The sequence below is a fragment of the Panulirus ornatus genome, chromosome 43 (assembly GCF_036320965.1).
Source record: "Panulirus ornatus isolate Po-2019 chromosome 43, ASM3632096v1, whole genome shotgun sequence".
NCBI classification, from domain to species: Eukaryota; Metazoa; Arthropoda; class Malacostraca; order Decapoda; family Palinuridae; genus Panulirus; species Panulirus ornatus.
Genome location: NC_092266.1, coordinates 33,443,257 through 33,690,756, shown reverse-complemented (window position 1 = coordinate 33,690,756; position 247,500 = coordinate 33,443,257). Strand labels below are relative to the sequence as shown.

Here is a 247,500-nt window from a genome sequence, read left to right as displayed (position 1 = left end):
GACCTATGAGTGCCTCGCATGGTGGGGCACTCATAGGTCCCTCTCGTACAGTGAGGCACTCAGGGTTTCTCTCGTACAGTGAGATTAAATGGCCACCATGATACGTCGAGCAATTCTTGGAAGACTCAGAGGCGACGGTAATTTTCTAGACGAGTTCTCCAAAACAACGAGACAGTAAAGGACATAACATGGAACTGGGCGAACACAAACTTGGAAAAAACGTAAAAACCTCACCTTTAGCAAGAGAAAATGTACAGGAGGGATGAGCTGAACGAAGAGGAAGTCATTTCTGCCAACACTGAGGAACTAAAACGTCTGGACAATGGAAATGTGAATTTAAGACAAGAAACGCCATGTGCCTGCAGTTCTCTTTACTTACGCACACACACACACACACACACACACACACACACACACACACACATTACCAGATGGCAGCATATATTAACGCCTTCGGCAGCGCTACAACATGGACGACTCCCGTGTAGTGCTGACTACCTGTCGTGCTGCAGGATATTTGAGAAATTCTGCGTCGTGTTCACCCAGTGATTCTGGCTGCCACGCCTCACATTCCCTGGGTCGCCGCACTCCCTGGGCCACTACACCCCCTGCTCTCCCTGACAAACATTACTTCCCATCGAGACTACCACTGACTACCACTGCTCTTAACAGAGCAAGATACGCTCGGACACATATTGTGAAGCCTAAATATAACGTAGTCTGGGACTTGCTACTCTTCCTCACACCAGCCTTCCACTTGTTGTGGGACGGGAAGCCTCTCCCACTTAACCACCTTCCCACTTACCTTTCCTTTTTCCTTCCCTCCTCATCCTCTTGACTTTCCCTTCCTACTTCCTTCCTCACCCCACCTGGCAAAACCTTTTCCTAATCTCCCATTCCTCCACGATACTTCCCTCTACCCATCTCTCCCTTTTTCTATTCTCATTTATCTGGCCCCCGTACCCCTCACCATCCCTTCCCTCCTACCCACCCCACCTGGCACTCCTCACTCCTTCACCTCTCTTCTCCTTTCTGGCACTTCTTTCCCCTCACCCTTCAAGTCCTATGCCAGGTATCCCAACCTCCCAGATCCCGGTTCTAGTCCCTCAACCCACCAGGTCCCGGTCCTGGTCCCCTAACCCACCAGGTCCCGGCCTTGGCTCAAAATCTACAACCTGAGAGTTCTCCCCGGCCGGGGTATGTCATAGTTGTGTCCTTGGTGTCCACAGATCTCATACTGGTGTCTCCAGGTCTCTCCTTGATGTTTACAAACCTCTCTCTAGTGTCTGTATGACTTTTTCTAGTATGCATTTATCTTCACAAAGACTGTCAGCAAAATTTGGTTTTGTAGTAGTGCAGACAACACCATATCCTGGACCACAGTACAGGACTTTCCTTATAATGAATCAGTCATTCATATAAAAGTCTTTTCTGGCTACCCAGACTTTCAGAATTTACTTGTGGCTTTTCGAAATACGACTCGAGGGACTTGCTACCAGGAGGATGCCACAAGCCATTACAAGTTCAGTTTAAGGAGGATTTAAAGATGCGAGTCTCGGCCAAGCATGACGCAGTTACTTACAATGTTCAGTTATTGGTTCATATCAGGAGGCGGTCGAGCACAGCAATATCCCTCGACTCACACAATGAAACGTCAAATGACTCTCAAAAAGACATTCGTGGAAGATAAACGGCCGCTCTTGGAGATGTCTGAGGGAGCTAATGTTACCACGTGGCTTCATGGGTTTGGTTCATGGCCGCTAAACCTTCATGGGCGACGTCATTACTCGCCAAGCCCAACCAAAGCAGCGCTTGTAATTTGATCTTTTGAGTGAGACAGTTTCAGATAATGATTCAGTCGAGAAAAAAATGGTTTACTGCAGTTTCACTGCTCTCTATCACCATACTAGGGACACAAAAGCAGAGGTTCTTGAGGTACACATGTTCTACTCCTTGTCTCCACACAGGGGGAAACTCTTGGGATGCACTTTCATTTTCTTGAGTTTAGCTGTGTTTACGAGGATAAGGGATGCTCTAGGGCAGCTAGTGGGGGCCTACAGTGTTACAGCAGGTGGGGTGACGCTGGTAGGGACGCACAGTGTTACAGCAGGTGGATGACGCTGATGGTGAGGTACATTGTTACAGCAGGTGGGTGAGGGCGAGGCATATCTCTGCCCCAGTCATCACTGGACCGGTCTAAGCCTTGATACAATGAGCTAAAACAAGACCAGACGCTCAGTTCAACCTGTTTCCTCAGACGAGCTGGAACTCACTTGCCAGTGGGGTGTGTGGAGGGGAGCAGCCTGGGGCTCCAGGGCTGATACAGTCTTCCCGCCTGCTGACCCTGAGATGATGATGTCCTCCTCACACACACACACACACACACACACACATACACCTTAGCCTGTGCCAGACACCCATTTTATCGACCAGCCCCTATGGGAGGATGAACAGCTTGGTGGGCTGTGGACCGCCTGCCTCTACCAGGATTCGAACCTATGTGGGTTTGATCCCAGGCGGCCGTGTGTGCGTATATATGTGTCTGTGTCTGTGTGTGTGTGTGTGTGTATGTGTATGTGTGTGTGTGTGTGTGTGTGTACAATTAAGTATGTATACATTCATGAATACAAATGTTAATACATGTACTGGTGTGACGCACCTCCCGTGCTAATGTATTCACCACGGAATCCAAACCTTCTCCTGCTCCTCTGGTCCGGCCTGAGGTAATGAAATTATAATTCCCTGTGAAATAATATCCGACTACTAGTAAATTTCTGGAGTTATTTTGTGGGTGTGCGTTAGGCGATATTTCTCAGCTCTCACCTGTGGTATTTCCCTGGAAATGTTTGAACTTTTGTGGGGGCGTTTTAAAACTTTTGTTGCTTGAGAAACATATATACATGAACATACAGAAGCACGCACGCAAACCACACACACACACACACACACACACACACACACACACACACACACACACACACACACACACACACGCACCCACACATACACACACACACACGTCTACTCGTGTCTGCACGCATGTGTATATAGTACATATATTATGAGTGAGACACTGTACGTGCATCCCTGGGGTCGTTTCAAAAGGTCAATAAATGGATTGTTGTGAAGGATCACAGTAATTATGAGGAAGGAGTGAAGCAGCCATCTCACTACCTACCACACCTCTCCTCATGCATCTGCTTCCACTCTTCCTCTCTGGTGTCTCCCACTCTCTCTGCTTCTCTCACCAGTTATTCACCTGTTTCCTCTGCTCTCACCTGAGACCCACAGCTCCCCCTCTCACAACCTCTCCTCCCTTCCCGCCACAGCCTCCCAAGGGATATCAAGGAATCTCCTTACGTAACTTAGTGAGGCAAATACTTCTCACTCCTTCTGTCTTCCTACAGTGGACCTCCTGTGCAGAGTAAGATTCTATATCGTTTTCTAACTGTAAGAACTTGTCTTTCTCTGTTGCCATTACATCCTCGCTGCTGCTCATGTTCCGCTGTCGGCGAAGGAGAGTAGACACAGGCCGAGGGGAACCTGACACAGGCTGAAGGAAGCCGACAGAAACCGAGGGAATGTGGTGACGGGCAGCGAGGATATGATCGTCGTGTTGGTGAAGTTGTTGGTGAAAAAGATTGCTCGACGTCTCCAGCAGCGGCTGTTGATCATCGATCCGGAGGGAGGCCAGTGTTGACTGTGTTGCTGGAGCCTGGGAGACTCCCGAGTGGGAGGAGGCTAGTGTTGACTGTGTTGCTGGAGCCTGGGAGACTCCCAAGTGGGAGGAGGCTAGTGTTGACTGTGTTGCTGGAGCCTGGGAGACTCCCGAGTGGGAGGAGGCCAGTGTTGACTGTGTTGCTGGAGCCTGGGAGACTCCCGAGTGGGAGGAGGCCAGTGTTTACTGTGTTGCTGGAGCCTGGGAGACTCCCGAGTGGGAGGAGGCCAGTGTTTAATGTGTTGCTGGAGCCTGGGAGACTCCCGAGTGGGAGGAGGCCAGTGTTTACTGTGTTGCTGGAGCCTGGGAGACTCCCGAGTGGGAGGAGGCCAGTGTTTACTGTGTTGCTGGAGCCTGGGAGACTCCCGAGTGGGAGGAGGCCAGTGTTTACTCTGTTGCTGGGAGATCTACGTAGGGGGAGGGACAGTCTCACTAAGCAACAGGGATGAAGATAAACAATCCAGGCTGTACTCGTGAGAGAAAAGCAGCGGCACCTCGTAACAGCTCAGTCAAGCAACAATTTCCTCACGTAACACCGGTGTCATGTTACAGGCATCTCATGTAACAGCTGCTTCACGTAATGCCCGCATCACGCAATACCTGAATTACGTCACAGGTGCCTCACATAACAGCTATGTCACGTTAGAACCTCATCACCTAATACCAGCAACACGCAACAGCAAACTCACGTAACGCTGCTTCACGTATCAGTTGCACTGCGTCACAGCTGCATCACATAACAGCTGCGTCACGTAAAGGAATTTTTGCAAACGTTTAATCCTTGCACGACAGACGAGGTTCAACTTTTGTAGCGACGCTGAGGAACTTTCCATATTTTTCTGTCTCGCTGAATAGATTCAAACCGGGGAGGCAGCGGAGCAGACTGGGGCTCTCATGCTGGGCATGGCGGGAGGTGGGGAGACGGAGGAGGGAGGCTGGTGGGAGGCAATCTTCCCTGAGGCATAAGAGGCGTCTCGTCATGAGACGGGGAGATGCACCACCACCTCTCCCACTGGGTTAACGTTTGAGATGATGACTCTCACAAACTATCCTGAGAGATGTATCACCTTCACGACCACATACCTCACGACCACATACCTTCACGACCACATACCTCACGACCACATACCTTCACGACCACATACCTCACGACCACATACCTTCACGACCACATACCTCATGAGTATGCGATACTTCATTTCTTATGTGACTTCCCTGTCCACACACCGTTCACTAGTGACTTCAGTTGACCATCTGACTCTCCTCCCCAGACAACCATTTCTATCACCACCACAAAACCCTTCCGTCTGTCCTGGACCTCAGAGGTTTTATCTCTCATTTTCTGAATGAAAGAAACATGCATGATAAAAAAAACTTTACTTAATGAGGAAAATTCTCTGACAATGTAGTAAATTTTCTGTATTACTTACACTAAAATTTTGAGTCGAATAAATTTCTCTTGGGAGACGCTCATTTCGTAAGGCTTCTCTCTCTTTATCATGGACGATTAAGCGTCAGTTCATCGTGAACTAAACGCTCCCCTGGTGTCCCCTGGCTAGGTTAAACATCTCTTGTGAGTGTTCAGGTCGTCCGATCCCTAGCGTGATGGTGACAGGCTGGCAGGGTAAGCAGAAGCACGAGTGAAACAACAATGCATTTGCTAATAAGGACTGGGCGCCGTGGCTGAGGGAAAGCTGGTGTGGTAATATAGAGATCTCACGGTGATGGTGCAGGAGAGATGGCATGATGTCACGAAGGAGGAGATGAATTCAGGCGAAGATTGCGCACTTGGATGTCTAAAGAGAATCAGGGACCGCTTAATGACTGACTTACTGCTCTGATTCCTGAGTACATATGATGCAAGACAGGTCAGCCACGTTGACAGCGTTGTTTGTGTGAGCGTGGCATCAAAATTCACTGCAGTGGCCCCATTGAGAATTATAGAGGATCATTGATTAACACGAGACAGATGCAGATGGACCTGCCACAGGGAAGGTCATTGTCGTTTACATGCTAGTTGACTTGGTGTATGACATTACCTAGGTCACATGAGGTCAGACGAGGTTAATATCACAACCATGTGAGAGTGTACCATGTGAGAGTGTACCATGTGAGAGTGTACCATGTGAGAGTGTGGTTTAATGATCTAAGGCTGCGAGATTATGACACTTGTGATGCCGTCGAAAGGCAACTCGCGACGGAACACGTTCAGCCAAGACTAAACACGACCATGGTGGCCCATGTCCGAGCCAAACATCAGCAACACAACACAAGTTGTGTTGCTCCTGCAATAAGTCGTCATGACTGCCATAACTCGAGTTTATTTGCCCAAAGAATGAATAGAATTAGCATAATACTGCTGTATTCTGAGCTAATTTGGGTTTATTGGGCTGGTGGCCTTCAGCAGACATGTTTTTTGTCCTTGGCAGACGTGGTACGTCCCCAACAGACTTGTGCTGTGTCCCCAGCAGACATATGTGCCCAGCAGATCTATGTTATATCCCCAGCAAACATGTTATAGTAACACAGCAAGGACAGCAAACACTTAAAAATCAAGAACACTAAAATTTGTGGTGAACATGTTACAAATATTGCTTCATATGTCCCCGTAATGCATCATTGTGACTACTGGTGAGCCTCGTGAATTATCATAAAAAGTATTCGTAATCAATATTTACTTAACTGAAGTCAATTGAATATCATATGGCGAAAAATAGATATTAAAATATTCTATTAGAAAGAGAAGGTGGAATAATGAGGGGAGGGAAGACAGTTACAGATGGCCTGCACCAGTTGGCAGGTTGACTTAGAAAAACGTTAAAAGTTTGTCAACGTCTGAAGTGAACATTCCTAACCACAGGAGGATGGGAGGAAGAGGAGAAGGGAGAGTGGGGGAAGAGGGAAAAGTAAGAGAAAACAAAAGGTGAGGCTGGTAAACGTTGCCAGACAACAAGTTTACACACACTCACAAGACTGAGCACACACACACACACACACCACACACACACACACACACACACACACACACACAACACACACACACACACACACACACACACACACACACACACACACACACACACACACACACACACACAGAGTAAAGAGGATTGCATCGTAACTTACAAGGAGATCCAGACAAACTGCAAAGTTGGTATGATAAATGGTTGATAAAATTCAACCCGACCCAGTCCAACGTAATGAGAATACACCACAGTGAAGAGGTCTCGATATGATTACTGCCTAACAAGATATAAATAAGCTGCAGTAATATGTGTGTGTGTGAGAGAGAGAGAGAGAGGCTTGGGAGTCCAAACTGTACCTAACCCAACATTAAGAGAACAATGAAGAAAAACTAATTTTCTCCCAGCAAATTTAAAAAGTAAGTTCGAGTACAATAATTAATGAATGTCAGAGAAGTTTTCACATCCTGCGTTAGACCAGAACTAGAATATACTCTTCAGTTTGGTCACCACACTTAATGAAGCACGAGGAACTTAAAGCGAAAATCCACAAGAGGACCATAACGATTGGTGCTGGTTTTAAAACAACTAAATTTCAGCAAAACGATAGAGGCCAAAAATATGTCCAGTACGGAAGAGACAAGAGCTGGAAGTGACTTGATGAGAACCATGAGATTAAAGTTCGTTTTGATAATGTCATCAGGAAACAGTTCTTCGAAAGATGCAGAGACAATACAAACAATGACCATGAATGAGATCATGCAAGAAACGTGTTAGAAAAAATGTAAAGAAGAATTTTCAGTATATAAGACAAGTAGATGATTAGATTAACAACACTTATGACATTGTGATCTCAGGCAGTTTACAGAAGGTTAGGTCAGGTCAGGCCAGGTCAGGTCAGGTGTGTGTCATAACGTCGTATTGGGGTGAATACGACTCTTATATGTGAGTGTGTTTGTTTGTTTGTTTGTGTTGGGGGAGGGGGGGGGAGTGTTAGCAGGAGAGCGTACTGACTCGCCTCGGGAGGCCAGGAAGTGTATTATAGGAAAAAGCTAAGGTAGAAGCCAAGGGTGATTTATCTCACTGTTATGTTCCCCCACACTCATAACCTCATCTTAGCTCATCATATCTCACAGGTTAATACGCCCCCTCTTGCTCACCCCTCATAAATGTTCACCCCTTCTCCTCAACCCTCACGCTTGCTCATCCCTCCTCTTCACCCCTCTGTTTTGCTATTATGTTTCTACCATTATCTCTGGACAGCCACGGCAGATAACATGGTTATGAACCATCAGGTCTTTCCCATGTATTCCTGCTCATCCCTCCTGCCAACACTCTTCCTTTACCCATTTCACTCCTACCCTTTCCTCCAAGACCTTCAGGATATGGAGGACCTTCCTCTTAAGGGGAGCTGGCATAGCTCTTCCTCTTATGGCATTTCCGGGGTGGATTCTCTGCCAGCGTCACAGTGCACAATCCCGTACTCACGTGTGGCCGTCACATACATCACTCATCGCCGTCACAACCGTTTGTATTCAGCTGTCGGCCCAACGCAGGCCGAGGGAATCCACACACAGGCCGAGGGGATCCACACACAGGCCGAGGGAAGCCCAGCACAGACCGAGGGGATCCCGACACAAGATGAGGTGGAAACGGCTGAAAGGAGGATGGAGAAGAGATCGTCGTGTTGGTGAAGTTGTTGGTGAAAAATATTGGTCGACGTCTCCAGCAGCGGCTGTTGATCATCGATCCGGAGGGAGGCCAGTGTTGACTGTGTTGCTGGAGCCTGGGAGACTCCCAAGTGGGAGGAGGCCAGTGTTTACAGTGTTGCTGGAGCCTGGGAGACTCCCAAGTGGGAGGAGGCCAGTGTTTACTGTGTTGCTGGAGCCTGGGAGATTCCCAAGGGGGAGGAGGCCAGTGTTTACTGTGTTGCTGGAGCCTGGAAGACTGCCGAGGGGGAGGAGGCCAGTGTTTACTGTGTTGCTGGAGCCTGGAAGACTCCCGAGGGGGAGGAGGCCAGTGTTTACTGTGTTGCTGGAGCCTGGGAGATTCCCAAGGGGGAGGAGGCCAGTGTTTACTGTGTTGCTGGAGCCAGGGAGACTGCCGAGGGGGAGGAGGCCAGTTAAGAGGTGAAAGACACCCAAGATGAAAGAATCTTGTCAAGAGTCGTTAAGAAAGAATACTTTAAGCACAAGTGGTGCCAGGCAGTGCCAGGCAGTGACAGACAGCATTAGTGGTGCCAGACACTTCAGCTTCACGTATATATATTTTTCATGATTTCAGATTTGTCAATAAACAGTTTATGAAATACAATACAAACGTCGGTGAAATAGCTTAACGTATTACTGTTCCTTTAATGCAAGTCCAGGAAACTTGTTAGACACTGAGAAAGCTGCATTTAATACGTCTAGATTTACGCTCTCTCTCTCTCTCTCTCTCTCTCTCTCTCTCTCTCTCTCTCTCGCTCTCTCTCTCTCTCTCTCTCTCTCTCTCTCTCTCTCTCTCTCTCTCTCTCTCTCTTCTTTCATACTGGATTCTTAGAGTTTTTCAATATATTCTTTATTTACCAAAGTTAACATTACATTTCATTTATCATTGTTTTTTCCCTGTCTGTACATATCTCTGCGGAAAGTAAACATAAGTTACCAGATTTAGTGCCAAGGTCCACCTTCGCACATCCTGGTCGTGCATCAGTCTTGGGATGAAAGGGTCAGAGGTCAGGGTCACGCTACAATAATCAATACGGCTGACTATTGAAAGTGAATGTTGGTAACTCGTGAACTAAACAGTGAAGAGCGAGTCAAAATGCCAGGAAGCATGACTGCCATGGCCGAGCATCTCTGTGTTGCCAACTGCATTCCTCCGGCTCCTCCCTCCTCTCTCAACCACCTGACGAGGTCCATCTCCTGCACCAGAGAGAGAGAGAGAGAGAGAGAGAGAGAGAGAGAGAGAGAGAGAGAGAGAGAGAGAGAGAGAGTTACGCATCCATCTTTCTTTCACACCTGTGCCTCAGACCCAACAGGACCCGGGTAGAGACGGACTTGTGGCATCCGCTGCTCCTTATACTCACCTTCTCTTCATCATGAGAACTGACCCAGGCCGCCCAGGCTGAGGTGCTGGTGAGGCTGCCAGGCCCCGGTCTGGACGGCTGGTGAGGCTGCCAGGCCCCGGTCTGGACGGCTGGTGAGGCTGCCAGCCTCGAGCAGGAACTGAAACAGAAGTAGCGATAAGGAGTTTCATCCTAGCTGTCTTGTTGAGTTGATGAGGAAAGTAGAAGTGAAGGAGTCCAGCTGAACAGGGAACCCTCTCACTACACTGTGAGAGGAGAAGGTTGCGAAAGGTTGAGTAGGAGTGAGTATACAGGGAGTGAAACTGAGCTTATCCTACGGTAGGAGGAACAGGTGCTTTCCTATTTATGGGTAAGGAGGGAGGATAGGGGACGAACTGGAAGGATAGGTGAGACAGGAGAGGGAGGGGGAGGGAGGGTCACTGCTGGCGTGAGTTTCTGGCGGGGTCAACTGCCTCTTGCTGGCGGGGTCAACTGCCTCTTGCTGTTAGTGCTGCAGGTGGCGGCCCACACGCCAGACTCCCTCTTCCTGACCTGTATATGCCGCCCACACAGTGCAGCATATGATGGTCCTGCTGGTACGTATGTACGTTTGCTCGCCTCCTGCTGTTAAGAGCTTGGTGTGGTCTTTCCGTTCCAGTGACCAGGGCTTTGTTGTGGACTTTATGTTCTGCACGTAAGACGAGGTGACTCGAAAGCATATGATGACGTGAACCTCTGACCTTATCATTAAAGGTCAGGTCATGATATCTACGGGTCGCACAGTCGTCCTGACGGGGTTACCAGTACACGTCATGGCGGTCCATCTGGAAGTTCAGCCACACTGGTCCACCACCAGCAGCAGCAGTGAGGTGGAACTATCAAGAAAAATACAAGAAAACTTCCCTCATTACCAACGCTCCCCACCACACACTTCACCACACTCCCGCACCACACCTACTGATAGTTCTGCGTTCCTAATATCCACACTCAGTCCGGCCTGACTCCGGCTAGTGAGTCTCCAGTGGTTTGTTTATCCGGCCTGACACCAGCTAGCGACCGTCAGAACACCACACAAGACATTTTTCAACAAATTAAGAAGCTTCTGGACCAGTGGCGGGAGGGGCTCCTCTGTACCACTCTGGAGTCCCCCCAGCTGGTGCACCCCTCTGAATCCCCCCAGATGGTGCACTCCTTTAGAGTCCCCCTAGCTGGTGCACCCCTCTGAATCCCCCCAGATGGTGCACTCCTTTAGAGTCCCCCTAGCTGGTGCACGCCTCTAGAGGCCCAGTAATTTGTTCACCGTTCTCTTAACCATCGTTTTCTCTCTGACTTTTAATATCACTTTGGTCTGAAATATATTTCAGGTTTATAAAATTTTAATTGCAGCTGAATTTCTGGTGTGTGTAATCTGATTGGTTGTTTACTGTAATATTTATTCTAATTACATAATTAGACTTGTCTATTCATGCCATTAGTTTCACGTAGCTTTTACAACAGTCCATAGTTTTATAATTCATGTTTATGCAAAAGCAAATTCAATTTAGCGAATTTTGTTAACAGTGTATATGATGAATAAACAAGGCTGCTAGGGTGTAGTTTGTTAGCTGTGTATTTGACGTATATACAAGGCTGCTAGGGTGTAGTCTGCATCACTCACACGCCTGTGTTGGCCTGCACCAAGTGGGGTGCCACTGTTGAACCTTTTATGTATATATATTCATACACACACACACACACACACACACACACACACACACACACACACACCGAAAGCATTTGAAGTCAGTGTACATTATGGGAGGCAAGGTAAGAAAGAGAATCACCAGGCAGGAAGAAGAGGAACACTACTTAGGTGGACAGATCTTCATTGTATATAGGAACAAAAACACATATGTCAGAGGTCTTCTCAAAATGAGCGGAGGTCACCAGCTCTGAAGGCGTTACTCTTCTTGATCGACATGCTAGAAGGTGTGGCCTGCTACCTGAACATGTTAGCAGATGATGCAAAGATCATACGGAAAGTGAATAGCCAGGAGGTTAGCATTAATTCTAAGGGGAACCTTGACATACTATGAAGTTGGTCTGAGACATTGTTGATGAAATTCAACCCAAATAGATATCAAGTAATCGTCACTATCAGTAATATCAAGTAATCCTCGCTATCATTATTATCAAGTAATCCTCACTATCATTATTATCAAGCAGGAAATAAACTGCAAGAATCTGTGTGTGAGGGGAACGTGGGAGTTGACATCCCCCTAAGCTGTCGCCATAGTCCCACGTATGGAGGCCAGTTAACGAGACAAACTGTCTTCTAGCAAGTATTATAACAGCTCATCAAGTATATGGCTCAGGAAATATCTAACAAGCTGTTCACATCCTACATGTGGCCCAAACATGAATATGCTTCTCACATTTGGTCTCAACACTTGAACCAACACAACTAACGGAGAGTGGTCAAGTGGAGAGCAACACGACTGGTCACCGACCTTCAGGGAACTGGCCAGTGTTTACTGTGTTGCCGGAGCCAGCCCGAGGGACTCCCGAGGGAAGAAAGGCTTTGTAAGGGGAACTAATTTTATAAGAAGGTTTGGGAAGGAAGGAATTGAGAATGAAGAGCTTAGTACGCTTTAACGATGAGGAAGGGCTTAGTAAGCTTTAACGGTGAGGAAGGGCTTAGTAAGCTTTAGTAGAGAAAAAGAGCTGATTGTTTTTAGCATCGAGGAAGACTCTGGTAAGCTTTTCCGTAGGAAGAGCTTTGTAAGCTTTGCTCTAGGAAGAGCTGTGTAAGCTTTGCTCTAGGAAGAGCTTGGTAAGCTTTAGCAGTGAAAAGCAAACAAAACCACTTTTTTACGTCAAAAGTTGAGAATTTACGGAGTAAGAGGAATGTTGTATTGTATACTGTTGTGGTAGTGAGTTACACAGATTCATTTGTAATGTGTATCGGTATATTACTTTACAGATATCATTATAAAATGTCCCCCCTCTCATCTCTCTCTCTCTCTCTCTCTCTCTCTCTCTCTCTCTCTCTCTCTCTCTCTCTCTCTCTCTCTCTCTCTCTCTCTCTCTCTCTCTCTCTCTCTCTCTCTCTCTCTTCTCTTCTCTCTCCTCTCTATCTCTCTCTCTCTCTCTCTCTCTCTCTCTCTCTCTCTCTCTCTCTCTCTCTCTCTCTCTCTCTCTCTCTCTCTCTCTCTCTCTCTCTCTCTCCTAGAAAAACAATGATTCATCATACAGCAGACTCTCGCGGCTGAACAACCCGTCAACAATCGTTCCACAATACCAGTTCCATATAAACAATACCCACTAACTACATAACAGTGTTACCGGACGCGTGTCAAACCTCGGGGGTGACAGCCGGGGTTGGCCACACCTCCCACACGCGTTATTTATTCCCAGAAAAACTAAGGACACGATCATGTCCAGCATCCCAGAGTGTTCTAGTTTGTTCTGGGGAAAGTGGGCCCCGGGGGTCCCCTGGGAACACAGCAGGTATTTTCGGACACGTTAAGGAGGAAGTGAAGCGAGAGTATCGGAGGGTGAGGTGTGGAGGGTGAACAACCCTGCCTTGGTAAGTGTGTCAGTCAGTGAGTCGCCTGAAGGAATCTGAATGTGTGTGTTGATGAAGGTTCTCATAATTATGGTTCTCAAGTTGGGCCACAGTGAAGCAGATGACAGATACCACCAATTACTTCCACTAATTATCACAAGTCATCATTTCTCACCTTCGTACATTATAAAGTCCCGGATGTTAAGGGTGATCGTTGAGGCTACGGTACCTCTATGACCCTCTGGCCTCCCTACACCCAGGTCGTCAATGACTTGAGAAATATGGGAAAATATACGAACCTCCTTCAACCCCTGTCGTCCAGACCTCGACAGCTGCTCCTCCCTCTCGGCAGTCTCCCAGGCTCTAGCAACACAGTAAACACTGGCCTCCTCCCTCTCGGCAGTCTCCCAGGCTCCAGCAACACAGTAAACACTGGCCTCCTCCCTCTCGGCAGTCTCCCAGGCTCTAGCAACACAGTAAACACTGGCCTCCTCCCTCTCGGCAGTCTCCCAGGCTCCAGCAACACAGTAAACACTGGCCTCCTCCCTCTCGGCAGTCTCCCAGGCTCCAGCAACACAGTAAACACTGGCCTCCTCCCTCTCGGCAGTCTCCCAGGCTCCAGCAACACAGTAAACACTGGCCTCCTCCCTCTCGGCAGTCTCCCAGGCTCCAGCAACACAGTAAACACTGGCCTTCTCCCTCTCGGCAGTCTCCCAGGCTCCAGCAACACTGTAAACACCGCCGGATCGATGATAAACTTGCATGTGATAAACGCATCTTTTTTGTTGAGCCTTCGACGTCCACCACCTCCTCCTCGGTCATGTCAGGTCCTCCTCGGCCTCGGGCTGGGCTGGAGCGGCTGTGACATTGATGAATGATGTGTGTGGCGGCCCCAGATGAATGTGAGATTATGCACTGGAAAACTGTTCGATAATTCTGGCTTTAAAAGCCCATTATGAAGAGTCAGACGAGCGAGGAGCGAGACGTGTCCCTCCTCCAGGGTGCTGCCCAGGGAGAGGGGAGGAAGGAGGAAGGGAGAGAGATATAAAGGTGAGAGGTCTTAGAATGAAGGAGTCTGGGGTGGAGGGGAGGGTTCAGGTGAGGGTGAGGATAAGGGAAGGAAAAGAGGAATATATATATACATATATATGGAAAATGGGTAATTCTTAGTAGAGACTTTGTGCAAGAAAGGGAGCGGTGGGATGGGGAACGTAGGATAGGGATCATGGGATAGGGTGCTTGGGATGGCGAAAATGGGGTGGGGTTCGTGTGATGGAGAGTGATGGGATGGGTAGCATAAGATAGAAGCCATTGGGTGAGGGGCATGGGATGGGGATTGTGGAATGGAATTTGGAGGATGAGGTGCGTGAAGTGGGAGGGCTTCCCACAACAGCTCTAAGTGGTCTTCGCCCTTACCCGCTACTCCCTCACCACCTGCTGCAGTACGCACCCAGCTAACTTGCCGCCCGCACCACCTGACACACCTCGCCTCCCTGTCCTTCCCTCCCTCACTTTCCTCATCTCCCATCCCTTCTCCTCCCATCATCAGTGTGTGCGTGCGTGTGTGTCTGTGTATGTTTGAGTGTGTCTGTCTGTCTGTCTGTTTAGATAGAGCATTTGGACACATTTTGTTTGTTGTTAACAAGAGTGTGTTTGCGTACGTTATCACCTTTATTCTGATCTTTATATCCTAGAAACAATTAAGATCAAAGAGCTGGTGGAAGCCAATGATTGGCATCTTTAATCACTGGACAAAAATACATCAAACAGTGTTGATCGACTAATTACCTGACATAACTTTTGACCCGATATCTTTAATGACCTTCAAATCTCCTTCTCTCATAATATCTTTATTATCCATGACATCATTTCCTGTAATCGACATGATTATAGGAAATGACATCTCTGGTAACACTTTCCCCTTAGCGATATCTTCAATAACCATGCAATTTCTTCCTATCATGATATCTTTATGATAATATTTCCCTTGATGACATCTTTTACCATCCATGATAACACTTGCCCAAATGAATGATATTTTTACTGAGCCAGCTGACCCCACCCGTGATAACACTTGCCCAAATGAATGATATTTTTACTGAGCCAGCTGACCCCACCTGTGATAACACTTGCCCAAATGAATGATATCTTACTGAGCCAGCTGACCCCACCTGTGATAACACTCAATACAAAACATAAAGAGAAAACGTTGTTTAGGTGCACGGTTGTGAGGGCGGCCGACTCTGTAACAAGAGATTAACATATCATCAGATTATAACATTAATTTCACGTCTGCTTCCCTTTAAGAACATTACCCAGGATGCACATATAACAACCCAGCACATGTTATCATTTACAGTATCAAGCGGAACACTTACACAAGACATAACTTTTTCCAACAATGGCTCTTTGCAAACACAGGAAATTACATATATAATCTGTCATTAAAATCAACAAGTTGAAATCAACTGCTAAGATAAACACATTGAAATTAACATACGAATGAGAATTTTTTTTAAAAAAAATTTATTTTACTTGCCATTTGTAATTTTCATGCGATTAGATATTTTGTTATCTTCATTCTTTAATTCCTCATTAGACACTGATTATTTCAACCAATGATCATTAAGGTAATTAACAACTTTAACTATGGTAATTAGCAAGATTAACCTCCCAAGCCCTAGGATCACATTAAGCAGTACCAGTAAAGACACATTAATGAAAACGCTTCGCAGTTACCTGGTACTCATCCTGTGCAATAATCAGGACTAATTACTTCCAATGTCAGTAACGATACAAGCAACTCCCCGTTATGACCAGCACCTGGGACGGTACATGAGCGAGCGGTCATCTGTCTGCTGTATGTATACCACTAGACGACTTGCGCACTAACAAACTGACCTAACCACACTGGCAACTGATGTATATAACACATCAACAACTTATTTGATTATATATATATATATATATATATATATATATATATATATATATATATATATATATATATCTTTCTTTCTTTTCTTTTAAACTATTCGCCATTTCCCGCGTTAGCTAGGTAGCGTTAAGAACAGAGGACTGGGCCTTTGAGGGAATACCCTCACCTGGCCCAATTCTCTGTTCCTTCTTTTGGAAAATAAAAAAAAAAAAAAAAACGAGAGGGGAGGATTTCCAGCCCCCCGCTCCCTCCCCTTTTAGTCGCCTTCTACGACACGCAGGGAATACGTGGGAAGTATTCTTAATCCCCTATCCCCAGGGATAATATATATATATATATATATATATATATATATATATATATATATATATATATATATATATATATATATATATATATATATATATATATATATATATTCCCCTTAAACTAATGTAATCCAAATGGGTGATTTATCATTCTATTTACACTGTATCTTATTTAATTTTCATACACGATTTCAACAAAATTATACAAATCGCATAAAAGTTTTGCATATTCATACAGATAAAATTGTTCTCTACTATTAAAACCTGCAATATGAAACTAATAGTATGAATATATAAGAGAAATGATAGTTTAAAACATTTCATGAGTAAACATCCAGCCAGAATATTTGATACAGTATTTCAGGAGCGGACACAGCTGGTTCTTCCGTGTGTACAGTTATACTGGATAACAAAAGTAATAAGATAATGTAGAAGTAAAAGGCTGACCTGGGAGACTCAGGCCTCTCGAGCACATAAAGGGACGCTACAAGTTTTATAACTGTTGATAAACTTGTTTCTGTACATTGCCTACTTCCTCCTCCCAACGGCCAGTGTTTACTGTGTTGCTGGAGCCTGGGAGACTGCCGAGGGGGAGGAGGCCAGTGTTTACTGTGTTGCTGGAGCCTGGGAGACTGCCGAGGGGGAGGAGGCCAGTGTTTACTGTGTTGCCGGAGCCTGGGAGACTGCCGAGGGGGAGGAGGCCAGTGTTTACTGTGTTGCTGGAGCCTGGGAGACTGCCGAGGGGGAGGAGGCCAGTGTTTACTGTGTTGCCGGAGCCTAGAGGAGCCTTGAGTGGAGGATGGGAAGCTCCTGTCGAGGGCTTAACGCCTTCTGGGGATGATAATAATCATATCAAGGTTCCAGAGAATCTTCAGCGTTATGAGATGGTGACTGACAGTGTAGCAGGCTCCAGGCACAGCAGGATTGGATTCCCTTCCTTCTAAAGCTTTCCCTACCATCCTGGACATCTATGTCGGCCAGCCTGTGTAGCGGCATTCCTCTGGTAGCGGCGGAACCCCAGCGAGTGTGACGCTGATGAATGATGTATGTGGCTGCCTCAGATGAATGCAACATTATACACTGGCGAAGCTGCTCGGGAATCCAAGTGTAAAATGGCGCTATGAAGAGAAGCGGCTCGTCACCCCCCTCTCATGGGCAAAAATTGTTCAGATCCTGGGTGGTGTGGGTGTAGCTGGGGTGTTGTGGGTGTAGCTGGGGTGGTGTGGGTGTTATGGGTGTGTTATGTGCTGTGGGAGGAGGACGTGAGTGTATGAGGGAGAGCCAGTATCATAAGACAATAATGGCCCCAGAGACGTGGCAGGGATGAGACAGGGTAGGTTTGTGGAGATGGTCGGGTGGGGGAGGGTGTGTGGAGATCATGGGGTGGAGGAGGGTGTGTGGAGATCATGGGGTGGGGGAGGGTGTGTGGAGATCATGGGGTGGGGGAGGGTGTGTGGAGATCATGGGGTGGGGGAGGGTGTGTGGAGATCATGGGGTGGGGGAGGGTGTGTGGAGATCATGGGGCGGGGGAGGGTGTGTGGAGATCATGGGGTGGGGGAGGGTGTGTGGAGATCATGGGGTGGGGGAGGGTGTGTGGAGATCATGGGGTGGGGGAGGGTGTGTGGAGATCATGGGGCGGGGGAGGGTGTGTGGAGATCATGGGGCAACATATAACACAAGGACTCTGGCTGTCTTGGCCACACCAGGACCTGCTCCAGCCGGACGCGCAACACAAACCTTCATAGGAATTTCTGTGACTATTACAGGCGCCAGCAGGTGGCCACAACATGTCACATATACCTTCGTACACACCTCTAAACATTTCACCCTCCACCACACACACACACACACACACACACACACACACACACACACACACCACACATCTGTTGGCCTTATCCCACAAATATACAACAAACAAACCCAAGGACAGATATCAATTAGTCATCTGTGATAGCCCTAAGTGTGGCAACCTAGGTGTGACATCACCAGGTTTGACGTCACCAGGTGTGACGTTTGCTGCAGGGGTGCGTGATGTCTCCATAGTTGTTTAACTTATGGATGGGGTTGTTAGGGAGGTGAATGCAAGAGTTTTGGAAAGAGTGGCAAGTATGCAGTCTTTTGTGGATGAGAGAACTTGGGAAATGAGTCAGTTGTTGTTCGCTGATGATACGGCGCTGGTGGCTGCATCACCAGGTGTGACATCACCAGGTGTGACATCACCAGGTGTGACATCGTCAGGTAAGATTACACCAGGGGTGACAACCTCAGGTGTGACTGCTCCAGGTGAGATAACCTCAGATATAACCTCCACAGGTGTGATGGCACCAGGTATAACAGCCTCGTGTGTAAGAGGCCCAGTGAGTACGTAACTGTACAGTGCCTCAAGTCTGGTGTTCACTGCAGAAAGACTTTATGAAGGACGAGCCGGGAGCAGAGACATCGCCATCTTAAATATGCAAAGTCGTTTACATCTCCCGGGAGGCTTGGGAAAGAGGCCAAGTTGGCTTGGGGAGGAGCGGGAGAATTGGGGAGGAGGTCAGGATGGGCTGGGGAGGAATGGGTGACTTGCAGAGGAGGTCGGGATAGGCTGGGGAGGAATGGGGGACTTAAGGAGAAGTTTGGTTTGGGTGGGGTGGGAGCAGTGGACCTGGAGGGGAAGCCTGGGTGAGCAGCTGGTGGAGATCTGTGTCAGAAGACGAGGAAAACGATGGGAAGGTGGAGGTGACGCCATTCCTGGTGTGTTAACTTGTCACTGTGGAGGAGGGATCCTTGCACTGCCCGCCCGGGGTCACGGTGTGTGAAGCCTTGTAGCAAGACCCATGAGAAAACCAGGTCACCAGGCTACTGGGTCAAGTGACGCACTCTTAGGTCTTATATTTCTAGATTCACAAAGGCTGTTCACCTTCGATGACTCAGCTAGAATTCTGAGGGATCACAGAGGGTTTCTTTGCCCAGCGGTAGATCCTACAGCTCCTTATGTCCTCGACGAAGTAGTCTGTGATAAGATTACCTTTGCTAGTGTCGTACTGGACAGGGTCACTCCTGACAGTCAAAACTGACAGGTGCTTCATTGACAGGATGATCACTAGCAGGTGCCATCCTAGACAGGCTTATTGACAAGGTCACACTTAAGAGGATTACCTTAGAATCAACTTTCCCCGGCCAGAGTCCCTGCACCACAGGCAACCATGACAGTTTCTGTAGCCCAACACAGAGCACTGTGGCACTTATGACATGTTTGTATAACGTCTACAGTGGGTCACAACCACCATTACCACAAACACAGTGGGTCAACACCACCAACACTACCTCAAACACAGTGGGTCACCACCACCAGCACTACCACAGTGGGTCACCCCCACCACTACCACTATCACAGTGGGTCACCACTACCTACCACACCACTACCAATCTCCCACTCAAGCCCACTCCACCATCATCTACGCTCACCTACGTCATCACCACAATCTTCCACACCAGCCAAGGCCACCACTTCCGCTCCGTGTAAGCGACCAGTAACGGCCGCTGTTACCAACTCTAAATTAAGAAACTTGAAGCCATCAAAACGTATGACTCTTCTCACATGAATACCACCTGCAGTAAGTGTCGGGGGGGGGGGGGGGGGGGGTATTCTGAAAGCACGACGGGATGACCCTTGAGAACGACGATATGACCCCGAGCACGACAATATGATCCTTCAGCACGACGGGACGACCTTTAAGAATGATAGGACGACCCTTGAAGCACAACGGTACGACCCTTGAGCTCAGTGGAAAAATCTATACGCATGAAGACACTGGTCTTTGACCTGACCTGTAAGGGTCAAGTCAAAGGTTAGGCCACCATGTCCAAACATTGCACTTGGCGCTGAGGGTTCGTGCCGCCATGTTCAGCCAGCTCAGAGTTCAACCCAGACGAGTGTTCAATCATACAATATCTCATCTAAACTTTGTCCTATAAAGTCCCACTAAGTGATGACAACCATCATCATACCAGTTTAGGAGAGGAAGGAGACAATAATGAACTACATCAGGAAGCAACGTATATTGCTGCACTGGATTATTTTCTTTGGAATTTACTTATTTTTTCTTTGTCTTTCTTTGTAAATGTAAAAGATGATTGTCAGGATTCGCAAGACGTCGGCGCTCTGGAAGAGATCTGAAAATCTCGTATGTAAGGCCAAGAATTTCATGACTTGTGGTAACAGAAAATTAATTTTGAAATACGTCGTTTAACAATTGCAAGACGGATCTGAGTGTAGAAACATACACACAAACTACTCAGTTCTAAACCCAGAGAAAATGTTCGCATTTACATAAGTGTTATCATAACATGATCATAATTCTTCACTCCACATATTTGTAGTTATCATAACAATATGCATAATGACAGGGTAACACAAAGCCAAAGAAAACTAATAAACACATTCCTAAATATTAATCCCAGAATTTCCAAATCCCATTACATTCATATATGCAAATCCTCGGCAAGTTCCACTTTATTGAAAGATTCTTATTATTCACAGGGGAAGGTCAGAGTCGTGACCTCACACGTTCACGTCACTCTCCAGGTCGTCCCTCATCACTGAGGACCCGTGATCTGTAGGAGTCACGCGCACATAACCAGTGATTGCGCTGGGTGGTTCAGTGATTAGTGGGTCTGCCCACTCCAGAGCCACGTCAGTATGTCGTGGGTTATTATCCGGGTGTGGCTGTTGCAGAGCCGTGTGTGGCATTGTAAGTGCGTCATCAACACTGTGACGAGAATGTTGTCATTTGCTCGTATTGTCGTCTGATGCTGAGAAAGATGACTACGAAGCCCTGCAGGAGGAGAGTGAGACTGGCAACGGCTGCTACGTCCACTTAGATGGACTGTAAACATTGCAGGTAAACTGTTGATACTGTAATAACGTCTAAATGCAGGACCATTATCACCTTAATGAAGATATGCTCTACACCACGTTAGTCACACGTTAGTCACACGTTAGTCACCACGTTAGTCACACGTTAGTCACCACGTTAGTCACCACGTTAGTCACACGTTAGTCACCACGTTAGTCACCACGTTAGTCACCCCGTTAGTCACACGTTAGTCACCACGTTAGTCACCACGTTAGTCACACGTTAGTCACCACGTTAGTCACCACGTTAGTCACCACGTTAGTCACCCCGTTAGTCACACGTTAGTCACCACGTTAGTCACCACGTTAGTCACCACGTTAGTCACCCCGTTAGTCACACGTTAGTCACCACGTTAGTCACCACGTTAGTCACACGTTAGTCACCACGTTAGTCACCACGTTAGTCACCACGTTAGTCACCCCGTTAGTCACACGTTAGTCACCACGTTAGTCACACGTTAGTCACCACGTTAGTCACCACGTTAGTCACCACGTTAGTCACACGTTAGTCACCACGTTAGTCACCACGTTAGTCACCACGTTAGTCACCCCGTTAGTCACACGTTAGTCACCACGTTAGTCACACGTTAGTCACCACGTTAGTCACACGTTAGTCACCACGTTAGTCACACGTTAGTCACACGTTAGTCACCCCGTTAGTCACACGTTAGTCACCACGTTAGTCACACGTTAGTCACCACGTTAGTCACACGTTAGTCACCACGTTAGTCACACGTTAGTCACCACATTCAGCATGGAGTAAAAAAGAACATTTTCTGCATCGTTGACTAAGACATTTCGGCAGGAGCAAATTTAGATTTAGAGCCCCACATCCCAAAGTAATTTGCAGACGTTCTCTTATTTGTCTTGCTCTACACTGCACTACGAGTTAATTGTAGAGTCAAGAGTGGACTCTAGTATAAGTGTACATGGTGCATACAGTGTACACCAGTAAGTGTACAATACACACACAGTGTACACCAGTATAAGTTTGGCCAAAGATGAATGTCATTACAACATGGGTCAGGCACACAAACTAGTGTTTCACTCTGCTTTTTTCTTCGGCCTGAGTCAATATTACTTTGGTGGGAGAAGGGAGTCCCCCTGGTAAATGGATGAGGGGGGGGAAACGAGGGTTGATATCGTATGGGAGTGGGAAGAGAACACCCGGGTACATGGGGGAGACATCAAGGGTCAATATCAAGTGGAGGTGGAGGAATAGGCCGGAGGTACAAAGGGGAGATATTGTGGGTCAGTAGGTCCAGAGGTCCCACACCTGCTTTCTCTACATCACTAGGTTGGGCAGGACAGCTAAGACAGGTGCTGGAGCTGTGGACAGGTGCCTGAAGGCGATGGGGCAGACTAAATAGAGTAAAGATTAGGAGGGTGGTGGACCCGACCTGTGAACGAGGCCCGAGGGGAAGCTGTTAGAGACGGCAGACGGATGTTTCCTTTGTGTGCCTGGAGGTGTTGCCATGAGCCAGACCCACTTCTCCGGGGCTGTGAAGCGGGAAAGTGGGGCGAGGGGTGAGAGGGACATGAGGGGAGCTGCGGGAGAGTGGGTGACGTACTAGGTGGGAGGTGCTCCGAGGCGTCCTGCCTGCCACCAGCAGAGCAGGACCAAGTGTCAGCAGGAAGGTGGGTCAGAAGCTGTGGAAAGTGCAAATGTAAATGCTAGAGTCTGGCCAAGATCGTCCCTCTCACCCACCACCACCAGCGACCAGGAGGTGAGGCCTGAGTCTGTCGGGGTCATGCGACACACAATTCTCCCAAGAAAAAGGTTGTGTGGTCTTCGCAGTTCCTTGATTTTGTGTGGAGTGATCTGAGAGTCTTGGGTCACGTTTTCTTTTCCATTTCCACTAACGTCAACAACAGTTGGCAGAAGAGAAGTGCGAAGTGTTCCAGAAGAGAATGTGGAAGAGGAAAGTCTGTACCCGAGACAGGTCGAAATAAACAGCTGAACTGCTGCACTGTACCGAAGGACACAGCCATAGTCGAAGAAAACATTTCTAGCACGTTGTAGAAAACATTATAGTGTCTAGATATATATTGTCGCTGTCTCCCGCGTTAGCGAGGTAGCGCAAAGAAACAGACGAAAGAATGGCCCAACCCACCCACATACACATGTATATACATACACATCCACACACGCAAATATACATACCTATACATCTAAACGTATACATATATATACACACACACATATACATATATACACATGCACATAATTCATACTGTCTGCCTTTATTCATTCCCATCGTCACACCGCCAAACATGAAAAATAACCATCCCCCTCCCCCCAAATGTGCGCGAGGTAGCGCTATGGAAAAGACAGCAAAGTCCACGTTCGTTCACATTCAGTCTCTAGCTGTCGTGTAATAATGTACCGAAACCACAGCTCCCTTTTCACATCCAGGCCCCACAGAACTTTCCATAGTATACTCTAGACGCTTCTTATGCCCTGGTTATATATATATATATATATATATATATATATATATATATATATATATATATATATATATATATATATATATATATATATATATTTTTTTTTTTTTTTTTCTTTTTTTTCATACTATTCGCCATTTCCCGCGTTTGCGAGGTAGCGTTAAGAACAGAGGACTGGGCCTTAGAGGGAAAATCCTCACCTGGCCCCCTTCTCTGTTCCTTCTTTTGGAAAATCAAAAAAAAACGAGAGGGGAGGATTTCCAGCCACCCGCTCCCTCCCCTTTTAGTCGCCTTCTACGACACGCAGGGAATACGTGGGAAGTATTCTTTCTCCCCTATCCCCAGGGATAATATATATATATATATATATATATATATATATATATATATATATATATGCAAGAAGACAAAAATCTAATTTGCTTTCGGTAAAATTACAGAAAATGCGAGTACATGTATCTCTCATTAAGGTGGAAGAAAAGAAGAGGAAATAAAGTCACTTTATCATGAAGCAGAAAAGAGAGGAGATGAACGAATTGACAAAAGGCAGGACACTGGCTACCTGGAGCGTTTCATAACCCAAGAAGATTTACAAGAATATTGTTGGACAAGAACATGAAAAGAAAGAGAAAACAGAGGAAGAGATTTTCTTGTAACTAGAAACAGCAGCCATGATAATGTGTCGGTGGTGGTCGTTGGCTGGTTCACTGTGTTATCTCCGTATGGTCAGAGAACATCGAGGTTCACTCGTTATTGTGTCAATCTTAAAAGGATCGTCACAGTTCATATGATTCTTTTCACCGTGCTAGTCATCAAGGATCGCTAAGGTTCATATGTTGGGATTCAGTGTGTCAGTCATTAAAAGATTAGTACGGTTCAGATGATGCTAACCACCGAGCCAGTCATTAAGGATCACCAAGGTTTATGTGATAGGATTCAGTGTGTCAGTCATTAAGGATCAGGAAGGTTTATAGGAGGAGATTTACCGCTATTGATAAGTGCTCGATCAGACTAATGACTTGTATTGTGCGTCAAATTCATTCATTCCAAAATCGTTATCATTAGACATACCATCCTCGAATACAAGTGGATGCAACATCCTTTGTTTCATGGCTCATTGGTTCGCGTATTCGCTTCACGAGGTAGAGTGCTTGGGTTCGAATCCAGGGTGGGAAGAAAACATACACACGTTTCTTTGCCTCGATCGCCTCTTTCCCCCTGGCACTAAGTAGCTACCTGCAGGTAACACGAGCCGCGAACACCTCGCTCGGGGAAGGTTGGGCTCTGAAGCGAGCAGTAAGAGTGACAGGTGTTATCCTGGAAAAGTGTGACCACAGTGGCATCATGGACAAGGCAACTCAAGTGATGAGTTCAGAGTATGTCTGTGTAGAAGATAACTGAAGGTAGTGTTATCATGTATCATGTTCCTCAGTGACCTGAATAATGTAGTGTTAGAATCGTTCTCATCTGTTGATATTTCGTTTTGTTCTTTCTTATCATCTTCCTATTAAGCACATGAGATCACTTGACGTCCATCGAGTAAATTTACCGTAAGCTTAAACAATCTAATGGTTCATGTTTGCACAGGTAACTACCTGGCGAATGATTGGTTAAAGGAGAGCGTGTAGCTTAATCTGAGATTGGTATCTGGAACTGTGAGCCTTCAACCACTGGCTGTCGTCACCTGGGAGTTGCTATCAGTAGGAATTATAGTTGGGCCAATTTTCGTTTCTGCGAAATCCTAAGAATTCGCCAGTTGGTGACCATCCATGGAAACTGGCAAGAAAGGTGACGATTGGTCAGTAAGGTAGCACGTCAGTGAAGGGTTGACATATCAGCGGGATCACATGTGAGCTTGGTATTCGTTGGTAGTTGAACGGTTCGTATATAATCTCGGCCTTCATTGGTCAACGAACATCTACGTGATTAAGGTGCTCATTGGTCCATGGACGTCTTGTATGTATTCACGCTTACTGGTCTATGGGCTCGTATATAGGCAAGATCTTGCTTATGAAATGTTCTATGTTTGCATCAGACACTAATTGGAATGCGTATTTAGATGTAAGATGGCTGTAAACAGTTCGATGGGCTGGTATGTAAACAAGACATCCATTGTTCGCTGGGCTGAATGTAAGCCAGTCACTAATTGGCTGATACCATACATATAAATCGTGTTTGACTCAAGTGTTGTCACATAACTTGAGATTATGTAACTGTCCTGATACAAATCAAGCAGCACCTCTCTCATCCTCCACACCAGCAGCATCTCACCCCACAAACTCCAGGATCTCATGTGTACACATAACACAGAGACAAATACATGCAAGAAAACCTTTACGCAGACACTCATAAAGACTTGTTCTCCTCTCACCTTCTCCTTCCCCATCTTTCCCCTGGAACCTAATGATCTTATCAGGTGGAAGACACAACGCGAGAGCCTTCAGGGAGTCCAGGTGCTGGATCACTCAATATCGTTCTCATCTCTCTTTCCAGAGGACCCAGATACCTCCAGTCTCTGGTGTCTGGACACGCAATACATCGACCAACCCCAGCTGACGTAGGCTTCTTCCTTCCAGGACGGAAGTCTGGAACAGCACAACCGGGATATTCCAGCGAGGAGGAGCGATATCGATATTTCCCACTGAGAGGACAAAAGCCGTGTGGGTGCGAAGTGAAGAGAAGTATTGCAAGATGTTGAATGAGGAAGATGCCTTCCAAAAGTCTGAAAAAGTGGGAACTGCTTTTAAGGAAATTTTGAGAGAGAAAATACGTTTCAGTAGTGTGAAAGACTGGAAATGAGCTTCAACAAAATAGATGAGAGTGAAAAGTGTTTTATGAAGTTCAGAAATGAGAAGTTTGCTTCAGAAGCTTAAAGGAGGAAAGAATACGATCTAGAATGTTGAGAGAAATGAAGCTGACTTCCGGGATACTGGAAAAGAATGAACATACATTCCATGGAAGTTGAAATAAAGGAAAGTAATTCAAGCGGGGGTAACTGCCTTAAATTAGGTTGATAAAGTTTATATGTTTTACATACGTCCCAGGAAGTTGCAAGAGTGCTGTACTATTGTCAGTGAGACAGAAACCAGAGAAATGCACTTCAGAGTGAAGGAGAGGAAGAATGCTTTCAGGGAAGTTAGAAGAGCACTAAAAGGCAATTAAAAAGCTCATAAACTTTGGAAAATGATTGTAGGAGCTGATACGCGACCAACGCTTCCTGCAAGATGAAAGATTTTTCACAATAATGAATATAACAAATGATGATGATGATGTCAACACGAGATGCGGAACACACGATGGAAACGGTCGTGTGGGACAACAGTCTTGCCTCTAGAGTTAGCAGACCATCATGAGGACCAGTGTATGCCTTGGTCTGTGGAGATATATGACAAGCGTTCCAGGATGTCGGAAGATATAGAAAGATATGTTCTATGATGCTGATGTTGTATTGGACTACATATTTGAAAGACTTGGTGATATAAGTTCCATGGAGTCCATCAGATGCTGGAGAGAGGAAGCACTTCAGGAAGATAAAGGAGGAAGTTATAAAAGGATGTTATGAAGTTATGAAGTCAGTTACACGAACATGAAGGCGATAAATACGTGACTGCAACAATTTGAAAAAGGAGTTAACATCAATTTTAGGATTTTCATAGATGGAGTAGGGTAAGTTCCAGGATGTTGACTGAGGGAGTAACAGACGTCCAGGAGCATGAAGAAAGCCTGGTAAACTCAGGGAAGTTGAAATCAAGAGAAATGTTTCGTCGGCGAATAATCAAAAGTTTAATCTATATTTCCAAGGTTAGTTGATCTTTAAAACTAATAACAATTAGTAATATGCGACGTAGCCGAAGTTGATATGAATGTTCTTCAGTATCAATTGAAATATGCTTTGTGAAGTTAATGAAAGGATGAAATCTAATGGCTTCCTCAGATGACTGAATAATTATGTGTTTCCCAGAACCTGGAAAAGAGAAAATTGTTTTTGGTGATCATCAGAAGGATTAATTGCCATTGTGGAAGATTACTCGAGCAGCAAATCTTTTCCAGGTCTTGCAAAGAAAAGAGGATATCAAAAGACTTCAAAAAGAATAAAAGAGGAAAATTGTACAAAAGAGAGCTAATACCCTGAGGCCACACGGGTAAATGGGAAGCACTCTACCAACTGAAAATAAACGACAAAGGGAAGTTCATGGAAAGATCTAACCCAGGAATCTGGAAAAGGAGAGATTTCTTCTAAAAGGTTTTTAGATAATATAGATAAGCCAAACACATGAAAGAACCTGATACCTTGTCATCCGTCAGCGTGTATACATAATGTAATACGTTTATTCCAGGACGATCAAAGCGGTCGGTATAACGTTCCAGGAATCAATGAGCGTATAACTGCTCGCGTGGAGACTCAGAATATTGGTTCTGCATGTTCCAGCAACCTTGAATAGGGAGTCATACACGTCCCACTGACGTCGACTGGAGAGCTCACTCATGCAGCAGATGCCCGAGACTGGGACGTGGAAAGCTCTGCACACGGCTCACAAAGAGAAGAGATGGCCTTCAGAAGGGCAAAGGAAGCTGTTACATGTTTGGAATGCCACAGAAGCCAGGAAATGCTTGAAACTGGTCAAAGGCAACTGAGGAGTGACAAATGGGGCTTAGAATTTGAGATTCAAAATAGTTCAGTCGGAGTCAGAGTCAAGCCGACATCCCGCAAGATTCAAAGGATTCTACAAGAGGAACCAGTAGGAAGTAAGGCTCTCCCGTAGGACATCTCCGTGGCATCCCTCACGCCACCTGTCTACCTTCATGATGGTAATTGTACCCCGTCCTTGAAATGCTCGTGTTTATTATGATGAACTGTTGAAGGTTCTGTAACTGACGTAAGACAATAACAGAGGAAGCTCAGTGTGAAGGCAGCGTCATCATGTTAAGAAACACAAGAGATTCTCTTGAATATGTTGACGACATTCTGACCTTTAGCGCCAGTACTGAAAACTGTTTAGCCAATTCGTAATTTTCATTGATGATTTGTTTGTTGTAATGAACGCGAATTAATACATCTTTTATGAATTATAATGCATGAGTGTCTTGCTTTTTATTAGGGTATAAGACTCATTTCTCAATCTTTTGATAACACACAACGGATCATTGATGCCTCTTCAAGAGTCGTGGCTAACAGATGACAGAGACACCTGGCGGTGGGAGGAGACGTGTTAAGCACCAGGACACAGCACATTCTCTTCTGACTACCATACCCAGGTTTTGTTGTGTGTGTGTACTGTGTCCCGGTCTATAATCTCAACAGCTCAAAACACAATTTCAGTTACTTCCACCGTGACTTGTGACTGGAAGTTGAAGTTTCCAAGAGAGACTCTGGTCCTGGAATTGGCTGGAATATTCCAGGTTGGAAGAGGAAAAGACGCATACCATAAACGATACTTAGTCCAGAACCGTGACCAAGTGCACCAGATCCGTGACCAAGTGCACCAGATCCGTGACCAAGTGCACCAGATCCGTGACCAAGTGCACTAGATCCGTGACCAAGTGCACCTGATCCGTGACCAAGTGCACCAGATCCGTGACCAAGTGCACCAGATCCGTGACCAAGTGCACCAGATCCGTGACCAAGTGCACCAGATCCGTGACCAAGTGCACCAGATCCGTGACCAAGTGCACCAGATCCGTGACCAAGTGCACCAGATCCGTGACCAAGTGCACTAGATCCGTGACCAAGTGCACCAGATCCGTGACCAAGTGCACCAGATCCGTGACCAAGTGCACCAGATCCGTGACCAAGTGCACCAGATCCGTGACCAAGTGCACCAGATCCGTGACCAAGTGCACTAGATCCGTGACCAAAATGCACCAGATCCGTGACCAAGTGCACCAGATCCGTGACCAAAATGCACCAGATCCGTGACCAAGTGCACCAGATCCGTGACCAAGTGCACCAGATCAGTGACCAAAATGCACCAGATCCGTGACCAAGTGCACCAGATCCGTGACCAAGTGCACCAGATCCGTGACCAAAATGCACCAGATCCGTGACCAAAATGCACCAGATCCGTGACCAAGTGCACCAGATCCGTGACCAAGTGCACCAGATCCGTGACCAAAATGCACCAGATCCGTGACCAAGTGCACTAGATCCGTGACCAAGTGCACCAGATCCGTGACCAAGTGCACCAGATCCGTGATCAAGTGCACCAGATCCGTGATCAAGTGCACCAGATCCGTGACCAAGTGCACCAGATCCGTGATCAAGTGCACCAGATCCGTGACCAAGTGCACCAGATCCGTGACCAAGTGTACCAGATCTGTGACCAAGTGCACCAGATTCGTGACCAAGTGCACCAGATTCGTGACCAAGTGCACCAGATTCGTGACCAAGTGCACCAGATTCGTGACCAAGTGCACCAGATTCGTGACCAAGTGCACCAGTTTCGTGTATCTGGCTGACATCTGGTTGAAGGTAAGTGTGCTGTGTCCTTCTTGTGTGGCTGGACAAGCGTCTTTGCTGCTGCTGCTGCTGCTGCCGAGCCGTCGCCCGTTTTCGTTAGTATAGCGTCGCTCTGCCACTACCACAACATCGTCTTCCAACAATATGGTGTGGTCGTCTTCTGGGCTGTGTTAGTGGTAGTTCTGGGGGCTGTTAATTCTGCCGCAGTGTTCAACAGATTTCGTTTCAGTCCTCATTTCGTTTCTTGATTCCATTAGATTCTAAATGAATATTCACTTCAGCAAAGCACATGCATAAGGCTTTCACATAATCCTGTACACAGTAATTCTGTTTCCTGGAATTTCTTTCCCCCGTCGCTATTCGTAATCATTTCCACTTCTCTTCGGCGTCAGTTTTCATCTTAATTTTTATGGGTGACTCACAGACTACACTTTTCCAAGTTTCCTTTGTATAATCCTTTAGCAAAGTTTTTGCGCGTTTACACTTCCTGTTCTTATGTTTTACAATCGTCAAGGAGTTGTTGTGTTTAACACATCTCTCAGATTTCTTTTCTCCCATTGTTCCTCATCATTTTCATATTACCAAATTTATCATCCTTGACGTTGTCATGTATTCTTCCTCTCCTCTGCTTCCTCTCCTTCCCTAATGGTTCATCAAGAGTTCCTCATATTTTCACTCCAGTTGGCTGTTCTCCCTGGAGGACCTAATGTCTAGTGGACGCCAGACTTAACAGGTCTTAAAGGACATGAATACAAACGTCGTCCAAGGACGTAGTCCTCACAGTATGAAGAGAGAGAAGGAGAGACGATGATGATAAGTCGAGTTAGCGGTGAGAGTAGGAGAGAGAAAGAGATTATTTCTGGGGAGAAATGTATCAAAATACGTGTCGAAGCCAGTAAATGGCTGGGATGTGTTCCTGCGTTATCTCCTGTATATTGTGAACATCAGGGCTAACACAGCAGCCCTGAGGCCCATGCTAGTCGGCAAGATTTTTTCATCAAGGCTACTGCTCTTGACCTACAACCCAGAGTACCTGATGATGCAGTGTAGAGTCAGGTGTAGCTTGATGTGTCTAGCGTGTGTGGATACTTGTGTCTATTTCCTCTTTGAGTATCTACACATTGGAGGAGGTTGTTTACCTGAATGGTAATTATGAACTACGTTAAGCTTACAGTTCCCGGACGATACAGAACAAATGCATCAGTCATTATGGTTCGGCTGGATTCTTACAATGGGATTCATTGTGTCAGTCGTTAAGGATCGGGAAGGTTCATATGATATCATATGCCGTGTTTCATGACTGTCAACTCAGCAATAGTTTCCTATCAGTTCCTGGTTAATGAATGACCATCACTGAGTATGAAATATTCATTAAAGAACTATTTCACGTTTTTCGTATTTCTTTTAAGAACTTGATAACGCAATTAGTAATGTCAATAAACCACCAGGATGAACTGCCAGCAAATTTGTCTCTTCTCAACAACTGAGCGAGATTTGTGATGTATCACTGAGGGAACTCCCCCTTCCGGGCAGGAGCTCCGCCCGTGTTAGATCGACGGTCGGAACTAAACCTTTGGCAGATCTAATTACGGTGATCACCGCATTCCACTCAGCGGTAAGTTAGCACCTACTGACGGGACGACCACCATGGCTCTCTGGCCAAATGGGCTTTGGAATAAGTTGACGGAGCAGAGCAGAGGGTGTGAGGCCAAGGCGGAGGTGACATACGGCGCCCCTTCACCAGCAGCCGCCCCTGCACGGGCCATTGTCAACAACATTCATGTAGATAATGATAAAGGAAAACATATGAAACACTGGGAGTAGGTGGTGAAGTGAGGTGAGGAGTGTTGTATGTGTAATGAAGGTGAGGAAAAGTTATCATGTAATGTTGAATGAAATGTTCTGTGATGACATACACGCTAGTCTGATACGCTGAGCCGTCTAGGTTAAGTGTAATGTAATTGACGTGATCACATCTTGCAGGTATTACTAAGATCTCATGTAAGATCCACTTCAAGGATGACTGACTTGATATGTGGTCTTTCTGAGGTTGATATAGTGTGTTGTGTTACAAGGGATTGACCATCCTGCAGGAGTCATCAGTTGACTGGAGCAGCAGTGTGTGGCGTGGCTCTCGTGCCAGGTGTGTGCCAGATGGTGCATCATATGTGGCACCTCCACTGTAAGGTCAAAGTGATGTTGTCTGCCTCACATCTAGTCCAAGTCTTAATGGATGTTTGCCCCTGCCAACTGGTGCTAAAGCAACGCGTTGATTGGTTAGTATGGGCGTTTGTGTGGCCGGCGTTGGTTGGTTGCGTCGACGATTAGGTAGTTTAGGTAAACACTAACTGCTGGATGATGTCAGTAAGAGTAATTTCTTGCCAGCTGGTCAACTGTCTCTCTGAACCGGATTGTTTTGGTCGTAGACGTCAGACAGCGTCACCTGGGATGAACCTTTCGCTACATGAGCACTGTACATCCTGGGCCACACTGGGGACCCCACACCATGACCTTCCTGACCTCCTTGACCTTGATGATTCACCAGGAACGTGTACGTTTCGTGAGGTGTCACGTGACAGTGAGTACTGGAGCGGCTCCCGGCACGACCTGGGTGTATGAGGAACATTACTGGGGTATAGGTAACATTACTGGGGTATTGGTAACATGGCTGAGGTATGGGTAACATTACTGGGGTATGGGTAACATTACTGGGGTATTGGTAACATGGCTGAGGTATGGGTAACATGGCTGAGGCATGGGTAACATGGCTGAGGTATGAGTAACATTACTGGGGTATTGGTAACATGGCTGAGGTATGGGCAACATTACTGGGGTATGGGTAATATGGCTGAGGTATGGGTAACATGGCTGAGGTATGGGTAACATGGCTGAGGTATGGGTAACATGGCTGAGGTATGGGTAACATGGCTGAGGTATGGGTAACATGGCTGAGGTATGGGTAACATGGCTGAGGTATGGGTAACATTACTGGGGTATTGGTAACATGGCTGAGGTATGGGTAACATGGCTGAGGTATGGGTAACATGGCTGAGGTATGAGTAACATTACTGGGGTATTGGTAACATGGCTGAGGTATGGGTAACATGGCTGAGGTATGAGTAACATTACTGGGGTATTGGTAACATGGCTGAGGTATGGGTAACATGGCTGAGGTATGAGTAACATTACTAGGGTATTGGTAACATGGCTGAGGTATGGGTAACATTACTGGGGTATTGGTAACATGGCTGAGGTATGGGTAACATGGCTGAGGTATGAGTAACATTACTAGGGTATTGGTAACATGGCTGAGGTATGGGTAACATGGTTAGGATATGGGTAACGTAGCTGGGGAAGATATGCAGGGGGAACGTTTTCATTGATAAATGTGCAGAAATGTTTGCACATAAAAGCATGCGTACTCTCACAACAATATGATATGTATCTGGCCCATTTGCCTCTCTCTCTCTCTCTCTCTCTCTCTCTATATATATATATATATATATATATATATATATATATATATATATATATATATATATCTGTCTATCTATCTATCTATCTATTCCTTATCTGAAGGAGGACACAACGTGTTAGCTTCCAGAGAGTCCAGTTGCTGGATGACTCAATATCGTCCTCATCTCTCGTTCCAGAGGTCCCAGATACCTCCAGTCTCTGGTGTCTGAGGTCATTAGAAAGTGACCGACCTGGCTTGCCGTTAAGTTGGTGCCTGGAATCTCTGGCGAGAAGGAGCAATGGCGGTATCTTCCAAAGGGAGAACAAAAGGTGCGTGTGTGTGTGTGTGTGTGGGAGTGAAGTAAGAGTAAGATGCACTGGAAGATGCTTAAAGGCGAGGATACCTTCCAGGTTGCTGGAAGAGGGGGAATATAGTCCAGCAGAGTGAAGGAGGGAGAAATGTGCTTTAAGAGGCTGAAGAAGGAAAAACTTGTTTCGGTAGATTGTCAGATGGAGATAAACGTTCCAGAATGCGGGAAGAATATGAGATTACGCGCCAAGGATTGAGAGATGGGCAACTGTTTTCCAGGGGGTAAGGGACATAGAAGTCCCTTACATATAGGTTAGAAAAAGGATGGAATACCTTAAAAGATTCTTACAGAGTCTCGTAGTAAGTTCCGTGACGTCGATGTATAGACATTCGTGTTCCAGTAAATAGAGAAAGAAGTAGATACGTTCCAGTGGGCAAGAAAACAGCTTTAAAATGTGTTATACAAGATGTGAAGTATTAGAAATATCATCCAGGGATACATGATAAACATAGCAGGAGACTAGAAGAGACAATATGATATGTTCCTGAAGGAATGTAAGTCTCAATTGTCTACATATCTGAAGGTTCGGTAGAACACGGTGGCGGAGGATTAGAGAGCATGCATTTCTATGGAGCTAAAGGAGGGGAAAATATGATTTGCAGAAGGAGAACTGAGGGAGTAAGATAAACTCCACGAGGTTGAAGGAATATGGAAGACCATCTTCGGGAGGCTTTGGGGGAGGGCGGGCGGGGTAAAGAAAGATGAAAGAAAGATTATATGCAAGAGGCTGTGAGTAAGGGGATTCCACGTGGTGAAAAAGGGAGTAAGGAAACCTCAGTTGCGAGTAACTCTGTACTGAGATAATCCTCACACAAGTTGTGCTGACTTTATATGACTTCCTCCAGGCCCATACCTGTGACCAGGTGCACCAGACCTGTGACCAGGTGCACCATGCTCGTAACCAGGTGCACCATATTCTCCCACACAAATACAAAGGGAGTACATGTCACTGGTCAAGAGACAACATTTGTTCTGCTATACAGGTTAGAGAGGAATGTGTTCCATAGGTGTTTCATGCGAGGAGCGAGAGTTCTACCGGACTATATGATCGGCAACATGCCCACTAGAACAGTTTTGAATTGCTAATTCTACCTGACGGTTCACAAGAAGGAACTTGCCTCCAAAATGCTATAAGAAGGATTACAAGTCTATGTTTAAGGTTTCTTTTATAGAAAATCCTCCAAGGTCTTATGAAAAGAAAACGATTTTAGAAAAGTTTAGAGAGAGAACTGAATAGATACTATAAGAGAATTTCATCTCAGCGGCGGATTAGGTAGGTCAGAGGCATTATGTAGAATGTAAATGATGTAAAGACATTAATGGCGAGGCAGATGTATGGCAGTAGCCTGGAAGAGGAGAGCTGTCCTGTGTAAGGCCAAATATACGAGTTGATGACATTCATGATAAAAACCAAAGGAAGAATACATCATGACAGTAGATGTTTGTCGTTCAACAAATGTTGGCAGACGATCAGAGATGGGAAGCAACTTCTCCTGGAGTCCATTATAATGTAAACACTGGCGTGGAGGTTGCGAATATTGGTCCTGCTGCTCCAGTAACCTTAAAGAGGAAGACATATGTGTCTCACTGCCCTCTACCAGGGATCTTGTTCATATTAAACATGTTCCAGCGTAGTGAAGGTGTTCAGAGTGTTACACGTGTTCTACAGTGTTACAGGAGTTACAGAAGGTTGCAGGTGTTACAAAATGTTAAAGTTTGTCCTAAAAAAGGAAGGATGTGTTGCACATGAGTTAAGGAAGCTGCCTCGTAAGGTAGATAAAAGCTATCACAGGTCTTGTACCGGATTCTTATCAGTAAGTTCCTTCCCTTATCACTGGTCTTGCACCGGACTGTTATCAGTAAGTTCCTTCCCTTTTCACTGGTCCTGTACCGGACTGTTATCAGTAAGTCAGGGGCGTCCTTAGTTTAGCCAGGGTGAAGGAGGTAAGGTTCCTGACACAAGAGAGAACAAAGGCGCCTCAGAGAGACTAAAGCTTCATCATCGTGAGAGGAAGATGGCCTTTCTTGGGAGGAAGTCAGGCCATCGCAGCCTTGCTCTAATTTTGAAACTCCTTTAAACTTTTGTTAATTATGGACAAAACCTTCTTTGTCGTGCTATATTTTTTTCCTCATATATATATATATATATATATATATATATATATATATATATATATATATATATATATATACTGGAAAGGATCATAATTGATGATGTGATTATTGCACAAAAGTGCACTTGGAAACTTATCGTGTTTCATTTTCCCCGTGGATTCATAGGAATATATATATATATATATATATATATATATATATATATATATATATATATATATATATATATATATATATATATATATATATATATAGCGCGGGTAACACCAGTTCCATCAAGGATATCAAGGGTGAATAGAAAATGTTAAAGAAAAAGAACGAAGAAATTAATCAGTGTTCCGCCGCAGATGACCTGATTAATTAGTAAGATATTTTTAGATGTTGATGTATAATATATAATCAGAAGGCTTCCCTGGTGTAGAATGGCTTATCTCCTCATCTTGGACCACGGCAGCTAATGAGATCTCGCCAAGAGTAGAGGTCAAAAGAGAACAGAGACATCTAGCGGTCGGAGAGGTGGGCATGTTAGGTTCTGGAAAGTGGCACATTCCCATCTGATTATCATGTTCAGTAGAGAGAGAGAGAGAGAGAGAGAGAGAGAGAGAGAGAGAGAGAGAGAGAGAGTTGTATGTGTGGAGGAGGAAGACATTTCCCGCCCGTCCATGTTTTCTCCTCTGATGAAACTCCATAACGAGATATAAGCCGTTGTACCTTCTGTGTAGACCTTGTTTGCCGTGCAACGTGAACACATCTACCTGCCACGTGCTCACGTGTGAACTTCCCCGAGAGAGCCTTTGATCCTGCAGTTGGCTGGAACACAGAAACTTGGTGAAAGAAACGACGCCTTTAACAGATTTGGCAACCGTAACCACGTGCACCCGACCCGTGACCAGGTGCACCAGACCTGTGACCAGGCGCACAACAGCCAGAGTGCACCAGAAGTATTCCTGTATCTGACCGAGCAAGACGATCCTCGAGAGCTTTTCGTGTCGCTCTTGTTGTGTTGCCATACACGATATATCCACTGGTCTTGGAGGCTATTTCCCCCGTCTGTAATATCTGGCGATGGTCCTTAGTGACGTGCTCCAGCACTGGTTTGGCCCCGAGCCACCACCCGTTTTCTGGTGTGTGTTGGGGGTTATGGGGGAAGCTTGTAAGTCTAGCAAAATGTTCAGCGATATTGTACCTGTCTCGCTCCTTCAGATTTCATCTTTACTTTCCTCTAAGTCTTCTCTATCTGAGCTTTAGTTTTAGTAGGGCAAGTGTTAACAGCTCTCAACCTCTCTCTATATACAGTAAATCATCCAGCAAACTTCTCTCTCGTTAACACTTTGTTCTGTTCGGTTCTTTTCTTCCTACACTCACCTCCTTCGCAGGTTTTATCACCAATTATGTTTCTACGTTTTTACGTTTTCTATCTTTTATTGAGATTTTATTTCGCCCTTTTTCTTCTCTGCTTTACCCTTTTTCTAAACGATTAGCTCTTTGGCATTTTCATCTTCCATTAAACTTACTTTCATTCCTGTTCTCAGCCAATACTCCATCCCTCATACTTTGTTAACATTCATCAGGTCTTCATATCTCCCGGTCTCTGCTCTCGTCCAGGTTATCTCTCACTAGAGAACCTTTGGCCATCTTTTCTTTAGTGTGATGGTAAAAGTTTATTCGTGGGGAAACTGGCTACTAAATATCTGGGGTCAGCTGTGCTGCTCTGTCCTAGCCAGTTTATAGCAGCAATGTGAGGACCTTATGTGATCACTGGACTATATGTCTCTGACCTCCACACGATAACGTTCCTATAACTCTGTCAAGATAACTTGGCCAACTCGCACGATATATGTTGATGACTGAGATTTCTAATCTTGTAATTGTATCTGTGCCCTTTATCCCTCCCTCCCTCCACCACTCTCTCTCTCTCTCTCTCTCTCTCTCTCTCTCTCTCTCTCTCTCTCTCTCTCTCTCTCTCTCTCTCTCTCTCTCTCTCTCTCCCTGTCATTTCCCCGAGCTTTACGAAGGCCTCTTATGTAGATCAGCTCCTGGTTGGGATGACGTTTGTATTCATGTCCTTAAGACCTGTTAAGTCTGGCGTCCACCTGACGTGAGGTCCCCCTGGGGCTCGGCGGGGAGTGCCGGAACACTGGGGGAACTTCATGATGGAAGCTGAGGGAGAGATGAAGGAGGAGGATACAATACCAGACAGCCTGGAGGAGAATAAGACTCAAAGTTTAACAAATGTGGAAAGTAGATTCATTAAGGATATGAATGTTAAAGAAAATTAAGCTTAATGAACGTTAGAATATAACATAACATTAATAGCTTCATGAGGAGAAATAGCGAAACAAATTTCTGATACAAGAATACAAAATGGATGTAGATGAATAATATATACAAACGAAGAGATTCTTGTTGTTCTGCTTTTACAACACAAGGTGATGGCCTGGGACCCGTCATAATGTGTTACCTGTTGTTTATTTCCACACTGTATCACCTTCATATGTTTTACCCCAAACGCTTCGGTTCTGTCCCTGACCTACGTCTGTCTGTCTGTATATCCTCTCCACCGGGAGCGTTCCTACTGACTCCGCCTCCAGCGTCTTTTATATGATTTCCAAACTTATGCAAATTTTGCAAGAGTTGGATTATCTCTTTATGAAAGGCTCACTGGATCCCTTGGCTGAGTGGCCGTAGAACTGTTCTGGTGTTGCACGTTCCTAGGGTGGAACCCCTGTCTGGATTAGGTTTTCAAGGGCAAGAAATTTGACTGCATTACCCTCACTTGACCCGTTTGTGATGAGTACTGACTCATCCGGGCTAACATTAACACTTGCAGTCATCGGAGGAGACGACAGACATTAGAAGCTATTCATATTAGAGAGAAAGCACCTGTCAACAACATACAGACAAACATGACCACCGTCATACAGCTCTTTGATGGACCAACAGCAGGACGTAGACCTAATGCCGTTTTAGGGCAGGTTGGACACGTCACTATTCCGCCACATGGTATCAAGTCCGCCATTTCTGGACAGGAGGAACGCGTCACTGACCAACCAGGTCCTGGGATACCAAGGTCCAACTTAGTTTATGTAGTGATGGACTCTCTATATCTCTATCTCTTTTAATATTGTTCTTTTGAGTTTCCTCAACTGTAAGTTGTATATTTCTGTTTCCATATTTTGTATTTTGATTGTAACATATACTACCCTTCATGACACTGTTAATTTGTTTCAGTTTTAGTGTTCGCCCTTACTTTTATGTGCTAAATATCGGTTTTCCTCCTAGACTGTTTCTTATAAATATTTTGTTTACGCTTTACATATTATATCTAAGTTTTGTGACGCAGGTTTTTTTTCTTTTTTTTTGTAGATTCCTTATGATGCCTCTGTGAAGGTGAAAGCTTGATTGAAAAAATGAATAGTTTTGGACAACTTGTGTTTGGGCACCCACCTAATGGTGGAATAACAAGACAAATAACTCTAAACTTGCAGTCCTATTCAATTCTATGTGCATTCGAGAAAACTTGCTTCTAGCTTACACTAATATATATATTTTTTATTTATCTATTTTGCTTTGTCGCTGTCTCCCGCGTTAGTGAGGTAGCGCTTAGAACAGAGGACTGGACCTCTGAGGGAATATCCTCAACTGGCCCCCTTCTCTGTTCCTTCTTTTGGAAAATCAAAAAAAAATGAGAGGGGAGGATTTCCAGCCCCCCGCTCCCTTCCCTTTTAGTCACCTTCTACGACACACAGGGAATACGTGGGAAGTATTCTTTCTCCCCTATCCCCAGGGATATATATATATATGTGTGTGTGTGTGTGTGTGTGTGTGTGTGTGTGTGTGTGTGTGCGTGTGTGTGTGTGTGTGTGCCTTTATATACAAGCTTTTACTAGAGAACCTTTGGCCATCTTTTCTTTAGTGTGATGGTAAAAGTTTATTCGTGGGGAAACTGGCTACTAAATATCTGGGGTCAGCTGTGCTGCTCTGTCCTAGCCAGTTTATAGCAGCAATGTGAGGACCTTATGTGATCACTGGACTATATGTCTCTGACCTCCACACGATAACGTTCCTATAACTCTGTCAAGATAACTTGGCCAACTCGCACGATATATGTTGATGACTGAGATTTCTAATCTTGTAATTGTATCTGTGCCCTTTATCCCTCCCTCCCTCCACCACTCTCTCTCTCTCTCTCTCTCTCTCTCTCTCTCTCTCTCTCTCTCTCTCTCTCTCTCTCTCTCTCTCTCTCTCTCTCTCTCCCTGTCATTTCCCCGAGCTTTACGAAGGCCTCTTATGTAGATCAGCTCCTGGTTGGGATGACGTTTGTATTCATGTCCTTAAGACCTGTTAAGTCTGGCGTCCACCTGACGTGAGGCCCTCTAAGCCTTAGAGAACCTCACGCCAGTGTATGGGAACTGGACGGCTTGACCGTAGTGCACCTGGTCACGGATGTGGTGCACCTGGTCACGGATGTGGTGCACCTGGTCACGGGTCTGGTGTACCTGGTCTTGGGTGTGGTGTACCTGGTCACGGTTGTGGTGCACCTGGTCACGGGTCTGGTGTACCTGGTCTTGGGTGTGGTGTACCTGGTCACGGTTGTGGTGCACCTGGTCACGGGTCTGGTGTACCTGGTCTTGGGTGTGGTGTACCTGGTCACGAGTGTCGTGCACCTGGTCACGGGTGTGGTGCACCTGGTCACGAGTGTCGTGCACCTGGTCACGGGTGTGGTGCACCTGGTCATGGGTGTGGTGCACCTGGTCATGGGTGTGGTGCACCTGGTCTTTCCTTCGTCCAAGTTGGTGTATTCCAGCCACATCCAGGACCAGAGTCTCTCTTGGGGAACTTCACACCTGAACGAGTTCCAGGGAGTTGTGTTCTCCACTTTACATGCCAGTCACCGGCTACAGGGGAAGTAACTGGACTTGTATCTCGTTATAAAGTTTCTAGGACGACGAGAATATGGTCTGGACTGGTTCTGAGAAGGACTATGGACAGGCAGGTTCCAAGACGACCAAAATATGAATTGGATGGTTTCCAGGACAGCAAGAATATGACCTGGACAGGTTCCAGGACAGCTAGAATGAAACTGGACGCGTTCCAGGACGACGAGAATATGGACTTGTGTTTTAGGACGAAGAGAGTATGAACTGGACAGGTTCCAAAGTGGCGAAAATATGTACTAGAAATGTTCCAGGACAGAGAGAACATGGCCTGACAGGTTCCAGAACATCGAGAATATGCAAGAGACAGATTTCGGCACGTAATAGATGTAGACTGGAAAGATATTTTCACCTAAGCACACACACACACACACACACACACACACACACACACACACACACAGTACGTGACAGCCAAAAGGGGAATGCACGAAATACCCAAACCTAACAGGTAGCCACCCGCGCCTGTTGTGTCCATCATCAGTTAGTTGTGATCCTTGGTGGGGCCTCGCTATTCTCTAAGGCTTTCCAGTCTGCGTTGCGTGGATGAAATATGTAAGAATGAATTTTGTAGCGTGAAAAGCCAAATGGTTCAGAATCATATTGCAATAGATTGATTAAATTACATATGAGCAAGTAAGTGTTCACAGTTACGAGGCGTCACCATCTGAGTCAAAGGTCAGAATGTCGTCAACATATTCAAGAGAATCTCTTGTGTTTCTTAACATGATGACGCTGCCTTCACACTGAGCTTCCTCTGTTATTGTCTTACGTCAGTTACAGAACCTTCAACAGTTCATCATAATAAACACGAGCATTTCAAGGACGGGGTACAATTACCATCATGAAGGCAGACAGGTGGCGTGAGGGATGCCAAGGAGATGTCCTACAGGAGAGCCTTACTTCCTACTGGTTCCTCTTGTAGAATCCTTTGAATCTTTGCGGGATGTCGGCTTGTCTCTGACTCCGACTGAACTATTTTGAATCTCAAATTCTAAGCCCCATTTGTCACTCCTCAGTTGCCTTTGACCAGTTTCAAGCATTTCCTGGCTTCTGTGGCATTCCAAACATGTAACAGCTTCCTTTGCCCTTCTGAAGGCCATCCCTTCTCTTTGTGAGCCGTGTGCAGAGCTTTCCACGTCCCAGTCTCGGGCATCTGCTGCATGAGTGAGCTCTCCAGTCGACGTCAGTGGGACGTGTATGACTCCCTATTCAAGGTTGCTGGAACATGCAGAACCAATATTCTGAGTCTCCACGCGAGCAGTTATACGCTCATTGATTCCTGGAACGTTATACCGACCGCTTTGATCGTCCTGGAATAAACGTATTACATTACGTATACACGCTGACGGATGACAAGGTATCAGGTTCTTTCATGTGTTTGGCTTATCCATATCATCTAAAAACCTTTTAGAAGAAATCTCTCCTTTTCCAGATTCCTGGGTTAGATCTTTCCATGAACTTCCCTTTGTCGTTTATTTTCAGTTGGTAGAGTGCTTCCCATTTACCCGTGTGGCCTCAGGGTATTAGCTCTCTTTTGTACAGTTCTTTTTTTCTTTTTATATTCTATGAAGACTTTTCATATTTTCTCTTATTTGCGAAACCTGGAAATAATCTGCTACTTGAGCAACGTTTCCTAACGGCAATTAATCCTTCTGATGCGCACCAAGAACAGTTTTCTGTTTCGCAAATCCTGGGAAACACGTCATATCTTCACCCACCCGAGAAAACCATTACAGTTCACCTAATACAAAGATGGAACATAACACCTTGATCGTCGCCTCACAGCACACTGTGCAGATCATGGCAACACTTTCATTTCATCGTTGGTAATGCTGCCTGTCATTTGTTTTTACCCGATGTTTTTCTTGGTCCTGATGGTTCTAGGTACACTTGCGGCTGATCGGCCTCGGAATATTACGCTTGATATAACCTTCCCTTCGATCTCTTGAGTTTCTCTTCGTTCCTGGAACTCATATTACTCTGTCTTTCAGCCCTCTGGAACTTATTCTATTTCCGCTTTCGGCCTCCTGAAATCACTCTTATCTCCTCCTTAAGATTTATGCAACATATGTAACTCCCTCATGCAACCTTCCAGAACTTATCTCACCTCTTCTTCCACTCTGCAAAAACTTACCTTGCCACTTCTTTCAGCCTCTCGAATTTATCTCACCACCTGTTCTTTAAGCTCCTGGAGCTTACATTAACCGTAGTCTAACCTCCCATACCTTACGTCATCTACTTTTTCAATCTCCTGGAATCACTTTTCCTCCTAATGTAACTTTTGCCCAACTATGTCAATGCTATGTAGGTTATCTTAATCCTTTCTTTCAATCCTCCTGAAATCATGCCAACCTCTCCTTTAACTCCGCACAACTTAACCCTTCCTGCAGCTTCCTAATGATCATCTTCCTGCCTACTTCAGTTACAGGAAATTTCCTGCTTCATCATACCCCACCATCACTTCCTTCCCATGTTATATTTTCCTGCAGTTTTCTGAGCTGCTTCCTTTATCAGCTTATTTTACTGGAACTGATATTATCATGTCTTTTATAAATGTAGAATAATCAACACATTCATCAGCAATTTGCATCATATCATTTGACGTTCACCAGTTTTATGGAACAAAGAAGATGTATAGAAATACAATGGTCCTCACATGGGAATACGGACTCTGAGGCCCAGGACGTTGTTATACATGGTTGGATCCACGTTGTTAAATGTGTATTGTTACGATGTTATCATTATTGTGGTTACTTTCATTAATGTGTTGGAGCCTCCTTCTGCCATGCAGGTAGTGGTGATCGTGTATCAACAAAAATATATTTTCCAAACTTCCTGAATCTTTTAAAACGCCTTTTCGTGCTCTTTAAACTTCCTGGAAAGTATTTCTCCTTTCCTTTCCATTCTGAAGTACGCTTCTCTGGTTTATATTTCGCCGAACATAATGCAGCACTCTTTCTATTTGCTAGAACGTATGTAAAACATATCCTAAACTTTATCAACCTAATTAAACGTAGATACCCACTCTGAAACTACTTTCCTTATTTCACTTCCATGCAGTATATGTTGGTCATTTGCCAGTGTCCTGGAAGTCGACTTTCTTTCTTTCTTTTAACATCTTCTTATGTGTTCTTCCCTCCTTCGGTCTTTTGAAAGATCCTTCCCTTCGTTCAGCCTCTTTCATTGTCCTGAGACTCATTTCCAGTCTTTCATACAACTAAAAACATTTTCCTCTTACAATGTCTTAAACAGGAATTCCCGCTCTTTCAGGCTTTTGGAAAGCATCTTCCTCTTTAAACATCTTGCAATACTTCTCTTCACTTCGCACCCACACGGCTTTTGTCCTCTCAGTGGGAAATATCGATATCGCTCCTCCTCGCTGGAATATCCCGGTTGTGCTGTTCCAGACTTCCGTCCTGGAAGGAAGAAGCCTACGTCAGCTGGGGTTGGTCGATGTATTGCGTGTCCAGACACCAGAGACTGGAGGTATCTGGGTCCTCTGGAAAGAGAGATGAGAACGATATTGAGTGATCCAGCACCTGGACTCTCTGGAGGCTCTCGCGTTGTGTCTTCCACCTGATAAGATCATTAGGTTCCAGGGGAAAGATGGGGAAGGAGAAGGTGAGAGGAGCACCAACGTGTCTGTGTGTGACTACTATTTGTTGACGCTGCTGCAGCTATGACCAGATAGTTATATATTCGTGGTTCTCCCTCTATTAACCTTGTGCACACACACACACACACACACACACACACACACACACACACACACACACACACCAGCCTAAGCCAGGTATCCATTTATCTATCAGCCCAGAGGGGAGGATGAACAACGGGGATGGGCGTGGGCCCACTGCCGCCCCTAGGATTAGGAACCCATGTGGGCCCATGCGTGACTCACGGTCGTAACACTAATCCCTATACCACGGAGCCCCGTCTGCCTCCCGTTCACTGTCTACCGTCCTCAGGATCTGACTCTCCCGCTCCCGTCATCGCAGCTCCCTGTCTTCACTTCTTCATTCCTGCCGTTATTTCTTCTGCTGTTATTTTGCCGTCAGATATTTCAGTAGAACATCTAAAAGATTATTGTTTCCGTTCCGTTTATTGTTTCGAGTTCGTCTTTCCATTTTACTCTTCTATTTCCACATTCCATCACAACACAAGGTGATGGCCTGGGACCCGTCATAATGTGTTAACTGTTGTTTATTTCCACATTGTATCACCTTCATATGTTTTACCCCAAACGCTTCGGTTCTGTCCCTGACCTACGTCTGTCTGTCTGTATGTCCTCTCCACCGGGAGCGTTCCTACTGACTCCGCCTCCAGCGTCTTTTATAAGATTTCCAAACTTATGCAAATTTTGCAAGAGTTGGATTATCTCTTTATGAAAGGCTCACTGGATCCCTTGGCTGAGTGGCCGTAGAACTGTTCTTGTGTTGCACGTTCCCAAGGTCGAACCCTGGTCTGGATAAGGTCCTCAAGGCCGAATGACTTCACCATACTGGTGGCACTTGACCCATGTGTGATCAGTACTGACCCACCCACATTCTCAGTAAGGCTGGGCGTGTGTCTGAAGATATGATAAGTCCTCTCTCTCTCTCTCTCTCTCTCTCTCTCTCTCTCTCTCTCTCTCTCTCTCTCTCTCTCTCTCTCTCTCTCTCTCTCTCTCTCTCTCTCTCTCTCCCTGTCATTTCCCCGAGCTTTACGAAGGCCTCTTATGTAGATCAGCTCCTGGTTGGGATGACGTTTGTATTCATGTCCTTTAAGACCTGTTAAGTCTGGCGTCCACCTGACGTGAGGTCCCCCTGGGGAGACAAGAGTGAGGGGCGAGGTAGGCGGCTCAGAGGAGAAAAAGGAGAGAACTTCTTAATGGAACGTGAGGGAGAGACCGTCTTGATGTATACTGAGGGAGAGACAGTCTTGATGTATACTGAGAGAGAGACCGTCTTGATGTATACTGAGGGAGAGACCGTCTTGATGGAACGTGAGGGAGAGACCGTCTTGATGTATACTGAGGGAGAGACCGTCTTGATGTATATTGAGGGAGAGACCGTCTTGATGGATCCGGGGAAGACCGTCTTGTATGGAGAGAAAATCTCGACTAAGCCTGAGAGAGAGATGTAAAGATGCAGCGCTGAGAATGAGATCTTTAGATGGTAGAATAAGATACAAAGACGAATGGAAGATGGAAAAGAGGAGAAAGACGAGCAATGATACCTGTACAAACAACACTAAGATAAGGGTCAACACAGGGCTAGCAGAAACCTATTTCAGAAATTAAGACATAACGCAACATGACCCTCGTAACATAACCCAACATGACCCTTGTAATCTAACCCAACATGACCCTTGTAACATAACCCAACATGACCCTTATAAAACAGAAAGGTCAGACACATTTTGTTGATGGAACCTGTAAACATGTCTCCCATTAGTATTGCTCTTCATCATCCTTCTCCTCCATCGACTCAAACACCCATTATCCTCTCCGTCAACCTAACTCTTATTCAACCTACCTCTCCATCAACCTCGATGTACTTCTCCATCCACTTACGTCTCCATCCATCTACCTTTCCATTATTATACCTCTCCATCAACCTACTTTTCCATCAACCTACTTCTCCATCCACCTACATTACCATCAACCTACCTTTCCCTCAACCTACTCCACCATCAACCTACCCCCCATCAACCCACCCCACCATCAATCTACTCCTCCATCAGTCTACTCCACCATCAACCTATCCCACCCTCAATCTGACTCTCATTTGGATTATCAGATTTCTAAACAGGAAGTTTTCTTCCTTTCTTTGTTTCTTTAGCATTATGAGAGACGAGTCTTATGATGGCATCTAACGGTGTTGGAACGAAGTCTTATGATGATGATGATAACTGACGTCATTAAAGCCATGTCTTACACTTGGAACTAAAATTGTTATACATACAAGTCTTACAGTGCAACTCTGATCTCCTCCATGACTGTGACCTCATCTAACTGTATGTTCCACGTCTTTCATCATGAACTTCAGGCCTGAACAAGTGTGTGTTTTCCTCCCCTGACATGGCAGTCAATGGCTACGGGGGAGATTAACTTTGCTCTTATCTCGACAAAATGTCTTGGAAAGCAAGAGATATGCCCTCTGTATATACTATGTTGAGATTCTCTCTCTCTCTCTCTCTCTCTCTCTCTCTCTCTCTCTCTCTCTCTCTCTCTCTCTCTCTCTCTCTCTCTCTCTCTCTCTCTCTCTCTCTCTCAAGTAGAGTCAGATGTGAATTGCCATGTCCCAGGACCTAACACACTCACTCCAGCCGCTAGATGTCACTCTCACCTCTTGCCTTCCTATGGTCTGTCTGGAGGAGCTCCTATACAGCCTACAGTAATTAGATAATTGAGGATTAAAAGACATCGAAAAGAACATCACTCCAATTAAGTAATGCGTAATTCAGATATTATCTGATGATCAGGAAAAGATAAAAGAAACTTTAAATGGAAAGTTCCATTGTCCTGACCTTCACCCAAGAAAGGCCATCTTCCTCTCACGATGATGAAGCTTTAGTCTCTCTGAGGCGCCTTTGTTCTCTCTTGTGTCAGGAACCTTACCTCCTTCACCCTGGCTAAACCTGCTGACTTGCTGATAACAGTGTTATGAGACAGTACAATTACCGTGATAAGGCAAGAAATGTATTCATAACAGATTGGTACAAGAACTGTGGTAGGAGAAAGGACTTACTGATAACAGACTGATACAAGAACTGTGATGGGAAGAAGATGGTTGCGTGAAAGACGTGGACGATGTCATGTATGAGAGACACAACATCCAACTGGTTCTTTGTGTCGGACGTGAGAACTACAGAGAAGTCTCTCTATATTGTGGTAAATACAAACTGTATCCACCATTCCCTACTTATCTTTGAACTGTCTGAAGAATTTCCTTCTTTTTGTTGAAACTAAAACACCTACAGATTTACATCAACGGCAGAGAAACTTCACGGAAATCATCTGCATCACATCCTTCATCGTCGCGGTCTATGTGGCAACACTTGCTTCATCTCAGTCTGGACCGTCAGCAACACGAGCCAGCACTCCAGTCGACGGTTGTAGGACGTTCACGACTCTCTCTTTAAGGTTACTGGAGCAGCAGGACCAATATTCTGAACCCCCGCGCCAGTATTAACACGCTCGTTGATTCCTGGCACGTATGTATCCATCTCTGGCCATTCCACGTTGCATGTACGTCTCAGTTGCTTCTGGATTTCTTTTTTCTTTCATCGTTTGGATGTACATCAGATCTAAGCCCTTTAAAAGAACTCCATGGAAAGGCGTCTGGATTATGTCTGAGTTTTCTGAAATATCATTAAACCTTTCTTTTTCACAGTCGATAAAATGTCTTACCGTCTAATGTAACTCAGGAACTTAATCCTCTTTTACGTAATCTTTTACTTTCTTGTTCTCTACTGTAGGACACCTGATATCCTCCTCCCTTTATAAGAGCTGAAAAAGATTTTCTGAAGAGTATGTGTTCCAAAGCCCCGTATCCTCTCGTATCCCCAGGACTTTTCCTTTCTTCTTCCAGCAACACTCAGGGACGCTCAGCACCTTAGAACTTTCCTGGAATGCATAGTACCGTCAACGCCTTGAACATAAGGATACGTCCCTGTAGCCCGACGGTACGACCCATGATCGTAGTGGTGCGACCCTTGGGTATGACGGCCTGACCCTTGACATGACTCATACGGGCCGGGTCAGTGGATTATACAATAGTCCTCAGTGGCTGAGCTAGCTGATTAGGACACGCAACTCCTTACGTTAATTTTCTAACACTGCAGAACCCAGGTTGCCAATTGTCTACCTACTTGTACGTACTGGATAGTTTGTACGTCATCATAACTTCACATACTCCCTCTCTCCTAGAACTGACCATACACACGGTCCCTATCTCCTAGAACTGACCATACACACGGTCCCTCTCTCCTAGAACTGACCATACACACGTTTATATCCGCCTGGAAATGACTTCACTCATGCTTGAATTCTTCTGTTAATTGTATCACTGGAGTGACCTTATCGTCTCGTATATCCTCTTGGAATGATTCTACCTCCTCTCATATCCTCCTGGAAATTGTCTTACAACCTCTTTCAATCTCCTGGAAATTATCTTACTTCTTTCAGTCTCATATAAAAGGCCATACTTACCTTTTCACCTTCCAGGCACATATCTTGGTGGCTTTTTCATCCTCCTTCCCTTATTCATTCCTTTAATTTCTTGAAAATAACCTTCTTCCTTATTTCCATGTCACGGAGCTAACCATACGTCATCCTTCATTCTCCTGCACCTAATGAGGTTCCAATCTTCAACATTCTCGGACCGCTTCCTCTAACACCCTTCTGGACTTTCCTCTGTTGAGCCTTTATGACCAATAGAATAATGCATCTAGTTTCTGCCGTATCTTTCTGGAACGATTGTTGTATATCTGTCCCTGAAATCTACTGCACACTTTACACAAGTCCTGTAAGACAAATTCACATCTCAATAGCTTCCTGGAAAGTATTCTTCCCATTAAACTCCCTAGAAAGCTTTTCTTTGTCTTTAAGTCTCATTGAAAATGCAACGGCTTTGCTAAGCTCCCTTTAAAGTATATAAACTGTTTTCTGACCTTAAGTATTAAATTTTCATGTCTTTATGATCGTGGGAAGTAATTCACCATCTCTCACCGCTGGCATATACTTTACATACTTTCCATTGTCCGAGAAATTGTATTCCCTTGTGTCAACCTCGTGGAACTTACATTAAGTCCTTCAACCTCCTGAACGCTTCTCTCGTATTTTCATCCTCTTGGAATATAGTTCGTCCTCCTTCAGACTTCTGGAAGGTGTCTTCACCTTTAAACATCTTACAAGGCATCTTCCCTCTTCACCCTCATACACACCTTTTGTTCACCCTCTGGAAAATACCATTATCGCTCCTCCTTGCTGGAGTTTCCAGGTGTTTTTCTTCAAGCCCTTTGACCCGGAAGCTTAGTTAAGCCAGAGTTGGTCAATGTACTGTAGATCTTGGTTCTCATTCTTCTTGACTTTTGCCTGGAAGCTAACGTTAGCCTGTACTCCTCGATGCACTGTGGTTCCAGACCTGTGAGACCCCAGGACTCCAGGTGCTCTGGAACGAGGACAGTATTGACTTATCCAGCACTTGTACTCCTTGGAGACACTCACGAGGTATCCTTATGAAGATTATTATGTTCCGGAGGGAGATGTCGGCAGGGGGGGGGGGGGGGGGGGCCTCTTGAAAGACTGTCAATATGTGTGTGTGTGTGTGTGTGTGTGTGTGTGTGTGTGTGTGTGTGTGTGTGTGTGGTAATATTTTCTACTGCATATGTAAGTTTATGAGTTTTAGATAAGCAACATAAGGACTTCAGGTTACATATATGAAAGCAGCGACTTAACATTACACAGATGTCTCACTAAACATACACTATAAACGACTTGTACATAACTTGCAAAATCTCTCTAACCCTTGTTCCTGGAGTGGCTGGAGGCCAGGAAGCTAGTGAGGAGTGGCTGGAGGCCAGGAAGCTAGTGAGGAGTGGCTGGAGGCCAGGAAGCTAGTGAGGAGTGGCTGGAGGCCAGGAAGCTAGTGAGGAGTGGCTGGAGGCCAGGAAACTAGTGAGGAGTGGCTGGAGGCCAGGAAGCTAATGAGGAGTGGCTGGAGGCCAGGAAGCTAGTGAGGAGTGGCTGCAGGCCAGGAAGCTAGTGAGGAGTGGCTGGAGGCCAGGAAGCTAGTGAGGAGTGGCTGGAGGCCAGGAAACTAGTGAGGAGTGGCTGGAGGCCAGGAAGCTAATGAGGAGTGACTGGAGGCCAGGAAACTAGTGAGGAGTGGCTGGAGGCCAGGAAACTAGTGAGGAGTGGCTGGAGGCCAGATGACCGGGAGAAGGAGTGGCTGGAGACCTAGAGGAGAGGTGGGTCAGCACACACCTTCCATGCAGAGACATGAGTACTACCGGTAAGACATGACATTCATGATATGGGCCACTTATTGCGTGTCTTACATACCGACTCATCGACCAGGAAACGCTTTGTTTCAATATCCGTCTACCGACCAGTTCGCTCCTTTCTTCTACCAACAGATGCATTACCTTCAGACACGTCTACCAACTAGTCCGTTACCTACTCATATATCTACCAGTTAACAACCTGCTTACATATAAACCCGTCGGCCGTTCCAAGCCTTACCTACGTCTTTCTTACAAACTACCCAACGCTCAATCAACACTGTTTACTACGTGCAACAGTTCCCATGGGTGGACTTCGCAAACATTTCCTCAAAATCTCTCACAAACGAATTTCAATCAGCCAATCAGAGCCTCCCTAACAATCCAGCTCTCAAATATAAAAGATTGGTAGCCAGTGAGCTGGAAGGTTACAACAGACGTCAACAGGAGTTAGTGAAGCAGAAGGTCATAGAGTTGTATGAAATCACAGGTTATTGATACAACGAGGGTCGCCATGTTAACCCTGGTGGTGGACATGGCAGATCCAGAGTACAATGATAAGCTAAAGAACCTGGCAATAAAATCCCAGTTGAAAACGAACCACATTTTCTCTTGTTATGACATGAAGAACATCAGATCCTTCATTGCATTCCATTAACCGTAATATTCATTTTTCCTGATATCAGTTCTCCACCCACCCACTGGATCACATACAGTTCCCCACCTACCCACTGGATCACCTACTGTTCTCCACCAACTGGATCACCTACAGTTCTCCACCCACCCACTGGATCACCTACTGTTCTCCACCAACTGGATCACCTACAGTTCTCCACCCAACCACTGGATCACCTACTGTTCTCCACCAACTGGATCACCTACAGTTCTCCACCCAACCACTGGATCACCTACTGTTCTCTACCCACTGGATCAGCTAGAGTTCTCCACCCACCCACTGGATCACCTACTCTTCTCCACCCACTGGATCAGCTAGAGTTCTCCACCCACTGGATCACCTACAGTTCTCCATCCACCCACTGGATTATTTACTCAGGAACAGGGGATGAAGGAGCAATACCAAACCCTTCCATATATATGTCCAAGACTCATACCAACCAGGAATCGAACCCGTCCACCCTCGCTTGTGAGGTAACTGACCACTAAACTACAAACCCCGTCATGTATGGAGGGGAGGAACGATGTTGGGCCTGATACTATATTCTTCATGCTGTCACATTATTTGGTACTGACCTTAAACCTACACGTACCGTCCTTCATGCAACTCAGTGATTTACGTTTACGGTTGCCTTATCGGCTTGATCAAGAGCACAATGAACCACTGTGCTGTGGACATACCTTCAACACAAACGTTCAGTCGTCACATCATGAAGATAACTTCTTCCTTCTGTAACGTCATGAGAAAATTAGTATAACACAGTCGACCACCAGCCCTCCCAGGGAGAGGCCGCCACCTAGCGATTAGCGAATAAAGCAGGAGTTGCTAATGTGCTCTTTATACTGGGTGTTTTCCGCGCTTGTCCTGCTAATGATCTTAAGCGGAAAATATTTTTCAGCGAATGTCTCAAACGTGCATTAGATGTGTATATATGTATACATATACAGAAAATAACACACACACACACACACACACACACACACACCACACACACTTACACGCACACACACACACACACACACACACACACACACACACACACACACTATAAAGCAACCAACGTGAAAATATTCATGACTTAATGTTCACGATTAGATACCTAATATATGCCAACAGTATTACTGTAGCTGAGCCAGGATGTAGCTTTACGTTACTTAATGTTCATCGCTGAATTATGAAATATGTCAACACTGTATTAGTGCAATTCAATCAATATGAAGCTTTCCATCACTTATGTTCACTACATATGTCAACACAATACTACAACATTTCAGCCAATATGTAACTTTACATCAAGTAATGTTTAAGTAATTACCAGTAAATGTATAATGTATAAACCATAACATTTTCTGTGTAAGACTCCATGTACTATGTACGTACGTACACTTAAGTGGTTATCCACTGTGTATAAGTGTCCAGCCCCACCTTGATCTTGACTCAAGTGGTTATCCACTGTGTACAAGTGTCCAGCCCTACCTTCATCTTAACTCAAGTGGTTATCCACTGTGTACAAGTGTCCAGCCCTACCTTGATCTTAAAGATCTATTATGATTGACTAATCAGTCACTACTGTGACCTCATGGCTGTTGGATGAAACCTGGTGTTGTTCGAACACAAGAGCATAACGCAAGAACATATCCCGACCTGACCATTACTGACCTCGATCTGTACTTTGATCTCTCTCTCTCTCTCTCTCTCTCTCTCTCTCTCTCTCTCTCTCTCTCTCTCTCTCTCTCTCTCTCTCTCTCTCTCTCTCTCTCTCTCTCTCTCCCTGTCATTTCCCCGAGCTTTGCGAAGGCCTCTTATGTAGATCAGCTCCTGGTTGGGATGGCGTTTGTATTCATGTCCTTAAGACCTGTTAAGTCTGGCGTCCACCTGACGTGAGGTCCTCTAAGCCTTAGAGAACCTCACGCCACTGTATGGGAACTGGACGGCTTGACCGTAGTGCACCTGGTCACGGATGTGGTGCACCTGGTCACGGATGTGGTGCACCTGGTCACGGATGTGGTGCACCTGGTCACGGATGTGGTGCAACTGGTCACGGGTCTGGTGTACCTGGTCATGGGTGTGGTGTACCTGGTCACGAGTGTCGTGCACCTGGTCATGAGTGTGATGCACCTGGTCACGGATCTGGTGCACCTGGTCTTTCCTTCGTCCAAGTTGGTGTATTCCAGCCACATCCAGGACCAGAGTCTCTCTTGGGGAACTTCACACCTGAACGAGTTCCAGGGAGTTGTGTTCTCCACTTTACATGCCAGTCACCGGCTACAGGGGAAGTAACTGGACTTGTATCTCGTTATAAAGTTTCTAGGACGACGAGAATATGGTCTGGACTGGTTCTGAGAAGGACTATGGACAGGCAGGTTCCAAGACGACCAAAATATGAATTGGATGGTTTCCAGGACAGCAAGAATATGACCTGGACAGGTTCCAGGACAGCTAGAATGTAAACTGGACGCGTTCCAGGACGACGAGAATATGGACTTGTGTTTTAGGACGGAGAGAGTATGAACTGGACAGGTTCCAAAGTGGCGAAAATATGAACTAGAAATGTTCCAGGACAGAGAGAACGTGGTCTGACAGGTTCCAGAACATCGAGAATATGCAAGAGACAGATTTCGGCACGTAATAGATGTAGACTGGAAAGATATTTTCACCTAAGCACGCACACACACACACACACACACACACACACAACTTTCTGTCTCACTCAGAAGAATATGTTAATCAACAGAGAATATACATATATCGAGTTCCAGAACCTAACATGTCCACCACTGCAGCCAGACACTAGATGTTTCTGCCTCCAGTGACCGCAACCTTGCTAAGCCCTCATCAGCTTCCATTGTTTATGGTCACGAGCTACACCAGAATACCTCAAAGAAGTCTTATGATTATGCATCATACATCATTATTCAACAATTTCCAACTGCTCCAGTGTTATGATGCACTCGAGATCCCTCTCACAATTACGGCAAAATAAAAGCAGACCAAAGCTCCAGCGGTCTGACCTTCACCAGGATCGTGGCCTTGTATCACAAGATGAAGGTCTAGTGTCTGAGGCGCCTCTGTTGCTTCTTATGTCAGGATCCTTACCTCCTTCACCCTGGCTAAACTAAGGACGCTCCTGACTTACTGATAACAGTCCGGTACAAGACCAGTGATAAGGGAAGGAACTTACTGATAACAGTCCGGTGCAAGACCAGTGATAAGGGAAGGAACTTACTGATAACAGTCTGGTACAGGACCTGTGATAAGGGTAGGAACTTACTGATAACAGTCCGGTACAAGACCAGTGATAAGGGAAGGAACTTACTGATAACAGTCCGGTGCAAGACCAGTGATAAGGGAAGGAACTTACTGATAACAGTCTGGTACAGGACCTGTGATAAGGGTAGGAACTTACTGATAACAGTCCGGTACAAGACCAGTGATAAGGGAAGGAACTTACTGATAACAGTCCGGTGCAAGACCAGTGATAAGGGAAGGAACTTACTGATAACAGTCTGGTACAGGACCTGTGATAAGGGTAGGAACTTACTGATAACAGTCTGGTACAGGACCTGTGATAAGGGTAGGAACTTACTGATAACAGTCCGGTACAAGACCAGTGATAAGGGAAGGAACTTACTGATAACAGTCCGGTACAAGACCAGTGATAGCTTTTATCTACCCTACGAGGCAGCTTCCTTGACTCATGTGCAACACATCCTTCTTTTTTTAGGACAACCTTTAACATTTTGTAACACCTGCAACCTTCTGTAACTCCTGTAACACTGTAGAACACGTGTAACACTCTGAACACCTTCACTACGCTGGAACATGTTTAATATGAACAAGATCCCTGGTAGAGGGCAGTGAGACACATATGTCTTCCTCTTTAAGGTTACTGGAGCAGCAGGACCAATATTCGCAACCTCCACGCCAGTGTTTACATTATAATGGACTCCAGAAGTTGCTTCCCATCTCTGATCGTCTGCCAACATTTGTTGAACGACAAACATCTACTGTCATGATGTATTCTTCCTTTGGTTTTTATCATGAATGTCATCAACTCGTATATTTGGCCTTACACAGGACAGCTCTCCTCTTCCAGGCTACTGCCATACATCTGCCTCGCCATTAATGTCTTTACATCATTTACATCTACATAATGCCTCTGACCTACCTAATCCGCCTTTTATAAGTATCTATTTTCTTTTTCTCCCTAAACATTTTTTATTCCTCTTCTCTTTACAGAAACTTGAAAAGATATCCTTCCCGGCTGACCTTCACCAAAGGAATATAATTCGTCTCATGTCCTCCTGAAAGAACTTTTCCTTCCACAAACTCCCGGGAAAAAATTCATAACTCAAAATTGCTCTCGTAAGCAAGGTGCCTCCCAGCTGACCTGGTAAACTCTCTCTCTCTCTCTCTCTCTCTCTCTCTCTCTCTCTCTCTCTCTCTCTCTCTCTCTCTCTCTCTCTCTCTCTCTCTCTCTCTCTGCCATAGAACACATTCCTCTCGAGCCAGCAGCATCGCAGAGCAAATGTTGCCTCAAGTATTGATGTTTATTGCGTTGAGTTTTTATTAGTGTGGAGGTATGTGGTTCACCTGGTCACGTGTCTCCTAGTCACGGGTGTAGTGCACCTGGTCACGGGTGTAGTGCACCTGGTCACGGGTGTAGTGCACCTGGTCACGGGTGTAGTGCACCTGGTCACGGGTGTAGTGCACCTGGTCACGGGTGTAGTGCACCTGGTCACGGGTGTAGTGCACCTGGTCACGGGTGTAGTGCACCTGGTCACGGGTGTAGTGCACCTGGTCACGGGTGTAGTGCACCTGGTCCCAGGTCTGGGATATCCCAGTGCATCCTGGTGCTTTGTGAAAATGTCCACTTTTGCTACTGATCCCGGTGAGAACTTCCAAACTTGATTCAGTTCACTGATAGCAGTCTCGTACGCATTATACTCGATGGAAGAGATGAAATTATCACCACGTGGACATTGATCAACCACAACGAATCACATCAGATGAACCTTACTGATCCTTTAATGACTGACTCACTGAATCACATCAGATGAACCTTCCTGATCCATAATGTTCGAAGCATTTCTTCCATATTGTCTGGTAACCATTAGTCTAATGCATTCCATCATTACTACTTAGGCAGATGAACACCCTCCCTCGCGTAGGTATACACTAACAGGATATAAACACACGTATCCACACACTAGAAGTATACGATACACATGATTCTACACCCAGACATGATTCTACACCCAGACATGATTCTACACCCAGACATGATTCTACACCCAGACATGATTCTACACCCAGACATGATTCTACACCCAGACATGAAGATGCACTTGCAGTGTAGCCAAGGGCAGGAACGATGACGTAGGAACTTGCCGATCTATACACAAGGGCGCCTATACACAAGGAGGGTGGAGGGAGAGCCCTGACGCTCCCTATATACAGGGAGAGTGGTGGGAGAGCCCTGATACTCCCTATATACAGGGAGAGTGGTGGGAGAGCCCTGATGCTCTCTAGAGACATGGAGAGAGGTGAGAGCGCTGATGCTCTCTATACACAGGAAGAGTGGTGGGAGAGCCCTGATGTCCTCTATACACAGCGAGATAACGCAGACACACAGTCCGGCCACTTACTGTCCTCCACTAATGTTTTCTTTGGTCTTTTTTCCACTTCTCTCTCTCTCTCTCTCTCTCTCTCTCTCTCTCTCTCTCTCTCTCTCTCTCTCTCTCTCTCTCTCTCTCTCTCTCTCTCTCTCTCTCTCTGCAGACATATAAGGGTTTCTGCTTCATGATTTTACAAATATCCTTTGACCACCAGTCTCTCTCTCTCTCTGTCTTCCTTTCTCCCAAGCCTCTCTCTCTCCCTGGCCTCTCTTTCCCTGGCCTCTCTCCCCTCTCACAGCCTCCCTGGAAATCTCTGCTGTTCGCTGCTCCTGATAATCAATAAGGTAATTTTCCAACCAAATTTGGTTAGGCCATATTTTGTCGGCAGTCGAGGCTCGTATTTCGTCCTGTGTCAGGCAATTGCCTCCGGGGGTACACCCCAGTTTCCGGGGATACACACCCCAGAGTCCTCCCCAGCCCCCGTGGTACACATCCCAAATCCCTACCCAGTCTCCGGAGGTAAACAGACTCATCCCCAAACCTACGGGGTAAACATCCCAGACCTCTTCCTCACCCTTCATTGGTCGACAGCCTAGACTTCTCCCCAGTCTCTGGGGTATGCAGCCTAGACTCCTTCCCTATCTCGGGGGTACACCACCCAGTCTTCTCCCACAGTCTCTGTGGGTCAAAACTTCAGTCTCTTACCTGAAGGATACACATCCCCACTCCACCCCCTGCCACTGGGGTGCACCCTCCACACGTATCTGGGGTATGTATACCCCAGCCCCTTAGGGTCTTACGCGCAGAGTTCACCTAACTGTGCTACATACCTCGACAACACAGCTGAAAGTTATTTACTGTCCATATAGAGTTGTGCATTCTCAGTATAGCGTCATATAATCTGAATTCAGTTTTATATCCTGTGATTATAGCGTGCTATATCTTTAATATATCAGAATATACTCTGCATATAGGATTACATACTCTGTACAAAGAGTTTTAAACAATGAAGATAGCGCTTATTTTCTCTTAACGTAGCGTTTTTATCTAAATATAGCGTTTTCTAATCTAAAAATTGCGTTTTATTCTGAGAATATAACGTTGTGTACTCTGGATATGATCGATCGTTATGCTGTATTGTTAAGTATTGTGAGCTATCGAAGCAAGATAATGACAAGACGTTGGTAACTAAGACACTTTTGATACTGTGACAACAGGTCGATCCGTCCTTATTTGGAGCGCTGGGGGTAGTTCTAAGTTTGCATCTTTTCTTGACATTGTCAGAGTCGAATTGAAAGTCGTCAGGTTTTTGAACTATTCCAGGCTAACTTTAAAACTTGACCCCCCCCCCCCCCCCTTGCCCTACGCCGCAATGTTGGTTCACATATTCTCTTCTCTTGGGATTACTTTGGTTTTTGCTCCTGGAAGCTGGCTGCTTGTGTGCCTCACTGCTAGCTAGACCACACAGTACTCGGCAAGCTGCTCCCTCACATGATGATTGTGTGGCCATCAACAACTTATGGGAGCGCTGTTTTGATCGCTATTTTTTCACAACACGTCGAAAATTTGAAAATCTCGACCCTCTCATGTCTTTCGCAATAACCATGAGCTGCCGCACATTGTAAAAGACAGATTTTTCACTTCCTCCAAAATACCTTCCCTTGTCTCTTCTTTTTCCCTTTCATTAACCTCTCTATATTCCAATTAAGGCCTGGCCTTGATGTGGACTTTTGTACGTGACTGGAACGTCCATCTAAAAAAAAAGGAGGTCGTACAGTCACTCCTCTCTCTCTCTCTCTCTCTCTCTCTCTCTCTCTCTCTCTCTCTCTCTCTCTCTCTCTCTCTCTCTCTCTAACAAACCCTACACCATCTCCAACAGCTTCGTTCCCCTAACACCATAAATTCCCAACACATCCCACACACCATTCCCGTCAGCAGTGTCACAAACCTTCACCCACGCCATATATTATGTACCTGAACGCTTTTCTCTCCTCAGTATTTACCCACAGACCTCCTCATGGTAGGTACGTGGTCACACAGACCTCCTCATGGTAGGAACGTGGTCACACAGACCTCCTCATGGTAGGCATGTGGGTCCCCCTCATGGCAGGTATGTGGGCCACATAGCCTGGCAGACCCCCATCATTCAACCAACTCCAACTCTCGCATTATTCTCTTTATCCATTTAATTCTCTCACTCGCTTTTATACCATTCATCCTTCTCTTAGTGACTGATTCTGACATATAGTTTATACCCAAATATATTTTCTTTTCCATACAGGAACAGTCTGCTTGTCCAGCCAGCCTAGATTCCAACCGGCTATTGAGTGAGGGATCACATGGGCGCTTCTTGGATCTGATTCCCATCGCATGTTAATGGTAAATGCTCCTTCGACAACCGGAGCATGTTCTTACCCCGAGCTGAGAGGTAAGTGGATCAGCTGCCGTATTTGCATATTTACTGATATTAAAAACGTTCACAAATGTGAGATGATCTGCTGCTGGAGACGGCAACAAGTCTGCAGATTAGAGTAGTGATGACACAACAACACAGAGATTATCCTTGCACGCCTTTTGATAGTCAAAGAAAATTGGTTGTTACAGTGAATGATATTGGTGTAGTTTGTGTTCCAGTAGGTAGCATGATTAGAGATAGCTCATATCTTATTGCCTATTGTAACGGCTGCCAAGACATGGCCATGTACTGTGACAAGAGATGGTCAGTTTGGTAGGTTGGGCAAATTATTGTCTGGTATTTTAGCTAAGGTTTCAAGCCATGGTTGTGGGTTTGTCTGGAAGAAAAAACAACCGAACCTGAGAACCATTTACCTGCAACTTCAATCCTTTTTATGTCGAGAATGTAAAGGTTTATATCTGTAGTGAGCGTGAGGGTTGTGTGTGGCCCTCCCTGCGTATGTAGTGTGACAGTCGCTACTGAATGGGTGGAGCGAGACGGGCCGCCATGATGACTGGACCTCGTCTTTATAGACAATATACCCCATGACAACAAGGGCTACATCATATTAACCATTTCCATATACTTGTTATCTTCCTATCATGATATACCTGTTATCTTCCTATCATGATATACCTGTTATCTTCGTACCGTTATTCTACATCGAGAACGGAGAGTTTGTACCCAAGGTTAGTGGAAAACAGATACGTTAGTACTGATAAAAACCTGGAGAAATAAACAGAGCAATGTACTGGACGACAGAGGGAGAATAAAGAGACAGATCAATGGACGGGTAGGGAAAAAAAACAGACAGCTGCACATATGGACAGACAGAGAGAAGGGAAGGTCAACAGACAGTTTTGTGGATATACGCGTGAGCATATAAACTGATACACAAGTAACCGATAAACAGAGAAATCAGAAGGAAACAACACCAAGAGATGGGCTGATTATCATAGACAGATATACTGATTAACAAAGAGCAGCATATGAAGTGGTAGAAAGAATGAAGATCGTACTGTATCCTCATGCACTTCCCGTCCATCAAGGGGATGATCCGCAGCAACCTCACGCCCTCACGACCCGACCCGGACCCGCCCCCGGCACCAGATATGGAACTCCTCCAACAGTTGACCCACTTCCACGGCTCTCCAGCATCATCTTACGTCCCCCAGGTCACAAGGGAATTGGCCAAGTCAGGTTTAAGAAGGGATTTGATAGCTCAGGTTGTGGGTACGGTGGCAAGTCTCGTTGTAAATATATATCTGCCCAGGGTACACTCGTGCAGACAGACGAGTCAGATAGCTAAGGGTGCGACGCTCACATATAACAACCAATTGTTTCAGCAGTTTTCTGCCGTAGTGGCCAGTTCTTCTCTCCCTGAAACACTGATTGTGGCACGGTGGAAGGACGTCTCTGCTGTGTTATATATCAGCTGGAGACGACCAGCCTGGTTTGTTTATGTCCAACAGCTGTGATGCGTCAGCTGGCGGGGTCAGGAGGATGTTTCAGTGCTGCTGCTGGTGCAGGCTCGCGTTCTCAGACCTCTCGATAAACTCTTCTGATAATCTAATAAGTAGTTTTCTGATGATAAGGATGTTCTTACATGCTTCCTATGCTTAACACTGAACATATTTCGGGAATTCTTGCATATGATTACAATTTCTATACCCTCTCTGTACCTCTAGTCATTACATTTGTCATGTATCTAAATTTGTATGTTTAAGATAAGATGAGAATTATTATCTGCATCTCCTTAAACAAGACGAAGCAGGATTCTATACACTCCACACATTGTGATACTGTGTCGGGGAGTTTAATTTTGTCCCTCTTTACCCTCCCAGACTCGCCCATCCTGGTGTGGCACCAGATCTCTCCCTTTCCACAACACACCCTCCTGGTCGAGGATCATACGGTCTGTGTTCATCCTCAGCGTGGTCTCGCCTCTTGTTACAGGTGATGACCCCAGCGACACTCTCCCCCCATACACACACCCCAGCGACACCCTCCCCCCATACACACACCCGGCGACACCCTCCCTCACACACACCCCAGCGACACCCTCCCCCCACACACCCCAGCAACACTCATCCCCCCCCCCCCACACACCCCAGCGACACCCTCCCTTACACACATATCAGCGACACCCTCCCCCACACACACCCCAATCTCCCTCAACACTCCTAGTCTCTCGAGAACGAGGGTGCAACCCTTCGGTATGGTGACACGTCTCTTGACTTGACCCTTAGCGGCCAGGTCAAAGGCCATACCACCATACCAAAGGGCCGCACCGCCGCCGTGTTCCAGGAAACATTCATAATCCTCTGACTCATAGATTTTCTTCTCTCTCTCTCTCTCTCTCTCTCTCTCTCTCTCTCTCTCTCTCTCTCCTTCACCACCGTATTCCCTCTCACTGCTCCCTCATCTCGTACTCTCCGTAATGCGATCGCCAGGCTCTGATCCCTTCTTCCCTGCCAGAGATTATGCCTCTCCCTCCCTTCCTCCTTCCATCCCAACACCTCCTCGCCTCCCATCACCCCCTCCATACCTCCCTCCCGCCCATCCTAAGACCGTTCCCAACAGAGGCGTTACTTTTTCAGAGTCCTTGAATGTGTGCACCCCCAGCACTCTCCCGTGCTTCTCTTCTCCTGCTCCACCCTTCCTGTGTTCCACCTTCTCCTGCTCCACCGTCCTGTGTTCCACCTTCTCGTGCTCCACCGTCCTGTGTTCCACCTTCTCCTGCTCCACCGTCCTGTGTTCCACCTTCTCGTGCTCCACCGTCCTGTGTTCCACCTTCTCCTGCTCCACCGTCGTGTGTTCCACCTTCTCGTGCTCCACCGTCCTGTGTTCCACCTTCTCCTGCTCCACCGTCCTGTGTTCCACCTTCTCCTGCTCCACCGTCCTGTGTTCCACCTTCTCCTGCTTCACCGTCCTGTGTTCCACCTTCTCGTGCTCCACCGTCCTGTGTTCCACCTTCTCGTACTCCACCTTCCCATGCTCCACCCTCTCATGCTTCACCCTCCCGTGCTCCGCCTTCCGGAGGGTCCCTTGCTGGTCGTCTTGGGGAAGCTGGGGAGAGCTAGGCTTAATTTGTGACACAAATCTCTCCACGGTTCGATGTGAGGCGCTGGTCCTGACCTCTGGTAACACTGCCTCCCACAGTACGTGCACTGAAACCTCACTGTCTCCTGCTACAAGATGTGATCTCTCTCTCTCTCTCTCTCTCTCTCTCTCTCTCTCTCTCTCTCTCTCTCTCTCTCTCTCTCTCTCTCTCTCTCTCTCTCTCTCTCTCTCTCTCTCTCTCTCTCTCTCTCACCGCCGCCACAAACAGCCTGGTGAGTCAGGGCGGCCCTCTGCGTGTTCCTAGTAATGAACAGCCCAACACAATGATGATGACCCGGAGGAGGGAGGCACCACCCCCGACCCTGGACCACCAAGCTCCCAGGCAGGAGAGGAGGAGACTGGGAGGAAAATATCCCACTGCGTCCCTGACGATGTGTCCCGCGTCCCGGGACACCACTTGGAGTCCCGGGACGCGGTAAGGATGAGGGTTTTGTCCTCTCAGACCCAATTGGCGATTAGTAAAATAACGGGTTTAATTTCGTTTGTGATTATCTGGCGTGAGGAGCCCCAGCTGGTGTGTGTGAGGGGCACCAGCTGGTGTGAGGAACTTCAGTTGGTATGAGGGGTTCCAGCTGGTGTGAGAGATTCCAGCTGGTGTAAGGGGCACCACCTTGTGTGAGGGGTTCCTGCTGGTGTGAGGGGGTTCCAGCTGGTGCAGACCTTAGAGGGTGCGTCTTAAGTGCATTTGTCTGAATGTTTATCTTCAAGAGACTATTTCGTTTGTGTTGCAAACACATGTGAGTGTTGCAGGTGTTGCTTCCAGATCCGTTGAGCAGAACAGAGAACTGAGCCTTAGAGGGAATATCCTCACTTGGTCCTCTTCTCTGTTCCTTGTTTTGGAAAATGATCACTAACTTTGTTGACGACGTAGCAGAGGAAGAACATGATCATGTAGTCAGGTTAGGTTCTACATTTTTGTTCTTAGAATTTCCACCGGGTGGTGCAAGGGGAGGGGGAAGGGTTGACATGGATGAGAGCATGAGAGGGGTGAGAGCATGAGAGGGGTGAGAGCATGAGAGGGGTGAGAGCATGAGAGGGTTGAGAGCATGAGAGGGTTGAGAGCATGAGAGGGGTGAGACCATGAGAGGGGTGAGAGCATGAGAGGGGTGAGACCATGAGAGGGGTGAGACCATGAGAGGGGTGAGAGCATGAGAGGGGTGAGAGCATGAGAGGGTTGAGAGCATGAGAGGGTTGAGAGCATGAGAGGGGTGAGAGCATGAGAGGGGTGAGAGCATGAGAGGGGTGAGAGCATGAGAGGGTTGAGAGCATGAGAGGGGTGAGACCATGAGAGGGGTGAGAGCATGAGAGGGGTGAGAGCATGAGAGGGTTGAGAGCATGAGAGGGTTGAGAGCATGAGAGGGGTGAGAGCATGAGAGGGGTGAGAGCATGAGAGGGGTGAGAGCATGAGAGGGATGAGAGCATGAGAGGGGTGAGAGGGAACGTTATAATATGGATATATTGTTTTCAGGAAGTAAAGAAAATGCAGCCATTTTCTGTGTGGATGGATGGAGGGGGTGGTGGGGGGGGGGTGCTCTCCCAGCCCGGCTGTGTGGGAAGACTGATGAAGGTGTCGTGCTGGTGATGGCCACAGGTGAGAGGTAAGTAAGAGGGGAGAGGTGGGTGAGAGTTAAGAGGTTGGCGAGAGGTGGGAGGTCGGTGAGAGGTGAGAGGTCGTAGAGAGGTAAGAGCCTGGTAAGAGGTGAGAGGTCAGTAGGACGTGGAGAAGAAGTGAGGGTTGGGTGAGAGGGAGGTGAGAGGTGTATAGGGGTGTATAGGTGAGAGCGGATGGATGTGAGAGCAGAGGAAAGAAGGAGAGTAGCGGGTGCAGATAGGAAGAACATGGCGGACGGTTCACCTTCCTCAGAAAAATATATTTTGTAGGTTACCTTCTTGCTGGGTGCAGCCCCGGGACTAGACCCATCCAGGTCGTCCCGGGACTACGCCTGGGACACAGTAGTAGTTCTGTTTCAACATAATTGTCACGTGATCTGCCGTAAAGCGCCAGGAGGTCGGGAGGCGTAATTCTATTGGCTTAATTTCCTTAATGCACCGGATGTTACTGCTGCCTCTCTCTCTCTCTCTCTCTCTCTCTCTCTCTCTCTCTCTCTCTCTCTCTCTCTCTCTCTCTCTCTCTCTCTCTCTCTCTCTCTCTCTCTCTCTCATACAACTACAATATACTAAATTCCTTTCATTAGGTTTTTCTGTTGGAAAAAAGACTTCTTGTTTTCTGTTCTCCATAGAAAACGTACTCAGCAGAAAGAAGTATGAAAATGGAACCAGCTGAGGAAAGAGTTGGGAGGAAAACTTTGTGAAAAAAAGAGAATTATAAAGAAAAAGTTTATAGAAAACGGTAAAGCAGAAAGTATGATTCGTCGGATACGGGATTGGAAAAGGAAAAGAGAAAGACTTTGTGTCCAACTTTACTGAAGATACCTTCAGAACACAGCGTCGGCGTACAGAACCATAGACACAAAATACAGACAATTAGGACATCTGTCTGAGCACGTGCTACCGCCTCTGCTGCACGATATGAAATGTGAGTATTGTACGCCCGCCCGCGGAGTGTGGGCATTGTACGCCCGCCCGCGGAGTGTGGGCATTGTACACCCGCCCGCGGAGCGAGGGCATTGTGCGCCCGCCCGCGGAGTGTGGGCATTGTACGCCCGCCCGCGGAGAGTGGGCATTGTACGCCCGCCCACGGAGTGTGGGCATTGTACACCCGCCCGCGGAGAGTGGGCATTGTACGCCCGCCCACGGAGTGTGGGCATTGTACGCCCGCCCGCGGAGTGTGGGCATTGTACGCCCGCCCGCGGAGTGTGGGCATTGTACGCCCGCCCGCGGAGTGTGGGCATTGTACACCCGCCCGCGGAGTGTGGGCATTGTACGCCCGCCCGCGGAGTGTGGGCATTGTACGTCCGCCCGCGGAGTGTGGGCATTGTACGCCCGCCCGCGGAGCGAGGGCATTGTACGCCCGCCCGCGGAATGTGGGCATTGTACGCCCGCCTGCGGAGCGTGGGCATTGTACGCCCGCCTGCGGAGCGTGGGCATTGCACGCCCGCCCGCGGAGTGTGGGCATTGTACGCCCGCCCGAGGGGTGTGAGTATTGTACACCCGCCCGCAGGATGTGGGCATCAGTGTGTCAACTTTCTGGGATGCTGTCTGCAGTTCGATGGTAACAGTCCCGGGAAGGTGCACCACAGTGTACTGTAGTGGGTGTTCTACAGTATAATGTATCTTGTTCCCAGTGTACTGTAGTGGGTGTTCTGGCCTCAAGAGGAGAGTTATGTTAGTGATGAAAGTAGGTAGACCATTCTTGGGAGATCCCTAGGGGGAACTGGGACTGTACAGATCCCGTGCGGGATATCCTGGGGAACTGGGAGTGTACAACGTACAATGACGAAGCCTTGGTATGTATGGTTAATCACCAACTCTTCGTCAGTAAAGTTAACCAATATATTTGGACAGCCATGTACGTATGATTCACCTTCATCGTGTTCACAGTAAGACACCAGACACGTCTGCCTCAGCTAGCGCGCACGTTCCACTGTGTACGTAGCGTATGTTGCTATTGATGTGTTCATTCTCAATAACATAGAAAACAGATTGAGAGAAGCGTAAGAAATGTTGGCAGAAGGACCACGGGCATTGTGGGTAATGACATCACTTCTGTTATTCGATAAATTTCGTCTCCTCTGGATGCAAAGTGTGACGTCATCCAGTTATCGGGCCCGATGACGGAACTCATCCTGTGGCGCGGTATTGGAAGCAGCGCCTCGCCCCCCCTCGTTACCAAGTGGTAATGAGGGTCGTTAGCTTCGTTACCAGCCAATTGTGATTGGCTGGTTTGGTGTGGCTTACCAGAAGGTCTGATGAGGGTCGTGTTGCAGCGGTGAGAGATTGGGTTGGTGGAGGTCTGGTTGCCATGGTGAGGAGGTTGGTGGAGGTCTGGTTGCGATAGTGAGGAGGTTGATGGAGGTCTGGTTGCCTTAGTGTGGTCCTAGTTGCCATAGGAAGGTGGGGCAACTCCTCCCCTACATCACTGGGTGTGGGAGGTGACTGACCTCAGTGATTCTGGTCATATGAAGATGATGCTGGTAACCCTGACTGGAGGACGCTTGCTGCTGCTGCTGCTGCTGTCACATGTATCACTCATACATGGCCATCGCCCACCCGGCCCGCAGCTCTAGCGAACGATGCAGCCGAGTTATGTTCCACTGAGCAAACTAAGTTAGCCTGACACACCCTGGCCCCCAGATCTATGTACAGTGTGACAGCTGGTAACTCCTCACGTGAGCAAAGACAACACCCTCCACGCCAGACAGTGTTGACGACTCTGATAACAAAGCCAACAGCAGGAGGGAGACGCGCACTTCCATACCATCCTCGTGTTCCCAGATGGATTACATCTACGTATCAGAGGCCATCGTAAACAGAGAAAATGGGACAAGATGTATCCTAGAAACTGGATTCAAACTGAATATTAGAAAAAAAAAAAAAAAAGATTTGGTTTAGTTAGGAGTCAAAACTTTGTATGACCATTAATGAAGATCTTGTGTTCGATATGAACATATGTGATTTGTTCACAAGGATGTTATTGTTATGACCCTTGCATTCCTCATGTAAGATATACAGAGTTTACCACCTACCACACTCCCAGCCACCTACCACACTCCCAGCCACCTACCACACTCCCAGCCACCTACCACACTCCCAGCCACCTACCACACTCCCAGCCACCTACCACACTCCCAGCTACCTACCACACTCCCAGCCACCTACCACACTCCCAGCCACCTACCACACTCCCAGCCACCTACCACACTCCCAGCCACCTACCACACTCCCAGCTACCTACCACACTCCCAGCCACCTACCACACTCCCAGCCACCTACCACACTCCCAGCCACCTACCACACTCCCAGCCACCTACCACACTCCCAGCCACCTACCACACTCCCAGCTACCTACCACACTCCCAGCCACCTACCACACTCCCAGCCACCTACCACACTCCCAGCCACCTACCACACTCCCAGCCACCTACCACACTCCCAGCTTCCTACCACACTCCCAGCCACCTACCACACTCCCAGCTACCTACCATACTCCCAGCTACCTACCACACTCTCAGCCACCTACCACACTCCCAGCCTCCTACCACACTCCCAGCTTCCTACCACACCCTCAGAGAATACCAATACTCGCTGGTGTATACGGCGGACGTTAATGTAGTAAGGACACCAGATCAATTACACAAACGCACCGGAACCAAATTTTATCAACAAAGGAACAAAAACTGTTCTCTAAAACTCATCACTGGAAACCAATTTGGGTCAACTGGTTGTGCTAGTCTGCTGTTGCTTTAATGTTCACGCCATCAGCGGAGCCTCGCTGGCACCCGCCTGATACACACACACTCACACAAGCCCTACCCCCTACCCCCAGCGGTGAGGCCATACCACTGCCATTGAATGGAAAGGAGTTGAGTCTCGCTGACGACCTATCTCTCTCTCTCTCTCTTCCCACCTCAGAGGAATCACTAATACCCCTTCCCCCCGCCCGCCTCGGACAGGGCAACAGTCGGTCCATGACCAAACAGGATCTTCTTCCTAGCCTCGGGGCCTGGTCGATGGATGGATGCCTGGCGTAGGACGAAAATGTGTAAACATAATGTTAAGATAAGGTAAACATATAAGGTTGCAAGACGGAGCCACACGAGTGTGAACCTCAAGCCCCCGTAACATATAAACAGTAATCACCTTCTTTATGGCCTTTTTTTATGGTAGTCGAGACGGCACGAGCAATCTCATATAAGTTCTGTATATATTCGCCCCAGCATACACCAGCTACCTACATATCGACCAGCACCGAGAAGAGAACGAACAGCTTGTTTGGCTGTGAGCCGACTTTCATCTCCAGGATTCGAACCCATGAAGGCCCGTTAGTGATTCATAGTAAGCAACATTAACCAGTGCACCATGGAAGCTCATGAACACACACACTAAATTCTGGGTCCAGGTTTGAGCTCAGGCCTCCATGCACGGCACACTGGCGCTCCCACAGCCTCCTGCATCTACACAAACATGAACGAAGGTAACTCACTCTCGGTCCGTCTCTTCGTCAACAATAAAGATTGACATAAAATGGATTCAAGAAGAAAAACATGAAGAAAACGGTCGAGAGGATAGGTCGAGCAGCGATAGTTCTGTCTTCTGTCCTCCTGAAGGACAGACAGGCACAGGGATAGAGAAAGACATCCACGCTGGATTAACACTAGCCAGCTTTACAGACACAGGAAAGGCATGACGTCATATATATAGCATGGAAGGTCATCGGTAAAAGCAAAGCATATCTGATCACTGATGCCCTCCCAGATGTCATCAATGACGACACTTTCATGTCATCAATTTCCGCCACTCCCACCTCACGCAGGTGAGAAAATGTTTATAAAATATGAATATTATGAGGACATGATCGCCACCTCCATGACCAGAGCTGACTGACACGAAACAGTTTCAACTGACACTAAAAATAAGGAAACTAAAATATAATGTTACTGCTTGATGAGGCAGGAGGTTAGCAATGTGCGGTGTACACACCTCAGGACTGCTCACGTGAGATCACAATTTACATCATATTCTCTCTCTCTCTCTCTCTCTCTCTCTCTCTCTCTCTCTCTCTCTCTCTCTCTCTCTCTCTCTCTCTCTCTCTCTCTCTCTCTCTCTCCCTTTCTCTCGGGAGTTCTATGTATGACATCTAACAACAACATTTCGAATAACTTTTCAGAAGTCTTGCGCCATCTGCAAATAACATATTTGTTCAGTTATTCATTTTCATATGTGCACTTGTTCCCGTGGGTTTAGAAATGTTGTTTCGGTAAATGTTGTTGATTCATTTTGCCATCACGACGGAACAACCCTTGAGCACGACGGAACGACCTTTGAGTCGTCAGCATGACGTCACGCTTCTAGAGTACGATGATGCGACCTTTGGGAACGATAGGCTGCCTCTTCTTTGACCTGGCTTTTAAAGATCTTGTCAGAGGTCATACAGTAATACCACAATACTTTAACATCATTCTCAACATACTAGCCCATCCCCCGGCAGGTTCTGTCATCAAGAAACTCTACTATATTTCTCTATCATACTTGGGTTCCTCCATTTTCTCTACCAAACTTGCGTTCCTTGTTAAGTCTGTCAGAGATTTTCATCCACAACGACGTGTGACGTCACATTCTTTCTGTGGAAGACTCCAGTCGTGGTCGCCGGACTCCTCATGGTCACCGGACTCCTCATGGTCGCCGGACTCCTCATGGTCACCGGACTCCTCATGGTCGCCGGACTCCTCATGGTCACCGGACTCCTCATGGTCGCCGGACTCCTCATGGTCGCCGGACTCCTCATGGACGCCGGACTCCTCATGGTCGCCGGACTCCTCATGGTCGCCGGACTCCTCATAGTCGCCGGACTCCTCATAGTCGCCGGACTCCTCATGGTCGCCGGACTCCTCATGGTCGCCGGACTCCTCATGGTCGCCGGACTCCTCATGGACGCCGGACTCCTCATGATCGCCGGACTCCTCATGGTCGCCGGACTCCTCATGGACGCCGGACTCCTCATGGTCGCCGGACTCCTCATGGTCGCCGGACTCCTCATGGACGCCGGACTCCTCATGGTCGCCGGACTCCTCATGGTCAGGACTTGAGAAAATCATAATAAAGAAGAAACAAAAATAATGAAGAAGAATCATTACTTACGTCCCTTCCATTTTCTCTTGTATGTAAATACGATAATGACAATAATAAATGAAATTCTAAAACGAAATTAGACAACTTACACTTCAATCTGGAAAGGTTTTGAACCTGGGTTTGTCTTGCGAGACATGATTGGTCACGTGTTCACCCACCAGCCTGAGCAATCAGACACCTGGACTGCTCAAACCAACACCCAGCAGCCAGAACCCAACAGAACCGAGTTCGAGGAGGACCTCGTCACCCACCAGACGTTCAAGGAGAACGTCGACTTCCACCGGGGGCTCAAGGGGGACTTGCATACCCACCAGGATATCAAGGAGGACTTCCGTAACCACTAGGGGTTCAAGGAGAACCTCCATGCCCTCCAGGAGTGTCTCCGTAGACCTACGCTACATCAGTCCAACTGTTCAAGACACGTCCCTCATTCCAACACTACATCTACTTGTGTGTGTCTGGTGTGATACAGGCAAGTGTTGGTATCGTATGGCACCGCTGGGGATACGTGGTGTTGCTGATGCATGAAAACCAGTGCTAGTGTGCTAGTACGTGGTGTCACCATGGATACGTGGCACCACTCTTGACACGTGGCCTCACTCCTGGCACGTGGCACCACCCAGTACTGACACGTGGCACCAGCTAACAATGCTGTGACCTGGTTTAGTCTTTACCTCGGGGTCAATTTGTGGAAAAGTTTCGGGTTGTGTTGATCTCTCGAGATTTTTCTCTCTCCTTCTCAGAAGCTTCTTCCTCAGGGGATCCACCCAGTGATCTCTCAAACTGTTCTTGTCTGTGTTAGTTCCTAGAGTTCGTTATATTGCTGGATACTTTGTTCTTCCTTCCACACTGGATCATTTCAAAAGTTTTCTTCCAGAAAGTTTAATCAGCTAAGACGCAGAAAGCTTAGGGATTTGTGAATTCATCAAAAATGCTGTAAAGAAAATTTCTCTGAAGCAAATTAGATAAAATTCAGTTTTACGACTAAAGTGACAGTTGTTGTATCATTATTGGTCGTGACTCTTTCTTTATTGCCACTCTCAGTTTAAGTTCAGGTAATAAAAGATATTTGACCTCCTCTGACAAGTTCAGGGGTGTAGGTAACTACATGTGAGAGGCACCAACACCTCGCTACTGCCTGCAGCTCGCCATTGTAATGGCCAGAAACTTTTCATATCTGGTGAAGTTCCCCTTGATGGCCCGACCTCACGGAAATGATAAGAAATTATAGCATAGTTACTCTTGAAGTGTCTTCAACATAGCCATAAACAGAGCGGTTATAACACAGCCAAGTGGCTTATGTTCTTTTGTTTGTCCCTCACGACGCCTCAGTAAGTGTTCGGGGGTAAATATTTTTTCGGTTATGAATGAGAATGATCGTGAAGCGAGGCAGGGGTCTGGTCGAGGCGAGGCAGGGGTCTGGTCGAGGCAAGCCTGGGTCTGGTCGCGGCGAGGCTGGGGTCTGGTCGAGGCAAGCCTGGGGTCTGGTCGCGGCGAGGCAGGGGTCTGGTCGCGGCGAGGCAGGGGTCTGGTCAAGGCAAGCCTGGGGTCTGGTCGCGGCGAGGCAGGGGTCTGGTCGCGGCGAGGCAGGGGTCTGGTCGAGGCAAGCCTGGGGTCTGGTCGCGGCGAACATTGGCGATATGAGTTGTGTTTGGTTTACGTGAGAGTCTGACTGGTCTGGTTAAAGACCGCACAACACAACCGCTACAGTTCGGGAGTGCAGTATATACATGACAGAGGAGGACAACCATATCTCAGATTCCAAAGTGTTTGGTTTTGTCTTTGAGTTTTTGTAGATCAGAAAGTTTAGGAGGAATTCTCCCCTTAAACTGGCAGTCATTCGTTCTGTGTGATGAACGTCAGTTAAGGTATACAACAGTCTGATTGCTCAAATGTCACTCACGCTAGGTTCTCATTCAAGCAGTCAATCAATCAAACAGATGTTAAAGGTCAACAATCAACCAGTCTGTGAAATGATCAATTGATTAATCATATTCCAAGATTAACAGTCAATCAATCCCAGTTCCTATGTGTTCCTATCCTATGTGTCTTTGAGTTGCCTTCGTCATGGATGAGTGGATTTTAAACTTGTCAGCCTGGTCAGGTCTGCTGCACAGCTCCATCTTTACAACTTCTGCACAATTACTGTTGCACAAGCCTTACACCTGAGTCACACAGTAGGAGACCCTCTCTATAAATCCCGGGTCCATACAAGGAGTCCTCCAGCGCACGTCCCCATTCGGTAGCAGCCCAGGTCTAGTGAGTGCACGTCCCGTCGCTCCACATCCCAGGTGCAGCGAGAAGTGCAGGTCTCGTGAGGCGCAGCCCAAGCCCAGGGATTTCCCGTCCCGTCGGTCGCACCGCAGGTCCAGAGAACACAAGACCCCGTCGGGCGTAACCCACGTCACTACCCACAAGTCACGACCCAATCAGACGAACACCGACGATTCTGAGAATTGTTCGGTAAGGTCGTGAGAATTCCTCCCGGACCGAGAATGGCAGTAAAGTAGCCGATAAGAGAAGCCCTCCATTCACGGCCGGCCAGGGACAAGACGGATGGGAAGTCTCTCAAAGTGGGCGATTGTGAACCCCTGAGGAGGAAGAGGATCTGACCCTAAGCGACCCTGATCCACCCTAAGGGTAAGAACTTGACCTTGGGTGATCCTGATCCACACTAAGAGAGAGGACCTGACCTGACCTGATACTGATCCACCCAACGAGAGAGGACCTGACCTGACCTAGTACCGATCCACCCAACGAGAGAGGACCTGACCTGACCTGGTACTGATCCACCTAACGACAGAGGACCTGACCTGACCTGGTACTCATCCAACACTAAGACAGAAGACCTGACCTGGGCTGATCTTGATCCAGCTTGAGAGAAATGACCTCTGACCAGGCCGTCTTGGGGCTGGGGAATTAAGCCGTAATTTAGGGCGTTGTTTACGTCACCTCTCAAACTGTCTCGCAGCAACAATTTACGACCAAAGATTCAAAAGAAAAGTGTAGACTCGAGTCTCTGGTTTGTTTACAAGAATGTTGAAGTTCTGGTCCAAAGAGTTGGCCAGGGGTGTTGTGGGGGTGGCCAGGGGTGTTGTGGGGGTGGCCAGGGGTGTTGTGGGGGTGGCCAGGGGTGTTGTGGAGGTGGCCAGGGGTGTTGTGGAGGTGGCCAGGGGTGTTGTGGGGGTGGCCAGGGGTGTTGTGGGGTGGCCAGGGGTGTTGTGGAGGTGGCCAGGGGTGTTGTAGGGGTGGCTAGGCGTTTTGTGGGGTTGCCTAGTAATGTTTCCGAGGATGCAGGAGTGTTGGGGAGTGGCCAGAGGTGCTGTGCGTCTACGAGTGTACGTACATCCTCCTCCCCAGGTGTACAAGGACGTAACCACACATCCATTCACATCAACACACATGAATGAATTTGATGAGCTGTGCATCTGTCCACTTGATGGATTGATAATGTATGAGATAAATAGATTTTCACGACAATAAAAGCAATTTCTTTAACAGGCTTGACTATTATTTTTTGCCTGGCATCCACGTAACTTTTTGCCGTTTTCTCTAAAGATATTAATTGGTCCGCAGGAAAATAGATGGCGGGACCATCCCCCCCCAGGCCGGTGTTACAGATCATAAATCAAATCTTATTGGAAATTCTCTTTCTTTTTCATTTTCCTTGACAGAACCAATACTGCTCCCGCGCCATAAATATTTATCTTGATCAGTAGTGTGTGAACTGACGTGCTGAGCAATACTGACGTGCTGAGCAATACTGACGTGCTGAGCAATACTGACGTGCTGAGCAATACTGACGCGCTGAGCAATACTGACGTGCTGAGCAATACTGACGTGCTGAGCAATACTAGTGAGACTGTGGTGAAGCCAAAAGACCCACAGAATTTCAGACGACTAAAGAATAAATTTCTGATTCAGGAAATAGTGAACTGTACAAACTAGAGTAAAATTAATGGAACAATTGGGATCAACTCGTGAAAATGATAGACTGACCGGAAATTGTTGGTATTGTGTAGAAAATGACGATAGTGATAAATGATGAGAGAAAATGGAGTAGATGGAAGGTAGAGAAATTTATTGATATAGTGGAAACAGTTGCGCACTGTCATAGACGACCATGTGGCCACATACGGCGGCTGGCCACTGATGAACGACCCTGTGGCCTCCGCTTGGCTGATCGCCAGTGATGTGGTACCACGTGGCCACCGTGCGCAGGCTGACCACGTAGGAAGGTTCACCATCACAGAGTATACGACCTCTGAGTACGACGGTACGACGGGACTACCTTTGAGTACGACGTGACGACGGGACGACCTCTGAGTACGACGGGACGCACGACCTCTGAGTACGACGGTACGACGGGACTACCTTTGAGTACGACGGTACGACGGGACGACCTCTGAATACGACGGGACGACGGGACGACCTCTGAGTACGACGGGACGCACGACCTCTGAGTACGACGGGACGACCTCTGAGGACGACGGGACGACCTTTGAGTACGACGGGACGCACGACCTCTGAGTACGACGGGACGACGGACGACCTCTGAGGACGACGGGACGACCTTTGAGTACGACGGGACAACCCTTAGGTATGACAGCATCTCGTTCAGTTAGACACTAAAGATTAGGAAAAGGATGTTCTGTCATTATGCTCAAGGGTCGTTCCGCTGCGGTCAAGGGTCGTACCGTTGTGGTCAAGGCTCGTGCCGTTGCGGTCAATGGTCGTAGCGTTGCGGTCAAGGGTCGTACCGTTGTGGTCAAGGGTCGTACCGTTGCGGTCAAGGGTCGTACCGTCGTGGTCAGGGGTCGTGCCGTTGCGGTCAAGGGTCGTACCGTCGTGGTCAAGGGTCGTACCGTCATGTTCAAGTACCTGACCCAGAAGGTTGTATCGTCGTGCTACAGTCGGGCGCCAGTTTAAACGCTCATGCGCCGCAACGTTGACATTTCACGGCTGTACGTTTCAACGCCCCTCCTTCCAGCTGGCGCAACAATTTCTTACGATTGTGATATTCAAATTCCAACGCCCGAGGCGTTTAAATCCCTTGGGGGGGCTTTGCGTAAATGGCCGTGACATGCTAGGCATTTAAATGCCTCAGACCCGGATGTTTACAGGTCTCGAGGGCTGGGCTGGAGGCACAGTATCCAAGGAATATCGCCCTTGTGGCTCTGCTGGGAATGTGTTGAAATGTTTACCATCTGCCCGGATCTCCAGCCCAAATGTTTATCTGTTTACATATCACGCTATTCTTGCCACCATGAACTGGTGTCACCAACACAAGACAAGACCTGACTGCGAAAGCAAAATCTTCGTTTATTTCCTTCGTCTGTTCCTATAATTACAGATTAATGATAAAGGAGGAGAGGATTATCGACAACCACACTCACGCTCTTCTTAATTACCTGGCCTAATATTGTCTTCCCTCTCCTCAGGATATATATATATATATATATATATATATATATATATATATATATATATATATATATATATATATATATATATATATATATATATATATATTATCCCTGGGGATAGGGGAGAAAGAATACTTCCCACGTATTCCCTGCGTGTCGTAGAAGGCGACTTAAAGGGGAGGGAGCGGGGGGTTGGAAATCCTCCCCTCTCATATTTTTTTTTTTCCAAAAGAAGGAACAGAGAAGGGGGCCAGGTGAGGATAGTCCCTCGAAGGCCCAGTCCTCTGTTCTTAACGCTACCTCGCTAATGCGGGAAATGGCGAATAGTTTGAAAGAAAAAGAATATATATATATGTGGAACAGTGAAACAAGATAAGCCCCGTGTGCACTTTCATGCATTACATTTTCAGTGGAGACAATAGATAAGACAGAGGATCACATGTCAGTCAGTTTGGACTGAACTGTGATCCTCGGTTATCCCGTCTTTCCTGTAAATGTAATACACGAAAGTGCACACGGGTTTACCTTGTTTCATTTTTTTTTTCTCGTGGTTATCAGCAAATACTTGGATCACGCGCGTCACTGTCATTTGTCTGCGTGACAAAGGAAAGCCTTTTTTCCTCACATCCGCTTTCTTGATATCATGTATAGCGCATCGAAACCATAGTTCCTCTGTCTACAGTCGCGACTCACAGACTTTTCTATTGCTGCTCCTGACCATTTCATATGCCTTGCTTCAGCCCGTTTAAAGCCCGTCGCCCCCTGTCTACTACATAATTCTAATTCACTCAGTCCAATGCATGGCCGCCTGACGTCCTCCGGCATGTCTAGGACCCGCTAACTTACAGCATCTTTCTCTCCGTCCTTCCATCTCGTCTCGTCCTCAGTCCCCTTCTTCCTTGTTCCCTCTACCTCTCATATGCACATCCTCACCCCATTCATCCTCTCCATATGTCCGAGCCTTTATATCACACATTTTTTGCCTCTGGTTTGGTATTGTCCTATCATACATTACTCTATGTCGGACATAGTAGATAAACCTGAAAAAAATATGTTTCTTGTGTCCTAGGTATAACACTTGACGTTTACGTAGTAAACTTTTGGCGCTATTAAACACTAAATTGAAGTCTCAGGATAGATAGTTATTGAAATCTTTATGATGCATTAAACAATATTAAACATCAAACACATAGAAAAGTTAAAAAGAGGAAATCATAGATCTAAAGTAAGAATTTTTGAAAAAGGAAACTAGTACATACAACTTACCGTCCAACAGCACCATTGTTATTATGATTTTGGTTGGACTTTACACTCCCTAAATAATCAATATGATTAGTATTTAGGAGAACTTTTCACTTGTTATAGAATCTTACTTTTATTTTTGTAAAATAGGCTGATGAGCTGACAGTTGCTTTGAGCTATACTTTAGTTAACCATATTTGTAATAGAATTTGTAATAGAAAACGAAAGTACTCTTCTATAAGAGAAAACGTAAATTTGCTAGGGTAACTGATTACAATTTTTCGAATTCGCTATCGTAAACAAAATTTACGTATTGAGCACGAAGAAATGTTATTTCCATTGATTATAAGTATTTTTTACAGGAAGTGTTAAGGTTTTTGGGGGTTAGCATTACTGCTTCATTCGACGAAGCCACAAGTTCATATCTAATGATGATTATGTCTACCTGTGTTTGATTTGGAATAACTGTCGGGCTATAGCTGCCTTTATGTGAAATGAAGTCGACTATCATTAGATATCCAAATAAACGTTCAGCTTCATTAAGTTCAGTTTGATGTAGTATTTACAGAGTCCGTGACCAACGTGATACAGTGCAGCTTTTGTGGCCAGTGTTGAGGCCACGTAGCCTCCTCGTCAACCAGGGAGCCATCACCGCCATAGGCCGTCTATCGTCTCATCAGATTCATATACATTCGTCTTGAACACGTCGATGTTTCTACCTGTTGAATGATAAACCAAATTATTACATTTCTGTTATATCGAGGGAATAGTTCAGAATAAATGTGGGAGTTTGTCAAGGCAGTGTCATGCCTGCAAGTTTGTTTCACCTGTTTATGTCCGGAACAGAAGGTGAGGTGTGAGCCAGGGTGGGTGATGCCGGTGGACTCATGAACCATGCTGGAAGAAAATGCTATCAAGATTTACTAGTATGATTATGATGATGATGATGTATCGTCATGATGACGATGATGATGATGATGTATCGTCATGATGACGATGATGATGATGATGTATCGTCATGATGATGATGTATCGTCATGATGACGATGATGATGATGATGTATCGTCATGATGATGATGTATCGTCATGATGATGATGATGATGATGATGATGATGATGATGCTGTATCGTCAGCTGGGTTAGAGAAAGATGGTTAGAACAGTGTGTTGCTTTGATAGTAACGTATATAGGGAGATGCTGAAAGTGAAAGCGAGCGGGGAAGAGTTATTTTCAACAGAGATACGATGTCACAACGTAAGAGGAATATGAAGAGATAAGAACTGATCATTACTGAGCGATGAGTTGATAAAGATGGTAGCGGAAGACATGAGGGTTAAACAAGGTATGCAAATAAGAACTGGCAATTACTTGAATGTTCTGATGAATAAGTATGATTAATGAATATGCAAGAAGCTTTTATGATAGAATCTCTGTATCATGTAAAATGTATGGATGGGATTAATTAGTTTCCCTACGTCTAAAGTCGAAACACATTTAAAGATAAGACATAAAAAACGATTGTGAAATATGACCATTACTGACACAGTTACAATCTGTCTGATGCCATTTGCTTTCTTTTCTTATGCTAACCGAGCTGACACCATCTGAAACATGCCATTAATCATGACCATCCTGCGTGAGAGAAACTATGTATATGAAGAGTGACGTCAGTCATAAGTTCATAGGTGTTTGTAGACGGAAATGTTAAATGAGAGAAGAGGATTAAGCGATAGGACAGAGGCCTTAGATACACCATTGTTGATAGGAGTAACAAGATAAGAAGTCGCTCCATCATCTACTCTCGCAGTCGATCGACTAGAGACGAAGCTGTTCATCAGACCGTCGAGAGAAGATAACAGCCAAAAGAGGAAAACAAGGACCAATACCTGCCACATGTTGTGGAGGTGTCGAGCTCCACCAGGAAACGTTCACCAAAATCCTTGATAGAGATCACCAGTTCACCTTGGTGATCTGGAAGAAGGAAATGGGACGATTTAAGTCCTGGAAAGTCAGAGCGTCTGGGCGATAGCAAGATGCATTAGAGCGGTCTGTTTTCGTATGGATGGACTGCACCGAGGTAGAGGTCCAAGAGACAGAAAATTTTGGGTTCTGATACAGAGAGGAAATAGACGAGCAAGGATCGCACCTACTTCCAAGACGCTCTGCTGTAGGAGAGGAGGTAAGTCATCAGGTTCATACATCATGTCCACCTGTGGCTGTGAGAGTGCATGGACGATCCTGCGGGAGGAGGAGACAGGAGAGGACAGGGGCAGTGGGAGGAAAAGGAAGTACGACTCATCCAGTTAAATATTAGGGGAGGACAGTGCACCACCGTCCAGAGTGGCTTCATCAGTAGCTATAGATAGATTGATCACATCGGAAGAGAGGAAACGTTGAGTTAAAACCACCAGAGATTACACTGCTTTATCATCATCACACAGAACATGTGATCCAGTCTCACATGGCATGTTGAATCCTATAGGTTTAACGTGGTGGTGGGTTTAATCCTATAGGTTTAACGTGGTGGTGGGTTTAATCCTATAGGTTTAACGTGGTGGTGGGTTTAATCATAACGGGTTAAACTTCTCTGATTGACACACAGATCTGGCGTATTACGGGATGCAGGTTAAACTTGGCGGGCTTAGGGCGCCAGGAGGCGCGCTGGTGTTGCCAACATCTAGATGAAATGATAAACCTGCTCACTATACATTGTCTTGTTTTACTAGACAAGTTATGTTATGTCTCTTGTTGCCTTGAGTTATATGTGTAGAACATCCTCAATGATTCATATTTATTTTGCGATTTTAAAGGAAATTGATATCTGTGAAATATTCTTGGCGAATGACAAGTTTGTGTGAAATGAGCTCTGGCAAGTGTGAGCATTATTGTAACTAGATACTGAAATCATTTGTGTTTTTTCATCACGTTATCTAAATTGTTCCAGATGAATTGATTTATCATAATCTACAGTTGTAGAAATAAGTGATGCATGATATTTCTTACAGAGCGAAGGTACGACTCCTCCAGCAGCCAACATCTGGCAACACTGTGGCGCGTGAAGTGGTTGTTAGTTGGTGTGGAGCGCGCGGTACGTTAACACGTGCAGAACCTGCCTACTGGTCCTGTGAATGTATCGTTGAGTTTAACATGTTACCTTCACTGACATCGTTCTGTATACAAGTAATACTTACGGATACTTGATGGGTTATTCTCCCCCGTGGTTGTGGCTGGGTAGGTGTTTACTCGTCGTGTGAAGTATAACATTGACTGAAAAATCGCTAACTTGTTTTTCGTTCATTTGTTCAGCTATAAGCGCCGTGTGATTTATTCCAAGTGTAACGGTTTAAGGGCAGGTGTGCTGCTGCTGCTGCCAGTCAATACTATATTGTATCTGGATGTTTACTTCATCCTAACTAGTTTCAGACGTGTTTGTGTAACTTCTGTGTAAGGTGTTAGGTCAGTATGGTAATTAGTCTTTCATCTAAACTGACTGTTCCGTTGTGATGGATGAACTGGCCCAGTGTGGGCAGTGATAGGTTGTCTGGAACGACGAGATTTAACGTTGGCCAGTACACAGTCTCCGCTGGGGCAACCTACTCCGTTGTTTGGCACTTTATGATGTCGTGTGTAGTCAAGGTGTAGCGCGCGCTGCGTCTACACAACCATACAGGTTCCCGCAAGTGTTACCGCTACACTAGTGTACGCTCTTGTGATCTTAGTATTTAATTTGTCTGGAAATTTTCCGATTTTTTTATTTTGTCTTTAATATTCAAGATGTCAGCAGAAACATACACCGAAACTTAACATGGCTTCTTAAAGATTTCATTCTTGAATATTTGGTGTTAACATTAATGAACTAGTATGTAATAACCAAGTTATAGACATAACAGTTATGATCGAGAGGTGACAAATGCAGGTTTTATGTGTAAACGAGACGTTGTTGATATCGGTGTACCATTAAGTCGAAAATCTTTGTAAGTTGGTTGCACTTAGCATAGTGCTTGTATGTGCAGAGGCCACGTAGGTGCAGGGCACGCGTGAGATAACAGTTTGTGATGAGCGCCACTGGTACACCCAGCCATTTCATACGAGTCGCTCAATTTTCTCACTTGCTGCACCTCACGTTACACACCCTCCCTGCACCTGTACCTCCCACGCCCCTGGTAGGCCTCCTCCATCCCCGCCACGCCTCCTCTACCACCGACATGCCTCCTCCACTCCAGCCATACCTCCCCACCCCTGGCATGCCTTCTCCACCCTTGGTACCACACATTTCCACCTTCTATCGCACGTCCCCTACCACGCGTCCTTTACTCTTACCACACCTTCCCCATCCCTGTCACACGTCCTCTGCCACACATCCCCACCCCTGCCACGTCATCTACCCGTGTCACACATCATCCCCCACACGTCCTCTACCCTTCCTTCTCGTTGTATATTCATGCACCCCATTCATGTATTATTAAAAAGCTTTTGATCGAAGTTATGTACAATTCAAAAGTTTGGATTCATGGCATCGTAACTTGGTAGTGATGGTTATGTTAGTTATGATCACATTTAGTAAACATTATCAAACTGGTGATAATCTCAGACCAAGACATGACCGAGAGACTTGGCTTATAACTGAGGAACTCTTGACCAGTCGCTGGCTGACGTCACATTTGTTGGGCGTAACGTTAATCATCTTGAGCAGGAGTCCCAGGCTGACGGTGAGTAACCTCTCGAAGATCCTGCGCGGGCCACCTTTGGCAGGAAAGGGGTAACGGAGTCAGTCCACTAGTTGGGGGTTGTTCTGTGGCTCCTTATGCATTTGCTGTGTTACACTTGCTCAGGTGATCGCTTAACCCAATGTACTTTATCAGCTTAACCTAACCTAACCTATGGCCTAAGGCAGGGTAGGTAGGTATTCATAGGTCCGTCTCTGATGAATTTAGACGGATCTTTTACGTTTGTAACGAAAATGACGCAGTGTAATGACACAGTGTAATGACGCAGTGTAATGACGCAGTGTAAAGACGCAGTGTAATCTTACACCAGAATTAGCATGACAAACAACATGGCTATGAAGATATTTTTGCGCTGCTTCGATTTTTTGGTTTTTTTTCTTGTGGCCCAGAAAGCGTGAGGCTCGATTTTTTTTCTTTATTTCAGTATGTTGTTAAGATGAGTTGTAATGTTTGTTGTTAACAAGATTAACTGTGTTGTTTGTTGTCGTCAGTTTATCATTCAGAAGTGAAGAAAGACATTGAAGTTTTCTCTTGACTCTGAACAGTACAAGCTTATTGTGGAGGCTGAGGTGGTGGCTGGAGGGATCTGATGTGACTCTTGAAAGATGATGATTTACGTAAATAATGCAGCCGATCAGAAGAGACTAATTTCACTTAGAAGGATTGGAGTATCGGAACATCGTTGCAGGTTGTGACTAGTGCTGGCCTATCAGAACTTGGTAATTGTGAGTGATCTTGAGCCATCATACATCTCCCTCCCACCAGAACCATCAAACCATTTGGCTTCCTAAGCGTTGCAGAGGAAACAGAACGTCTTCAGCACGAAAACGGTAAGTGGTTTATTGTTATGGGTTTCCTATACATGACTAATTATTTCCCAGCACCGTCTTAAAGGTAAGAGAACTACGAGGGGCGAGTTGGATACTGAAAAAATTCTTTAGCATGTTATTACAGATCGCAGCTTCAGAAATGATGTATCATGCAATGGCTTATGATGGATTTCGTAGCTCTTGGTCAAGACATTGATGCTCTCGTCCTTCATCTTGGATAAAGGATCATTATTCAGGCTTCATAAAACTGTCATTCATTGGAATACCCGAAGTAGAGACGGACCCTCTCATTCTCAGGGTCCCTCAGCCGTCGGACTCCGGGATAATGGAAGGAAGATAAGATTTTATACCCCCTCCCTCCCCCTCCCCCCCCTCCCCCCTTCCCCTCTCCATTTGATAACTCCAGCACTGTAGTCATGAACGCCTGTGTTCTATGTTGTGGTTCTCATTTCAGGGAAAAGGATTACATGTGTGTATGTAATTGTTCTATATTGTAAATTGTACTAAACGTAGATAAGGTTTTCAGTGCCGATGCTATTTCCTTTATGAGATCAGGTAAGTATATATATATATATATATATATATATATATATATATATATATATATATATATATATATATATTGCTTCAGTATCTCGTCTTATGATATTTTGATAACTAGGCTGGTCAAAGTGTGTCATTCATACTATTCGTGTCATGGTGAGTTTCATGGTCAAAATTATTTGAAAGTTACGAATTCGACATGTTTGCTGATGCCTTGAGGTAGAACTGTGATTGCACTATATTTACATATACTTTGAGGTTAAGCTAATGCTACCTGTGCTGGGGTTATGTGTTTGTGATGACGCACAGTTTGGTGATGTTTGTGCAAGAATTGTGCGACGCTGATGTTTACTGTTACGCCATGATGCAAGTGTCTTCAATGTTGGAAGCCATTATGATTATTGCCGAGGCGTGAGTCAGCTGTGAGGTACATAGCACGTTGCTTTCCCGCGGCGTATGATAGCTTCAGATTCCCCAAACTCCTCTAATGAAGAAAAAAAAATATCGTACAATTCCTCTTAATGGCTTGCAGTATTCCTTGGCCTCAATTCTGATATCAAACGTACGATAATTCTGCAGTGGCAGCGTAAGAAGGCTTTGTTGTTCGAGTGTCATTCGTGTTTCAAGCCAGTCACTATTCCTCGTGGCGTTCGATACTTGGCGATACGTGTGATTAACGTGCATTGATGATGGTCGTACCCGACTTTCACGTGACCACAACACAAGGTATGTGGTTGAGGGCGACAGTAAAACCGTGAATGGTAAATCGGTAATTGTAGCAGTACGAGTTGCTTCAACATAACTCATTGCTTATATGCTCTTGCCATAACGTGTCCTGTGTTTCATTATTCTTTCAACAATAAGTTAAGTTTTTACTGCGTTTCAGTCGCAGAGATTGAAGTGATCCGATGAATGTTGTCAACAGGTAATATTTAGGTGTTAGTGAGGTCTGGATCAGGCAAGGGATGTAACACTCGCAGTGTTCAGGTACTAATGTCACCTGTCGTTACATAGCTAATGACAGAGGGGAGAGACAGCTTCCCTCTCATGACGATCCTCATTGTCTCTCCCCTCTCGTACCTGGGCCAGCGTGAGGAAGGGAAATCATACATTGTTGGGAGGGAGAACACTGACGGGTTGGGTGAGGGTCGGTGAGCCAGCTGGGCTGTGTACGTGTCTATTGTGAGCTGGTTGGCATCCGTCTCATAATCAACACGAGCAGCCGTTGAAGGAGGCCAGTTCTTGTGAGCCGCCCTACCAAGTAAGACTTCGCAAACTGCCAGTAGTTCCACTTCGCTGCCGCCATTGTCCATCAAGAATGTCCTGTCCGCGGGTGTTAGCAGGAGGGAGGGGAAGCAGATGGCAGGGCAAGAGGAAGGGGGAGGGAAGAGACAGGTGAGGGAGCGGACCGGGAGGGAGATGGATCGATACTGCTGCCATCCTGTGGGTATTGAACTTCCGGTGATTAATATGATCATACGTTAATCCCACTGATGATCTGATAAGAAGGTCAACATTCATGCGTTGTTACTGATGATGATATGTTGTATGTAGTTAGTGATGACTGACAATACAATATCTCGCTACAAAACTCCGTGTATAAGAGTAATCGATAACTCCCGTAGCAGTAGTTGTGTTCAATACCGAAATCGATACAGATTTCGACTCACATAATGAATAACGTTTTCTTTGTGAGAATAATTTTCCTCAGCTTACATAGGTTCATGACTAGTGTTGAGATGACTGAATGTCGTGTACTACACAGAGAAATCATCATGTATGTGTAATTCGTTTCGATTTTCTTCAGCAAACATGGCGGCGTAGAATTAATTACCCTACGAGGTAGAAATTATTCAAATTTGAAAGTTCTGGCATTTAAAAGAACGCCTCTGTACATTTACTGTCAGTACGGACCGTTATGGAAGTAAGGCTGTCAGGTCAGGAAACACCAGTTATATTGTGCGTTATCTGAAAGCTTGATTCACATGTATTTCCAGGCTGCCTCTACGTCTTTAGCAAGTTACATTCCGGCAAGGGATGATCATGTAAGCGTTCATCACCGTTGGTGGATGGAAAGGAGAACAGTTTCACTGAGGACCGACTTCTAGGACCCGACATGTCTCTCCTCCTACATTGAGTGGAAACTCGGACGGGCAGTAGCCGTAGTAAATGTGTCCTGGGATGGTACAGTGATAACTTCGTTCAAGTTCATCTTAACCGCAGAGGACCTTCCTTGAAAGCTATACATTTTCTCTAATAAGTGATACAGTACGTAATCAAGTGAATTATCGTTAGATTATCCGGGTTCTCATTATCTAGTGACAGTTGACTATTTTAGGTTGTCAGTAATTTAGAGTATGAGAGGAAAGGGGATGGTGAATTAAAAGAGAGGAATGAATGAGAGGAGAAAGACTGAGTACAGACAGGAGAGTGAGAGATAGAGGACTGGAGGACATAATGGGAGGAGGGGGGAGATACAAGGAAACATGGAGGAAGCTGTAAAGCCAAGCCTTAAGGCGAGGACTGTCTTTGTGGCGTGGCAGGAAGCGGGTCCACCCTAGCTGGCAACACTGGCGCTCCAACCCAGCGTCTGCTCCTGTTGTTGCCTCCGGTGTAGAGGGCATTTTCCTCTTTGCTTCTCTTACGTGTTTACCCACTCCTTATATGATGGTACATACCACTGTGTCATCGCTCTATCAACTTCATCAGCTTGGTTTTGATAGTTCCACTGGTCATACAATTTTCAACAGTTTCCATGTCTATATACTTAACGAAGGCCAGCAAACGTCAGGGGAGCGAGTTTTCAAATGTAATTGTGAGACTTGGAATCAAGTCTCGATAATCATGCTTGACGTTAGGTTAGTCATTTTTTGGTCTGGACTAAATGGTGACAATTTTTCCATCTTAACTCAAGTTCATCAAGTTTTATGTCAGATTATAAGAAGCCATTGTTACTTTGTTATGGTTGTTATGTGTATTTTTGATTAGTGTAATGTTCAATCCAACGTAGCACAATAGTGTCCTGTCCGTGCTTTGTCTTGCGTGCGTGATATCTAATTATTTGTGATAAGTTATTGAGCCAGTTGTTGGATGACTGGGTAAGACGAGAAGACAAACGAGTGGTTCCAGAAACCCTTTGCTTGCTAATTAACGTCTGTTGACGGAGAATGGATGCAGAGGGGAATGTCAAATCGTTTTTGCTCATTAGGTGTATATGTATGTTTTGTACGAACTGTTACTCTTGATGAAACACAAAGAATTGAAGGGTTTAAAGAGAAACACAGAGATCGGCGGTTGTTTCCTAGAACTATATACTAACAATAGAACAAAGAAAAATCGTGATTGCATGGTCGTAGCTAATGAATAGCTTTCTAGATGGAGAAGGGAAATGATTAACATGAAATTAACCATATCTATCTAAGTATTTCGATCTTTTTTTTAGTGAGGTTCAGTGATACCTGATAACCCGGCTTAGTCTGCTTTACTGCTGTTTATCTCGTAAGTTAAGTGGATGACCTGCAGAGGGCAAGATGATCCATGCGCACGTTGCCTCGTTTATCACAATTCAGTTCTGTTATCTAGTCTTGGTGTATTATGAAAAGTTTTCTGGGTGAAGTCTTGTAAGAGTTTTAACGTGTCGGGTACCGCAGGCAATAAGTATCTATGATGTGAGAGGTAGTCAGTTTATTAAAACTAAAAATGAAAATAGGAACTTGGTACTAAAAGTTCCCAGCGAGCGGATGTTGGCAGACAGGATGGAGGGGGCGCCGGGGTAAGGAAGGGTGAGGAGGGCGGAGACAGGAAGCAGAAAGAAAGGAACGGTAGTCGGGAAAGTGGGGAGAAAGTGGGACAAGGACAACGATGATGTTGGGGAGAGATTAGAAGTTGTCCACCCTTTCCCTGCTCGAAATTCTGCCTTTAGCACTCTGGGAGAGCTGCTGAGTGGTCTTCCTGGCACGTCATAAATACTGAATTTCCTTGCTACCAGCTCTGCTCTGATGGCTAAGATGACCCCAGTTGTGCTGACCGTATAGCGGAGGTCATCTTGGTTTGGATGGAATACTGCGTCCCTTCCAACATACCCTGATCTCCTCAGCCGTGGTGTGAGCGCTCATGAATCTGATGCGTGTTACGTCAGGGACACAGCCTGCAGGAACATCAAACTTTTCTATAAATAGATTCAAACTTCATTTGTATTCACATCTATCAGATCGCTGTTATCCATATAGTCATGCTAGCGATTTTTACAGAGTAAGTCACCAATAACTTCTACAGTTCAACCTGAGTTACTCTTCTATGAACCTGATCATTCTGTTGCTAATTCTCCAAATGAAAAAAGTTGCTCTTTCCAGTAGCTAACTTCCTTCAAACAACTTTGAGCGATCGTTCATCCAGCGCTCCGGCTCTTCCCGCCGACTGTCACGTCTGTCTCAGAGTTCCCTACCGGTTCCAGGTGAACAAGGTCCAGATGGCGTACCTCCTCGTGTGCTGCTGGAGTCCGTCTCGGAGCCAGCACCGACCCTTGCTCGCCTACATCGTATGTCTACCATCCCAAACTTTTCTCTCACAGTAACGTTTCTTGATGCGGCCTGTTCCACAAAATGAGGGTATGCTTCTGATCCTTCCCGGTAACTATCGTCTCATCACTTTCACTTCCGCTATCTCTGAAGTCTTGAAAAGTCTTCACAACTTTCATTTCCTTAACAACTTAGAATATCGTTCAATCTTTCATATCGTTGATGTACTGATATGTATACTCAAGTATACTTGTTTACACAGGAAGATCAGGATCAAGATATAGCCTTCAGGATGACAACATCAAATCCGGCCATGCGAGTTTACCTGACCCCTCAGGCCATACTGACCTGACCTTCACGACAGATCATATCAGGTCGCATGTGGTGACCTACCTGGCTCAGGTCACCTGGTGTACGTTTTGGTCATTTCATGTTGGAGTGTAAGAGATTACCTGAGGGAAGGTACATGAGAGGATGGGGAGATGCTGGGGAGAGGCAGGAGATGGTCTTGTGAGAGCGGAAGGTGGGAGACGGGGGAGGGAGCCAGGAGGAAGGACTCCCTCGGGCTTCCGTTGTGTCCTGGGGCCCGGATGTTACTGCAGAGGAGGAGAGGCATGTTAGGGACATGAGGAGGGGAGGGCCGTGAAGGGTCGAGGAGGGGAGAGCTGTGCAGGGTTGGGGAGGGGAAGGCCATGCAGGAAGAGAGAGAGAGAGAGAGAGAGAGAGAGAGAGAGAGAGAGAGAGAGAGAGAGAGAGAGAGAGAGAGAGAAGAGGGGGATCGGGAAAGGGAGGGCCGTGCAGTAAGGAATAGCTTAGAATTAACTGAAATGAGATTAGATTTAGACGCGATGGGCGCAGAATTAGATCAAATGAGTTTTCATTAGACGTAATGTATTAAGAAATAGATGGAACGCTTTTCTAAGGAATTGGAATGAATCTAGCATTTGAGGAAATGAGTTTAGGAATTTGCTGAATTATTCTGAAATTAGACGGCTGGCATTTTCAATTAGAGGGAGTGTGTCTAGAAAACGACAGGACGTGTCTAGCACGGGAGAGGACGAGTCAGTGAAAGAAAACGTGTGGAGTTCATCTTGTAGGTGACTTCAACTCTGGGGAGAAGTGATCTTAGGAGGACAGGGCGTGTGTGTGGGCGGGCAGGTAGGAGGACAGGGGATGTGTGTGGGCGGGCAGGTAGGTGGACAGGGGGTGTGTGTGGGCGGGCAGGTAGGAGGACAGGGTGTGTGTGTGGGCGGGCAGGTAGGAGGACAGGGTGTGTGTGTGGGCGGACAGATTATTTCCTGACGTGGTCGTCCTCCACCAGTGTCTCCCGTCAACTCCTTCCCGTCGATACTCTCCCGTCGTCTCTTTCCCATCAACCCCTCCCATCATCCCCTCCCTTCATCCTTCTCATCAACCTTTGCTGTGTATTTCCCCAGACCCTCCATCCACGCCCACGTCGGTAAGTGGCGTGTACTTGGGTAAGAGTTCTGGGATACGTGAGTGTAGTTGTGTGTAGGCGTGGCAGGTAAGTGTGTTGAGGGCGTGACAAGAGAGTAGTTGTGGAGTGATAGGAGGTGGGCGTGGCACAGGGTGTGTAGGGGCGTGGTAGGAAAACGTGTGGGCGAGGTGGGAGAGTGCGTAGATTTGGCAGAAGGGAAGTGTAGCCGTGGCTAGGATGAACAGTTGGGATGATCAAGGATTCCTACGCTACGGATCAGATGCTGCTGCCTGGTGTGTGCACCCCTCTCTCTCTCTCTCTCTCTCTCTCTCTCTCTCTCTCTCTCTCTCTCTCTCTCTCTCTCTCTCTCTCTCTCTCTCTCTCTCTCTCTCTCTCTCTTCTCTCTCCGTTCGTCATACATAATGTAGATCCAAGTTTCTCTCTAGATATGTACGTAATTCTTGCTGTGTTGTGTGATAGATGATGTGGACCTCCGCCACAAGCCACGGGCGGGTTGACTTTGTTACTGACGTAGACTCACAAGTCATTTTAAGGTAGAGACCACATCACCTCGCTCCACCTGACCTGGAAAGTTACTTTGTTTACTATGATGATATAACCACTGTGATAAAAGTGATTGTGACCGTCATTATATGAACAGAATTCAGTTTTCTAGGATTGTTTACTTTCCATGACTTGAGAGAATGGGAGTGCTTATTATTGTTGGATGATCTCCCTAGTGTCAGTGCTTGAAGTCCTTTTGTCATTATGAATGTATATATGTTTGTTGTGAGCTGGAGAATAACTCCTCCAGTGGGATGTAGTGTTGATATTCCCGTTTGAGGAGAGTTAGGTAGGCCCCTCTGTGGCGGTGGGCGGGACAAACCTGTGCGAGCAGGACCGTGACTACAGTTGCCACACACATGATCGTTCATGCACATATTATCTCATCTTTCCCGCTTTTCCTAAGGACAGTTTCTTATGAAAATAATGCTACACATTTATCTGATGAATCTTATCATTGTGGTATTTTACCAACTGGTTACTTTACGCAGGAATCACTTGAACATTTCCTCTGTCTTTGAAGCATTGGCAACTCTAGTTTTTGAGGGATGACTGAAGGAAAGTTAACTTTTCTCGGTCTTAAAGTGGATGTTCAGGGGTCGACTCCCATTGCTGGGAGCTCATGAGTGACAAGAGTGCGTGTGACACCTCGGTGTTATTGTCCTGACTTTCTCAGTAGTTTCATTAAGTTCGTTATGTTCCCAGGCTATCGTCATGAAGCGAATTCTTTTTCACTTAACTGTAACTTAATGTTGTAATTTTCCCTTTCGTTATACGTGTCTGTGATGTGTGGTGGGGACATGAGATAAGCAAGGCTCTGATTTGGTCCTCTACGAAAAAGGTTAGAGTATGAGGTTAGGCGGAGCAGCCAAGCAGTAGCTACACGGAGGAAAAAGCCCCCCCCCCCCCCCCCCACACCCTTTGGCCCTGTCACAGTGGGTTAGCACTCTCACGCCCCTGCACCCACTCCTACTTCCGACTGCGTCCGCGTTACCAGGGTGGCGCTGTTCTTGTCACATACCACGTGGTGACCTGGCCTCACAACGCCTACCTGCCATAACGTTGATTGGGTGAAGCATGGGTGGAATCCACGGTGTATGGGCGGCTGGGTGGATGGTAGGTGGGCGGTAAGCGCTGCTAGAGGGTGGCAAACTGTGTGGGTGGCAGGTGCTTCCGTCGCTGAAGGACTCAAGCCTGACGCTGTAATGCTCTTCCAAACGGCCAGTCACCAATGATAGATGGCCAACACGTCCCGCTTGGCCAGAGGTAGCCCCCAACGCACTCACACTTGGCCATTCATTCCTCCCACCGCACTCACAGATGGTCAACTATGTCTCAAACGCACTCATAGATGGCCAGTCACGTCCTCAACACACGCAATGTATTTTGAGTGTGTTCCCGGAGCCTGGGAGGTGGCACCAGCTGGCAGACGAGTCACGCCCCACCATGGTTAGACCCTCCTTCTCCAGACATCCTTCACCACCACAGCACTGTCATCACATCCTCCACCACCACAGCACTGTCATCACATCCTCCACCACCACAGCACTGTCATCACATCCTCCACCACCACAACACTGTCATCACATCCTCCACCACCACAACACTGTCATCACATCCTCCACCACCACAACACTGTCATCACATCCTTCACCACCACAACACTGTCATCACATCCTTCACCACCACAACACTGTCATCACATCTTCCACCACCACAACACTATCCTCACGCTCTCCTCCGGCAAGGTAGCGCCAAGGAAACAGACGAAGACGCATCCACCCATATACACACACACACACACACACACACACATATATATATATATATATATATATATATATATATATATATATATATATATATATATATATATATATATATATATATATATACGCTCATACACGTACATACACATACATATACATAACAACATATACATGTATACATACATATACACAGCCATATACATATGTACATATTCATACTCGCTTGCCTTCATCCATTCTCGGTGCCACCCCGCCCCACAGGAAACAGCATCGCCACCCCTGCGTCAGCGAGGTAGCGCCAGGATAACATACAAAGAAGGCCACATTTTCCTCTCCATGGTTTACCCCAGACCTTTCACATGCCCTCTTTCAGTCTATATATATATATATATATATATATATATATATATATATATATATATATATATATATATATATATATGTGTGTGTGTGTGTGTGTGTGTGTGTGTGTGTGTGTGTTTGTAAATATATACTGCCTCGCCCTTCCCCTACATTGTGTAGGTGGAGGTCGATATAATTCATTCATATCTGTCTAACATATGAACCATTAAACCCGTTTCTCTCTCTCTCTCTCTCTCTCTCTCTCTCTCTCTCTCTCTCTCTCTCTCTCTCTCTCTCTAAAAAAACAATGACTTACAGTTGTTTCTCTAGTTCTTTACTGAAGACTTTAGTATAAAGCAGCTGCTGGACCTGACGGCTGCCAAGTGCTGATGTTGTCAGTGTAATGTTTACAAACAAGCAGCAATCATAGCAGATGGCTAGACGATCCACAAGTTGCCCTGGTCAGGAGCTTCATATTGAAACATACTGAATCTTCCATTATAGATTAGTATCATTTTATTAATGAAATTAAGATAGATGAGGTACTTGTTGAATCTGCCAGACATTTTCATGAACAATCGGGGAAATGATGGTGATAAACACACAGCGTTCGAGAACTGGACAAACTGACTTGATACAAGGATGAAACATGAGTAAGTTACGGTGAATGTCATGTGAATGGGATAGGCAGAGGAGGAAGTGATTTACTGCACAGCTGATTTTGTAAAGCAGGTGAAGAAGCAAGCGGAATGATCACACAAACCCCGGAAATAGTATAGGAAATGGCGGCAATGATCAACGAACCATAGTTTAGTCAGAGGCAGGGACGAAGCAGACGTCACATCCATCCTCTCATTCCATCATGATTAATTTGAATCAATAGGAAAAAAATTAATGTAATGAGAGAAATTCATAGAATATGGTAACTGAAGTAATAACTTCAGTGACGAGTGGAATATTGGCGATAAGTAAAGGGTGTGTGGGGTCTGCTGTGTTGTTATTGTTAGGCTTCGTCTGTATACAACTTCACATCCGCATTTATTTTTACGTTCTAATGATGTCCAGAGATTTTTTCCCGTCCTTCAAAGCACAACCTTTAAAGACAAGAGTTGGTTGTGTGGGGTACATATTATGCTGTCTAGGCTCGGCTAGGTTGCTCAGTAAGCAAGATCACATCTCGCAAGGACGAAGAGACATAAGTAATATCCCCGCACGTTGCTTAATCTTGTACCTTACTGAGTATCACCGTCAGACAGACCCAGACCGCGGACGATCCTGCCATACTGAAAAAAAAGATGCATCCCGCCTGTGTCTGGCCACGCCCAAGTTTTTGTGTGCCTGGGAGGCTGGCGGAACGTAATCTATTTTACCAAGCGGAAGATTTGATGCACTTCTGTATACCAGTGATTTGTGGCAGTGAATTAAAGGAAATGCGTTACATTAACCAGAATTATGGTATGTTGCGGTGCACTATGTTATGGTGAATGAGACGTCATACATTTGATATTTCCCTCATTGGTTTTTAGTCATTACGTCATCCCCTCAACAGCCATGATTGATCATCATTTGTTACGTGAAAAGTATAGAGCTTCTTGATTGGTCTTCAGTGATTGCGTCATCGTTTTAGAAAATGTTTATTGGTGTTTGATGATGGCGTTCACTTTTGAAGCATCTTGATTGCTCTTCAGTGATTACGTTATTGTTTTAGAATATCCTTATTGGTCTTCAATTATTACGTCACTTATCAGGCTGTCAACCCCATGCCTCACGCGTGCCATACATCTCACTCGCATATCTCACACATAGTTCACATATGTCTCACATTTCATCCGCATGTCTCACACATCTCATCTGCATACCTCACGCATGTCCCACATGTTACCCTCATATCACACATAGTCCCCATTCGTCTCACACATCTCTCCCTCATATTCCACACTTTGCACGCCAGATTTGTGTATTGATCAGCAAAAACAAGACCGCTACATAGTCTACTTCATCGTCCCACCTCCAGACTCCTGTGTGGCACTTACTGAGTGAACACTGTCCGTGTGTCTGTCTGATTATAACATTCACTTCATACAGAACTCCCCTGTAATAACTCCAGAAATATAAGTTGGCGAAATAACACATATTGGCAAAAGTATACGAATTAGACACTAGGTATATAAGAAATTATGATTGTATGAGTAATTAACCCTTAAACTATCACCATAAAGATCACATGGCTTGAGGTTACTATATTGGGTATACATAACTCCCAAGATAACTGGTATACCCGGCCGGGGACCTTATGTGATCTTGGTGAGGGAGGGGATCACAACTCACTAACCAGGCCAAGGTGTCCTCAGACCGCTGAGAAAATTATCTTGGGCAAGATAACACTAGAGCACGACGTGTGACTGATCACTAAGATAACCATATGGTATAACGGAGTGATTGTGATGCCTACGCATCACATGCCAAGATAACACCGGGGAACAACCTGATAGAGATCCTTGACCAAGATAACACTTAGCTATAAAGCCATTGTCATTCTTGGCGAAATTATCATAAGCGAACAGCGTCTGATAATGATTTCTGATCAAGATACCTCATAAGAGTACTATCTGAAAGCCAAGATAACTCAAAGGATAAACTTCTGATAGTGATTCTGACCAGGATAACCTCATAATGTCCGAGTGATCCTTGACCAAAATCAAGAAGAACACTTGACAGTGACCCCTGGTCTGCCAGCCAGTACGCGATAATAGTTCTTTAAGATAACAAGCACAAACAACGGCAGATAGCGACCCATGGCCAAGATAACCTGGAGACGTTTGATATAACTTAACTACTGGGAGGGTGATTCGGGTCACCTTCCGAATGATTCGCCTTATTATGTGTTACAACAACTTTGGTTCAGTAAAGAGAGCGACTGTAAAAGCAGCACTAACTTAGGCAACGTAACTTGATGAATAAATGAATAAAACAATTGTGATCAACATGATACGTGATTGTTGACGAACCATGTCGGGGAGCGGAGGTGCGCCTTCATGGGATTTGTTGTACATTTTTGAAACAAACTAACAAACAAACAGACAGACAGACAAACGGACGTGTCTATACAGGAGAGCCGCCCTAACAGCTGGTGCGGGCATCCTGTCATAAGGCACAGATGACCTTGGGTCAATGATGCAGAACCACGCCATTGTACGGAACTATATCATCTGGGGAGGGGGGTAAGGGGAGACTCTGGGGAGGGAGGATGTGCCCCCAGAAACAGCTAGCTTTGCTGTCGATACTAACTAGGACGTAGCAGCTGTGTTGGCGATACCGTCGTGCTTCTAGCAGATCTGTTGGCTACACTGACCGGGATGTAGCAGTCTATTGCTGGCCTGTCCGTAATGTGTGTCTGTGCCGGGATGTTGACATCCTCTTCCCTGTTGTCTGTAGCATCTGCTGGTTTCCATCTGTATGGAGATGTGTGAGGTGGAGTGAGTATTGCACGTGTGAGGTGAAGTATAGAGGGAAGGTGTGAGGTGATGTGAGGAGTATAGGTGTGATGGGAAGTGAGGAGTGTACACAGCTGTGAGGTGGAACTGTAGCTGGCGTTGGAAGGTGTTGATCAAGCCAGCAGACTGTGTGTGTTTGAGATGAGTCTTAGCCATGATCATGTCTCATGCTGTGCTACACTTTCTAAGTCATGCACGTGGCGCTGCCTCGTTATCATGCACGTGGCGCTGCCTCGTTATCACTCCACTTTCTCCCTCGACAGTAAACAAAATGACTGCTTTCGCCTTGGCCCTCTCGTGGCTGGGCCTAACACCACGGTCAACCCATCATAAACTTACAAAAACCAATCCTGCTGTGTGAGATTAATTAAACCACATAAATCGCCGGAGGAGGGAGGGGGTTAACGAACACCAGTAACCCCCTCTCCGGAGGGAGCAAGTGGTTTAACCGCTCTGGTGGGAGGTGATGGTGGGAGGTGGTGGTGGGGCACTCTAGCTGTATTGTGAATGGCATGAGGGAGGGGCTTGGATTGCGGCGATGGAGAAACAGGAACACAGATAGATATATATAGATGATAGATGGACTAAAGAAATGAGACAATGGATTGACAAAACTTTCAGGATGACTGGAAATATTTAAAAAGGAACAGCACACACACACACACACACACACACACACACACACACACACACCAAACTGTATATATGTATATATATATATATATATATATATATATATATATATATATATATATATATATATATATATATATATATATATATATATATATATACAGGAGTAGAGACATAGTGCATAAATGTAAGACGGGACACCATGAGTGTACAGCTGTAACACACTCAGTAATCACACACACGTCTAATGATGTGGTCAAGTATTCCTCGATTTGTAGAAATAATTAAGATGTACGCTGGTGGTCACGGCTCTGCTCTCTCTTGCTGCTACATCACGTGGGCTGACTATCGTGCAGGCGTGGGCTGACTATCGTGCAGGCGTGGGCTGGCTACCATGCAGGCGTGGGCTGACTATCGTGAAGGCGTGGGCTGACTACCGTGCAGGCGTGGGCTGTGTAAGCGCGGGTGTGAGCCAGGCATCGTTCGGTCGTGAGCTGAGAACGTCATGGGGATAGGGACGAGACTGATGGCACCTGGTGGTTGGGTAAATGACAAAAGTCAAGGCTCAAGTCAGTGATGGGCAGAGTGTAGTGAAGATGACGAGCATAGTGATGGTTGTAGTGGACCTTATGGTCAGTGATGGTGACCAGCATCACATACTTCCTTCAATAAAGAATTCTGACATTTATTATTATGATTTGGGTGACTCTTGCCTCTGAAGTCAGCAGAAGACGACTGTATATGCAGCTTTACTTCAGGTTTGTTAAAAGGAATTAAAGATGCAGATAATGAGCATCAAACAGAAGGATGACAGTAATTGAACTTCGTGACAGAAGTCGTTCATTATCAGTGATGGAACATGTTCATAGATGGCGGTCACAATCGTGTTGCAATTACGGTTCTCGTTTATTGATCGTGCTCATATTTGAGACGTGATTACGACTCCTATTCATCGATGTTCATATTCCAGTGGTAATTACGATCCCTCTTCATAAATGGCAGTAACATTTGATCAAGTATTTGCTGATAACTACCACGAGGAAGAGTGAAACATGATGAGCGGAGTGCACTTTCATGTATAATCACGTCGTCAGGGGATGTGATGATACAAGAAAGTGCACTCGGGATACCGTGTTTCAGTCTTCCTCATGGTTATTAGCATATATATATATATATATATATATATATATATATATATATATATATATATATATATATATATATATATATATATATATAAGCTGATATAAAGATTGTCATTTGATAGGTGGAGGAGAGGTGGTCATTTGAGCGGTGTCCTTCACAGTTGGACGGTGGAAGTAAAAGCAATATATTAAGCCACGTCCTACGCTCTAGTTGCTGCTCAAGAATGTCTGTCATGTCCACTGTTATTCACCCAACCTTTTACCTGGATGATGCGGGTTTTTATGAGCACTAATTTCTCGTTCATAAAGTAGTGAATTTTATTTATTTATCATTAACTTTGATACATTTGATTTGCTGGACGTGTTGATGTGGCGGAACACCTTCTACATTTGGACCCGCTGACCACAGCAACGACAAGTTGCGATGGAAGTTACGACCTTGTGGTCTCTGGCTGTCACACCGTCGGGCTCAACGTTGTTAATAATGGAACACAAAAGCTGCCTGGTGGGAGGCGAGTCATGGCGGCCGAGCGATGCTCAACTGTCATGATGTATTGCAAGAACTGGACAAGGTTGTGCGCTGATCCTTCAGTCATTCTTGTTGGGCAACGCCGGTGGTGAACATGGACCCGCATGCGTCCTGAATATAGTTATTTACGAGTGATACACCGCTTGCGGTGGCCAACAACCTCATTGTAGTTGTTCCCGTCATAGTGACGTCACGGGCCAGCTGGGAGGACCCTCCCCTCGGCCGGGCGACCTGTGCAAGATTTCCAGTACGTGACACACAGACCAACAGATGAAGGTAGATATATAATGTGGCGTCTGTCATGCACTGCAGTGATGACGGAGGATCAGGCTGGAGGCGAGGTATGCCACAGTCGTCCTCCTGTATGTATGCACCAGACGCTCAACACGGCATTCGATACACGACAAAAACAAAAAGTCTTTCCCCTCAACTGTCAGTCATCAACCCCCAGCTGAGTCATTAACCCCCCCCCCACCACCACCCCCCCCTCCCCCCGCACTGTCATGTTCCCGCCAGACCTAACCTTGTTGGCCTGGCGGCTGCCCTCCTGGTGTTGTTAACGGTCTTACGCAAAACGTTTTCTCATGTTAGTGTTAGGTTTATTCGTCGTTTCAGAAAACATGATATAGGATGTAATCATTGATGAGGTTGATACATTTTCAATCATCCGTAACTTACAAGATCATGTTAACATGTTGTGGTGTACTAAACTATGATTATTGGCTATGGTTTCATGAGAAAAAGAAGAAGCGTTGTGGTTGAGTGGCGTATTTCCCTGGTCAGAAATATTATAAATTCATACTTGCCTGCTCGTCCTCAGCCTGCTCATCCTCAGCCTGCTCGTCCTCAGCCTGCTCGTCCCCAGCCTGCTCGTCCTCAGCCTGCTCGTCCCCAGCCTGCTCGTCCTCAGCCTGCTCGTCCCCAGCCTGCTCGTCCTCAGCCTGCTCGTCCTCAGCCTGCTCGTCCCCAGCCTGCTCGTTCCGAGCCTGCTCGTCCCCAGTAGAGACGCTCGCTAGGGAATGATTCGTGTCCTCAAGTGTGATCGTTCGTTAGTTATGCTCATTAATAACTACTGTTCCTTCCTTCTGGCGGAAGTAATGCGCTTAATTATATTGGTGAGGGGATCGGCGACCCCGGGGCGAGACTGGCTCATATATTCCCACCCCGGGGCGGGCGGGGCGGGGCGGGGCGATTGCCCGCTAAATACATGACTTGCCTCTGTGGTGGCGGGAGGAATTTCCCGCCAGAAATATTGTTCTTCTTGGTTCCTGTACGGCAGCTTCCTGCAGTACAGGAACCAAATTTTAATTTTCCAAAGGAAGGAACAGAGAAGGGGGCCAGGTGAGGATGTTTCCTCAGAGGCCCAGTCCTCTGTTCTTAATGCTACCTCGCTGATGCGGGAAATAGCGAATAGTTTGAAAGAAAGATGTGTGTGTGTGTGTGTGTGTGTGTGTGTGTGTGTGTGTGTGTGTGTGTGTGTGTGTACGATATCGGCAGAAAGATGTCAGTAATTCTGAAATTGGTAGCGCTGTTTGACGGTGGTTGGTGCAAGGATCGTAGTGATTGAGGTTGTTGCTGGACGGTGATTGGTGCAGGGATTGTAGGTAAGAATCTGAAATAATATAAACATGAGTAAAACACACACACACACACACACACACACACACACACACACACACACACACACACACCACGTGGCCTCAACCGTTACCAATCAATAGCAGTAATTACCTTTTATGAGCCATTACCGTATTCTCCCCTCTCCCTCTGTGAGAGTGTGGCCGAGGGCCGAAGTGAGTGGGGAGAGGCGGGGGGGGGGGGGTAAGGTGAGTGTGGTTGGGGGCCGGAGTGAGCAAAGAGAAGGAGTGACCAAGGGAGCTCAAGGAAACGGGAGTGGCTAAGGAAGCTTAAATAGAAGGGGCGCACATAGGAAGGGAGTTATAAGGGTGCTCAATGCAAAGGGAGTGGTTAAGGGAGCTTAAGGATAAGGAAGTGAATGAAGAAGTGCTAGAATAAGGGAGTGGACGAGGGAGCTCAAGGAAACAGTTACAGGGAGCTCATGGTAGAGGGAATATAGAAGGGCGGGGGGGGGGGGGGTGAGGGTCACAGGTCAGGGAGAGGAGAAACATTAGGGTGGAGGGGAAATTAGTTGTGGGGGTACCACAATCAATGTTCGCGAGAACATAAAGAACTGTCGACTAAGATGGCAGCAGGAGCACAAACACCCCAGGAATGTGCATCAGTATGGACGGCCGCCTCCTGGGCTGGAAGACTGGGGCGACCTGGCCACACACAACCTCCTTTTCCCCTCCTGTCCGGACACATGATCAGGAAAAAAATGGTCATCCGGGGCAGGGTAGCTGGGGCGCGACGTAGTGGGGGAGTGTAGGAGAGAGAGAGAGAGAGAGAGAGAGAGAGAGAGAGAGAGAGAGAGAGAGAGAGAGAGAGAGAGAGAGAGAGAGAGTAACACGTATGAGGGTACGCACGTGCTGGAGCGTGTTTAAGCAGTCATGTTTGTATATTTACACTTTCACATGTGAACGTTCTATAGAACATCGGGAAGTGTGTGTGTGTGTGTGTGTGTGTGTGTGTGTGTGTGTATGTGTGTGTGTGTGTGTGTTTGTGTGTGTGTGTGTGTGTGTTTGTGTGTGTGTGTGTGTGTGTGTGTGTGTGTGTGTGTGTGTGTGTGTGTGTGTGTGTGTGTTTCTTCCTCTCCTACAACATCATTCATCATTACTCCTTCACATACGCTCTTATATCTCTCTTCTCAATTCTTTCTTTCTCTCTCTCTCTCTCTCTCTCTCTCTCTCTCTCTCTCTCTCTCTCTCTCTCTCTCTCTCTCTCTCTCTCTCTCTCTCTCTCTCTCATTAGTGCATGTATTTGTTCGTTTCTACTCGTCCACTCATTCAAAGTATTGTTCCTGAATTGAATGAAAACTTTCGTAAGTTTATTACATTATACAATAAAATATCGACACAATACTTCAAACAAATCGTTATTGCTAAATGAGGAACAGATTTTTCTTTAATGTTAACGAATCTAGATATATATATATATATATATATATCTTTTCTTTCAAACTATTCGCCATTTCCCGCATTAGCGAGGTAGCGTTAAGAACAGAGGACTGGGCCTTTGAGGGAATACCCTCACCTGGCCCAATTCTCTGTTCCTTCTTTTGGAAAAAAAAAAAAAAAAACGAGAGGGGAGGATTTCCAGCCCCCCGCTCCCTCCCCTTTTAGTCGCCTTCTACGACACGCAGGGAATACGTGGGAAGTATTCTTAATCCCCTATCCCCAGGGATATATATATATATATATATATATATATATATATATATATATATATATATATATATATATATATATATATATATATATATATTTTTTTTTTTTTCCCCAAAAGAAGGAACAGAGAAGAGGGCCAGGTGAGGATATTCCCTCAATGACCCAGTCCTCTGTTCTTAACACTACCTCGCTATCGCGGGAAATGGCAAATAGTATGAAAGAAAGAATATATATATATATATATATATATATATATATATATATATATATATATATATATATATATATATATATATATATATATTCACTGTTTCCCCACTAGATATTGAGAAATATTCGAGGTTCAGTAATTTATTGGACATGGAATATGACTCGAATGTTGGCAACAAGAATGTTCAAGGTGTCAGGTGTCAGTAAGAAGTGGGTTCTCACGTGAGGTTTGTTGTCTGTCATGGTTAGTGAACATTACTTGCCTCCAACAGTGGAGATGTCCCGCTGGGTCCAAGACTGACCGTCTCTCCTCACTACTACAGTCAACAAGACCACACTCTCTCATGAGTGATGATCCACTGCCCTCATCCAGATCCACAACATTTTATGTGAAAGTTTTATGTTTAATTGAGCTTAAACAGACACCATAAGTTCCAGAGACCATCAGTAGTTTCGTAATTTGAAGACCTCAACCGCGTACTGCCTTATCAACTTGCTGGACTTTATCTGTTGCAGTTCATTAAACGTGTAAGACCTGTGTGGCTCACTGCTCTTGACTGACCTAAGCTTTCTACCCGGCCTGCCACGGCAAGGTCAGCAGAGCCCTCAACCTTAGGTTTCCTCAGCCAAAAGAAGACGAATTTACCTTTTTCATCCTAAAACCCCAACTTAACCATCAGGTTTAAGTGCTTTACAAGATCCACAGATTCCCTTAATACCATTTTTTTTTTCCTAATTTGATAATGAAGTGCATCATGGTGATAATGAAGTGCATCATGGTGATAATGAAGTGCATCATGGTGATAATGAAGTGCATCATGGTGATATCTTGTTGTTGTCAGTTGTAATATTCTTGACTTCTAACCCTAGGCTCACCCGTGGCAGTGATGACGTCGCACACCACCAGAGCGGCGCTGCTCTTGCTCCTGGCCGTCGTCCAATCAGGTTAGTACCCATCTCTAATTGGTTGTTTGTTCCGCCAATCTTGTTATATATTCACATATTGTATATTTCCATGGGTAAGACTGCCATTATACATTTATGATTTTAGTGAAAGTAAATTATGAACAGAATTGTCGTTTTCCATGAATGTAGAAACGTAAGAAACGTGAGAACATGTGTGTCCTTCCCAGCCCACGCTCAGCGGCTCCCGTGGCTTAGATTGGCTGTACCCGGCCTGAGCCACCTGACCTGTGAGGCTCCCTGGCTCCTGCTGACCTGGTTATCGACTGACGGAGACATGACAGTCAGGAACCGCCACGTTCAACGCGTTTCCCATCCCGTGCCGAGGGAATTTAATCCTACTTAGTCTTAACCCCTTTCAAAAGTTTCCTCATTCAAACAAAACTTAGAATGTTGAGAAAAATAAAGCCATTTGAAGAGCCAGATTCAAGTCTAACGCGTTGTACACGTTTAAACCGTAGCAGAACCATCATGGCGCGACACTCAAGTGTGTAAATATTGACAATTCTCGACGCTTGGTCACTTAATCCTTGTCTTGACGCTCGGGTATTATATATACCAAGTGTCGAGACAAGGATGTGATGTCTGGGTACTAAAATCATAAGGCGACTCTTTGCGCGGCTTGAATATCTAAACCTTGGGGGCAACGTTGTGATATTTGTATTTTGGCGCGACGCTTGGGTAATTAAATCTTAGCGGGACCCTTGGGTATTTAAATCTTGGCACGAAGCTTAGGTATTTAAATCTTGTCGGGACGCTTGTGTATTTAGATCTTGGCACGACGCTTGGTTATTTAAACCTTGGTGTGAAGCTTAGGTATTTAAATCTTGGCGGGACGCTTTGGTATTTAAATCTTGGGGGGAGGCGACGTTTGGGTATTTAAACCTTGGCGCGAAGCTAGGGTATTTCTATCTTGTCGCGACGCTTGGGTATTTAAATTTGTCGCGACGTTTGGGTATTTAAATCTTGTCGTGACACTTAAGTATTCAAATCTTGGCGGGAGGCGACGTTTGGGTATTTAAACCTTGGCGGGAAGCTTGGGTATTTAAATCTTGGCGGGACGCTTGAGTATTTGAATATTGGCGGGAGGCGACGTTTGGGTATTCAAATCTTGGCGAGACGCAACGCTTGGGTATTTAAATCATGGCGGGACGCTTGGGTATTTAGATCTTGGAGCGACGCTTGGGTATTTAAATCTTGTCGCGACGTTTGGGTATTTAAATCTTGTCGCGACGTTTGGGTATTTAAATCTTGGCGCGACGCTTGGGTATTTAAATCTTGGCGCGACGTTTGGGTATTTAAATCTTGGTGCGACGATTAGGTATTTAAATCTTGGCGGGACGCTTGAGTATTTAAATCTTGGCTGGAAGCGACGCTTGGGTATTTAAATCTTGGCGGGACGCAACGTTTGGGTATTTAAATCATGGCGGGACGCTTGGGTATTTAAATCTTGTCGCGACGCTTGGGTATCTATATCTTGGCGCGACGCTTGGGTATTTATATCTTGGCGCGACGTTTGGGTATTTGAATTTGTCGCGACCTTTGGATATTTAAATCTTGTGGCGCTTGGGTATTTAAATCTTGGCGGGAGGCGACGTTTGGGTATTTAAACCTTGGCGGGAAGCTTGGGTATTGAAATCTTGGCGGGACGCTTGAGTATGTAAATCTTGGCGGGAGGCGACGTTTGGGTATTTAAATCTTGGCGGGAGGCGACGTTTGGATTTTTAAATCATGGCGAGACGCTTGGGTATTTAAATCTTGTCGCGACGCTTGGGTATTTAAATCTTGTCGCGACGCTTGGGGTATTTAAATCTTGTCGCGACGCTTGGGTATTTAAATCTTGTCGCGACGCTTGGGTATTTAAATCTTGTCGCGACGCTTGGGTATTTAACTGTGTCGCGACATTTAGGTATTTAAATGTTGTCGTGACGCTTGGGTATTTATATCTTGGTGCGACGCTTGGGTATTTAAATCTTGGCGCGACGCTTGGGTATTTAAATTATGGAGCGACGCTTGGGTATTTAAATCTTGGCGCGACGCTTGGGTATTTAAATCTTGTCGCGACGCTTGGGTATTTAAATCTTGTCGCGACGCTTGGGTATTTAAATCTTGTCACGACGCTTGGGTATTTAACTGTGTCGCGACATTTAGGTATTTAAATGTTGTCGTGACGCTTGGGTATTTATATCTTGGTGCGACGCTTGGGTATTTAAATCTTGGCGCGACGCTTGGGTATTTAAATTATGGAGCGACGCTTGGGTATTTAAATCTTGGCGCGACGCTTGGATATTTAAATCTTGGCGCGACGCTTGGGTATTTATATCTTGGCGCGACGCTTGGGTATTTAAATCTTGGAACGACGCTTGGGTATTTAAATCTTGGCGCGACGCTTGGGTATTTAAATCTTGGCGCGACGCTTGAGTATTTATTAAATATCTTGAGGCGACGCTTGGGTATTTAAATCTTGGCGCGACGCTTGGGTATTTAAATCTTGGCGCTTTGCCGCCACGTTGAGTCACCGCGTACCAAGTGATCCATTACATTGTCCTTTATTGATGCAAAAGTATGGGATAAACATTGTTAGATTTTATGAGGGCTGATGAAATTTTGCAATTTATCGTACTGAACATTGTGTAAAGAATATTTGAACTGTAAGATGAATGAAAGATGAAATATTATTATGCACACTATCATTTGTATGAGAGGGTGGGCTTGGTGTAATTGATGAAAATCTTTTCAAGTTTAAGAATTTTGCTATAAATCGTCTCAGACGTTATCAGGCTTGAGGTAAGATACTTTATATAATACGACGATATACAAGGCTTCCAAATGATGGCATGTTAAGAGGTTGGCTCCCGCCTTATCGTCAGTCCGATAGCGCGTCTCTCCAGCATTCCTTGAGAAGGGCGCGCCTTACTGGTAGACCAAGTGAAGGGCGCACCTCTGGCAGACGTGGTGAAGGGCACGCCTCACTGGTACTCCTGAACCCATCGCTCTAATTAAGCGGCCTCAGTTCATGCTTAGCGAGAAACTCTTTCCTGCCGTTGAAGCGTAGCCTAGGTTGGTTTATTGTCTGTGGGGGACTCAAATTAGCGTAGGCTAGGCTAAGTTATCGTACATATGATGAAGTACATGAACGCTAGTTTTTTGGTACGTCGTATCAAGTAGATATAAGTTTGAAGGTGAGATTGAACCGTAGATATATTTAGTCAGTATATTGTTTGATAGTTATACATGAGATTTCATCAGATATCGAGGCGTTGGCCACTTTGTCCATCCTTTTCCGCTTGGTGAACTTCATGACACGAGATCCTTCCTGACACACTGTTTCCTTTACTCTTTAAGACCTTTTTGCGAGGTTGTGTTTTTTCCTCACACGTTTGAATTTTTCTTCTCACTTGTGGAAACTTTCACTAACCTCATTTGTTCTGATGTGAGAGATTCGAAGGGAAAGTGAAGTGCTATTCAGCTTCCATGGACGCACCAGCGGTTCTGAATGGCGTTACCTGGACCGCTAGAGTGATCAGCACCCAGCTCTTATTTACTACCTGATTGTAGTGAAGGCTTTTGTAAGTGGTGTGTGTATAGTGTTTGATCGCTCTGGTGCTCTTGTTGCCAGCTTTTGTTCATAACATGACGGGAGGTGATACAAACCATTGTGTAGCCTAGCACTCGCCGTCCTGCGTATTCACTTTCACGTCAAATTTTTCTCGGGATTTTAAGGGATCGATTTATTTTTTACACTTTACCTTTGATAGCCTTATGTGGCCAGTGAGTCTGTTTCCTTGACACTTTGATATGCCAGACACTCGCACTTCCGCATCCTGATTGTCTTTGTTGTGGTTGTCAATAACGATACTTGCGGCAGGAGCGGCCAACGGCCCTGCTTCATTATGTTGCCGAGCAGGAAGGAATGGATGTTTAGCGATGTTTTAGAGTTGTTTTAGTGGGATAATGTCCGTGAAATTACCTGCAGTGCTGTGTTAGTGGAAGATGTATGTTTTAAACTCTTTCTACAGTTTTGGTAATGAGGGTAACCATCTAGGAGTCAATAGAAGGTAAAGACAGACATTCAGCTGGACTGGTTGTGACAGTTGTGTTAGGTGTATATGTACAGGTGTATGTTCACCTGTGTTTGGGTGTGGGCTGGATGCCCATATACACACCACGATAGAGACTAAGTCCATGGGAAGAAGCCCCACTAGTGTAAGCTTCCTTTCCTCTGTGTGTGTGTGTGTGTGTGTGTGTGTTCGGGAGCGCATCCAGAATATTGCCACACAGACCCGAGGTTCAGAACCCGTCATCAGCAACTCTGTGATGTCTCTCTTTTCCTGGTGGACGACCTGAATCGTTAAGTTGTTTTTTTCTTGACAATACGACGGTACAACCCTTGGGTATGATGACGTGACCTCTGACCTGACTTTGAAGGGTTATTTCAAAGGTCATGTCATCATACCCAAGAAGCTAGCTAGTGTGCTCAGGGGATTTACTTCATATTCTTATTACTACGATGAACTGAACCAATAAGGTACGTATGGCTCACTGATGGTATTGACGCTCGGTCTTCTCCAGCACCGTGACGTGACCGTTCCGTCTGTGACGATTACGTTTCATCATGATCGCCTGACGCCCTCAGCAGAAAGACGTAGTGGAAGGGAAACAGTGTACACTCTGAAGTACGACCATGTAGACGTTCAGTATCAAAACGTAAACATTTGAGTACGTTAAACGTAAGTTTCCAAAATATGGTAACTTTATTCCCCGCTCGCGAACTACAAGTTGAGACTATGTGTGATGTTCGGTAACATCGATGTGTTATGGTAACGGTGATCTTCATAATGACTATAATAACACAGCTTAAGCCGAGAGTTCGCGCCATGTCACCCGGAAACGTCTACACTATAACGTTCCTACGTGAAGTAGACTACGTAGAGCAGCAGTGAAACTTATTGTCTACGTTACACAGGCTACAGTTAGTAGCTTAGATATTGTGGTGTGTAGATTAAAGGAATAAAAGAGTGAGTCATCAACTAATATATATAGACAGAGAATTTGTACGAAATGAGATACTTGGTCCTCGGCAGCTGTGAGGCGAGGGGCAACACCCCACATACACATGTCTGTAATTAAGAGGATGGGACATCTGGTGCGCGTCTGATGACTCCTCTGGTTTTAGGTTAAAAGACTTCAGAGTGACGTGTGTGAGCACAGGTTATGATCATTGGTTGAAGCTGAGGTTGACAGGTAACGGACTGTCGACCTGGGTTGACTGTACACTCCTGATTGGCGCTCTGACAGGTTCTAACAGACCTGTGGCTGGTCGTCAGAAGTATATATAGACTGACAGATCATTGTTGCTTCGAGTGGACAATGTTGAAGCCTGGATTGACGGTCTGAATGGATGTCGTAAAGCCCGTGCTTGGCCATGTTGGTACTGGGGCAGTCAGTAACTTGTTCAAGTTTGATTTCGTTGACTTATTTCCTGAAACCAATGAAAGAGCGGGGGTGGGGGGTTATGATGATGGCTGGAGAGAGAGAGAGAGAGAGAGAGAGAGAGAGAGAGAGAGAGAGAGATGCCATGATCTGTAAGGCACCAGTGACCAGAACCACAACTGCTTATATTGTTCCATTATTCTCTCTCTCGTGTCACTACAGATACATGTTGCACAGATACACCCTGAGGTTCCGGTTTTTGACCTCGGTCCTCACCCTGAGGTCACCACAGATGTTCTCTGTCCTCACGCTCAGGTCATGACTGATCCCGATCGTTACCCTTAGGTCACGACAGATGACCTTGGTTCTCACGCTTGTGTCACCACAGATGAGCTGGGTTTACCAGTGTCTGGGATTAAGGAACTCCCCACTATCCAGCGCACTGCAGCCCTGGAACATTGCTGCTGCTGCTGTAGGAGTGAAGGACTCGGGGGAGAATGAGGTCCCTCTGCAGGATCAGAGCAGATCATAAAGTCCTACACGAACCTCGCCGTCACCACAAGCACCACAGACGACCACAAGCACAAGGTGTCACACACACAAGCACCACAGACGACCACAAGCACAAGGTGTCACACACACAAGCACCACAGACGACCACAAGCACAAGGTGTCACACACACAAGCACCACAGACGACCACAAGCACAAGGTGTCACACACACACAAGCACCACAGACGACCACAAGCACAAGATGTCACACACACAAGCAATTCCTCTCCAGGGCCGTGCTTGTCATGGTCACCGACTGGGGAGAAAGCTAGTGAGATGATATCTGGTGTAATGGTAAAGACGGCCTGGGGAGGAAGACGTGATCACCCTGCCACTTTCTGCTTGAGAGATGTGTGTGTGTGTGTGTGTGTGTGTGGGGGGGGGGGTAGTGTACACACCACGCAAGCAGGGGATTGCTTGACCCTCCCCCTCCCTCTTGGAACTAGAGACAGGCTTCTCTCTCCACAAGGGGCCAGAGAGAGGACCTCCACCTCTCACCCATCCAGCGGGTTTGCTTCCAGGTCCGTCTGCTGCTCGAGGATTTCTGTGTGGACAGGTGGGCTTGGAGGCAGACAGACAGGCAAGCAGGAATCCAGGATCAATAGACAATCGCATCTTTTGAAAGATGAAGCGAATACAGAGAAGTTGTGATCTGAGGCAGTATGCCTGCAGATGATGAGCAGATCAGATGATGAGCAGATAAGAGGGAAACACTAAAGCAAGCAGACAAGCAGCCAGAGACGCACGGCAGACCACCTCCAGTGGAAACATGTACAGTGTGATCACGTGAACGCAGACACATTAATCCAGGAGAGAGTCGGCTCACGATGTTCTCTCTGATTAATATTAGTCTTTGCGATCATGACGGATCTGCTGACGTTTGTGGCGTGATTGATATTACTCCTTATGATCGTGACTGACGTGTTGACGACAGTGGAAAAGCAGCGGCCGCCTCACACCCACTCAGAGCAGATTGTTTGCAACACACTCACGATTGCATGCAAGGCTTTCCTCGCCTCTTCCTTAGAGTGCTTCCGGGACTGTATGGTTCTGGTTCTCTGTGACAAAGAGTATAGTCGCATGTTGTGGTAAGTGGTGTTTGATATTATTCATGAATATTGATGAGTCTTGTGGTGGGTCTCAACAGGGTTGAGCTGTGAGTGGGGCGTCGGGGAGGAAATGCGTCGGTTCGTCCGCGTGAGGGAGGACGCCCCTGTCGGCCACTCTGTACTCACCATCAACATGACCCATCCAGCACTCCTGGTACTCCAGCCACTATCTCAGGTGAGTCTCTCTCTCTCTCTCTCTCTCTCTCTCTCTCTCTCTCTCTCTCTCTCTCTCTCTCTCTCTCTCTCTCTCTCTCTCTCTCTCTCTCTCTCTTCTCACCGTATTCATCTGGCCCTTCAGAATCTCACGTGAGTAACTCTCTCTTTAACTCCTTTTGTGTGTCATGTCTCTCACTTTCTCTCCCTCCCTCTTTCTTTCCCTTTCCATTCCAGTTTGTTCCCTCTCCTTCCCCACCTCTCTTACTATATAACATATATGTACACAGTGTACAGTACTCCATGTAGTCACATGAACATGCACATATCTTGTCCTCAGACTTCAGGTGACAACGCTAACTTTTCTTGTTTCTAAACGAACCAAGAAATGCAAGAATGAACAATGATAAATGTAGAGTAGATCAAACAACTTCATAAAAGCATCAGATTTTCAAGTGTGTTGAAGCACTTACTGAACCACTCACTTGAAGGTTTCCAGCTGGGTACTTTAAGGGCAACCCTAAGTAAGAGTTCCTTGTTCCGTTGCAGGATTCGGCCGGGTTGTTTCGTGTGGCGGAGGGACCTGCTGGTCAAGGTCATGTTGTTGTAGGGGCACCTCTCCAGCCCCTCATGTTGAGCACCTCACCTGTCACCAAGCTGGCCCTCACCTGTGGTGACAATCAAGTAGGTACCAGGTGAAACCTTGTTGTGGGAACAACAGGTAGGTACTAGGGAGGGACCTTTACCGCAGGTGGTAATAACCAGGTAAGTACCAGGTGAACCCTTGTAGTGGGAACCCACCAGGTACGTGCCTGGCTGCTCCCCCTGGTGGGCCTCGTCTGCTGGGAGTAACGTGGACGATGCAAACACGGGAGGATCATGATACAGACTTACTATCAGATGTATGAAGCCTTGGGCCTACCCTCCCGCCCCCTGACCCCTGAGGCAGACCACAAGTGGCACTCATTTACATCTGACTCTTTGAATTCCACTTGATGATTAGGTACGATTAATTAATTATCGTTTGTTCTACCTCTTCCTTCATCATCTCATTTCTTCCGTTAAACAGGAATATCTTTCCTTCTATCAACTCTCGTCTTTTCTCATAGAAAAAATTTATTTGATTTTCTATCACATTTTAGTATGCTGATGATCCCATGTGTGTTCACTTCAGTTCCTGCATTTCCAAAAGTTCAATTTGTCGTGTATTTTGAGTGACTAACATCACTTATCCCACCCCCCTTACATGGTGGGGGGGGAGGGGGGAGTCCAGACACCCGATGGTACACTCACTCCCTCCCCCATACTCCCTCACTCCCTCCTTACCCCCCCCCCCCCTTCCACCATTCCCTCCCCCTGATCCCAACTCGTCCCCTTGGGACTTTAACTCCCGCCAGCAAGTGATCCCGGGATCCTCCTCCAACTCCTTCCTCACGTTTTCTTATTAATGGCTTACTAAAGTACCTTGTGTAGGTGTGTTCTACACGTGTGGCTGACCAGGCCTTCCACACGTATGTGGTTAACAAGTTGAGCTGCCTAACAAGCAGTTGAACCACGTCACAACCATATGGAGGTGTTTACAAGGGAAGGAAGGAGGCCTTCCAAGTGGAAGTCTGTATAAAGTTAACGTCCTGAGGAAGGGATCATGTCCCCACTCGAAAAGTTTTGGCATATCCAGAGTCTCGCACGTCAACAGAATGTCAGCAGCACGTCACCACCTCACCTGCCTATATGTTCCACGACGCAGTAAAGTAGATCTTTTAGCAACTCACTAGCTTCCCTTGGCTGTGTCGCTCACTTCTAACCTTCGCTCACTCAGCAGGACCTGCTCAGTAAACTGCTACATTTAAGCGGCTTCACAAGTAACATCCACGGGTTTTAATTTTCTTTTGAAAAAGTTGATGTATGGATCATCCACGTGGCACCCGTGTTCCACCTGACTCAGAGGTGTAGCCAACTTGTACAATCTTCCCAGTGGGTTACAGTCGAGGGGTGTCACACAGTGGGTAGCACGAGGTTGTATTACCCTGGGGAAACTACAGTGTATAGGATTTCACCAGGAGAAATCCTCACGCTCCTCCCTTCCTAGACTTTACAAGAGTATAAGTACATAAGTATGAGAACCGTGACACTTATAAAAGTAGACGTGATCAATTCTTTCCCCCTCCCCCACCCCTCCCTCCTGGATCTGCCCTTCAATCGCTAATGTTTCTCGTTTTCTCTCGAGTTCCTCAGTCAGACAATAGAGCTAACACAATTCGTTGCCACAAACTGAGGACCGGGAATTGGTTGTTGACTTGAACGGTCGACCGTTTGAGCTGGCAGTTCCCGGACGTAACGTCCTCGTGGAGTGTTAGTATTGTGTTGTGGCTACGTGTGTTGTGGCGGGTTATGGCTGACAGGTCAGGCCGGGGGAACCAGGGTGGAGTCCCCGAGGCCCGGAGGAAGGAAGATGATATTTGATAACGTTAACAAAGTAAATAACTAAACCATAGATAATATTGTAAGTAGTGGACAGTATTATAGTGGACAATATTTTAGTGGACAGTATTATAGTGGACAATATTATAGAGGTTATCGTTGTCTTCATTTGGTCCCATTCCCCCCTGTAAGATATGGTGGCTACCCATGGCCCAGCTAAGACCTCAACTGATTTGTTTATTTTCCCTTAAAACATCAGCTCAGAATGGTCATGCGTGTGACACCATTAGGTGAGGGTGGGTGGGAGTGGCGGAGGGGGTAAAGGGCCGTCATGTGGCGTGTTGGTGGAGTCCTCACCAATGGGTTCCATTAGATACCTATTGTCTTGTCGCTTTTTGAATTATTCATGAAGGCACAACCTGGCTGCTTGGACCTTTAACACATTAAGCTTGCACGATCATGACTCATGACTGTTTCATGCGGCTGAGGTTTGCCTCACATGAACGACGCAGAGATCAGCGCAGAACACACTGCTGTAGCATGGTACTGGGGTCACTGGCCCTGGTCATCATCTGCTCCAGGCTTGAGGTGAACTATTAATTAAAACTAAAAGAAATGAGTGGAAAAGAAGAAAGCTGACCTGAGAGTTTTTACATATGAGAACTTGACGTTTACAAAGCGACGGGTCGTTGTTGTGGGGAAGGACGTGAACAGTTAATAGTTCCAAAGTTTCGTCCAGTAAAGATGTGGACGTCACAACGACCAACCTGGACTTACCAGAGACGACAGTAGCTGGCCGAGTATTGTGTGCTCGAGCTAATGGCGGCGACACACTAGCAACCAGCTCTCGGGAGCTTAAACCAAATTGATATCTGTATAAGAGGGAAAGTGAACCAACACTGCGATGTAGGGCAAGTTGGTCAAGTGTTGAGGTCATACTGAAAGGGCTGATAAATGGGATAACCTTGAACTCAACATGATTATTATGTAGAGTTCTAACCTCCACGGTTGTGAGAATGTTATCATAAACATGGACGGATCAGTCTTTTAGATGATGAACTGTTTAGAAGAAAAGAATTTGTGGCATCTGAACAGGACTGTCTTCTTCGAAATAGACTTCGGTATTTGAGTAATGTTGCGGGAGGGAGGGAAGGGGGGGTCCAAGTTAGGTTGTATGTTCCGGTCGTTCCAGGTGTGTTGATTGTGTTAAGTGGTGGAATTATGGTGCCATAAAATGAAAAAGGAAACATGAGAACATTTTGAAAAGATAAATAGAAAGGAAGTTGATCTTAGAGGCGTTAGATTGAACTACCTTGTGTCTTCCCACTGAGAAATCCCGTTCAAATCTATTTATGATGGCGAGACGAGGCGTAGATCGAGTCAAAGAAAATCGAGTGTCATGTTGAGTAGTCGACGTATGACTACAATTGGTTGTTGAAGAAGAAAAAATTGACAAAAAAGTAGGGAGACAGTTGGAGACCGGACAGAGCCGTGGTGGACACCGCTGTTAGCAGAGAGGGAGGGAGAGGGGCTGATCCGTTGGCCCTGAAGATCTGTGATTGAGTTTATCTGAAGCTCACCCAACTTCGCCAGGAATGAGGGATCATTGTTAAGCAATGGTTCATATCATGAAGCTCAGAAACTTAGGGTTTTGTTGATACTTTCACGAAGTTCCCAGATGTGTGATGAAAATGATCGCGAACTCCCATTAGTCTTTCCCCATACAACGAAAGAATTTCATGAAGGTTCTTTTAGATCCATTGATGGAAAACATGAAGTGGTCGATGTCTGACTGTCACAAGACCAGACGTGCAGGTAACCACACACTGTTGGTACTGAGCGATTTCAGGTGGGGCGGGGGGGGGGGGAGGTATGATACCTCCAGTGTTCACTGGGCCACGCTTGGCTCAGAACAATTGCTCATCAGTTCCTACCTGTTCATTCTGGAGTGTATACTGTACGTGTCCACCGTGCACTGTATATCTATTTTTACTTGATATAGATATATATTGATTACGGATAATTGCACTTTCTTTACAACAACGTAACATACGTGAGAAGTATTGACTTGTATCTATAAACCACAAACTACTGACGCACAAGTCTTCGAAAAAATGAACATCATATTACCGGAATATTTTTAGAAACTTTACTCGTGATAATGAGTTGTGGTTTGTTATGAGAATGTTGGAATGTATTGGCTCACCTGACCATGGTGACGGAGGCCTTCTTGGCTCAGATAATACAGTGACAAACATATATATATATATATATGTTTGTCATATATATATATATATATATATATATATATATATATATATATATATATATATATATATATATATATATAATTGCCATGATATCCCTTTCTGATAATTTCCTGGTGTTATCGTTGAACATGACGATAATGCACCCTCGCGAGGGAGACTTCACTCCTGGTATAGGGATGGGGAGGAGAACGACCAGCGGGTTGGTAACCGTTAGCATATTCCGTTATGATGGGGTCGTGTGACCTTCACCAGATGGTTTAGGTAGATGTAATGTGGTCATGAAGGTTAATGACCATTAATTATTAAGAAGTTAATAAGACAGACCATAAGGTACACAGCAGTAAGTACGTCAATAATCATTCTCGTTTTTCAAACAGCCTCACATATTTAAAACATTCTCTTAATGTATTATTCCTTCAAATTATATATAAAAAGATAATCATAAGTGAAAGTAATTTTAGAATAAAAACATTAGATTTGATCGTGAAACCTTCACACGTTGTCACCATGACAACTTGAATTATCATGTTCATTTTTTCACTGATTTAATTATTCTGTCATGACGGAAGAAATGCTGTGGTGAGCGTTGACTGAAAGTTATATACGAAAGTACTTCAACTTTTTCTTTTTTTCTGGAAGGGTTCTACAACGAGTCGCTCATGTGTTCGTTCGATGCTGGAAGGAGGTCGCTTCCCCACTGAACTTGAGAAAATCACTGGCACAATGATTATTGATAATTGACAAAAAAATTTGAGTTGACTGAAATTTTATCTTCTCTCCATCAACTTTACCAGATCTCGGGAAACTTGTTTTCAATTGATTCTGTAACTTACGGGAGAAAGCCACAACCTCCGTCGATGATATGTAGATATATGCTAAATGTTTACTTTAACGAATGAATGATATTATTTCACGGTTACACACATGTTGGTGATGTGTGGTGTAGCGACCGTGCAGGTAACTGTTGTCATCATACGAGGCAGAATACATACATCACTTCCGTCTTGCCACAACACCCGGCCGTCCAGCCAACCACCATGTTAGCCCGCCTCAAACAGGAAGTAATAAGGAAGTACACATTACACTAACAGTAAGCAGCCGACACTGTCTTGAAGTAATGTGTGTGACGTACGGGCGGGCCGCGCGGCCGCTCCGTGCTCACGCTGGTGAAAATGGCGCTCGTGTCCAGCCGTGCTTGGCGGCCCGCGTCCCGGGCAGCAGACTTCCGCTGCCTGCAGGAAGCCGTCGAGCTGTAGGAAGATGATGCTGTTCGCTTAATTAGTATCTGCTGTATGCATGAGCCGTTAAGATCCGTTACATGCATAACCATGTAATTCACAGTATATTGATCTTCAGAGCCGACGCTTACAGCAGGCTGCATGACCAGTTATTTGGGCATTACTCGTATCAGTCGCCATGATCATTAAAACTATCATCATGTTATGATTATCAATCACAAGAAATACATTGATCACTTCTCAGGTTAGAATATAAGTCAGAAACTGTGCTTTCTCTCATGGTTGTACAGCGAACGTCTCAATCGTTAATGTTTAGCGGCGCTGAACTTCACAATCAAGTACAACATTGTGATTGTTGGGAAATCGTGTGACGATATTCTACTGGTCATGAATTTATTCATAATAAATCTTTATCCTCGTATGATAATGGTAGCAATGCAGAAATTTTTTTCTCGATATTTCAACTTGTTCTATACAATACGTGTTTCCTTGATGTGTGCGGTGTGGGTCTAATTAATACTTTATCGCAGTATAAGTATATTCCGAAAGTAAATGAATGAGTAACTTTGATCTTTACTTTCATTCATCATTAATGATGTCACTTTTAGATATTAGTATTAGCGTATCAAATGTTCGTAGGGCATAGATAGCGGAAGGCTCTCCTAGCATGTGGAGTATCCTTGCGCTGGCTTTGTTAATTTCTTCATTGACATTAACAGGTTTCATTGATTTAGTTGTTGGCGTTGCTGACCATGATACACGCCCGGGGACGAATCCTGGGCGCGGCGGCAGCTCACATTCAACCCAGATGTTTATTCCCTCTCGGGGCAAGTCGATAAAAGGGCACTTTATATATATATATATATATATATATATATATATATATATATATATATATATATATATATATATATATATATATATATATAGGAATAAAGACATGGTACATGGATATAAGATTAAGAGACGGGGTAACACGAGTGTAAAACTGTCTCCCGTAAGACAGACAGTAACAGGATCCTCCTCACTATCTTGTGACTGTAGCTGCTGGTGATCCCCAGGTGGCGATGCAGGTGACGGTGTACGTGGAGGACGTCAACGACCATCCGCCACTCTTCATGGTCACCAACATCACCGTGACCGTTGACGAGCTGACCCCCGTCGGTAGGTGTTCCCTGATGGCCAGTCTTGCTGTAGACATACATTATGTACTAATGATTTAGCCTAAGATTTACAAGATAACATTGTTGGGTTCCCTGTGGAATCATATATGGTTATTTTAAGTAAGATCTTTGGCTTGTTTACATACAAGGAATTTTCAACCAAATTTGATTTTTTGTGTCTCAAGTTTATGTTCATAAACGTGACTAACAGAGAAGTAAGGTACGTTTTGCAAAACTGTATGCTATAATGTTGAACGCACATATTTGGCAAAAGTCTTGTAATTAGGAAGTAACTTGCAAGCAATTCTTACCACGTTTTTATATTGTGTTCATATGTGAATGTTAGTTAATAAAAGTATGATATCTACAAAGGAATTCAAACGGTGGGCCTTTTCGAGACCCATTACAGAAGTCAGAAACTCGCGTTAAGTGTTGTTGCTTCGGGTCCTTCAGTGTCCTTGTTTTCCAGGTATACACAGTGTTGTTTTGAGTACCCGACTGGTAAAAGTCTGGTGGTGTTAAGTTAGGGGATGGGGTGAAGCCTCCATACTTCCCCTTCGTCCCCCCATCTTCCGAAGAACATTGAGGAAATTTCTCACTTTGTTGTGGTAATGTGACGTACCGTCCATTTAAAAGTAAGAATTGTCATCCAAGTATAGATCATAGATACATAGCATTATGTTGTCCTGCAGCATTGTTAAGTAAAAGTCCTGTGACGGTCGATCGATTCCAAAAGAAAAAGAATAGTGGAAGCATCCCCCTGTGATATGTCTCGACGATATTGGCGGACACTTTGAATATACTTGTGTCTGTAAATAGCACAGCAATGGGTTTACGTAAATAGCACAACAGTGGGTTTACGTATAGTATACTGGTTTACTGTGTGTCTTCATAACTTGGTGGTTGAGTTCAATTTAAGTTTATATATGTCAACAGTAATTAGTCCCTCAAAGTAAAATAGTTTCCAAAAACTTTCCAGGTCTGACCATCCTTCCTGAGGTGCGAGTGACAGATGCGGACAAACCCAACACTGCCAACTCCGAGGTGGAGCTGGAGCTCCGGACAGGCAATGAGGGAAACTATTTCAAGATGTCTGACAGGAAGCGGGGATCCATCATCCTGGCCAGATCTCTTGATTATGATACGGGTCCAAAGATGTTCCTCCTGGGTGTTGTGGCTAAGGTAATTAGGGAAATAGGTAAGGTAAGAGAGTAGAGTTGTGACTGGTGGAGTAGGCAGGAGGCATTACCTTCGCTACCCCAAGACCTAGGGGAACACTGCTTCCTCACCGGCCATGGACCTGCTTTTTCCTTAAAGTACAGTACTCCGTTAATATCTCAAATAAACATAATGTTTCATTAACGCTACGGTAAGATTATGAGTAAGCTCTCGTTGTTAAACGTTGGTTATGTTTTGTAAACACTACTGTGACCACTTCACTCACCATATTACTCGTATATTCCGCTACATGTTCACTCATGCATCAGTCATCACGCACACTTGAATAAGTTGTGAATTACAGTTAGTATCTGTTGATGCTGATCATATGGTATATCCGCGATGCATCGCCTCAAATCAAAAGCCATCTGATTAACATATTTACGGTACCTCCACTGGCACCAACACCACCTATTAGCAGAACACCTCACTACTTGTCTTCCATGGAACATAAGACAAAATCCGCAACACTGCTAATGAATAACTACGTTTTCATGTTTACCTTTATGAACCGCTAAATAGATCACCAAACTTTTTCTCAATTTCTTTGATGTCAATTGAGGTTTCTTATTGTCTCATGAAGGACTAGTAGTAAGGTCATTTTAGGGTAGCTTAAACCTTGGCTAATGTAACGAAAGGACTACGAATCATGGTGGTGGTTTTGTGAATAAGTCCGAGTGTCAAAATTCTCTGTTCTTCCGTTCTTTATTATATATTCTATGCAGACATTTGAATGATATTGAGGCCATCCTTTTCAACCTACTGGAAATGTTGTTTGTGAAAGAATCGACTTCCCAATTCTAGACTAGAAAATTGTCTCAAAAACTCGGCAGTTACATGGGCATATACGGTATTCCTTTCCTTAGTCTGTTTTATTGGTCTTTATACAGCTTTGACAATTTTTTTGGGTAGGCAATAGAAAGTATAAATGTCCTATGTCTACCAAACCAACACTGCCAACTCCAAAGTGGAGCTGGTGCTCCGGATAGGCAGTAAAGACAGCTATTTCAAGATGTCTGAAAGGGGCTCCATCATCCTGGTCAGATTTCTTGATTATGATGCGGGCCCAAAGATGTAATTAAAAGTTTGTGGTTGAGAGAGCTGAAGAGGGTGTGCTGAAATGGTTGGGACAAATAGAGATAATGGGAAACAAAAGGACGACAAAGAGGATGTACTTGTCAGAAGTAGAGGGAACAAGGAGAACAGGGAGACCAAATTGGAGATGGAGGAATGGACTGAAGAAGGTTTGGAGCAATTGGAGCCTGAACATGCACGTGGTTGAAAGGTGTGCTCCGGGATAGATTGAATTGGAACGATGTGGTATACAACGGTCGACGTGCTGTCAGTGGACTGAACCAGGGCATGTAAGGTGTTTGGGGTAAACAATGAAAGGTCTGTGGGGTCTGGTTGTGGATAGAGAAACGTGGCTTCGGTGCACTACAAATGACAGCTAAAGAATGGATGTGAGCGGATGCACCCTTTCTTCGTCTGTTCCTGGTGCCACCTCGCGAACGCGAGAAACGGCGATCAGTTATGGAAAAAAAAGAAGGATGAATATTTATTTGAAGAATGTCCAACAGTTGTGTTTAGAGACCAATGAGTTAGTATTGATAGTACCTGATTTTGGCACAGGATTGCATGAAGTCAAATTTGTCCACCTAGAATTGGAATTTCAAAATATGGCAGTGTCTAATTCTTAGAAATTTTCTACATCACATCTCAAGTTTTTTTTTGTGTTAAATTTATGTTACTCCTTTGAAAAATCTCCTAAGGGATTAGGTTACAGTTTAACAGAGGAAGGGGTACTTACCATGATGGCTTGTCTCTTGGTTGTCCATTATTCACTCCCATCACCAGTTTGATTAGCTTAGTATTTTTAGGAAATAGTCAGGAATTTAGAAACTAATTAAAGTTATAAGTTTTTCATATAGAATTAATAAAGGCAACAACAGATGTAATGACAAATATCATCCCAAAATGATATGCTTATATACTCAGATGGTATTCATGATATCAGAAGATCCACTTATTGTGCATACGGAAAAAAAAGTATCCAAATAGTTTTAGCGTGAACCAATATGATACTATGAACAAAGGATTGTGAGAAAGGCCCGTTGGTGTGGCTTATCTTTGGTATTATATCGATTGCCAGCAACATTTCCTGTCATTTGTCATAATAAATGTTGTAATGATTTCATGATGATTTCAGAAGTGGTTGAGAATTGCTTTGAAGAATGTATGTGAGAAATACTTAGAAAAGCAAATGGATTTGTATGTAGCATTTATGGATCTGGAGAAGGCATATGATAGAGTTGATAGAGATGCTCTGTGGAAGGTACTAAGAATATATGGTGTGGGAGGCAAGTTGTTAGAAACAGTGAAAAGTTTTTATCGAGGATGTAAGGCATGTGTACGTGTAGGAAGAGGGGAAAGTGATTGGTTCTCAGTGAATGTAGGTATGCGGCAGGGGTGTGTGATGTCTCCATGGTTGTTTAATTTGTTTATGGATGGGGTTGTTAGGGAGGTGAATGCAAGAGTTTTGGAAAGGGGCAAGTATGCAGTCTGTTGGGGATGAGAGAGCTTGGGAAGTGAGTCAGTTGTTGTTCGCTGATGATACAGTGCTGGTGGCTGATTCATATGAGAAACTGCAGAAGCTGGTGACTGAGTTTGGTAAAGTGTGTGAAAGAAGAAAGTTAAGAGTAAATGTGAATAAGAGCAAGGTTATTAGGTACAATAGGGTTGAGGATCAAGTCATTTGGGAGGTAAGTTTGAATGGAGAAAAACTGGAGGAAGTAAAGTGTTTTAGATATCTGGGAGTGTATCTGGCAGCGGATGGAACCATGCAAGTGGAAGTAGATCATAGGGTGGGGGAGGGGGCGAAAATCCTGGGAGCCTTGAAGAATGTTTGGAAGTCGAGAACATTATCTCGGAAAGCAAAAATGGGTATGTTTGAAGGAATAGTGGTTCCAACAATGTTATATGGTTGTGGGGCGTGGGCTATGGATAGAGTTGTGCGCAGGAGGGTGGATGTGCTGGAAATGAGATGTTTGAGGACAATATTTGGTGTGAGGTGGTTTGATCGAGTAAGTAATGTAAGGGTAAGAGAGATGTGTGGAAATAAAAAGAGCGTGGTTGAGAGAGCAGAAGAGGGTGTTTTGAAATGGTTTGGGCACATGGAGAGAATGAGTGAGGAAAGATTGACCAAGAGGATATATGTGTCGGAGGTGGAGGGAACGAAGAGAAGTGGGAGACCAAATTGGAGGTGGAAAGATGGAGTGAAAAAGATTTTGAGTGATCGGGGCCTGAACATGCAGAAGGGTGAAAGGCAGGCAAGGAATAGAGTGAATTGGATCGATGTGGTATACCGGGGTCGACGTGCTGTCAATGGATTGAATCAGGGCATGTGAAGCGTCTGGGGTAAACCATGGAAAGTTCTGTGTGGCCTGGATGTAGAAAGGGAGCTGTGGTTTCGGGCATTATTGCATGACAGCTGGAGACTGAGTGTGCGCGAATGGGGCCTTTGTTGTCTTTTCCTGGCGCTGCCTCGCGCACATGAGGGGGGAGGGGGATGTTATTCCGTATGTGGCGGGGTGGCGATGGGGGTGAGTAGGGGCAGACAGTGTGAATTGTGTGCATGTGTGTATATGTGTGTGTCTGTGTGTGTATATATGTGTGTACGTTGGGATGTGTGGGTGTGTATGTTTGCGTGTGTGGACGTGTGTGTGTGTGCATGTGTGTGGGGGTGGGTTGGGCCATTTCTTTCGTCTGTTTCCTTGCGCTACCTCGCAGGCGCAGGAGACAGCGACAATGCAAAATAAATAAATGATTTCATATTTTGATGGAAACAGCTATAAAGTGGGCTACCTTAATTATTAGGAAATTTGTTATAGATTCAGACAACCTGCCAAGACAAGACTCATTGTATTGATCATTTAAGAATTCATTGAACCATCTGGAAATATACATTTCTGTCAGGTGTACAGTACAAAGAAGTATACACAGTAATCAGAGAGTTGTTTTGGGGCTGTAATGTGATCTTTTTTCCAGGACATGGGTAAACCATCCCTCAGTTCAACAAGTACCATTAGTGTGATTGTGTTGGATGCAGATGATCTCCCTCCTGTTTTCTCGTATAGCCACTACTCAGCAAAAGTGGCAGAGCATCCTGGACCTGACATGGTAAGTTGAACAACATTGAAGCAGACTGGATGAAAATATTGAAAATTTTGCATTACCAAATGTACTGTTTAAAGATATGCCTCTAATTCATCCAAGTGAAAATACCCATATATACCTGATTAAGCATTGTTAGCTCTGATGTTGGGCATGAACACATATATTTTTTTTCAGTTGGCCATTAGGAATATTTAAAGGCAAGCTTTGAACAAAGGTAAATAGTACTGACTTCATCCCTTCATTAAGGGCTACTGATCTGACCTTTAATTAAAAGTTTGTGTGCATGATTGCCCGTTTTAGAAAGTAAGTTTGAGCACTCAAGCGACAAATGTCTAACTGAAGAGCCAGTTGGCCTATAGCTTATGACAGCAAGATTTAAATCTGAGAAGTAACTAGTAGTTTGGTGAGTTACATCATTGGATTAGATGACAGAACTAAGGATGGATAAGTCTCTCCATAATTTCATGGGTATACCATTTTACCTATAACATAAGAGATGAATATAATACATATATAGTAACTTTCAAAATTGTATTTTTCATTATAGGGACTGAGTATCCATGAAGAAGTGCTTGTGTCTCCAAGTGACCTTAATGCCAAGGATGGTGATGTTGGACAAAACACAACCCTTCATTACACCTTAGTTGAGTCACCTGCAGCTGATCATTTCACCCTCGACCCTGACACTGGTCAACTCTTCCTCAGCAAACACCTTGACAGGGAAAATCTAACAGACAACATGCTGACATTACATGTTAGGGCAGAACAGGTCAGTTAATAAAATAGCCTTTGTTGGGCTCAGTGGCATTTTGATCTTATTAACATATTCTGAATAGGATCAAACAGGGATAAGATCACATCATGTTTTTAAGTGCTTCTTGTTACAATTGATATCATCAAATCTTGATAGAATTATATTACTTAAATTATTTACACTTGATTTTCGGCTTCTTTATCATGTGAAATTATTTGTCATGAATTCCTGCATGATTCCCTTGATATTTGCTGCATAATGCATGTTTATCTCCTTTACCATGAAAATGTGCTGTGGAGATTTTAATGGATTGATTATAGGCACATGTTGTGTAATGGTATAGAAATATGAATATCTTCAGTGTTAAACAAGGGTAAGCTTTGCATTAGTCATGTACTCATTTTGCTGGTGTAGAATTACATCATTAAGGATGGCAAGGGTACCAACTGTATCTCAGGAAATGTGGTATACCTGCCCTTTGCCACCTTATAGGCTGAGAACCCAGTTGCACAAAATCAATTCCTCAAAAATGGGTTGCCTGTATGCACCTGATCCACCTCATGGAGGTAGGTAAAATTTCATTGTAATAAACATATTGTTTAATACTTTAGTGTAATGTTGCATACTTTTTTAGTAATTCCATTCTTTTGGTATATTTACTGTAGTTTTTTATTTTATTGGAATGGTTTCCCTTTATAAGATCAGAGTCTTCTTGTGTAAATGGTGTTGTAGACCTAAATACATCTGAAGCTAAGGTAATTTATGACTGATTATATGGTAGTATTTGCTCATGAAATATTGCTATTGATGATGTTAATACACTGTATAACCCAATTTCTTGACTTTCTTGCAAGAGGAACCTTGTGTTACTTTTCTTAAAACAGGAACCATGTTTTACTTTTTAATGTAAGTTGATAAAGATGACCAAATGACAATGTCCACTAGTTTTGTTTGCTGGTATTGCTATATGCTGTATAGGCAGATTGACCTTAATTGCTAATTTTTTTTTAAGTATGAGACTGATTATCCTATGATGTGCAACTTGGTAAATGGAGCAGTCTATTATCTGTTCAGTTATACTTCATCTGACTAGTAAGCCAATGTTGGGCCCTATTCCATTATTTATTATAGTCCAGATCATTTTATCTGGATCAGTTAAGGAAGTGGCATGTAGTCCAAGGTACAGAGTGATCTTTGTTATTAGTGTATGTCCTTTAGTTGCTGCTAAGTCATGTTTATGTTTGGTCTCAGCAAAGGCTTGGAGGGCACATGCACCTCTCACCTAGCCAATGCATTATGGGATGCCTACAGCTCTGGCTTTTGTGTTCATTACCTATGTGGTTGTAAGTTGGTGTTCAGGTCATAAACATTGTTGGGACATAATGATGTAATGACTGTTTACCTTTGTAGTTGTTTGTAGCTGATCCTGTGATGGATTAATGGAGTCTCACTGCCCCATCTAATCAGCACTCCTTTTTATAAGCCTTTCACATTAATTTTGACATGCACAGAAATTTGTTTTTGAACCCAAAACTGATTTTTATTTTCTAGGTGGACAATTCTCGGCGTGTTGGTTCCTCTGTGATAGAGGTGATGGTTGAGGATGTGAATGACAATTTACCACAATTCACCCACGATGTCTATGCCATTTCAATTGTGGAAAATCTGCCATCAGGTTTTAGTGTTGTGCAAGTATCAGCAACTGATCCAGATGAGGTAGAGTACAGAAAAGCTTGGCTGTTTTAAACCATTGCTTAAATACATTTCTTAACCTAGTAAGCCATTAATGAAATATTATACATATTTTATTTCCACATTTTTTCTTCTCTTCTGTCCCATCTATTTTCCTCCTGTAACAGGTGTATATACAAGATAAGTACGTTTGTGGACTCTTTTTCATTAAATATTCATCATATGTCATGTTCCACTATGTAATTTAGGTGTACATCACCAATAATTTACTATCTGTTCAGTAATCATTTATGAGTATACAGAATTAAAGAGTGTTTTAAGATTATGCCTGTGGAATATTAATGTTGTTCAGGCATGTACACACTTTCTTGCAAGTAAGGGCACTCACTTCCATTTATACATTAGTTTATGGAAACCTGCCTTAACATTTTATGATAGCTCTATCCCTTGATGGTCCTATAAAAACTACCTTGGTAAATTGGATGTAGTCAGAAAATAGTTTCCTGAATAAGTAGATTCTATGCCACTAGTCTTTTTTTTAAGCAATATCTAAATCATAGTCGAGACATTCTCTGTCCATATTCCCTTTGAAGTTATGGTTATTCTTTTCAGGGCTTGAATGGAGCTTTCAACTACCATGTTGTTGGTGGAGGTGGAGCTTTGGCAGTCAATCCACTCTCTGGCTGGTTAACAGTAGCTAATCACAATATGCTGGACCGGGAGGAATCTCCGGTCATTAACCTTCAAGTGTGTGCCAACCAAATTACACCCCTTGTCAAGTTTGTCACTGATTCTAGCATTGTTAAGCAATCATCAAGAGTTGATAATGAGGGAAAGAGTAAGTTTCTTGGTGGTCTAGAAGATGAGGAAAGAGTGACAAAAGTATCTGAAGAATTCATGACTGATGACTGGGATGTAGTAACTACTAAGCTTCCTTCTTTTGAAACTTTAACACCAACAAAAGGACAACAGAATTCTTCTATTAGGGTCACTGTACCTCTGTGGAGGCGCGTGGCACAAACTGCTCATACCCCAGTTGCTGAACACAGCTCTTCCTTAATTCCTTTGCATTTTAGATATGGAAGGCAGAGTCTTGCTACATACACAGGAACAAGAACAGCCAAAGAGAATGTTGAGAAAGAGGCACAATATGACAATAATTCAACAAGTAAAACAACAGAAATTTCAGAAAAGCAACACCAGCAAAAGAGAGATCCAGCAAAAGGACATTCAAATCCAAACACAGAAAAGAAATTTGTGGAAGAAGGAGATACATGGTCACAAAATAACAAAACAGAAAGATCACATTCATCCCCATATACATCACCATCACCTCCAGCAGGTTCATCAACAGTTTCTTCTATCAAAGATACTTATGAAGAAGCAGACATGAGAACAGTAGAGGAACAAGCAAGGCCTGGGATTGTGTATAATGGACAAGTTGCAAATAGCCGCTTAAAGAGGGAAACATATGAACAAGTTCAACGAAATGAATCGACAAATATTAATGCGAAAGTTGGAGCATTGAATGATGGGTCACAGATGGCCAATTCATTTTCAAATTTTGAATCTATATCATGTGCCAAGATTGAGCTGAAGTTACTAGATGCAAATGACAACAATCCAGTGTTCCATCCATCAAACCAGTATCAGTTTACAATCACAGAAGATACACAAGAAGGACACATTATAGGATCAGTTAGTATATTTTGTAGTACTGTCATTATATAGGGATGGCATAATGTAAGAAAACTTATGGTTAGGTAGGGTTGCCAGTTATTTTCTTAGTGTGTTTAGGGCTTCTGTCACTGTCACAAAGACCTTGGACAAAGTTAACCTTTCTTGCCATGATGTTTACCACCCACTAGGACAGAAAATTGTCTAAGGTTAGTTGAGTAGAAAAATACAAAAAAAAGATTTTTTTTTATATTAGCAAGATCTCAGAAATGAAAAAGAGTCACTTTGTGTTAGGTGAAGGATGAATATGGGGAAATATTTACATTTAATAATTTCTTATCATTCATTTAAAAAAATGTTTCATATGGCAGGTTCTTGCAGAGGATATAGATGAAGGAGACAATGGTAGGGTCATGTACAAGATCCAGGCTCCAGGAAACACAACAAGGGACACCCTGAGGGAGGCTGTTACTGTGGATGAAGTTCAAGGCATTCTTATGTTGGTCTCCAAGTTGCCTCCAGGTCAGGTCACAGTGTTCGTGGAGGCCTTTGATTCGCCATCTAATCCATCAGAGACGAGGACATCACTTGCTGTAGTTACCATTGAGTAAGTGTGACTAAAGTTTCCATTGTATCTTTCTGTGTTGTGTATGCCTTTTTTCATGCTGTCTCAGAACAATAACACATAAAGAATTTTACATAGATACTTTGGGAGCTAACCATTTCTTCACTCTGTCAAAAACTCACACATCATTTGGAATATTTACTGAGTAAATCTGTGTTGGTTTACCATTGACAAAGTTACAGCAGGTGCGTCCTGTGTGCACCAAGTAGACAGAATGTTGTTTTATGGGAAGAGAAGGTGTGAAGCATGCTGCTAGCATCTCTTGTCATGTTTTGGGTCAATACTGACTCTTGTTGTGTTCTGGCTGTCAGTATTTGGTCATATGTGGTAGAGCAATCATTGTTGGCTTTGTGGACTTTTCCACTTACATTTTTCTAATTAAAAAACTGTCTTCCAAAGTGAACTGTGGAAAGGAATTTCAAGATTTACCCTGTTTAGGTTGAAAGGAGAATATTTCAGACTCATAACCCATATTTCAAGATGTTCCCCTTATCCTTCCTATTTTTCATTATATTGTATACTCTTTCCACCATCTTTCCCCTTTGGTTTTCTACCTTTTTTTTGTACATGCAATATTTTTTTCTCCCTCTCAGTGTAAAAGCCACACACTCCTGGGAGCCAAGGTTTATGGGAGCACCATTTGAGTTGTGGGTTGGTGGCGATGCTCCAGTAGGCACCAGCGTTGGCCAGGTCCGTGTAGTGGATCTCCCTGGGCCAGAACTCATGTTTGATATGTTCCATTCTTATACCGAAGGAGGTGAGTTTAAATTCCACATAAATCTTGTTATTGAAATTTTTGTGTTTGATCATACTGCTATAGTTTTTAAATTATTTTCTAAGCCTATCGGTGAGACGAGGGCATCTGTCCTGAAAACTCTCATGAAGATTTGTTTTGGACACAGATTAGGTGATGATTTACAGAAAAAGAACAAATAACTGGCAACAGTACTACTACAAAGAACTAGATATTAGTTATCTCCATGTGAAAAGTTGATGAACAAAACCTTATTTTGCCAGTACCTGCCAGTAGATGACAAAACCATTTCAGGCCCTTGGTGCCATATACATTTCAGGTTGTTTCTAGAATAGTCACTGATTCAAATATCAAAGGTGCAAGCATTTCACTGCTCTCATGTCTTATGAAGTGAAGCTAGATTATTGAGTCTTTATCCAGGTGACCATAATATATTCTGAGAGATTTTGAAATCTAGTGCTTGTTTTTAACAAGTTCAGGAGGTTGGCAGTGTAAGTGGGATTCATTTCATAAACAACTTTCTGCTAAGGATGTTTTAGAAGGAAAGCAAACTCCCATATCAAAACCATTTATTTCACTGAGTACATATATATGGTTACATACATATCCCAGGACTGAAGATATGTATTTACCTTATCTACCAACTCTTTCCCATTTTGTTCTTGGTGTGCTATTGTACACCATTATCATTTTATGTGGCTAGATGAATATGAGTTAGAGACATCAAATGAAATACTGTATTGTGAATTATTCATTCTACGTTGCTGTAAGCATGCCTGGAAAATGGTTCCAATATTTTTTCAAAAAGTCACCCAATGGTGTACTTGAGGTCCTATTGTAGGATCTGTTCTGAAGCTAATGCATTAGTCACCAAGGATTTTTTCAGGAATTGGTTTTGTAGAACTGGGGCTCCCATTTGCAGCCCTAAATGGTGGTAAAAGAGTAGGGATGCTCATTTCTCTGAAGCCTTGCTAAAGCAGGAGAGGCAAATAGGTATAGATAAAAATCATAACTGCAGAAATGAATGTCATAGGTTGTTGAACCTGGCAAATTGAAGTGAGAATTAAGAATGTGAAAACACAGTTATTGTGAGGATTATGGATGATGTGGTGCCATTTTCTTATGTATGTAATATTAGGATGTCTGTTTTTATTTACAAAATTGACATTTTGTAGGAGAGTTAACTTATTGAGGAAAGAAGAAATTAAGATATAGAATTTTAAGTAAACAGTAAAAGAATACTAGGTAGATTGTTAAGGTTTGTATAAACATGTAGCTGAAATGAGATTGTAAGTATTGCCAAGATTGTAATGGGGCGGAATTTGAGATGCATGTTGTGATCAGAGGTAAAGCTAAAGGACAGTTAAAGTTAGTACTTTACAATTAATGTGCTAAAAAGTAGAGTAACTTTAGTGTTTAGAAAAAATGGGATTTGCTTTTGACATCCTGACGGTAACACAGTAGAATAACTTACGTAAAACAGATGGATATTTTTGTATTTTCAATTCTTTGTCATCCTGGTTCAAGGATTTTTTTAATTGAGTTCAGAACTCAGGCTGGTGATCATGTTTGTTTTCCCTTTAAAGGATAATGTATGCTGAAGTTTTTCATAATCACTAATTATACATGACATTTAGAGAATACATGTGAGTGAATGAGTCCATTTCTTTGTTCCTGGCACTACCTTGCTAATGTAGGAAATGGCAAACATGTATGAAAAATATAGATTGAATTATATCAAATTGAAACTTTTATCTTCAGTACCATTTGCAATTGAGGAGTCATCAGGCATTGTTTCTGTGATGTCCCCGCTTCAGCAATACTCTCAACCCACCTATGAATTTGAGGCAGTGGTGACAGATGGTACACTATCCTTGGCCACCAACCTAACCATCCATGTAGCACCGCCCCCAAGACCCACCTCTAGGCGTAACACAATCATTCATTTTACCATTCAGGTAGGGAAGTGTGTTTGTTTGTCCCTGTAACAGCACTAGTTTTTTGATATCAAATTAATGCTATTTTTCCAAGTACTGAGTCTTTTCCCACTTTCCAAAACACATAACATACTAGTAAATTATCTGTCTGTACAGTATTATAATTGAGATGTTTTTGTAATTTTCATTTATCTGGACATCTACAAAGACTTGACCAGATGACCAGGACTTCATCAGTCACAGGTTCACTTATATCCCTTGTTTAGAACACATAGTCATCCCCAAGCATTAATATAACCATTCATCTCAAGACCCAAACTTTTTTATCATGATAGTTCTGCTCAGACATTATTTTATGGAAATCAGCTTTAGTTCTGACAGTGCAGGTCTTTTGTTGCATCCTTAGAATTTGTACCAATAAACTGAAAAAAGTATAGATATTCTTTGGTTCTACAGTTTTTATATTGCAGAGAACATAGATGAAAATTGAAAGAATGATCATTAAAGTAATGAGAACAAGGCAAGTAGTAAGGAACAACAGAAAAGAATGGAAAATGTTTCCAAGGCAGTTAGAATGCAGACAGTATGTATAGTCATTTTCATCTCGAACAGCACTGTAGAGAGAATGGAGACAGAGTAATGACTGAATAATTGGTTAAGTATTACAGAATGCAGATTATATTAAAGTATCTTAGAAGCCAAGAAAAGATTTAATATTTTATGCACTAAATGCAGTGTCTCCTAACCTTCTTTAGAACATAGGAACTGGTGTAGAAAATTAATGTCTTGTAAATCTGATGAAACCTTGATTCTGGAAGTAGTTGAAGCCATGGGAAATGAGTTTGGGAGATTTCTTGTGATATTTGCAGCCATAAAATGAGCTTTCTTTGAAAATTTTGCATACTGATTACATGAAGAATACAACTTGTTTATGCTTGCAGGAAAACCTAGCTGGTGGTGTGGTAGGAGATTTATTGGCAGCCCTAAGAGCTATTGGAGCTAGGATAGCTCCTGACCCACAATTTGAATTGGTAAGTTGGTCAGTTTAAGATAGTAACAATATGTATAAAGAATTGCAGTAGAAAGCTTTAGGAGGCAGGCCTAAATAGATGTAAGCCCACCATATTCATCATATTTGCATAAGGCATAGATGTGACTGAAGGTAGATATTAGAGTAGAGAACTTCTACCTCCAGAAGAGAAAGTAAGAAAGAAATGATCATTTGGGACGTATCATAAAAGATATGAGCAAAAGTGTTGTCTGCAGTTACCTACAGCAGAGTCTGCGCACTGATTTCATTCATAAATGGAAAAGTTTGTAATGGAAACTCTTTCTGCTTTAGTCAAACTTGCTGAGGGAAAATAGTATGATTTCCAAAGTACAGATTTATGATGCTCTTTTTGTTGAAACTAGATTAAGAAAGTAGGTGTTTCTCATTCATGCTGCTGCACTATTAATGGTTGTTAGAATTCTTTTTTTATATCCATTGGAAACCTTATTCTCCCTCCTGTCAACAAATTTGCTTTTCAGCCTGTATGGTGTACTTCCTTAATTATGGAAAGGTTTGGTTTTGCTCTGTTATTTTCGTTACTGAACTAAACAGCAAATGAGAAAAGAATTGGTTGAAGGTAGCTTCTGGTTGATCCTGAGGTGTCAGCCAGATTCCTTGTCAAAATTTCTAATGTTGAAGATTTCAGGTTTACTTGGACAGCTTCTTTGATTTATCTTTAATAACTAAATGTTTTTGTGTACCATTTTAGGAAAAAATATCAGTGAACACTCACCTGATGCTATAAGTAAGTTTAACTCTTAAGAATTATCTTACAGTGCAATGGTTTCTGAAGTTTTACCCTACACAGTTTATGGAGTTATAGAACATGCATTATATGTCTCAATATAGAGTAGCTTTCAGATGAAGGCTCTTCATATGCTCCTGTTCAAGACAACATTTATTCCACTTCTTACTGACAATATAGTGTCATGTATGTTTTTCATTATTATTATAATCATCATTATTATTATTATGTTCTGGAAGGAGGTAAATAAAGTGCATAAGACAAGGGAGCAAATGGGAACTTCAGTGAAGGGTGCAAATGGGGAGGTGATAACAAGTAGTGGTGATGTGAGAAGGAGATGGAGTGAGTATTTTGAAGGTTTGTTGAATGTGTTTGATGATAGAGTGGCAGATATAGGGTGTTTTGGTCGAGGTGGTGTGCAAAGTGAGAGGGTTAGGGAAAATGATTTGGTAAACAGAGAAGAGGTAGTAAAAGCTTTGTGGAAAATGAAAGCCGGCAAGGCAGCAGGTTTGGATGGTATTGCAGTGGAATATATTAAAAAAGTGGGTGACTGCTTTGTTGAGTGGTTGGTAAGGTTATTTAATGTATGTATGACTCATGGTGAGGTGCCTGAGGATTGGCGGAATGTGTGCATAGTGCCATTGTACAAAGGCAAAGGGGATAAAAGTGAGTGCTCAAATTACAGAGGTATAAATTTGTTGAGTATTCCTGGTAAATTATATGGGAGGGTATTGATTGAGAGGGTGAAGGCATGTACAGAGCATCAGATTGGGGAAGAGCAGTGTGGTTTCAGAAGTGGTAGAGGATGTGTGGATCAGGTGTTTGCTTTGAAGAATGTATGTGAGAAATACTTAGAAAAGCAAATGGATTTGTATGTAGCATTTATGGATCTGGAGAAGGCATATGATAGAGATGATAGAGATGCTCTGTGGAAGGTATTAAGAATATATGGTGTGGGAGGCAAGTTGTTAGAAGCAGTGAAAAGTTTTTATCGAGGATGTAAGGCATGTGTACGTGTAGGAAGAGAGGAAAGTGATTGGATCTCAGTGAATGTAGGTTTGTGGCAGGGGTGTGTGATGTCTCCATGGTTGTTTAATTTGTTTATGGATGAGGTTGTTGGGGAGGTGAATGCAAGAGTTTTGGAAAGAGGGGCAAGTATAAAGTCTGTTGTGGATGAGAGAGCTTGGGAAGTGAGTCAGTTGTTGTTCACTGATGATACAGCACTGGTGGCTGATTCATGTGAGAAACTGCAGAAGCTGGTGACTGAGTTTGGTAAAGTGTGTGAAAGAAGAAAGTTAAGAGTAAATGTGAATAAGAGCAAGGTTATTAGGTACAGTAGGGTTGAGGGTCAAGTCAATTGGGAGGTAAGTTTGAATGGAGAAAAACTGGAGGAAGTAAAGTGTTTTAGATATCTGGGAGTGGATCTGGCAGCGGATGGAACCATGGAAGCGGAAGTGAATCATAGGGTGGGGGAAGGGGTGAAAATCCTGGGAGCCTTGAAGAATGTGTGGAAGTCTTGAACATTATCTCGGAAAGCAAAAATGGGTATGTTTGAAGGAATAGTGGTTCCAACAATGTTGTATGGTTGCGAGGCGTGGGCTATGGATAGAGTTGTGCGCAGGAGGATGGATGTGCTGGAAATGAGATGTTTGAGGACAATGTGTGGTGTGAGGTGGTTTGATCGAGTAAGTAACGTAAGGGTAAGAGAGATGTGTGGAAATAAAAAGAGCGTGGTTGAGAGAGCAGAAGAGGGTGTTTTGAAATGGTTTGGTCACATGGAGAGAATGAGTGAGGAAAGATTGACCAAGAGGATATATGTGTCGGAGGTGGAGGGAACGAGGAGAAGAGGGAGACCAAATTGGAGGTGGAAAGATGGAGTGAAAAAGATTTTGTGTGATCGGGGCCTGAACATGCAGGAGGGTGTAAGGAGGGCAAGGAATAGAGTGAATTGGAGCGATGTGGTATACAGGGGTTGACGTGCTGTCAGTGGAGTGAATCAAGGCATGTGAAGCGTCTGGGGTAAACCATGGAAAGCTGTGTAGGTATGTATATTTGCGTGTGTGGACGTGTGTATGTACATGTGTATGGGGGGGGGGGTTGGGCCATTTCTTTCGTCTGTTTCCTTGCGCTACCTCGCAAACACGGGAGACAGCGACAAAGTATAAAAAAAAAAAAAAAAAAAAAAAAAAAAATCATTAATAATTATCATTATTATTTTTTCATACATATTTTCCATTTGGGGCGAGGTGGGGATGGGAATAAATAAGGGCAGACAGTATGAATTATGTACATGTGTATATATGTATATTTCTGTGTGTGTATATATATGTGTACATTGAGATGTATAGGTATGTATATTTGCATGTGTGGACGTGTATGTATATACATGTATATGGGGGTGGGTTGGGCCATTTCTTTCATCTGTTTCCTTGCGCTACCTGGCAAACGCAGGAGACAGCGACAAAGCAAAATAAATAAATAGATATATTTTCCATTTCCCTTGTTAGCAAGGATTATTATTATTTTTTCTCAGACATATTTGCCATTTCCTGCATTAGCAAGGTAGCATCAAGAACAGATGTCTGAACTTTAGAGGGAAAAATCCTTACTTACCCCCGTCTCAGTTTATTTTTGAAAAAATAAAACAGTAGGGAATGATTTTCAGCATTTCTTTCCCATTATTATTATTATTATTATCAATATTATTATTATTATTATTAGAACATGCATTATGTGTCTCAATGTAGAGTAGCTTTCAGATGATGGCTGGGGATAGGGGAGAAAGAATACTTCCCACGTATTCCCTGCGTGTTGTAGAAGGCAACTAAAAGGGAAGGGAGCAGGGGACTGGAAATCCTCCCCTCTTGGATTTTTTTTAATTTTTTTTCTTTCCTAATTTTCCAAAAGAAGGAACAGAGTAGGGGGCCAGGTGAGGATATTCCCTCAAAGGTCCAGTCCTGTTCTTGATGCTGCCTCACTAACGTGGGAAATGGCAAATAGTATGAAAGATGAAAGATTATTATTATTATTAGTATTATCATTATTGTTATTTTTTTTCTTTTTTTTTTTGCTTTGTCGCTGTCTCCCGCATTTGCGAGGTAGCGCAAGGAAACAGACAAAAGAAATGGCCCAACCCACCCCCATACACAATGTATATACATACACGTCCACACACGCAAATATACATACCTATACATCTAAATGTACACATATATATACACACACAGACACATACATATATACCCATGCACACAATTCACACTGTCTGCCTTTATTCATTCCCATCGCCACCTCGCCACACATGGAATACCATCCCCCTCCCCTCTCATGTGTGCGAGGTAGCACTAGGAAAAGACAACAAAGGCCCCATTCGTTCACACTCAGTCTCTAGCTGTCATGCAATAATGCCCGAAACCACAGCTCCCTTTCCACATCCAGGCCCCACACAACTTTCCATTGTTTACCCCAGACGCTTCACATGCCCTGATTCAATCCACTGACAGCACGTCAACCCCGGTATACCACATCGATCCAATTCACTCTATTCCTTGCCCTCCTTTCACCCTCCTGCATGTTCAGGCCCCGATCACACAAAATTTTTTTCACTCCCTTTCCACCTCCAATTTGGTCTCCCACTTCTCCTTGTTCCCTCCACCTCCGACACGTATATCCTCTTGGTCAATCTTTCCTCACTCATTCTCTCCATGTGCCCAAACCATTTCAAAACACCCTCTTCTGCTCTCTCAACCACGCTCTTTTTATTTCCACACATCTCTCTTACCCTTACATTACTTACTCGATCAAACCACCTCACACCACACATTGTCCTCAAACATCTCATTTCCAGCACATCCACCCTCCTGCGCACAACTCTATCCATAGCCCACGCCTCGCAACCATACATCATTGTTGGAACCACTATTCCTTCAAACATACCCATTTTTGCTTTCAGAGATAATGTTCTCGACTTCCACACATTCTTCAAGGCTCCCAGGATTTTCGCCCCCTCCCCCACCCTATGATTCACTTCCGCTTCCATGGTTCCATCCGCTGCCAGATCCACTCCCAGATATCTAAAACACTTTACTTCCTCCAGTTTTTCTCCATTCAAACTTACCTCCCAATTGACTTGACCCTCAACCCTACTGTACCTAATAACCTTGCTCTTATTCACATTTACTCTTAACTTTCTTCTTTCACACACTTCACCAAACTCAGTCACCAGCTTCTGCAGTTTCTCACATGAATCAGCCACCAGCGCTGTATCATCAGCGAACAACAACATACTCACTTCCCAAGCTCTCTCATCCACAACAGACTTCATACTTGCCCCTCTTTCCAAAACTCTTGCATTCACCTCCCTAACAACCCCATCCATAAACAAATTAAACAACCATGGAGACATCACACACCCCTGCCACAAACCTACATTCACTGAGAACCAATCACTTTCCTCTCTTCCTACACGTACACATGCCTTACATCCTCGATAAAAACTTTTCACTGCTTTTAACAACTTGCCTCCCACACCATATATTCTTAATACCTTCCACAGAGCATCTCTATCAACTCTATCATATGCCTTCTCCAGATCCATAAATGCTGTTATTGTTATTATTATTATTATTATTATTATTATTATTATTATTATTATTATTATTATTATTATTATTATTATCATTTATTCATTTATTTATTATACTTGATTGCCATTTCCAGCATCAGCAAGGTATCACCAGGAAACAGACAAAGAAAGACCCATCCACTGAATAACACACATATAGACGCACATGCCCATACACATACATATACTTACATATACATATCAACATATACACATATATATATATATATATATATATATATATATATATATATATATATATATATATATACATACACATACATAGCCATATACATATATACACGTATATATTCATACTTACTTGCCTTCATTATTATTATGATATTTATTATGATTGCTATTATTATTATTGTTCAGGCCCCGATCACTCAGACCTGAACATGCAGGAGGGTGAAAGGCGTGCAAGGAATAGAGTGAATTGGAACGATGTGGTATACCGGGGTCTACTTGCTGTCAATGGATTGAACCAGGGCATGTGAAGCGTCTGGGGTAAACCATGGAAAGTTCTGTGGGGCCTGGATGTGGAAAGGAAGCAGTGGTTTCGGTGCATTATTGCATGACAGCTAGAGACTGAGTGTGAACGAATGGGGCCTTTGTTGTCTTTTCCTAGTGCTACCTGGCACACATGAGGGGGGAGGGGGTTGTTATTCCATGTGTGGCGAGGTGGCGATGGGAATAAATAAAGGCAGACAGTATGAATTATGTACATGTGTTTATATGTATATGTCTGTGTGTGTATATATATGTGTACATTGAGATGTATAGGTATATATATTTGCGTGTGTGGACATGTATGTATATACATGTGTATGTGGGTGGGTTGGGCCATTCTTTCGTCTGTTTCCTTGCACTACCTCGCTAATGCGGGAGACAGCGACAAAGCAAAATAAATGAAAATAAATAAATATATATTATTATTATTATTATTATTATTATTATTATTATTATTATTATTATTATTTTTATTATTATTATTGCTATTATCATTGATATTACCATCATCATTATTATGAACTTTGATGTCCAAAATGAAAAATTGGATGGAAGTCTAAAGAAACTGTATTACTCACATGATCATGTCAAGCACAGGAGTTACTCAGAATCATAGCTAATGCTTTTGCCAAATATCTATAAATAGAATATCACAACAGGTGAGTCCAGAGGCCCGCCAGTATTTTGCCTTGGCGCAGGATGCAACCCTGTACACAGTAGCACCACTCGATTATGAGACACATCACAATCATACCTTGGTGGTGGTCAGCGCTAGAACATCAGACATATTCTACATTCATGTACAGGTGAGGGCCACTACCTTTTAGAGAAATAAGGACAGCAAGATTGAGTGAATAATGTGAGGAATAGTAAGAGCAGAAGTGAGTAAAGGAAAGTAGAGGAGGGAGTGAGAATATGTTGGGAAGTGGCAGATTGGTAGATTGAATGACATTCAACATAATCATGAAAGAGAAAGAGCTAGAGAGATCATTAAAGACAGAGAAAATATGAGTTAAGTAGCATTTAGAGGTTGAGTAAATAAGAGGAGATTAGTAAATCAAGTCCAATGATGTTTACTGCATTAATTTCAATTGAAGGATATTCTTTCACATTTATGTAATTACCATAAGCCTTGTAAATTTAATCCATATACTTATAACTGTTCCTTTTTTCCTCTACATTACTTTGAAGTTTAGCAAGCACATTTTACAGGTGGAAGATATAAATGACAATGCACCCCAGTTCAATGCGGTGAGCTACGAGGGCATCATTAAAGAGAATGCATTGCCTGGCACCCTTGTCAAAATCCTTCCTACAGTCAATGTAAGTGATTTTCTACTGCTGTACTTGTTTCAGTGAGCTCTGTAACTATGCCTTGATGAAATACTTAAGTTTTTGGCCTTGATATAATATCGATTCATGAAATCACTCATCATGTATATATTTTTTATAAATCAATAATGTTTTACTGTTCAAACAGACAAGAATAGATTTTATTCATTTACAGGTATATGATGACGACAGTTATGTAGGTTCATCATACTACCTTCAACTGCTGGGCGAGGCAGCACCTCTCTTCTCCATAGACTCTTCAAATGGTCATGTCACCTTTGTTGGGGAGGCTCTTGATAGGGAGGTGAAGGAGGTCTACAGTCTTTTTTTGGTAGCTAAAGATGATGGTAACCTTACATCCAAGGCCAACCTCACTATAACAGTGGAAGATGTGAATGACAATCCTCCAAGGTTCACACACAGGGAGCCACTGCACTCTGCTAGGGAGGAAGTTGAAGAGAATAGTTCTAGAAAATTACCTGATACCTCAAGTCTGAAGTACTTGGCAGACCTGGAAAGATCACTCATTCATATTCCTGAGTCACTGTCAATAGGAAGTAAAGTAACACAGCTCACAGCCACAGATGAAGACAAGAAAACTAATGCTGATATTCGTTATGTCATTGAATCAGAAAAGTCATTTAGTTTTAGCTTCCCACAAGTGAAGAATAGTTCTGCTTTGCATGAAACAAAAAATTTTTTGATTGAGGCTAAAACTGGCTCTGTTGCAGTAGCTGGAATTTTGGAACCTGATCATTTTTATTTATTAAATGTGTCTGCAACAGATGGTGGGGGTTTATCAAGCTATATTAGAGTTGCTATAGCTGTATTTGATGTGAATGACCATACACCCCGTTTTGAGCGTCCTGTGTACAATTTTGAAGTGATTGAAGGGGAATACCTAGTGGGAGAGGTGGGCAAGGTCACAGCATATGATCAGGATATGGGAAATAATGCTAAGATTCATTATCAAATAATTTTTGACAAGAACTCCACTCAGGATCTGGCATTTCCATTTAGGATAATTGAAACATCTGGTACTATCTTAGCCACTGGGTCAGTGGACCGGGAAGAGCGTGAGGTGTACGAATTTTCAGTTATGGCAACAGATATGGGAGATCCTCAGCTTTCTTCCTCTGTCTTGGTCCATATTGATATCATTGATGTTAATGACCATAGCCCCAAGTTCTATGGCTACAAGGAAGTTATTTACCCTCCAGATACATTTATGAACACTTCATTTGAATCATCTCATGGTAATTTTATCCCAGTTTATATGGCTTTAGTATCTGAAAATGCTTCCAGGAATACATTTGTAACCAACATTTTTGCCAACGACTCTGATGCTAGCTCTTCAGGAAATGGTATCTTATTGTACAAATTGGAAGGTGGTGAGGATAAATTTGCCATTGATTCAAAAAATGGGAGTATATATACTGTTGGCTCTCTAGACTATGAGCTTTCACCAGAACATAACATAAGTGTACTGGCTCAGGACCTTGGCTCTCCATCCCTCACTGCCACTGCATTACTTAGGGTCACAGTGGTGGATGTCAGAGAAGAGCTAACTACAAGGCTTTTTGATCGTGATGAGTATCGGGTAAGCTGCTTTATTTTTTTTGCATGACTTAAAAATCAGCTTTTCTTTTGATTTCCTTTCTCAGTGATTCTGTTAATTAATTTTACCACCATAACCCATGATTAAATTGGACTCCATGATAAGGATTCATTAGTTTTTTTATAATTCTATATTTGATATACTAATTTCTTTTTCACTTAAGGGATAAACAGTTGTAGGTACTTGCATTGTTGTATGTCATAACCATCTTCATCTGAGTACTTTCCCTGAAAAGGTTATAGTGAAGTGTTAAAGAGCATGTAGAATTCACCTGAAAAGTTTTTGTTAAATTAGAACTTGTGGGTTCCAAGGAATGAGAATGAAAGAATAGTGCAAAGAAATTGCACATTAAGCATTTTACTGAGTGAGAATGCATTTATAAAGGTAGTCATCTATCTTGCACTTCTGTTTCAGAGAACACTTCTTGATATTTGGCTGGAGAGCTTTCATTACTACAGAGAGCTAGGCATATATCTGCAAGCCCCTTGCATGAGGAGTCAGTCATTCGTTTCATTTTAAATGATGAATGTTTAATATGAAGTACACATTAGTGTTAGGCAAATAGCAATTTTTTTTGGCAGGAGTGAGTTTATTGATGGTCACATGATGGTGCACAAAGCTCTAGAGTAGTACATTTAGAGATAGGCCCAAGGCTGGTCACATGTGGTAAGCAAACCAGATTTAAGCAGTCCTTTTAATGGTACAGATTCATGAGCAGTAGGCAAGAGTATTTGTAAGGCAGGGCTTTCCAAAGTAAGGGTCACAACCCTAAATGAGTCTGAAGTGAGTGCAAAGGTGCATGTTTTATGAAGAATTAAGTGAAGAGAAAGAGAGGCAATACCCATTTCAGTAATGGGAAAGAAAATTCCCATAAAACTAAGTACTAAATCACATTATCTCAAAGAGACAACTTTGTGGTAGTAGATGTTGTTTCCATATAGGGGATTCACTTTCTAGAAACTCGCAGTTGTGCAGATGATACAAACAGTTAAGACTATTTCATGAAAAGGGGGTAAATTTTGGATTTAGGGTACTTTAGATGTACACCCAGTTTAGATGTTAAGTGTGTATTTGAACCCTGCTAATGATCTTTATTATTGGGGCAGTAGGTGGGAAATTTCTGGAACATCAAAGCAGTGGGTTCTGATGGAGTACCTTCTGAAACAAACAGGTGTTCTATGACTAGCTTTATGGATATACAGAACATGTTTATATGTGGTATCCATTCATTCCACAAAGCTCACTAGAAATAAAGGACCTTTGTAAATCTCAAAATTAAAGGCCCACAAATATTGCCACAACATTTTCCAAAATCCCTAACTTATCATGTTGGTCAAATGACAAGACTCTTTCTCTACCATAAATCTTCAATTCGTTTGATCTCTTGATGGGTACTTAGTCATGCTAACATGATAACAGGGAGAAGAGAATCATTGTTGTTAATCATAAGTATGTGATTGAATAATGCTCTTGTTTTTTATTTTGTTGGTAATAGAGAAATGTTCAGAAGTTATTGATCCTGCATGCCCAGGAAAGAGAAGAAAGAACTGTTGATGTCAAAGGTACCTTTAAGCAAATATTATGCCTGGATATCTAGTACTGATAGTCAGAGTAACCTTCTGAGATAAAGAATGAAATACAAATTGCTAAAGTATATTTTCAGTTATTGTCATTGTATTTTAGTTAGCATTGCTTAAGCCAAATTCATGTAGGGGGTTAATAAGTATAAATATAAAACCAGGACTCTTTTTATAGGGGTAGGGAAATAATGGACTTTGAAAGAGAAAGGTCTTTGACAGGATTGTACTCCTCATTGTCCATAGATGATGATACGAACTTTCTGAAGGTGACTTTTAACTCCTAGTATAACCATTTGCAGATGAAGTTTGGTAACACCTTCTAGTTTTATATATAGAAGCCATTGGATTTGTCTGGAAGGCCTGAGTTTGCTATTGCTTTTCTTATGGAGGTAAAGTAGGTATACATTTGATTGAGAGGAAATGAGATTGCTAACAAGTTGATGAAAATTGAAATAGGTTCTGGGATAAGAGATTGCTGGGTTGAAGCAAATCTAATTTACCATTCATTTATTTATTGGCTGTTCTGTGAATGCATTTCTGAGGAAGATGTATCTGGATAGCTGAATGAATAAGTTCTTGCATGTTGCTCGTGTTCCATAGAACATGACTAGTAGACTTTAAGTATGTGATTTTGCCGTCTGTATTCCATAAAAAACCGCACAGGTATAACCTCCATTTTTCTTCTTTTTTTTTCTCATTCCTTATAAATATTGAGCCTTTACACAAAGATTACTAGAGAGTTCTAACCAGTGATTTTTCAGATTCTGTTTTAAAAAAAGAGATTTGTTATTTTTCCAATATTTTTTTCATAAGATTTAGTGTACACAACATGCATGATGAAAGGAGGGAATCAAAAGAATTGCAGTTTTGGCTCAGTGTACTTTTATGTGAACCTGTTTTGATAATGAAAAATGTGTTAACTTTGACAAAGTACCTTATTTAATGTATATAGCTATATATAGCTGAATAGAAATTTGATCAGCAATATGCATTTTTACAGGTGCTTGTAACTGAGAACAACAATACACCACTACTCTTGGTTGACCTAAATGTAAGTGGCTCCTATGCCCATCACCGAATGCATTACCAACTGGCTGACCCTCAGATGATTGGCACAGTAGCAGTTGACTCTCATTCTGGCGAAGTCTATCTTATAGCCAGCCTTGACAGGGAAATGAAGGACAAGTATCACTTTAAGGTACATGACAGCATAGATATGATTAAACCAACTAAAAACTAGAGATTGCAAACAACGTAATCTGGATATTTGTGGAAAGATCTACTTTGAACTTATGCTAAATACTGGGACTGACTTTTTGCCTAAAGATTCATTGTAATTTATCTTCAGATTATTATTTCCTTTACTTGTATATTGATTGTCATTTGGTTGTAGTAGTAATGTTAGATCTTGTATGCTAGAATATTTTTAAGTTTTCTTCTTTGTATAACTCACCAAAGAATTACCTTCAGGAGGAATGTTTATTACATTATGCCATTCTTTCATGAATATTTTTCATTCTCATACTCTCCTTTTAATTTTTATCTGCTGCTCATTTTGATTTGTTTTGTATTTATTACAAAATATGTTAACCATCTCTTTTGCTTGTTGTTGAACACATATATATAGTATTTAGGCCTTCAGTGGTACATTTCTTTCCCAAAAATATATCCCCACAATTTAAGGCAGTAATGCTCTTAGATAGAATGCCATTTTTATTCAGTTGTGCAATTTAGCAAGTAGGAGGATGAGTTCACAGGTTCTTGCTGTATTGAAATATATTTCAGAAATTAGTTTTCATTTCTTTGTATTTTAGTATTTCAAAAATTTTGCCACAGGTTCGGGCCATTCAACCTGAACAAGGTCGAGCACTGGAGCATTTTCATCAGCAAACAAGGGATTTGGACTTTTTAGAATACACTGTTACTTCCTTACCTGCAACTGTTTCACGTACCACAAGCCCTCATTTGCTGTTAGCTGCTGATGAGCATCAGAATCCACTGACTGATTTCTCAGACCAGACTCAAAAAGGTTCAGAAACCAGTCGAAGAGTTCCAGCAACACTTTCTATGGAAGGTCTCTCCTTATCTGGGCAGAGACTAGAGACCAACCCAGAGATCACAGATGTACTTGAACCCCTTTCTCAGTACAATTCAGGTTTGTTTAATTTTCTCCACTTTTATTTTGTGAAAGTGAAACGAATTTAGACATAATGATCCAGCAATATCAATTACATGTAAGTAAACTTATCATACACATCTATATTTCCCTGAGATACCCTCAACTGTTACAATCTCTTCTTACCACTTGCTTCTTGGAAAAATTCTGTGTCTGATACTTTACAGTTTCTCACACACACACACACACACACACACACACACACACACACACACACACACACACACACACATAGGGTGTACATATGAAAGAAAAAAATTGAGATTGAATAAGAACAAAAGTAATATAATGAGGTGCAGTAGGGACAAAACTCTTGGGAGTGAAGCAAGTCATTGGAAGGGAGAAAGGGCTGAATGTGTTGGGAAGGAGAGGTAACTGTTTGCTAGGGGAAAGATGGTTTTATCTAAAGGCATGGTATTCCTAACAGTTTTGTATGGATGCGTCTTGGATGCTGAATGCAAAAGAATGAAAGGGAGTTTACACACTGGAAAAGAAAAGCCTACAGACAATTATTGGTGTGAAGCAGGTTGATCATGTAAGGAATTATAGTGTAAGAGAGTGTGGCAGCAAGTGCAGCTTATTTGAAAACCTTGGCCAGGTTCACTCATATGGAGAGGATGAGGAAAAGACAGACAAAGAGGATCTACATGTCCTAAGTGAAAGTAAGAATAGGGGAAAGCTCCCACCTAAAAGGAGACAGAATTATAGAGGCTTTGGGGCACTAGAACCAAAACATTCAGTAAGGTGAGAGGCATACATGGGAGTAAATTACTTGGATCACTGTGATAAAAGGTTGTAACAAACTGTCTTTGGACAGAACCAGGATACGTGAAGCAGTCGAGTCAAACCATGTATTAGTCTGTGGGGTTTGGGTATGAATGGTGGCTTCTTTTTCAATGCTATATATATAACAAAGAAGCCATTGTCCTTATGTTGTTGACACTACCTCACTAAGGGTGGAAAAACTACTTGTATAAAAAGAATCTCTTTCCAGTTAACTCCGAGTTGTGAAATCACTCGCCGGAGTCTGACCCCGATGATTCAGGCAGCCATATAACCTGCTGTGAAACATGATAAAGGACTTTGCACTGACAAAAAAAAAGGTTTATAAATGAGGTGCTTTATGTTGCTATGTCATTGCTATGGTTATCTAATGTTGTTTTGGCTCAGATACTTTATTTACATATATATATATATATTTTTCTTTTTTTTCAAACTTCGCCATTTCCCACGTTAGCGAGGTAGCGTTAAGAACAGAGGACTGGGCCTTTGAGGGAATATCCTCACCTGGCCCCCTTCTCTGTTCCTTTTTTTTCGGAAAATTGAAAAAAAACGAGAAGGGAGGATTTCCAGCCCCCCACTCCCTCCCCTTTTAGTCGCCTTCTACGACACGCAGGGAATACATGGGAAGTATTCTTTCTCCCCTATCCCCAGGGATATATATATATATATATATTATCCCTGGGGATGGGGGATTAAGAATACTTCCCACGTATTCCCTGCGTGTCGTAGAAGGCGACTAAAAGGGGAGGGAGCGGGGGGCTGGAAATCCTCCCCTCTCGTTTTTTTTTTTTAATTTTCCAAAAGAAGGAACAGAGGGGGCCAGGTGAGGATATTCCAAAAAAGGCCCAGTCCTCTGTTCTTAACGCTACCTCGCTAATGCGGGAAATGGCGAATAGTTTAAAAGAAAGAAAGAAAGATATATATATATATATATATATATATATATATATATATATGTGTGTGTGTGTGTGTGTGTGTATGTATGTATATGTGCATGTATGGGCATGTATGTATATGTATGTGTAAATGACTGGATGGGAGAAAGAATATTGCCCATGTATCCCCTGCATGTCATATAAAGCAGCTAAGAGGGGTGGAAGTGGGTGGCTGGAAATCCTCCCTTCCTGTATTACCTTCCGAAAGAAGGAACAGAGCAAGGAGCCAAGTGAGAAATTTTCCTTCTAAGGCTCTGTCATCTGTTCTTAACATTCCCTTGCTCACACTGGAAATGATGAGCATGTATGAAAAGATTTTTTTTTTTTTTTTTTTTTTTTTTTTTTTTTTATACTTTGTCGCTGTCTCCCGCGTTTGCGAGGTAGCGCAAGGAAACAGACGAAAGAAATGGCCCAACGCCCCCCATACACATGTATATACATACGTCCACACACGCAAATATACATACCTATACAGCTTTCCATGGTTTACCCCAGACGCTTCACATGCCTTGATTCAATCCACTGACAGCACGTCAGCCCCGGTATACCACATCGCTCCAATTCACTCTGTTCCTTGCCCTCCTTTCACCCTCCTGCATGTTCAGGCCCCGATCACACAAAATCTTTTTCACTCCATCTTTCCACCTCCAATTTGGTCTCCCTCTTCTCCTTGTTCCCTCCACCTCCGACACATATATCCTCTTTGTCAATCTTTCCTCACTCATCCTCTCCATGTGCCCAAACCACTTCAAAACACCCTCTTCTGCTCTCTCAACCACGCTCTTTTTATTTCCACACATCTCTCTTACCCTTACGTTACTCACTCGATCAAACCACCTCACACCACACATTGTCCTCAAACATCTCATTTCCAGCACATCCATCCTCCTGCGCACAACTCTATCCATAGCCCACGCCTCGCAACCATACAACATTGTTGGAACCACTATTCCTTCAAACATACCCATTTTTGCTTTCCGAGATAATGTTCTCGACTTTCACACATTCTTCAAGGCCCCCAGAATTTTCGCCCCCTCCCCCACCCTATGATCCACTTCCGCTTCCATGGCTCCATCCACTGCCAGATCCACTCCTAGATACCTAAAACACTTCACTTCCTCCAGTTTTTCTCCATTCAAACTCACCTCCCAATTGACTTGACCCTCAACCCTACTGTACCTAATAACCTTGCTCTTATTCACATTTACTCTTAACTTTCTTCTTCCACACACTTTACCAAACTCAGTCACCAGCTTCTGCAGTTTCACACATGAATCAGCCACCAGCGCTGTGTCATCAGCGAACAACAACTGACTCACTTCCCAAGCTCTCTCATCCCCAACAGACTTCATACTTGCCCCTCTTTCCAAAACTCTTGCATTTACCTCCCTAACAACCCCATCCATAAACAAATTAAACAACCATGGAGACATCACACACCCCTGCCGCAAACCTACATTCACTGAGAACCAATCACTTTCCTCTCTTCCTACACGTACACATGCCTTACATCCTCGATAAAAACTTCTCACTGCTTCTAACAACTTTCCTCCCACACCATATATTCTTAATACCTTCCACAGAGCATCTCTATCAACTCTATCATATGCCTTCTCCAGATCCATAAATGCTACATACAAATCCATTTGCTTTTCTAAGTATTTCTCACATACATTCTTCAAAGCAAACACCTGATCCACACATCCTCTACCACTTCTGAAACCACACTGCTCTTCCCCAATCTGATGCTCTGTACATGCCTTCACCCTCTCAATCAATACCCTCCCATATAATTTACCAGGAATACTCAACAAACTTATACCTCTGTAATTTGAGCACTCACTCTTATCCCCTTTGCCTTTGTACAATGGCACTATGCACGCATTCCGCCAATCCTCAGGCACCTCACCATGAGTCATACATACATTAAATAACCTTACCAACCAGTCAACAATACAGTCACCCCCTTTTTTAATAAATTCCACTGCAATACCATCCAAACCTGCTGCCTTGCCGGCTTTCATCTTCCACAAAGCTTTCACTACCTCTTCTCTGTTTACCAAATCATTTTCCCTAACCCTCTCACTTTTATTATACTTTTGTTATACTTTTTTGCTGTCTCCTGCGTTAGCGAGGTAGCGCAAGGAAACAGACGAAAGAATGGCCCAACCTATCCACATACACATGTATGTACATACACGTCCACACACACACATATACATACCTATACATTTCAATGCATACATATATATACATACACAGACATATAGATATATACAAATGTACATAATTCATACTTGTTGCCTTTATTCATTCCCGTCGCCACCCCACCACACATGAAATGACATCCCCTCCCCTTGCATGCACGTGAGGTAGCACTAGGAAAAGACAGCAAAGGCCAGATTCGTTCACACTCAATCTCTAGCTGTCATGTTTAATGATGCCTGTTCCCATCTGAAACCCCTTAGAGAAGGTGGCCATGGCATTAGAGTCTCCATAATTAGTATAAGTTGCATATCTTTTATAAATCTTTCAAAATTGTTTCTAGTTTCTACAATGTTTGTACTAAATTAGTTAAAGGTACTGACTGTTCTTACCATAACATCTTTTCTGCTTTTTTTGCACACCTCTTCTGAATTTTATGAGCTTGAATTTGAAGGAAGGATATGTTTACATTAATGTTAATGATAGGGTTCCAATGAAATAGCTTTGTGGAATTTTGGAATAAGGTGGTCTGAAACTGAATTTTGGTTGGAGTTTACAGTCATAGTGTCCATGGCTTGAATTCCCTTATAAGATGATCTAAAACATTCTTAATGAGGATGTAGCCTTGTGTCTTTAGGTTATACACTTAGGCTCAGAAAAGTCGCAAAATCAGAAGTTGTTTTTTGATGTTGCTGTCATTTTTCTTTCGTAATATCACTTTTTCTTAATCCTTTCCCATTAGAGCACCTTTGATTTATTTAGAGAAATATTTAGCTTTATGTAGCACCATAAAGAGGACCTAACTTACATAACACCAACAGAAGGAAACCATGATAAGTCTACCAGTATGCTAATGGATGGTGCTGGGAAGCTAGGGCTGGATGAGGTATGGGTGACTGTGGAAGTAGAAGATCAGAACGATAATTCCCCAAGATTCAGCCCTCACAGTCGTCCTATTGTGGCAGCTGTTCCAGCCTCTGCTGCTTTTGGTCACTTTGTTACCCGGATCACTGTTAGTACCTGACCAAAAGTATTATCATCACTTGTATGATTTAGTGATATTATGCTGTGAGTAAAGTAATAATGGCTTTATATTGATTGATTCAAATGCAATTCCACATATGTAATGTAGATATAAGCTTATTTACTAACAGTTCAAGACTGCCATATTGAACCTGAAGCTTCTGATAACCATTATATATATCTGACTGAGCATTACATTCATAATCATTTCATAAGTATTTGTCTTACAGGCACAAGATCCAGACCTTGGTGTTAATGGGGAGGTTCGGTATGAAATTCTACCTGGGGAGGGCGCCCAAGATGCTACTACCAGGTTCAATATTGATCCTATGACTGGTCAGGTATTATTCATGAAAAAGAATATTGGTATTAACCATAGTTGTAATACATTGGAAAAGATAGTGAACACCTTTAAACAGTTTAAATAGCTATTTTGACAGTGATTCATTACATCCTGTTACAAGAACTGATGATTGTTTCTCAAAGAATTGAAATGCACAATTCCATACCAGAATTATGATGAACACTGCTAGGTTTTTGGTATTCAAAATTATAGAGATGGTTATTAGTTAAATACTTCGAAAAATCAAGCTTATGCCATCATTTTTTATGTCAAAATCAGCATAAATTATGCAGATAAATATAATGCTCTTATGTTTAATCAGTTAACAGGCTCAGTGTTGAACTTTGTAGGTAGTGGTGATGGGAACACTGGAAGATGTGGCAGGACGAATGTTTGGTTTCGACGTAAGGGCCACTGATCAGCAAGGAGCTCCTAATGGACGCACAGCCATAACTAATGTTTTTGTAATGAAGATTTTAATATCTGTACCAAAAAGTTCAAATTATCACTATCTTATTACCTGCACATTCATATGAAATACACGTGATATATATTTAAGAAGTAAAGAATTTTAATAACTTCATTCAAACTTTTCATTAAAAAGGATTAGTCATTTACTAGATCAATGTTATTAGTTTTCATAACCATAGTTTTTATATGTGTGAAGGTACATGTGCTGGGTGCTGGAAGACATCTGGTTGTGGAGGTTGGTGCAACACCCAGAGATGTGGAGCCTCATTTACACCACATTCAGGGGTGAGGACATTTCATCACACATAGTATCTTGTCTTGTACTTCACATTCGAAAAACTTGTGTAATATTACCTATGATTGCATGGAATTACCCACATCACTCACAACTAGTAAATATTTGTGATCAATGGATGAAAGTGTTGATAGTTTCATTGATTATTTATTACAGTTGTAACAACATGCAAATATTCAAAATACCAGACACAAAAATACTCTCAAGAGTAGGCACACTGCCATTTAGAGTAATATCTGAGACACTGTGAAGCATTGTTTACAGTTTAGGAGTATTCTGGTATCATAATCTTAAATACCTCATTAGACAGTAGGTATGTGGAGCCAGTCACACTGTCAGTTACAGGGTGGATTTAATATTGTCAGATTCCGAACACTGCATCTTTCTCAAACATTTTATCTTGTGTTCTCATTTGAACTCTCAAAGCTTATCTTCTGTTCATATTTCATTAGGAGAGAGGATTTTTTTTCTTTGAGATGCATGTGGCATCAACATTACATTTGGTAATTTCTTGACACATTACGTTTCAAACAAACAGTTGTTCCCTTGCATGTTTTGTGTGAGAGACATTAGGAGTCTGATGATTTGATTCTTAAAAAGCAGCATATTATACAAAGGAAGCAGTACATAGGAAAAGGAAAGGAATATTACAAATGAGAGGTATATAGGGGTGGCAGCAGTCAACAGTGTAGTGGAGTGGGTTGTGAGAGCCAAAAATGGTAGGGCTAGTCACTGATAAAGGACAGGTGTGGATACAAAGTTGGTGGAAGCACCTACAAAGGTAACGCATAGGTAAAGCAAGACCACACAGTAATGAGAACAGTCTTGTGGGTGATACTATGGGCATATGAAGCCATAAAGTTGGTGCAGACAGTCACTTTTACACAGTGGTGGGTACATGAAATTATGGAGCTAAGTGGTAGCAACCATGTAGATAGTAAGAAAGGTATGGAAAACAGATGGTGGGTGGGAGCAGCCATCAGCACCTCTACAAATCTGTTTAATAAAAATTATGCATATTCTGCAGGACATTGACTAATGTGTCTGGCCTAGATGTCCGAGTACAGAGGATTACTCCTCATGTTGATGGTGATGCTGCTCACACAACAGCGTAAGTCCCTTCAACTTTACACTTTCTTTTGAAAATTAATATACTTGAATATTTTAATTTTGAATGTGTTTTATGCATACTTGACTGTACTGCAAGTTTTGTTTATAGTATCATTCTGTATGTTATGATACCTTTGAACCATATCTTATCATTTGCCTAAAAGACCATTATAAACGGATCAAGCCTTTCTGTCTGAGTATTGTGATCTGATGCAAAACATCATGATATTTACAGACTTCTAATTAGTATTTCATTGTAACATGTACTGTACCTTTATGAAGTGTTACAGGTTCCATTTTAGCCATTACATAGTAACTTAGCAGTACTGCGTATTCAAAGTTGTGTGTTGTGGACATTCTCATTGCATAGGTTGCTCAAAGCAACAGCACAATGAAAAAGGTGAATTGCCTTTTTTTCCATGAGTGTCCTTTCATTTAGCCACTGACACACTGCAGAATCACTTGATTTTTCATCTGTATGAAACTTTATACTGTCAGTTTTACCTTTTGATTCCACATTTGTTTATCTTCCTTTTCTTCCTTTTTTCTGATTTCCCCCATATTATTTTCATAGGTAATTCCACTTCCTTTACATATTTGTTATGTAATACAAGCCAGTGGCAGTCACTATACCAGTATAAAGCCAAACAGTATGAATTGTGAGACAAAGGTTTCATGTATTGTTGTTAAGGTTTTCCACCCATGGGGATATGAAGATTTATGATGTGATGCATGGAAATTCTGCATGTATCATCTTGCTATGACAGTAGGAATCATTGTAATTATTATTATTATTGTATAACCCCAAGGATCTCTTCTCTTGGGGATTCTGCAGCCTTAAGCCTCCTCTACCTCAAGTAGCAGGGAAAGAATGGATTCCCTTGGAGTGAGAAGTTCTTTGATAAGATTGTACTTTTCACTGCTGGCATATCCACAAGCAGAATCAATATGATAATGCTTGTAGGCAGCATCGTTTATAGAAAAATTAGCATCTTAAATTTTTGTGGAATCTTCCAATAGATTTGCTGAAGAGAGTTATGTTCAGTTCTGTTTTGTCATTTGTGCAGTATTATGGTGTAATATTTAGCACCTGTACTATTTACAGGACAGATGTGTATGTATATGCTGTTGATCCTGTAACCCAAGCAGTGGTTGATGGTGCACAACTACGCCAAGCACTTAGAGGAAGGAAAGGCCAGCTAAGATCACTTCTGCCCTCTGGCCTTCATTTACAAGGAATGAGGCTGCCACTGTCCTCAAAACAAGGGCATGTGCTGCAGGTAATTGAACAAGGTTTTATGCATTGAAAATTTCAGTGTCAAAGATCAGAAGATATAATTCATTAAATCTAATATTAGGTGAATAATGCTTCTGAGATAACATAGATAATCTTAAACCAAACAAGCTAAAAATGCCACCACTCTTCCAAGTTAGCATTATACATCTTAGGGACATACTTTGTCATTTGTACCTTCTTTACCTCATTGTGAAATACAGCTAATTCTTCATTGTGCCCTTTGAGTGGTAATGTAGATTCTTGCAACCACCGAAGGAAGTATTATTTTGTGAGCTTTGAATTGTTTATATGATGCCTCAGATAATCTAATGTCTTCCATGTCAGAATTAATGGTTTTATTTTTTCTCATCAGAATGATGCAAACAGGTTAGACTTTATCTTTTTCTTTTATAGGACATGCACTCAGCCTTTTTTGTGCTCTTTCTTCACACTTTTTCATTATTTATTATTCTTTTTCTCATTAATTCATTTTTTTATTTAAATCCTGGCTTCATGAAAGGACATCTGCATGAAAAAAAGAAACTTACAGTGATCTTTGTGCAAGCTAGATTTAGCTAGTTCATGCCATGAAAATTTTTTCATACATTAGCTGTTTTCTGCATTAGTGAGGTAGCGCCAAGAACAGATGAAGAAATAGCCTCATTCACTCACATTCACTCTTAAGCTGTCACATATAATGCACCAAAATAAAAAAAAAAAATGGATGATGTAAATGTGTAACAGAGCTAACTCACATGTGGGGCAGTGATTAATCGATATCTAATTAACCCTGAGCAAGACTGGTTCATTTTTTACATTTCAGTATAAGTGGGTTTCACTCATTTTACCTTTTAATGGATCAGTGATGATTATCATGTAAGTCATGCCTTCACTCAAAGGTATCCACAGCTTACAAGCTGTTCAGTTACAGGAATAAATATCTGTATTTCAAAGTCGATTTTCTCCAATTAGACAGCAGAGTTGGCCATCCTTGTGGGAGCTGTGGTGGTATTCCTGGTCACTGTCACTGCTGTTGCATGTCTTTGTTACAAACAACGAAAAAGGTAACTAATTCTTACAACTTGATATTGAAACTGAAAGTCTTTTAATGCAGTACCTTTTATTCTAGGTAGGAGTAGCACTAAGTGAATCTGTATGGTTATGGTACTAGCATTCATATTGTTTTCCTTTTTAATGATTCAAAGCCTTGGCTTCGTTCTCCAACAGTCGTCGCAAGCCTATGCCATTACCACCATTAATGACTGCTGGAGGTGTGCCTGTAATGCCTCTTGCTTATCCTGGACCATTTGGTGCCCCATATACTCATATGAGTGACCACAGCAGTGCAGACTCTTTAGAAGCCCAAGAACTGCCACATGACCACACACAATACCACCATGATTCTGCCAGCTGCCCACAAGAAACAGCACATTACCCTCAAGACTTTGTGCACTATCCCCGTGCAGCTCATAGACGTCATCCTTGTACACATGATCATCATTCTGACCATGAGGTATGAAAAAAACATTATACTAATCATGTATTCAAATACATTAATCAGTGTTAGTATAAAATTTGATTCTGATTGTCAGCCATTTTCTGCAGTGAAGAATTGTATTAAGGAGAAACCTAAGTTCTGGATCCACAGTGTATAACTTTTCCCTGTGATTTAAACAACTCTTTGCAACATGTGTTTGATAAAGGCGCTGAGGAGTGCTGGATACCTATTTCTTTGCGGAAGCAGGAGACTAAATTGGAGGTGGAAGGATGGAGTGAAAAGGATTTTGAGTGATAGGGGCCTGAACATACAGGAGGTTGAGAGGCTTGCAAGGAATAGAGTGAATTGGAACGATGTGAAATACCAGGGTCGACGTGCTGTCATTGGACTGAACTAGGGCACGTGAAACATCTGGAGTAAACCATGGAAAGGTATGTAGGGCCGGGATGTGGAAAGGGAGCTGTGGTTTTGGTACATTACACATGACAGCTAGAGAGTGAGTGTGACCTTTTTTGTCTGTTTTCCTGGCAATACCTCGCTGAAGCATGGGGTAGCGATGTTGTTTACTGTTGGGCAAGGCAGCGCCAGGAATGGATGAAGGCAAGTAAGTATGAATATGTACATGTATATGTCTGTATATGTATTTATATATGTTGATATGTATATGAGCATGTTTGGGTATTCATGTACGTATATATGTGTCGTATATATGCGGCGCGTGGGGAGTGCGTGGGAAGTGTTCTTTCTCCTCTATGAGTCAGTGAGAAAAATTAAACATGATAAGTTCCCAAGTGCACTCTTGTAATAATTACATCATCACAAGAGAGAAATATGTCAGTTGATATACATCGAAGAGACGAAGCTAGGACGCCATTTGATAAACATGTGGGAGACCAAATTGGAGGTGGAAAGATGGAGTGAAAAAGATTTTGAGTGATCAGGGCCTGAACATGCAGGAGGGTGAAAGGCGTGCAAGGAAAAGAATGAATTGGAATGATGTGGTATACCGGGGTCAATGTGCTGTCAAAGGATTGAACCAGTGCGTGTGAAGCATCAGGGGTAAACCCTGGAAAGTTCTGTGGGGCCTGGATGTAGAAAGGGAGCTGTGGTTTCAGTACATTATACACGATAGCTAAAGACTGAGTGTGAACGAATGTGGCCTTTGTCGTGTTTTCCCAGCACTACCTCGCGCACATGCGGGGGTAGGGGGTTGTTATTTCATGTGTGGTGGGGTGGTGATGGTAATGAATAAGGGCACACAGTATGAATTATATATATGTGTATATATGTATATGTCTGTGTATATATATGTATACGTTGAGATGTATAGGTATGTATATGTGCGTGTGTGGACGTGTATGTATATACGTGTGTGTGGGTGGGTTGGGCCATTCTTTCATCTGTTTCCTTCCGCTACCTCGCTAACGCGGGAGACAGCGACAAAGTATAATAAATAAAATATAAATATATGTGTAGGAGTGGATGGGCCATTCTTCTTTCGTTTTCTGGTGCTACCTTGCTGAAGCGGGAAACGGCGATCATGTATGAAAAAAAAATAAATATAAACAATGATTGACTCAAGACACTTTTGGTTTACAGTTCTTCAACTCAAAACAGTAATACGTTTCACAACTTTCTTTTACCAGTTGCAGCATTCAAGTCGAAATGAGCAGGTGTCATCCCATACGGATGAAGATGATAAAGTACCAGCCTGTCTTCATCAAGCCCCATCCCGGAAACGGCGTAGGGGTCCTGAGGTTAATGGTGTTCCTCAAAATGGTCTGTCAAAGCGTGCCTCTTCAAGGTTTGGAACTCGTCTGCAAGAAGAACCATCAAGTTCTGATTTGGATGAGAGGGATCATGCACCTGCACTAGTCACCATCCCCAGACCACCTTGGTGTTGTACAGATGATAGGTAATGGCTGTGATAGTCATACTAAAAGTTTTTCCTTAAATTCACGTCTACGATGCCAACATCAACTGAACTTCTCATAATATCATGATGGAAGGAAAGAGGGTTAAAGAGTAAAGAGATCTAAATAGAGAAGGGCTGAAATGGAGTAAGAATGAAAACAGGAGGTACACACAGGGGGTACACACCGATTTATACAGTATTAGCCTACTATTAACTTTTCCCAGTTGTATGAAGAAAGATCACATGCATACAGCTTCTTACTTCACTCATCCAAATTCTCAACGTATATCCTTTTAGAATTTAATAATATGAGCACTCCCTACTTTATTTGCTGTCTAAGTTGATTTGTCAAAACTAAAATCCATTCTTAGCATCTTCATGCAAAAAATGGCTCTTTATCTGGTATATCTCTATTGTTCTTTTTTTTATCTGTTCATCTTTCATATGGGCTACCCCTTCTCATCAGTATTACTGTATATCTCTGACCAGCCTATCATCTGCCAAACATTCTGCTCAACATATTATCGTAAAAGAATCATCTATATGTCTTTCATAATTTTTTTAATGTTGACTAACCTTTTTGCAGCTCCGTTCTTTACTTTCCCTAATTCCAATTAAGTTAGCAAACTCCACTGCTATTATTTTCTCTTAACATGTCTTGACCAATGTACACATAATATCACATCTATACATCAGAGCTAGAACGAGCTACATGTAGGAAAGGGGTAAAGGCCAGATGGCACATCTAATATCCTGAGGGAGTTTGCCCCTATTCCTTGCTCATCTATTTTGTGCCTCAAAATCCAAAATATCTCTTCTTAGAAGCATGCCTTAACCCAGCCCAGCCCTACAAAAGTCATCAGAAATCTCCTCAGTTCTCATATTCTTAAACACATAGAATTGTATTTCTGTCTTTAAGCATTTGACAAGATGTGGCCCATGTTTCACATACTTCCTGCTTTTAGCTTAACTTCTCCCTGTTCTCTAATGCTGTCATTCTAGCATAAGAGTTGTTGATAAAGTAACTTCTCCCTCTTTCCATAAACGGCATGTGGAAACCAGCCAAACAAGGACTAGCATTACAATAACTTTTTTCTTTGTACAGCATAGTTTTAGAACTTCTGTCTTACATCTCCTCCTCTTCCTATAACCTTTCCACTTTGAAAAGCCAAATGTACAAACACATGAGATCACCTTAATCCCTATACTACTTTCTCTTGCCATGTAGGCTTAAAAATATATATATCTATACCCCAGATCTTTACTCAGTATGACGAAACATATATATTGAGATTTTAAACGATCAGGTTTATTGGGATTTTTAACAATCAAAATTTGAAAAAAATGATTGGTCAAAATGGTCTTAACTTCATTCCATCCTTTCAGTGCACAATCAGCACAATCAGTTTTTTCCTATTCCACATGCAAGAAAAACAGCAAAATAATTATTTTTATTTACGAATAGGAGCTAGTATAACATGAATAAAAAACTTTTTTTCTTAAGAAATAAGTCAACCATTCCTAGTTTAGGAAAAACACATTACTTACAAAACTGGCCTATCCTAAGTACACAAGATTTGTAACTTTTAGCTTATATTATTAGTTGCTCAAAAAACAACCAAATCCAGAAGATTTTCATATGAATTATGAGTCAAGTATTCATAGTCTAAGAAAAAATATCATTAGCCAGAGTGGCCTTTCCTAAGTGTGGGTGCCAGTGGCATGGTAGCAGGTGCTATGAGTGGTAAGTTCCAAGTGAAGGCATGGTACCATCTACTGTGGTCACTAGCAGGCTACTGAGGCCTCTGGGCAGCTTCAGTGATTTTTCCTTTATTTGGGTTGCCTTCTCTGGCCAACCATCAGAGACTTATGCACAAAGAATTCAGCTTGTAACGAGAAATTTTGAGTATAGGCTAATACCAATAGCACCTTTCATGCCATGTGTTAACTGATGCCCTCAAGAACTAAAGATTAATATTCATCTCAAAGTACCAAAAATATTTCTAGGAGTAAGTCACAAACAAGAAACTATTTAATAATTACTCCAAGTTCTAATGACACAACTAATAACAAATTACAACTTTTGATTGGATTATGTTTAGCACTTCTAGCATGAACTTGGAAAAAATAATGAAGATCCTGTGCTACAAAAGCCATTTCATCCTTTAATATATAAAAACCAGTGACCATTTACTGTGGACCAAGGGTATGATAATTTTGCATTAATTTCCAAATCCACTCTCTCCACAAAGTCCCATGCCACTTTGCAACTTACACTTTAGTAGCATTTCCAGTCTCGGTACCAAAGTAACATTTTTTTTTGTTCATCTGCTCATGTACCTACCACATTCATTTCTGGAAACTTCATTTCCCTTATTTTCTCTTTACTATCATTTTTGATACTTAAAGTGCCCACATCTCATTATCAAATATCAGACTTTGATGCAACATAGTTTCCACTGATGGTTCACATTATTTTCTTAGCTTTTTTCGAGTTTCTACAATTTAACTCCCTTTCAAAATAATCTTCCTTGCTCATAAGTCCTTAGTCAAAGCTTGTCAGTTACTCTAGATATTAGTTTTTAGATTTTTAGATATCTGTATTAATTAAGAGAATTATTTCCACAGACAATATGGAGTCACCACTTCCCGTGTACTGCCCACCGTAGACTGCTCTCTCAGTTCCTCAACAAGACCTCACTCACCTGATAGTTTGGAGCAGCCACCAATGTCTCGTAAACATCCCCACATCCACACCATCCCTCGCACGCAGTTAAAGAGAGAAAGAACGGGTGATCAGACCGGAAGAGGGGCTGGAAGTAGTGGTCTGTTGCCAAGTGATGTGACAGAACTGTAATAAGCAGATTAAACAAGCTAATGATATTTTTGTAGTGCATTTTGACAATTTTCACATGCATTGACCATTAAAAATATTTCAGTCGACTCTAAGAGGATAGGCCAAAAAGTAGCTTTATGAAAAATAAAGCATGGCTCAATAAGAAAGTAACAAAAGAAAAAAATGGCTCAATAAAGAAATAACAGGGTTAAAACTAAAGCTAGCAGAGCAGAAGTGGAACTGATAAGAATGAAAAATTTGTATTACTATCATCCACAGACAAGATTATTCATTTTTGTTGCAGAATAGATATGTAGTCCTTTGTAAGATCAGTAGGTATTTTAACTTAGGACTCGTTTTTGCGACAGGGTTGCCACTGAAACTAGTTGTAGCAGATAATTTTAGTCAGTCAGTCAAGGGATGCAGGTGAAACTTGCACATCACAGCATATAAAAGACGCCAAGCAGCAGGATCAGATCCACATTCCAAAGATGTGAATATACTATACAAACAAATGAACTTGAAACAAAGTATCTTCCTTGTACTTTAATGTGTAAAACATAAGTCAATCATGAAGTATAAAGCTGCAGCTTATGTTGCTATTAATCCAAGATCAGAAAAAATATATGTGATTTATATATACACTCAAGTAAGCTATTTAATAATCATTACTGACGATTGTAATTTTACTACAATAATGTACATGTTTAGCACATACATTAGAATTGTTTAGAGAAAATGAAAAAAAAACTTATGAAGCATTAATTGAAATGTAGAAACTACTATTGATTGACAAAGAGTATGGCTTGCATTGATATCTAGCTACTGGGAATTAGGTGAAAGTGCCAAATGAGAAACTAGTGAATTATTGTAGCTTCAGGATTGTCTTTGAAAATAGTAGTTTTCAAGCTCTCAAAGAAATGTATTTTGCCTCAAGAAAGTAAGTTGTAAAGGGCAAAATGAATTATCAAGAATCTCTTTAAAGTAATATTCTAACAGCACTGACTCCTACCGAAACTTATCACTAAAATAAAAAATAGCCTTTTGCAGGAAAGCCAATAGGAATGTATGACATTAGGAAATGGAAAATGGAAGAAATTCCATAATGATAAGGGTAAAATATTGTGAATGTCAATAAGAGAGATGATTAACAAAATACATAAAGACTTTAAGGAAAAGTTCCTTCCTTACTTACAGTGGCACAGGCTACTTATTACACAGAATAGCAGATACCAATTGGAACAGACAAGTTACTGTTAATTTGCATACATGAAGTGACTGATGTTTTAGTAAAATGAGTGTTTTGCATAGCAGTACATGCCCAGTGTAACATTATTTTTCATTAAGAATACTTCTGTATGAATAACCAAAAAGATATTCTTGTACTGTGATGCAAGACAGCAGTTTGGCTGACTACTTGCAGCATTCTCAAGGTCAACAGGACAGGGGAACTATGATGGTACCTGTCTCTTAAGTTAGCTGTGTTCTATAGTGCAGAGAATATTCCACAAATCTATTTTATAAACAATATTTAATATTAATTTATTCTGGTTTGCTGTGATCTTTGGAACCAACTTTTTTGAGTAACAGAAATATGAAAAAACTTTGATTTTAAATGCAACTTTGAGGCATTTTCAAAATTTCACAGTTATGCCTGTTGTTAAAGTTACTTATATTGCAGTTAACAATCCTGATTATTCTGAAACACTTTAATACAAAGTATGGTAAACCTTAGAATAATTTTCCAAGGGCAAATGTACTAATAATACCCATCACAGAAATTGATACTATGCCTAAAATGACTGTTCCAAAGGTCCCAGCTATTAAGGGACCACACAATGCTAGTTCCTATATCACTGAGGCTTTACAAATGGCATATGGTGTATTAATTACATGTCATCTTATACAACGATTATGTACCTGTATATAGTTTTTACTTAATATTACACAGTTATTGTAAAGTACATATGTATGTTTTAGAACTTTAAGAGTTATCCTAATCTAGTACAGTGACAAAAATTTATAATCATCATGAACATAAAAGAGTTGTACTCATGGCACTTTTCCTGAATTTTGCATACTAAGAATATTTTCAAAATTTATGACATTCATTATTGTAAATTTTTTGTATTTTGTATTATTTTCATTTAAAAGATGAAATTGCTTCTACACATGAATAAGTTACATATGGAAAATTAGTGTTTGTTAAACAGACATTCCAGTCCAAATACAGCATTTGTCTATTTATTCCATTCATATCTCTGATGCCCATTCCCTCTGGGAGCCTGTATGAAGGGGATGGCCACGACAAAAGAGGTTCCACTACCCCTGTCCTTCCATGCCTCCCTTGCTTACACCTTTCTATGCATTCTTACTTCATTTCTCTCCCTCCAGTACTCTTCCACCCTAAACTAAGTAATGTACTGGCAATAGCAGAAAGAGAACATACAATGAAAAGGATTGGGAATACATACAAGGAAAGATCATACAAAGAGTGAAAGAACAAAAGACTGTGTGTGCAACAGGCATCAGTGATTAGTGCGCACTGGATGCAGAGATGAGGCCCAAGACAAGGAATCCTATCTATCTATCTATATCACTGATGCCTGTTCCAGTTTGAACTCCCTCAAAGGGGTAGCCATGGCAACAGTCTCCATAATTAATGAATTCCAGTGCCCCATCTTAGCATTTCGGGCCTCGCCCTCAACAGGCGACTGGTAGATGGCAAGTCTAGCACAGTGTTTGCAGAGGCTCCCACCTATTGTTCCTAATGACTACCTCTATCTAATGCTCCTATCTACTACTTCTACCTAATGTTTCTACCTGATAATCCTGCCTAAATGTTCCTACCTTCTACTATCTACTGCTCCTACCATTTTGCCAAAAGGCAGGGCAAGCGCATAGAGCTCATCTAAGGAAAATCTAAAGTTACAAAGAATGAGCTGCATGAGCCAGTGTTGTCAAGTGTTACATACAACAAGGAGAGATTGTATGTTTGAGGACAGAATACAAGTAGTCCACACATTAGTGAGGCAGAAAGAAAAGTCAGCTACCTAGGTCAGAAAAGTGCAACTTTACAACCATTAAAGTGCTAGTTCACTGAGCAAATGTCACTAACCCTCCTGATACCCAGGCGGGTAGTATTGGAAACATACCTCTCTAGTCGTTGGCTGCCTACCAACTACTTCCTACAAAGTAATCCTTCTCAGCAAGGGAAACATCCTAAAGAATACAGATCAACAAAAGTTTGAGGAAGGTCTGTGTAGCATTCTCAGAGAATTTTTTGTAAAGAGGAGGATGCTGACATGATCATTTAGGTAAAGACTATTTCTCATGTATATAAAAATTGATGATAATGAAGGAAAGTTCTTTAAGGGAGTGGAAGCCTGTTCATTCATTTCATCAAATGATCATTTAATGAAATCAACACTTCCAAAAAATATTAGACTCGGGGATTCTTTCCATTTATGATTACTATGCCTCATCAATTTACACCCTTCCTCTTCTCCATCAAGCCCGTGGCCTCTCCAGAACTGGAAATTTACTCCATTATGGCATTTTTTAGTTCGTAACCCACACTTTGACATTTCCTCCATAATTCACAGATAAAATTCCTTCTTGAAAAAAATCCTTTCTGCTTGGTTTTATGTATCTCATGTAGCTCTTCATTCTAACACTCTTTTTAATGCTAAAGGTTTTCATACAAAATCCACATTGCACCTAAACTTCACATTTCACACTACTGTTCCAAATCCATTTCTGATTTTACTTTCTATAGCTCACTCGAATACACTTTAGCATGCTCAAATTAAAAGTAATTACATATTCTCTCAGGTGTTACACACTCTACATCAAATGTTTTATTTGAATATTTGAAAATTTGATTGTTTATCCTTCAATATACATATCTTTACCTCCATTTCTATGAACAGTGCATGGGTCGATGTTCACCCACAAGAATCCTCAACTCACATCCTAGGTGCTAACATTAACATGTATTTCCACACTAATGAAAGCATTTCTAAATTTCCACACTATATGGGCTATATGCAATGTTTATTTACCAGGTGAAATTAATATTTCTCTTCAGAGTTCAAGCCACACACACACAAGAACAATTTTCATACCACACTATCAGAAATCATTCCTCTGGTATTCTAATTTGAAATAACTTTAACTTTTCAAATATTTCATCATACTGTATTTTTTTGGTATATCTTTTTCCCTTGTAACTTTGAATATACTTACATATAAAGTTTGTGCCTAACTATCATCTGCCATGCATCTTAAATAGTCATACCACCTTGAAAGGCCTTCACTCGAATGTCTTTTTGACAATTTTTTCACACCATGCATTTCTTAACTTCAGTTGGAAGTCCATCTACTCTCCTAATTTCAACAATACTACATAAGTTATCCATCTATAGTGCTTTTGTTTTTACTGCTCTGGACTTAAAAGAAATCTAATGACAAAGCTCTCGAAATTTGAAACACAAACATAAATTCGTCATATCCACAATATTCCAGAGCATCTATTCTTTCTTGTATGCCTCTTCTCACAACTTCAGCTTTCCCACTACCATCTGAATTAAACTTTACTTTCAAATACTTAAACTTATAGTTCCCTATTCACTATACCAACTGATATTTCACTGGGAAAGCTCATCTGTTTTTAAAAATATGAACTTATCATGGACTTTACATGGCTAAATTTACTTTTATATTGTTTGCCATTCATTCTGTACAGAGAGAGATCTTTTGTTACACTTGAAAAAAATAGAAAAAATGTCATACAGGAATAGATAAGAAAAGTTATTAAAAGGTTAGAGGGGTATGTTTGAGGAAAGAAACCTGAATGTTCTGGCTCTGAGTGAAACGAAGCTAAAGGGTAAAGGGGAAGAGTGGTTTGGGAAAGTCTTGAGAGTAAAGTCATGGGTTGGTGTGAGGACAAGATCTAAGGAAAAAGTAGCACTACTCCTGAAGCAGGAGTTGTGGAAGTATGTGATGGAGTGCAAGAAAGTAAATTATAGAGTGATTTGGGTAAAACTGAAAGTGGTTAGAGAAAGCTGGGTGATTATTGGTGCTTGTGCACTTGGTCATGAGAATATATATTCTCATGTATATGAGTAGGAAGAGAGGAAAGTGACAGAGTCCCAATGAATGTCAGTTTGCAGCAGGGGTGCATGATGTTTCCATGGTTCCTTAATTTTTTTATGCATGGGGTTGTTAGGATGGAGCATGCAAGAGTTTTGGAGAGAGGGGCAAGTATGCAGTCTGTTGTGGGTTAGAGGGATTGGAAAGTGAGTCAGTTGTTGTTCACTGATGATACAGCGCTAGTGGTTGATTCGCATGACTAAATGCAGAAGCTGATGACGGAGTTTGGTAAAGTGTGTGAAAGAGGAAAGCTGAGGGTAAATGTGAATAAGAGCAAGGTTATTAGGTTCAGTAGGGTTGAGGGACAAGTCAATTGGGAGTTAGTTTGAACAGAAAAAATCTGGAGGAATGAAGTGTTTTAGATATCTGAGAGTGGATTTGGTAGCGGATGGAACCATGGAAGCAGAAGTGAGTCACTGGGTGGGGGAGGGGGCGAAGGCTTTGGGAGCATTGAAGAGAGTGTGGAAGGTGATAACGTTATCTCAGAAGGCAAAAATGGGTATGTTTGAAGGAATAGTGGTTCCAACAATGTTATATGGTTGTGAGGCATGGGCTGTAAATAGGGTTGTGCAAAGAAGGGTGGATGTGTTTGAAATAAGATGTCTGAGGACATTATGTGGTGTGAGATGGTTTGATCGAGTAAGTAATGAAAGGATGAGAGAGATGTGTGGTAACAAAAAGAGCGTGGTTGAGAGAGCAGAAGAGGGTGTATTGAAATGGTTTGGTCACATGGAGAGAATGAGTGAGGAAAGATTGATAAAGAGGATATATGTGTCAGAGGTGGAGGAAACGAGATGTGGGAGACCAAACTGGAGGTGGAAGGAGGAAGTAAAAAAGATTCTTAGAGATCGGGGCCTGAAAGGCATGCAAGGAATAGAGTGAAATGGAACGATGTGGTATACTGGGGTCGACGTGCTGTCAATAGATTGAACCAGGGCATGTGAAGCGTCTGGGGTAAACCATAAAAAGTTTTGTGGGGCCTGGATGTGGAAAGGGATCTGTGGTTTCGGTGCAGTACACATGACAGCTAGAGACTAAGTGTGAACAAATGTGGCCTTTGTTGTCTTTTCCTAGCGCTACCTCGTGAGCACGAGGGGGAGGGGGGTGCCATTTCATGTGTGGCAGGGTAGCAATGAGAATGGATGAAGGTAGCAAGTATGAATATGTACAAGTGTATATATATATACGTCTATGCATGTATACATTGACATGTATAGGTATGTATATGTGCGTGTGCGGGTGTTTATGTACATACATGTGTTGTAGGAAGGTTGGGCCATTCTTTCGTCTGTTTCCTTGCGCTAACTCACTAACGCGGGAGACAGTGACAAAGCAAAATAATAATAAAAAAAAAAATATATGGGTATGTTTGAAGGAATAGTGGTTCCAAGAATGTTGTATGGTTGCGAGGCGTGGGCTATGGATAGAGTTGTGCGGAGGAGGGTGGATGTGCTGGAAATGAGATGTTTGAGGACAATATGTGGTGTGAGGTGGTTTGATTGAGTAAGTAATAATAGGGTAAGAGAGATGTTAGGTAAGAAAAAGAGTGTGGTTGAGAGAGCAGAAGAGGGTGTTTTGAAGTGGTTTGGTCACATTGGGAGAATGAGTGAGGAAAGATTGACAAGGAGGATATATGTGTCAGAGGTGGAGGGAACGAGAAGTGGGAGACCAAATTGGAGGTGGAAAGATGGAGTGAAAAAGATTTTGAGTGATCAGGGCCTGAACATGCAGGAGGGTGAAAGGCATGCAAGGAATAGAATGAATTGGAACGATGTGGTATACCAGGATCGACGTGCTGTCAATGGATTGAACCAGGGCATGTAAAGCGTCTGGGGTAAACCATGGAAAGTTGTGTGGGGCCTGGATGTGGAAAGGGAGCTGTGGTTTCAGTGCATCATTACATGACAGCTAGAGACTGAGTGTGAACGAATGGGGCCTTTGTTGCCTTTTCCTAGCGCTACCTTGCACACATGAGGGGGGAGGGGGTTGTTATTTCATGTGTGGCGAGATGGCAATGGGAATAAATAAAGGCAGACAGTATGAATTATGTACATGTGTATATATGTATATGTCTGTGTGTGTATATATATGTATACGTTGAGGTGTATAGGTATGTATATTTGCGTGTGTGGACGTGTATGTATATACATGTGTAGGTGGGTGGGTTGGGCCATTCTTTCGTCTGTTTCCTTGTGCTACCTCGCTAACGCGGGAGACAGCAACAAAGCAAAATAAATAAATAATAAATAAATAAATATATATATATGTATATACAGAATGGAAAAAGGTGAGAACAAAGAACGTAAGGGGAGTGGGGGAAGAATGGGATGTATTTAGGGAAGCAATGATGGCTTGCGCAAAAGATGCTTGTGGCATGAGAAGCATGGGAGGTGGGCAGATAAGAAAGGGTAGTAAGTGGTGAGATGAAGAAGTAAGATTATTAGTGAAAGAGAAGAGAGAGGCATTTGGAAGATTTTTGCAGGGAAATAATGCAAATGACAGGGAGATGTATAAAAGAAAGGGGCAGGAAGTCAAGAGAAAGGTGCAAGAGGTGAAAAAGAGGGCAAATGAGAGTTGGGGTGAGAGTATCATTAAATTTTAGGAAGAATAAAAAGATGTTTTGGAAGGAGGTAAATAAAGTGCGTAAGACAAGGGAACAAATGGGATCAGTGAAGGGGGTTAATGGGGAGGTGATAACAAGTAGTGGTGATGTGAGGAGATGGAGTGAGTATTTTGAAGGTTTGTTGAATGTGTTTGATGATAGAGTGGCAGATATAGGGTGTTTTGGTTGAGGTGGTGTGAAAAGAGAAAGGGTTAGGGAGAATGATTTGGTAAACAGAGAAGAGGTAGTAAAAGCTTTGTGGAAAATGAAAGCCGGTAAGGCAGCGGGTTTGGATGGTATTGTAGTGGAATTTATTAAAAAAGGGGTGACTGTATTCTTGACTGGTTGATAAGGTTATTCAATGTATGTATGACTCATGGTGAGGTGCCTGAGGATTGGCAGAATGCTTGCATGGTGCCATTGTACAAAGGCAAAGGGGATAAAAGTGAGTGCTCAAATTAAAGAGGTATAAGTTTGTTGAGTATTCCTGGGAAATTACATGGGAGGGAACTGATTGAAAGGGTGAAGGCATGTACAGAGCATCAGATTGGGGAAGGGCAGTGTGGTTTCAGAAGTGGTAGAGGATGTGTGGATCAGGTGTTTGCTCTGAAGAATGTACGTGAGATATACTTAGACAAGCAAATGAATTTGTATGTAGCATTTATGGATCTGGAGAAGGCATATGATAGAAATGCTTTGAGGAAGGTAGTAAGAATATATGGTGTGGAAGGCAAGTTGTTAGAAGCAGTGAAAAGTTTTTATCGAGGATGTAAGGCATGTGTACGTGTAGGAAGGAAAGTGATTGGTTCTCGGTGAACGTTGGTTTGCATGAAGGGTGTGTGATGTCTCCATGGTTGTTTAATTTGTTTATGGATGGGGTTGTTAGGGAGGTGAATGCAAGAGTTTTGGAAAGAGGGGTAAGTATGCAGTCTGTTGTGGATGAGAGACCTTGGGAAGTGAGTCAGTTGTTTTTCGCTGATGATACAGCGCTGGTGGCTGATTCATGTGAGAAACTGCAGAAGCTGGTGACTGAGTTTGGTAAAGTGTGTGAAAGAAGAAAGCTGAGAGCAAATGTGAATAAGAGCAAGTTGTTAGGTACAGTAGGGTTGAGAGGCAAGTTAATTGGGAGGTAAGTCTGAATGGAGAAAAATTGGAGGAAGTGAAATGTTTTAGATAACTAGGAGTGGATTTAGCAGTGGATGGAACCATGGAAGCAGAAGTGAATCAAAGGGTGGGGGAGGGGGGCAAAAGTTCTGGGAGCATTGAAAAATGTGTGGAAGTCAAGAACGTTATCTTGGAAAGCAAAAATGGGTATGTTTGAAGGAATAGTTGTTCCAGCAATGTTGTATGGTTGCGAGGCGTGGGCTATAGATAGAGTTGTGCGGAGGAGGGTGGATGTGCTGGAAATGAGATGTTTGAGGACAATATGTGGTGTGAGGTGGTTTGATCGAGTAAGAAATGAAAGGGTAAGAGAGATGTGTGGTAATAAAAAGAGTGTGGTTGAGAGAGCAGAAAAGGGTGTTTTGAAATGGTTTGGTCACATGGAGAGAATGAGTGAGGAAAGATTGACAGAGAGGATATATGTGTCAGAGGTGGAGGGAACAAGAAGTGGGAGACCAAATTGGAGGTGGAAAGATGGAATGAAAAAGATTTTGAGTGATCGGGGCCTGAACATGCAGGAGGGTAAAAGGCGTGCAAGGAATAGAGTGAAATGGATCGATGTGGTATACCGGGGTCGAAGTGCCGTCAATAGATCGAACCATGGCATGTGAAGCGTCTGGGGTAAACCATGGAAAGTTTTGTGGGACCTGGATGTGGAAAGGGAGCTGTGGTTTCGGTGCATTATACATGACAGCTAGAGACTGAGTGTGAACGAATGTGGCCTTTGTTGTCTTTTCCCAGTGCTACCTCGCGCACATGCGGGGGGAGGGGGCTGTCATTTCATGTGTGGCGGGGTGGCGATGGAATGAAAAAGGGCAGACAGTATGAATTATGTACATGTGTATATATGTATATGTACATGTGTGTATATATATGTATACGTTGAGATGTATAGGTATGTATATGTGCGTGTGTGGACGTGTATGTACATACATGTGTATGTGGGTGGGTTGGGCCATTCTTTCGTTTGTTTCCTTGCACTACCTCGCTAACAAGGGAGACAGCGACAAAGTAATATATATATATGTATATAGACAACGGAGCAAATGGGAACTTCAGTGAAGGGCACAAATGGGGAGGTGATAACAAGTAGTGGTGATCTGAGAAGGAGATGGAGTGAGTATTTTGAAGGTTTGTTGAATGTGTTTGATGATAGAGTGGCAGATATAGGGTGTTTCGGTCGAGGTGGTGTGCAAAGTGAGAGGGTTAGGGAAAATGATTTGGTAAACAGAGAAGAGGTAGTAAAAGCTTTGCGGAAGATGAAAGCCGGCAAGGCAGCAGGTTTGGATGGTATTGCAGTGGAATTTATTAAAAAAGGGGGTGACTGTATTATTGACTGGTTGGTAAGGTTATTTAATGTATGTATGACTCATGGTGAGGTGCCTGAGGATTGGCGGAATGCGTGCATAGTGCCATTGTACAAAGGCAAAGGGGATAAGAGTGAGTGCTCAAATTACAGAGGTATAAGTTTGTTGAGTATTCCTGGTAAATTATATGGGAGGGTATTGATTGAGAGGGTGAAGGCATGTACAGAGCATCAGATTGGGGAAGAGCAGTGTGGTTTCAGAAGTGGTAGAGGATGTGTGGATCAGGTGTTTGCTTTGAAGAATGTATGTGAGAAATACTTAGAACAGCAAATGGATTTGTATGTAGCATTTATGGATCTGGAGAAGGCATATGATAGAGTTGATAGAGATGCTCTGTGGAAGGTATTAAGAATATATGGTGTGGGAGGCAAGTTGTTAGAAGCAGTGAAAAGTTTTTATCGAGGATGTAAGGCATGTGTACATGTAGGAAGAGAGGAAAGTGATTGGTTCTCAGTGAATGTAGGTTTGCGGCAGGGGTGTGTGATGTCTCCATGGTTGTTTAATTTGTTTATGGATGGGGTTGTTAGGGAGGTGAATGCAAGAGTTTTGGAAAGAGGGGCAAGTATGAAGTCTGTTAGGGATGAGAGAGCTTGGGAAGTGAGTCAGTTGTTGTTCGCTGATGATACAGCGCTGGTGGCTGATTCATGTGAGAAACTGCAGAAGCTGGTGACTGAGTTTGGTAAAGTGTGTGAAAGAAGAAAGTTAAGAGTAAATGTGAATATGAGCAAGGTTATTAGGTACAGTAGGGTTGAGGGTCAAGTCAATTGGGAGGTAAGTTTGAATGGAGAAAAACTGGAGGAAGTAAAGTGTTTTAGATATCTGGGAGTGGATCTGGCAGCGGATGGAACCATGGAAGTGGAAGTGGATCATAGGGTGGGGGAGGGGGCGAAAATCCTGGGAGCCTTGAAGAATGTGTGGAAGTCGAGAACATTATCTCGGAAAGCAAAAATGGGTATGTTTGAAGGAATAGTGGTTGCAACAATGTTGTATGGTTGCGAGGCGTGGGCTATGGATAGAGTTGTGCGGAGGAGGGTGGATGTGCTGGAAATGAGATGTTTGAGGACAATATGTGGTGTGAGGTGGTTTGATCGAGTAAGTAATGTAAGGGTAAGAGAGATGTGTGGAAATAAAAAGAGCGTGGTTGAGAGAGCAGAAGAGGGTGTTTTGAAATGGTTTGGGCACATGGAGAGAATGAGTGAGGAAAGATTGACCAAGAGGATATATGTGTCGGAGGTGGAGGGAACGAGAAGTGGGAGACCAAATTGGAGGTGGAAAGATGGAGTGAAAAAGATTTTGTGTGATCGGGGCCTGAACATGCAGGAGGGTGAAAGGAGGGCAAGGAATAGAGTGAATTGGATCGATGTGGTATACCGGGGTTGACGTGCTGTCAGTGGATTGAATCAGGGCATGTGAAGCGTCTGGGGTAAACCATGGAAAGCTGTGTAGGTATGTATATTTGCGTGTGTGGACGTATGTATATACATGTGTATGGGGGTGGGTTGGGCCATTTCTTTCATCTGTTTCCTTGCGCTACCTCGCAAACGCGGGAGACAGCGGCAAAAAAAAGAAGAAAAAAAAAAAAGAAAAAAAAAAAAAAAAATATATATATATATATATATATATATATATATATATATATATATATATATATATATATATATATAATGACCCGTGCTATGATGCTGAAGGCAGGAGGAAGCTACTAGGTGGTGGGCTAATAATATAACAAAATAATGTAACGGTGCAGTCGGGTATGGGTTGTAACGTTCCTGAAAAGGCTCCAGAACTCAGTTTCGTAGTGGGTAACGTTTGCACAAAGTATCAACGATTGTAGAATCGTTGAAACGTTATTAAGTGGACTTCAAAATTCCCATGACCTCAGCTGTGGCCAATTTACAGGTATGCCACTTGAAGGATTGGGTAGTCATGTCACATTATCTGGTGATGGGTAATACTTGCACAAAGTATCATCCTGATCTCTACGCTGTTTCCCATACAAGATTTTGGAAAAAAGGTTTTCTACGACACAAAGAATGGATGTTTTAAAGATCACTGGTCCAAGCGGTCAGAAAAAGAGGCACCACACACTGTTCATGTTAAGTTTATAAGCATGCCTCTTATGTGATGCTGAGGGACTTCTGGTTGTTTGTTCCCTATACTACAAGTCTGAAACAAAAAATATCAAAACTCCACGTGTGGCTTTGACCTCAAAGGTACAACTCTACGATGAGTCATGATACAAGTAATACTGGCAGCATTCGTGGAAGTGTAAGGAGGGATATAAGGTAGTGTGTAGAGGGATGTTGAAGTGTACGGGGGGACATGAGATAAAGTACGAAGGAACACGAGAAAGTGTATGGAGGAACATGAGGAAGTGTAATGAGGGACGTGAGGTAGCGCACGGAGGGACATGAAGTGTAACGATAGATGTAAGCATGAGTACGGTGGGAAGTGAGGAAGTTTAAGGAGGAACGTGATGAAGTGTAAGGAAGGATGGGAGGTAGTGTATGGATGGGTGAGGTAGTGTATGGAGGGATGTCAGTAATACAAGGAAAGGCGAGAGAAACTGTATGAGGGGATGTGAGGAACTTCACTGAGAGATGTGAGGAAGCGAACGGCGGGGCGTGGGGAAGCATAGCTTCAACAGGGAAGTTGTGGACTCGTGAAACAAGTTAAGCTAATGTTGTTTGTTGGGTTTTACGGCCAGCGACCTATGAGAAAGGTAGTAATAAAAGATAATATAACAATTCTAACGAGGAACCTCTACGGCTACGAGCATTAAGTGAATGGAAACGTAAGGAACTTCCAACATGATGTATTTAGAAATATCATTATAGTGCACCCTCAGGGAGGAGAAGCATAGTTAGCGAGAGAAAATGTGTAGAACTCATTATCTATTTATTGACGATCAGCGACCCGGAATGTATTATACTGTAGCGAGTGTGTGGGATGAGGGAGTTAGCCTCTCGCAACGCTCGCCAACACCACCTTGTGGCTGGAATAAAAGATTAATATCCTCACACCAGGGAGACGATGCCATCTACAGATGGATGTATCTTAAGCGTTTGGCATCCTGAGTGATCACAGACTGGCGACGAGGGTGAGGGAAGATACAGACTTTGAATTATTCATAGCTTTGTCGTAAGATGTATGTTAATATACAACACCGCCAGACAGGAGGCGATGCTTGGCGATCAAAGAAAATGGTTCTTTGACGGGACAGACTCGGGAAATTGAGTATTATGAGGTAGATGGTCGCTCAGGCGTCGACCATCTGTTGCATGGTAGTGAGACCCGGAGCAAATATTGCCGCTGGATATAACACCTTCCAGGTTAGTCAGATTTAAAGAAAAATGCTCGAGACGATTCACCTTTAGATATTTAAGATTTCACTCTAAAAATTTAGCTAGAATCTTTGATATATACATTTACTTTACAAAAAAAAAAACGATTGGTAGACTTAACATGATATTGATTTTTATTATGAAACAACAGACCAATAAACAGGACACATACGGAGCGTCTTACAGTGATCTGGTTAAAGAAATCTTTCCGTGAATACGAATTTGGACTGTACGGGGAGAGAGTTTTACATTAATTGGGCCCAGCTCTTGAATTATGTATGCTATCACAAGTCTTTAAACTAACGTATACTGCCCACATTCACAATTTCATGACCTAGTTTATCCTATTCATTCACCCTACTCATGCTATACAAAACTTTCTTTACATCCACTCCCTTCCTTTAAAAGTTTGTTGCTTAATTTCATGTCCTCTGGTTGTTCTGTCCCTACATCTCTCAAAGAACTGTTCACTGTTTCCAGGCTGGTGTTAGGGAGGGACTACTGATGTCATCTCAAAGTTACCTAATGGGAAACAACAGAGAAGATATGTTACGTGAGCATTTCCACGTTGTGATAAGGAAAGAACTAATGGTTCCTCAAGGTGTGTTACAACTTTTGCTGTTTCTGATGTAGGAAAATAACCGGAAAAAAAGAATTATACCTAAATATTGTTTGCCACCAGCATCACCGCCACCATCACCATATGAATACCACAATCACAAGAACACTACTACCAACACCATCATCACACCATCAGTACCAAAACTACACTATCACAACCGTCATACAAACTCCAGTATACAGTGATAACACCATTCCCTCTCCAAAAATTTAAAACTTATGGTTCCTGAAAACAATATGTCATGAAGTATCCAAGATTCTATTTCAAAACACAACGGGTAATCCCAAACAACATCTAGCAACCAGAAGTTCATCCACTTCGTCCCAATATCCAGGCAAGACGCCAAACAAACAAAACGCTTTAACGCGAGACAAACTGTCGCTGTGTAAGACGAGAAACCCAGAGCCACAGAGGCGCTCACGTCTGGCTGCGACGCGTCTGTCCGCCGCGCCGATTGTGTATAGTTCCCCAAGTGTGGACCGATGGGTCCTGCTCCCTTTACGGTGTGATACCCACCTCCATCAACATCTACTCTAGGGGGAACAACCACCATCCACTCTGTACCACCACACTCCACTCTCGACTAACCAAACACGTGAAGGTCGTCGTCCTACATGAATAAAAACAGAAGTCGTAGCAAAGAAAATGTTTGGGTTGATCTTCCACAAGTCTCCTGCCTGAGACCAATGATGGTATGGCTGGACCATCACGTCCCTAGGGACACTGCTGGACCATCACGTCCCTGGGGACACTGCTGGACCATCACGTTCCCCCTGAGAGACACCTATGGACTATCACCTCACATCCAGCTCGGGGAACAGTCATTTTCATTTTTGTATGACGTCTTGTTATGTCTTGGCTGCACCTCAGGCACCTGCTGACGTAGCCCCGCCATCGTCATTAGCCATCCCTACTGGGGCCTTGTTCTCCACAATGACCACATGACACCAGCAAGTCCTGACCCTGGCTGACACGCCCACCTGACTCACTTCCTCCAGACACCAACACGACCCGACCATACCTTCCACCTCTCCCTCTACCGATGCCTACACCCTCCCTGCTGACACCTACACCCTTCCTGCTGACACCTACACCGTTCCTGCTGACACCTACACCCTCACTACTGACACATATACCCTCCTTGCTAACATCACACATTCAATTTCCACACTTGACCTTCCAAACTTTTCTCACTGTATTTTCACTTGCGGTTGATCTGAAAATTGCTAGTGTATATAACGCTACTAGGGGGGTGGGGGGGGGGGGCTACCTTACTGCTCAGCTGGCCTCCAGTGTCAGGCAGGGAAGGGAGGGGGAGGTAGGTCAGCCCTCCTCAGCTGCACCAATCATACACCTGCAAACCATAACAAGTCTTGTCTCTGGCTTTCCTACAGGCTCTACCTGGTTTTGCTTCTTTAGCCCTGGTCATGACCTGTTCCCCCTTATCCTATACCTGCTACCCATCCCCCCCCCAGTCATGAACTCTGTCTATGACCAGTTGCCCGAGGCCGTGTCAACACTAACTGCTCTTAACCATTACTATTCCAGGGAAAACAACAGAGTAATATGCATAGTTTACCCAGACGGTCCCCAAAATAGCTTGCAAGGATTTTCTCAAGTGTAAGAGCGGAGGACACATCAATATACACAAAAACAGTAACTACGAGTGAGGATAACGCTGTTACTTTGATAATATTCGAGATAATTCTTAATTCACCTCAAGATATGGTTTGAGTATTTCCTTAATGAAAACATGCAGTTTGGTAAAATATTGTCAACTGCTTATTCACACATGTAGTTTTGTCCATATCTATCTATAATCAGACAAACATAAACATTGCAAAGCTTTTACATGACGGCATGGGTGAAGGGTACGTGGCTAGGGGCTATGTGGAGGCAAGGATAGAACGTACACTGACACAGGAGAAGGTTTAGTGGGTAGGTGGCTGAGCTGAGCGAGGGAGGATGAAATATGGTTATGTCTGATTCCCGAGAGAACTTACGTTCTGATGGTTGCTGCTGTATCCTGCCCCTACTGCTGCTGCTGTATCCTGCCCCTACTGTTGCTGCTGTATCCTGCCCCTACTGCTGCTGCTGTATCCTGCCCCTACTGCTGCTGCTGTATCCTGCCCCTACTGTTGCTGCTGTATCCTGCCCCTACTGCTGCTGCTGTATCCTGCCCCTACTGCTGCTGCTGTATCCTGCCCCTACTGTTGCTGCTGTATCCTGCCCCTACTGTTGCTGCTGTATCCTGCCCCTACTGCTGCTGCTGTATCCTGCCCCTACTGTTGCTGCTGTATCCTGCCCCTACTGTTGCTGCTGTATCCTGCCCCTACACGAGGAATGACCACCTTCATGACGCTGATACTGTTTTCTGACCAGTGTAACTGGCAGTTTCTCCCTCCCATCGTTCGTCTCTCCTCTCCAATACTATCTCTCCACCACCATCTCTCCACCACCACCTCTCCCCTACCATCTCTCCACCACCATCCCTCCACCACCATCTCTCCACCACCATCCCTCCACCACCATCTCTCCACCACCACCTCTCCCCTACCATCCCTCCACCACCATCTCTCCACCACCATTTCTCCACTTCAAAATAACAAGTCGAGTGTACAAACATCTGAGGAGTTTAACCAACGTTATAATGGTGAGTTGTGCGTAGCTCAAGTTACTCCTTCCACCACCAGCTCTCACTACCTCACCCGCCTGACCCTCACTACCTCCCTAACTCTCTCTCTCTCTCTCTCTCTCTCTCTCTCTCTCTCTCTCTCTCTCTCTCTCTCTCTCTCTCTCCCCGCCTCCCCTCACTTGCTCTCACACGCCGAGTCTCTCAAAAAGAAAAAACACAGACATCTAAGCGGGTTTCTCCCCAGTTCATGTAGCGCCCCTGGTAATACCCTTGAAGCATCTTGTATAAAGAAAGTATATATGATGCCACACATACACACTAGTATATATATATATATGGATGTGGAAAGGGAGCTGTGGTTTCGGGCATTATTGCATGACAGCTAGAGACTGAGTGTGAACGAATGGGGCCTTTGTTGTCTTTTCCTAGCGCTACCTCGCACACATGAGGGGGGAGGGGGATGGTATTCCAAGAGTGGCGAGGTGGCGATGGGAATGAATAAAGGCAGACATTGTGAATTGTGTGCATGGGTATATATGTATGTGTCTGTGTGTGTATATATATGTGTACATTGAGATGTATAGGTATGTATATTTGCGTGTGTGGACGTGTATGTATATACATGTGTATGGGGGTGGGTTGGGCCATTTCTTTCGTCTGTTTCCTTGCGCTACCTCGCAAACGCGGGAGACAGCGACAAAGCAAAATAAATATATATATATATATATATATATATATATATATATATATATATATATATATATATATATATACTCGTGTGTGTGTCTGTGTGTAGGTTCTGTGCGGTGAAGGTAGGCCACGGGAAGCAATGAAGACCATAACAGGATTGAGAACATGAACGAGTCGAAGTAGATTCACTAAACCAAACCGGAAAATGTCTGCTAAAGTCTCATGTGAACCTTGGCCTATATATGGCAGCTCATGCTCTTGATAACGTTCCTTCCTACCTGGTGCCACACAGGTGCGCAGCAGACACACCCACTCAAACGTCAGGGCGACGTTGCTGGAGGAAGGAAAAGTAACAAGGGACTAGAAGACGACAAATCTCATGCCCATCTTTAAGAAAGGAGATTAAGATATTGTGATGAGCCACAGACCAGCATCTCTGACGGGTGTGGTCTGGAAATTACAAGGAAGGTTAAGAAAAAATAGATGACAACTTGCGAGACAACAGTGATTGAGGGAAAGAAGGTCGTATGTAGAACTTTGTCTCCCACTCTGACTTGTACAGAAAAGAAGGTTGATTAGATGTGTGTACCTGAACTCCCAAAATACATTTTGGTACCGCACAAGAGGATGATAAAGTTATACCTTCATGTAGGAACAAGATGTCTTTGATGACCACGAAGCAATATACCTTCATGGAAGGGAACAAATGATGCATGTCAGGAAGAACCATCTTGGGTCACCAATAACAAGCCACAGGGGTCAGTACTGGGACGACAGTTTTTGTTGATCTATGTAAATGACGAGCCTGAGGTGCAGGACCCGCGCCTGAGGTGCAGGACCCGCGCCTGAGGGGCAGGACCCGCGCCTGAGGTGCAGGACCCGCGCCTGAGGGGCAGGACCCGCGCCTGAGGGGCAGGACCCGCGCCTGAGGTGCAGGACCCGCGCCTGAGGGGCAGGACCCGCGCCTGAGGTGCAGGACCCGCGCCTGAGGGGCAGGACCCGCGCCTGAATACGTTGGCGGATGACGTCGAGGTCATAACGGAAGAAGATATTGAGGAGGACTGGATCACCGTGCAAGATGACCTACACATACTCCATGTTAGTCAAACTCAACACAAGTAAATGCAGTTTAATGAGACTGGGAACCACGAGAAAAAAGCTTCAATGCGTATGTCAACTAACGAGAAAAAGCAACAAGAAACTGTGTAAGACGGAGCCGGAAGTCGACAGTGAAGCAAGCCGTCATCAGCGCTCCACCTCAGGGGAATAGTGAGGCAAACTATCAGTTGGCAAACATTAGAATCACATTAAGTACATTTGATAAATGGTCAGCGAAGTGTTCACACTGTATGAACAAGTGCATAACTAGAAAATGCTTCTCAGGTTTGGTCACTACACAATGAAGTACAAAAAAACTTGCCAGGGAAAGGTTTACAGGGAAAGGTTTAGATGCCATAAATTTGTTCACTATGGAAGAGAGAAGAGTAAGGAGTGATCATCCCAACATGTTCGTTTTTAAGCGTTTCTTAATGTCAGAAGTGAAGACTTCTACGAAAGATATGGAAATAGATCAGAGAGGCCTTGGCAGGAAATCAAGTGTGGGATTGGTCAGAAACGACATTAAAGAAGTACTTTTTTGCCATAAGAGTGAGTGATGGAGGAGTGGGACATCAAGTGACGGAGCTGTGAACGTTGCCACCATGTGAGACCTTTATAAAGTTGTACGACGGAGGAGGAAGGTCCAGACACGGAATCCGTGGGTGCAGAACTCCCTCTATGTATCGTAATAATAATTAATCACAAACGACTATTATAATTACATCGATGAATGGTACAGAGAGAGAGAGAGAGAGAGAGAGAGAGAGAGAGAGAGAGAGAGAGAGAGAGAGAGAGAGAGAGAGAGAGGATGTCAGAAGACAAGGGCCCGTGCTAGGTACAGTCCTACCGAGTCAGACAACAAACAAGTGCAAGATACACTTCGATATCTTGTATCATCTCGCCTACACCACAGACACGAACCTTCTACGAACGGGGCAGCCTCTAACCTGACTACCTCACACCCCCACCCCCCTCACCCTCTAATTCTCTCACTCCCTGCTTGTTTATATAACACATCAGCAGCAGTTCTTATAGCTTGCCAGGCAGGGGGGCATTATGAATAATAGAATTGATTTTTCTTTTCTATATTTTCCATGGCAAGACCTACAGCAATCTTCTATATTTCTGAGCTAAGGTGTTCACGCGTGGACTCATGCCATCACAGTCTACCTTCTCTTTCCTCCCTCCACCGTCCACTGCACCAACCTACGATGAGGATTGCAGCCAATATGACGAAATGCCATGAAAAAAACAGTACACATCAGGAAAAAGCCAAATAGACAATGAATTACCTCCTTACCTGACCGTCCACCATGCCGTCTTCTACGTTGCTACGTTCAAAGTTCACATGGGGCTCAACTTCCTGTGGTTCTGGATGCGTCTGGCAGCGAACAGCAGGAAGCCTCTGGCAGCGGGGCACAACTCACAACCACTAGCTGGGGTAGGGCACCACGCTCAGCGAACACCCGCAGTGGTTGTCAGTGGTCCTGCCGAAGGGGGAAAATACATGATACATCTCTTGTAAGCTCTTTACTTGGAATACTTTCCGCATAACACAATACACTGCCTTCATCCTCTACTTTCCCTTATGATCTTATCCTCAATATTTTTTCGCAGTTTCCCGTGCTACAGAGGTAGCGCCAGGAACAAACAAAGAAACGGTACTTATCTGCACATATCTACTCTACCTGTAATATATAATGTACTGAAACTAGAGCCCCCAGTCCACAACTAGACCCTACAAACCTTTCTGTGGTTTCCCCGACCACTCCATATGTCCTTGGTGCAGTCCACTGACAGTACGTCGCTACCAGTATGTCACATAATTCCAATTAAATCTATCCTATGCATACTTCACACCCTCCTGCATGTTCAGGCCCCGATAACTCAAAGCATACTTCACTCCGACCTTCCACCTCATTCCGTCTTCCCCGTCCGCCTTGTTCCTTGAAGCCCCTTCTGACGCATAACTCCTCTAAATCATTTTCTCCTCACTCGTCCTCCTCATATGTCTAAGCCATTTCTGTGTCCCTGTATGCAGGGAAGGACACGGGAGTGTCTAAACCATTCTGGGTGATAAGTGCGAGTGTTTAGAGCTACTGTGTTAACATAACTGAGTCTGAATCATTTCTTTGCAAACTGTCATTGTTTACCTTTAGTTGTGTTCATCATTATCACTGATCCTGTCTCGTTGTCGACGTTTATCTGTATCTTCTGGGCTGTTTGTACGTATATCTTATGTAGTATGTGGCTCCTGTTTGGCCGTCTGCTTGTCCGTATTAGTTACGGGGTCTGTGACTATCTTTTGCTGTGCTTAACTGTATGTGGCTATGTCTTGCCATCTGTAGGTGTGTCCAGCTATTTGTGACTATGTCCGGCTGTCTGTGGGTTTGTCTGCTGGTCTGTAGATGCGTCCAGCTGTCCGTTATCTGTTCCTGCAGTGAATGATGTGATTTTTCTTGGTAGTCTGTGGCTGCTGGGTCAAGCTGTCTGTGCCCGTGGTATTAAGTCTGTGGCCCACTGCTTGTGTGTACCTGTGGCGTAGTTTGTCTGTTACCAGTTGGGCATGATGTCTGTGGCTGTGCTGTGATCTGAGCTCGTCCCGAGTCTGTCTGTACTAGTGGGTCTGTGAACTGGAAGTATTCAAATAATAAACAGTTTTCCCTTCAAAACAGGAAGCAAGGTAAAGTTATGCACTTTATTAATGCTATTTTCACAAGTTTTACCAAATTCGTAAAAGTATGTACTTCACTCAGGAAAAAAGGCCACATTTACGCAACTCCTGTACGTTATAACCGTTGCAACCTCTCGCCGGTCTGTAATTTGTGCGTCCATGTTCTACCCTTGTCATACATTGCTTAACATAGCCTAGAATGTGACTGTGGTTTCCATGGCTATACTTGTCTAACAATCTGAACTTTACGACATAGTCAACATTCTACTTAATACATAATAAACCATCCGGATCTACTGGAGAATATGCATTAACGGACACACTTTACCGTCAAAGGTCCGTTGATGCATTCTTTCATCTACGTATTTTCTTACCTAAAGTTGTCTGTATATGTAAACAATCATCCCAGCGAAGTTTTTTCACCTTTAGTAATGTTTTGCGCTACCTCGCAAACGCGGGAGACAGCGACAAAGCAAAAAAAAAAAAAAAAAAAAAAGTAATGTTTTACAGATTTTGATTACAGCTGAGCACAGTCACACAGCCCTGACCGACGAAACCCACGGAAATAAGCCACACTCTCTCCAGTTCTGTGAGAGTAAAACTGAACGTGACAAAATGGTGAATATATGTGGATGTGGGGTGACCTGTGGTCTGCTTGGCTCATCTCGGTTGTTTGGATTTCGTTATTTTGCTCTGGTTGGCTTGGCTGATCTGGGTTTCATCTGCATTGTTGCACGCAACAGTTTATGAAATCACAGTTCAGTGGTTTCCATGCTAATAATTGTACTTCCTTAATGAGTAAACAGGTGTATAACCATACTGACAAGTTCATACCACTAGTGACTTTAAATGGAAAAAGGAACGATGGTATATCATAAAATAATCATCGTACGAATTTGCATCACTAACTAAACAATCATTATATTACGTAATACGTAACAATAGTGACCATAACGTAATTAATACAGATAATGTGGGAGTTTACCAGACAAGTCGGACTACGTCCTTTAAACAGGGACGCTAATAATGTCTACAACTACCTTCCATGCAGGGAAAACACTGGGCCAGTACTCACGGATCGATTCTCTCTGCTCCTCTGCTGTCTTGATATCTACATCTGCTGGGGACACGTCCAGTGCTGCCGATGAGGATACTGGGAGGACGTTGGTTGTACCAGGGCTGGCCGTCGACTGCTACCACACAATCCATGCACCAGTGACTGCTGTCACGCTGACACTAACTGTAAAAAGCTGACAGGCTGCTTGCTCTGGTCTTGCTTCGTAATCGCTCGGGTGTAGTGCAAAATTTGGTAGGATATGTTGTGTAAAAGAAGAGATTACTCAGTAATCAATTTCACTTCATTCTAAAACGTAAACACTGCAGGTGTCAAAACATTCTAAGAAGACGGGACACTCGGTCTGAATCAACACGAGTGGTGCAAGACTCTGAGCCATCTAGCGTATGAACCCCGTACTGAATTCAGTTTCAATTAAGATGTTCATTCACGCGTAACCTTTGTACGATTATGATCACCTCTTTAACAACACTCATTACTGATAGTTTCGGTTTCAGCTGATTTAGTTAAGGTCCATCATATGATTTTATGATTCATCTTGAACACCTGAAGGAGGCGCGTATGTTTTCGTCGTGTGGTGGCTGTAACTTGGCATTGACGGCCATAACACTTTGAGACCCAACACCTGATACGGTTTTCATTTCTTTACCTGATGTTTGTATGGTTAAACAACGTAAGTTAGTCTGTATAGCTATGTACATATTGTACTAATACAGTTATATATATGCTGATAACCAAGAGGAAAAATGAAACATGATAAGTCCCAAGTGCACTTTCATGTGACTAATACATTTCGTGTGATTAACATATCTCCTCTGACGATGTATTGATCACACAAAAGTGCACTTGGGACTTAACACATTTCATTTTTCCCTGTGGTTATCAGCAAATACTAGTTCCCATCACTGTGACCTACAGCAACAGTTTATAAAAATATATATATATATATATATATATATATATATATATATATATATATATATATATATATATATATATATATATATATATATATATAATGCTTACTGAATATATATATATATATATATATATATATATATATATATATATATATAATACTTACTGAATACATCTTTACTTATAAGATGTCTTCATAGTCAAATTAATACATAATACAAAAGGTTCATTTACTTTCATCAACATAATACACAAAGAACTGGAAAATGACACAAATTTATTCTTTTTTACATAAATTGGATTTATTTCCTTTGCATTGTTGTTTCACGGGTTACATAGACGTGACGTATGGGACATTTGGCTACAATATCTTGTAGTTTTGACAAGACCCACAAACTTCAGAAAAGATCTTGAAATAAGATCAAATTATATTACAAAGAAAATATTACAAATCATATACGTTGGAAATGAATTTCAAAATTATTGTTATGTACATGATTGCATGTTAGGTCAGGCATCAATCGTTTCATTCAAACCTAAAAGAATAAATCATTGTGTTTAATTCATAATCTCAAACGTGAAAAATATTTGATAAATAAAATAAAACTGAGTTCGTATCTAAAAATAAATATATCTCTATATATATCTATATTACCTGATCAGGAAAAATTTAGGGTTAATTCAATACTAGAAATGAGTGTACCATAAACAAAACACCGGTATATTTACATTTTGTTATGATGTAAACAACGACCCACAACACGAGCATTCCCTGTGTTGTTTACATTTACATGTGTGGAGGTACATAGACTCGGGGAGGGGGGGGACACTCACATATGTACATTGATGGAAACAACCTGGACATACACGTTAGCATTAGGGCATAAATCATATATATGTATATATATATATATATATATATATATATATATATATATATATATATATATATATATATATATATATATGTATACATATATATATATATATATATATATATATATATATATATATATATATATATATATATATATATATATATATATATATATATATATATATACCGTATAAACTCGCCTATAAGTCTACCTCGTATATAGTCGACCCAAGTTTTTTTGGATAATGGAACAACAACTTAGGGTAATAAAGCACCATATTCTGTGGAATATAAAACACGTTTCAGAAAATCCTCACTAAAGAACACTCTACGTCCTATAATCTGAGGTTTGGTGAGCCTGAAACACTGAGCGCCGAAGGCAAATTGTTTACCATTTATTATTACGGCACTTTACACTGAAACGCGGGAAGTTTCAGCAAAGATATTAAATATTTCCATTCAAGTATTCATTCTATTCAGGTCAATTAGGATAGACTATCATTGTAGTACAAAAGTTTTTTAGCTGAAAATCATTCGAAAAGCGATTATGGTAACATCTTTTGAACAACGAAAGAAAGCGAAGGCTGATTGTTTTAGTCATGATCTAATCCCACTTTCTACGTCATTTCAGCCAAAATATTAAATTTCCGTGAACGTATTATATAATGCACAGTATGAATAGAATATCCTTGTAAAATAACTGTATTTCTAACTGAAAACTAATAAAAAAACAGCATCTCGTCATGGATTTAATCCTATTTTACATTGAAATACATCACGTTTCAGCAAAACTACCAGTTATTTCTGAGAGTATATTCATTCAGGCAAAGTTACGGTAAAAATACATGTAATGTAACAGTTTTTAACAAAAAACGATTCGAAAAACACGTACCATCTAGCTGATACGGCAAAGCCTTGGTCGCGGTGGCTTTGCATTTGCATCAGCCCTTCCTTAGAAGCCTTTAATATTCCCGTAGGTTGAAAATGTTTATACTCTTTGTCTTGCTTCTTATTTTCCGGAAGTATAACAAGTTTTTATATGATACAAAGTTACGGTACTTTTAATTTACAAATATTCATTTTCAAAAATACATAAGACAGTACCGGTAAACATTTTTCATGTCTGAAGCTAAAACTTGCTCCTCGCCCTTCCCATAATGCAAGGATCTCAAGCTAATGAAACTATTACCCATGTATAGGTCGACCTCCTTTTTTTCCCAAAATCTGGTCTTTAAAACTGGAACTATACACGAGTATATAAGGTATATATATATATATATATATATATATATATATATATATATATATATATATATATATATATATATATATATATAGTCTCTAGGTTTGATTTGTCAATATATCCTCTATATAATGTCTGGAACCTGAATTTAATAAGGCATATAAGAATATTATTATGTCTAAAATTAGAATAACTGACAACTTGTGTCTCTTCTGAACACATCTTGCTGATCAATCTATAACCATATCTAATCATTTATGGAAAATATCAAGAATAACATAGTGAATACACAATATACTTCTCTCTCAGGGAACCGAACAATCTATTTGTCTTACTTACTGGAGTAAAATCATCAATACAGTCACTAAATGTATAAACAACAGTGTTGTAGGTACCCCATAATACAATAGTTGTATTTCATCACTAACTTAACCTATAATCACTTGAGTTGGTTGACAGTAGAGAGCAGAGGGTTGAGTGGTTGTCAGGTGGCCAGACTCCCGGTCTGGGGTCAGACCAGCCTGAGGAAAACGTGACAACGAAGTACAGGCAGGTGGGTGTTGGAGGAGAGGTGCTGCCCTGCTACAGACAGACAGACGGTCAGATAGGAGAGACATGATCAAAATAGGCAGACAAAGGTATAATCAAAGGCAAGACGGATTAGCTGATAGACAAGGGAAATAGATGCAAGAGTGAGTGAGAGAACAACTGTCACAGGATGCCACACAACATCAACCTTAAGGAACAAAGTGGTCAGTTTGCACTCTTGGTGTTTCGATGGTTCGTCTCCAATGTGTTTGTCTCACGCTTGATGCTGCCTAATGTTTCTTTTCTAATTCATGTTACTTTCATGATTATCACATGTTTTTGTGGCAATCATTACATTTCATCTTTCCCTGTATCTTTTATTACATGAATTTACATCATTCAACTCCCCTATAAACAAGAAAGACGCAAGGCATCACCTGAACAAACGTAATTAGTGTAATTTTATTATGCTATTTGCTAATTAATTATCATACCCAATGAACTTGAGTAGCCCTGGACTGAATTTCACATATTATGAAATGTAACAACTGGTTTTGTTTATCTGGTCCACGTGGGGTGGATGTGGCACCACTGTGTTTGTTTATTAACATCAACGGAGACACGAGAACCTCTGGTTGCCACGTGGTCAGCATACATCCTACTCTCAGTTCCAGAGGAATAATACTTGACTAACAATTTACATTCTGTACATTCTAATTCCTCTTCTACGAATGTGAACACAGTTATAACACTCCCTAAAGAAATTACCAATTATATCTTACATTCAGTACACAATAATACCATCATAAACATATTCCTATACACAAATAAATTCATCTTTCGTATTCTTTCATTTACTTGTCATACTTAATCATGGATTAGAAGCTAATGTATGGCGGTCACTGGAAATTAGCACCACATACAAAGTAATTTAATATGGTTCTCACGAGGAAAGGTAAATAACTTGCATATATTACCCTTAAATTATCTCAGATATTGTCTAAACATGATGATATCTATATTGTGGAACGGTGTTAAAACTGTTGTGGTTGTTGTGGTGGTGATAGTGGTGAGCGGGGCTGGTGATGGTGGTTAGGGGAGCTGGTGATGGTGGTGAGATGTGGTGACAGTAGTGATAATGGTGGTGGTGAAGGTAATAATGGTGGTGGTGATGGTGATAATGGTGGTGGTGATGGTGATAATGGTAGTGGTGATAGTGATAATGGCGGTGGTGATGGTGATAATGGTGGTGGTGATGGTAATAATGATGGTGGTGATGGTGATAATGGTGGTGGTGATGGTAATAATGGTGGTGGTGATGGTAATAATAATGGTGGTGATGGTGATAATGGTGGTGGTGATGGTGATAATGGTGGTGGTGATGGTGATAATGGTGGTGGTGATGGTGATAATGGTGGTGGTGATGGTAATAATAATGGTGGTGATGGTGATAATAATGGTGGTGATGGTGATAATGGTGGTGGTGATGGTAATAATGGTGGTGGTGATGGTGATAATGGTGGTGGTGATGGTGATAATGGTGGTGGTGATGGTGATAATGGTGGTGGTGATGGTGATAATGGTGGTGGTGATGGTAATAATGATGGTGGTGATGGTGATGATGGTGGTGGTGATGGTGATAATGGTGGTGGTGATGGTGATGATGGTGGTGGATGGTGATGATGGTGGTGGTGATGGTGATAATGGTGGTGGTGATGGTGATAATGATGGTGGTGATGGTGATGATGGTGGTGGTGATGGTGATAATGGTGGTGGTGATGGTGATAATGATGGTGGTGATGGTGATAATGGTGGTGGTGATGGTGATGATGGTGGTGGTGATGGTGATAATGGTGGTGGTGATGGTGATAATGGTGGTGGTGATGGTGATAATGGCGGTAGTGATGGTGATAATGGTGGTGGTGATGGTAATAATGATGGTGGTGATGGTGATAATGATGGTGGTGATGGTGATAATGGTGGTGGTGATGGTGATAATGGTGGTGGTGATGGTAATAATGGTGGTGGTGATGGTGATAATGGTGGTGGTGATGGTGATAATGGTGGTGGTGATGGTGATAATGGTGGTGGTGATAGTGATAATGGTGGTGGTGATGGTAATAATGGTGGTGGTGATGGTGATAATGGTGGTGGTGATGGTAATAATGGTGGTGGTGATGGTGATAATGGTGGTGGTGATGGTGATAATGGTGGTGGTGATGGTGATAATGGTGGTGGTGATGGTAATAATGGTGGTGGTGATGGTGATAATGGTGGTGGTGATGGTGATAATGGTGGTGGTGATGGTGATAATGGTGGTGGTGATGGTGATAATGGTGGTGGTGATGGTGATAATGGTGGTGGTGATGGTGATAATGGTGATGGTGATGATTATGGTTGTCAAGAAAGTGTTGTTGTTGTTGTTGCTTATATTCGTGGTGTAAATGGCAATGTTTCCTACAGTTGTTAGTGTCTGGGTTGTTACAGGACGCTAACAAAAATAGAGAAATCACTATCAAACCTAAACAACGGTTGACATGTTGTGTTTATGTAACCAACCAACATACGGTTATACACTAATGGTTAGGTTTTTTCTGGTTGTTCTTCCAGCAGCTCATAGTTTCCAAAGCTTGGAATGGTCGTTGCCGAGCACCTGCTTCCCTCTGATTAGTCATTGCTCAACATTTGTTCTCTCTTATTGGTCGAGCTCCAAATGCTCAACCGGTCATGTTGCAGCGCCCTCACTGGCTGGCTGGCGCAGCCACCTGCACGACCAGAGGAACAACCAGAAACTACATCTACAACCGAAGGCGCACTGACGCCCTCAGGCCATCGTGCGGTTGTGGCGAGCAACAGGTCCCGGGATGGTCCCGGCCTGGCCTGGGGTGGGCGTGGCCGGGCCTGAGATGGTCCCGGCCTGGCCTGGGGTGGGCGTGGCCTGGCCTGAGATGGTCCCGGCCTGGCCTAGGTTGGGTGTGGCCTGGCCTAAGATGGGCACGGCCTAGTCTGGGGTGGGCGTGGCCTGACCTGGGGTGGGTGTGGCCTGGCCTGGGAGGGGCGTGGCCCGGCCTGTGGTAGGTGTGACTCGGCCTGGGAGGGGCGTGGCTTGGCCTAGGGTGGGTGTGGCTGACGTCACAATCTTGACGTATCTGTAAACGATCTATGACGTCAAACAGTAAATGAAAACCATGCAGACGCTTAATCAACGCCACGCGGGCCCCTGATCGACGCCACATGGGCCCCTGATCGACGCCACATGGGCCCCTGATCGACGCCACATGGGCCCCTGATCGACGCCACATGGGCCCCTGATCGACGTCCCGCGGGCCCCTGATCGACGCCACATGGGCCCCTGATCGACGCCACGCGGGCCCCTGATCGACGCCACATGGGCCCCTGATCGACGCCACGCGGGCCCCTGATCGACGTCACGCGGGCCCCTGATCGACGCCACATGGGCCCCTGATCGACGTCACGCGGGCCCCTGATCGACGCCACGCGGGCCCCTGATCGACGTCACGCGGGCCCCTGATCGACGTCACGCGGGCCCCTGATCGACGCCACGCGGGCCCCTGATCGACGTCACGCGGGCCCCTGATCGACGCCACGCGGGCCCCTAATGGACGTCACGCAAGAGTCCTTGGATGAGAATGTTTCTCAACAGTCATGTGTCAGCACAGTATACTGCTGACAGTCTGGTAGTCATGTGTCAGCACAGTATACTGCTGACAGTCTACTGTCAGGCTGGGACTGACGCCTGGGGTCGTCACCATAACCCCTGACCTTCACACATCAAGCCAACTAATTTCCGCCAGTTAATTGAAACTTAACCCAAGACGCAGATGAATATGGTGTGCATTAAACCCGGATTACAGGTGTAAAGGGAGGTCATGGGTCACACACCAGGTTACAGGTCATGGGAGAGGTCATAGGTCACAGAGTACGTCAGATGTCATGGGATACTTCAGAGGCAGTAAGTAAGTCTAGGATCGCAGCACATGACAGAGGTCATGAAGAGGTCAGAGGTCTTCAGACCGACGATTTGAGGTCATGGATATGGCCAGAGGTCACTGGTCTAGATATTGGTCATGAAACTGCTTAGAGGTCAAGGTAACAGGTCTGTCAGAGCTCATAAGATTGCCAAGAGATTATGGTTCTAGGCAGAGGTCATAAGGATGCATAGAGGTTACGGGTTTGGCTACAGGTCACGAAATGGGTCAGACTCAAGAGGTACATAAGAGGTCAGGGGTCAAATTAATGCAAAAAGTCAAATATCAAATGAATGTGAGGTCACAACTGGGAGGTCACACAGCACCAAAAGTCACACAAAAAAGAGGTCACGAGGCAGGTCATAGGCTGCGGGGTAAGTCAGAGTTCACAGGTCGGGTCAGATGACACAGAGCAACCTAGAGGTTGTTAGGGAGGAGGTCAGAGGTCACGAAGCAAGCCACAAGCCACAAATTAGCCAAGAGGTCTCAGGGTAGGAAAACTTTACAGGGTAATTCAAAGGTCACAAGGCTTACCACAGGTCAGGGGACATGTCAGAGGTCAGGGGCGGCCAAGATCTCACGGGGGCAGGCTAAAGGCTACAGGTCACGGGCCAGGTCAGAGGGAGGTCACGAGGAGTTACGGGACATGTTGCTCTGAAGACTCGTCCTCGACGCGTCAGTAAACATGTATATACTTTAAAACTATGCTGGACATATTGGCTACCATCTCGAGAAAAATATATCATCTAGATGTACAGAAAACGTTGGCTGGGTACGTCTCGACCCGTCAGGAGGCGGGGCACCGTGGACGTGGGCTGGGTCGTATTGGTCACATGAACCGGCCGTCCACCAATCACAGACTTCCAACAATGTGGCGTCACGGGCAGATCATTCAACTGCTGCTAATCTGGACCAATCACTGAAGGTGAGTGACGTCACGGGACTGAGTAGGGAGGTCTGTGATTGGCTGCTGGCGATGGTCACAAAGACCAAGAGGGATATTCGGAATTTAAAAGCTATATGGAATGTCGTGGGTGATGGCCTGGTTATGCCTCTCATTCATAGAAAAATATCTAAGCCTGTCTCAGTGGTTTGACCAGCCATGAGCCCGGCAGGTAGATCCTGCGACTTATTTTCCAGATGTATTAACGAACTGAAAATCATGGCAAGTACCTTAACGTTCCTGACTTCTTGTTTACATACAAAGGTAATGTAATTTGGCAATAAATTAATTATCCAATGTGAGACTTGTGTTTCTTAAGAATCATCTGATTGGCTGAGTGAGTTTCTACATTTACACCAATCAACCGAACGACAGAGATAACGAGTCAGTGTACAGCTTATCTTATCTAGCCGATACCTTGATATAGCGAGAGGCTTAGATACTGACCCACTGTTGCCAAGATCTGAACTAACTACACTAACGTATGTCCTATATCTTCCTACAACGGTAAAGAACTCTTTGGTATAAGCTAATATCTGTTAAGCAGGTACACACTTCATTTTGATTGCATACATATATATATAATTATATATGTATATATAAACTATATATATTTAATCTATATAACAATTTATGCATAAGACATACACCATACACGTAGCGGTTTTTCCAAAGCAAGACAGGAAGTTATCTCTCACAAAATATGAAGTATATAGACCAGAGATGACGTCGTTCATTCATATGGAAGGTTCTACGAACGGATCTATGATCGTACTACATGGTCTGGCACGTCTACATCTACTGTATTATACAGTAAATGGTTTGACACCAGCCACTACTTCAAAATACATCGAGGGGCCTGCTGGGATCTACATGTTCTGCTTCAAGCACACACACCTCACTTTCCCTCTCTCATAATTACCTCTCTGAACTCACGACTGAAAATCAAGATGAACCTTTATTCACTTCAGACTAAAACCCCAGATTGAACAAAGGACTCAAATTGAACGTTAGACTCAGCCACGTTCACACCTCAGACTAAACCCAACATTGAGTCTTGAAGTTATTCCGGCAAGAGTCAGTCAGAAAGTTACCCCAACATGGCATAAACATAATAAGGAAGACAGTTCTTTTAGACTTGTTCACTACACTAACCTCAGTACAACACTTGCTCCAGTTGTCCTCCAGACTTGTGATGGCTGTCGCAGAGGAGCCTCCTGTCTGCTGGACCTACCAGGTATCATCACCAGGATCGGTACCTTCCTCATCCGTCTTAAAGCGGGGGCCAGACAGACGGATCCTCAACTTGTGCAACATAGTACAGCAGTCACCTGGCCCGGCCTGTGAGGAGGATGGTCAACATGGTGGTAGCCACGAGCACAACGGCAGCTTGTGTGCAGTACGGGTCTTGTGGACAGACACAATGTCAGGCAGCTGGAACACTTCTTTGGTCAACATTCCCCGCCATGTCTCCATGATGGCACTGAGCAATGATCAAATCCAGCCGGTACAATGGTCGCTCCTGGTCGTTGTTTAACGTGGCATAAAATCCAGCCCATGATCTTGCTGACTGAGGTCTGCCTGAGGAAATACTTGGCGGTCCAGTAAGTCTGGTGTTTCTGTAACATGGACTCCACCGTGGCCTGGGGATCCCAGTGTTGGATCCAGGTCTTAACCCCTGGAACCAGACTGGAAGTGAAGACTTGGTCATATTGTCTTACCACAGTTCCAGCAGGAAGCAACTTGAGGGTTCTGGACAGCCATCATGCACAGTATCATGCATGCATGATGGATGCAACACTTCCATGTGAATCTGGAACTTTAGTTCTGATTCCATCAAGTTAACAAGTTGATCCGCCAGACTAAAGTTCCAAACTTGGGCCACAGTTGCCGGCACCTGACGGCCTTCCTGACCAGTGGTCTTCCTCATGACTCTCATGATGGCCACGTCTGACCCGTCATATGACCGCGGCAGGTGAAGGGTCACCGTGACCCCACAACACAAGTAACCTCGTCAGACACCTGCAGGACAACATCATAACACAGGCTCTACATGACGGACACTCTGATCCTCGAGGCTGTGACTATTCATAATATTCTCAGGTATGAAACTTCTCATTTCTGTCAAGAACTCTTAATAATGCCACATAATATGTTGACAACCTGAATGATCCTGGACGATGACTTTCCTAAAGCTTAACAAACCAACCGTCAACCTCGTTAACCATCCAAAGTTCAACATTCATGACACACAGACAACAGAAGTGTGTCACACTGCCGTCCCTACACGCCTCACACCCGACCCCTGGACGTGGGCTTAGACTGAAGCCTGCACTGGCCTCGGTCTGAACCTCCTCTGAACACAAGACTAAACCTGAAGCTGAACCTCGTGGTCAACCTTCAATGTGAACACAAGACTGAACGTCACAAAACCCAAGATTTACCTATGACGAAACCCAGAACTTGAACCTGACTGAATCCCACAGTGAACCTCACTCAGGCTGAACCCTGTTGTGAGCACAACTGAATCTTGAATCACATGAATCAGATCGTGTCCAGCTGCCTCGCGAATCATCACAGAAATTACCTCACGAATAGTTGAGAAACGCACTGGATACGAACCACACACGGATCGCACACGAAACCTATGACTATGAACTTTGAATCATGCTGAACACTACAACATGAACCACACACACAAACACTCACACACACACACACACACACACACACGTCACTCACGGGTTGTACAGAAAGTTAGAATTCGTACGGCAACAGAGATGCCATAGAGTTGTATGAACTGGGCCAGTACAGGTACCATAGACATCTATGCTTCACACAGGAGAGTAACACAGAATCTCACACCAGTTATTTAAACACTGCGTTTGAAAAATGGCGTCTTGTATATCATGAATACAACAGATGTATATGTGAAAATATGGCCCGAACGGTGGTAGCACCACACCCTAGAGATAGATAGAGAGAGACAGCTCTACTGTGAACTATCTCTACGCACGTCCCATGTAAACTAGGGTCTGGGGTTACAGTCTACTGAGGGTTACGTCTGTTGTACTCAACAGGCTGGATGAGCCAGATCTCTAAAATTCTATCTTAAAATAATTTTATACACACCAATGGACAATATATGGAGCCATAGCGTTCATTGTAGCATAAAAAATATACAAATCTGTTAATGAATATTTTCATAGAGTCTTTGCGATAGAGCACAAAGGTTACAAGGGAAAATATAGATGTCTTTTAAAAATCATCTGCAAACTGACAGTCAGTAAAACAGTGAAACTGTGACTGTCAGTGAAACATAGAGAGACGGTCAGTGAAACACAGAAAATCTATTTCACCAAATTCTTGCCATTCTGTGTCTCTATTACACTTTGTGATCCTCTACTTCATCTGTATCTTCCACTTCAGTGTCTGTAAGATCACATGAACATCGTCTTCACTTACATAGTCTTAGCATTTCAACATCACGGTCTGCACATGATGACCGTCCAAACATCTCATCAAATCTTCATCTAAAACATCTTCAAACATGCCATCTCCTGCCTACAACGAAGCTACAGACATCATGTATCATATACCCCACTAAACATCTGCATCTCTTTACATCATCAAAGAAACGAAACATCGTCATGAGTTTCCTCTCTAACATCACTGCCTCCTCTCTCAACATCTTAATGTTGACTCGCTAATATGCACCTTACACATCGTTTTCTTTTAACTTTACTACCATCATCTTGACGGATTATTATAATCTATATAACCTTTATGGATTTTAATTACTGGAACCGATTACCAGGATTATGTGAATCATCGCATTGGGATTATCATTGTATGGATTACCATGGGAACGCGAATCAACACGATGTGGATGGTTGAGGTATGGATTATCAAGGCATGGGATATCAGTCGTGGATTATCAAGGTATAAATTATCACAGTGTGGAGTACCCAGGCATGAGTGGTCAAGGGCAATGTAATATTGAAAAGGTGTCTGAATTATCATGTACAAATTATCATTTACAGATTATCAAATGGTGTATGACTAAGATAGGGATTATCAAAATATAGATTGTCAGATTGTATAAAGGCGTGGATTATGAAGATTATGAAAAATAGTCAAGGTAGAGATTATCATGAATCATCAGTGTACATATCAACTAACATGAACTACTGAGTCCCTCCTAAAAACAATAAATACATCATAACTCTGATAACTTGTGATTATCTAATGATCTGAACAAACCTTTACCATGTGTGGTGAAGTGTTGTCTCATGAATATAATCTGCAAACAGAGAAGAGAAGTGAGGATTATGAATAATTTCTGTCAAGGGGAAGGAGGGATCCAACCTGTACAATCACTATAGCTTTCTCCCGTGTCGCTCTTTCGTTGTGGTTCTGTGGTAGTGTTGTTCGTCCCTGGCCTAGTGAAGGAAGATCCTTGCGAGAGGAAAGTACACAAGTTTACGTCTCTCTAGCTCGACGTGTTGTGTTCAGACTAATATGACCACATCATAGATTCGTGGTCAGTGATCACAAGTCAAAAACTTTATTGTCTTTTGCTTATTGTCGATATCTATAGATATATATGAACTGTACTATTTATAATGGCACTATAGAAGGTATCATAGTGAAGACATAAATATATATATGAATATATTATCTATCCATTGTCTTTAGGAGCAACGGTAATATGCGCTGTTGAATCACAATCAAGTTTTTTGCTACTTAGATCACTGGCCAGACATCCTGCCGTGGCCTCGTCGTTTTCAACACTGATTCTACCTTAGCAAAGCGTCTCACACAGGCGAGGTAATCTTACCGACACGTTCCCAGCGATGAGCAACTTGTGTCTGTGCGGCATTACACATTTGAAGCCTCGCTGCTGACACGATCTTCATGAAGATTGTCCAACACCTTCCCCAGGGGTACCTCCGTGGTTTCATATGTACTCGGGGGAACACCTGGAGATTCTGAGGCTTCACTTCGAAGAGTTGAGACATCTCTCTTTCGGAGGGTCGAGTCATCTCTGTCCCGAGGAGTCGAGACGTCTAAGTTTCAGAGAGTTCTGAAAACTTTCCTTCGGCGGTCGAGACTTTAAAAGTTCCTTTCACAACGGTTTGCGTCGCGTGACTCGGATGTCCTTCTCTACACCAGTACTTCCCCTGTTTATACATATGTTCAGTGTATCGCTAAGGGTTTCGATGCCTCGCCTCCTCCTGCCATACCAGATGATCTTGAATGCGACCCAGTATGGTGTCGGGTCTAGTTCTGACACCAGACACAGTGTGGTTCGTGAAGCCTCGAGACAGGAGGCGCTTAAAAAGTTGCCTTTACAGCGACGAGGCGGCCGAGGCAGCCTCTTCTCTCAGTCATCAAACGTCCTCATACAGGAATGAGCTTCAGGATCATGGCACTGTCCTGTGGGATGTTCCAAATGCCGGAGACGGATCTTGCTCAAGTTGGCGGCTGGGGACGGCCTTCTCTGGGATGGGATTCGGAGGGGACTGGGTCCTCTTCATGAGGGGAAGAGAGTCGTCTCCGTATAGGGAAGGGATGGGAGGACTAGAGAATGGGAGAGCAAAACACAGTGCATATTTCTGTGTTCTCTCCTCATGACCCTTGACCTCAGTCACCAGAATTATGACACACTGTGACCTCGTTGAAGGTGGTGGCGGTGATAGTGGGTCAATAGTGGTGATAATGGCTTTGTTGACCTCGATAATGATTCTAAGATTCTTTAGTGATGATAATTCTTATGATCCTAATAATTCTGTTGATGTTGATAATGATTCTGTTGATGTTAATACTGATTCTAGCGATGATAATACTTTTGTTGATGTTGATAATGATTCTAGTGATGCTAATGATTATGTTGATGTTGCTAATGATTCTAGAGATGCTGATGAATCAGTTGATGATGATTCTAGTCTTGATGATGATGATGATGATGGTTTGCTTGACAATAATTCAAACGATGATGATGGTTCTTCTGACGTCACTACTGACTGATTCTAGTAACAATAAAGATTCAACTGATATTCACCATGATTCTTGGGATAATAACATTTGCTGACGTCAGTTATGATTCTCGTAAAGATGCTGTTGACGTGGATGATGATTCTAGCTAGGAGAGAGAAGCCCCCAGGAGGTCAAGACGACAATGGCAGTGACAACAATGCTGGCACAGTAGTGACCTCAGAACAGGTCCGTCTCTCTGTGAATGTTGTTGTTATTGTTGTTGTTGTTGCTGCTACTGTTGTTGTTGTTGTTGTTGTTGTTATTGTTGTTGGAGTTGTTATTGTTGCTAGTGTTGTTGTTGTTGTTGTTGGTGGTAGTGGTGGTGTTGTTGTTGGGGGTTGTGGCCGGGGTTGTGGTCGTGCTGGTGGGGGTGGTTGCGCCGGAGAAGCAGGTGCTGGGGGAAGCTCCCTCACTGTTGGAGGCGCTGTTGGGGAAGAGCTGGTAGGGTTTGTCTTCGCCGCGCATCTCACACACAACGTTGGTGAGAGCCATGATGTAGTTCTTGGCTAAGGTCAGCGTCTCTATCTTGGACAATTTCCTCTCCCGCTTAACGTGTGGGATGACCTCCCGCAACGCCTGCAGGGAAACACATTGAACATTACCTACAACAACTGCAGGGAAACACATTGAACATTACCTACAACAACTGCAGGGAAACACATTGAACATTACCTACAACAACTGCAGGGAAACACATTGAACATTACCTACAACAACTGCAGGGAAACACATTCAACATTACCTACAACAACTGCAGGGAAACACATTGAACATTACCTACAGCAACTGCAGGGAAACACATTGAACATTACCTACAACAACTGCAGGGAAACACATTGAACATTACCTACAACAACTGCAGGGAAACACATTGAACATTACCTACAACAACTGCAGGGAAACACATTCAACATTACCTACAACAACTGCAGGGAAACACATTAAACATTACCTACAACAACTGCAGGGAAACACATTGAACATTACCTACAACAACTGCAGGGAAACACATTGAACATTACCTACAACAACTGCAGGGAAACACATTGAACATTACCTACAACAACTGCAGGGAAACACATTGAACATTACCTACAACAACTGCAGGGAAACACATTAGACATTACCTACAACAACTGCAGGGAAACACATTGAACATTACCTACAACAACTGCAGGGAAACACATTGAACATTACCTACAACAACTGCAGGGAAACACATTGAACATTACCTACAACAACTGCAGGGAAACACATTGAACATTACCTACAACAACTGCAGGGAAACACATTGAACATTACCTACAACAACTGCAGGGAAACACATTCAACATTACCTACAACAACTGCAGGGAAACACATTAAACATTACCTACAACAACTGCAGGGAAACACATTGAACATTACCTACAACAACTGCAGGGAAACACATTGAACATTACCTACAACAACTGCAGGGAAACACATTGAACATTACCTACAACAACTGCAGGGAAACACATTGAAAATTACCTACAACAACTGCAGGGAAACACATTAGACATTACCTACAACAACTGCAGGGAAACACATTGAACATTACCTACAACAACTGCAGGGAAACACATTGAACATTACTTACAACAACTGCAGGGAAACACATTGAACATTACCTACAACAACTGCAGGGAAACACATTGAACATTACCTACAACAACTGCAGGGAAACACATTGAACATTACCTACAACAACTGCAGGGAAACACATTGAACATTACCTACAACAACTGCAGGGAAACACATTGAACATTACCTACAACAACTGCAGGGAAACACATTGAACATTACCTACAACAACTGCAGGGAAACACATTGAACATTACCTACAACAACTGCAGGGAAACACATTGAACATTACCTACAACAACTGCAGGGAAACACATTGAACATTACCTACAACACCTATAGGGAAACATACATCATCATCTACAACACCTGTGCAAAAAATATTCATACAACATCATTATCATCGTCAGGTAATAAACATTTATAAGTAAAACTTAGTTATTTGGTCTACAAATCACAAAACATTTTAAAAAAACTCCGTTGAAAATAGTAACTCTGTATATTACTAACACTAACATCAACACTCACCAACACTAACATCAACACTCACCAACACTAACATCAACGTTCACCAACACTAACATCAACGTTCACCAACACTAACATCAACGTTCACCAACACTAACATCAACGTTCACCAACACTAACATCAACACTCACCAACACTAACATCAACGTTCACCAACACTAACATCAACGTTCACTAACACTAACATAAACGTTCACCAACACTAACATCAACGTTCACCAACACTAACATCAACACTCACCAACACTAACATCAACACTCACCAACACTAACATCAACGTTCACCAACACTAACATCAACGTTCACCAACACTAACATCAACGTTCACCAACACTAACATCAACGTTCACCAACACTAACATCAACACTCACCAACACTAACATCAACGTTCACCAACACTAACATCAACACTCACTAACACTAACATCAACGTTCACCAACACTAACATCAACGTTCACCAACACTAACATCAACGTTCACCAACACTAACATCAACGTTCACCAACACTAACATCAACACTCACCAACACTAACATCAACGTTCACCAACACTAACATCAACGTTCACCAACACTAACATCAACGTTCACCAACACTAACATCAACACTCACCAACACTAACATCAACGTTCACCAACACTAACATCAACGTTCACCAACACTAACATCAACGTTCACCAACACTAACATCAACGTTCACCAACATTAACATCAACACTCACCAACACTAACATCAACGTTCACCAACACTAACATCAACGTTCACCAACACACACGAGTCAAACTTTCATCATGAAGTGTTACGTGAGTGACGAGTGTTACTGAGTACGTAACATGTGACGAGCTGTGGTGGTGACGGGTAGCAGGACCGACCACTGTCATCTTGCAAGTTGAGGAACATGTAAATGACTCAGCCGCCGGTGTTTTCCCAAAATCAATTTGGTTTCCATATGTATATATTCATATTCTAAGGCGGGATACATGGGCCGCCGGCTCTTTGGAGACGCAAACCTAAATGACTTCATTTCCCGACGCTGTGTCACGACTGAAGCAGATGGATAAACCATCATGGGTGTAATGAAGTAACAATAATATAGTCTAGATCCGCGTTTCCTTCACCTTAATGTAAACACACACACACGAGGCACAGATTCTACAGAAGTAAATCACTGAACACCAGGAATGATTGTAACATCTTAGGCTCCTCCAGCAGCCTCCACACCACTAGTGCGTTGTGTGTGATCACGCTCCCTAATGTGTCTGTGTGGGTGTTAGACGTGTACACACTGTGTGAGCCATACACGTCCACACACTGTGTGGTTCACACACCTGCACACCCATGGTGTGGATGTAGCAACACAGGTGTCTTGTGTACTTTATTGTTGACAAGAAAACATTCAAAATACAGGGTGGAAAATGACATCCAGACCAGGCACCTGCAGCCCCTAGTGAGGTGATTCCTAACTCGTCAAGGTTGGCACCCACGATATCACATGATCCCACCTGTGGGATGTGGCAGGACGGGGATGTGTGGTCCCTATGTACTAGGTATGAAGTGAAGGCGGCGGTTACAAGCAGAGGCTACTGACTTTAAGCGATATGTTATCACCTGTACAATTATAAACCGGCTGTACAGTGAGGCGAGGCACTCATTATAAACCGGCTGTACAGTGAGGCGAGGCACTCATTATAAACCGGCTGTACAGAGGCGAGGCATTCATTATAAACCGGTTGTACAGTGAGGCGAGGCATTAACTCCCAGTGTAGGTATGTTGAGATGGTCTGTTGCCTGACTGGCTGGCTGGCGGGGTGGTTGGTGTGCACCGTCGCCCACAGGATGGGGGCTTCCCTACACGTCGAAGTGTTGGAACTCTCTACCCTCACATGTCTTCCCCAATAACTATGACCTGCCGCACATTTCTAAACACAGGTTTTTCAGTTTCTTAACAATTCGTAAATACTTTCCCTTGTCTTTTCTTTTCCCGTTTCATAATTCTCTCTATATTTCAATGGAAGCCCGGCCTTGATGTGGACTTTTGTCCATGGCTGGAACATTCAACATAAGAAAAAAAAAACTGGTCCAGAAGGTTGGTACAAACGTTAGAAATTACATAGAAGGCCCGAGGTAAACACCTACAATGTCCGCAAAGCACAATGTGACTCCATGATGAAGGTAGAGACTGAGTGAGTGAATAATGATACAGTGATAACATGGACGAGGCAGGGGTTAGTGATGGGGGAATAATGATACAGTGATAACATGGACGAGGCAGGGGTTAGTGATGGGGGAATAATGATACAGTGATAACATGGACGAGGCAGGGGTTAGTGAGGGTGGGGGGGAGAGGCTGCACTAACATCAAAAGCCAAGCAAGTATTATGATGCTAAGATGATCATCAACATTTACAAAGAACATGTAGATCTGGAACAGTTATTAGTAAATAAGAAAACAAGCAAGATGCCGCTGACTCTCTCAGTATGTAATTATTCACAAGGTAACAATGAAGACACTTTGAACTGGGGAAAAAAGATAAATGTAATTTACTTTATCTTAAATACACAATTATTTACCAATGTTCTCATGACTCTGTCCCAAAAATGGCGCATATTTGAGTAAGGTAGAAGTAAAGACATTTCTCTCCAACTGGAGTGAAGAAGAAAAAAAAATATTTATGCCAAGATACAGCAACAGCTTTTGACCTGGCGACTGCTGAACACTTCACCAAACAGACCAGGAACAACAAACCACTCGCAGGTGTCTGAACTTGCGTGAATAAACTATAAGCCATTACATGAGAGAGTGGGGCGGCTCCCTCAGCCACGCTCCAGGTAATCGGTCCAGTTTAAGGACATTCTTGACGCCATGAAAAATGGATTGACCAACAGATACCATTCTGCAGCGACGCCCGCACAGAAAACGGAGATAGTTACAATTTGAAGGTGTATGTATCTTGCACCGCTATAGACAAATGCAAACTATATCTGAAATGGTAGTTCTACGAACATCACTCTCGTGCGATGAAGAAAAATGACAAAAAATGCACGTGATAACTCAGGGTTGTTTTTTCAGGTCAAAAACATTGATTCAAAGGCAAATCTATGTTTTGAAAGTATTTCTAACGTTTTGATATTAACTAACAGTACTTTAAAGGCTTAGATATCGCATAATCATGAAGTATATTAAGTACGTTGTTAAAACAAAGCTTAATGATAGTAATAATTACATTCAGAAGCACGTTTTGTAAACTTTTATCAACCATGACAAATATGACCCATATTATAATATACCATATAGATAGTTTATCATTATGAAAATAATTTTTAATCAGTACATGATCGAAGGCATCTTGACCTTACATATCACACTATAAGCTTACTAAATACTTCTTACGTTGGACGACACTAAAATGTTTCTTTCTTACATGTCAACCAAAAGCATTGTACGTCGCTTCCGAAGGCCCCCAGGAAGCAAATAGTTATGAAATATAGGGTAATCATCAAAAAAAAAAAATAATAATGACAAGACTAAGCAATCCAAAAGATATATTTGTGTCACAGAATCTATTTTGCATTAAGAACTTTACCTTTACAAGAGATGTTAGATGTCTAATGTTGAAGAAAATGAGCTGAAATACAGGTAGGTGTTCAGAATATTTTCATCGGCCCACAAAACCTTCTGTTTCAAACCCAAGATCTAACATAATCACAACGCTTCATCACCAGTAACATACGCACTACTACTCTATAATGTTGCCTGAGGCCGAGGCATAAAAAAAATTATCAGAAAAATAAGCATGCAGTGCTTACCTTGTCTGATCAAAAAATTGTTCCACAAAGTTTGGACCACTTTTTCAGCATTAAAAATGTGACATATACAGAAATCTTAAAGGAAATCTAATCTACAAAGAAAATGGCTAAAAATACAGGTATTGCCTGGGTATTTAAAGGCTCTAAAACCTTTGCTTTAAGAATGGCATAAAACACATAAAAGGCCTGCTTTAAATCATATTTAACCAAACTAAATTCTATAATGCTTCTAGGGATCAACAGGTTGCCATTAATAATGAAATGTATCAAACATGTGATCAAAACTACGTTTTCAGAGCAAGAATCAGTTGTCCTAAAACCATATATGCAGCCCAGGATTGTTTTAAGATATTAAGAGTTTGAATATGAATATTCTGGTTCAATATGTCCCAGGACAGTCCCTGGCTCTGTATGTTCCAGGACAGAATCTTGAACCAAACGAAACATGATTGAGAAGTGTCTTAAGGTAAGTTTACGATCACCATGATGATGACAGACGTGATCTGAAGACATCCAGCGTGCCACCCACACATCATCCCAGCCTGCCGGGTCCAGGAGTGTCATAAAGCCATCACCATCGCTACCAATGAATGTTGTGTGAAGGATTCTGAATCTTTTATGTAATCAAAGGATTCCTCGTCGGCTCGCTTGTCAGCAAGGTCGTTCTGTGAAGCCCATCTTTGATGGCGTTCACCCAAAGTTATCTTAGGACAGCGGAAAATGACCCGAAGCAACTGGATTACGTACGGACAGTGGCGTAACTAGGGCGCCACTCAACAGGTTTCTTTTTTGACCCATGTTGCCCGACTGATATTTTTAACGGTTTGGTTTTTTGAGATGAAAAAAAGAAACTCGCCTACTTTTCAACTATAGTAATACTTTGCTACTATCAGTTGCATTACCGCTTCTACGTTACAACTTTGATCAAATAAGTCTTTAATTTTGTCTTTAAGAGTTTATATAAATCTAAGTTTGGCCTAACTCTCCAACAGTTTATAATTACACTGTATATATTTCTATATACATCCATAGTATGTACATTCTTAATCAAGCCAGGGGCGCAATTTCAGCGCTTGCCAAGGGCGCAATCTCCCCTAAACACGACCATGAATAGTTAGGTGTATTTTCTAGCTCAAAATACTTTTTGTTTTAAAACTGAAAGATAAGATATTCAAACACTTCTATACTTGGAATAATCATGGAAAATATATCATAATGCTACCGATACATACTCATTAAATACGATGCAATTGAGCAGAAATATTCTAGAATTGTCTTCATTTAACAGTTTCACTGATTGTCATTAAGAGGACTAAACGTTATTTCAACACCATATCTGTATTAAGCATGAAAAATGTTTCTTATGAATTTTTAAGGGAAACCAATTTTTCTGAGAAAAGTATCAAAAATTGAAAGAAATAGTTCAGGGTATTTTTCAGCTCCAAAAACTTGAGAGAAAAGATATTCAAACACTTCTATACTTGAAAAAATCATGGTTGATATATCATAATGCTCTCAGTTACTGATACATACCTAGTAAATAAAATGCAAAGGATCACAAGATATTTTAAGAATAATTATATTTAACGCCTTAATTGAGTGTCATTACGACGACTGAACGATATTTTAACACCATATTTGTATTCAAAATGAAAAATGCTTCTTATGATAGGTTTTCAAAGGAAAATACCAAAACTGAAGCTTATAATAGTTCAGAATGTTTTCAGGCCAAAAAATCTTTTTGTTTCAAAACTGAATTATGAAATATTGAAACACTTCCATACATAAAATAATAATGGTTGATATATCATAATGCTCTCAGTTACAGATGCTTACCTAGAAAATTCGATGCAAAGAAGCAAAAATATTTCAAAAAATCTTCATTTAACATCTTGAGTGTCATTTAGACGACTAAACGTTATTCTAACACCAGATGTGCAATCAACATGAAAAATAATTCTTATAATGAGTTTTCAAATGAAATATGTTTTTCTGATAAAAGTACCCCAAAATTAAAGGCTATACTTCAAATAATTTCTAGCTCCAAAAACATTTTGTTTCAAAACTAAAGCATAAGATACTCATACACTTCTATACTTGAAATAATCATAATCAATATGTCATAATGCTCTCAGTTACCGATGCATACCTAATGAATACGATGCAAATGAAGGAAATAAATTTTAAAATCAACTTCATTTCACAGCTTACATAAATGTCCTACAGACGACTAAACGAAATTTTGACAACAGATTTGTATTCAGCATGAAAAATACTTCTTCTAATGAGCTTTTAAAGGAAATCTATATTTCTGAGAAAAATCCCAAACATTGAAGGTGATAGTTCAGAGTATTTTTTGCCTCCAAAAACTTTTTGTTTCAAAATTGAAAGATAAAATATTCAAACACTTCTATACTTGAAGTAATCATGGAAAGTATATCATAATGCTCTTATTCACCTATAGTTACCCAGAAAACACCATGCAAATGAGAAAAATTTTTTTGAAATTGACTTCATTTAACAGCTTACTTGAATGTCATAAATACGACTAAACGATATTTTAACACCAGATTTGTATTCACCATGAAAAATACTTCTTGTAATGAGGATTTAAGGGAAATCTATTTTTCTGAGAAAAATGCCAAAAATTGAAGGTAATAAATAGTTCAGGGTATTTTTTGCCTTCAAAAATTTTTTGTTTCAAAATTGAAAGATAAAATATTCAAACACTTCTATACTTGAAATAATCATGGAAAAATTATCATAATGCTCTTATTCACCGATAGATACCAAGAAAATACGATGCAAATGAGCAGAAAGTATTTGAAATTGACTTCAATTAACAGCTTACTTGAATGTCATAAATACGACTAAACGAGATTTTAACACCATATTTGTATTCAGCATGAAAAATACTTCTTGTAATGAGTTTTTAAGGGAAATCTATTCTTCTAAGAAAAATGCCAAATATTGAAGGTAATAGTTCAGGGTACTTTTTGCCTCCAAAAACGTTTTGTTTCAAAATTGAAAGATAAAATATTCAAACACTTCTATACTTGAAATAATCATGGAAAGTATATCATAATGCTCTTATTCACCGATAGATACCCAGAAAATACGATGCAAATGAGAAGAAACTTTTTGAAATTGACTTCATTTAACAGCTTACTTGAATGTCATAAATACGAGTAAACGAGATTTTAACACCACATTTGTATTCACCATGAAAAATACTTCTTCTAATGAGGTTTTAAGGGAAATCTATTTTTCTGAGAAAAATGCCAAAAATTGAAGGTAATAGTTCAGGGTATTTTTTTGCCTCCAAAAACTTTTTGTTTCAAAATTGAAAGATAGAATATTCAAACACTTCTATACTTGAAATGACCATGAAGAGTAAATCATAATGCTCTTATTCACCGATAGATACCCAGAAAATACGATACAAATGAGCAAAAAATATTTGAAATTGACTTCATTTAACAGCTTACTTGAATGTCATTAATACGACTAAACGATATTTTAACACCAGATTTGTATTCACCATGAAAAATACTTCTTGTAATGAGTTTTTAAGGGAAATCTATTTTTCTGAGAAAATGTCAAAAATTGAAGGTAATAGTTCAGGGTATTTTTTGCCTCCAAAAACTTTTTGTTTCAAAATTAAAAGATGAAATATACAAACACTTCTATACTTGAAATAATCATAGAAAGCATATCATAATGCTCTTATTCACCTATAGATACCCAGAAAATACGATGCAAATGAGCAGAAAATATTTGAAACTGACTTCATTTAACATCTTACTTGAATGTCATAAATATGACTAAACGATAATTCAACACCAGATTTGTATTCAGCATGAAAAATACTTAATGTAATGAGTTTTTAAGGGAAATCTATTTTTCTGAGAAAAATGCCAAAAATTGAAGGTAATAGTTCAGGGTATTTTTTGCCTCCAAAAACGTTTTGTTTCAAAATTGAAAGATAAAATATTCAAACACTTCTATACTAGAATGATCATGAAGACTATATCATAATGCTCTTATCCACCTAGAGATACCCAGGAAATACGATGCAAATGAGAAGAAAATATTTGAAATTGACTTCATTTAACAGCTTACTTGATTGTCGTAAATACGACTAAACGATATTTTAACACCAGATTTGTATTCAGCATGAAAAATACTTCTTGTAATGAGTTTTTAAGGGAAATCTATTTTTCTGAGAAAAATGCCAGAAATTGAAGGTAATAGTTCAGGGTATTTTTTGCCTCCAAAAACTTTTTGTTTCAAAATTGAAAGATAGAATATTCAAACACATCTATACTTGAAATAATCATGGAAAGTATATCATAATGCTCTTATTCACCGATATATACCCAGAAAATACGATGCAAATGAACGAAAAATATTTGAAATTGACTTCATTTAACAGCTTACTTGAATGTCACATATACGACTAAACGATATTTTAACACCAGATTTGCATTCAGCATGAAAAATACTTCTTGTAATGAGTTTTTAAGGGAAATCTATTTTTCTGAGAAAAATGCCAAAAATTGAAGGTAATAGTTCAGGGTATTTTTTGCCTCCAAAAACTTTTTGTTTCAAAATTGAAAGATAAAATATTCAAACACTTCTATACTTCAAATAATCATGGAAAGTATATCATAATGCTCTTATTCACCGATAGATACCCAGAAAATACGATGCAAATGAGCAGAAAGTATTTAAAATTGACTTCATTTAACAGCTTACTTGAAAGTCATAAATACGACTAAACGAGATTTTAACACCAGATTTGCATTCAGCATGAAAAATACTTCTTGTAATGAATTTTTAAGAGAAATCTATTTTTCTGAGAAAAATGGAAAAAATTGAAGGTAATAGTTCAGGGTATTTTTTGCCTCCAGAAACGTTTTGTTTCAAAATTGAAAGATAAAATATTCAAACACTTCTATACTTGAAATAATCATGGAAAGTATATCATAATGCTCTTATTCACCGATAGATACCCAGAAAATACGATTCAAATGAGAAGAAAATATTTGAAATTGACTTCATTTAACACCTTACTTGAATGTCATAAATACGACTAAACGAGATTTTAACACCAGATTTGAATTCACCATGAAAATTACTTCTTGTAATGAGTTTATAAGGGAAATCTATTTTTCTGAGAAAAATGCCAAAAATTGAAGGTAATAGTTCAGGGTATTTTTTGCATCCAAAAATTTTTTGTTTCAAATATGAAAGATAAAATATCCAAACACGTCTATACTTGAAATAGTCATGGAAAGTATATCATAATGCTCTTATTCACCGATAGATACCCAGAAAATACGATGCAAATGGGGAGAAAATATTTGAAATTGACTTCATTTAACAGCTTACATGAATGTCATAAATACGACTAAACGATATTTTAACACCAGATTTGTATTCACCATGAAAAATACTTCTTGTAATGAGTTTTTAAGGGAAATCTATTTTTCTGAGAAAAATGCCAAAAATTGAAGGTAATAGTTCAGGGTATTTTTAGCCTCCAAAAACTTTTTGTTTCAAAATTGAAAGATAAAATATTCAAGCACTACTATACTTGAAATAATCATAGAAAGTATATCATAATCATCTTATTCACCGATAGATACCCAGAAAATACGATGCAAATGAGCAAAAAATATTTGAAATTGAATTCATTTAACAGCTTACTTGAATATCATAAATACGACTAAACGATATTTTAACACCAGATTTGTATTCACAATGAAAACTTCTTCTTCTAATGAGATTGTAAGGGAAATCTATTTTTCTGAGAAAAATGCCAAAAACTGAAGGTAATAGTTCAGGATATTTCTTGCCTCCAAAAACTTTTTGTTTAAAAATTGAAAGATGAATTATTCAAACACATCTATACTTGAAATAATCATGGAAAGTATATCATAATGCTCTTATTCACCGATAGATACCCAGATAATACGATGCAAATGAACAAAAAATATTTGAAATTGACTTCATTTAACAGCTTACTTGAATGTCATATATACGACAATGATATTTAACAGATTTCCAAATTGACTTCATTTAACAGCTTACTTGAATAACATAAATACGACTAAACGATATTTTAACACCAGATTTACATTCACAATGAAAAATTCTTCTTCTAATGAGATTGTAAGGGAAATCTATTTTTCTGAGAAAAATGCCAAAAACTGAAGGTAATAGTTCAAGATATTTCTTGCCTCCAAAAACTTTTTGTTTAAAAATTGAAAGATGAATTATTCAAACACTTCTATACTTGAATGATCATGAAGACTATATCATAATGCTCTTATTCACCGAGAGATACCCAGGAAATACGATGCAAATGAGAAGAAAATATTTGAAATTGACTTCATTTAACAGCTTACTTGATTGTCGTAAATACGACTAAACGAGATTTTAACACCAGATTTGTATTCAGCATGATAAATACTTCTTGTAATGAGTTTTTAAGGGAAATCTATTTTTCTGAGAAAAATGCCAAAAATTGAAGGTAATAGTTCAGGGTATTTTTTGCCTCCAAAAACTTTTTGTTTCAAAATTGAAAAATAAAATATTCAAACACATCTATACTTGAAATAATCATGGAAAGTATATCATAATGCTCTTATTCACCGATAGATACCCAGAAAATACGATGCAAATGAACGAAAAATATTTGAAATTGACTTCATTTAACAGCTTACTTGAATGTCATAAATACGACTAAACGAGATTTTAACACCAGATTTGCATTCAGCATGAAAAATACTTCTTGTAATGAATTTTTAAGAGAAATCTATTTTTCTGAGAAAAATGGAAAAAATTGAAGGTAATAGTTCAGGGTATTTTTTGCCTCCAGAAACGTTTTGTTTCAAAATTGAAAGATAAAATATTCAAACACTTCTATACTTGAAATAATCATGGAAAGTATATCATAATGCTCTTATTCACCGACAGATACCCAGAAAATACGATTCAAATGAGAAGAAAATATTTGAAATTGACTTCATTTAACAGCTTACTTGAATGTCATAAATACGACTAAACGAGATTTTAACACCACATTTGTATTCACCATGAAAAATACTTCTTGTAATGAGTTTATAAGGGAAATCTATTTTTCTGAGAAAAATGCCAAAAATTGAAGGTAATAGTTCAGGGTATTTTTTGCATCCAAAAATTTTTTGTTTCAAAATTGAAAAATAAAATATTCAAACACATCTATACTTGAAATAATCATGGAAAGTATATCATAATGCTCTTATTCACCGATAGATACCCAGAAAATACGATGCAAATGAACGAAAAATATTTGAAATTGACTTCATTTAACAGCTTACTTGAATGTCATATATACGACTAAATGATATTTTAACACCAGATTTGCATTCAGCATGAAAAATACTTCTTGTAATGAGTTTTTAAGGGAAATCTATTTTTCTGAGAAAAATGCCAGAAATTGAAGGTAATAGTTCAGGGTATTTTTTGCCTCCAAAAACTTTTTGTTTCAAAATTGAAAGATAAAATATTCTAACACTTCTATACTTGAAATAATCATGGAAATTATATCAAAATGCTCTTATTCGACGATACATACCCAGAAAATACGATGCAAATGAGCAAAGAGTATTTGAAATTGTCTTCATTTAACAGCTTATTTGAATGTCATAAATACGACTAAACGATATTTTAACACCAGATTTGCATTCAGCATGAAAAATACTTCTTGTAATGAGTTTTTAAGGGAAATCTATTTTTCTGAGAAAAATGCCAGAAATTGAAGGTAATAGTTCAGGGTATTTTTTGCCTCCAAAAACGTTTTGTTTCAAAATTGAAAGATAAAATATTCAAACACTTCTATACTTGAAATAATCATGGAAAGTATATCATAATGCTCTTATTCACCGATAGATACCCAGAAAATACGATGCAAATGAGCAGAAAAGTATTTGAAATTGTCTTCATTTAACAGCTTATTTGAATGTCATAAATACGACTAAACGATATTTTAACACCAGATTTGCATTCAGCATGAAAAATACTTCTTGTAATGAATTTTTAAGAGAAATCTATTTTTCTGAGAAAAATGGAAAAAATTGAAGGTAATAGTTCAGGGTATTTTTTGCCTCCAGAAACGTTTTGTTTCAAAATTGAAAGATAAAATATTCAAACACTTCTATACTTGAAATAATCATGGAAAGTATATCATAATGCTCTTATTCACCGATAGATACCCAGAAAATACGATTCAAATGAGAAGAAAATATTTGAAATTGACTTCATTTAACAGCTTACTTGAATGTCATAAATACGACTAAACGAGATTTTAACACCAGATTTGAATTCACCATGAAAAATACTTCTTGTAATGAGTTTTTAAGGGAAATCTATTTTTCTGAGAAAAATGCCAAAAATTGAAGGTAATAGTTCAGGGTATTTTTTGCATCCAAAAATTTTTTGTTTCAAATATGAAAGATAAAATATCAAACACTTCTATACTTGAAATAATCATGGAAAGTATATCATAATGCTCTTATTCACCGATAGATACCCAGAAAATACGATGCAAATGAGCAGAAAAGTATTTGAAATTGACTTCATTTAACAGCTTACTTGAATGTCATAAATACGACTAAACGATATTTTAACACCAGATTTGTATTCAGCATGAAAAATACTTCTTGTAATGAGTTTTTAAGGGAAATCTATTCTTCTGAGAAAAATGCCAAAATCTGAAGGTAATAGTTCAGGGTATTTTTTTCCTCCAAAAACGTTTTGTTTAAAAATTGAAAGATAAAATATTCAAACACTTCTATACTTGAAATAATCATGGAAAGTATATCATAACGCTCTTATTCACCGATAGATACCCAGAAAATACGATTCAAATGAGAAGAAAATATTTGAAATTGACTTCATTTAACAGTTTACTTGAATGTCATAAATACGACTAAACGATATTTTAACACCAGATTTGTATTCAGCATGAAAAATACTTCTTGTAATGAGTATTTAAGGGAAATCTATTTTTCTGAGAAAAATGCCAAAAATTGAAGGTAACAGTACAGGTTATTTTTTGCCTTCAAAAACGTTTTGTTTCAAATTGAAAGATAAAATATTCAAACACTTCTATACTTCAAATAATCATGGAAAATTTATCATAATGCTCTTATTCACCGATAGATACCCAGAAAATACGATGCAAATGAGAAGAAACTATTTGAAATTGACTTCATTTAACAGCTTACTTGAATGTCATAAATAAGACTAAACGATATTTTAACACCAGATTTGTATTCAGCATGAAAAATACCTCTTATAATGAGTTTTTAAAGGAAATCTATTCTTCTGAGAAAAATGCCAAAAAACTGAAGGTAATAGTTCAGGGTATTTTTTGCCTCCAAAAACTTTTTGTTTCAAAATTGAAAGATGAAATATTCAAACACTTCTATACTTGAAATGACCATGGAGAGTAAATCATAATGCTCTTATTCACCGATAGATACCCAGAAAATACGATGCAAATGAACAAAAAATACTTGAAATTGACTTGATTTAACAGCTTACTTGAATGTCATAAATACGACTAAACGATATTTTAACACCAGATTTGTATTCAGCATGAAAAATACTTCTTGTAATGAGTTTTTAAGGGAAATCTATTTTTCTGAGAAAAATGCCAAAAATTGAAGGTAATAGTTCAGGGTATTTTTTGCATCCAAAAACTTTTTGTTTCAAAATTAAAAGATAAAATATTCAAACACTTCTATACTTGAAATAATCATGGAAAGTATATCATAATGCTCTTATTCACCGATAGATACCCAGAAAATACGATGCAAATGAGCAGAAAATATTTGAAATTGACTTCATTTAACATCTTACTTGAATGTCATAAATACGACTATACGATATTTTAACACCAGATTTGTATTCAGCATGAAAAATACTTCTTGTAATGAGTTTTTAAGGGAAATCTATTTTTCTGAGAAAAATGATAAAAATTGAAGGTAACAGTTCAGGGTATTTTTTGCCTCCCAAAACTTTTTGTTTCAAAATTGAAAGATAAAATATTCAAACACTTCTATACTTGAAATAATCATAGAAAGCATATCATAATGCTCTTATTCACCGATAGATACCCAGAAAATACGATGCAAATGAGAAGAAAATATTTGAAATTGACTTCATTTAACAGCTTACTTGAATGTCATAAATACGACTAAACGATATTTTAACACCAGATTTGTATTCACCATGAAAAATACTTCTTGTAATGAGTTTTTAAGGGAAATCTATTCTTCTGAGAAAAATGCCAAAAATTGAAGGTAATAGTTCAGGGTATTTTTTGCCTCCAAAAACTTTTTGTTTCAAAATTGAAAGATAAAATATTCAAACACTTCTATACTTGAAATGATCATGAAGACTATATCATAATGCTCTTATTCACCGAGAGATACCCAGGAAATACGATGCAAATGAGAAGAAAATATTTGAAATTGACTTCATTTAACAGCTTACTTGAATGTCGTAAATACGACTAAACGATATTTTAACACCAGATTTGTATTCAGCATGAAAAATACTTCTTGTAATGAGTTTTTAAGGGAAATCTATTTTTCTGAGAAAAATGCCAAAAATTGAAGGTAATAGTTCAGGGTATTTTTTGCCTCCAAAAACGTTTTGTTTCAAAATTGAAAGATAAAATATTCAAACACTTCTATACTTGAAATAATCATGGACAGTATATCATAATGCTCTTATTCACCGATAGATACCCAGAAAATACGATGCAAATGAGCAGAAAGTATTTAAAATTGACTTCATTTAACAGCTTACTTGAATGTCATAAATACGACTAAACGAGATTTTAACACCAGATTTGCATTCAGCATGAAAAATACTTCTTGTAATGAGTTTTTAAGGGAAATCTATTTTTCTGAGAAAAATGCCAAAAATTGAAGGTAATAGTTCAGGGTATTTTTTGCCTCCAAAAACGTTTTGTTTCAAAATTGAAAGATAAAATATTCAAACACTTCTATACTTGAAATAATCATGGAAGTATATCATAATGCTCTTATTCACCGATAGATACCCAGAAAATACGATTCAAATGAGAAGAAAATATTTGAAATTGACTTCATTTAACAGCTTACTTGAATGTCATAAATACGACTAAACGATATTTTAACACCAGATTTGTATTCACCATGAAAAATACTTCTTGTAATGAGTTTTTAAGGGAAATCTATTTTTCTGAGAAAAATGCCAAAAATTGAAGGTAATAGTTCAGGGTATTTTTTGCCTCCAAAAACTTTTTGTTTCAAAATTGAAAGATAAAATATTCAAACACTTCTATACTTGAAATAATCATGGAAAGTATATCATAATGCTCTTATTCACCGATAGATACCCAGAAAATACGATGCAAATGAGAAGAAAATATTTGAAATTGACTTCATTTAACAGCTTACTTGAATGTCATAAATACGACTAAACGATATTTTAACACCAGATTTGTATTCAGCATGAAAAATACTTCTTGTAATGAGGTTTTAAGGGAAATCTATTTTTCTGAGAAAAATGCCAAAAATTGAAGGTAATAGTTCAGGGTATTTTTTGCCTCCAAAAACGTTTTGTTTCAAAATTGAAAGATAAAATATTCAAACACTTCTATACTTGAAATAATCATGGACAGTATATCATAATGCTCTTATTCACCGATAGATACCCAGAAAATACGATGCAAATGAGCAGAAAGTATTTGAAATTGACTTCATTTAACAGCTTACTTGAATGTCATAAATACGACTAAACGATATTTTAACACCAGATTTGCATTCAGCATGAAAAATACTTCTTGTAATGAGTTTTTAAGGGAAATCTATTTTTCTGAGAGAAATGCTAAAATTTGAAGGTATTCTTTGCCTCCAAAAACGTTTTGTTTCAAAATTGAAAGAAAAAATATTCAAACACTTCTATACTTGAAATAATCATGGGAAGTATATCATAATGCTCTTATTCACCGATAGATACCCAGTAAATACGATTCAAATGAGAAGAAAATATTTGAAATTGACTTCATTTAACAGCTTACTTGAATGTCATAAATACGACTAAACGATATTTTAACACCAGATTTGTATTCACCATGAAAAATACTTCTTGTAATGAGTTTTTAAGGGAAATCTATTTTTCTGAGAAAAATGCCAAAAATTGAAGGTAATAGTTCAGGGTATTTTTTGCCTCCAAAAACTTTTTGTTTCAAAATTGAAAGATAAAATATTCAAACACTTCTATACTTGAAATAATCATGGAAAGTATATCATAATGCTCTTATTCACCGATAGATACCCAGAAAATACGATGCAAATGAGAAGAAAATATTTGAAATTGACTTCATTTAACAGCTTACTTGAATGTCATAAATACGACTAAACGATATTTTAACACCAGATTTGTATTCACCATGAAAAATACTTCTTGTAATGAGTTTTTAAGGGAAATCTATTCTTCTGAGAGAAATGCCAAAAATTGAAGGTAATAGTCCAGGGTATTTTTTGCCTCCAAAAACGTTTTGTTTCAAAATTGAAAGATAAAATATTCAAACACTTCTATACTTGAAATAATCATGGACAGTATATCATAATGCTCTTATTCACCGATAGATACCCAGAAAATACGATGCAAACGAGCAGAAAGTATTTAAAATTGACTTCATTTAACAGCTTACTTGAATGTCATAAATACGACTAAACGATATTTTAACACCAGATTTGCATTCAGCATGAAAAATACTTCTTGTAATGAGTTTTTAAGGGAAATCTATTTTTCTGAGAGAAATGCCAAAATTTGAAGGTAATAGTTCAGGGTATTCTTTGCCTCCAAAAACGTTTTGTTTCAAAATTGAAAGATAAAATATTCAAACACTTCTATACTTGAAATAATCATGGGAAGTATATCATAATGCTCTTATTCACCGATAGATACCCAGAAAATACGATTCAAATGAGAAGAAAATATTTGAAATTGACTTCATTTAACACCTTACTTGAATGTCATAAATACGACTAAACGATATTTTAACACCAGATTTGTATTCACCATGAAAAATACTTCTTCTAATGAGGTTTTAAGGGAAATCTATTCTTCTGAGAAAAATGCCAGAAATTGAAGGTAATAGTCCAGGGTATTTTTTGCCTCCAAAAACGTTTTGTTTCAAAATTGAAAGATAAAATATTCAAACACTTCTATACTTGAAATAATCATGGAAAGTATATCATAATGCTCTTATTCACCGATAGATACCCAGAAAATACGATGCAAATGAGCAGAAAATATTGGAAATTGACTTTATTTAACAGCTTACTTGAATGTCATAAATACGACCAAACGATATTTAAAACCAGATTTGTATTCAGCATGAAAAATTCTTCTTGTAATGAGTTTTTAAGGGAAATCTATTCTTCTGAGAAAAATGCCAAAAATTGAAGGTAATAGTTCAGCGTATTTTTTGCCTCCAAAAACTTTTTGTTTCAAAATTGAAAGATAAAATATTCAAACACTACTATACTTGAAATAATCATAGAAATTATATCATAATGCTCTTATTCACCGATAGATACCCAGAAAATACGATGCAAATGAGCAAAAAATATTTGAAATTGACTTCATTTAACAGCTTCCTTGAATGTCATAAACACTACTAAAAGATATTTTAACACCAGATTTGTATTCAGCATGAAAAATACTTCTTGTAATGAGATTGTAAGGTGAAATCTATTTTTCTGAGAAAAATGCCAAAAATTGAAGGTAATAGTTCAGGATATTTCTTGCCTCCAAAAACGTTTTGTTTAAAAATTGAAAGATAAAATATTCAAACACTTCTATACTTGAAATAATCATGGAAAGTATATCATAATGCTCTTATTCACCGATAGATACCCAGAAAATACAATGCAAATGAGCAGAAAATATTTGAAATTGACTTTTAACAGCTTACTTGAATGTCATAAATACGACTAAACGATATTTTAACACCAGATTTGTATTCACCATGAAAAATACTTCTTGTAATGAGTTTTTAAGGGAAATCTATTCTTCTGAGAAAAATGCCAAAAATTGATGGTAATAGTTACAGCGGCGTATCTAGTGTGCCCTGGGCGCCACCTGAAGGGAGGCCCACTCAACAGGTTTGGTTTCTGACATATGCTTCCTGACTGATATTTTTAACGGTTTGTGAGACTGAAAAAGAAACTCGCCTACTTTTCAACTATAGTAATATTTTGCTACTATCAGTTGCATTACCGCTTCTACGTTACAACTTTGATTAAATAAGTCTTTAACTTTAAGTCTTTAAGTCTTTAAGTGTCTGTATAAATTCAAATTTGGCCTTACTCCTCAACAGTATATAATTACACTGTATATATTTCCATATACATCCACAGTATGTACATTCTTAAGCCAGGGGTGCAATTTCAGTGCTTGCCATAGGCGCTATTTCCCCTAGATACGCCCCTGGTGTCCTCCTCCCTCCTCATCCCCTTCCTCGCTCCACATCTTCGAAGGAAAAGGTGTTGGAAACTGATGAAATTCAGAACTTTAAAGAAAAAAGGAGTGACGCAATTGTTGGATTTAAACTAATTAAGATGTTTGTCTGGTGTTGGCGTCCTCTGGGCGGCTCACACCTGCCACATGAATAGAAAACGAGAACAAAACATGGCTCGACCCGCCTGGACGCCTTCATTCACATCCTGGGAATTACGGTCCGCGCACAGATGAGAGTTTTCCCTGATTACTCCCTGATGTCATTACTAGATGATCAAGTAGCTCACATGCCAGGAGAGAATAGGCAAGAGAAAGTGAGGACATTAGTTCCTCGAGGGAATGAACCGTCGGCAGACGAGGCGCCTAGTTTTCACAAGATATTGTTCCCGTTTCGTTCACATCCCGCGAATGGTTCCGCGTGGGAGGCAAAAGGAAAAGACGGTTGGATTTGCTATACGAAAACCCTCGGCCGTCAGCCGTATCCCCGGCCACATCTTACATCTATGGCCTCCGCCGCCGCCAGACGAGGAAATTAATCCGAAAAAATAAGGAGAGTGGGTGTGATGGCGAGGTGAAGATGAGAGAGAAGGTGCAACGTGCTGAGGTCCAGCGTAGGCGGCATCACAAGAGAGACGTATGAATAGAGTGATCGACTGGCAGCGGATATTCATAGATCTTACGAGAGAGAGAGAGAGAGAGAGAGAGAGAGAGAGAGAGAGAGAGAGAGAGAGAGAGAGAGAGAGAGAGAGAGAGAGAGAGAGAGAGAGAGAAAGAGAGAGAGAGAGAGAGAGACTCACAATAAGGCACTGCCAACACCCACACACACACACACACACACACACACTCAAATCAAACACGCACTTCAGGTGCCAACTGCTGTCGTCCAAAGCCATAGAAAACGGGGAACTACTCTGCTAAATTAACATTACTGGTGAGGTGCCTACGTGGGCTGGTGTTCAGCATCTCAACCCTATTGGTGTTCGGCCGCCCCAGTCGATAGCCAATATTCCTTATTCGCACCGACAGTGTCTCTCCAAGTCAATACAGCGCTACTCTCCACAACCCTCCCACCATCACAGAAAATGAACAAGGGGGACACTACTATATTCTATTTTATTATTGTTTCTCTATCTAGTCTTTAACATTGGGCCAGTTCAACTATCATATTAATTTATAAAGCTTCAATTATCATAGAAGACTCAACAAATGTATCTATATGATAATAAGGTCAGATAACACAATGCATTTAGGGAGCGACGAGTTAGTGTTGTATATTAATTGTAATACACACTTGGATATCTTTGAAATATTAAGTTAAATATGAATATCCTGGTTCTGTCTGTCTCAAGACATACAGAATGTATGTCTGTGTATAACTTATATATTCCTCTTATATAGAGATTAAAGTTTCCCTGATGTGTTCTGTACAGAACATATATGACACGAGACAGATATATGAGAGAATAAGCGAGGAAATGTTAACAACGAGGATATATGTGTGTCAGATGTGGAGGGAACAAGGAAAGCGGGGAGGCCAAATGAGAAGTGAATAGATGGAGTGTAAAAGATTTTGAGCGATCGAGGCCTGAACATACAGGAAGGTGAAAGGTGGGCACGGGATAGAGTGAACTGGAACGATGTGGTATACCGGGGTCGACGTGCTGTCAATGGAGTGAGCCAGGGAATGTGAAGCGTCTGGAGTAAATCATGAAAAGATCTGTGGGGCCTGGATGTGGATAGGGAGCTGTGATGTTAGGGGTTACCCCTAGTCCTGTCTGGCCCTGACATCATACTGTCTCAATTCCCTCCTCGCCCTCCCTCTCACAGCTTCCTGCACACTCCCCGTCGTACTATGTCTGTTCCTACCTCGCCAGCTTCTATTCCCGAGTGTCCAGAAAGTTGCGTCTACTTCGCTGGATTAGCTAGGGATATTTCTGTCCTTCCTCCCTGCCGGACTATCATACTGAACCCTATAACCTAGGGGAATTTCCCCACCCTGCTGCTACTCAAGCTATCTCCCCATATAGAGAACCAGACCAGGGTTGCTCGCTATAATGACGCCCCTGAGGATCCCACGTATACAATAACATATCAGGGATCACTTGCGCCTTGTCTTCTGTTGGTTGCAGTAGTCCAGACGATATGGCTTCCCTTTCCGAATGTTACTGGATCTTAGCCTTGTGTTTACTGTTCGGGGAAATATAAAGTCTTTCCTCTCTCTCTCTCTCTCTCTCTCTCTCTCTCTCTCTCTCTCTCTCTCTCTCTCTCTCTCTCTCTCTCTGCCAGTCCTCTTCCCATCTCACTGGCTCTCCCATACCATTCTGGCATCTCCCTCACTCCCACATGCGGGCGTCGCCTCGCCCAGGGCACGTGGCTACACTACCCATGTTAACAGGTATTCAGATCGACTTATAATGGTGACGGACTGAGAGGGTGTTCAGAAACATGGCCAACACAGCGACCAGGTGGTGAACTGGGCAGAAGGCTGCAGGACCAGGTGGTACAGGTGGTGCAGCTCACGCGCCAGGCGGAACAGGGGATCCTGGAGTCAGAGTATCATAATACAAGAGGCTCAGGCGCAGTGCGTCTGCTTGACTGACCTCGTGAGGTCAAGCAAGGTCATTACCGTCGGTCCCTCTGAGGAAGAGAAGCAACTCAGGTGAGGTCATACGATCTCACCTGTCAGTTGCTTCATGCGATGGTTACAGAGGCCGCCTGAAGCGTGGGGTCACTTCAGGCGGAAGACAAATGAGGTCACCACGATGGGTTGAACCTAGTGAGGGAGGCTACCCACACTACACCATGTACAGCTGCTCCTGAGAAGCTTCGAGGATGGAGCCTGGCTTACCCACAGTGACACCTGGCTTACCCATGGTGGAGCCTCGACTGCCCATACTTGAGCCTTATTTACCCTCAGTGGAGCCCCAATTATGCAGAATGAAGCCTAACTTACCTTGGATGACCCTATCTAGACTGGCCTACCCATGACGGAGCCCCACTGGACTGCCCATGATGGAGCCCCACTGGACTGCCCATGATGGAGCCCCACTGGACCATGCTACCCAAGATGGAGCCCCTACTGGACCAGGACTTAGCTAGATGGATCCTCGAAGCCGAGAGCTTGACGTAAGACTAAACTTATGGGTTTCCAGGAAGGCGTGCTGGAAGGGTGTGGAAATGAAATTTATGTTCACTGGAAGAGAAAAAAAAAGGGGGCTGGGAGAAAGCGAGTAAGAGAGAGAGAGAGAGAGAGAGAGAGAGAGAGAGAGAGAGAGAGAGAGAGAGAGAGAGAGAGAGAGGGGGGGGGGGGGAAGGGGGGGACAGTGAAGCCTCCCACACCAGCCCAGGTCACGAGGTCGTTAGTGGCACCACACACAGCAGTAACTCCTCGTTACATAGTACATATCACCTCCACAGGCACACGTGCCAAGGGTAAGGGACAAGTCCAGACTCGCTCATGTGCCCATCCCCCTGGCGCTATCACCATGTCCAGCCAAGTGTCCCCACCCCCTCTCCCATGTCCAGGGGAAGGTGGGTGTCCCATGTCCAACATGCCGGCCAGAGCCCAGCTGACGGTACCAAGACAGTCTGGACAGAACAGAACACTTACCACTGTCTTACTTACCAGCCCTCCCTCCCTCCCTCCCTCCCTCCCTCAACAATATTCAGACCACAGCAATATTCAGACCACAGCAATATTCAGACCACAGCAATATTCAGACCACAGCAATATTCAGACCACAGCAATATTCAGACCACAGCAATATTCAGACCACAGCAATATTCAGACCACAGCGATGTTCGGACCGAAGTTTTGTTTATTTCAGAGCTATTTCTGGCCCATGGCTGCATTTACACCATACGTCCACGTCTTGCCTCAGAATAGGACAGAATGTGAACACTCACACACACACACACACATCAAATGAAAGTGGAAGGTCGAGGAAAAGGGAGGAATGGTTTACTAGATGGTGTTAACAAGGCTTCGTGATGTTCCATGACCAAGATACAGGCTGCCAGCTGCAGCCAACCAGCATCTGTGAGGTATAATGGAGGAAGGAAGGAGGGAGTACACCAGGATGGAGGGAGGGAGGGAGGGAGGGAGGGTGTACACCAGGATGGAGGAAGGAAGGAAGGAAGGAGGAAGGAGGGAGGGAGTACATTAGAATGGAACACAGCAAATTAGATTCAGGTGTGTGGATCAGGCAATGTTCAGCCAAGTGTTCACATCCTACACAAGACCAAACCTTTTAAATGTTTCTCACGTGTGGTCACCCAAGGTGATGAAGAAGCAAGCCAGGTAGACTCGCCAGGCCAAGCAAGCCAGATGCTCTCGAGCACCAAACTATGTAATATGTGAAGCCATCGTTGGCAAGCCAGGAGAGAGAGAGAGAGAGAGAGAGAGAGAGAGAGAGAGAGAGAGAGAGAGAGAGAGAGAGAGAGAGAGCGTGGAGACCTACCTGGAAGGCATCATTTAGCGAGTGCATTCTCATCCTCTCTCTCTCGTTACTCTCCAGTCGCCTCAAGTTCCTCTCTCGCGCCGACGACGACGGCCTCTTACGCCGCCCTGAGCTCCGCCTCTCGCCACGCCCACCGCCCACGCCCACGCTTACGTCATCACTGACGGAGGAGGAGTCTGTGACGTCACCGCTCCCGGCCCCGCCCACCTCCAACAGCCGCTGTCGCCTCCTCTTCCCCCCTCGCTCGTACCTGTCGGGGAAGTGGAATCACAGGGTTAATATGAACAGCCTCAGTATAATTACTTGATGACTAATGAGACAGCAGGAGACTGGTAATCACACTGTGATGGCTGAGATGGAAGAAGTAGTGAAGACTGGGAATACAATAACAGAACACCCCCCTAGGGGATTGGAAGTGAAGGTCTGTGAAGTGTTAACATTTACTTTTCCACACATGACACAAAAACTAGCAATACTCAGGTGTGCCAGTGGTGCAGGAGAGGAACCACGGGTTTAATGTAGTATCAGCAAGTCCACAGACGAGGGGTAAAAGGGCACTGCTTCCTCTTCACCCGTGGGTTGCAAGCAACGGGGGAAAAGGAGCCAGAGAAGTCATATTTTTGCTTGAAATCAATTCCCGTGTGGGTCAGGTGGTTAGACCAGAGAGGGTTGCTGAGAGGGGTAAAGACTATTGCAGAAAGGGACGTGATGGTCGATACAGAGAGAGAGAGAGAGAGAGAGAGAGAGAGAGAGAGAGAGAGAGAGAGAGAGAGAGAGGTAATTACTAATTAGAGACATGGTTGAGACAATTAGAGACAAGGATAAGGTAATTAAAGAGAGGGTCGTGGTGGGCTGATGGCCTGACAACAGGGACCCGGTAAAACCAATATTTGGTTGGGCAACACTGGTCTGTGGGACCGCAGGCCAATTAACTGTCTAGTCCCATTGTGGGATGTCAGGGGACATTGTGGGATACTGGGATATTACGGGCTTTTATGGGATCTCGTGGCTCGTTTTATGAATCTCTAGGACATTGTGGGACAGTGAGGTAATAATATCCATCACTGTGGGATATCGAAGACAATATTACACCATGAAAGCCTGGGATATTATGGGATATTTTACAACTGTGTTGGGGAATATCATGATGGGACTTTCTGTATTATCACAGAGCACTGCAGGAACCTATGGGCCACCACTGAGGGTTACTGTGGATGTAAACCACACGGGTATACTGACAGGTCGAGGTACAGTAAACTCATGTGGTGTGGTATACATGGGAGATCTAGGATCCCTGACCTGACCATGAAAGGAAACATCCAGAGTACACCTGTGACCCCCAGCTTGTGACCCCAGCTTGTGACCCCCAGCTTGTGACCCCAGCTTGTGACCCCCAGCTTGTGACCCCCAGCTTGTGACCCCCCAGCTTGTGACCCCCAGCTTGTGACCCCCAGCTTGTGACCCCCCAGCTTGTGACCCCCAGCTTGTGACCCCCAGCTTGTGACCCCAGCTTGTGACCCCCAGCTTGTGACCCCCAGCTTGTGACCCCAGCTTGTGACCCCCAGCTTGTGACCCCCAGCTTGTGACCCCCAGCTTGTGACCCCCAGCTTGTGACCCCCAGCTTGTGACCCCCAGCTTGTGACCCCAGCTTGTGACCCCCAGCTTGTGACCCCCAGCTTGTGACCCCCAGCTTGTGACCCCCAGCTTGTTTGTTTACTTTAAGGGACTGTTTCCCTTCCATTCTCCACTCTCGCTTAAATACATCCCTCCGCGTCTTATGAGACAGGCTCACCGCTACATTATAATGTAGTGCTGAATACAGTATACTGTAGTGCTGACTACAGTATACTGTATTGGTGACTCACTTTCTAAATCACAGTTGAAGTCATCTCTACCAAGCAGGGAGGGATGGAGGACCACGCCTGCAGTAGGGGTAACGTTGCTGCTACTGACAACAGGTTCAGGTGGACATGATAGATAAAACTCACTCAAGCTTAACTTCCACAGTTTAATGTGTGACAGATGTATAAGACGTGGGATCCAAGTCTCATCCCCTTCAAACTTGTCACTCTAAAGACGTCTGCATCAGACACGATCGAGCCTCGTACAGATCGGGCCAGGAACCACTGGTCTGGTCCAACACTGACCTGTAACCACTGGTCTGGTCCAACACTGACCTGTAGCGTTTAATACCAAAACCTTATCGAGTTCATGATTGAAAAGAATCCTTTGAAATCTTTGAGGTTTGGTGTAGAAACCTTTATAACTTGGAAGGTTCATTATAGAACACTTTACAACTTTACGGGATTAGTAATAAGCTCTTTGCTACCGGGGAGGCCGCCAAAGGCCCTCTGAACCAAGAGAGAGAGAGAGAGAGAGAGAGAGAGAGAGAGAGAAAGAGAGAGAGAGAGAGAGAGAGAGAGAGATTGACAAAAAGGAGGACAATTTATGAGGAGAGCAACTGTGGTGCTGGGAGGAGGATTGGTGGTGGTCTAGAGCGGCGATTGTGGTGGGTGAGGGAGCTGTGCGGGAGCGATAAGAGACGGAGGGAGAGGAGGAAAAGTGGGGAGAGACATAGGAGGGGAGGATATCATGTATCTCCAATAAGGGGATATTCTCCCCACCCTGAGGATGTACCTCATGTGTGCCACAAAGACACATTTCCATCTGTCAAATCATCTGAATCTAGACACAGCAAGATAATGCCTCGGTCAAGGTAATACAGAGAGCAACCTAGATAATATAAGATATCTATCAGCAAGCGAGGTTTGTCTTCTGTTGAAGGTGAGGTAACCCTAGCCCGGGCACCTGATTCGCTCTTACTCTTTCCTCTCCCTCAGCCACTCTCCCACTCAACCCTCACTCTCCCACTCAACCCTCACTTTCCCATCTTCCTCAGTAAGCCCTTCTCCCTTCCTTCTTCCTCAGTCGGCATCAAGTGACTAACCCACAAGACCCTCTCCATCTGAACTCTAGATTCCTTCTTCGTCCTCCCTTCTTGTCGCACCCCCGACGTCCTCCCCACTTGTCGCACCCCCTGACCTCCTGACCTGCGTCTCACTGTCCCCCGTAGCTCCCCACCTACACACACACACACACACACACACACACACACACACACACACACACACCAGGTGATGTTGACATCTTGTTAGCTGCTGGGCATCGTGTCTCCTTCGCTTCCAAAGGTACAATTGAATTACACCATTAACGCCGACCCCTCAGGCTCCTCTGTCCTCTGTGCACGACCCTCCATACCTTTGACTCATTTACTATCGCCTTTTCTGCCACTTCCCCTCCCAGCAACCTAACTCTTCCACTTCTCCTCCCAGCAAACTAACTCTTCCGTAAATATTCAACATTAGTTATCATTTCGCGTCCCTCTAGTTAGCTCGGTATGAGGTCTCAATCTTGTGTCTGCCACACGGGTGGAGACAGTTCTGAAGGTTTGTCTAACGTCTGGTTGTCACAACACCATGATGTAAACATTGTTGCACCTGGAATATGAGGGCACGACCTTTCATCCCGCCACTACGACCCTTGAACACGACGCTACGGCCTTTAAGCACGACGGCACGACCCCTGCGCATGAAGGTAAGACCAGTGAGCACGACAATATGACCTCTAAGCATAACGGTACGACCCTTTACCACGACCTTACGACTCTTTACCACGACGGTACGACCGGCAGGTATAATGGTGTGACCTTTACCTGGTCGTCGTATTTGAGGGTCGTACCAATAATGAGACCATCGTCCCCAATACTCGCACTGTCGTTTTCTTAAGCGAAACTCCAACCTGTCGTCCTGAACAATGGTTAACCTTCTTTAACGAGGCAATTCAGAGTTAACTACCCAGTGCTGGACAACCATTATCTTTTCTGTCGTAGCCAGGGTGTCAGCCGGGTGTCAGCACATGACTGGCAGAAGTCAGCACAGGAAGTCAGCAGGGTGTCAGCTCATGAAGGATGTCAGCAGCGGATGTCAGCCGTACTCAGTGTGGTCGAGGGCAGCCAACTAGTTGCACATATCACCCATTATTAACAGCGATGATCCAATTACCTCTCCTTGCCTGCCCCGCGTCAGGACAGACAGCCTTAATGTAGCTGACACGACACATGCCAGGCCTCTCACCAGTCAGCAGCGTCAGTCATCTCACCAGTGACAGTCAGCGGCGTCAGCCTTCTCTACAGTGAAACGTGAGCATCGTCAGGAGCCGTCGCTGATGTCAGCCACCTCCTGAACAGTGTTGAATATCACCTCAGCAATACCAGGAGCCCTCAGGAGTGTCAGCGTTCTCCTCAACATCGTCAGCAACCATCGAGGGCATCAGCCATCTTGTCAGTGGCGTAAGAAACCCTCACAAGAGCCGCCCATCTCATCAACCACCTGACACGTCAGTCGCACCCAGCTGACACAGGGGGAGTGGACGTCAGCCATCAAGCCAGCCCAGCGTCAGTAAGCGGAGTCAGCCAGGCAGCATTAGCCAGTGGCACAGCTGGTACACCCAAGCCACCTGACACTGGACCAGGAGGCTGGGGCCATATGGTGACCCAGGAGTAAGACCGTCGGTCCAGTGTGGCCAAATTGGGTTATTTCGTCCAGTGTGGCCATGATGTGGCCAGGTGGGGCAGGCGAGGCCATGGGGACGACCCAACCACCCTGGTAGGGACCTCGTAGGATGGTTGGGGTGGGGGGGGGGGGTGCCGACCCCCTGTGGACGGTCCCCGTGGCTAAGTTCCTCATGGGCAGTCCACTAGGGAGGGGACAAAGGCTTTAGGCGGACTAACGCGTAGCGCTCACCACAGGAAAACCTAGAGTTAATACGGGTAACGACCCGTGTGAGTCACGTGTTGTCATGGGCCTCGTGTGATGTGAGGACATTGTATCTTGGTGGGTAAAACCCAGCAGCCCATGTGTGGGTGGGTGAGGCAGGAAGAAAACACAGCTACCTGGTTCAAAAGAGTGACACTTGACAGCCACTGAAGTGTTGGTTCACTGCGCCGCCGTCACTAACTATCCCGATACCCAGGCGGATAATACAGGTAATATACCTGCCTGGTCAGTGGTGCCTACCACCTAGTACCTACCAGAGAGAGGGGGGGGAGGGGAACCCAGCGTCATCATCACAAGTGGCCATGTGCCGTTTACGCTGGACTCCGGCTGGGCCGACGGACCTGCCTGGGAAAGGACCTGCCTGGGAAAGGACCTGCCTGGGAGAGGACCTGCCTGGGAGAGGACCTGCCTGGTAGAGGACCTGCCTGGGAGAGGACCTGCCTGGGAGAGGACCTGCCCCGTGGATGAAAGCTTCACATCTCGCCAGATGAATTTCTATGTGGGTCACTTAGTAACTGCCCCTCTCTCTCTCTCTCTCTCTCTCTCTCTCTCTCTCTCTCTCTCTCTCTCTCTCTCTCTCTCCCCCCAGCAACAAGCACGACCTGCACGACTCACACGTAGTCGTCGTCGTCGTCGTCGTTCCAGTCGTACACGGCGGCGTGGAGTGGCGTGGGGGTGGCCGGGGGGTCCAGGTGGGGGGGCGCCGTGCCCTCGTCGATGCCCTCCACGGTGATGCCAGGGACCTGACGCATCCTGCAGACAGACAAAGAGACATGACAACGTTACATGTCACACCACACTATGACAAACAAACAAACAAATAAACAATGATAACATGATGATAAGACACAAACTTATGACTTTACTAAAAACAACAGAAATATCTAGTGGGTCAACACCAGAGAGTCGTGGCTTGAACATCAGCTCAAGATTGTACACAGAAACCAGCTGTTCGAAGTAAACAAGAATCAGCTGATGATGTACACAAAGATAGCAGGTCCCTGTGAATAATGATCAGCTGATGAATGTTTACGATTATCAGCTGTTCGAAAGAAAAGAGCAGATGTTGACAGTGAGCAATGTAAAAGATGTCATACAGTATGGCTAATATGATAAACATTGTATGAATATAAAAAGTAGAACAAATACTTTCGACTGAACAGATAATCAAATAAACATAATAGATGATCACTACTAATTACTAAACATATAACGAGAGTAAAAAGAACAGCTCAAGGGGTTAAGACATTATGAGAATACTTAAAGTCTTATTAGATAAATGATAATTCACAGGAGAATATAACATTAGGCCTCAAAATAACATCACTAATTCTTTCGTGTGTGTGAAGCGTTAGAGAGGGAGGTCAGGAGCCAATGACTCTGGGTAACAGGCCTATCAGCAGGGGTCAACAGAGGTCACAGGAACCAAAACCTGTTTACAGCTTCATACAACAATATTACAGAAGGGTTCAGTGGCGCTTCAAGTTCGGATCCTCTGTGTAACAAGTTCGGATCCTCTGTGTAACTCGATTCTAAACCCATCTGTGACGAGAGGGGTCAAGGTGTGACCTCTAAGAAGCCAAATCAGCAGAGGTCAAAGGTCGTTGTAGACTGTTCGTGGTACCATCGTCAGAGGTTTCCACTCCTGCTGACCAACAGGTGACACTGATGACTGCAGATAACACCAGCCTCACTGATCACACACCACCTCACACACACGTACACTAGGAACACATAGGAGGGTAAACTGTGGCGAAAGATGAACAATTACTTGGTAGATAATATATACACAATCTGAGTACACACACACACACACACACACACACACACACACACACACACACACACACAATTTTCGTATAGAGCTTATTTAGAAATAATATAGTTAGAGGTAAAAGGAGTTTGGATACAGACAAGGTAATCAAGATACACATATGAATGCATACATGTGAATGTTAACAAGACTGCCGTTGTGTGATCTGAGGAGAACTATAATAATGTTCAGTATAGAGTATATGTATAACTCTTATGTATTCAATATAGAGTACATGTATAACTTATGTATTCAATATAGAGTACATGTATAACTCTTATGTATTCCTCAACAGAGATCTATCGTCAAACTACAATATTCCTGAAATGACAAAGAATTATTTATCTTATACACAGAAGAATACAGATAGTTTCAAAATGCTTGACAGTGTTTGCAGTAAATGTTTTATATCTGAACTAGACATGTAAACCAATAACTTCAAAATGTAATATTGTTTACAGAATAAGAATCGTAAATCTGAATATCTGTGTTGCCACACTTCTGTTCTGGGGCCTTGCTCGTGCGTGTCCCTCCTGGCGAAGCAACCATAGTCAGAGGAGATCCTTCCTTTGGTGGCAAACTGGCAACTTAACACATCATCGCGTTATGGGGGCAGTTGCGTCTCTTATCTGTCACTCGCAGGGCAAGTGCTCCTCCACCCTCTCCCCCTCCCCCACAGTAAGCGTGTGTATATGTGTGTGTGTGTGTGTGTGTGTGTGTGCTTGTTCATGTATGTATGTATGTATGTATGTATGTATGTATGTATGTAATGTATGTATGTATAAGGGCGTGTGAGTGTGAGAGAGGAGGAGGGGTAGATGTCGATGTTATGTGTGTGTGTGTGTGTGTGTAGTGACCGATTTGTACATAAGGGGAGGAAGTTGCTCACCAGCGACGCCACACCAGCACACGTCCGCCACCTGGTGCCTCCTGTGCTCCACCAACCTGCTGAATGTCTCCACTGTACTGATGTGCTCCATCACCACCATCCACACCTGACATCACCACCATCCACACCTGACATCACCACCATCCACACCTGACATCACCACCATCCACACCTGACATCACCATAATCCACACCTGACATCAACACCATCCACACCTGACATCACCACCATCCACACCCGACATCAACACCATCCACACCCGACATCAACACCATCTACACCTTCCCTCTGGCTGGGTCAAGATCTACTTCGCTTCACATAACTCAGGTGTAATTTTCTTTTCCTGTGATTTGCATACTGGCCTATGACTACAGCCGGTGCCAGAAGTGATCGTCCAGGGGAGGAGGTCAAACAAGAGTCACATTCAGAGCTGGAGGTGAACGATGGTTAATGAGAAACGAACGCAACACTGTGGGTCGGGGACCGAAAGGGCTTTTAATCAGTCGAGATATCGAAATTGAGTTAAGGGCAGTTTACTGTGGGGGAAAAATGCTGGAAAATCAATTGACACATCAAGGGAGGAGGAACCTTATGGTGTGGGCGGTTACTGCACACACACACACACACACACACACACACAGGACCCCTCCGTGGTGTACTGGTTTTCGTTATTGATCGTAAATCACCAAGGATGTGCTAGTAGCTGGGCCAGCATGGGTTCGAATTCCTTGGCGCGGCTGTTGGCCTACACCCAACCCAGGTGTTCATCCTCCCCCCGACGTTGGTCAATACATGGATACTTCGTATAAACTTATGTGTGTGTGTGTGTGTGTGTGTGTGTGTGTGTGTGTGTGTGTGTGTGTGTGTGTGTAAAACACGGGAGTAAAGATATACATATATATATATATATATATATATATATATATATATATATATATATATATATATATATATATATATATTGGAGAGAGAGAGAGAGAGAGAGAGAGAGAGAGAGAGAGAGAGAGAGAGAGAGAGAGAGAGTCATACAGATATGTATTCAGCTGAATTATGACCAAGAAATCTTACAACACAGAAACAGTGAGACAGATGGATCGTCTGGTGTATGTGGGACAGATGGATCGTCTGGTGTATGTGGGACAGATGGATCGTCTGGTGTATGTGTAACAGACAGTAAAGTGAGAGAGAAACAGACAGATGACCAGCAAGGCGTGACACGAGGCTGGGTGACATAAGACGAGCCGCTGAACAATCATGACAGTTGTATGTCTGCAGTTGAGGTTGTGGATGTGGAGTTGTGGTCAAGGGATCTTGATCAGGTTATTACTCAGAGAAACATCAATATCATCATTGATGATGTGTACTCGATCATCAATGATGAGTGGTACTGTTGGCAACTATTGGGTTGTTTAGGAAGTGATTAGCTTTAGTCTGGTGGCTGAAGAACTCAGGAGGGCTAACAAGAGCTCCTGCTTTTCACCTGAGGGTAATTAGTCTATTTAAGGAGAGCCGGGACCGAGGTAATTAAAAAGTCTAATTTCACGGGTAAAACGTCGAGAGGCAGTAAAATACTAATTGGCATGCGTCATTAATTCACATTTTACCATAATTTTCAAGACGATGTGAGTTTGGATGAGTACATTCTGGGGTCGAACCCGTCCGAGGCAGACGGTTCGTTTGGTCAGGTTGAGTGAGGTGAGCAGATGGTTCCTACAGTGATGACGTCAGCTGATGAGAATCCAAGGGATGACAGACAAGTTAATGACGTGTCAGGTCAGCTACTAATGAGTCAAGTTAGCCGCTAAAGATTACTTAATTTGACCGTTAACGAAAGCCTGGGAACTGGATGACTCCTGAGGTTCACGATGCTTCGGATGTTGGTTCACGACTCCAGTGAACACGTCCCGGATACGATTCAATTCTGCCCCCAAGACTTTACCTCCACCATCCAATCCTCTATAATCTGTTTTACAGCAAGGAATCTAGAATTCTCTCTCTCTCTCTCTCTCTCTCTCTCTCTCTCTCTCTCTCTCTCTCTTGGTTTTTACATAAAAGTCCTCCTCATAGCTCAACATACCCAGACCAACACAAGACCAACACACGCGTGGGACTACAGAGAAGGTTGTATGTCTTCCATTGCTATAAGTTATGTAAGGCCGTAAATATCAAAATAAACTTATCCTCCATGATTTACTATGCCTCTCGAACAACTGATAACTCGTATCTAATTCGTATAAGGTCATCTAGTTAATTCACTCGAATTTTCCGCCCCAGAGCACCATCTGTTTTTGAAAACAAGATAATTAATTCGTCTGTTGGAGAAGGTAACCATACAGTCCTGAGTGCTGTTCTCCCGTGCCCACCACCAGCATGGTGCCGGACGCACCAGCCAACACCGAGGTAGACATTCCTGACTAAATGGTTGAGAGAAGATCTGATACAAGGCCGAGGACGAGGACGCGAGGCCAGGGGATCAGAGAGGAGATCAGGGAGCGATCAAGAGGTTTTTGATGCCCCTAACAACCATTCTGTCCTTTTATGGGATACAGTCAGTCTAAATGAATCTCGACCATACATAAAGATTCAGGTGGACGATAGTGTTTTGTGGGTGAGGGATGGGATGGTGTGGCCCCCTCATGCCCATGTCTAGGGAACCACGGAAGAAGGTTCAATCCTGATGAAGCTGGAGAAGCGAAAGTCTCAGATAATACGACAGAATCAAGGCTTTACGAGCCTGAAACTGAGGAGGAATTGTTAGGGGTGGAAGGACGACCCGTACAAAGGCGAACAGTCGAAACTGGCCAGTGTTGTGGGAGGGGGGACGTACGTGGCCAGTGTTGTGGGAGGGGGACGTGCGTGGGCAGTGTTGTGGGAGGGGGACGTGCGTGGGCAGCGTTGTGGGAGGGGGGACGTGCGTGGGCAGTGTTGTGGGAGGGGGGACGTGCGTGGGTAGTGTTGTGGGAGGGGGACGTGCGTGGGCAGTGTTGTGGGAGGGGGACGTGCGTGGGCAGTGTTGTGGGAGGGGGACGTGCGTGGGCAGTGTTGTGGGAGGGGGGACGTGCGTGGGCAGTGTTGTGGGAGGGGGACGTGCGTGGGCAGTGTTGTGGGAGGGGGGACGTGCGTGGGCAGTGTTGTGGGAGGGGGGACGTGCGTGAGCAGTGTTGTGGGAGGGGGGACGTGCGTGGGCAGTGTTGTGGGAGGGGGACGTGCGTGGGCAGTGTTGTGGGAGGGGGTAGATATGAGTGATAATTATGGATGAGGAAATGGAGGCAGTGGATCATGGAGGATGTAGGGGCAACAGTAAAATGTAGGGGGGTGTGGGCAGCGCTTAGGGAGACAGTGGAGTGTGGGCGATGTTTACAGCATGGGGAAAGTGGGCAATGTTTAGGGTGGTGGTGAGGGAAAGTGACAGAGATTCAGTGTTTACACAGAATCGGAAAAAAGAGAAGAAAAACTAAAGGTAATTATAAAGATAATTAAGATATGCTGATAATACGACGCACAAATTAAGAATGATTGCTCGATTGATGTAAACAATGAGTTACGACTAGCCAGAAACTGACGAAGAAAGAACACAAGAACAGAGCAGAACAAAGCAGAACGTTATGAGATAATACAGACGAACAAGACTAAGGACAAGAACAGGATACGGAAGACGCGGTGACTGCTGAACCAATGGTAATTAGCTTTGCCTGTGACCTGTGTTGAGATTGGCTGGCCTGACCCCGACGCCCCAGCCCAGGCCACCTCCCGAATGGGTCTTTGTTTACACTTAACAGGCATCACTTGAAGCGCCTACATCACCCACGCCCGGCCCACGCCCTCCACACCCACGTCCGGCCCACGCCCTCCACACCCACGCCCGGCTGACGTCTTCTACATCCACGCCCGGCCCACGCCCTCTAAGTTATCACTTGCCACATAATTAATTCCCCATCATTAAACCCAACGCAATCTCTTTCTCACACGATTATATTATATGATGCGTGTTACTCACAGTGAGACGTCTATGAAGCCAGAACCGCACATCCACGCTCTCTCTCTCTCTCTCTCTCTCTCTCTCTCTCTCTCTCTCTCTCTGGTAGACTGTGTAAGCCAGCGCTTCAGTGGCTGTCCAGTGTTACTTCTTTGGACCAGGCAGACTCTTTTCCCTCTGCCTCACCCACACATGGGCTGTTGACTTCCACTCCACATACATACAATCTCTTCCTCAAACACACGACACCTGACAACGCGTAACTCACACCACTCGTTCTTCGTAACTCTAGATTTTCCAGTGGTGAACGCTACGCGCTAGCCTTACCTCTTGTGGTACGATCGGGGTGTAAGCCGTGCACGTCAGGGAGAGTTCCTCCCGCACTCCCTCTGCCAGGGAGAGAGTGGAGGGAGGCGAGCATGAGAGGCGCGCCTCATGAGAGACTCCCTCATATTAATTACGTGGATTAAAGCGATCACTGGCCCAAATAGACCGGACTACCGACCGTCTCGTCACTCCAAAATTTGCAACAGTTTTCCTTCACTTTCCTTCTGCACCCACGCCACTCTTCTCTCAATGACTTCCTATTTTCTGTCAACCATACCTCATTTTCTATGACAGCCTTTCCCATTTTCTATCACAGATTGTTGGAGTTCAGGGGGATTAAATGGGTGGTTGCTGGGGTTCAGGGGCTGAATGGTTGGTGGTTGTCTGGTCTAAGCCATGTACCCATTTAATCGACTGACGCCTTAGGTTGGATGAACAGCTGAGTTGACTGTGCACCGATTGCCGCAACCAGGATTGGAACCTATGCGCTCGACCCTGGGCGACCCGTGAATGGGTCCTGGTCAGGCTCGGTAAGCACAACACCACGGAGGTCAACACAAGTATGTTGGCAACCATGTGGTCATGTGTAGTGTTCTACCATGTGCACATACATGTCTGGGTTGGTATCATTCATACATACATGTGTAAGTTGGTATCATGCCTATACATATGGATCCCTATGATGTATACAAGTATGGGGCCCCACCATGTATACATATATGGTTCCATGTGCACATAGATAAGTCCTCGCCTTGTATACATGCATCTCTTCAGACAAACAGACAGACATCGAAACATACAGGCAGACATACATACAGACACAAGGCAGGAGGATGTGTGTGGGTGTATGAGGACGATGTGTGTACGTCTGTACGTCTGTCTGTCTGGCTGTCTGTGCTGATGGCGACAGCTTGGTGTTCCTTGATACCGTCATCTATATCAGTTATAGCCTGAACCTAACCCGCCACTGAATATAGACAGCGCCTCTATATTCTCAGGGAGAGTTGCTATCAATGGCTGCTCCCTGGAATGTTACATAGGGTGCCACTGAGGACGTGATGCTCACATGTCTCCCTTCATCCGTCCATATGTGGGTGTCTGTCTCAGGTTTACACATAACACACAGAATCATTCATCCACCTGTCTATATATCTATCTACATGTATATCTTCAGCCAGATATATAGAGACATTCACTTCTCCACCACACCACACATGCCAAGAAATGTCTGAAATATTCCTGGAGAAAATCAAAGCACATACACACATACACACACACACACACATACAACACCAACAACAACGTCGCATGCATCCTGACATAGTGACCAGTTCAACACAATTTCCTTGTTGGAGCTTTCTGTATCAGTGGGCCCTCGCTACGTGAGGGATCATTGGGGCCCCTGACAGTGGGCCCAGGCCTGGTGTGTGACCACTGGGGCACCTGACAGTGGGCCCAGGCCTGGTGTGTGACCACTGGGGCACCTGACAGTGGGCCCAGGCCTGGTGTGTGATCACTGGGGCCCCTGACAGTGGGCCCAGGCCTGGTGTGTGATCACTAGGGCCCCTGACAGTGGGCCCAGGCCTGGTGTGTGATCACTAGGGCCCCTGACAGTGGGCCCAGGCCTGGTGTGTGATCACTAGGGCCCTGGCAGTGAGGCAGCTTTGATCTGCTTCCTAGATGGGGCGCCATTGGTGGCGATGCTATTTATATAACAGAGGAATGATTCCCACCAGAGCCATCACGAGAGAGAGAGAGAGAGAGAGAGAGAGAGAGAGAGAGAGAGAGAGACTTAATAGATCGAGAAAGAAGAAAAACACGACAAAATAATGTCAGGTTCGCCCCCGCCAGCCAGCAGTGTTGGCCCACCAATAACCCCGGCAATATCCGCCAGTCTTCCGGCCTCAACAACCACTCAGGTGCGTCATTGCCTTGACGTCACATGTCACTATCGTCATCACCGGCCAATGACTGATAACACCGTGGACCAGTGAGTGACGTCATGCCAGATAACGTCACCACAGTGATTGATGATTGGTCTACGTCACGTCACTCACGTCGAACATGAGATTGTTTCCGTATTTCTGTACGGTATTGTGAGGCTCTGTCGCCAGCAACAACTTATCATAATCGAAATATATAAATACTGAAGACAAGGACTGTTAGTCACCTTGTAATCTGCCTACAGTAAAAAAACAAGAAATTTATTCCGGAGCCACTTTGATAATCTTGGATAATCTCCCTGTGATGACAAGAGGCATGCATGGACGATAAATCCTACTCGTAATCCAAGAAAGAAGTGTTAAATCCGTGGTTAATCCTATGTGTTTAAAGAGATTACAAGGTACCGTCAGATAAAAAGAAACCCGAAACTTTTTAGTGCAATCCAGATGAGAGATATGTATAGTGTCATCATCAATGAGCGATATATATATATAGTGTCATCATCAATGAGCGATATATATATATAGTGTCATCATCAATGAGCGATATATATGGTGTCATCATCAATGAGCGATATATATAGTGTCATCATCAATGAGCGATATATATAGTGTCATCATCAATGAGCAATATATATATATAGTGTCATCATCAATGAGCGATATATATGGTGTCATCATCAATGAGCGATATATATAGTGTCATCATCAATGAGCGATATATAGTGTCATCATCAATGAGCGATATATATAGTGTCATCATCAATGAGCGATATATATAGTGTCATCATCAATGAGCGATATATATAGTGTCATCATCAATGAGCGATATATATAGTGTCATCATCAATGAGCGATATATATAGTGTCATCATCAATGAGCGATATATATAGTGTCATCATCAATGAGCGATATATATAGTGTCATCATCAATGAGCGATATATATAGTGTCATCATCAATGAGCGATATATATAGTGTCATCATCAATGAGCGATATATATAGTGTCATCATCAATGAGCGATATATATGGTGTCATCATCAATGAGCGATATATATAGTGTCATCATCAATGAGCGATATATATAGTGTCATCATCAATGAGCGATATATATAGTGTCATCATCAATGAGCGATATATATAGTGTCATCATCAATGAGCGATATATATAGTGTCATCATCAATGAGCGATATATATAGTGTCATCATCAATGAGCGATATATATGGTGTCATCATCAATGAGCGATATATATAGTGTCATCATCAATGAGCGATATATATGGTGTCATCATCAATGAGCGATATATATAGTGTCATCATCAATGAGCGATATATATGGTGTCATCATCAATGAGCGATATATATGGTGTCATCATCAATGAGCGATATATAGTGTCATTATCAATGAGCGATATATATGGTGTCATCATCAATGAGCGATATATAGTGTCATCATCAATGAGCGATATATAGTGTCATCATCAATGAGCGATATATATAGTGTCATCATCAATGAGCGATATATATAGTGTCATCATCAATGAGCGATATATAGTGTCATCATCAATGAGCGATATATATGGTGTCATCATCAATGAGCGATATATATGGTGTCATCATCAATGAGCGATATATAGTGTCATCATCAATGAGCGATATATATAGTGTCATCATCAATGAGCGATATATATGGTGTCATCATCAATGAGCGATATATATGGTGTCATCATCAATGAGCGATATATAGTGTCATCATCAATGAGCGATATATATGGTGTCATCATCAATGAGCGATATATATGGTGTCATCATCAATGAGCGATATATATGGTGTCATCATCAATGAGCGATATATATGGTGTCATCATCAATGAGCGATATATATGGTGTCATCATCAATGAGCGATATATATAGTGTCATCATCAATGAGCGATATATATGGTGTCATCATCAATGAGCGATATATATGGTGTCATCATCAATAGAAGATTTACATAATGAAAATCTTTGTCGTCATGGGCAGAACTGTGGGCATAAAATCTGGATTAATCTCCAACTGCGGTAGATTTAATGCCTATGTATTAAATCCTATCTTTAGTAATCCCGTCAAAGGCATACAACACTTAAGTAAGCGCCACACCCACGTTAATCCCATCAGTAGTTGCCTAGCATTACAAACAAGACTACGAAAATCCCTTTGTGGTATGAGACAAATCCCAACACACGATAAATCCCATCCGGGATAGTTCCACGACTGGTTATGACGACAATAACTATGCTCGGCTTCATGGACAAAATCCCTCTATGGTGCAGTATAAATCCCACTAGGCCATAAATCCCCCTCAGTCCTGAATCAGAAATACAGACATTGAAGGTTAGGTAGAGTGGCGTCCCTGGCTCCACACCAGGCTCCCCTGGGCCTGCCTCACAGATGGAGGCCACCTCCCCAACCTTAACTTTAAGGTCTTTTAAGTATTTTTAAGATGCTCTGAATCGTTTTTAAGGGGTAGATAGTTAAGGATTTTTATTGGATTCTAAATGGTTCTTCAGTAGTGTGAGAGTTTTAATGGAGGAAGTGTTCTCAGACAATGTGACATTCTCTGAAACTATTCTTAAATGAAGTCGAGCATGGCTTTTACAACTCTGGGGAGGCTTGTGATTTACAGGTCTGGGGAGGCTTGTGATTTACAACTCTGGGGAGGCTTGTGATTTACAGGTCTGGGGAGGGTTGTGATTTACAGGTCTGGGGAGGCTTGTGATTTACAACTCTGGGGAGGCTTGTGATTTACAGGTCTGGGGAGGCTTGTGATTTACAGGTCTGGGGAGGCTTGTGATTTACAGGTCTGGGGAGGCTTGTGATTTACAACTCTGGGGAGGCTTGTGATTTACAGGTCTGGGGAGGGTTGTGATTTACAGGTCTGGGGAGGCTTGTGATTTACAACTCTGGGGAGGCTTGTGATTTACAGGTCTGGGGAGGCTTGTGATTTACAGGTCTGGGGAGGCTTGTGATTTACAACTCTGGGGAGGCTTGTGATTTACAGGTCTGGGGAGGCTTGTGATTTACAACTCTGGGGAGGCTTGTGATTTACAACTCTGGGGAGGCTTGTGATTTACAACTCTGGGGAGGCTTGTGATTTACAGGTCTGGGGAGGCTTGTGATTTACAGGTCTGGGGAGGCTTGTGATTTACAGGTCTGGGGAGGCTTGTGATTTACAGGTCTGGGGAGGCTTGTGATTTACAACTCTGGGGAGGCTTGTGATTTACAGGTCTGGGGAGGCTTGTGATTTACAGGTCTGGGGAGGCTTGTGATTTACAACTCTGGGGAGGCTTGTGATTTACAACTCTGGGGAGGCTTGTGATTTACAACTCTGGGGAGGCTTGTGATTTACAGGTCTGGGGAGGCTTGTGATTTACAGGTCTGGGGAGGCTTGTGATTTACAACTCTGGGGAGGCTTGTGATTTACAGTTTTGTGTCAGTCTTTAATTTGTAAAGTCAAACATTCTTTGTTTATTTTGAAGCTTCATAAAAAGTTTTCAATACAACTTCTCAAAGGATTGTTAGATCTCCCACCGAACCTTACCTCAGCTGGGTTTCAGTTCAACCTGGGTTTGTCTCAGGTGTCACCGCTCAGTTTCTCACCACAATTTCACACAGGTTTTTAAAAAGCGTCCTCTGGTGACCTCTGAGGTGGTCACACAATCAGCTGTGTTACTCCCCACACAGAGTTACCTCCGTGCACCGCTGATCACGCCAGCTGGACGGCCCGGCAGCCAAACATTGCTGAATTGTTTACTTTGGCCTCCCTGTGTGGCCTTGACAGCGTCTGAGGTTGTGAACGCTGACCAGCGAGCATGATACGTGCCTTACAACATGGAGGTAAACACTACACACATAAGGATGAAATCCCTGCAGTAGTGCCATCATGGCTGACACATATGTGCCACCATTTGGATCTTCAGGTGATGACTGGGATCTTCAGTAACTGTGTCATGACTGATCTGTATTTAATGGTACTTCAGAGTTACACTGGACGTAAGGTTGTGCAATATATCATTTATATCATCACGGTGCCACATATGTTGGCTCTACCAGTGCTACATATATTGGCTAACCACTTGTATATGCAACAGCTTTATGAGGCTATGTCACAGTGTGTTACGGTTCTATCCCCTTACTCTCCCTTACTCACCCAGTCACCCCTGGTAACTGCAAAAGACCAGGCCACGACCAGCTACGCCCACACGACCCCTCCCAACACCCCCCACGACCACTTACGCCCACACGACCCCTCTCAACCGCCTAGATTACTCCCACGCCCTAATGACCTTTTCGACCGCCTCGCTAGCTAACAATGCTCCCTTTTTAAGTCTCCCTCCCTGCCTCTCTCCTAGCTCCCAGTCCTGCCTCTCTCCCAGCTCCTAGCCCTGCCTCTCTCCCAGCACCTAGCCCTGTCTCTAGCTACTCCTTAAACTTAACTTTCTCCCTAGCTTCTCCCCACACCCCAGCCCTCTCCCTGACCACCCTTCTTATCTCCATCCTTCTCCCTGGCCTCCCTCCCTGCTGCCACTCTACTCCCAGCCCCGTCCCAGCTCTCCTAGTCCCGTCCTAGCTCTCCTAGCCTACGTCCGGACCAGGAACAAGACCTGCCACTCGCACCTACCTGTGACGGTATTCTCCTCCTGTATTGTGTATACGTTCCCCAGGCAGCTAGTCGTGTGTGTGTGTGTGTGTGTGATCAACCAATTCCACGGTACGGGGAGGGAGTTCTACGCTCGTGGGTCCCCATCTCTATGCCTGTAATTACCCATTTCCAATCACCCATTCGCACAGTACGGGGAGTTCTCATGGACAACTATACAAACATAACATGCGTACGTACGTACGTACATCACAAACAGAGACCAATCAGGGCAATTAGAGTCAGTGATCACAACACAACATTCCACATGTAATTGGCTAAAGAATTACCGTTCTGTGTTGTTGTGTTGTTCCCTCGTAAACCACTTAGGAGACACTTAGGTACAGGAGCCTCCCACCTGCACCCCTGACTCTGTCTGTCTGGTCATGTCTAAAAACTGGATGATCTCATGTTTCTATGCCCGTAAGTCTCTCTCTCTCTCTCTCTCTCTCTCTCTCTCTCTCTCTCTCTCTCTCTCTCTCTCTCTCTCTCTCTCTCTCTCATTCATCAGTGAGCCATAATATCATGTAATCCCGCTGTGTCAGCTTCCGGTTTGCGATTCATGTTATAATTTCCTATGCTCACAATGAACCAGTAAACTGACACTCCCTCACACCATTTACATCTTACAATTGAATTATATAAACCCATTATAAATTGGAAACTGGTATTGAATGCTATTTCCCTCTTCGCTTATCCAAATAATTGTTTCTATACCTATTATCCCAACCTGGCCAGGTCACCAGGGAGAGGTCATGGGTCAGCCAAGCCACCAGAGAGAGGTCATGATGTGGTTATCATGGTAACTCGTGGCTAATGTTTTGGTAACTCGCAGTGTGGACGGGAGGCCCTCCCCCCGGGGGTGGACGGGAGGCCCTCCCCCCGGGGGTGGACAGGAGGCCCTCCCCCCGGGGGTGGACGGGAGGCCCTCCCCCCGGGGGTGGACAGGAGGCCCTCCCCCCGGGGGTGGACGGGAGGCCCTCCCCCCGGGGGTGGACAGGAGGCCCTCCCCCCGGGGGTGGACGGGAGGACTTGAAGGTCCAGCCAGCCGCGTCCAGAACCCTCAGGGTGACGTGCGTGGGTCGAGTGGCACATCAGATGATCACTCACACTGACCACGAGAGCCCCCACCAGGCGGGGGATGGAGTCGGGGCGGAGCCCAGAGTAGTGACGTCCAGAGACGAGTCTGACGTCATCCACTCCTCTGATGTCACGAGAAACATCTTGACCGTTGACTGAGGCAGAGGATGACTGACATCATGTCCCCCGTTGCTAGTGAGGTCAGCCCCACCTTCACCTTGCCTCAGGAGGGACAGTCCAGCGCGGGTGTCAGGCAGCCGCTGGTCTCTCCTCTCCATTCTTTAAGTCTCAAATTATTTCCTGCTCCTTGTCTGACACTCGACAGGCCAAGACAGAGGCGGAGGACGTAACCTGTGTTTACCGTCGACGGTGAGGCGTTTGTGAGGCGGGTGGTGAGCAGGGCGAGGCAAGGCAGGGCAGGGCGAGGCAAGTCAGGGAGAGGCAGGACAGGGCAGGACGAGGCAGGACAGGGCGAGGCAGGACAGGGCGAGGACCACACTCCTTGAGTAAGTGCTGGCCATCATCACGCACCACCTGCCCATCCACCCCACGTCAGGTCTGACCACGATGAGACAAGTTCAGTCGAAGTTGGAGAACTGGGAGAGTGGAAACCTCACGCCCACATGACGACGTCACACGTCCGCCAGGCGCCCCAGGAACACTCTCCCTCTCCGTCTGCTACTGCAGCAGAACCCTTCCACTAGACGAAAAAGGATCAGAAGAAAATGTACTTCCCAGGGTCCGCCTGGAGCTAATAAGCCCAGCCTGGGTGGGAGAGGGTGTCGAACCCAGGGATGGTGTGTGAGGCACGCCAGGCATCCACCAACAGCAGCATCAGAAGCCAGGTTATATCACTGTCTCCTTCCTGTACGTAGGGGAGACAGGATCAGGTCGACCCTCACCGTGTGGGAGGGTCGACACACCAGTGAGCCCGACACTACAAGGCGGGTGGGTCACACGGTGCGCTCCCTGCAGCACACGATGACACAAACGGGAGATGAGGAGGAGCACTCAACAGCCACTGCCCATGAAGAGGATCACAGATGATCTTACATTCCGTCTTCAGAACCTCCTCCAGCATCCCGGTCTGTGTGGTGATCAATGCGCTGGTGGTAATGACGTGTTCCCTCCAGCTTAGTTCATCGTCCAGACCAACATCGAGAACACCGGTGGCCTAAACAGCCTGGCTGGAGGACCGGAGGCAAGCGAGTGTGTGGCCGGGGAGGGAGGCTACCGTGGGCGGCTGTGGTCCTGGAGAGCCAGGTAGTACAGAGGTGCTGTCAAGGTCGACATCATCGGTGAAGACCAAGCAGATCCCTCCATCATGACAGCATCTCTCATGATCAGACAGCATCCGTGTGTGTGTGTGTGTGTGTGTGTGTGTGTGTGTGTGTGTAAGATGCTTCCTCCCACAATACCCGGAGAAACATCTCTAATGGCTGCTTACGTCACAGTATAGGCTCCACCCAAAGTCATAAACGTCACTAGTAGGCTCCGCCTACTTCCACTGCGTCATCAAAAGGCCCCGCCTGATGCGTGACGTCACTGACGGAAGGTCTCTCCGCTGCGCATGACGTCATAGACCATAGCTGACGTTAATCCGTGTGTTAGCGAGGATATCCGGCTGTGTTGACAGTACCGTTGACCGCGGTGCGGTGCTGAGGGACCTGTCTGAGGTCATCCTCAAGACAGAAGGTTAACCTCATTGCTCAACACGTGTCTGTACACACCAGCATAGCTCGCCTTCACTATAGCAGACATACTGTTATCCTCATCATATGACAACAGTGATATCCGGTCAGGTATTGATACTGAAGGATAATAACAACTAATTACCTTTAATGACCCTCAAAGAAGGTAGATAATTGAGGTAAATTAGGGACAGAAATAGCGACTATTGATATATAAAGTCCAGGACAACCTGGCATGTTAAGCAGCGAGATCAATGACGCTACGAACCGACGTACAATATTAACGCACGAGACGCGGGTGTCCCGTGCACCACGCACGAGACGCGGGTGTCCCGTGCACCACGCACGACACGCGGGTGTCCCGTGCACCACGCACGACACGCGGGTGTCCCGTGCACCACGCACGACACGCGGGTGTCTCGTGCACCACGCACGACACGCGGGTGTCTCGTGCACCACGCACGACACGCGGGTGTCTCGTGCACCACGCACGACACGCGGGTGTCCCGTGCACCACGCACGACACGCGGGTGTCTCGTGCACCACGCACGACACGTGGGTGTCCCGTGCACCACGCACGACACGCGGGTGTCTCGTGCACCACGCACGACACGCGGGTGTCTCGTGCACCACATTCCGTGCCAACATCCTACACATTGTGGACACAAATTAAATCCAGTTAACGTGTATTTTCTCTGTCGTTTCATGAGTGACTGTGAGGGAGTAAAGTGGTCGTCTGCCACAGTTAGTATGTAAATGTTGTGACAATCTTATTGCCAGAGAGTGCAAGGTAACATCCCGCCATACCAATGGTTTGTGAGTGATTAAATGGTATGTGAGGACGGATGACGTAGACACAACCCAGGTGTTCATATCTACTGCAAACCTTACACATCATCACCATAACAACATAGTGACCACAGAACAATACACACGTCCATAGTGACCACAGAACAATACACACGTCCATAGTGACCACAGAACAATACACACGTCCATAGTGACCACAGAACAATACACACGTCCATAGTGACCACAGAACAATACACACGTCCATAGTGACCACAGAACAATACACACGTCCATAGTGACCACAGAACAATACACACGTACATAGTGACCACAGAACAATACACACGTCCATAGTGACCACAGTAACACACGACACAACATACCACTTGTGCACCTGCTGTACCGCCGTGGTCGTTTGGAAACAATTTTCGAGATAATTGCGGGTCGGACTTTGAGGGTTTGTGGATGGTCTACTGGTCAGAAATAACGGAAGCTAAACAATTATATGAAGAGGCGATTACGGTGAACGATGGTTGATGAAAGGTGAGACAGGGGATCTCTCTGTGTTAGCAGACATGACTGGGTCGTCCAGCTGACGTGGTCTCAAATCAGGAATATAATTCTTCCGTAGGTTCAGCGAGTGAGAAGCGAACCACTGGTTTTGAGACAGCCAAACCTTTTAAAGCTGTACTCTCACACATCAGCGACTGTATCATTCCCTCCAGCGTCAGTATCTTGTGATCCCGGACACATAACAAAATCTGACGGTAAAACTGAATTTAGATAACCGACAAATTAGCCGTGTGTGCCTCACGGATTCGCCCGGTTCAGAACGGTGCATAATTTTGTCTTGCGGTGAGTGTGGCCATAATTCCCCAAACCTAAATTAAGATTAGTTGACCTACCAGTGGAAATGAGTCGACTGTGAACACTTACCAGAAGACGAATCAGGTCAGCAAACAGTCATGACGGCCAGGTAACTGTACACAAGGGAAATTAGAGTCACAGCGAATGTCGTCACACCGTCCCGGACACTTCTCCCTCCTCCTGCACATCAGGTTATCGTACCAACAACAACAAACGCCCAGGAAAGATCGTACTTAAGCAGCAAATTGTCGACTGTCGCATTACCAACTCGTATATACAAGTCTAATATCATGCATATTTCATTTTACAGTCACGTAAACGTCTTATAAATCTTAGACAAAATGCGTTTTAGATTTCGCAAACATTTAGCACAAGTTTCATACCAACATTATGAGAATATATTACTTGAACGAACACAAATGAATCAAATATTGTTGAGCCTAACTGAGCACATGATGACGTGTGATCCATCTGAACACAGTCAGCACCTCCCTAAACATGTCTCCTGTGATGTGTTTACTTCTTACCTTACCTAACTTGTAGGTAAGCTGGGGCGGGGATTATCATGGTACAAAGTACTATACATAATAACTAACCTAACCTAACCTAACCTAACCTTATCATAAGATCTGTTGTAGATATGACTTTACACGATCTCTATTTACCCAGTGATGAACGAGTGTAATAGTTTGAGAATTTTAACTATAATGAATTTAACATAACTGCAGACCCCGCCTGACCTAACCTCGATTAGGTTGGCTGTTACTTTGGTTAGAATTTAAAGGATGATAGAACTGTTGGTGCCTGCAATACTACCTGGAATTATGGAGAGAGAGAGAGAGAGAGAGAGAGAGAGAGAGAGAGAGAGAGAGAGAGAGAGAGAGAGAGAGAGAGAGAGAGAGAGAGAGAGAGAGAGAGAGAGAGAGATCCGGAGCCATGCCTGCTACACTAACATGTCATCAGGGTAGAACAATTGAACTTCCTCTTCTCCCTCCCCTATGCACCCTTCCTGGCGACCCCTTCCTCCCTGTTCACCCTGGCTTACTCCCTCCCACTGACACCCAACACACAGCCACCCTTTGTTGACGGGAGGGGGGGGAGGGGGGAGTACCACATCAGGCCTCTGGCTCGACACACGTCTGTCTGTCTGTCTATCTGGTCTCTCTGTCTGTAGCTTTCATTTTTCCTCACTCTCCCATCCCTCTGTTTCTTGTCTCTCTTACTTCCTATACCTTTCTCTATATTCTCTCTCTCTCTCTCTCTCTCTCTCTCTCTCTCTCTCTCTCTCTCTCTCTCTCTCTCTCTCTCTCTCTTGCTATGCCCCAGACACAGACCCAGGGACAGGAGATGCTGTGGAACACGAATGGGGGAGGGGGGACACGCATTCCCCCCTCCCCCCGGCGCCCCGCAGTGAATACCTTATTTAGTGTTGTGTGGGGGAAGAGTGCCCCTATGTGCGGCAAGAAAAGCCAACTAATTGCCCCAAGCCGGACCCTAACGAGTAGTTGGCTCGTCAAAGAACTCAACGAGGATAACCTCCCCCATAATTACCCCACAACAGAGAAAAGGAGGGGCACTAACGATGCAATTGAAAATACCTTACTACCTCCTGTAGTTAGGCTGCAGTTACCCCTTGCATCACTAGTGAGGCAGGAGTTACCCCCTGCATCACTAGTGAGGCTGGAGTTACCCCCTGCATCACTAGTGAGGCTGGAGTTACCCCCTGCATCACTAGTGAGGCTGGAGTTACCCCCTGCATCACTAGTGAGGCTGGAGTTACCTCCTGCATCACTAGTGAGGCTGGAGTTACCCCCTGCATCACTAGTGAGGCTGCAGTTACCCCTTGCATCACTAGTGAGGCTGGAGTTACCCCCTGCATCACTAGTGAGGCTGGAGTTACCTCCTGCATCACTAGTGAGGCTGCAGTTACCCCTTGCATCACTAGTGAGGCTGGAGTTACCCCCTGCATCACTAGTGAGGCTGGAGTTACCCCCTGCATCACTAGTGAGGCTGGAGTTACCTCCTGCATCACTAGTGAGGCTGGAGTTACCCCCTGCATCACTAGTGAGGCTGCAGTTACCCCTTGCATCACTAGTGAGGCTGGAGTTACCCCCTGCATCACTAGTGAGGCTGGAGTTACCCCCTGCATCACTAGTGAGGCTGGAGTTACCTCCTGCATCACTAGTGAGGCTGCAGTTACCCCTTGCATCACTAGTGAGGCTGGAGTTACCCCTTGCATCACTAGTGAGGCTGGAGTTACCCCCTGCATCACTAGTGAGGCTGGAGTTACCCCCTGCATCACTAGTGAGGCTGGAGTTACCCCCTGCATCACTAGTGAGGCTTTACGGCTAACATCACCTCATTAATTAGCTCTTCGTGCTCGAGATCACCTTATCAACCCAACATCATCTCATTAATCAACCCTTCGTGTCCAAAGTCCCATCATTAATCAACCCTTCGTGTCCTAAATTCATTAACCAACTATTCATGGCTAACATCACCTCATTAATCAACCCTTCGTGCTCAACATCACATCATTAATCACCCCGTCCTGTCCAACAACGCCTAACTGGGATCAACATTGCAATCAACAGGTACGTACTAATTACCAGATGAAATCAGTCATCTGAACTCATGACTACACAGGTAATTAGGAAGACTAATGAGGGAAAGTACATATCATGGAGCTCCTATCTTCAACCTACCCCATGAATGATGATGAATATCATAGGAACAATATGCGAATATCTCGTGAATAATAATGAATAGTGATGAATGATATTGTACGACTGTCAGAGTTCGGCCATGATCTACAAGTAAACATAATGACAAAACAAATGAAAAACAAATCTTGGTGACATAGATCATTACTTATCTAAAAACAATATAATCAAAAATTGCAAAAAAACATAAATGCATTTAATATGTTTATTGGCCTCAAGCAGACTTCCTGACTGAAGGTTTAATGATTCTACACAGACTGAAGAATCTGCAAATGATAACAATTACCGTCTTAATCTTTACAATCAGACTGACTGATATACCTGGATCAGGGTTACATGTATCCAGGTAATTATGATCTAATTACCTGGACAATATCCTCGTCAGTCATTAATCAACTAATACACAATATGTGCAGCTGATATTAATACCCTCAAGACGATCGTACAATCCCTCACAATGATGATACGACCATTGGATATTCGCACCGTCATGTTCAAGGGTCGTACCGTCTTGTTCAAGGGTCGTACCGTCGTGTTCAAGGGTCGCACCGTCATGGTCAAGGTTCGCACCGTCGTGTTCAAGGGTCGTACCGTCGTGATCATGGGTCTTACCGTCGTGATCAAGGGTCGTACCGTCGTGTTCAAGGGTCGTACCGTCGTGCTCAAGGGTCGTACCGTCGTGTTCAAGGGTCGTACCGTCATGTTCAAGGGTCGTACCGTCGTGTTCAAGGGTCGTACCGTCGTGTTCAAGGGTCGTACCGTCGTGATCATGTTCAGTAGTTTCTAAACTGCCTAAAACAAGTTCTTTTCCTTCTAAAGCTAACTTAACCTAGATAGTAGTGGAATGATGTCATTAGAGGCTTAATTACCTACGTCATTACCTTCATCACCTGAAGAAGGACATCTTGAATCCACAGCTACACTGTAATCACCACATGTAATCAATTACCCGGACTAATGACGTCAAAGGTCATTAGCAAAATTGAGTGTGCACCATAATTAAGAGGGTGTGCTTAATAATCAAATTAGTTTACATGATAATGCTATCCAGGATCTACAGGAAGCCGGTAATTAATATGTGTAATTACATGGGCTAATTACTTCCTTCGCGTACCTCATTACCACCTGCCTCGTCATCATCCCCCCCTCCCTTCCCCCCTCCAACCAGCTGGTAATCAGCTGTTGGTTGGGTATCAGCAGGGCTGTAAAGGCGGAATTATCCATCCGCGCCGTAGGACTCCCGACCGTATGTGACAAACGGTGATTTGGCATAAATAGTAATATAACAACAGGTGAAGTTATGGGGGATGATAAGGCTATAACAGGCTACAGGCTGGAGGGTACAGGTTATAGTCTCGCACAACCGGTATAGTAAGATAGAAAGGAAATTTAGTAGGAAATTATAGAGAAAAATAAAGTTACATTAGAGCAAGTCAGAATAGAGAGGGAAATAAGGATTAGACATTATCTATAAAGTATATATATATATATATATATATATATATATATATATATATATATATATATATATATATATATATATATACAGTGAGGCTACCGTATTGCAAAGAAAATAGATAATAAAATATGTTAATATTTCCTGTGTTTAGTAAGATCCTGGGGTCAATGTTGCGTTATGAAATGTTTAAGTTTTGAAAATAAGCTTTGGAATCATTACGTCTGATACATTTCCTTATGATTTACTTAACCTTAATCGTGTGTGTGTGTGTGTGTGTGTGTGTGTGTGTGTGTGTGTGTGTGTGTGTGTGTGTGTGTGTGTGTATGTGTGTGTGTGTGTGTGTGTGTGTGTGTGTGTGTGTATGTGTGTGTGTGTGTGTGTGTGTGTCAGGAGTAGTGGAGGAGACGCTGGGCGCACGACCTGCTCCTCCTCCACACCCCTCCCTCCCTGCCTCCCTCCCATCTCCCCACTACGGGGCGAAGTTTTATCTGGTGTCGC

At 43.3% G+C, this 247,500-nt stretch overlaps 1 protein-coding gene, 1 long non-coding RNA gene and 1 pseudogene across 3 annotated transcripts; 1 reads left to right on the top strand and 2 right to left on the bottom strand.

Moving 5' to 3' along the window:
• Positions 1 to 80,580: 80,580 nt before the first annotated feature.
• Cad89D (cadherin 89D) lies at positions 80,581 to 158,190 on the top strand. Of its 2 annotated transcripts, none has more exons than XM_071687568.1 (30): positions 80,581 to 80,724; positions 82,766 to 83,050; positions 102,392 to 102,466; positions 109,617 to 109,753; positions 110,281 to 110,415; positions 116,722 to 116,824; positions 117,803 to 118,005; positions 122,089 to 122,220; positions 122,765 to 122,986; positions 124,523 to 124,687; positions 125,276 to 126,361; positions 126,712 to 126,947; positions 127,559 to 127,722; positions 129,481 to 129,677; positions 130,598 to 130,687; positions 137,249 to 137,395; positions 137,802 to 137,912; positions 138,097 to 139,521; positions 142,120 to 142,317; positions 142,956 to 143,274; positions 148,040 to 148,230; positions 148,472 to 148,582; positions 148,935 to 149,048; positions 149,252 to 149,340; positions 150,378 to 150,461; positions 151,566 to 151,740; positions 152,709 to 152,800; positions 152,964 to 153,249; positions 154,881 to 155,149; positions 157,778 to 158,190. In XM_071687568.1, the coding sequence occupies exons 3-30, from the start codon at positions 102,409 to 102,411 to the stop codon at positions 158,004 to 158,006; spliced, it is 6,768 nt and encodes a 2,255-aa protein (XP_071543669.1). In that variant the 5' UTR covers positions 80,581 to 80,724; positions 82,766 to 83,050; positions 102,392 to 102,408; the 3' UTR covers positions 158,007 to 158,190. The 2 variants fall into 2 exon arrangements, with proteins under 2 accessions (XP_071543669.1, XP_071543668.1); XM_071687567.1 differs by having other exon boundaries at positions 82,712 to 83,050.
• LOC139762548 (uncharacterized) lies at positions 154,916 to 180,754 on the bottom strand. The gene is made up of 4 exons (XR_011715739.1): positions 180,408 to 180,754; positions 177,959 to 178,145; positions 157,855 to 158,000; positions 154,916 to 155,051 (listed from the first exon to the last, which is right to left on the bottom strand). It is a non-coding gene; the product is annotated as an uncharacterized lncRNA (long non-coding RNA).
• Positions 180,755 to 186,361: 5,607 nt separating this feature from the next.
• Positions 186,362 to 243,010, bottom strand: LOC139762546 (uncharacterized; annotated as a pseudogene).
• Between the last annotated feature and the right edge of the window lie 4,490 nt (positions 243,011 to 247,500).

Bases quoted from the DNA above. Each gene is read 5' to 3' on its own strand.
- Cad89D (XM_071687568.1), top strand. From the start codon at position 102,409: ATGACGTCGCACACCACCAGAGCGGCGCTGCTCTTGCTCCTGGCCGTC. The intron at 130,688-137,248 runs GTAAGTTGGTCA...ATATCACAACAG, and splicing joins CTGACCCACAATTTGAATTG to GTGAGTCCAGAGGCCCGCCA. The intron at 149,341-150,377 runs GTGAGGACATTT...CATATTCTGCAG, and splicing joins CATTTACACCACATTCAGGG to GACATTGACTAATGTGTCTG.